Source organism: Fringilla coelebs (genome assembly GCF_963513975.1).
Source record: "Fringilla coelebs genome assembly, chromosome: 25".
NCBI classification, from domain to species: domain Eukaryota; kingdom Metazoa; phylum Chordata; class Aves; order Passeriformes; family Fringillidae; genus Fringilla; species Fringilla coelebs.
In genome coordinates, this window is record NC_140051.1 from 5,456,533 (window position 1) to 5,724,575 (window position 268,043).

A 268,043-nucleotide genomic window follows, 5' to 3' on the forward strand; every position below is an offset into this window, starting at 1 on the left:
CACAACACACACACAGAGAAACAAACAAACAGCAACAGGAGGAGCTGGCTGCATTGTATTATTCTCATAGGTATTTTCCACAAGTCTGATTTAGCCGGTTGTCTTATTCCAGCTGGAGGAAACCCCATGTGGATCCAGCTGTTGGTTCAGAGCATGGAAACTCCTTGTACGTGTGTCCTGTTGGAGTTTTCCCTGGGGCCCAAAGCCCTCTCTGTCCCTGGCTAAGGGAAGGACATAGGAACCTCCCGAGGCACCTTCTGAAACGAGATGCTCTCCAGCTGGCATGGCCCCGGTGCTTTCCAGCTGGGAAGGGATGCTGAGAATCAGCCCCCCGGAGTAAATCCTTCCCTGGTGGTGGAGGGGGAAGTGTGCCAGCGCCTCTCCCGGGGGCTGGACCCCCAGAGCCTGGGAAGGATCAGACCCGTGCGGGCAGCGCTGGGGCTGAAGAAGGGGTTAATACTGGGAGAGCAACAGGCTGGAGTTGACACTTGCAGGCAGGCGGGGCTGCCGGCGCCTGATTGGCCTCAAATCGTATCCAAAAGTGGGTTGGGGATTTTTTTTTTTTAGTTTCCCCCCCCCCCTTTTTTTTTTTTTTCCTTCTCTGCTTTTTCGTCTTCTTTTTTTTTTTTTTTTTCTTTTTCTTTTTTTTTTTTTCCCCTTTTCCTGGTTTGGGGGGATATTTTTGATTTTTTTTTTTCTTTTTTTTTTTTTTCGGTCGCGTTTTTTTTTCTGTCTCTCTCTCTCTTTCACTTCTCCTCCTCCCCCAGGCTCCGACTGGCAGGGGAGGGGAGTGGGGAGAACAGCGAGAGATCAAAAATAAACCTCTTATGTCAAAGCCGGGGGGAGAAAGTATAAATACAGCGGGCTCGGCGGCCGGCGCGGAGGCTGCGGGGGAAGAGCCCGGGGGGTGCGGGGCCGCGCCGTGCCGTGCCGTGCCGGGATGGGGCGGCGGGCGCTGCTGGCCGGCCGGGCCCCGCTCCACCTGCTGCTGCTGTGCCACGCCTGGGCGCTGCCGCCGCCGCCCCCGCGGGACACCCAGCCCGTGCTGCCCGCCCGCCTGCCCGCGCCCCCGGGGCAGCTGGCCCTGCGCCTGGCCGCCTTCGGCCGCGCCGTGGTCCTGCGCCTCCGCCCCGACACCACGTTCCTGGCCCCCCGCCTCCGCCTCCAGCGCCTGGGCGGCCGCCGCCCGCCAACGCCGCCGCCGCGCCGCGGCTGCTTCTACGCGGGCGCCGTCGAGGGCAGCCCCGACGCGCCCGCCGTGCTCAGCAGCTGCGGCGGCGGGCTCCGAGCCGCCTTCCTGCTGGACGGGGCGGCCTACGAGCTGCAGCCGCTGGGGCCGGCCGCGCCCGGGCCGCCCTGGGGCCGCCTGCACCGCCTGAGGCGCCGCGCGGCCCCGCCGGGAGCGCGCCCCGCCGGGCCCGGCCCCGAGCCCGGGCCGCGCCGCAGGGCCCCGCGCTTCGTGTCGCAGGCCCGCTACGTGGAGACGCTGCTGGTGGCTGACGCGTCCATGGTGCGCTTCTACGGCCAGGACGTGGAGGTAAGGGTGACTGTCCGCCGTCCCCCTGTCCGCGCTTGTGCCGCTCCTGTCTCTCCATCCTCCCGTCCCGTGCTGTCCCCGTCGTGGCCGCCTCTCCGCCTCCTCCCGGCTCCGCTCCTGCGCTCCCACTGCCTGTCTGTAGCCTTCATCCTTCCGTCCTCCCTACACATGCATCCCTTCATCCCGCTCTGTCCTGTCCCCATCCCCACTGCCTCCCCTCCTCCTCCTCCTCCTCCAGCCCGTCTGCCTCTCCGTCCCCTCCTGTCCTGCCCGCTGCCGTGTCCCTCCGGCGCTCCCGATCCCCCCAGCCCCGGGACACCGCGGACAGCTTCGGGTGAGCGAGGCACCTCGGTCCCACCTTCCCTGGAGGTGTGGGGGCTGCCAATACCCGGGGCAGAGCTGCCGTGTTGATCTGTGGAGTTCGCTCAGTGTTTGGGAGCCTTTCCCAGCCCCAGCGAGCCTGGCTCTCTCTGCACACACGGGCACTGTGATGTCCCTCCAGCCCGGTGCCTTTCCCAGCCCCAAGAGCCTGGCTCTCTCTGCACACACCGGGCATTGTGACATCCCTCCAGCCCCAAAGGTGTCCCCAAAGGTGCGGCACAGCGCGGGTCAGTGCCCTTCTGCTGCCAAGCAATGGCCGTAACTCCCTTCCGAGTGCAGCCGGGGACAGACAGTAAATGAAGCAGGGGCTGAGTAATGCACAATCCCGCTCCGGAGCCACCTGTTAGCGCTGAGCAGATGGACGAACAGCCCTTCCCCTCAGCCACCAGGGATTCCCACCCTCCCTAAACACTCTCTGCAGAGAGCCTGCCCCGACCAGGCTTTTGGGGAGAGCCCAGGAGCAGAGTCCGAGGTGCCTCAGCCACCCACCCCTCCGGGGCTGTCCATGTGCCTCGTTCATCAGCACCGGTGATTTTTCAAAGCCAGCTCCCCACCCCTACCCTGCAGGCATGGCTGCTCCAAATTCAGCTCCAAATTCGGGTTTGCACCATCGGAAATGCTCTGAGGTCTTTGCGAGGGATAATTGTGCATTGAAGTTGCTGCTTCTCGGGTTGTTTGGGCTGGGAGAAGAATCCTTGAAGCCGAAGCTCAGCAGGGAGCAGTTGGGAAGCTGAAACCAGGGGCTGCGCTTTGGCAGCCTGGCTTTGCCACTTCTACCGGCTTTATCCTTCCCCTAGGGGCTTCTCTGCTCCTAACAAAGCAGTGTTTTAATTCCAGCCCTGCTCAGGCCAGGCTGGACCTTGGCAAATGCTAAACCTCGGGGCTTCAGATGATTTCAGCTGCTCAGCATCACTCTGGTTTTTCCCCTTGCTTGGTTTTGCCACCCAGCCAGGCTGGCAGGAGCAGATAGCAGAGGGTCAGTGAGAGAGGGGTGATGCACTTGGAGGTACCCCAAGTGCTCACAGGGCTCAGAAAAGAGTTTGAAGTGAAGTCAGCTGAGTTTTTAAGCAGCAGACAAATAAATGGTGGTGGGAATTACTCTCCCCACAGTGTGAAGTTGGTCTCTGATTCCCCAAGAGGGCAGAAAAAATAATACAGGGAACCTTCTGCACCCAGCTGGGCACCTGATGGTTTGAAAGAAACACCCAAGGGTGTCTACATTGCTAGAAATAAAGTGATTTATTTGGACTGAAGGAAACCCTGATGATGCCCAGCTTGAGCTGGGGAAAAAGCAGCAGCCCTCTGGGTAAATCTGTAAAGGCAGCAGGAGAGGAATGGCACCTACACATGGCCAAGGGGCTGGAGCTCGGGCACCCTGCCCTGGGCCGGGTGATGCTGCCTGCTTGGCTCCCATTTCACCATCATTTCCTCAGGCCCTAGAGCAACATCTTCACATCAGCTCTCAGGGAGGGGAAGGAAACCTTCAAAGATCTTGTTTTGGATAAACAGAGTAATAGCATATTTAAATATTTGGGAGAAAACTTCCACCAGTTCTGGTGTAGCAGCTAAAAAAACAACAACCAAAAAACCACCTGCTGTGTTTCTGTGTCTTTTGTTCTCTGGAACAAGAACGCAGGGAGCAGCACAGCAATCTTGCTTCTGCCTGAATACCTTTCTAGTGGGGTGAAAAAAGCAGTGGCAAGTGCTGGAGAGATCTAGGAGAGGTGCCCAAGGAGTAGAAATGTTGAGTCAGAACAAACCATATTTATATAATGACTTTTCTTCCCGTAACCACACTTTAATTACCAAATATTTATTAAAGGTCACCAGCATTGTTTGTATTCCCAGTTATTTTCTTGCATAAGTTGTAACAGCTCGAGCAGAAGAGTCACCCCAAGATGCACTCAAGCATTGAGAGTTATAATCAATGCCATGCTTGTGGTGGGAAAATGCTGTTCATGATTTATTTCCCATCAATTTCAGCATTATAACTCAGCTGTTAACCTAATTGAGACAATAAGAGCTTATTCTACCTTCATCAGTACTTTTATGTAAACCAGGAGGGAATGGTGAAATGAGAGCAGAACTAGACCTGAAATTTGGGGGTTTAATCATTGTTTGGGCTTGATGATTGCAGGGGATGGGGTATTTGGGGGGGCATCAGCAGCAGGACAGTGCTGGGCAGTAAATCCTGGAGGATGTGGCAGGGATCAACCTGCAGGGACTGGGAAGAGCCCTCTGATTTAGGGATATCCAGGCTGGACACTTTTGCATTTTACTTGCAGAGGATCCCAAGTGCTTGAAAACAAAGGCACTGTGAGCATCACTCACAGAGTAAAGTGGGGTTTTGAGCAGGGGAGCTGAGGCAGGGGACAGGGCTAATCCTGCCTGTGTGCAGGAGGGCTGAGCACCTGCAGCTGGGCTGCACTTGTGAGGATGCTTTGCATGGCTGGGGAATGTCTGCCAGGACACCTAAAGCACCAGGCAGCTCCAAAACCCAGCTGCAGCATCCCCAGCCAGTTGGCAGCCAAATGGGATTCCTGTGGTGGGATTTCTCCAGTCTCTTGGGTGCAGATGAGACACATTTCCAAGCTTTCCTCTGCAAGCACAATGGCTGTGATCCCCTTTCCCTCCTCCTCTCTGAGTGAGGAATCTGCCCTTCCTGACTCCCCAGGGCTGGGAATCACTGAGGACCACAGCAGAATCAGATCAGTCTGGAAAAGCTGGGATTCCTTGCTGACTTCTGTGGTTTTTCCAGGCAGATTGATGAGGTTTTAGGAGTGCTGCTGCAAACCCTTCCCTTTAAGACCAGACAGGAGTGCAGGGCATGGGGCATTGCCAGGGTCCTGCTGCCAGCTCTCCCCAGTCCCACATGGACTGGGGGTAAATCCCCAGCCAGGGCTCTCCCAGTCCTACATGGACTGGGGGTAAATCCACAGCCAGGGCTCTCCCCATTCCCACATGGACTGAGGGTAAATCCACAGCCAGGGCTCTCCAATTCCCACATGCACTGGGGGTAAATCCAAAGCCAGGGCTCTCCCCAGTCCCACGTGCTCTGGAGGTAAATCCAAAGCCACCCTGGAGCCCCAGGTCCCCTCGTGTCTGGCTCTTAGCCTTGCTTTAGGGTGTTTTGCAGTGTGAGTGGGTAAATTCACTTAATCCCTTGAAAAAAGAAGCCAGCCCCTCCTAAGCCCATCCCAACTGGAGTGGGATTAAAGGGGATGCAGTGTGATGCTGCCACCCACCAGCTTTTCTTCTGGGATTTGTCCTTGGAGGGTGACCCAGAGCCTGCATCCTGTGTGGGGCAGGGGCTGGAGGAGCAGGCAGCCCCCCTAAATGTTCTTCTGGCTGGGGCATTCACCTCACACCAGGATATTCAACAGCTGCTGCATTTCAGGGCTGCACAATGAAATGTGCTGGCTCCCACTGAAGCAGCTCCATGCTGGCTCCCAAAGTGGAGCACTCCTGCTCTGGGATGCTCTCAGGATGGGGTTTTACTCCATCTCTGCCTCTGCAGAGCTGGGGATAGTCTGGAGGTGCCTCAGTTTCCCCTGCCCTGAACAGGAGTAATTGCTACTTTTGTGGTTCAGCCCCAAATATCCAGCAAAGAGGGGAAGAGAAGGGGGAAAAATCATGTGGCAAACAGAGCAGGGATGGGCAGAGAGCTGGGCAGGCAGGAGGGCAGCCAGGCACAGCAGCAGGCTGGCAAGGTGTGCCCCTCTTCCCTGGCTTGCCCCCCATTCCCTTGGCTGCCTGACTCATTTTTGTGAGGGAATTCTTGGCCCACAGGAGGCTGGCAGGGCAGCCAGCAGCCCCTGGGCACCCCAGCCAGGCAGAGAGGGGGAAAGAACAACCTGAGATGTTTTTACCAGCAGATTTTTAAAAACTGGGCAGCCTTTCCATCTAACCCTGGGTTTGCTCCCTTCCATCTGCCTGTGCTCCTGAATCTCAGCTTTTCTTTCTTCTTTTCCCCCTCTGCAGAAATGCTGGTGTTGAGGGAGAAAGCAGGGAAAAAACCCAACCAAATCCAACTAACAAGCAATCCTACAGCCCTGGGCTGAGCACTGCTCCCCACACACAGGGGAGCCAGGTTGTGCTGGGGTGTTCTGTGGGTGCTCCCTGCTGTCCCTCTGTCCTGGGTGGGTCCAGCAGCATTAAATCATTCTGTTCATACCACAGTAATACTGTCTGTGTAAGAGCAGTTTCACCCATCAAAATAATAATAATTAAAAATAAATGCCAGGCTTCAGCTTCTGAGTGGTTCCCAAGAAAGAGAATGCAGGCAGAGACTTTGCAAGAGCCTGTATCAGAAAACTCAGTCCTTCAATGAGGGTAAAGAAAACCACTTCAGTTCCCCTTGCTCTGATTTGGACTTACTTTTCCTGTCCCTGTGCCTGTGCTGTTTGCTGCTGGAAGGCTCCTGTCCATGCCTGGCTCAGGGCAGGGCTCTCCCAGACACAGTGATGCTGTGGCAGGAGGATCTCAGAGCTGCTGTGTGGCAGACAAAAGTCATCCCTCCTCATTTTTAGGTGGAACTTGATGTTGGGAGCAGAGGGAGGATGGGACCAGCAGGATTCAGCCCTTCCCCAGCCTGTTCTTGGCCAAAAGCACTCAGCTTGCCTCTCCTGAGCCCTGAGGATGTGTAATTTGCTCTTGGCCATGGCTTCAAGCCCTTGGCTGAGCCAAGGCAGTGCAGGTGGATTGCTGCTCTCCCCAGAGCAGTCAGGGTCCATCTGAAACCCAACCCATTCCTGCATGGGCCAGGGATGGGTATAAATAGACACCAGATGGTGGAACAAGTGGATTTGACCTTTTAATCTTCACTAAATAGCTGTTTGTTGGGTTTGCTTTCCATCTTCCCTTTCCAGACACAGGGAAGGTGGACAGATGTTTTCCAAGTCCCTCTGTTCCTACTGCTGAAAGAGGTTTTTGGCTGGATGTAGCCCTGAGGATGTGAGGGCTGGTGTCCTGGGGGATTTGTGGTATGAACTGAGATCTCCCAGGTCAAATTTACTGCTCTGGACAGAAACCTCTAATGGGTTAGAAAAGGACACAGATTTATTCCCTTGGAAATGAGGGATGATCCCAGGATGAGCAGCTCCAGCACAGAGCATCCTTCTAGATCTTCAGGGGCCTAATTTTAAGAAGGCTTTGTGATATTTCTAGCAAGGATCCCAATGGACTTTCCCCACAAGGGAGAACAATTCCCCCAAGTTTCGTGGAGCAGCCCCTTGTGGGGATCTCTCCTCAATTTCTTGCCTCTGCAGTGACTTCTCTGTGACATGAGTTGCATGGATGTGAGTCATGGTGTGGAGATCTGGCCAGTCTAAATAAACCAGTCCATTCCCTGCTCCCAGCAGCCTTGCTGGGGCCTGCCCTTGGATAATGAGCTGGGGAGGACTTGAGATATGTCTTGTTGAAACAAAACATCTGTTTACATGGAGCTGCCAGTGGCAGGATAAAATGTGGCAGAATAATTTAAAATAGCCACAAGTGCCCTGGGCAAGTGGCTCTTGGTGCAGCAACTATGCTGTATCTCACTCAACATCTCCCTCATTTGCTAAGAAAACAGCATTTTGTGTCTCAGAAAATGGCACTGTCCTGGCAGTACCATGATGGATGAGCACACAGAGTCAGCTTTGCTGAAGAAATGTATTTTGGGTGAAACTTGGCTATCAGAGAGGGCTCCCATCGAGTCCTTCCACTTTAATTAGGCTCTGAATTGAGACTGCAGGGTGTAATTTGTCTGGGGAGGAGAGAAGCCACTTTCTCTTTCCCAATACCATGTTGTGTAATAGCTGCATTTTTTACTCCTGACTCGGGGCTGTGAGTGGTGCCAAGCAGAGGAGGAATTTTGATGCTCTGATAAGATGTTTACATCAGCCTAAACATCGCTGGCGCTTTTGACATATTAAGTAATCCCTGGTCATCACCAGGCAGGGGATGCTGCTGGGCAAAGTCTTGGCTGTCAAAGTGTTTTAGTCCCAGTTTGTTGCTGGGTTCAAACCCTGTGAGCAGCACAGGCAGAAGTTTTGCTGGGTGGTTTTGCTCCCAGGTGTGTGTGTGAGTTGGTTCCTGCCCTGGAGCAGCGAGGGCAGGGTTAATGCTTTGGGAATATGCAGAGAATTCTCCAGAATGCTGAGGTTTTCCCCAAAGAATTTCTTCCAGAGGGATTTCTTGGTGCAAAGGGTTCATGGGAGAGGAGACACAGTATTTGCAGAAGGGGATGCAGGGTTTGTCCATCAGCACAGTGTGTAAAGCATCACATAGAGGAATGGCAGCAGCCCTGAGTCCATCAGCCCATGGTCTGGGTGTGATGGGCTTCATAAATGAGGCTGATTCTTTCTTTTCAAACAAAAACAATTGCCCCGTAGCAGAGTTTTTACCCAGGCTCTGCCTGCCCATCTCTTCCCCCACAGAACCACATCCTGACCCTGATGTCCATGGCAGCTCGCATCTACAAGCACCCCAGCCTGAGGAACTCCATCAGCCTGGTGGTGGTGAAGGTGCTGGTGGTGGAGGAGGCAGCAGCAGGGCCCGAGGTGTCTGACAATGGTGGGCTCACCCTGCGCAACTTCTGCAGCTGGCAGCAAAGGTTCAACCCCCCGAGCGACCGGCACCCGGAGCACTACGACACTGCCATCCTCCTCACCAGACAGGTCAGCAGCCCGGGGTGCTGCAGAAGGGAAAGGGCTCAGGGCATCCCTGGAGGGGGAGAAGGGGGTTGGTCAGGGAGGTGGGTGCCCCACTGTGCAAAGAATGCAGCAAAGCAGTTGGGGGGTGTCATTTGGTGTGCAGACCTGTTGGAGGACAAGCTGACTTGTACTGAACATTAATTGGGCTGTGGATAAGGAATCCAGCCAAGTGCCATAAACCAGCCTCTGGGCTGACTGGCAGAGGTCTCAGCCAATAACAATTCCCCTAAAATACAAGTGTTTGACTGGTTCAGTGTCCAGGGGGTGTAAAGATTAGACCAATGGCTGTTTAGAGCCAGCAGCTTTGAATTGCCTGTAACACCAAGCCCCAAGCAATAAGCCCAAATGTTTGGCTGATGAGCAGCCAAGGTCTGTCCTGTGTTACATCTCAGACACGTGAACACCACGTTGTACCACAGACCAGCAGTGGGTTGCTCACAGAGATGTTGGGGCTGAGCAGCCCCTTCCTGCTGCTGACCTCTCCCCCTGCCTGGCACCAACAGGACTTCTGTGGCCACCAAAGCTGTGACACGCTGGGCGTGGCCGACATCGGCACCATGTGCGACCGCAACAAGAGCTGCTCCGTGATCGAGGACGAGGGCCTGCAGGCAGCCTACACCCTGGCTCATGAACTGGGTAACGCTGGGTCCCTTCCCAAGGGGAGGTCTGCTTCTTCCTGTCCTGCTGCTGGGAGGGGTCATGGCACTGCCCAGCACCGGCATCTCCTGGCTGGGGATCACCACTGAGCCTTGGGGAGATTCTGGCACTGACAAATCTGGGTTGCACCAGCAAAAACACTCAATGGCCAAATTGGTGTAAATTGTTGAATTTCTTCACTGGAAGGGTTGTTGAGTATTGCAAGGGGCTGCCCAGGGAGATGGTGGAGTCCCCATCCCTGGAGTTGTTCAAGAAACACCTGGGCATGGAACTCAGTGCTCTGGGCTGGGTGACAAGATGGGGATCAGTCACAGGTTGGACTTGAGGATCCTGGAGGTCTTTTCCAGCCCCAGTGATTGTATGATTTACCTGTTGTGATGAGCTTAGGCATGGGATCAAGCACGTCTCTGCCTTGGTTTGCCATTCCTGCACTGACTAATTTTTGCCTAGAGAAGCTGTGGCTGCCCCATCCCTGGGAACATTCAGGGTCAGGTTGGACAGGGCATGGAGCAGCCTGGTCTAGTGGAAGGTGTCCCTGTAAATGACAGAGGGTGGAATGAGATGAGCCTTAATTCCCTTCTGTCCCAAACCATTCTGAGTTTATAAAAGTTTGGGCTGTTTTGCCCTGCACACAGCAGCCTTACCACTGAGACAGAGCAAGCAGGTTTTTATTCCTTCTGATTCATGGAAGCAAATAGCTTTGGCAGACATAGGAGCTGCTTGATACATTGCAGATGGTCCCACACCATCTGCTGAGGAGCAGGGCCTGGGGAGCTCAGCTGTGCCATGCCCTCTGCTCCCCAGGCCACGTGCTCAGCATGCCCCACGATGACTCCAAGAACTGTGAGCGGCTCTTCGGGCCCCTGGGCGAGCACCACGTGATGGCCCCGCTCTTCATCCACCTCAACAAGAGCCAGCCCTGGTCCCCTTGCAGTGCCATGTACCTCACCGAGTTCCTGGATGGAGGCCATGGTAAGGCTCCAGTCTGTTGTATTTGTGGGGTTCCCAGATGAAGGAAGGAATGATGAATCTAACTCCTGAAGGCTAATTTAGTATTTTATGATACTATATTATATTAAAGAATAAATATTAAAGAACTTCTACACTATACAGGGGTAGCTTCTGGCACTATACTACACTTCTACACTATACTAAAGAATACAGAAAGGATACTTACAGAAGGCTAAAACATAATAATGAAAACTCGTGACTCTTTGTAGAGCCTCAACACAGCCTGGCCCTGATTGGTCAAAGAGTGAAAACAACTCCCAGCAGAATGCAATGGAACAATCACCTGTGGGTAAACAATCTCCAAACACATTCCAAAGCAGCAAAACCCAGGAGAAGTAAATGAGATAATATTGTTTTCCTTTTCTCTGAGGCTTCTCAGCTTCCCAGGAGAAGAATCCTGGGCAAAGGGATTTTTCCAGACAATATGACTGTGACACCAGTCAGCTACAGCATCTCTCCAAACAGCCTTTTCTTAGCTCAGGCTCTTTGCCATGCCTGGAGGGGGTGTGGGGTGAAGGGGGGGTCAAACCAGACCATGGACAGAGGTGTGGGGTGCCCTGCCTGGTGCAGTCAGTGGCACCAAGGCCTGAGAGCTCCATCTCCAGCCTAACTCTGAGCCTTGCCCAGGTGACTGCCTGCTGGATGCCCCAGCCGAGCCCGTGTCCCTGCCTGCCGAGCTGCCCGGCCAGACAGCCCTGTACAGCCTGGACCAGCAATGCCAGCAGATCTTTGGCAAGGACTTCCAGCACTGCCCCAACACCACGGAGGAGGACATTTGTGCCCAGCTGTGGTGCAGGACAGGCACTGGGGAGCCCCTCTGCCACACCAAGAACGGCAGCTTGCCGTGGGCCGACGGAACCCCCTGCAAAGCCGAGGGGCTGTGCTGGGATGGGCGCTGTGTGCAGCAGGATGCCCTGAAACCCCAGGTAAGGGGACACCAGGGAATGGTGGTGTCCTGATGCCCACCAAATCCTCCCTCTCACTCCCCTCCACAGCTGGACAGGGAAGATTCATGAGTTGAGGTAAAGACTGAGAAATTACTCACCAATCGCCATCACAGGCAAAACAGGTTCAAGTTAGAGATATTAACTGTATTTATTAGTAGCAAAATGATCACGATGAGAAGTAAAATAAGACTGTAAAAACACTTTTCCCCCTCATCTCCCTCCTTCCCAGTTCTCCCTTCTCTCTCCAGTGGTGCAGGGAGGCAAGGAATGGGGGTTGTGGTCAGCTCATCATGGGCTGTTCTTGCTGCTGCTCAGGGAGAGGAGTCAGAGTCCTTCCCCTGCTCCAGCATGGGGTCCCTCCCATGGGAGACAATTCTCCACAAATTTCTCCATGAGTCCTTCCCATGGACACGTTCTCCACAAACTGCTGCAACATGGGTCACTCTTCCACAGGGTCAGTCCTTCCAGGACAGGCTGCTCCACTGTGGGTCTTCCACAGGCTCCCGAGTCCTTCCAGCATGGGCTCCTCTCTCCACAAATCCTGCACCAGCTCAGGTTTCCCACATGGTCACAGCCTCTTTCAGGCCTCCCCCTGCTCTGGCCTGGATTCCTCCATGGGCTGCAGGTGGATCTCTGCACCCCCATGCCCTCCATGGGCTGCAGGGGCAAAGCTGCTTCACAACATTCTTTCCCACAGAATTTTGGGGAAATCTCGGCTCCAGTACCTGGAGGAATCCTTGCCTTTCCTCCTGCACTGCCCTGGGTGTCTGCAGAGCTGTTCCTCTTACATTCTCATTCCTCTCTTCTCTGCACTCACATCTGCCTAATAATTTTTTTTTCTTCTTCTTAATTACATTATCCCCAAGGTCAACAGCACATCTGCTGGGCTCAGCCTTGGCCCGTGGTGGGTCCATCCTGGAGATGGTGTTGGCTCTGCTGGACACAGGGGGAGCTTCTGGCAGCTGCTCACAGAAGCCACCCCTGTATCCCCCTCCACAAACCCCATACAGCTGGGCTGGGGCTTGACCCTTTGGGATTTCCAAATCTCTGACCCCGCCCCTGCTGTCTCTTTGGGTTTGGATTGGGCTGATTTATTTCTGGATGTCTCTCCTTCGTTAATATTTATTACTGGCAAGTCCAGCTCATAGACAAACGTCTGCTACTAAGCCGTGGGCTGGTCTGAACCAAAACAAGCAGAGCGGATCTGCAATTAAATCATGACTTTTTGCCCTGCTGGGGAAATTAGCAGCAGTTTCAGAGTCAGTCAGCAAAGTACTCAAAGCCCAGCTTAACTTGAAGCATGCGAGCAGAGCAGTGGAAGTCAGCACTAACTTTGTGTGAAGTACGTGCCAGAGCGCTTTTCTGGATCGGGGCTGGGGGAGATTTCAGCATTGCTCCAGCCCTGAGCTCGCCCTGGGAGGGAGCAGCTGGGCATGGGCAGGCTCAGGGTGGGCTCAGCAGCTTGTGGTGCCCCTTGCAGGCAGCGCTGGACGGCGGCTGGGGCCCCTGGAGCGCGTGGGGCTCGTGCTCGCGGAGCTGCGGCGGAGGGATCCAGTTCTCGCACCGCCACTGCGACAGCCCCCGGCCCCGGCACGGCGGCAGCTACTGCCAGGGCCAGAGAGCCAAGTACCAGTCCTGCCACACCCAGGAGTGCCCGCCCGATGGTAAGGATGGCAGTGCCCCCGTGCTCCCGCGCCTGCTGCTCCACAATGCGCTACAGGCATTGCTCTGGGAGCTTCCTGCTGGGGGCTGTCACCTTCTGTGGCTGATGGAAACAGTGTGGGATCCCTCCTTTGTGACATTCCTCCTCTGATTGCATGCTCACCCTGTGCTCTCCCTGTCCTTAGCTCGCTCCCACATCTCCGTGATGGCCAGGTACAGCAGCTCCTCTCAGCTTCCCATGGATTTTGGGCCATGTTTCACCTTTCTTTTCAGGGAAAAGCTTTCGGGAGCAGCAGTGTGAGAAGTACAACAGCTACAACTTCACTGACCTGGAAGGGAATCACTTGGAGTGGGTTCCTAAGTACGCCGGAGTGTCCCCCCGAGACAGATGCAAACTCTTCTGCCGAGCCCGAGGGAGGAGCGAATTCAAAGTCTTTGAGGCCAAAGTAAGATTCTTAGAGATGGGAATCACCAAACATTCCTGGTGATGGGAATCACCAAAGTAAGATTCCTTTAGATGGGAATCTCCACAGTGATTCCTGGTGGTGGGAATCACCAAAGTAAGATTCCTTTAGATGGGAATCTCCAAAGTAAGACTCGTGGTGATGAGAATCACCAAAGATAGATTCCTGGAGATGGGAATCTCCAAAGGAAGATTCCTGGAGATGGGAATCACTCCTGTTTTCCCCATGTCAGACCTCATGCCCTAGTTCCCACTGTGCATCCCCTTTCCCAGGTGATCGATGGGACGCTGTGTGGCCCAGAGACCCTCTCCATCTGTGTGCACGGGCAGTGCATCAAGGCTGGCTGTGACCACGTCATTGGCTCCTCCAAGAAGCTGGACAAGTGCGGGGTGTGCGGTGGCAATGGCTCCACGTGCAGGAAAATATCCGGCTCGCTCAACAGATCCAGGTCAGGCACCAGGGAGAAGGTTCTGCAGGGATGAAACATCAGCATCCTCTCTCATTACCCTTTTTCTGTCACTAAAGTTGTAGGCTTGGAATATATTAGCATCCAAGCCCTGCATCCTCAGCTGGCTGGCATTGCAAGAGCCTGGGCTCCTCCCCAGACTCTGGGACTTAAGCTCAGTTTATTTTGGGGCAGAATTATACAAGCCAAGTAGAGCTTATTTCCTAAAATAATAACTGATGTGACGGGCTCAGTAAACCACTGCAAATAAATCTGCTGCCCCAACGAGTTTACAAAACAAGTTTCACACCAGTGCACTGAGTTGGACGCGTATTCAAGGGCTGATTCTGATATAAATGTTCAATAACTTTTCCCTGGGCTTGGGGGTGAATTTGAATGCTGGGACAAGGGCACTGGGGCAGTCACTTCCCTCACCCAACAGATTTGGGAATTCTGCTTTGCTAAAGTGCAGAATTTAAGGCTTTTGTTGGAAAACCGTAACAAATGCCCAACCGCCCGGTTCCATGCAGCGAGGTGACTCACACAGTCAAATTAGATTTCCTAAATGGTTTCCTTCCAGGGAACAGCTGAAACGGGGCTTCCACTCTCCTATGAGTTGTTTGTGGTTGACTAAATGGAGATTAGCACAGGAGCTACAGCCAAGAAGAGATCCCATTAAGATCAGGGTGAGGGAGGGCAGGGTAACGGAGAGCAGAGTTTGACTCAAAGGCTTTTTTCCAAAATACTCTGAACCTAATTACTGACCGCAGCATCCACCATGGGGATCCGTGGAAAATGATCCTGTGCTGGCCCCACAGTGTGAGTCACAGTGCTGAGGGCTCAAGTGAAACCTTCCACGTGCTGTCCTGGGAGCCATGGTGCTCCAGGGATGGGCTTTGGCTGGCTCTGCAGGAAAACATCTCCCTGGCATGGGAATATCCTCTGTATCCTCTGATGGGATTACTTCTGCATTGTAGTGGTGGCTGCAAAACCCTTCAAAAAGTGAGCTGAGAGTGCAGACACTCCCTCCTGTTCTGTTGTTTACATCTATATCTGGATCTGTACCTACATCTGTATTGTCTCTGTCAATAGGTGATGTCACCCTTCAGCATAACCAGTGACAGGCTGTCAATCCCAAACATTTCATCATTTCCAAATATAGGGAGCAAGGGGAATTTCCCACCTAGGCTGGTAATCTCAGGGCTGTCCATTTGATTGCATCACTCATTTTCATACGTAATTCAGAGAACTCTTCCAGCTGAGCTCACATCTAGAACATCTGCAATATTTCCAGCTCTGGAGTGCTCAGGGTTACAGTGGGATTGCTTCAGAGCCAGGATCCTGAGTGCTGTTCCTTACATGAGTGTGCTCTGAGTAAATCTTGCAGAATAACCGTGTCCCTGTGCCCCGTGCAGGTACGGCTACAATGACATTGTCACCATCCCCGCCGGAGCCACCAACATCGACATCAAACAGCGCAGCCACCGAGGGCTCCGGCACGACGGGAACTACCTGGCCCTGAAGACCCTTGAGGGCAAGTACCTGCTGAATGGAGACTTTGCCATCTCGGCCATGGAGCAGGACATCCTCATTAAGGGCACCATCCTGAAGTACAGCGGCTCCATGACCACTCTGGAGAGGCTGCAGAGCTTCCGACAGCTCCCAGAGCCCCTGACCGTGCAGCTGCTGACGATTGCCAGCGAGGTCTTCCCACCTAAAGTCAAGTACACCTTCTTCATCCCCAAGGACGTCCCTTTCAGCAAGCAGAAGGGCAAAGAGAAGAAGTCAGTCAACGTCATCCGACCGATGCTGACCTCCCAGTGGGTGCTGGGGGACTGGTCCGAGTGCTCCAAGACGTGTGGCTCCGGCTGGCAGCGGCGGACGGTGGACTGCCGGGATGTGGAGGGTCAAACCTCCTCTGCCTGCAACAGATCCCTCAAGCCTGAGGACATCAAGCCCTGTGGAGACGTGCCCTGCCCTCTCTGGCGCCTGGGTCCCTGGTCCCCCTGCTCGCAGACGTGCGGCGAGGGCGTGCGGACGCGCAGCGCCTCCTGCATTGACTACGCCGGGAAAATCACCGCCCCCGAGAAGTGCAGCTCACCGGGGCCACCCCCGGCCAGCGCCGCCTGCCTGCTGCGGCAGTGCTGAGCCACGCCGGGCTGCTCGGAGCCCGGGGTGCCACGGGCTGGCACAGCACCGGGGCAGGACTGCGAGGGAGCCACGGGCTGGCACAGCACCGGGGCAGGACTGCGAGGGAGCCACGGGCTGGCACAGCACCGGGGCAGGACTGCGAGGGAGCCACGGGCTGGCACAGCACCGGGGCAGGACTGCGAGGGTGCCACGGGCTGGCACAGCACCGGGGCAGGACTGCGAGGGAGCCGTGGGCTGGCACAGCACCGGGGCAGGACTGCGAGGGAGCCACGGGCTGGCACAGCACCGGGGCAGGACTGAGAGGGAGCCACGGGCTGGCACAGCACTGGGGCAGGACAGCCACGGGCTGGCACAGCACTGGGGCAGGACAGCGAGGGTGCCACGGGCTCCACCACACCAGGGCAGGACAGCGAGGGTGCCACGGGCTGGCACAGCACTGGGGCAGGACAGCGAGGGAGCCACGGGCTGGCACAGCACTAGGGCAGGACAGCGAGGGAGCCACGGGCTGGCACAGCACCGGGGCAGGACTGAGAGGGATCCGTGGGCTGGCACAGCACCGGGGCAGGACAGCAAGGGTGCCACGGGCTCCACCACACCGGGGCAGGACAGCCACGGGCTGGCACAGCACTGGGGCAGGACAGCGAGGGTGCCACGGGCTGGCACAGCACTGGGGCAGGACAGCGAGGGTGCCACGGGCTCTCTCGCCAGTGGTTCGTCCCCACCGCATCGATGTCTACCTCAGAGGGGAGAATAACGGCAGCAAAACAGGGAGGAATCACTTCTTTTCCTTTCTTTCTTCCTTTTCTTTTGGCTGGCTGCTCGCAGGCAAGTTGTAACTTAAAGTGAAAAATAAGCAGATCTGTAGGGTGTTTCCAAAGAGCTGGATGTGGTTGCAGAGTGTTTTTTGAAGGGTTTGCTGGGGTTTGGCACTGGAGAAAATGGGGAGCCTGGTTTGCTGTTGCCCATCCCAGCTGCAGGTCATCCGGGGTGGATGTCTTTGCTGATAAAACTGGGATCTCTTCACAAAAGGCATGGAATGGGTTGCCATCCCCTCCCTGCAGCAGTGTGGATGTCCTTGAGCATGAGGGGTGTTTTATCAGCTGTGGGTTTCACTTGGGAGATAAATTGCTCATGTGAATGGGAGAAGGAATAAGCTGAGAGCCAGATCCTAGCATGAATCAGGCAGGAGGACAGGTGAGAGCTGGTTTCTGCTGGATTTATAATCTACCAGGCAACAAACCTCTGTCTCCAACACCCCAGCATCTGTGGTTGTTCCTAGAGCTGTTACCCCACACCTCTGTTACCCCAGCTATAAAACCAAGGCTTAATTACACCTGATCTGTCTTACAGGGCCACTGTGAGGATTAATTAATTCCTGATTCTGCAGTGCTCTGACTGTGAAAGGCCTATTGTGATGCCCCCTGGAGCAGGCACTCTGGTGTGCCAGCGTTTCCTTTTTCATCCTTGTCCATCAGTCCCCTGTGGGCTCATTTTTTTCATCTCTGCTGTAATTTTGGAGATAATTCACTAGCCTGGTTTGCAGCAGGGATGAGCCCAGGATCTGTAGATCATGCCAGAGGTGACCAGTGCTGTTCTTCACCTCTGCTTTCCTGGGATATTTGAGAATGCTCAGATCTGGTGCCAGCTCCAGCCTTTATTGAGCAGTTCTCAGTCAGAACCAAGCCTGGCAAGGCTGGAGCTGCTCTTTCCCAGTGGGAAGCAGCCCCAGCCCTCTCCCCAGCCCAGCTGCTGCCTGGCCCCAGCACAGATGGCTGTTCAGCCCCTGAACTTTGCCCTTTCCAAAGCAATTGCTGGCCATGTGCTGGCAGCAGCCTGTGCCTGGGGAGCAGGGATGGAATTTGGAAAGATTTTGCTGTTGCTGCATGAGCAATTCAGTATCTCCAGGCTCCTCTTATACCCTGCCTTGGCTTCCTTTTTGGCAGCAAAATGTTGAATTTCCAGTGGGATCTGCCTTTTTCTCATAGGAAGGGGAGGAGGGCTGGAATTTTTGATGTTTCAGATTCCCCATTCACATTTATGGAGCAAATCCTCTTCCTTGCCCCTTTTGCCTGAGCAAGCCCAGCTCGTGTGTGACCCTTTCCTGGCTGTCCAGACAGGTGTGGAAGGGGATGGTGGGATGAGCTGCTCCTCTGAAGACAGAAACCTCACTATTCACCTGAAAACATGAAATATTCCTGTTTTATCTCCCATACATCATTTCTATCAAAACCACAGGAGCTACAGCCCAGGATTGAGGGTATTGAGTGCTTGGTTCCTTTGTTTTTTTCAGGAAAGGAAAAAAAACCTGAAGGCCAGCTGCAGAGTTTGGATGCAGAGCTGTTTGGGCTGTGGTACAGACCTACCTTTGGGCAATGTTCTACATCTGCTAATTAATCTCTGGAATTTAAGTTCTAACAAATAGCTGGATGCTAAAGTCATGTAGCCTTGCAGGGTTATTTTCTTTTTCCCCTCTGAGTCTGCAAGGGTTTTAAACTCAAAGCCAGCATGTGTTTCCTCTCCAGTGTCAGCACCAGCATTTGGGATGGGTCAGGAATATCAGTCTGAGACAGTGCCAAGGAAAATGTCTGTATTTATCACCCAGGGTAATGTGTGCATGCCAAGGGGCTTTTCCAGGTTTTTTATAATCACTGTGTGGCTGCTCCTCTGGAGCTTCTTTGATGTAAAAACTCCTTGTTTAGGGCAAATCCTGCTGCTTTTCCAGCCAGGAGGAAGGTGGGGATCCCCCAGGAGGGGGGACCAGAGGCAGTGATGCTCTGTTGAGGTGTGGGTGATGCTAAGTGGAATTCCTGCCCCAGACTTCTGTAAAAACAAGTAGCCTTTACTCTGGTTTAAGTCAAAGAGGTTTTATATATTAGGCTATATATATATGTGTATATATATATGTTTCCCTTCAGTGAAGGATTGTAGCAATGTACTGAGCCTCTTGTGTTAGGTATTTATTACAAATTTCTGTTTGGTTTTGTACAGTAGCTGTCTGGAAAGGAGAAAAAAAAAAGAAGAAGGAAAAAAGAGATTAAAAAGACTGTGTTTTAACGTGCTGCTCCCACATCCCCTCTCTGGAAGCTGCAGGGAGCTCAGAGAAGGGATGTCTTTGCTCATTGTTTATCCACTCTGGTATCTGACTGGTGTTTCCCTCCTCCCTGCTGTACCAACCAAGCTGTGTAAGCATAACAAACCCAACCAAAATGAAGCTTTGGAATTCATCTTAAGGAGAGGGGGGAAAATACAATTTTCAGATTTTTAGCCTGTTGTTTGTATTTGTTTTTAATTTTGAAACCAGTCTGTTTGTGGCTCTGCCTTTACCCCTCAATAAAGGACTTCCTGCCTTTTATCTCTTTGCATTTGTCTTTATTTGCCCTTTTCTCAGGACTGTTATTATCTCCATCCCAGAGAGATTTAAAATCTCTCTTTTCCGTATCTTATTGATAATAAATGGTTCATTCAGTTTTAAGATGCTGAACCAAAATATTACATGAGAGAATAGACAAAACCCACAGAGCCAGAATTATTCTGCAGAAATTTGGAAGCAACTCTGTTTTGCAGAAGCCTTATGAACACCTGCCTCTTTTCTATACATATACAGTATATCTGTAATGTATATATTGTATATTATTATAGATAATATAGTATAGTATAATATAGTATAATATACTACATCATGGTATAGATATTATATTATATTATATTATATTATATTATATTATATTATATTATATTATATTATATTATATTATATTATATTATATTATATTATATATATCATATATCACATTACATTACATTATATTATGATATCACATCACATTATATTATAGTATATTTTATTATAGTATAATATAGCATATTTATATTATATTATAGTATAGTATATTTTATTATACTATAGCATTATTATATTATATTATATTATATTATATTATATTATATTATATTATATTATATTATATTATATTACATTCACAGTTACTATTATTACTATTATAACCATTACATTATACCATTATTATAATCTACAATACATATATATTATACATTATTATAATATATTATACATTTTATAATATATATTATACCAATCTATAATATATTATACATATATAAACTGTATATTATATACATTATATAATATATAATTATATTTTTATATATATTATGTACCTTATTCTAATATATTATAAATATACAAAAATTTGCATATACACACACACACACACAAAATTGTATTATTCTAATATTCCACATGCCATTATTATTGTCTATATAATGGGGTTTTCCCTGCACATCTGCAGCCAGAAAATGCTGCAGAGGCTGCCTGTGCTCACCCAGCACGGGTTAAGTCAGCACAGGACGTGTCCCCACGTTCATGGGCACTGCCCCCGCTGCCACCCTGCTCCAGCCAGGTGTGACTTTCATTTCAGGTGACTTCCTTGGCCCTGCCTTGCAGCTCATTATGGTGGCAGCAGCTCATGAAGGTGACAGCCTGCCCTGGCTTTTCCCCACATTTTTGCTTCCTTGTTTTGTTGCCATTGCTGGGTTTGAGTTGAATAATTTCAAACAATGCCACAAGGCTTTGGGATATTACCAGGTAGGGGAAAAGTCCTTAATTAAAGATATTAGTGTAACCATCATAATTTAACTTAAAAGAAAAAAAGTAGTGGGATAAGAAAATGACAGTGGGGTGAGAAATGAACCTTAGGGGAACAGGGGTGTCCATGATGGCACCACAGAGACAATGGGGAGCAGCAGGCTCAGATGGATCTCTGCAGTCCCAGCAGGGCTGGGATCAGATGGATCAGATGGGCATATTTATTTCCTCTTGAAAGGCACTTCCAGAGGATGCAGGATGCCCAGACTTCTCCCCCAGGCATGAGCATTACCAGCTCTGTGTTGAAGTGGAGCTTTGCTCCTTGATCTCAAGAGCTTCTCCCTCCAAGGACTGGGCTCTCCTGATCTCCAACCCCAGCCATTGCTGGACAGTTGCTCCCCCTTATCCCTGTGCTAAAACTGTTCTCTATTTCAATGGTTTTCCTCTCTCCTGGGTCCATCCCTCCCTCCCCTTGTGTCTGTGGACAGCAGTCAGACCTCTCCCAGCCTTGCTTTGCTAAACTCTGCAAGGCTCACCTCATAAAACACCCTCCTCAGCTCTGGGCTGAATTTATTATCCCTGGACAGAAGGGACCACGGTGTCCCAGCAAGGTCACACCAGCACCTGCTGCTTCAGCCACAAATCCATCCTTATTCCTGATGAAATCATCCTTCCTGCCCTGTCCTAGAACCATAACATCCCTTTTCTGCCCTTATCCTCTGCTCAGCTCATCCATCTTGGTCTTACCACCCCTCTGCTCTGTTAGATCCCACTTTCCCCACACAGATACCTGATCAATCCCTCCTCAGGTGCCCAAGCAACCCTCTGGTTCCTTGGCAATGGCATTTCCGAGGGGCTGTTGCAATTCTGAGCTTTTTAGAAAGGTTTCTCTCCTAAATTCCTGCTTCAACCTCCTCACCTGCCAACTAGGATGCTTTAACCCTCAGCACTACACTCACTGAGGGAAAGGAAAAGCAATTCCAGGTCTGAAAGAGGACACAGACCCCAAATCCTCCCCATGCTGAGAGAAAATCAGGAGTTTCCAAAGAGAGGAATCAGCAGGATGGAGTTAAAGCAAATTAACTGAGCCCTGGAGACCACAACAGGCAGGAGGGTGGAGAGGAAACAGCTCCTGCAGCCCGGTGGTAAATTCAGGAGTAGGCAACAAGTCCCTGAGTGTGGGAGCAAAGCTGTTTTCCCTCAGGAGCTGCTGGGTCAGGGAGGTGAGAGCAAGGCTGTGCAGGGAAGGTGTCACTTGCTGTGCTTGTAAGGAGGAATCCTGGCAGGCGCAGGCTGCTGGGAGTGCAGTGCCTGCTCCAAGAGCTGCTGAAGCACAGGAAAACACATCCCACAGGCTGCAAAACGAGGGTGAAGCAGCTTCCAGCCAGAAATGGCACCCTCTGGGTGCTTGAATGAGGTAAGCAAGGGAGAGATTCCAGGATTAAAGAAAGGGGCAGATCCCAGGGATGGATGGGAGATACACCTGGGTGTTTTCTGAATGTATGGGGAAACAGAATATCTGTTTAGACAGAAAAAGAAGGCTTTAAGGGCATGGCACAACCTCCAGTCACTCCCCTCATGCTGCAGACAGGAATTTCATAGAAAGCTGTTTTATACCCATCAAATTCCAGGAGGTTCAGCCCAGGAACTCCTGAGATCCCTCAATGTCCCTATAAGAGAGCAGAAGGTGCACAGAGCAGTTTTATCACTGAATTACTCAGTGTTTATATCGGTGTTGCTCCATCTACATTCACAAATCAATCCCAGAATATTGTAAAATGCATGTAAGAGCAAATCCCATCACTGGGCAAATACTAGGAATCAGGATTTGGCATTTCTCAGCCTCTCAGTGGGAAACTGAGAGTAATAAAGGGCAACCCAGTCACTCAGGAAACCTGAGCAGGTGTGAATCAACACAGCTCCTCCTCTGGTTTTTCTCCTCCCTGGCTCTGGGAAACACTGGAAAACCTCTGCAGGTATCCAGGGCTGATAAAATGCTGTTAATAAGGGGGAAGCAGCTGAGGTCTGAGCAGGCTGATGTGCCCCTGCACAGTGATGATGTGTGCAGGGCTCTTTTCTTTTCCAATCAAGTCAGATCATCTTGCATACACAGCACTGGAGACTGAAAGCAAACAAATTTCATAGTGCTTTTATAAAAGCTATCAATAAAAGGACTGAAACAGTTCTCTTCCTACCTGCATCACTTTTACCAGGTTTTAACATGGCATAAAGGAGAGAGTCTTTTATAAACACAGTCAGCTGGAACCTGGTACTGTCTCAGAAAAATTATTTGGTTTATTTTCCAGTAGCATCCTCAGATCCCCAGGGTTATGTGTAACATGTAGGAGAGGTTTCATGAATAAAACTTGCCAGCTGAATGCTCTTAGTGTCTGCTCTTAGCTTCCCTGCACACAGGAATGACTAGTTAATTACTGAATTAATTCTTTCAAAAGAAAGTCAAGGCAGTTCTTTATTTTGGAGTTTTATGGCTTATTTCCAGGTCACACGGAGCAGGTTTGAAGACTGTTGGTTTTGACAGTGAGGACACAGACCTTGCTTAATTTTACCTTTACTTAATTTAAATTTTACTTAATTTTACTGTCTTCCAGACCCAAATTTGTGCAGTTTAGACCCATTTTCCCTCCTGTGCAAAGCCCATCACCTGCTCAGAGCAAGTTTCAAGCTGGATACAAGCACATGTGACAACCCAGAGCACTGAGAGTCTCTGCTGGGCTCACCTGACTCTTTATTCATGAAATTGCAACAAATCAGCATTTTTAGGCAATTTTAAGGTTCCAACACATCTAGGAAGTCAGCAAGAAAAGGCACATCAGATTCTGCATCTGCAGGAACCAGCACTGGCTCTCAGTTGACTAAAATCACTCATTCTACAATTTCACCATCAAAAAGCCCTGATCAAGACTTTTCAGAGCTTTTTGAAGCTAAGGGATGGCAGCCTGAGGTTTTTTCCATAATCCTCTGTGAATCAGGAGTTACCATGGGTAGCCAGGAGCAGATTTCCTTGAAATTTATGTCTCATTAAAGTGGAAACAGCACCTGCAGACATGTAATGAGCTGAAATTGGTGAGATTTTACTCCTGCTTTCCACAGGAGTGGATTGCACCGGGAGGCTGCATGTGTCAGGATTGCAAGAGAGAACCCTGGGAGCACAAAACCAGTGTAAGGGGAGAAGTGAAATGAGAATTAAGAGCCCAACTCTCTGCCCAGTTGTGTAAGGGATCATCTAAAAGGATCCCTGAGTTTTCACAACAGCACAAGGGGAGTTTGGCCCCTTTTCTTTTTGCTGATGGAGCAGCATGGCTTTTCCAGGGACAGGTTTAAATTTTTTACTGCTGATTAACGCTTTTGGACTGTGGCCCTCAATCTGTTTCCTGCTTCAATTTACTGAGAGCTCATCACCAAAAACAACAAACCCAAACCAACAGAAAACCACGCCATAAAACAATCCACAGAGGAAAGGGTTGCGTTCATCCTGTTCTAAAGCTGTGTACATCCGAATTAGTGCAGATTTGGATAAATTATGGGCAGATTAATTAGAGACTCATTAAAGTTGATTGGCTGCAAACTGGTGAGTCGTTTGGGAGGCTTTGGGAGCTGGGGTACCCCATGTTTGGGGAGGGCAGAATGCCTTGATATCCTGCGGCTGGAGGATGCAGGAGCAGAGCATCCCGGTGGCCGGGGATGCACGGCTGGAGCATCCCTGTGCCCCGGGGCATCCCGGTGCTCGAGGGGATGCACAGCTGGAGCATCCCGGTGCTCGGGGCATCCCGGTGCTCGGGGGATGCGCAGCTGGAGCATCCCGATGCCCGGGGGTGCACGGCCAGATCATCCCTGTGCCCCGGAGCATCCCGGTGCTCAGGGGATGCACGGCTGGATCATCCCTGTGCCCCGGAGCATCCCGGTGCTCGAGGGGATACACAGCTTGAGCATCCCAGTGCCCGGGGCATCCCAGTGCCCAGGGGGTGCACGGCTGGAGCATCCCAGTGCCCCGGGGCATCCCGGTGCCCGGGGGGGCAGTGCACGGCTGGATCATCCCGGTGCCCTGGAGCATCCCGGTGCTCAGGGGATGTACGGCTGGAGCATCCCGGTGCCCGGGGGGTGCACAGCTGGATCATCCCGGTGCCCCGGAGCATCCCGGTGCTCAGGGGATGTACGGCTGGAGCATCCCGGTGCCCGGGGGGTGCACGGCTGGAGCATCCCGGTGCTCAGGGGATGCACGGCTGGATCATCCCGGTGCTCAGGGGATGCACGGCTGGATCATCCCAGTGCTCGAGGGGATACACAGCTTGAGCATCCCGGTGCCTGGATCATCCCGGTGCCCGGGGGATGCACGGCTGGAGCATCCCGGTGCCCAGGGAGTGCACGGCTGGAGCATCCCTGTGCCCCAGGGCAGCCCGTGCTCCAGAGATGGTGTGAAAAACACGTTTACTCTCTTGTGAAAGTGTAAAAAGTTTAATAAAGGGTAACAGGAGGCAAGGCTGTGTAAAGGTGATTACGGCCGGGTGCACCTTGGCACTCAGCTAGGACTACACTATCACTTTCGGGGATACTCTTTAAATAATTTTTTCTTTAGACCAGCCTGTTGCATATTCATACATCTTTATGCATAGTGAACTTTTTTTTCAATCTAGTTTACATATTCTAAGAACTGTTTAGCATGGTTCTTCTTTGGGTTTGCCATTTTAGAGCACGTGTATTCTTTGGCTGTGGTTTTAGTCCTTTTTTTATTACTTCTAGTTTTGGGTCTTGGTCCACACTGTCTTCAGATGGTGAGTGGGCAGATCTGTAGTAGGTGTCTTGATCTTATGTTCATTGGGTGTTCCCCACCCAAGCAGGCATTTTAACACAAGCAGCTATCTCACTACTGTCTAAGCTCAATTAACAACAGAAATAAAAACAGTGTCTTCATAACAAAGTTACTTTTAACACCACACATACAAAATCCACTTTAATATTTGCAAAAAGCCAATATTATAATGTGTATCTACAACAGCTGGATGCACAGCTGGGGGCATACACTGCCCAGTCCCTGCTGGCTGCCTGTCCCTGTGTCCCTCGTTCCCCGGTGCCCCTCACTCCCTGGTGCCCTGCGTCTCCCAGTGTCCCTTATTCCCCCTGTGCCCCTCATCCCCTGGTGCCCCTAATTCTCCCCATGCCACTCACTCCCCAGTGCCCCCCGTTCCCCCCATTCCCCAGTGCCCCTCACTCCACCCATGCCACTCACTCCCCGGCGTCTCTCACTCCCCCTGTGCCGCCCGCTCTCTGGTGCCCCTCATTCCCCCAGTGTCCCTCGTGTCCCTCATTCCCCCTGTGCCCCTCATTCCCCACTGCCCCTCGCTCCCCTGTGTCCCTCATTCCCCCTGTGCCACTCACTCTCCAGTGCCCCTCATTCCACCCATGCTGCTCATTCCACGGTGTCCCTCATTCCCCCAGTGTCCCTCGTGTCCCTCATTCCCCCTGTGCCCCTTGTTCCCCTCTGTCCCTTGCTCCCCAATGTCCCTCATTCCCCCGTGCCCCTCATTCCCCCTGTGCCCCTCGTTCCCCTGTGCTCCCTTCTCTATAGTGCCCCTCATTCCACCCATGCTGCTCATTCCCCTGTGCCCCTCATTCCCCACTGTCCCTCATTCCCCCATGTCCCTCGCTCCCCCTGTTCCCCTCACTCCCCCATGTCCCTCATTCCCCTGTGCCACTCATTCCCCCATGTCCCTCATTCCCCCTCTGCCCCTCACTCCCCCATGTCTCATTCCCCCGGTGCCCCTCGCTCTCCACTGTTCCTCATTCCCCCTGTGCCCCTCGTTCCTCTCTGCCCCCTGTTCCCCCGTGTCCCTCATTCCCCACTGTCCCTCGTTCCCCCGTGTCCCTCATTCCCCCTGTGTCCCTCATTCCCCCCGTGTCCCTCATTCCCCCTGTGTCCCTCATTCCCCCGGTGCCCCTCGCTCTCTGGTGCCCCTCATTCCCCTGTGCCCCTCATTCCATCCATACCGCTCATTCCCCAGTGTTCCTCACTCCCCCTGTTCCCCTCATTCCCTCATGTCCCTCATTCCCCCTGTGCCCCTCACTCCCCCATGTCTCATTCCCCCGGTGCCCCTCGCTCTCCGGTGCCCCTCATTCCCCCTGTGCCCCCTGTTCCATGTCCCTCATTCCCCACTGCCCCTCATTCCCCGTGCCCTCGCTCCCCGGTGCCCCCGCTCCGGATGGCACAGGGCAGGTCGCTGCAGCCCCGCTCTCTGCCCGGTTCCTCACACCAGCGCTCCATCCCCTCCCTGCTGGGGTGCTGCAGGCCCTGCTCAGCCTCCGCCGGGCAGCACTCACACCCCGCTACCCCGCTGGGGGACACTGGGGCCCCGTTCTCCCCGTGCTGGGGGACACCAGAGCCCCTCTACCCTCCGTGGGGCGCAGCAGGGCCCGGCTGGGTGCAGCAGGACCACGTTTGTCCCCGTTGGGGTTCACTAGAACCCCGTTTCCCTCCGCTGGCATAGAGCAGGACCCTATTTCTCCCCGTGGGGCTTCACTAGAACACCATTTCCTCCTGCTGGGGCTCACCAGGGCCCCGTTTTCCCCCGTTGGGGTTCCCTAGGAGCCTGTTTCTCCCCACTGCAGTGCAGCAGAACCCTGTTTCCTCCCGCTGGGGCTCACTAGGACCCCGTTTCCCCTCGTTGGGATGCAGCAGGATCCCGTTTCTCCCCGCTGGGGTTCACCAGGGCCCCGTTTCCCCTCGATGGGTTTCCCGCGCTGGGTGCAGCAGGAACCCGCTGGGGTTCCCCGTTTCCCCATTCCCCATTTCTCTCTCTCCCCATTCCCGGTTTCTCTTTCTCCCCGCTGGGGTTCTCCGTTCCCCCGTTTCTCGCTCTCCCCATTCCGTTCCCCGTTCCCGTTTCTCTCTTTCCCCGTTCCCGTTTCTCTCTCCCCATTCCCCGTTTCTCTCTCTCCCTCTCTCCCCGTTCCCGTTCCCCCGTTCATTTCCCCGTTTCTCTCTCTCCCCGTTCCCGTTCCCCGTTCACCTCTCTCCCCGTTCCCCGTTCGTTTCCCCGTTCCCCGTTTCTCTCTCCCCGTTTCTCTCTCTCCCCGTTTCTCTCTCTCTCCGTTTCTCTCTCTCTCCCCGTTTCCCCGTTTGCCGGTTCGTTTCCCCGTTTCTCTCTCTCCCCATTCTCCGTTTCCCCGTTCCCCGTTTCTCTCTCTCTCCCGTTTCCCCGTTCCCCTCTCTCTCTCTCTCCCCGCGGGGTGCCGGTTCCGCCGCCGCCGCCGCTCTGTGCGCAGGCGCGGGGCCCCGCCCCCGCCGCCGCTCGCGGTGCATTGTGGGACACAAACAAAGTGCCCGGGCGGCGCGCGCGGGAGCTCGGACGGAGGCGCGCGCGCTCCCCCCTCCCCCCCGCGCCCCCCCCTTCCCCCGCGTGCACGCGCAGCGCGCGCGCCCCTCACGCCCCTTCGCGCGGGGGGGTCGCGCGCCCCCCGCTCTCTCCCCCCCCCCCCCCGCCCCCCCCCCCCTCCCCCGGGTTTCCCGCGCGCCGCCCGAGGGGGAGGCGGCGGCCTCCGCCCCCCCCGACAACATCCCGCTCATCCCGGTCAGCCCGCCGCCTCCCGGCCCCGCCGTCATGGCCCCCAGATAGCGGCCCGGCCTCACCGACCGCCCGCAGGTAACCGGGGAGCGCGGCCGGGCCTGGAGCGGGAGGGGGCCGGTCGGTGGCGCGGCGGCCGCTGGTGCCCCTCGGGGGCGGGGGGCGGGAGGGATCCGGCTCCGGCCCCTCTCCCTCCCTTTCAGACCCGTCCCGGCCCTTCCCGTCCCGTCCATTCCCCCGTGGCTCCCGTCCGTGCCCCGCGGCCCCGGGGCTGCGCTCGCCCCCCGGGGGATCCCATTGCGCGGTGCACAGCCGCTGTGTCCCCCTCCCGCGGGGCCGTGTCAGCCCCGCGCCTCGCCGAGCGTTCCCGGGCGGGGGTGTCTCCCGTCTGAGGGTGTCACCTTTCTCCGGGGGTGTCCCCTGTCCCTTCTGCCGCTGCCTGGGGGTGTCACCTCCCTCTGGGATGCCCCTGCCCCGCGTCCCCGTGTTCGGGGTGTCCCCCGTGCCGGTGCTCTCCCCGCCGGGGTGTCCCGGCCCCGGGGGAGCCGCCGTGGCTGCCGGAGCCTGCGGGTGCACACGCGAACCTGGAGTTCGCAGGGCTGTGGGGGGGAAGTTGTGTTGTTTCCTGCATCCCAACGGGATACCTGCTGCCCCCAGTGCCGGCTTATGGGAGGAAATAGAGGGATTCCCACTAGCCGTGAGGCACAGCTTCTGTGCCTTTGTTGTTGTTTGTTTTTTTCCCTACAACAGCCCCTTCTGCACATTCCTCAGTGTCCATCTGCCAGGGTCTGCTGCTCTGCCTCTGTGTCCACGCACCATGAGGGTGTCACAGTGCTCATCTGCCAGGAACTGCTTCGTGTTTTTCTGCTCTCCTTCCATCTCTCCAGAGTCATTTTCCTATATAAACACGATCAGCAGGTTCTGGGAGGGTATCATCTGTTTCTTGCTTGCCAAAAGCCTGGTGTCTCCTTTAACACACCCAGGGTACTGGTGCCTCCCAAAATCTGCTGGACCTCTTTCCATGGGGTCAAGCACAGCCTGTTAAATCCCACACCTCAGGGGGCTCCTGCCTGGCTGCAAAAGCTGCTGAGGTTTCCCCCCACCCACTGAGACACATCCTCCTCCAAAGCCTAAGGGATGAGTCCTCCACCCATCCTGTGTGCTGTGGAGCCTGCTGTGCCCACTGCTGAGGGCTGTGTGTCCCCTCCTGCATCCTTGCTGATGTGTTTGCACCCCCAGGGCAGGTGCAGCCTTGCTGCAGGCAGGCATTCCTCATGCATGTGGAGGTTTCTCCATGAGTCCTTTCACATCTTGAATGTTCCCACAGATGCCCAGTGCCAGCTGTTCCTGTGCTTGCTCCCATCACCTCCTGCATGTGCCAGAGAGGTCAGCCCTGTTCCCATCTCTGCTCTCCTTGGCTGCCTGTTGCATCTTCCATGGCTGAAACTTCCCCCTTTTCCTTCCTGGGCCCTGCTGATCCTGCAGTGGGAGACTCTCAGGTTAAGCCTGCCTTGGTTTTTGCTTTGACTTTGGGGTTTCCTTTGCTGAGCAGTCCAGCAGAGTAAAATCAAGTAGTGTGTGTACTTCCTAGGTATCAGCACATTCCATGAGTCTAAAATACCATCACTTTCTCTTTTTCTGGTCATAGAAATAATTTGTCCACTCCAGGCCCTTCCAGTGCCTGAAGAGTTTCCAAGGCAAGCAGGAGAGTGACTTTTGACAAGGCCATGGAGTGACAGGACAAGAGGGAATGGCTTCAAATGACAGAGGGCAGGGTTAGATGGGATATTGGGAAGGGATTCTTCCCTGTGAGGGAGGTGAGGCCCTGGCACAGGGTGCCCAGAGCAGCTGTGGCTGCCCCTGGATCCCTGGGACTGCATTCTGGGCCAGGCTGGACAGGGCTTGGAGCAGCCTGGCCTAGTGGAAAGTGTCCCCTGGGCTAGTGGAAGGTGTCCCTGCCCATGGCAGGGGAGTTGGACATGATCCTTAAGGTCCCTTCCAACCCAACTGTTTTGTGATGTTTCTAGAATCACTACTGTCATCATCTGGTACTCTGGGTTTGCCATACCCCTGTGGGGAGATTCTCAGTTTTCCTAGTCACACGTTTGCCCCTGCTTTCTTTCTGTGCTTCTGCCTGATAGGAAGCTTTTCCTTTCCCTTTTAAAAATTTTTATTTTATTTATTCTTGGGGTGTATCCACCAGGTATCCACATGGCAGCTCTTACTGAGGTAGAGGTCACCCAGTTCACTCCTGAGCTGGTCCCTGGCTCCGAGCTGGACGTTTCCATCGATGAGGTGCTGGTTATTTGTCACATGTGGCACTGCTCTGTGGACCCTGCAGGGTGGTGCTGAGTGGGATTGAGTCCTGTGCAGGCAGGTCACACATCAGCACCCAGGAGTCTCTCAGGGAATTGGGAGTGCAATGTGCTTTTCTTCTGCCCTCGAGGTCTGCTACTGCAGCTTGATGTCTGCACGTGGTGCAGATCCAAGGTGTGATGAGCCTGGGGACCTTGCCTGGGTTTAAGTGCAGCTGTTGAGGAGGTGGAGCTGAACCTGGCAGCTCAGACACAGCTCTCCCAGTGTAAATGCCTCCACTGATGTCCAACTGTTTACTCCAGGAACCAGTTACAATGCTCTAAGTGCCTCTCCCTTGGGACTACTTCTGTTTAAACAGCTGGTTTTAATCCAAAGCTTTAATTGGTGCTGACACTCCAAGCAGTGTCTTTCCATGGGAAGGGAATTTCCAGTCCCACTTTAGTCTCCCCAGGTGGATGATGCATGGATGCTGAGGGAGGATCATGCTTGGGGGGTTTTGTCCTGGTTTTATTTACAGCGTGAGAGAATTCCTGCCTCTCTGACTGTGAGGTTTGGAGGGGGGAGACTGTCCTTACATATTCCTTCTGCAGTACGTAAGAGGAGTAGTCAGAGGGTGAAACTGAACCCTTGCCATGTTTGTTGCAACAGGAGGTTAATCATAAACTCTGGCACTTTCCAAAGGGGTGCTTTCATTCTGCAGTGTTGGTGGAGAATTGTGCTGCTCCGAGGGTCGGCTCGGCTGTTTGCCAAGAGGACCTAGAGCAAAACAGCTTCCCCTGTCTGAGGCTGAACAACCACCCTGATGTTGGGTTTGGTTGTATCCCACAACTTGCTGGAAGGAGATTTTGTGTCTTTATGGCCTTTCTGTGGAAGGATGTGCGGTGCTTATGGCTGGTGAGGTGTTTGTGTGGCCAGCATCAAGTCTTGAGTCCTTCACACTTGTGTGGGGTATTTCACATCAGTATTTCGCTGGCCTCACCCGTTCTATCTGCTAAACTTGTTTTTCAGTGAGCTTGGAGAACATCTGAGTGTATTCCTAGGAGAACATCTGGTGATATATGTAGCTTCACTCCTTTTAGGGATTGTAATCCACTAGTTTAAAGAAAAAGAAAATGAACCTGTGACAAAGCAATGGTGCTTTTGCTGCCATGTGACGAGGAAGGAGATGTCCCCTGACGTAGAAGGGATTGTCTGTTGACATTCTTCTCCCTCTCCCGGTTATAAGTAGGTTATCCCTGCTCAAATTATGCAACTGTGCAGACAGCCAGACTTCAGGAATTCCAAATACTTCAATGTGTCAAGTGCTGACTTCTAAATTAAATGCCACGGTTGCAGAGCGTGTTCACAGTCTGTCGCTTGAAATACGACATCAATCTTGGAATCGCGTGTGGCTGAGAAGGGGCAGCAACTTAATTGCTTGTTTCTTCCAAGAAGTGTTGTGTGAGGCTGCAGGAGCCAAACTGGGTGGGAGATGTGCCTCTACCTGTGACACTGTTTCCATATGGAAGTCAGCAGTTACAAGCAGAAAAAAAACTACTGAAAACATTGATTTATGTAACGAATTGAAATGCTTCATTCTCTGGCTGTGGCTGTTGCCTCAAAGATGCAGTTTTCAGCATCTACATCTAATTAAATAGTTGTGTGCTTATTGCTAAGTAAACATAGGAGTCCGTCACTCCTTGCCTGGGAGAGCAAATTGATTCTCCTAATGGTTTCAGTGGATGAAAGCAGGTGTCTAGGACTGCTTTGTGTAAGGTGCTGAAATGAAATGGTGGTGGTAGGAAATGAGCTGCAAACCTGATAAAATGGGGTGACAGGAAATGTAAACGCTCAGCATTTCATTCAATTCTTACATTCCATTTAATCAAGTGAAGGAAGTGACTTTAACTGTGCATTATTTGTAAATATCGTGTTCTTAATGCCTTCCACTTCAGAGCTGGTGAAATCATTATTTCACATGAGCACATTTAGCAGAGGATGTGAACAATGGGATAATAAGTGCTGCAAAAAGTGTGTTGGGCTCAGCATGTGGTCTGTGACAGTGGCCAGGAGTAAATCATTAGGGGAGAGTGGAGCAGCAACCCCGGGCAGCTCAGGCATCATCCCCAGCTCCTGGTTTTGAGGTGGCCTGAGCAAGGGGTCTGAGCTGGCAGTGCCTGTTGGACCTGTCCTGGAGGGCATTGCCTAAACATTTCCAACAGTTTATACCTGGAGCTTCCACAAAATACCCTGTGAATACCCTCAACTTGTACAAAAATAATACCTGGCTTCTGGGGTTTTTTTTGCTTCTTTTTAGTCTGTAATCTCATTGAATCCCTCATACTTTTTGTAGTATGAGAAGGAATAAAGGATCTTTTTTGCATCAGCACCTCATTTGTGATTTTACAGGTCTCAGTGTTCTCAGTTTTCTCTCTTTGGGTTCTTTTCCTTTTCCAAGCTGCATTGTCCCAGTCTGTTTAGTACATCTGTCTGCAGAGGCAGCTCTTCATCACTTGGTTTTTTTTTTTTTGAGCTCTGCTATTGTTTTGAGGTGATTTGGCCACAACATTTGTTTGTTTGCTTTACCCAAGAAGACTGAATAAAGGGAGATGTGCTTTCTAATAAAGGGATACTTTGTAGCTCCTCTGTGATAATATTATAAACATTTACTATGTGTAATGTTTTATATTCAAAGTGCAAATGAACACAGGAATCATAGTGAGAGATATTGTAGTGGAAATACAGATACTAAAGAAGATCTTAGTTTACAAATACAGCTACAGATGGCCGTTGATAAGGAATTTTCTATTTGGGTATTACCAAGAGAGCATTATGGAAAAAACTACAGTTGTGGTGGATACTTGCCAGAGTTAAGTGTGGAGGCACTGGAAGCCTGAAGATGCCATGGAGACCTAAGAGTCCCAGAAATGACTCGTGGTGGGTTAAGGGACACATTGCTCCCATGTTAGGGACAGATACTGACAGTGTTGAAGCTCTGTGGTCTGACAGTTCCTGCAGTTTTCTTTCAATGTCTTGTTTTGGTTGTTTTAAGTGGATAAATACCCCTGTTTTGAAATACCTACTGTGAGAAGTTTCTGTAAAATGTTGTTAAAGATGCTGGAGGCTTAAAAAAAACCCACAAAACTCTCCTTATGCCCAGCACAAACTGTGGATATGGTTCTGCCAGGCCAGCTTTGGCCATACAAGGGCAGACAGCTCCAGCCTGTGGAGTTGCTGCTCACCTGATAAGGTGATTTGTGGATAAATACAAGCACTTTTAGATTTTGGAGCCAAGAAGAACTCCTTTTAGGCATTTATCTGCATAAATGAGTCATTAGGAAAATAAAGGTACACGTAGTGCTGAAAGGGTGATGACACAACCACATTCCTGCCTTGCTTGAACTTGTTGAGGATTCTTTCTAGCTGCTTCCGTTGGAAGGTGGCTGTTGTTGATGTGTCTGTGACACCTTGGCTGCTGGCAGCAGTCCCTGCTGGCTGGGTCAGCAGTGCCTGTTCTCCTCCCTGGATCACACAGGATCTGAGACTTTGCCTTGATCTCTCCCTTCTGCTCTTTACTGAGCTTTTTCTTCTGTGTTGCTTCCAGCACTGGGGGTGTTTATGGGGCTGCTGTGCTTCAGGGAGAGTTCAGATATGCATTGCCCTTCAGAAAAAATCATTTCTTATAGTTAATGTAGATTTCATTAGGGTGTAATGCTTCCTGGAATAAAAGTGAGAGAGAAAAGCTGTCATTTTGTGTAATAAACCTGAATATTTCAAACAACCAGTCAGTTGACAGGTAAGCTTTGTGCTCAACTAGTAAAAACTAGCACTTAGCCAAATTTGGTTGTGACAAACTAACTGTTTGTGGTGTGCCTTCCAGTCTCTTATTTCTGTCAAATGGGGAGACAAGGGAGTGGATTCCAGGGACATTGAGGTGGGAGGCATGGTTTGGGGGATAGTGGAGAGGAGGCACTCTGCACTTTGGTTGTTTTTGGTGTAATGCACCCCTGATTTTGCCTTGGAGAAAAGGAAAATATAATGTATGGGGACCAACAGATGGGAGAGTTTTGTTATTTTTGTCTTTTTGATTCTTTCAGAGATCCAGAGGAGTAGTGCTACCAAAACAATCTTGAGCCATACTGCTTTGCTGTGCCATTTTTCCCGATATTTATTCCACATGCCATCACCAGAAAGGGCTTGGAGATTCTTGTTTTTGTGACTAATTTGGGAGGCTGGCTTGAATAGTCTTCCTCATGTGTATTTTTCCTGATTGCTTGTTGATATGCTTGCAGAGCTTCTGAAAGTGAAGGCTCAGATGCTGTGGGTAGCCATGGTAAAACAAGAAAAAATAGCTTTCTGGAATTAGTTTAAATTAGCAGGTTGCTGCTGTTGCTGCCACGTGCAAATGAAAGTAATATATGGACATTTTTTGGCAATTTGCAGTACTTAGAAAATTTAATATTCAGTTGGGGGTTTTTGTACTGTTGTTAAAGACCGAGGACTATAAAACTGCAGCCTTGCTTTTTATTACACAGAGTGGGAAATGGTCATCTAACAACTTCTGTACACTAAGAAATTTGGGAAAAACTTCACCTGAATTTGCATGGAGCAAAAGGATAAAAAACTTACTGAGATCCCATAAAAATTATGCATGAACAGTGCCATGGAAAGCGTGGTTAAATTTGAATGTGTGCCTTAAGGCTGTAACACATCAGCCCATTCACTGTAAGCTGATTTCATTCTGAGGCACTTCCCTGCATAAGGATATGATGAGGACTCAGTTCACTTGTTGCTTTTATTCTACCCAAAAAAAAAACCCCAAAAAGCAAAAAAGTAGAGGTTTGTTTCCTATGTTGATAGCACATTTAGTCATTTGATCATGTGTTTTTTGGGGAATTGGTGAAAACCAAAAGTACAGGGTAGTGAATCTGCTGTGAAATATCCCAAAACACTCTGTCTAGTGAAGTTCACACATTCATTTTTATTATGAGAATGAAGGTAATTCAGTGTGGAACAAGACCTTTTCACAGTTCCTGCTCATATTGTTAAACAAGCCTCAGTTTTAAGTGCTGTCAGAAAATTGCTTTTATGTGCTGTAAGGAATGCTAACGTGAGATTCCTACAATGCAGAGTTGAAAGCACCAGAGGCTGGGGAAGGTGGCATTTATCTGGTTTGCTTATTCAACCTTGTGAAAGCTATATTAGGCACATAAACTTTCTGCACTACACTGCAGCTTCAAAAAAGCAACAAGTTAAATCTGGGTCCTTTGAAGTAGTGAATAGTAACATTCTGTTCTCCAGAAGTGATGACTTCAAATGATCACACCAAAACTCAAAAAGCTGTCATGGCTGAGGAAAACAAGACAATTCTCCCCAGATAAATCTTATTTCAGTGTATCACTGTTGCATGAAACGTGGGTTTTGTTGGAGCCAGCAAACTTCAGTTATGTAGAAAGGCAGAGAGTCTTAAAAAAGGACATAGATCTTCTTTCTCTATCTGGAAATGATCTCAGGAAACTTCTTACTGTTGCAGAAAAGCAGTCTGTGGCGTCAGATCCGTTTCTATGCAGCAGGCACTACTGTCCTGCCCTGATTATTGTAATCTCTGCTTTTAATTAGATGCTGAGATTAAGAGCTGTTGTGCTGCTCAGTGCCCTCGATGTGTTCCCTGGCAGTTCTGCCTGCTCCAGTGTCCTGGTAAAGGAAGATGCCCTGAGAAGATCTAAGCACAGTTTACTTAAGGGACAGCTGCAGAGAAGAAAAACACACCAAAACCCCCTTCTTGAGACTCTTTTAGGAGGTTAAAATAGATATTGACAAATCCCTGGCAAGAAATCAGGCATTGCAGCAGGCTGCTGTTCTGTGTGCCTTTTACTTAGCTGTTAATTTCATCTAACAGTATGGAGATCTTACTCTAAAGTCACTTTTAACTCATTAGCTTCCAGTTCACAGCTCAAGTCCATTCTAGCTCCCTAATGTATCATGCCAAATGTTAAATTCATGCTCTTGGATTTCCCATGAATTTTGTTCTGTTCCTGGGACTCCAGTTCTCAGTCATTTGTTTTGTGGGTTGTGCTGATGATACACCTTAACCTTTTGATCAGCATTTTCTGAGCCAGTGTCTTGGAGGTATTTGCTGAAATGAGTTCTTATGGCACTCCATAGGTGAATGCTTCAATCTGTTATCCAAGTACATGAATTTCTTTCAGCTGGCTCCTTACCTTCAGTTTGCCTGTTCATCTGTGTGTTTGCACTAACAGCTCTATTTGTCATGTTAGTCAAACATTTAATGAAGTTCTCATCATAGCTGGTGTTTCCTCTTTCTCTGAAAAATACATTATCAATTCAGCTTGAGACACTCTAACTTCAGTAAACACAGGTGGTATCCCAATTTCTGTTTGTTTTCTTATTCTTCATTCTTTTTTTCTTCAGTTTGTTTTCATTTGGCTGGGTTTGTGCACTTGTATACAAACACCTGCAATCATGTGTCTTTGAGAGATGAAAACATCTCTATATTTTTTAATAATCAGACCTTGTACACTAAATATTTGAGAGATGAAATTACCATAGTGCTAATGTTGCCAAGCTTATTTGCAGGTGTGCACCACAAAATGAGACAGTCTTTGAACAGTCCTGCCTCTTCTCCTGGTACACTGACACCTTTTCCCTGGGAATTAAAGTATCACTATTTAATCACAGCACTGTCTAATGGAAACACTTTTAGACTGGCTTCTAATGAAAGGAGTGGTAACATGTTTTACACACCTACAACATGACATTTAATCTGCAGGTTTTATCTGTGCCAGGAGTTGTAGCTATGCTTTAATCTTGCTGCATTAATCCAGCACACTCAGAGCCTGTGTTCAGAGCCCCAGGTCGGCTCTCAGGGATTCCCAAGCGTTTGGTTTACAAGCTGTTGCCAGCTCCCAGCTTTTCCCATCAGTCAGGAGGGTCTGTGCTCAGCCATGGCCAGTTTCAGAGCTGTGCAGATGAATTTCCATTGCCCTGAAGCCAACAGGAGCATTTAGCAGTTGAAACTTCACTGTGGACAACTTAACTTCCAGCCCTGTGACATTTCTGCAGTTCATAATGTCCCCATTTATCTGTGTGTTGGTTTTCACTCTAGACCTGCTTCATGGCAGGACCACAACTCTCATTTGCCTGTGACATAACTGATGTGCAATTCCTGCCATAAAAATTAAAAAGAGAGAATTGAAGTAGAATTGAACTCTCCTGCCAATTTGAGATCAGAGGAGAAAGTCTTGCAGGCCCCTTCCTGTAGGCCATACATCAGGGTTGATAAGGGACAAGAATAAATCTAGAAGTGTCACTTTCATGAGGAAATGACAAGCCAGAGCTGCAGGAGAATCTGCTGCAAGTATGTGGCTGCTGGTGAAGTTAATGAATGTGGCCTTGGAATCTGTAATTATTATAGTCAGACAGACGAGTGCTTAATTCTGCCAGATGGGAGAGCTCCACTCTGAGTTCCAGGACATGCCTGGGGGTTTCAAACAGATACACTCTGCAGAAAGGCTCTGGAAGCTGCATCAGCCCAAATAGGTAAGTTCTGTTCTTGTTCTGTTCCATCACTGGGAAGTTTCTGAAGGTTTGTGGATCCCTTTGAGCAGCAGGTTTGGCTTGGTCTGGATGCCCACATTGCCATCTTGAGCCGTGTGCTGGGCTCTCCTCTCCAGGCTGTAATTCTGCTCCTATCAGCCCACACAGGCTCTCTTTAATATCTCCTCTCACACTGTCAGAGAACAACTGCTGAATTTTTACATCCAACTTCTTAATTCCCATGCAAATGACTCGTCAGGAAAACAAACAAAAATCCCTTAGACACGTTGTGCTTTGCCTTAAATGTAGAAATGGCAACTCCTGAAAAATAGTGATGCTTTAACTAATGGTTTGCAGCTTTTTCTTTGCTGTGACCTCACAGTACAGGAGCAACAGCTCTGGGATATGTCTGTGTTGGTTTTAATATTCTAAAATAAAAGTAGTAGACATGTAAATACCTCTTTTCATCACAGTAGATGTTTTGGGTTTTTTTTTAATTTCATATGCTCAGGCAGTCTGGTGACATGAGGAAGACTTTGGTCATCTCACTTTGGAAACTGTAAACCTTTTCTTAGAGTTTTATAGTTTTGAATGAGGACAGCTGAGATATTTGGAATTAAGCAAATATTTCAGATTTGTTCTTGGTCCTTATTGCTTTAACAGCAGCTATTGTGCTTAATATCCATGGTGTAAAAATAAAAAAAAAATCTGCAAAATCATAGAGGAACAGGAAGTACACATAGAGGAACAGGAAGTACACCCTACACAAGTAAGGTGTTGGTTGTCCATCTTTTGGCAAGGGAAGTTAAAATCAAGTACCAGGAAGGTGTAGCAGTGGATTGCAAGGATGGTGCTGTGTCTGACCATACCTCACACCTTGCTGCTGGTGAGAATTAAAACAGAATGCCAAAGTAGGAGGATTCTTTTGCTCTCTCTTGTATAGGAATATGCATGGAGAAGTTAATTAGATCAGCTTTTTTCAAAAAGCTAACAGTGATTAAGGCATTGTTGCCAAAAGCAGAGGCTGGTTTTGAGTGATAAATTGCAGGGGTGATAAGTGGCTGAGAGCCTGGGCACCTCCAAGAGGAGGAGTGTCAGCTCCTGGATTCAACACTCAGCTGAAGTTCCACTCATGCAGACCAGTCTGAGATAATCTGTGCTCTTCTGCTTGGGGAAAGTCTGTTGGTACTGTTCCCTTAAAATGTGTATGTAAATGTTTTCTAATTTTATCCTTTCAGAAGTGTTCTGTTGCAGCTGACATCCCATCTCCACTTTACAATAAAACCATTTTGTAGAGCAAATTGATGGGTTTGGCACCCCACTACTTGTCTCAATGCCTTCACCAGCCCTGAGAATTAAAATGCACCTACTAGATTTGCATCATGCAAATGCATTTTTCCATGATCTGAGTCAGTTTTTTCCTATCCCCATGAAAGATTAATGTTTTTGATAGCAGTGGCAGTGTGAGTCAGAGCTGGAGCTGTGAGCTGGGGCTTTGCCGTGGCCGCACACATCTGCTTTCTCCCTGTGCCATGCTCCAGTCAAAGCTTTTGTTTTCTGTTATTGCAGGGTTTAATTTGGGGGAAACTGCAGAGATCTGTTAGGAATACGAAACATGTATTTCCTGGACACTCTGGGCCTGCCTTTTTCCTGAGCAATTATTTTGGAAAAGGAGCTGTTGGATGCTTTTCACCTTGTCCTTTGCAGATAAACACTGTTCCTGGTCTGCTGGAGGACTTGCAGTAAAGAAATATTGTGTGCTTTTACCTTTATCTCTGTCTTGCCCTGAGGAGGTTTACCTTGGTTGCTGCCAAAAATGGTGGTGGGCCCTGTCACAGCTCAGGATTTCCAGATGTGCAAATCTTCTCAGCAATTTTTTGTGAGGAGTTGCAACCTTGGTTTGTTGACTTTGTAAACCTCAGCTCTTACAGCACTCAGGAGAAACTTACCTAAATGTTTACAAATCTCTTTAAAATTGGGGAATGAGAGTAGCTTATTGTCAGTTTCTGGGAGTGATAAACATTCAGAGCCTCTGATAATTGTGTAGGTTATTTACATTGACCTGGATCAGTTTGAACCACGGCTGCTTCCTGATAGTGTTTTAGTCTCCCTCCATGGAGCTGAAGTTTCGTTCTGGAGTACTGCCTGCCACCCTTCAGCAGCAGCTTCTGGTGGGCTATACCTAAAATTTAGGAAAATCTAAATTCTAGAATTTGGAAAGTCTCTTTGCAAGGAGTTTTCCAGAGGAAGAGGTTGCTGCTTATGAACCAATTTGCCACTGTAGCATCCTTGGAAAGTAAAAAAAAAAAAGATAAATGAAAAATTAAGTGTGGAACAAAGGAAGAGGCTGGGGGGGTGAGTACAGAGCACCCAACAAATGCTCTCTGTGAGCAGCACTAATGGTCATGAAGTCAGTGGCCTCAACAGCTCTGGCACATGAACTTGTCAACAGTGGTGTGCCAAAACCCCAATCTTTACAAAATAAGTGGTCTTGTGAAGTGCAGTATTTTTGGAGTACATTGGGAAAGCACAATGCACTCTTTATGTGCCTTCTGCTGTGAAGGGGAGTATTAGCTGCTCACAATAAATAGGTGGGTTGTAGTATTTCAGCTTTCAGTTTCTTAGGTGAAATTGCTCTTCCATTCCAGCTCCCCAAGAGGAGTTCTCTGGAGTTTCTTACTTGTCATCAGCCACTCTTGGTGGGCAGACAGATACTCCCAGGGAGGTGAGTGTTCAATGTGCAGCTTGAGCCCTGGCCAAGAACAAAACACCTCCAAACTTTAAAACAGAAAGTGCCTGAGCATTGTCCTCTTCTGAGAAGCTGGAGGAAAGGGACACAGGGGCAGTGGCAGCATCCTGGGATATTTCAGTGAAATGGTTTGGACAGTCACAGTCTGGTTCCTGAGCTGAGACCAAGGACTGAGTCAGGTCCAGCACCGAGTGCTCTCAGTTGTTTGCAGGCTGTGGCATCACCTCAGCCCAGTACAGGCTGGAGCTTGGCTTCTCTTGCAGGTTTAACACAACGGGGTTTATGCAGTAGCTCCTGAACACTGGCTCCTTTGTGCACTCACACTTTGGAATCTGCTGTCCTGGAGGAAATTGAACTTCTCAAGCCCAGCACACTTCCCAGAATGGGTCATTTCCCTGGTCCACTCATCCACTGCAGCCAAAGGTTACAGGTTTGCATTCCAGGGATTCCAGAATGCTCCACACTGATGTCATTTTGAGCACAGAACCCTCTGTTTGCCTCTTTTACATGAATGCTGTCAGGTTTGGCAGTGCTGGCTTGAGGTCAAACTAGGTTCACTAACCTGAGTTAAAATATGATTTAAAATAAAGTTTAGAAAGTGCTGCTGATTGATTTGAAACTAGGATGGTGTGGTAGCTCTGGCCAGCAGTTTTGTGAAGTGAACCAGGACAAGATTTATAATGGAGATATACCTTTATTATACCTTTTATTAGGCCAGCTGCTGTTGGGGAAACAGATGTGTGTTTAGATAGAGATAGAGATAGAAATAGCAGACTTGTATTCATCCTGATTGAAGCAGTTGTTCTGATTCAATTATGAACTTAATTATACTTAATTATACTAACCAGTTAATTTGAGGGAGTGAGGGGTGCTGGTACCTGTGTACTGCAGTGAGATGGCAGAGATAAAATGCTCCAGGTCACATGTTTATCCCCGTGGAAGATTTGTCTGTGTCTGGACTGCTGCTGCTGATGGAATGCTGCTCTAACCAGTGCCCAAGGAGGGATCAGCATTAGAAATAAATAATTATATTAAAAAACCAACCAATGATCTGATTTACGCATTATAGTTGGATGAATGTATCTGAGGGCTTGGTGAGCACCAGGGTGGGAATTTCCTAATCGTTTTGAGGAGTTATGTGGCTGTAAAGTGGTATAAAGTCTGTTGGTTTCAGTGTTCAGAAAATGCTGGTGTTTTCATGCTGTGAATTGCCACGGATCGGGATAGGGAGGGTAAAGGTAGGGTGGTGGTTTTGTGGTGCTAAAAATGACTTGTTTTGAAATTGTGTGACTAAGTGAGAAACTGAATGCAAACAGCTCCGTGAGTTTGATCCACTGACTCTTCTAAAATATTATTGTAGATACCATGTTTCAAACCCGATCACATTAGGCAGCAGGTGAATAAGGAGCTAAATTTTGTGTACATGGAAGTAAATAGGTCACATAAGCAATATTTATGAATTCCAATATAATTTATTTTCCATTCACAGTTTCATTACATTATAACATTACACTTACAGTGTACAGTTTCATCTTTGCTGTTTCTAAGCTCAGAAACTTGACACCTGTTGAATCCCAAAACAGTGTATGTGCTGTGGTAGCTGTTGCTAAAACTTGCATTTCAGTAGCCTTGAAACAGTGAGAAATGAGCTGAGTCACTCCAAACTACTTAAAGGTCAGGTCTTCATTTGTGCTCCCAGGTGTTAAAAAAAAAACCAGCTAATTTTCAAATGAATTGTACAAAACATTTGGTACAGTAGCACTTCCCTTCAGACTGCTTTTGGCTAATAGTGGACAAAATTGTCCTTACTCTGGAAACCCTGAAGTGCTCACATTTGAATTCTCAGCTTGTTCAGGGATGAATGCTGTGATGGTGATTGCTCACATGTTTCCAGGGCAGGAATGCATTCTGGAAAAACCATTCTCTCCAACTGTAAATGTCTGTGTCAAAGTTAAATACGGACTGAAGTGTCCCACTGTGAATATTTTTAAAACCTGTGAAAGTGTCTTTGAATTTTGCTGTGTTTCTCTGGAGGTTTGAAATGTGTTGTGGGCCAGGGTGTGAGTGTGTGCCTGGGGAATGGGAGGAGGAGCCCCACTCTCTGTGATACCATCCCTGGTCCCTGCCTGGAGAATGGTTTGTGGCTCCAAAATTAACAGCTTTTCCAGCTCCAGCCCACTTATCACTTAGCTGAGGTGTGCACCTTGCTGTCCCCACCCCAGCACTCCCAAGGGCGTGGGTATATTTAGTTCTGGGATGTGGCATCCAAGAGCTGCTGTCAGGGACTCAGACTGGGAAAGGAGACCTGCCAAAATGCTATTTTGAAATGGTGATAATACACAGATGATGGACTTGGGCTGAAGCTGTAATGTTGCAGCCCTTTACCCTCTCAGGTCACTGTGAATTGAGGGCAGCTATGAAAGTGCTTTGTGCCACTGAAAGATTGGAAAGAGGGTTGAACCATTGGATAACCTGGCTGTGCTTTAGCACGCTCATCTTTTCATGTAGAAAATAATTTCATACTGTTTAAATTACTTTCTAAAAATATTTGATGTTTTTACTACATCATTAACTGTAAGGAACTGATATTTTTCCCCCTCCTCAGCCTGGCCCTTTGGATTTTTCTCAAAATAGCATTTGTGCATGTTCCTTGTTCACACTGAGGCCTGGGTGGGAGCCACTTGTTTGAATGGAGGTGTCAGTGCAGTGAGGGTGAAAGTCATTTTACAGAAGTGATTTAACAGAGCAATATCCCACATTCGTGGCAGGAACACTGCTCCTGTAATAAATTTAAATCAATTTATTGCACATCACTGACTTCCGCTATTTTATTTTAAATTCTGTAACCAGATCAAGGTCAAGGAAGCAAAAGATGAAAGGAGAAGGGGAAAGGAAGCCAGAAGAGGGGAGGGGCAGCAGGACAAGGAATGATTAGAGCAGGGCAGCAGAAGTGAGGTCTCACTTTGGGGCTGGAGGGCTGAGCATTCCCTGTTCAGAAGAACAGAGAGGGAAATGAGCTTGTCTTTTGGGCCTGCAGGAATTGGGAGGGTTGCTCTGAGATCCTTCTCCTTGTTTCTAATGATGTATTGGTACTATTTCTAAATACCAAATTATTCCATGGCTGGTCCTTGTGAATGTGTTATTCTTGTACTTCTGCTGAACAGAAGTACTCGTGGACTTCTGATGTGCCAAGGAACAGCTGCAGCAACCAGGATTTCAGAGGGAAGGGGATCCAAAGGCCATTTCTGAATATGCTGTTACAAGATTTTGCTGTAGTGTGTTGGTCTGAGATCAATGAAATATGTTTTTCATTTGATTCATGCTGGAGAACAAAGAGTCTGGATATTCAGATGCCTCTTGAGGTCGATCTGTTTTCTTTCAGTGAAGGGAATGTTTTGCTTGTGCTTAACTTCTTCCTCTGCACCAGTGTAAAATTTCATTTTAAACCCAAATAGCCCTTAGAGTTTCCACCAGACTTTATATATATTATCAGGTGTTAGTTAATCTGTTCTCTTGAACAGTTAGGGTTCCTTTGTCTGCAAGGGTTTGGGTATCAAAAGTGAAAACCCAGGAACAAGAAGCAGCCAAGTGTCAGTGTCTGTAGAACCAGGTGGGCTGTGACAGCTGCTGTTTCCATGTGTCACACTGGGGTAAGTTGTTCCACACTTGCAGTTGCTCTGTGAAGCTCCACGTGAGCCATTTGCAAGCATGGAATGTTTTTTGTGTGGAAGGGAAAGAAGGATGATGTGCAGAAGCTGGCTGATCCCAGGAATGAATCAAACACAATAATGCTGTTGATGTTTAACCAGTGAGATAATTCTGTATCGTGTTAATTGAGGATGTGCAACACAGAAAGCTTTGATAGAGACTTGGAAGGAGCTCAAGCAGGTAAAACACTGTGGTTTATGTTCCCTTCACAGTGAAATGTTTCTGAAATTTTTGGGGAAATCCAGGGGTCAAACATTCTCATCAAGACTTTGCACAAAATACATGAATTTGCTCCCACATGGAGTGAATTGGTCCCAAGAAGGCAGGTTTGTGTTTTTCAGAAGGAAGAAGTTGCCCTCCTTGTTTTATTTATCACATACATAAAATCAGTTTATGTCTATTTGATTTAAACATAAACTTTCCTTTGAGGTTTATATTGCATTGTGTTTGTGAAGGAATTTTCAATAACTTCTGATCCTGGTTTAAAACTATTAAAAGCAGCTTTAGGTAATCAATACCTGCACTACAGCAGGAAATCAGACCTATTGGCAACTGTTGTTTTATGTTTACTAGTTTGAACTCTGGCCTCTGAAAATTCATGCTGTAGTTTCTCTAAAGCTTTTCTGGTATTAAATACCTTCCCTGGGAGATTTGCTTACTCCTGCACCCTTGTTGTTGACTCAGCCTGACTTTTCTGTTTAAAAGAAACCTTCAATAGCCTGTCAGTTTAAGAAGTATGAACAATGGTTTTCTGGGCCCAGAAAATAAAAATACAGGTTTCTGTGCAGATAACAGTTTTTAAAATGCTTTATTTTTAGTATTACAAGCATTTTTTTGAAATGTGTTGGGAATTTGGTTTTGAGTGGGCATAGCAGGAGTGTGGAGAGAGAGAGGGAGAGACACCCCTGTAGGTATAGAGAGGTATAGATACATAGAAGTATGGAAGATGGTAGGGATAGATTGCAAATAATTTAATCTGTGATTATGAAAATTGCAACTGCACTTCTGTGGAGTTAGTTCCTTGTGCAGTCTGGATCCTAGAGAAACCTGGCCTTAGAGGACTCAGATGAATTTTCTTCGTACAGTCTTACAATCACGAACCCACTTGACTTTTGCTTTCAGAGATGGAAATGACAGTTTTCCTCTTTATTTCAGGATACCTTTGATCTGTCATATGTGGGAAGAACGCTAAGAGAGCCATCTAAAAATGGGTGTTAAAACATTCACTCATAACTCCCCTGCTCACAGTCAGGAGATGCTGGGGAAGCTGAACATGCTCCGGAACGACGGCCACTTCTGCGACATCACCATCCGCGTCCAGGACAAGATCTTCAGGGCGCACAAGGTGGTTCTGGCAGCCTGCAGCGACTTCTTCCGCTCCAAACTCGTTGGCCAAGCAGAGGATGAGAGCAAGAGCGTGTTGGACCTGCACCACGTGACGGTGACGGGGTTCATCCCCCTGCTGGAGTACGCCTACACGGCCACGCTGTCCATCAACACCGAGAACATCATCGACGTGCTGGCCGCCGCCAGCTACATGCAGATGTTCAGCGTGGCCAGCACGTGCTCGGAATTCATGAAATCCAGCATTTTATGGAATACACCCAACAGCCAGCAGGAGAAGGTGCTGGATGCAGGACAGGAGAGCAGTGCAAACTGCAATTTCACCTCCCGGGACGGCAGCCTGTCTCCCGTCTCCTCCGAGTGCAGCGTGGTGGAAAGAACCATTCCCGTTTGCCGGGAGTCTCGGAGGAAGCGCAAAAGCTACATCGTCATGTCTCCTGAGAGCCCCCTCAAGTGTAACACACAAACCAGCTCCCCCCAAGTCCTCAATCCTTCCACTTCCTACCCAGAGTCCAGAAATCAGCCCGTGGACTCATCCTTAGCCTTTCCCTGGACTTTTCCTTTTGGAATTGATAGAAGACTTCAGTCAGACAAGGTGAAGCAGGCGGAGAACTCTAGGACTTTGGAAATGCCTGGGCCCTCCGAGTCCAGCAGGAGGATGGCAGATTATGTGACTTGTGAGAGCACCAAGGGCAGCTCTCCCCTGGTGATCGAGGAGGACGTGCGAGTCAAGGTGGAGAGGCTGAGTGACGAGGAGGTTCACGAGGAGGTGTCGCAGCCCGTGAGCGCATCCCAGAGCTCCCTGAGTGACCAGCAGACGGTCCCAGGGAGCGAGCAAGTGCAGGAGGATCTCCTGATCAGCCCTCAGTCTTCATCTATAGGTATGGCCATTTCTGCAGTTACATATCCCACCTGGCACGTGAGCACTGGGGATTTCTTTGGATGAAATCTGCCTCGTGGGTTTTCGTGCTTTACTTTGGTGAAATTCCATTTTTTCCCCCTGATTTTTGAAATATTACACATAAACTTGGAGTTCTTTAAATAACTTTGCAGAAGGCAGCTGAGAATGGTGAGCCTGTGGTAACCCTCTTTATTCAGCAGAGGTTGATAACTCCTTTTTACTTCTAGTTGCCTGACTGGGGAAACTTAATTCTGCTTTCATTAGTGCCAAAAGGCACGATCTCAGCTGAGCTGCAGCATCAGATTTGAAAAGCCTGTGCCTGCAGCCACAAAGGGTTAGAATAGTGCTTTGCATCAGACATCAAATCTCATATAATCGTGACAGAGAGCCTTTGTAAGAGGATTTGCAAAATAAGTGGTGAAACACTGTCATCTTAATGCCCCAGACAAAAATGAAACCACACAGTCATAATATTGAGAATCTTTCCATTTCTGTGGGATTTGATTCTCAAGTTGCTTCTTCAAATGCTGCTGGTTGCTGAGAGAAATCTTTTTTCCATAAAAGACGATTTAAACCAGTTTTGGGATCTTATAGCAGGCTGTTCTTTATTAAGAGCTAATACTTAAAGGTTACTGGAACAATCCCTTTTTTCCTCTGCATTGAATGGCTTTTAGTAAATCAGAAGATAGAGCTTTTGCAATATTTCTAATTTAATTATCAAAATTTTGCCCAAGTCAGCTATTTTATTCTCAAGTGGCTTGAGCTGTGCTCAGCACAGTTTGTTTACTAAAAGATTTTTAATAACTCCTGTTCTGTTTGAAGACTGTAAGAATGGCAAATGCACTGCTCAGCTTCATTCAAATAATGTGCATGTAAAAGGCTGCCCCCATTAAGGAATTAAATAAACTACAGCACAGTGAAGATTTGCCTTGTAGTCTGCATTATTTGTTTGCTTTGGTCAGTGCAACACTGTGACATCCCTGGAGAAAGTGAGATCAGGCTGACCCTCCAGAACTGCAACACACTCAGTGCCAAGCTATTCACTAAAAAGAAATGAAAATATTTCCCATCTATGCCATCCTTTGCTGTTGGATTGTTCTCCAGTTTGTGTAGCTCTCGTGTTGATATTTTAGATTGTAATGCTTTTTCCAAATGAAAATGTTTTCTTTATTGGAGACAAGGATGTTTACCTTTGCTGAGGAACAGACTTAATGTCTTCTGCTTTAACTCTAAATCTTTAAATATAGTTTGGCAAAATATTGCACAAATTAAAAACTAAAAGAAACTATTTGTTTGCTGGGGAGTCACCAGGAAAAGAGATCCTTGTTCAAAAGCAGGTTTTGTTTGATTCAGTTTTAACTCATTGCAGTCAGAACTGAAAGACTTTGCCAGGGCCACGTGATGAGATGCAAATTATTTCATCAAAGTAATTATATCATCACAGACAAAATAGAACAAGAAGCAGTAATGATTAGGGAATGTTAAAAATAGCATATCAAGTGATATATATCATAAATATATAAATGAATATCACACCAAGGCAGCTTAAGGAACAAACTGGGTGCAAACTCCAGGCCCCAGATGAGTAGTTTTGTGTGCATGGGGCAGAAAATCTCAGGCTTTTGTGATTATAATTTTTAAACTTAAATATCTGTCATTGCTGTTAGTACAGCATGTCCTGCCTTAAAACAGCTGCAGAGAGAAGAAAAATGTGCCAGGGCAAAATCTTTAAAGTACAAATCTGCTCTTTGTCTTTGAATATGTTAGAATTAATATTTAGTGGTTTTGGCATAATAACCATCCTCAGAATGGTTTTTATTCATGTTTTGCTATAAAGGGAAGCAGTGTTCTTGCTTTTTAGCACAGTTATGATACAGCACACTTTGTAGCTAAAAAGCACTTTTTACCTCCCAAAAATGCATTGCTTTATGCAGTAATGTAAGAATAGTAAATGGAGGATATGTTAAAGTACAGCTTTTTCTCCCCTGAACATATTTTCCTCATATAATTGCATATATTTATCTCAGTGTTTTATAGTGCATTTACAAAAGCATTCTTGCCTCTCTGTGATATTGCAAAAAGCTCTTATTCACTCTTTGGGAAATTTAAGAATTGTTCATTTGAAATTTATTATATTTGGAAGCACTTTGTAATACGGAAGGAGACGTGGAGCAGGGACTTGATAAATAAATCATTATGGTTACAAAACAGCTGTGTCTGAGAAGATACTCTCATAACTCATTAGCACTTTTGGCATTTAAGAAGGTGAAGGCATGAAATTAAACCTAAGAGCAGTTGGGCTTATTTTTCAGCTGACTGTCATTTAAGTATTTCATGAGAAAGAAGGATAAATCAAAATGGGTTTAACTTTTGTACTTTATAGATTGCTTAGCTGATGTATTTCCCAAGTATAGTTTGTCACCTCTCAACAAAATCAAAATTTTTTATTTTACTAATTGTGAAGCTGCCAGAGATGCAATTTTCCTCTTCTCACTGGCCCCATAACATGGCATCACATTAAGACAAAAATCTCTCACTTCAGGAAAGACCTCTCATTCTTTTTGACAGAATATGCACATTTTCTGCTTCCCCTTCCCCATTTTGTTCCTTCTCTTTGGTTTTCCATTTTCTCTGACACTTGCCAGTGTACACCTAATTCTGCTTGATTTTCCTGCTGAGCTTTAGGGTCCCCAAATTCAGGTTGCTCCTCTCTTAGAAAGCAGAATTATTTCACCCCAGCAGCAAGAGGAGTTCATAGCACTGTCCTGCGCTTTGCTTGTCCTCGAGGTGGAGGTGTAGGGAGAGAAATCTCCTTCCCCATCATGTCCCAATTCAGCTGGGGGCATCCAGGGGCTGCCTGACCAAATTCTGGTGCTGATCAGAGATGAGCAGCAGCCCCACCAGTGAATGAAGGTGTGGGTTTATTTTAGTGCTGCATTTCCTTGGATTCTGTTCCCCAAGCCCCTTGAGCTACATTTGCCCCAGTGCTGGTGAACTGAGCAGAGCTCTGGAGTGGTTTTATTTGTACATTTCTCTAACAAACAGGTGTTTGGTCTCTTTTGTGTTGCATTTCTGATTTCCCAGAGGGCTCTTCCTGTCTCAGCTGCTTATCAATAAATGAAGACATTATCAGTTAATAAATTTATGGAAGATTTGGTCCACAAAAGCCATTTAGTATAGCAGGTTTGAACTCCTTATTGCTCAGGAAGTCTTGAAAAATTGACAAAATAGTCCCTTTAGGACAATGTAATATTTCTGCTTTTCAGTGCTAGTACTGGATGTGTTTTGAAAACTGGCTGTATTTAAAATTTCCATTTTCTAGGTGTACCAAATATTGAGTTGTCAATTTACTGGGTAATCTGTGCAGAGAGAGGCTGATTTGGAACAAGTTCTGGGTGTTCTAAATGACTTTTTCCCAAGGCACTTTTATTATCTTATCACCCAGCTATCAGTGTCTATCAGAGATTTAGGAAAGCAAGCTTGATGTGTATTTACACCCTTTTTGAACAGTTATTTGCATTAAATTTCCCTTTTTTTCTTTGCCTAGGCTCAATAGATGAGGGGGTTACAGAGGGATTGCCCACACTCCAGAGCACCTCTGGCACTAACGCTCATGCAGACGATGACGATCGGTATGTACCAACCTGGTGTGCAAAGTGTTCTGCACCAAGTGCTGTGCTCTAATTAACCTCCCCAGCCTTCATCCCACAGTGTTTTGTTGTTCCTACATCAAGTTCTGTGTGTTGATCAAAGTACAATCAGTGCCTGGAGGGGCAGATGCTTTAGAGGAATGTAGGTGATGAAAGTCAGAATCTGCTTACTCGTTGCTTTTTGTTTCCTATTTATTTCCAGGCAGCACTGGTGAAGAAAGATAGTCCTGTTCTTGCTGTTTCTTCATCATTGCCCTGTGTTAATAAATTTTAATTAAAGCTCCATGTGAAACATGCATACTAAAGCAACCAACTGAAAACAAGGCCTAGCCCTGACTTCAACAGACCTCACTACTGCGAGCCACACGAGAAGCAGAGCAGCCTTAAATCTCTTCCCCCAAACTTTCTGCCTGTAGTTCTTACCAAAATGCTGTGTGGCACTTGCTGTAAATATTTAGCAGGCTTTTGCTGTGCTGAGCTGAGTGATTTATTAAGGGAATCCCTTATAAGGGAAGGTTGGCAGAGAAAACCAAACTAAACTGGGTCTGTTTGGTCAAAGAGACATCATGGTTCTGTTAGAGCCAAGTGAGGTACCCACCCATGGCACACAGGGCTGCTCTCTGCTCCTCTGACTTCCAGTTCTGAGCTCTCCCCTCTCTCAGCACATTTTTCCAAACTGGTTTTTGCAGGGGTTTGTAAAACAAGTGGGTCTGAGGAAGAAGTGTGAACCTTTGGAAGTTATTCCAGAAATTATGTCAAGAGAAGCTCCCTATAGGGATAATAACCAAAAGCTGCATTTTCATAGCTCATAAAATCTTTCCTGTCATTTCCATCTAAAATCTGTCCCACTTCCCTTAAAAAGGGGAAATAACTGCTTAGATAAGACTTTTTGGATGACATGGAAGATTTTATCTCTCTGCTAACAAACCTGAGTATAAAAATAACACCCAGCACTTAAGGGTGGAATTAATAGTAGGAGCACATGTTGCACTTGAACTAATCCAGGCTTTGAAACCTGTAATTCTGAAGTCAAGTGGCACACATATTTTCAGCAGTGGATTATTTCAGAAATTTCCTATAAAACTGCAGAGCTTCAGCACAAATTGCATAGAAAATTCAAAAGATAAAAAATTCTTTAAACACACTGAAAATTCCCACTAAAAGATCTCTTACATGCAGAGAAGGAAAGAATATTTACCTTAGTTTATGCCCCAGTTTGAAAATAATGAGTCTCAGAGTGACAGAAGTATCAGGAAAATGAACCAGAATTTGCACCTTGTTTCAATAGCTACAATTGAAGTGAGAGTCATGGGGATTTTAGACTCCAGAACTACCAGGTGATTTATTTTAGAAATTCAAATGAAACTGTCAAGAATGTTCTGATTCCAAAAACCAGTTAAATGTTTAAAATGGTGCTTCCAAGACCTGAGCAGCTTCCTGATTTCAGGGGTGTGTGTGTATTTATCTTGTCACTGCTTTCAAATACACTGGGACAGCCCTTCAAACATGACTTAAATCCCCATTTCAAGCATGGCTTGGACACAGCAGCCAGTAAATATGGCCTGTTGTTCACTCTGCAGCAATTTGGGCACACAGTTTTGGGGACACAAGAATTCTCAATACAGTAAAACATGTTTCTCTAGCTGAATCAGGAAAAAACCAATCAGTACATTGTATAGATGGAGAAATTTTCCCTCCCAAACTGTTTGAATGTTTCATGCACCTTTAACTCCATGTTGTACATTTCTTTATTACTAGAAATTCTCAAAATGTCAAAAGCAGTTGTGTGTGCCCAGTGCAAAGTAATATTGAAAAATGTATGTTGTAATAAACATTTATTATATGAATAAATGTAATTCATTACATTTCTATTTCTAAAACAAAGCAAAAGACCAGTCCCTCTAAAGCTCTCTCAATATCACATCCATGTCACTGTGGGAGGAATCATAAACATTTCAAAAACTAAGATGTCTTATCTCTTGAGTTTCTGTCTTAAATAATTAACATCATTAATTTGGCCTCCTGCATAATCAGTGTTTCATAAACAGTAGGTCACATGTAATTGTTGTCAGCTTAATAGGCACACAGGAGTCTGTTAAGTATTAAAATTACTGTTCCAGTGAAGTCTCATCTATTCTTTCTCTGGTATTTCACATTTGGATTGTTACACATTTCTGATCTTGCCTGCTTTAACAGTTGGTCTCTGGATCAGTTTGTGACTGCACTTTAAAAGGAGTTGCTCAGTTATAAAAGTTATAAAAAGTCTCTCTGATCCAATAGAATGAGAACCTCCACTTCTCTAAAATCATAGTTATTTACAAATAATGAACATTTCCAGGTTCACTGGCATTTTGGCATTCATGTTTGTCAGAGTTTAGTTCTGCATAGTTAAATATGTAAATAATCTCAGGGTAAAAAGAAGAAAAAGTGCAAGCAGGATAGTTCAGTGACAACATTTGAAACCTCTCTCTCTGTGTAGCTGGTACAGAACTTCTTGGAGATGTCAGACAAATCTCAGCTGTTAAATGCCATATTGATCACAAATTGCAAGTCATGAAAAATTAAGTAAATGTGGGGGAAAAAGAAGCAGGGGAGAGAAAATCTAATAATGTTTCAAATATAATCTCTTCATGGTGCTAAGTTATGTCACCAAATAGGTATTTCACCCTGCTGGCAGTGGGAGCATGGGAAAAGACAAGCCAGGCACTGATAGCTGGAGAGCCTCTGATTCCCACTGGATCTGCTTTAATCAGCCCTCCTCACCATGAAAGATGGATGAATTAAAAAACCAGGCTTTATTTTCAATTTCTTCTATGGACTTGTGCCCATTGCACTTCTCCAGTGGAGGAGGTGGCACCAGCACAGGCTTGGAGGGTGAGTGAGCCCAAGAGAGCTGGAAACAAAAGGAGAGCTCTGGCTCCTCACTGCTGCCCTACTTTGGGTGTCTCCTGAGAAAGCTCCAGGAGCACAACGTGCCTGTGCCTCCTCAGTCCCCTAACACAGGAGTGAGGGAGGCAGCACCTAAGGAACATGGCAGAAGATGAAATTCTTTGTTGTCACAAAACCCAAATGTTATTCTTATTTGAGCACACTGCATGTATAAAAAAGGAAGCAGAGTGCCAGAGTCGGTCAGGAATTTGGTTAGAAAAATCAGAACCTGTGTTTAAAATACTCTCACTTATTTCAAAAAGCCTCAGTTGACATTTTTTAGACCCCAGAATGGCAACAAGCTGCATTCTGCCAGGCCAAGGACAGGAGCTAGTGACTTTGCTCTTGCAAATATTCCCTTTATCACAACAAGTCTGTCACATCTCTGTTTTCCACAGCTCTGAGACCCTACTGTGTATAAAAAGTCAAGGACAAGAAAACTTCTTCTTTAGTGCAAATCTTCCTGCAGTACCATGGGAGGTCAGAAATCCTTAGGGTTTTACAGACTGAGTGATACTAAACTCCTACAGGAAACCCTTTAATCTTGTGTGTATCAAGAGATACCTGGTGCTCTCTCTCCAGATAAATTTTCCAACTGGAACTTTGGCTGCTGAGAATTCTGTGCTCAAAATTTGGATACCCCCTGTCCTCACAGCTGTAGTGACATCCATTTCCAGAGTAAAGAGAGTTTAAGAGTTGATTTTAAAGAGATGATCCCAGTTCTTACCCTCCTGTGCTGAACTGCTTTGTGATGTTTTGTATGATGCCTAGGAAAATGTATTTGTGCAAAGTATGTATTGTATTTGTGTAAAATGTATTTGTGCAAAGTGCATGTTTCATTTGTGTGTTGGAAATCCCCAAATCCAGCATCACCCTGAAGCCAGCCCTCTGGGCCTGAGGGGGAAGCAGAGCAGCAGAAGGATTTCCTCAGTTAGGAAAACTCTCTGACTGTGAGGAGACACCATTGCATCTTTTCTCAGGACATTTCAGACATTTCAGTTTAGTAAAGCTGAAGCTGCAATGTGCTGGCCATGGACTGAACAGTCAGGGTTAGAGCAGTTCCCTGCTGCCAGCGATGGCTGGGAGCAGCTGAAATGGCAATTTCACTAAAAACACAGACCTTAGTGCTCAGGGAAGGGAGCCCCCAGGTAAGCACAAACCATGTTTGTAGCAGCAGATTTGTTCCTATTTCACTGTGCCCTTTAGCAAGTTCCTTGCCAGAGGACTTGGATTGGAGCACTATAGTTCCCTTAAACAGTTTGCAGCTGGAGGCTATGAAGGAGCAATTAGTCAGTTTTAAATAAATTACTTTGAAAGTTAAATTGTTCCTCATTGCAGTTCATGTGCTGTTCTTTAAACACAGCACTGGAGCTCTGCTCATGGAGCTCTTTGAATCAGAGAAGGAGCAAGCATTGCTTCATGAGATTAATAATTTAAACTTAGAAATACGCAATTGTAGATACTAGTATTTGTTGATGGAGCTTGGATTGAGATGAAAAATTAATTGGCTTTAATTTCATTTGTAAATATCACTGAAGCTGCAAAATACTCCTTTGCTTTTCATTTGCTCATTTCTATAAACTCTTCCTCAGGGACTGTTTAGTGATTGCAAGTCATCGATGTGCAGGAGAAAATGCCCATGCCTGGAAAATAACGTTCAGTTCAGTTTGCAGTTGTGCTCAGGCCCAAAGAAACAGAATTCTGAGCTTATTCCCTGGCTGTGCTCAGATGTGCAGAGTCAGTGACTGTGAGATTTCAGGTGCAGATCAGACACATTGCTGCAGACCCAGAGATTTCCAGAATAAACGAGATCTCAGCAGAAATGTGACATGCCAGTCTCTTCCTTCTCCCACAAAAGCCCTGAAGGTTCAGATTTTCCCAGACGAGGCTTCTTGGGTCATTTTGTAAATGAGTGCCTTTTTTCTTTGTAGTCTGGAGAACGTTCAGTATCCCTACCAACTCTACATTGCTCCTTCCACCAGCAGCACAGAGAGGCCCAGCCCAAACGGTCCCGACAGACCCTTCCAGTGTCCCACGTGCGGGGTGCGCTTCACCCGCATCCAGAACCTGAAACAACACATGCTCATCCACTCAGGTAAGAAACAGCCCTGCTCCCAATTCCTGACTCACTGCCTCACTCTGCAGCAAGTGTAATAATGCAGCTTTTCCACTCATCTGCCATGTGCTTGAGAGTTGATTTCAGAGAGGCTGGGTAGAGGTTTGTCGTTGAATGCTTGTTTTGATCCCTGGAGTCTGACTGATAGTTGTGCTCGTGGATAATCAGCATTTGTGTGGACTGAAAAAAAACCTGATTGCCTGGAACTCATCAGGATAAGTAATTTTCCTGAAAAAGATCTGAGATGAAATAAAGTATACTTGGCCCTTCTATTGCACTAAAGAAGTAGATTGAAATTCTTCCTGTGCCATATTGCAATGCTCTGCCGTGTTTCAGAGGAGACTTGCAGCCATAAGAAAATATTATCTGTCTGTGTCCTTGCATTGAAGGAGGCTGTATGCCTTTGCATCTCAGACTTTTTGGAAGGATTGCAGGACAACTGAATGGGTTTGATTATCAATTTAGCTTCTGCAGGTAGCACAGGCAGCCAGAGGTTTATGGGAATGCCTCCTCTGGGCCTGGGTCCCCAAATTCATTTTCATTTCTAACCAAGAATGAACTCCCCAATGTCTTTGCTATTTTAGGTGTTTGCAAGACTTGTCAGCATTATGTGGCAATAACATTGACATTTGGGGGAATGAAGGGAATATTGAAGGGTTATTGCACTTGGACACCAAGTCTCATGGTTTAGCATCTCCTGGTTTGAGTCTGACTCTTACCTGCACACAGAGGCTGAACCGTTCTGGGACAGAGCAGCCACAACTGACAAGGTGTAATTTTTTCCTTGTCAACAATTATTTGTCAAATCCTTTCAAGCAGAATAACCAGATATGTGTTTAATACTTGAAAGAGCAGATTCTGTGGGCATATCAGGTGCAAAATGATCCCAAGCCTGTTGTTAAAATCTGACAGCAAAGCATCTCTGGTCCACCTGTCAACTGACAACCCCTGGGTAAAGTTGGGAGAGCTTTGAATAGCTGGTTTAGAATAATTAACATGCAAAAGAACTCTCAAGGCTTGTAAATGTTGAAAGTGTTTTCACACGAGTAAAATGGCTAAAGAGATTTCCCTCAAACTACCAGAGGAAATAGGTGCCCTTGGACACTAGGAAAGCATGAAAAGTTTGAGCTCCACCAGACTATATTCCAGTTTATTAACTTGTTTTCACATGCTTAACAGGGCATTGCAGTGTAACCTTAACTACAGCTTTCTCTGTCTAAAAGCCCTCAATTAAAAGTTCACCTCCTGCTTTGAAAGTAAGGAAAGCAGAGTGAAAGACTGGGGGAATTAACAGCCAGGGCTGATGCACATTCAGCCTTTTGAGAAAATCTTTTTTATTCCTTGACAGCCCTATTATGAATAGAGCTCCATATTCCAGATTCTTAGTCTCATGTTTGGATTTTCCCACTTTCTGGAGTTCAGACTTTTTATTAAATCCTAAGGTTTTGGTGACTCACACTTTTATCTTGTAATAGTTCTGTTTGTGTGATTACACACTCAGCCACTGCAACATGTTGCAGAGCTTGTATGTTTTAAGAATGAAAAAGGAGCTAGGAACTGAATTTCTAGAATTAATACAAGAAAAAATTTCAAAATTAATACAAGAAAAAAATGAGAAGCATGAAGCTCAACTGTCTTAGAGAGCTGTCTGTCATGCAAAGTTGCCGAAAATTCTTGTGCAGCGAGGTTCCCACGCAATATAAAGGCTCCTACTGCCCCTTTTATCACCATTCCTGCTGCATTACAGGGGCGTCCCTGTGCACAGTCCCCTTGCCAGAACACTTCTCTGAGGCCAGAGGCAGCCAGAAAAAAACATTGCAATTAAGGGTAGGCTGATAATTGCATTGTTGGGAACCAGTCTGGCACAAGAATCTGCCGAGATCAAAGGAGTTCAAAGGCGCTGGAGATGGCTGCAGCATCAGGTCCTTGTTGGCTGTGCCTGGCTGTTGTGGTTGGGGCTATGTGCAAATCACAAATGGGACAGGACTGCTCAGGAATGTGCTTTGAGCTGTTTGGGTTTTTAGCATCTCTCATTACATGGTTATGACAATGGGAAGATGCTATCAGCTCTAATCACAGTTCTGCTGTCTCTGAAGCTTGCCTTTTGCAGCTTTCCCCAAACCCTCTGATTTTATACATGCCCACACCTGGGGATCTTTAATCCATGGGGGCCTGAGCTCGTTTAAACCGTGGGGAAGGAGCCTCGGGCCAGGTCACAGCCATGAGTGTTAGTGTTGGGAAGGATGAAAAGTTTGACAAAAAAGTCTCACAGATATGTGTGCTTGGCAGAAAGATTTTTAAATGTGGAGTCTGATGAAGGAATAGAGATGGAAGCAAGTTTTGATAGAGGAGAAAAGAATTGCTGAGCCAGTCTCACTGGATAACCAAGGAGGCAAAGGGTGTTTTAGTTAGAAGGGGTTTTATGGCTTAGAGCGAAGGAAAAACCCACCTCAAGCAGAAAGATAGCACAGGCAAACAAGTCTGCCGATCTGGCAAGTAGAAAAAAGGTCTCAGAATTTTCCCCTGCAAGAAAACTGAATAACAACTTCTGGCTTAAACTGTGATGTACTGTGAGTGATTGGAGAGCAGTAACATGAATATGGTAACGATAGTAGTTATGATAGGCTATAGGTAAAAGTTAAGGGATAGATTGGTTCTACTGTATGAAGATGCTCAGCAAAGAAAAGTAGACAATGCATTGTAACAAAACCAAAGGGTCTCCAGGCCTGCCTGCAGCTGGAGCTGACAGCTGTAGGCACAGGCTCTGTCACCCACCACCCTGGACTGCTGCAATGTCTTGGATGTAATAAACTGCATTTTGGATATAATAAACTGCATTTTGGATATAATAAACTGCATTTTGGATACAATAAACTGCATTTTGGATACAATAAGCTGCATTTTGGAGAGTCGCCTGGAGTCCCACATCCCTCATTTCAGCTCTTACCCATGAGATTTCCTGGAGGTTGTTACTGAGGGAGTGCAGCTCTGCTCTAATTGTTTCTCCCTTTTTAAAGAATCTGTTCCTGAAGCAGGGCTTTGCAGTGAGCCCCTCGAGCTGCTGTCCCTGTGGGGAGGGCTCTGTGTTCCGAGGGTGAAGGTGTTTGTGCTCTCTCTCTCCCACAGGCATTAAACCCTTTCAGTGTGACCGCTGTGGGAAAAAGTTCACCCGAGCTTACTCGCTCAAGATGCATCGCCTGAAGCACGAAGGTAAACGCTGTTTCCGGTGCCAGATATGTAGTGCCACTTTCACTTCCTTCGGGGAATATAAACACCACATGCGGGTTTCCCGGCACATTATCCGCAAGCCTCGGATTTACGAGTGCAAAACATGCGGCGCCATGTTCACCAACTCTGGAAATTTAATCGTTCACCTGAGGAGCTTGAACCATGAAGCGTCAGAGCTAGCAAACTACTTCCAGAGCAGGTGAGGTGCACAGCAAAAACCTAACAGGGAAACTTGCTTTTTTTCTTTTTTTTTTTTTCTTTTTTTTTTTTTTTTTCATTTCCTGCTTTCAGGGCAGCCTGCTGTGCCTCTCATCAGGTTGCCAGCTAATTCCAGTCAGATTGATTCCTGCTCCACTCTCTGTTGTACCTGATCTGTCTTACAGCATGGGAGCTGTATAGGAGGCTACTGAAGAATCCAGTGATATGCAGAGGCTGCTTCTGGGTTACTTAATTTCTCTTTTCAGTAGTACCTATGGCCAGGCCAATGGTGTGAAGCCATAGTGTTCTGTCCTACAATATTGGTGATTTGATATTGATTTGCTTTTCAAAATCTACGTGGCCTGTTCACTTTCATAGGGCACAGACTTCCTACTTCACTTTAAGTGCTTGCTTAACACTGTGGAAAGATTGCATGACTCCAGACCTTCTCCTTTCTCATTTTCTAGATAACATTACTAAATGATTAGACTAATAGGTTTGGAAATAGTAAGGGCCACCTGGACATTTTTTATCAGGGCAGAAAAGACTTGGCATATCTCACAAATGCACTGCTAAAGACTATTAAAAGAGTTCTGAGGTATCAGACGAGCCCTGTGTTCTCTCATTGATATAAATGTAATTGTTGGAATTTGAGATAGAAAATACAAAATTTGGATAAGAAAAATTGAAGACAGGAAGATCTTCCAGCTCTTAAATCTATAGAGAGGGTGCAGCTTGGTATGTGTAAGTCATCTGCCTTCAGCAATGCAAAAAGACACATTCTGAATGTTACAGCATCACAATCCCACCCCTCCTGATTTCCAGACATTATTCTTCTTCCCATAAAAACATTTGAGTATTTTGTTCTATTTGATTAACTCAGAAGTGACGTAGGACAAAAAAGATTGAAAAATAAAGCAGGAAAGGCAGTTGCTGTTCTTTCAGCAGAATATTGTTTAAAAGTACAAGTGCTTCATATCTGTGGGCTTACACAGTTCTTGTTCTTGGCTCTTGTGCCAAAACTGGAGCAAACACTCTGCAGGGTGATGCCCTGGCTGTGGTAAGCACTGCATTGTTGTCAGCAAATTAAAGTCATATTAAAGGGTGTGATTTTAGTTGCCTGTAGGCCTTCCTTCAGTCTGATTTGACAAACATGAGGCTTAGCAGAGCTGGCTGTGAGTTTGGGTTGGAGCAGTGAATGCTTCTGTCATTTTAAGGATTTCTTTTAACTGAGGCATTGCCAGGTGAACCAAAGCATACAAACATGCATATATGTGATAGATGTATATACTTGTCTCAAGTGCAAACTTCATGTCTGGTGCTGAAAACATGCAAAGAAATTTATTTCCATTATGTCCTCATGCTCTGAAAATACAACTGGAGCATTTGGTAGGTTTTCTTTGGATCCACTCAGCCCTCAGCTGTTAAGAGTGCATAGCACAAGAGTTGTCCAGGAAGGATTAAAAGGGGAAGGAAATGCAATTCCATACTTTCCTCAGGAGCAGGATCACACCCCCACTGCAGCTGGCAGCTCCCTCTGCCTTCAGCTGCCTCACCTGTGCCCCTGGTTCCAGCCTGCCCACTCAGAGGGAAGTCCTGCTGCTGCTCTGGGGTGTGCTGTACCTCAGACATGGAAAGGGCCACATTTTGCCAGTGCTGAACTCATTTTTGTTTCTATTTTTAAAGCCTGAGTGCTCCCTTTTTTTCAATGAGGTTTTCAGTGCCAAATGTGTTCCAGACATTAACTTTCATTCTCATCAAGGTGATACAATCTAATAAGAAGAAGTTGCTGTGTAGGATGTGAAATAGATGCCATTGAATAAATTCTGTGTGTGTGGAAATGAGAAGCAGGTTATGGTGCTTAGTGGAGTATGTCAGTGCCATGATCTTGGCCAATGTGAAATGATCTTTGTTCTCTGTCAATGCAGTGTGTAGCTTGTGTGATGGAGCTGCTACCATGGTGTGAGAAATGACATTTCTCTTCTGTCCTTTACCCCTCTTCCAGTGACTTCCTAGTACCGGACTACTTAAACCAGGAACAAGAGGAGACCCTCGGGCAGTATGAGCTAGGGGAGCATGGCTTTGAAAGCAACTCTTCTGTCCAAATGCCTGTCATTTCACAGGTGTCGTCAACTCAGAATTGTGAAAGCACTTTCCCCTTGGGGTCTCTGGGTGGGTTGGCAGAAAAGGAAGAAGATGTGCCAGAGCAGCCAAAGACTAACACCACTGCTGAGGCAGCCACGGGTGACCCTCCCAAACCGGAGCTGTCATCTATTACTATCGAATAATTCATGGTTTGGTTTCATTTTTGTTCTTTGGAAAGTGCCTGTGTTTGGTCCTGTACATTTTAATTTAATTTTTTTAAAGAAAAAGTGGGGAGATTTTCCCCTTTTTACTTTGTAAGCTACGCTTTAAACTGAAAACTGCGACAGATGTTACATTATTTTTCATGACTGAATGATCACTTCTGTGAAAATATTTAAGACTGATTGCACAAAAAAAAGATCTTGTCAGAACATCATGGAAGCTGTGATATACTTCTAAAGAAGAACAACTGATTCAGATCACTTTAACTATTCCTTCTTCCACAGTTAGAGCAGTTCATTAAGTTTCTCTTGCTTCTGCAGGCCCTCTGGTTAAGGGAAAGAAATCAGAGGAAACCTTTCTCAAATGATAAACAAAAGGATGCATTGGAAACCATGATTGAACAGTTTTGACTAGTTTTGAGTGGATGCTTTAATCTTCTGCATAAAGAAGTGACGCTTCCTATATGTGCCTGCTGTTTTTCAAAGCCCTTACTGTGCCATGTGCTTGGAAATGGTGAGTGGTTTTGAAAGGAACAGTCACACACTTCTTCAAAACACACCATCCCTGTCCAGCCCAGATGAATGCCAGGTATTCCTACTTCTTCTGTTCCACTCCTTTTAGAAACTGCTTGATCAAATAGCCTAAACAGATCAGCCCAGCTGAGGCTAGGCATGCAAAGTCTAAAGGTGCACCAGGAATTGGGAATGATGGAGAAGTGTTCAGCCATGCAAGCCTGACAAGCATCTCCTGACTGAACCTGTCTGTAGATGGGGAACCACAAAGGAAAATTAAGGTTTTCCCAAACTGAAATTCTTAAACCATGGCCAGATTATTTGCAGTTCTGATCATTGCCCCCTCACACACACACTGTGTTTTTACTAATCTGAGAGCTAGTTAGAGGGAGTTTACAGATTGGAAAAAATAAGCTCTTTTGTGCATTATTGCACATTTTTTTTGTTTATACATGTGTATGTATAGTTTCAGAGATTTTTACTAGCCTGTTTTGGATAAAACAAGCAATTTATTCTCTCTAAGGACAACTTTCTAACCAACAGGGGGTTGTTTACAAAAAGCCTATAGAGCAATGATGAATTGTTCCTGTTTCAAAACACTTTAAATCCTTGCCAACTCGGTTTATTAAAGGCCATTACTCCAGCTACACACACAGCTCAAGCAAGCAATAAACTGAAATATTTGCAATTTCATTTTTCCATATTTAGAAAAAGCTACAAATGGAGGGTGTGGGATTTTCAGAGCAGTGAGTCTTGTTTGGTCGAGGCTGTCTGGGCTCAAGTACTGCTTTGAAACCTAAATTAGGAAGTACATTAGGAGATTTGTGATTTTTCTTACAACTTCTGAAGTTAACTCAGTGTTTGATGCCAAATGCCCACGGCCTACAGATGATGTGCTGAGTGAGTAGGTATTGCTTGATCTCAGTATTCCAAAGGCATGATATACTCCCTTAGTTTTGAGTCTTGTATTTTTGTAAATTGCTATTTTCTGTTATTTTCCGGATTTGTTTTATGCAAACATGAGGAGGAAATGAAACCAACAGAGAAAGGTTGCTCCTGAAGAAACAGGAGACACAAAAGTCGTATTATATTGCACATCAATTTGTATTCAGTCAGCCTAGGCAGCTCTGATACTCTCTGAGACTGAGTTCTTTCTATTAATAGCCAGCTTTTGTAAGGAAAAAAGTTTATTGACCTTTGGAAAGTGTTTAAAGGGTTTCAGTGACTTCAACAATTTTTCTCTTTTAGGTTAAACCCACATATTTTAGTTAAATAGAGCGAAAACAGTTGGGATTTAAGTACTTTCCAAGTTGCTGGAATGAGGTTTCTCTACCAGATCCAAAGGGTGTTTTAGAAACATGCTGCAAAGAAGTTCTGTGCTGCAATTCAGTCTTGATTATATCTACCTTTGTGAGGCTTCTTAAAAGGGCTTGAAGGAGAAATGCTTTTTCTGGGCTGCTGTACTGTGAAATAGCCTAGTGCCTGCTGATGAGCTGAATTTAGAGACCATTTCTCTTCCATTTCTGATTTCTCTGAGAAGCCAGTGAGACAAGACAATGCCTTTTGCTGAGCTTTATTCTGAACTAGAGGGCTACAACACTGAGCTCAAACCCAGCGTTTTCTCTTTTTCCTGCCGTGTTCCACAGGTAAATGAGAGTTCCTTTGTGATTCATGTTCTGAACAGTGCTTCACCCAAACCACATTGCCTGACTGCAGAGATGTAATAATCAAAGGTGCCCAGGTATGAGGTGGAGGACATAATCTGATCATTAAAATCTGATCATTTTCATCCCTGAAGTATTTTGCTAACGAGTTCGTTGGTGAGAAGGTACAAACACACCATAGACATACCTGGATATTGGAATTTTTAAGACTTAAAATTTTAAGTCAGAAGGCAAATTGCTTTCAGAATACCAAAGAGAAAGGGGAAAGTTACAAAGACTTTATAGCTCTGATCTGTTCTTCCTTGAAAAGAAATAAGGATCATTAACAGCGAGGTACAAGGCAAGGCCTGGGGTTCATTATTCATTGCATTGTGTGTTGCACATTATCTTTTCAGCCTCCTGATCTCTGGGTAACATCTTCATTTAGTTCTCACTTTTTCAATCTGGTTCAACTGGAGGAAGAATAGAGTTCTTGGAGGACTTTGTTTGGTTGGTTTAGAGTTGGGTTTACTTGTTAATTTTCCTGTCTGTAATTGTTTCTTGTTAATATCTCCTTTCTCCATAGAAATGAATACAGTTTAAATGCAAACACCTTTTCATTTCTCCTCTCTAACTTGTTGGAAGTGTTCAGTTCTTTGAAATGCTGGTGTTCTTCACAAGAGAGATGTAAAAACACAGGACATCTTAGAACAATTTATGTTGCTAACGTGCTTGGATTCCAAACAGAGCGAGAGAGATAACTAAAATAGAAAAAACTTGCCTTAAACTACACTTGGGATTAAACCTAAACCATCAATTTCTTTCAGTACATTATCAGAGGGTTTTGAATTCTGGGATGCATTTTCTTATTTCTTCTTAGCTTTTTTTCCCTCCCTCCCAAAAAAATCCATTCTTTAGTATGCATTTCTATGTCTGCTTGACAAGGGTCAGGGGTGATGTGGTTCAGCCCTCCTGCTGCAAGCAGAGTGAGCCCAAGTGGTGTTCCCACAGCTGGAGTTCAGTTGTCAGGCTCGCAGAGACCACGGTCAAGTCTCTCATACTGAGAGATCAGTAGACTCGGGTATTGCAAATGGTTCTGGGTTCACATGGATTCTGAGTCTAAAAGATGTGAATTTAAACTTTTTTAAAAAGTAATAGCTGCCAATGCAGTCAAATATATTTTATAAGACTATGATCCCTATATGTCCCCTGAGGGATGGAATTTTATTGTTTTTAAGCTATGGTTTAAGGTTTTATATGAGGGCTTCAGGCACTTCTTGGTCGCTGGTTCCACCCTGCAGCCCCGGGTGTGGGAGCGCTGGGGTGAGTGCTGGTCTCTCTCAGAGACAAACCAGGGAGCATTTTATATGCAAATCCAGCAGGAGCTTTGTGCACCCTGCAGGGATGAGAGAATTCAGATGGAGGAGCACCTGCTGCTCCTACATCCATTGCAACTTCCACACCATCAGAATATGGAAAATAGCTGATTTTCATTCAGGCTGGTTACGTTCCAGTTTTGCTCACAAGGTGAAATTCTGTTTTGGAGGGTTCTCATCTCCAACTCTAGACATAATAAATCCCATAGCATCGTGATGGCAGGTAAGAGGGTTCAAGACAGTACCTCACCACATCAGAGGTACCTGGTAAATAGAGTGGGTTCCAAGTATTTGAGGAAATGTACCATAAAAGAAACAAATGTGAATTTTTTTAGTGCAACAGTTCTTACTGCTCTGGATTTTCGTTCACTCCGTGCGTGCTAGCGCAGTAACTCCGTGTCCCACAGGTCTCAGCTACAAATCTGGTTGCACTAAAAAAAAAAAAAAGTGAAATTTGGTGCTGCCAGCCTGTGTGGCAACTGTACCTACAGTCTTCCTGAGGGTTGCTGAAGTCCCCAGAAGAGTGATTTTGTTTCACCGTTCATTTAGCTGATGCATGCTTTTGATATTCTGACCTGTAACCCTGGCTACACCGAGTCCTTGGACAGCTTCCTTGCTCTGTTCTGCAGTGCCTTCACTCGAGGTGCTGCCCCATGGTGAAACCCCAAAGAGGGAAAAGTGGAAGCTGGAGGAAAAAAAAAAAAAAATGTGAATTAAATTATTGTTGGGCTTCTTTGTGCATTTTAGTAACAGTGAAACCCCCTTAACTGTGCCAGTCTCCAGTCACCAGCCGTATATCCAGTCATCATCTCATCCACAGTACAGCTTCTCTTGTTGATGCTGGCCACAGCTAGATTACTTGGCATGTTTATTGACCTAACAGAATTGGTTTTGGGTTTTGGTTTTGTTTTTTAATGTATACGATGTTTAAATACACTTCACATTTTATATAATACTATCTGGCTATTAGTATTTTTCAGGAACCATAGTTCTTGGTGGCTATATATATTTTTGTGACTTTTTTTGTAAACTAAGTGCCGTTTCAACGTTACAATCATTTTTAGAGTTATTGTAATCAATGTGAATATCATGTTTTTTCAAATCTGTTCTGAGCCTGTAGTGTTTGCTTTGTGATCATATGTGTAATGTATATATTCTGTATAGTTACATTGTATTGAAATACTAGCTTGTTTGATATAAGAAAAGTATGTATTGGGTACCTTTTTGCTAGCCTGGTTGTTTAATCTTTAAAAAAAAAGTTCCAAAATGCAAAAAAAAAAAAAAAATCTCCAAACTGGTCCCATTATAGGTCAAACTTAAGGGGGGAGAAAAACTAGTTTTGAGTGTCTTTGGATAGAAATATGAAGCTAAGATTTTTCATTAAAATATTAATGTTTTATGGAGTATATCTTTGCTTTGTGTGGTTATTTAACTCTGGCAGTGTTTGCCTTGCAGTACAACAGAGTAACCTGGACCTTCAGTGAGAAGGTGCAGCTCTGTCCCTTGAGCTACATTCTCTTACAGCTTTGCTCATAACTAGTCCCAAAAGAGCTGATATGAGGAGAACTCGCTGGTGCTGAAGCTGTCACTGGGAGAAAGGTAGCTTAAAACAAAATTAACATTAATGGATGGTTGGAGAAGTTACATGAGTAAAGAGTATTAAGAATAAAGTCCACATTGCTGTTTGTATATTAGATTGCTTTCTGTTCATGTTCTCTTTCTGCAAAAGTGCTGGGGCCAACTTTCCACAGGTGATGTTGATGGAAAGACAAGGGGGAGCCTGATCAAATTAGCCAAAGCAGAAAGTGTTTAAAGAGTACAGTAGCAGTCATTGTAGTGGCAGCTGTGAGCTTCCAAGGAGTCATGGAACAGCCCAGAGTGTGGGACTTAAAATCCATCTCTGCTGTGTCTACAGACCTTGCAATTCAAATCACTTTCCTCCTGCAGCCCCACCTGTGTGAGTGAGCTGCAACCCTGGCTGGATCAACACATGACTTGGGAGGATGGAAGGTTGGTAATGCTTGGCTGAAGAGCCAGCTCTGCCCTCCACCAGCTCAATAACAAGCAGGCTGGGGTGATTTATACACCAGCTGCCAACCTGTGCTCCTGTCTGACACAAAATGGAAAAGCTCTCCCTGGTGCAGAGCAGCTGGAGCCCCAGTGAATGTGGGGAGGGGTTGAGAGTTTCTGAATCCCAAGTTCTCCTTTCACTGAGGAATGTGAATAGGGAGGTGTCTGAACCTGAGCATAATTGGAAGAGGGAGTTCATCTGCTGAGGGCCCTGGAGAGGATGCAGTGTGACACACAGAGGCTTGGCTCTCCTATGAAAGCAAAAATTTTGGTTCTTTGAAACCAGGTTGCATTTGGAGTCTGCAGTAAATTCTGGCTGACTGCAAAGGCACACACAGCACCCCAGAGCTGGGAGGGCACCCCTGGGTGGATGGTGAGCCTGGGCTGGTGACTGGAGCAGGATTTTCCAAAGCACCACCCTGTTTTGTGTGAAACATCTTTTAGGCACCCTTAACAAAGCAAGTGCACACTATTAAAGCTTTTTGTGTGGCTTCCTTGGAGCATTCAGGATTTTATTCCTGACAGTAATGAAGGATTATCTCTTCTGCTTAGAGGAGAGTGTCTGAGCTAAGACCAAACTCAGCTACTGGGAATGTGGCAGAGCAGGGACAAGAGTTCTCCCAGGCTGGCTGCACCATTCCTACCCAGGGATATCCCCAGGAAAATGAAGCTGCTGAGAGAAACCTGGCTTGGGTTATGCATGAATACAGTTTAAATGCAAACACCTTTTTATTTCTCCTCTCTAACTTGTTGGAAGTGTTCAGTTCTTTGAAATGCTGGTGTTCTTCACGAGAGAGATGTAAAAACACAGGACATCTTAGAACAATTTATGTTGCTAACGTGCTTGGATTCCAAACAGAGCGAGAGAGATAACTAAAATAGGAAAAACTTGCTTTAAACTACACTTGGGATTAAACCTAAACCATCAATTTCTTTCAGTACATTATCAGAGGGTTTTGAGTTCTGGGATGCATTTTCTTATTTCTCCTTAGCTTTCCACAAGCTGCACCCCCAGAGGAAGGAGGTCACATCACCACTGTGAGAGCCAAGGTTGCTGTGAGGCTCTGAGCATGCAGAGCAGGGGAGGTGTGTCCATGGCAGAGCCTTTCTCACAGCCCAGGGATTGGGGTGCAGCCCCTGTGGAGTTTGGGGTGTGTTAGCAGCTTCAGAGCACACCAGCATGCTTGAATGGCAGATTCACTGACAGGAGCCCTGATTTCCTTAGCTGCCTTTCACAAATCCTTGAGAAATAGGCCACAAACACCCAGGATGAGATCTGTGTGTCTGAAATCCACTCTAAGGGCTGGAGTTAATTGCCTTTGAGCATGAGCTGCCTTTGTCTCAGTCACAAGGTCTCAGGTGAAGAGAAGGGAGCAACTCACAGGGCATCTATTTGTGTATCTCACTTGAACCTTCACCTCCTTGTTGAAGTTTGATCTCTTCTATCCAAATCATGAAATTAATAAATTAAATGTAACTGTGTGTGGAGTGGCTTTGACACACACCCCTCATTTCAAACACCACTGGATTCCTGTGGGAGTGTCTTTAAGAATGCCTGCACTGCATCTGGCTAAACTGCATTCCCAGCCTCCCTGTGCCTCCCCAGGTGCTTCAGATCTGTGCTTTGCAAGCTCCCAGCACTCAAAAGGTGACAGTTTTTCCTCACAGAGTGCTGCCTGTTCCCCTGAAGGTGCACACACAGTCCAGGTGGAATTTTGAACAATGACCCTGTGAAAACATCAGTTGACCAACTCCTTCCTTGCTGCTTCCCCTCAGGAGCAGCTGGTGCTGCTGTCTCTGGGAAATGATGGAATGGGCTGCGAGCCCAGACCTCCAGCAAGAGCCTTGCTTTGCTCTGGCTCAGCCCTTACAAGTGATTTTGGAGTGGCAATGAGAGATGTGCTTTCCTGCCATCCCATGCCCATCTCTAAACAGGCTTCTCCTCCCCAGGGAGGCAGGACTGACAGACAAGATACTGTAAGAAGCTGATATATTTTATATTTTCTGGTCTTGAAGGGTTTTCTTTTTTTGTTTTTTTTTTTTGGAGGGAGTGAGCATTGATACTTCATTATATTGGTACTTCAGTATATTTTTCTCTTTCATTTTTTCCCCTTGCAGTATCTGACATTTGTCTAGACTTTTTTAAAGAAAAAACAATGTCAGCTACAAACAGATTGCTTTTAAGTATGAAGGAACATAAGTGGAGGAAGTATTGGGTACAATTCACTGATGTCAAAATAAAGTCCTTCATTATTTGTTGGCTTGAAGCATTTCTGTCTGCAGTGCAGAATGCCTTTCAGACTACCTTGGGCCCAAGAGATCTGTGGGTATGGCCCTGGCATTTGTGCCTCCAGCAAGACAGAAAATGAGTGGTAAAATGAATCATTTAAATCCTCTGGGGGCAGGAGAAGCCTCCCTGCCCAGTGAGCATCCCTGGGTCAAAGGGGATGATCAGGAGTGCTCAGGAGGAGCAAGGACACTGAGCTGGAGGAGCTGACTCTGAATTCCAGGAGTGACTCTGTGTTTGGGTGAAGAGACACAAGGAGAAAGGATCCTGTGGGGTTTGATACTCCATCACTGCATGGAAACAGCCCACTGGTTTTGGAAGAACAAGGTAAATTACAATTCCAGCCACTGAAGCATTTAAATAGTCTGCCTTGCCAGAAATTTAAATTGCTCCTTAAGAGCAAACCCATTTTGTGAACTTCACTTCTGCCAGTAGCTTCTCTGACTCAGCAGAGTTTATTTTATAGCCTGTGTATTAGTGGGGTGCACAGAACTTTTTGGAGAGTTTCTGTGCATAAACAGACCCTTGCACTGTGTAAAGCAAAACTGGAGAGAAAAGACACCAAAGCACAAGACTAATAGACAACAGAGCTTAGAAAACCAAAACATCTCTCCAGGGTAGGACTTCATCTTCCCACAATTTAAACGAGAAAAATAACAGAAATCCTAACAAAACCTTTTATATAACTTCAGTGTTGCAGTGATCAGTTTCAGGGTTGACGTGACAGCAATTACAAACAACAGTTATGCAACTGCCTCGTTGATGGAATTGAAATTAATACAGAGCCAGACAAAAAGAAATGGCTTTGGGTTGGATTGTTATGCTTGAAAGAAATAAAAAAATGCTCAGGTCAGCCTCTTTTGAAAAAGTGAGCACAAGCCCAGGCTGAAAAAGCTCCTTGAAGAACAGACAGAGTGAACTGCTCTTAAAAATTCTCCTTGTGTTGGAGGCAAAATTGTGTTTCTCTTCTAAGGTTTACAGCTCATGGTTTTTTAATCTGACTAGCTAGTTTAATTTTGCTCACGTTCCTTTGAGTGTCCTTTTCTAAAAGCATTCAGCAGAGCAGCACTGGCTGTTGTGATTGTGGCTGACTCACAGCAGCGGAGGAGAAGCCCACGCTCACGTGTGCACCCACATCATCCCCTCCACTCTCCATCTGCAGGCTGGAGGGGAGCTGAAGGCAGCATCTGGCATCCCAGGCAGGAATGAATCCTGTGGGGGAGCACTGTTTGAGAGGGCTTGGATTCATGGAAAGAAAACCTGGGAAAATCCTGAGTCTAACTGGAAAATCCTGAGTCAGAGCCCGGCCTGCATTGCCAGGAGCTGTTCCTGGCTCATTCCCTGAGATTCTCTGGTGAGGCAGGGTGCAGGTGCTGTTCATACAGCAATGGTTTGTGCAGATCTCTTGGTTTCAAAAGCCAGGTGTCTGCTAAGGAAGGCAGGAGCCACCCCTGACGTGGAAAATTAAATCCCCCCCTTTTTCCAAATTGCTATAAATATGGGAGCAGGGAATAACAGATCTTTAATAGGGAAGAAAATAAAAAGGTAATATAAACAATGCAGTGAACCAAACCAACAGTGCCAGAGCCAGAGCACAGCCTGACACCCTGTGGGTCAGGGTGCTGCAGCAGGGCCATTGGAATTGTGGCTCAGCCCTCCTGCAGTGCCAGGGGTGGTTCTGCTGGAGCAGGGATCCTGGAGAAAGGTGCAGAATCCTCTGGAGATCCAGGGGCAGAGGCAGCTGCTGCTCCTCTGGGAATGCAGTGGAGAAGCCATGCTGGTGTTCCAGAATCTCAGATTATATCCAGGTAGGAATGCTTGGCTCCTCCCCCTGGGCTCACATCTCCCAGTGGGATGCTGCAGTTCTTATCAGCCATGCAGGGACATTCAATCCCTGTTATCAGCAGGTGTCTCCCCAGCTGTGGAAGAGATAAGGAACACTGCCCCCTGAACAGAAGACAGCTGCCCTACAGATAGCAAATAGATACAATTTGCTTCACAACCCAGGACAGCAGACATGAGCCAAACCCTGGAATTCATTTGCCCTTCAGAGGGAGGTGTATCAAACCATGCCAGGGTGGGTCTCTCACTGAAGAAACACTGCAGATTTTCTGTTTCTCCAGCACTGGTCCAGGGCAAGGATCCCTGCCCAGGGCAGGGTGTTGGAACCAGGTGATCTCAAAGGTCTCTTCCAACCCAAACACTCTGTGATTCCATGAATTTATCCTGTTGATTCAGGGAATAAAGCACCAAGGGAGACATGGGGGATAGGAATTAAACCTGTTGTTTCTTTGCTCCTCCTCACCTTTTTCACCCTGAGTAACAGGAAACAGAAGAGCCCTGAGCTTTTTGCTTCCAGAGGGAGAGGAGGAGCAGATTTTGGAGGACCCTACACAAGATGGGTTTGCTACTCATCCCCTGCCATGTGCTGCTTAGTGTGAGTCACCCTGGGAATTCAGTGCCCTGCACAGAACAGGTTCAGTCAGGATGAAAACACTGCAGGATGGAAAACACTGACTATCCAAACATGCCAGGAGCTTTTGTGCTGATTCCCTACCAGCCCTGCCACAAGTAGGTGTTGGACATGTGGCTGGACATCCCCAGCAGCCTCACAGCTCAGGAGGAAAACTGATCTCCAGAAAAGCCTTGGCTGTGGAGTTCCCAAAGGCCACTTGTTCACTCCTGTGTTTCTGTGTGGGCCAGGAGCTCAGCATTGCAACAAAAACACAGTTTCTGTTGTTCTCCTGTTGGAACCCCTGAGAATTTTAAACTTTCTGTGCTTAAAGGTGCAGATCCACAAGAGAACACTGCAGTTCACCTGAGGCTGTGGAGGAGGCTTCCAAAATTGATTGATAGCACTGGGATTACGGGTGTAGAGTTGGTTAGAAGTGTGTAACATCACAGGGTGGGAAACTTAGATTTTGGGGTTTTAGAATATAGAAATAAATATGAAGCAAGATGGAGGTTTCAGGGCAGAGGCAGGTTATTCTTCTTTACCTTCTTCTTCACATCTTCTTCTTCCTTCTTCATGGATTTGGGTGATGTTTGGTAATTAGACAGAAAAGTCCACATTGCAGGGTTTGAGGGATCAGTTCTTGGGTTAAAAGGGAAAATAATCTAGGTGTAATTTCTTAATTGGGCAGTTTAGTCTTAAAAGACCTTGCACCATGAGATTGTTGGCCATTCTGTGCCTTGCTAATGAAAGGCTGCAGAACTCACAGTACTGAGACTGTTTTACTGATAAAAAATAATAAACTCCTGAGTCTGAACATGAACTACTGTCTCAAGTGCCTCCAATCCAGACCCAGAGAAACCAATATTCTCCCTTGCCTTTCCTGCTTTCCTCCTCCTCTCTGTTGCTGTGGGTTCTCAGGGGACAAGGATAAAGTGAAAGCTCGCGTGGCCTCTGACATCCTCCAGCCAGAAATAAAGCCCTGGGAGGTTAAATCTGATGATTTTCCTGGTCTTCCCCTCTGGAGACATGGCAAGGTTCGAGCAGCTTGATCTATGGTGTGGCTGGGCAGCTGTGATGGGTGCTTTGTCACAGTCCAGAGCAATCAGGCTAACACAAACCAGAGCCCTGCCCGTGGCTTTATGGAACCCTTTAAAAAGTGATGGATGTTCTGCAGCAGGAGAGGAAGGGGAATCTGTAGGTTAGGTCAAACTGCAGAACACGATAACCAGGGCAAGTAATGGGAAGCTGCAAGCTCTTGGCTCCTCAGATATTGGAGTTTATAATCCAGGCCACATTGCCTTTGAAGTATGGCTCTCATCAAGCGAGGCTGGGGAGCCTTCCTGCAATAAAACCATCCCATGGAGATGATCCTTGTCACTGTCTGCCACGTCTTAAGGAGCTTTTGGCCACTGGCTTTGGCCCTCTGTGCCTCAGCACTGTGGGAGCTGGGCAGCCCTGGGGGAGGGAATGGGATCCCTCTCTCTGGAGAGCTGAGCTCGGGTGGCAGTGGGGCCTTTTCCCCACCTGTGCAAATTCCCTGAATCTGAATTCCCTGAGCTGTAACTGGGCACGAAGGGGTTTTGTCTTGGTTGCTGGAGGTGGTGGCAGAGAGCTGCAGCCTGGATCCCCATCCCAGAGTGGCTTTGCAGGACCCCTGTTCTCAGAAAGTCTCTCTCTGCGTGCTGGCCAGCACGGAGCTCTGAGCTGGATGTGGGGAGGGACAGAGGCTGTAACAGCACTGACCAGGGCACACTCTCCTCTCCTGCAGCACCTTGGATGTTTTGATCCCTTAATCAATTCCATTTTCCATTTTCCAGGCAGCTGCTTTCCTTTCTTCTTGCCTAAAGCCAGAGAGGGAGGAATGAAACCTCAGCAGGAGGAGAGAAGAATCAAACCACAGCAGGAGAAAGCAAAGAGAAAGAGGCAATTCCTGCTGAACAAGTGTCACTGGGATGTAAACCCCAGCCTCCTCCTGCCCTTGCCCTTCAGATCTGTGCAGGGCCACAGATGTAAGTCTGGGCTTCCTCTTCCTCTTGCCTTGTGCTGTGATGGTTTTCACAGAGTGCAGCCACATCATTCCAGGGTTTCCTGTGCTCTGAAACTGGCACACAAGAGGAGGGACTGAGCTCCTCCTGCCCATGGTATTTTTCATGCAGCTGCATAAAATTCATTGCTGTGTTAGTTTTGGTTTCTTTTATCAGGGGTGTCAAGCACAATCACTTTGCTCATTAAAACTGACTTTATTTTTAAATTCCTGAAGGGAGACAGAGGGAAGGAAGAAGTGGAGTTTTAGTTTTCTGAAGGTGTCTTAGAAAGGAAATTACTGGATTATTGTAATTATCCCCAAAGCAAGAATATGAAACCTGCAAAATTGGAAACTAATTTTCACTGCAACTTTTTTAATTTAGAAAGTGACTTCCATTCAGGCTCATTCTGAAAAGATGGAGGTGGTGGTTTTGTACAAAATTGATTTTGAGCAGGAAAATGTCTCTCTTTTATTTTTTTAACATGATATACCTTGCTCTGAGAGGTACAACCTCTGAAAGGTTTTCTTGACTGGGAAGACAGGGTAATTTCAGATCATTAAAATCTCTGCCAAAGAGGGCTCTGGCTTGGCCTTTGGGCAGCCTCAGGAAGGCAACTCTCCCCTACTTGCATTCAAGTCATGTTTGGCAGTTTGGCTTTGGGACAGAGGTGCTTTTGTCACAGTTCTGAGGACTGAAAAACAAACCCTTAATTACCCTTGAGAAAACCAAAAGGACTGTGCTGAGTCCACCAAAAGGTTCATGGAAAAGGGCAGGTATTGGCAGCCCCCTTTCAGCTCAGCCATGTGTAGTTCCCCAGTAATAGCCATGGAGCAAAATGCCTATTTATAGAAAACAAACAGAATAGCATTAGGGCAGGAGAGAGGCTGGACTCAGAAAATGGCATTAGCATATTGGCAGAGTGTGGGTTCCTGGCCTGGAAGAGTGTCCACAACACAACAGGCTGCTCCATCCCCCCGAGGTCCAGCAGCCCCAGTGACAAAAAGCAGATTTTGCAAAGCAAACCCAGCCCTGCTCTCACCTGCCCAGCCCATGCTCAAACCAAGCAGTTCCATCTCTGCACAACCTTGTGGTGAATGAACCTCAAGGCTCTGAAGCCAAGCCTGAATTTAGCTGGTGGTTTTTTATCTCCAGAGGTGTTTCATTAGCTCAATTACAAGTGACATGTTCCACTATGCGCTGCTGACTGAAAAAACTCAGCCAGCCTAAATCCCTCTCCAAATAGAATCCAATTAACCTCTTACTCCCCCTTCCCTTAATCCCCTGTGCCTCATGACTCATTCACAGCCACACCTTTTAAAGAAGACCAAAGTGAGCTCCCTGAGATCCCTGTGGGCTGAAGGCTGAGCTGCTGATTTGGGTTTTTTTGTGTATTGCAATGAGGAGAGAGAATGATGGAGAAGACTCCCCTGATCTCAGAAGGCAAATTAATTACTTTATTATTCTATATTATTCTATACATCTAAAACTGAATCTGCCAAGCACTCAACCCTGCACAGAATCTCGTGGCTGTCACCCAACAGTCCTGACACACACACACACCTGGCCCTGACAGCCAAGGAACCAAAACCCCATCACTGTGGGTGAACAATCTCCATATTGCATTCTGCTGTGGCACAAACACAGGCACAGCAAGTGATGAGAATTGTTTTTCCTTTCTCTGAGGTTCAGAGAATGTGAAACCCAGAAATATTCTTGGGAAGAATTATGCCCTGCTTTTCTCTGTGAAGAGAAATGTGGGGCTGCAGGGGTGTGCAGGGATAACAACAGGGAATAAAAACTTCTGGCTTAAACTGTGATGTTCTGACTTTTAGTGACTGGAGAACAGTAACATTAATTTGGTAACTATAGTAGTTATGATAGGCTATAGATAATAGCCAAGGCATAGATTGGTTCTACTGTATGAAGATGCTCAGCAAAGAAAAGTCTATAATGCAATGGAACCAAACCAAAGGGTCTCCAGGCCTGCCTGCAGCTGGAGCTGACAGCTGTGGGCACAGGCTCTGTCACCCACAACCCTAGACTGCTGCAAGGTCTTGGATGGAATAAACTGCATTTTGGATGCAATAAACTGCATTTTGGATATAATAAACTGCATTTTGGATACAATAAGCTTCATTTTGGATATAATAAACTGCATTTTGGATACAATAAACTGCATTTTGGATACAATAACGTGCATTTTGGATATAATAAACTGCATTTTGGAGACATGCCTGGAGTCCCACATCCCTCATTTCAGCTCTTACCTGGCCCTTTGCTGTATTTTTGTTAAGGTTTGATAAACCCCTTTGCATTTTCACAGGGAGCAGTTGTCTCTCAGGCTGACCTTCTGCCCAGGAGCCACGCTGAGCCCTCAGCAGCTCAGGCCATGGCAGAGCCCTGAGGCAGCCAGTCTGTCAGCTGGGGCTGGGAGCTGGAAACCCTGAGTGCTCCATCTGGCCACAGCCTCCTTTGCAAACACACACAAACATCTCATTTTCTCCTTTTTTTTTTTTTTTTTGCCATGATATCCATGGTCTGTGTCCTGATGAACTTGTACTCCCTGTGAATTCGTGGTGGGATTATTGCTGGAATTTTGTCTGCTTGCAGGCTAAAGAAGCTCTTGATTTGAGATTGAGGCTGTTGCAGTTGTTGTGTTTGGTTTTGTTAGCAGACAGTTATTTTTTTAAATAGTTTTTGTCTTACATTTTCCTCCAAATAGAACTACAACAAATAAGCAGTAAAACTCAGAGTGGCAAAAATGTGCTGTTGAGGAGGAGCAGCCCTTGGGACTGCTCAGAACACGTTACAACCAGAGGAATGCAGTAGGAACATACAGAAAACCTCCCTCTCTCCCAATACTGATGTTCTCTGTGTCCTGTGGACCCTGGATCAGCACAACCCAGCTCTCTCTTTTCCAGCCAAAGCTACTTTTGGAAGTGTTGCTGCAAATGGCGCCATAAAATTTCAAATCTGTGTTAGGTTTGGCTTTTAATTCTTGTAGGTTTGAATGTCCTGACAAGGATGTTTCAAAATAAATAAATAAATAAATAAATAAATAAATAAATAAATAAATAAATTACTCTGTGGCATGAGCTGAGCCCAGGAATGCTGCAGGGCTGTCCAAAATGAGTCAGTGTGCTCTGGGGTAGCGGAGCCTGTCGGGGAAGGCTGATGTTGGGATCTCTGTGTGACACAGAGAGAACCCCAGAATGGTTTGGGGGAAAGGGACCCTAAACCCACCCAGTGCCACCCCTGCCCTGGCAGGGACACCTCCCACTGTCCCAGGTGCTCTCAGCCCATCCATCCTGGCCTTGGGCACTGCCAGGGATCCAGGGGCAGCCCCAGCTGCTCTGGGCACCCTGGGCCAGGGCTGCCCACCCTGCCAGGGAGGAATTCCCTCTCTGCACAGCCCTGGGCTGTTGTGGGCAGTGTCCCCCCGTGTGCCCGGGGGCTGTCCCGGGCTGCAGGGCCGGCACAGAGAGAACCGGTCTGCTCAGCTTTCCCTCCGACAATTATCTATTGATTCTCTTGCGATGACATCCCTCTAAATCCTTCGCTGGATTTTCTGCTTTTAATTCTCCTTTTCTTCCCCGAAGCAGAACATCCATCCTTCCTGTCTTCTGCTGGCTGCAGCCCATCCTCCTCCTCCTCCTCCTCCTGGCCCCGGGCAGCTCGGGTCTCTGCCCGCGGGTTTCTGCGCTCCCAGCCCGGCTCACCCGCTGGCTTTGCCCCCGGGCTGGTCTCAGCTTGCCCGGAGCTGCTTTCCCCAGGCTGGGATGCTCTCAGGTGCCGCATCCCGAGGGGCTCGGGGCTCTCTGGAATCCTCCCAGCCTTGCTGTGGCCCTGTGACAGATGGGGAATGCCATGGCTGACTCCCACAATGGAAAACAAATATCATGGATGCATGTTAGGAGAAGTTTTATAGGTTATGGTTGTGTTGTTATCAGGGGTGCCCTGGGTTTGGGACCTTTGGGAGGGTGGGATTGTTACCATGGCAATTCCTGACCTCCAAGATTTAAGGCAGTGATCCCCACCCCTGGGCAGGGAAGGAGGAGTGGATGGACAGAACTTTGGGAGGGACTAAAGGGTTAAAAGCAAAACCTCCATGGTGTGGAAAACAAATCCTCTGCTTCCAGTGCCGTGATATTTTCTCTATTCAGTCTGCTGTGGTATTTTGGATAAGGTTTTAATAAACCTTTTTTATTTTTTGAAAGCGAGTAGCATTTCTCACAGCCTCTTTCTTCATCTGATGCTCTCTGTTCTTGGAGATGTTTTGTTTGTGCCCTTCCCCTTAAGGGGTCAAGTGCTTCCACAGGAGGTTGGCCTGTAGTTTTCCATAGATCCACACTGCTCTAGGCAGGAGTGCATTTGTTCTGTGATAATACAGCCGAGCAGGCAAAACCACAAGTAAATCAGCCCGGGGTTTTTTCCCCTTTTTAATAACAGTTTACTATCCTGTAAGTGCATGTAAAGCACATGCCCTGCTCTCCCAGCCAAGGAGCTTGACAGCTTGTCAGCAAGAACTACCACAGGTCTAGAGTGACTGATTTATACAAGTAAAAGCACGTGCCAAGACCTGGCAACAGCCTCCTCCTTTTTTTTTTTTTTTATTGCAATGACTTGGCAACCCTCTGTCTTCTCCTTCATCCAAACTTTTGCCTTTTATAGTCTTTGAATAACACCTTTTTTTAAAATATGTGTAGCAGCTTCCCCCCCTTCTCTTTCAGCCATTTGCTCTCCTTATCTGAATTGGCCATGGGACAGGAGATCTTGGCTTCACAGCAAGCAGCTCCTGACTGAGCAGGCACAATCCCAAACCAGACTGCACGTGGACCTGTGTTTTTGTGGGCTGGGATGGGTGTGTTAGGGATTTTTTACACTTTTTTACCTGTGTTCTGACATCTCCAGGCTCGTGTGTTGTACCTGGTTGTGCTAAAACTCACCTCCCTTCATAGAAAGATGCACACATCTGAGACCACACTGGTGCTTGGACTGGCATGGGTGTTTTTAGGGGCTGGGATGGGAGTGTTAGGGATTTGTTAGGTGTTTTTGTGGACTGGAAGCAATGTGCCAGGTGTGTGTTACACTTTTTAACCTGTGTTCTGACATCTCCAGGCTCGTGTGTTGTACCTGTTTGTGCTAAAACTCCCCTCCCTTCGTGAAAGATGCACACATCTGAGCCCACACTGGTGCTTGGACTGGGATGGGGATTTATTACACATTTTTGTGGGCTGGGATGGGTGTGTTAAGGATTTTTTACACTTTTTTACCTGTGTTCTGACATCTCCAGGCTCATGTGTTGTACCTGGTTGTGCTAAAACTCCCCTCCCTTCATAGAGAGGTGCACATACCTGAGCCCACACTGGTGCTTGGACTGGGATGGGCGTTTTTGTAGGCTGGGATTGGGAGTATTAGGGATTTGTTATGTGTTTTTGTGGGCTAGGATGGGTGTGCCAGGTATGTGTTACACTTTTTTTACCTGTGTTCTGACATCTCCAGGTTCGTCTGTTGTACCTGGTTGTGCTAAAACTCCCCTCCCTTCATAGAAAGATGCACATACCTGAGCCCACACTGGTGCTTGGACTGGGATGGGGATTTGTTACATGTTTTTGTAGGCTGGGATGGGAGTGTTAGGGATTTGTTAGGTGTTTTTGTGGACTGGAAGCGATGTGCCAGGTGTGTGTTACACTTTTTTTACCTGTGTTCTGACATCTCCAGGCTCGTGTGTTGTACCTGTTTGTGCTAAAGCTCCCCTCCCTTCATAGAAAGATGCACACATCTGAGCCCACACTGGTGCTTGGACTGGGATAGGGATTTGTTACACGTTTTTGTGGGCTGGGATGGGTGTGCCAGGTGTGTGTTACACTTTTTTTACCTGTGTTCTGACATCTCCAGGTTCATCTGTTGTACCTGTTTGTGCTAAAACTCCCCTCCCTTCATAGAAAGGTGCACATACCTGAGCTCACACCAGTACAATCAAGTGTTTATCAGCATTATCCCGATGCCTTCAGTGTAATCAAGTGTTGATCAGCATTATCCTGATGTCTTCAATGTGGAATGGCGAGGAACTCATCGAAGGAATCACACAAATTCCTTTGTGTCCACGCAGGAATTCTTGCCTTCACTCACACACACCTTGTGTAATCAGCTGGCCTCCAGCAGAGACCCAGACTGGATCATGCCAGGGCTGCTGCCTGTGCTGTCTCTCCCAGGCTGTGCTCAGGTGCAGGCTCACACACAGCTGTGCAGCCATGCTCTCTCAGACACCAGCATTCCCAGGCACAGACAGTCTCTCACACATAAGCTTATAGATTTATGATTTGTTGTGAGAGTGGAAAACAGCTGCTGAGGGCTAATCAAATACAGCAGAAGATTTAATGCAAAATATTGAAAAACACTGTCTGGTAGGAGGGTGAAACTCTGAAAAACATGCTGGTCTCGTGGCTCTGGGCCAGAGCAAGAAGATTTGCACCTGGCCATGATAAACGTCAGCAGCGGGGCTGGAGGAGGCTGCCTCACCCTCCCAGGCTGCCAGACACAGGCTGAAAGTCATGTTGGGTTTGGCCTGGGAGCAGCTCCATCAGGCTGGGGCTGTGGTTTTGCAGGGCTGTGCTCAGTGTGGAGCAGCAGGAAGGAAGAGCAGCCCAAGCCGTGCTGGTCTCCGGCAGAGCAGGCTGAGGCTCCCGCTGCTGGCTCCCTCCTGCCCATCCCTGTGCACTCATGGAAAGCCTCTTTCCTCAGGGATGTCAGTTCAGCACCTTTCACCAGTCCTGCTAAGGCTGCAAAGGCTTGGGAATAATTAACTGCAAATGAAAGAATTTCATCTCGGGTTTCTGCTGACTGACGACACAGGCAATTTATGATGCCGTAAGAAGCTCAGGCTGGGATTATTTCTGTGTTACACCCAAGGCTGCTGCTTGGCAGCTCATTGGTTGTTGGAAGGGACAGAACTAGATTAATGCCTTGTGGATTTCATCTATAAACTTTCATGGGTTTGGAGTTGGAGAGCACAGACTAAAGCTGGGGCAGTTTGCAACATCCTCACCTCCCTTTCCCGCTGCTGTAGGTGGGACTTGTCAGCACAGCTCTTCCCTTTCTCACCTGGCAGGTATGATCTCACTCATCCATCTCCAAGAGCCAGACCATGAAAGGCTGGGCTGTGAAAATAGCACAGGATCTGTCTTCAAAGTGTCCTTCCCACAGAGCTTGGCTCAGCAGCCTCAGACTGCCAAAACAAAGGCACCTGCTCCTGCTTCCCTGGGTGCTCAGCAGAGAAACAGGATCCCTGATCCAGGCACTCCCAGACACCTGAAGGACAGGTGTCTTCTGTTCCTGTCCATTCCTGGTCTGCTGCAGGACACGAGAGGCTTCTGCTTCAGCCGTGGCTGCTGAAAGGGGTCACTGTTGGCACTGGATGGTCTGGGGTCAGTCCCTGTTGCTCACCTGCAAACGGTGTCAGTTGTTCTGGTTCAAACTCCCCAGGCTGAACCAGCAGGTCAGTTCTGCTGCTCACCCTGCTGTGGGCTGGGACAAGGAGCCCTGGGGCACTTGGGCTGAGCCGACTGATTGTGCAGTGCCTGCGTGCCCAGTCCTCACCAGTGCCTTCAGCCTTCTCCAGTACCAGCCATAACCAGATGGAAGCTTCCAGATCCCAGCTCTCCAGCTGGGAGAAGGGTTGGCAGGAGTCAGTGCAGAGGGAATATGTGTCTTGGTTTGGAAAGACAGTTGCCTGCTAAAGGAGACAGGAGCCTCCCCTGAAATGGAGAATGCAAACCCTCCCCACCCCTCCGAATTGGTATGAATTTTAAATTAAGGGGCTCTCAGGCAAAAGATATGGGAGCAGGAAATAACAGTTCTTTAATAGGGAAGGGAAAAAATAAAAGGATAAAATAAAACAATGCAATACACCAGAACAACACTGACAGAGTCAGAACTCAACCTGGCACCCTGTGGGTCAGGGTGTTGGCAGCAGTCCAGTTGGAAAAGGGGCTGCAGTCCTGCTGGAGTGTCAGGCGTGGTTCTGTTGGAGCAGGGGGTCCTGTAGGAAAGGGGTGAATTCTTCCTGCACAGATCCATGGAAGTAGAAGCAGCTGCTGTTCCTCTGGGTAGTCCAGTGGAGAAGAGCCGTGTTGGGTGTCAGAATCTCCAGATTATATCTGGGTAGGTATGCTTGGCTCCTCCCTCTGGGCGGAGCATCTCACAATGGGATGTTACAGTTCTTATCAGTCATGCAGTGACATTCAATAGCCCCTTATCAGCAGATGTTCCCTGCTGAGGGACCTTGATTATGATCACTCAGGGAGAGAGATAAGGAGAATTGCTCACTTGACACCAGACAACTGCCCTACAGATGGCAATAGAATACATCTTGCCTTGCAATCTGGAACAATCTATAACCCAGCTCTGCCTGTGCCCAGCAAACACCTTCCCCCAGGAAGGGCAGGGCTGCAGGACCTTGGTTTGTGGCTCTCCTGAGCTGAGATGCACAGGGAGCCCTGGTACCAAACCCAGCCCTCAGCCCAGACTCCCACTGCACCTCTCACCTCCAGGACTCTGCTGTGCTGCTCATCTCCCCGTGCCCTTCTCCCAGTAATTCCTGGTCTCTGCTGCCCACAGGTGCTGTGAGCAGCTCCCTGTCTGGCTGTGTGCTTTGGGACCCTTAGCTGCCTGGGGTTCTCAGTGTGCTCTGTGCAGGGAGGCACCAGCTGCACCAGCAGCTCTGACTCACAGCTCTGCTGTGTCAAGGAGCCCAGATTCCCTTTTTCCAGGGGCAGACAGCCCTGGGTGCCATCAAGTCCACACTGAATTGCACCATCCAGGGATATGAGAAGCATCTGTTCCCTGCAGATGTTCAGCCATCTCATTGTTTGTTAGGTTTCAGGACAGGAACCCTCTCAGTTCTGTGAGACACTTGCTGTTCTCAGATGTCTGGGAGTGTGTGGGGTGGGGGAGAAATGTCTTTGTGTGACGCCAGCAAGGAGCAGAGACAGAGGTTTCGTGCTCTGTGGAAAATACTTGAAAGGCCTTTGAGCTCTGGCTAATCTCCATTATCCTGTGTTTTCCAGCAGCAGGCTGAGGGAGGAAGAGTGCAGAGGCAGGAGAGCAGGGCTGAGAAGTACAACTGGCCATCATTCCTGGGCTCAGGAGAGCTTGGCAGAACCCCTTGTGGCAAATGGAGCTGGATGCAACAGAATCCAGGCTTAAGCTTGGCTCAGATCTTAGGCCCAGCCGAGCCTCCTCAGATCTGCAGGAGCTTTGTCAGTAGCTGAAGGCGTTTCAGCCTCACTGAGCCAGACACAAGTGCAGCTGTTGGATTCAGCTGTGGCACAGGGCAGAGGGGAGGTTGCCCACATTTGAGACCTTTTTGCCCACAGGCATTTTATGTCTGTGTTTTTTCCACAGATTTCTTTTCTTCTTTCTCTGTAGGTCAGCTTTTGGAATGCCTGATGCACTGCAGGCTCTGAGCCATTCCTGTAGGAAACCTGAGGCACAGAGCTGCACAGCAGCACCTGCAACCATGCCAGGGAGGGTTTAGCAGAGCTGTGTTGTACCTGAATTCCAGGTGGAACCTTTGGTCCCCTCCTCTCCCAGCTCAGTGCATTTTGCCATTTGCAGAGTGCCTTTTGGTCTGAGTCACTGTGCCCAGGCTGAGAGGTGGGTTTGAGCTACAGGGTCCCCCCCTGGGTTCCATTTCTGATGGAGACATTTCTAAACCAGGCAGGATCTGAGGAACAGAGGCAGAGTGGCTCTCAGTTTTTCTGTAAGGGTTCAACCAGGTACAGACAGAGCAAGGCCAGAGTAGAAACCTGACCCTGATGAAAGCAGTGCCAGGAAGAACTGTCCCTTCAGTACATCCCTCCCACTTCTCACAGAAGGAAAACTCCATGCAGCCCCCAAACTTTCCTAGCCAGCACTTGTTCCCTTTCCTCTGCACCAGCAGAAAAGCTTTGTTAAAAAGAATCATTTCAGGATTTTGAATGTTTTGTTCCTGCCAGTGAGTCAATGGTTTTTCCAGGCCCTCCCCCACAATAAGTGAGTGCAGGCTGAGTGTGGTCCAGAGGAAAATGTGAGTTCCACGTGTCCTGGCCACATGCTGCTCTGGTACCAATGATAACCAGATGGAGGCTTCCAGATCCCAGCTCTCCAGCAGGGAGAAGGGTTAGCAGAGTAAATATATAACCCAGCCTTGCCTGTGCCCAGCTAACACCTTCCCCCAGCAAGGGCAGGGCTGCAGCACCTTGGTTTGTGGCTCAGCATCTCCTGAGCTGAGGAGGACTGGGCTGGAACCCCCTGTACCAAACTCAGCACTGAGCCAGCCTCCCACTGCATCCCTCACCTCCAGGGCTTTGCTGTGCTGCTCATCCCCACTCCCCTGCTCATCTCCACTCCTCTTTCATTTTCTCTTCTGGGAGAGGAAATTAAAGGGGCTGGACAGCAGCAAAAACAGGCCTTGGGATCATTTTGAGGTTTCAAATGCAACTGGTACCTTATCCTTTTGGCATCTTACTCATGTAGGATGCAAACGCTGCCAACCATCTGTAGCTGGAACAGCCCATCCACTGCTTGGCAGGTTTGAGGACTGTCACAGAAGGAACTCTGTCCCAAAAGCAGTGCAGGAGCCACAGTGTGCAGCAGGCTCCTGCTGCATGTCAGACCCCTTTGCCCTTGAATGGCGCTGCTTGCACACAAAAAAAATGTTTGCAGAATTCTCAGCTCCCCCAAAGTTATCACCATCACCATCATCATTGTCTGCAGAGTTTATTTTCTTCTTTCTCTGTAGATCAGCTTTTAGAAAAAGCCAAAGCCCAGGTATCCAGAGGATGATATTCCTGTAGAACCTCAGTACCTGGGAAGATTGGGACGTGGAAGAAAGCCCTGTCACTCTGAGGTTGGTGTTGTGGTTTCCCTTTCTCTGCTTGGCCTGCTCTTTGCTCCCACAGGGGTGAGATTTCCCATTCCTCTGTGGAAACAGTTCCTGCAAGCACCTCTGCCTCACTTCCCTCTGTTCTGCTTCCTTATTCTGAGCCACTAAGGGAGGCAACAGGAAGAGATCCATTGATGGTTTTTAGGGTAAAATCTCAGGTAGGTCACCTTTAGTAAAGATAAGCTAAGTACACAGAAAACATAAGCTTTACTCAGGCAGGAGCTCACAGGAACTTGGCAGAGGCCTGCCTGCATTTCAGAATCCTTCTCCTTTTTCTAGATGAAAGCCCTGCAGAAGGATTTGTTTTTCAGACAGAAGGCAAGCCAAGTTGGTGATTTCATCCTAAGGCAGGCTGTGTCAAGCTGGTCCTATTCAAACATGCAGGAAATCAACCCTGGAGCTCGTTCAGAAATGAGGATGGAGAGTGGGGGGAGAGAGAGGGGCCCTGAGGAGGACAAGAGCCTGGATTCTGGAAGGCTCAGGACAAGCAGAGGAGGTACCTGCTGTCAGGAACACATCCCTCACCCTTGCAGGGATTCACTGGCACAATTTCAAGGAACATTTCTTCATTTCCAGCTCTTCCAAGCAGCTCGAGAGGAGAGGAGAGGAGAGGAGAGGAGAGGAGAGGAGAGGAGAGGAGAGGAGAGGAGAGGAGAGGAGAGGAGAGGAGAGGAGAGGAGAGGAGAGGAGAGGAGAGGAGAGGAGAGGAGAGGAGAGGAGAGGAGAGGAGAGGAGAGGAGGTTGCTCTGGACATGGAGCAGGGAAAAGGGAGAGGGAAATGGAAAAGAGACTGTGAAGATGTTCTTTACAAACTGTCACATCGCTCTCCACTTAAACATTTGTAGGGCAACTGTGGAACACCAGTGACAGAGGGGAGGCAACAGATGGCAGAATTCAGAACATTTGTTCTTGGGTCTGCTTCAAAATCTCTGAGCTCTTTGGACAGTCCATTCCCAAGCAGCAAGGGAAGGACTGTGGAGAAAAAATTGGCCTAATTTTCTCTTCTGCATTTTTGCAGCTGCCAGCTTGCCTCTTGTTTAGTCAAGACATCACTCCAAGAAGCTCCATTGCCCTGCAGCAGGCTGGGACCAGCACATCACAAAGGAAACCCATGAGAAAAACCTGCTAGGGATCTGTGTGTGAGTGTGTATAATCCTTCATCCCCAAAGAACATCTGCAGGGGCTTCTGAGCAGGGCAGGCAGCATTTGCTGTCACTGCTGGACAAAGCTCAGACCTGCCCCTTTGCACTCCCTCTGTCTGCAGAAAATCTGCAAGGGCTCCACTCCTTCCTTTCTAGCAACTGCTTTCATGAATCCAGATTTTAGTGGTTTGGGTTTTATTTAAATCAAGCACTTTCTGATGTGAATAATACCAGCAAAACTTTTGTAACTTGGCCTGGAAGATGGGAAAAATGCAGACACCAAAAGCCAAGGCAGGCTCTTAAATGTCAATGCTCATTAGGCACTTTTTAACGTTAGTGCTTGGTGCTGGAATCTGCCCATGCAGGCTGGAGGATGAGGAAATATAATTTGAACACATCTGCTCCAAGAGATACTGTCAGACTTGGGGAGCATCTTGTGGTAATTAGGGGAATTCATTTCATTATTTACTCCAGCAGCGTTTTGGGGGTTTTTTCCTGATTTTTTCCCCCTTTGGTTTTTTGTTCATTTGTTTGTTTTTTTGGTTTTCTTTTTTTCCTTTTTTTTTTTCTTTTTTTTTTTTATGGGGGGATCCATTAAGATTTTATTTTCTGCATTTTTAACAACTGAAAAGCTCCCTGGCAATATTAAGACCCTGTGTTCTCATTGCTGCAGAGCACCTGGGTAAGAAGCATTTTGGAATTCAAGGAAGAGAACCTTGCCACCAAATACTGTACAGTATTTTGAATTTTTGGCTCAAAATAGAAAGCAGCTGTAGACCAAATTTGCTTTTCCCCTTTCCTCTGCCATATCTTCTCCCTCTTCATTTCCCAATCCACACATGTGCATCTCTCTCCAGACAGAGCCCCTGAGGAGCCCCCTGTGCTGTGGTTAAAGCAAACCTTTGACTCTCCTGTCCAAAGCACTGCCCTGAGCCCTCCCAGGCACTGCTTTGGAGTGTTCCATACTTAGTGTGAAGGAAAGGGGTTGAACTGGATCATCCAGATAATGCCCCAGGCCAGAAACACCTTTTTCCTCTTTTTTTAGCTGCTCTTGCCAAAGGCAGGGTGGTACCTGTGCTCCCCAAATCAAAACTCTTCCTTCAACAACTTCCATCTCCTGAGCAGAACCACTTTACAACCACTTTACAAAATCTATTTTTAAAAATAACAGCTTTAAGCCCTTCTTTTTTTTTTTTTTTTTCCCCTGGAAAAGGGGCCTCTAATATTGTTTAATTAAAAGCTCATTCTGCAAGGCTCATTTGATGTCAGCTTTGAAATCCTGTGCTTTTTGTTTCCATTCTCCTCCTTTTGTGTGTTGAATTCAGTACATTTCCAACCAGGGTTTCTGTGTGCTCCCTCCTTGAACCTCAGTGCTTTGTGTGGCACTGAGCAGTGACAGAGTTATGTCAACCTCTCTGCTTCACTGGGCACATTTGTTCTCTCAAAATCAACACAGCAGCTGGAGACACTGACATCTGAAACACTCCTGGCTCCCCTTGCAGCACAGAGCTCCTCTCTGGGCTGGGTGGAGTGCACAGAGTGCCTTGCACTGAACTCAAGCCAGAAAAGCAGGTGCTCAAGGGTAATGAAACCTAAATGAATGATAATTAAACCAAAAATTCGAAATAAAATCCTTAGCTAGGAAAAGGCAGGTCCATGGGCTGGTTTTGTGACTCCCAGCTTGGCTCCATGGGGTTCTTTTATTGGCATGGAGCAGCTCTGTGGGGTGGATGTTGATTGGGGTGGGTTTGCTTAAGGTCAGGCTTGGGTTGGGGCCAGCTCAACCCAAATTTTCCAGTTTAGCTAAACACAAAAAACCACAAAAAAAACCACAAAACCCACAAGGAAGTGGCTGAGCATTAATCCTGCTTGTGGGTGAGGAGAGCTGGCTGACCCTGCCCTCTGCTCCAGGAGCTTCTCCAGCCCTTCCTGGGAAGGTGAAAGGTTGGAGGGAAAGGCAAGGATCTTATACTGGGGAATGTGATGGAAAAGGCAAAGATCTTATACTGGAAAAGTGATGGAAAAGGCAAAGATCTTATACTGGGGAATGTGATGGAAAAGGCAAAGCTCTTATATTGGGGAATGCAAAAGAAAAGGCAAGGATCTTATACTGGAAAATGTGAAGGAAAAGGCAAAGATCTTATACTGGAAAAGTGATGGAAAAGGCAAAGATCTTATACTGGAACACGTGAAGGAAAAGGCAATGATCTTATATTGGGGAATGCAAAGGAAAAGGCAAGGATCTTATACTGGAAAATGTGAAGGAAAAGGCAAAGATCTTATATTGGGGAATGCAAAGGAAAAGGCAAGGATCTTATACTGGAAAATGTGAAGGAAAAGGCAAAGATCTTATACTGAAAAATGTGAAGGAAAAGGCAAAGATCTTTTATTGGGGAATGCAAAGGAAAAGGCAAGGATCCTCTACTGGAAAATGTGGTTTTGCAAGAGATGGATGCTGGAGAGCCTGACCAAAAATCCTTCTCAGGAGATTCAGGAGACTGAGCTGGGCAGGAGGATCCAGCATGCTGGAAAATCAAGGTGGGATGTTAGAGGTACAACAGAATGCTTGAGCAGAAATGCTGTGTGAGTTGGGGTGGGGGTAGAACTGCAGTGATTGTATTTCTGTCTGATCACTCTCTGGGGAGTGGAGAGCTTGGCAATGCTGCTGGGAGAGCAGGCAAGGTGCTTTAGCTTTTTTTTAAAAACTCATTGAGACAGCAAAGGTTATCCAGAAAAAAACCCAAAAGCATTGATAGCAAGCTCTACAAAATTTGCAGAAGTAAAGCAGGTCTCACCCTCCTCCTCAGTTTCCATTTTCAGCACACCTGGCTGCTGCAACCCATCCTTGGGTGGCCAGGGATCGAGAAGCCTTTTTCTCCCTTACAGCAGGGGCAGAAACAACCACAAATGTCTGTCTGGAAGAACTGAAACTTTTGTGGGAGCAGCTCTGCTCTGGGCCTGAAAGGACAACACAACCAGAAGGTCCTCGAAGCACTGAGAAGATGCAAAGGAAGGCAGTGAAAGGTGGGAGGGAGAACTGGTGTGTGGGTCCCTTCCAACCCAGAATATTCTGGGATTTTGTTCAGATCCAGGGAGGTGGGCTGGGAGGGTGAGGGGGCTGCTCAGCTCAGTGCCTTTTGCCTGAAGCATTAATGTGTTAAGCTCTGAACCATTTAAATTTTATTCCTGGCTTTATGTGTGTGCACAGCTCATAAAATCAGTGATGTGGGTGCCCAGTGGAGATGAAAGCTTCCCACCTGATGTGTACAGTGAATAACAATGATAGTGCACTTGCACATTTTAGAATTGTTCTGCTGTCCTGGAAGGATGAAGCTCTGCCATGAAATGGTGGATTTCCTTCAGCTTTGCCTGTTTCTTTGCACCCATGGTCATTTTCATATGGCTTTTCTATTTGTTTTTCTCAGGTTTTTGGAAGCAAAGTGCTTGGAGGTGCCTGCCTGGCCTCTCTGTCAGTGGTGAAACAGGGAAGATTGGGACCTAGGAGTGGGAAATTGGGCAGGATTCCCCTGCCTGTGCAGAGCAGAGGAGTGAAATGTGGGGTCTGTGAATTAGGGGGAGCCTGTGGAACATTCCCAGGGTCCTTCTGTCCTCCCAGCCAGGTGGAAGCAGAGGTGTGCTCATGGGCCCTGTGGCTCCAGGAGTCATGTCTGTTGTCTGATTCTAAGAAATGAGTGGTTGCCATGGTTACCTGCCTCCCTTTCCTGATCTTGCCAGATGTCTTCTCTGGAGCCTTGGGCTTGGAGCAGGATTCAGCATTTTCCTCCAGCTGAGATCACACTCTGATCCCAGCACCTTCCATTTCAGATGTGCTGCTCTGTCACACTGGGTGACATTTGTGTGCTTGGGTATCCTGGTGTCCCTGTCTCCTTACTGATCCTTCAGAACAGGGAAGGAGTGATTGAAATGAAGCCTTCTGTGGGCTTATTTGGAGCTGCAGCCCTGAGTTGCAGAAGTGTGGGGTGTTTGGTTGGGTTCTCTCTTCACCAGGCCACTGTACTCCCACAGAAAATCTCCCAGGGGTCAGCCCAGCTCTGTTAGGTTGACCTAATGTTTAGGGTTAGGATTAGTTTTAGGGGTAGGGTTATGATTATGTTTAGGATTAAACTTTAAGTTTGGAGTTATTGGCTCCCAATATCCTGGAGTGCCCTGCCCAGAGCAGAACAAGGCATCGTAGCAAGTTTCACCCAAGAGCCTCAGGTTGGCTGAAGTTCCATCTCACATCACACCCAGAAATATCAGAATATTCTCTGTACTCAGCATCAGGCCAGGCAGTGGTCAGTGCATCACCAAACACCCAGAGATGCCTTGGGGAATTTTCCTCAAGTCTTATTTTTCAATATCAAACTGGTGTGGCAAGCCATGAAGTGACCTGCACCACAGAGGTCACTCTCCACAAACCTTTTGGACTGAATCTTTTCCCCCCTTTTTAGTGCCTTTTCTCCTTCTTTGCCTGAAGAGGAAATTTGAGTGAGAGGGGAGCAGGTTAACAAAGAGTCTCTTTAGGGTTTTTTGTGCTGCCTCTGGTTGGCATTGCTTTGGAGAGGAAACTGAGCTCTGAAGAAGAGCTCATGCAAGAGCCCCACGCAGCAAGGGGATGGCAGGGAATGCATGGCAGGGAATGCAGCAAGTCATGCTGTAGGAATCCTTGGAGGAGGAAGGTGAAGAGCCTCAAAGGAAGCATAAGGTCATTTCCCTTTTAACAGAGTACATTTCAGAGATGCTTTTACAATTGATCAATATCTAAATGTGCAGTCTGCTGCAGGGCTTGGTGATGGGTTATTTTACAGACTAACAACTGGGAGCTGTGTTAACAGGCTGAACCCCTGAGCTGCAGGGAAGGTGACTGTCCCATGGGGAAGGAGAACTTGCTCCTCTGGGCCTCTTTTGAAATGAGGTCAATTATGTTCAGCATTTAAAGAAGATGAATCCAATTAGAATTATGAGGGTGCAAGGAATCCACTGTTGCTTTCTTTCTGTTCAACTTTCATAGTAATGATCACTACCAAAACCCCAGGAATGAGGGGCAGGGGAATCTCTGTGCATGGACAGCCAAGTGTTACAACACAGCTCTGGCTCGGGCTGCTGAGCCCCCATGGAGCCTGGGCTGGAACATCTGCTCCATCTCCTGCTGGAAGGTCAGCCTGCACAGCCAGGCACAGGAATCTGGTCCTGAGAGCTGCTCAGGGCCTGGGCAGCACTGTCTGGAGCTGGAGTCTGCGTGCTTGAGGTGCTCCTGCAGAAACAGATCAGCCTGTGAGGTTGTGCAGGCAGGGATCCAGGCTGCTCCATTCCCTTCTGGCTGCTGCATGGCTGGAGGGGCTCCCAGCAGAGTACTGGGCTTCCCCAGCCCTCCCAGCAGGGTCCTGGTGAGGTGCTCTTGGCAGGATGGGAGTGGAAGGACGTGTTGTGTTAGGGCAGCAATCCCTTCCTGCTTTGTTGGCTCTGTACTGGGAAGTGTCCAGGACCTGCAGCTCTGCCCTGCTTACCTGGGAAAACCAGGATTAACTAACCTGCCCAGCATTTTCCAGGAACACATCAGGTTTGCACAGCCCCCTCCAGTCTCCTGAAATCCACTTCTCCAGCACCTGTCTGGGAGCTTTTCTGGAGCAGTGGGCAGTGAGCAGCTCTGGTTGTCCTGAGAACTGACCTGAGCCCCCTGGAGATGGGGAGAGAATTGGTGCTCTGGGCCTTGGGGTGACCAGTGCCACATGAGTGGGAAGGCATTCATCTTTTAATTAACATTAACAGAGCAAGTATGATCTTAATGAAAAGACTGGTAGTGACTCTGAAGTTGTATTTGAGGTGTAACTGCTGCAGACCCTGACTGAACTGTGTGTTTGTTAATCCTCAGTGAGGCAGTTCTATTTCACTGAGTGATGTTTATTTAACATACAATAAGTGTCTTAATGAATCTCTATTAAAGGCATATGTGGAAACCTTAATTTGAAGCATTACAGAAGAGAGTGAGATCTTCAATTCATAAAATCCTTTTTAAACACTGTGAGCTCCAAAATCTGGCCAGTGCCAAAGCAAACTGTATCCTGCGAATTCTGCCAGATGTCTCATGTGGGGCGTGCTTAAGGCCCAAAGAAAATAAGGTCTGAAGGGAACAGCTTGGCCACTGACTCCATAATCCAGCCTGTATAAAAGAGATTCATTTCCATTCAGGAAATAACCTCTCCTGGATGGATCCTGTTCAAAATGTGTCTGCTGAAAAATCCTCAGCAGCACCTATGCCTGTGAGCAGAAAGAGGATCTCGTGGGAAGCTTTGGGAAGAATCTGGAGCCTCCTGAATTTGAGAAGGAAGAGGTAGTAAACAAGTTAGAGGTGTCTCTGGGTGTTTGGTGATGCACTGAACACTGCCTGGCCTGATGCTGAGTACAGAGAATATTCTGATATTTCTGGGAATATCTGTGATATTCCGTGATGTGAGATGGAACTTCAGCCAACCTGAGGCTCTTGGGTGAAACTTGCTGTGCCTTGTTCTGCTCTGGGCAGGGCACTCCAGGATATTGGGAGCCAATAACTCCAAACTTAAAAGTTTAATCCTAAACATAACCATAACCCTATCCCTAAAACTAATCCTGACACTAAACATTAGGTCAACCCCAGCACAAATTCTAATGCTGACTATAACCAAACTCTAACTCTGAAGGTAACCTAACCCTAAATGTTAATTTAACCAGAAAACCTAAATGCTAACACTAACACTAGGTACTTCTAAAGGCCACAGGCCCTAACCCTAAAACTAACAATAAACCCCAGCTATGAATCCTACCCTATGTAGGTACTTCTAACAGCCCCCAGCCCTAACCCTAACATCATCCCTACCACCACAGCCAAAATCTAAACATAAAGGCAAAACCATAATACTAAACCAGAACCTTAACCTAACCCTTACAAAACCCTACCTTGAACCCTAATCCTAATTAACCCTAAGTTTAACCCTAACCCTAACACCCTAACCATAACTCTAAATATAACCCTTACTTTGCCCTAACCATAACCTCCTAATCCCAAACTTTAACCCTTGCCTTGCCTTGTCTGTTCCTCTGACCTGCCCTGGCCTGCCAGCCCAGCCCTGCATTGCCTTACAGACACACCTGTGTCCCTCCCCTGCCCTTCCTGCCCCTCCCTTGCCTTGCACTGCCTTTCATACCCATCCCCTGTCTCAGCCTGCTCACTCCTATCTCCCCAGGCCTTGCCATGCCTTCCCTTCCTCTCCTTTGCCCTGCCTTGCCTGTCCAACCCCTCTGTGCTCTCACCTGGCACTGCCTTATATAACCATTCTTTCCCTTGCCCTGCTGCCCCTTTCCTGCCTGGAATTTCCTTGCCTGGCTCTCCCTGAAACTAAACTAACTGTACCCATCACTGGAGTGAACTTCCTCAGCCTCAGCCTTGCCAACAGTCTCTGGGCATTCTCTTGCCTTGCCTTGCTCTGCTTTCCCCTCCCAGCTCTTGCCTTGCCTTCCCTGCATCTCCCTTGACTTGCCCAGAGTTCAATTTTCTTGCTTTCAATTTTCTTGCTTTCAATTTTCTTGCTTTGCCTGCATGGAAGGCAAGGCAAGGCAAGGGAGATGTGGCCAAGGTAGCAATGGTAGCCTAGGCAAAGCTGGGCAATGGGACAAAGGCAAGGCAAGCCCAAGGGACTCAGGGTGCCTTTGCCTGGGAAGCAAAGGGTGTGGTCCCAGTGCTGGTGGATCACACTGTAAGACACCATGAGGAGTTCAATTCCAGGGGGACATTTTTGTCCTGACACCTCTTGTGTGGGAGCAATTCTTGGATGAACTCGGTACTGGAGGTGGTGTCCAGCCTGCAGCTGGCAAGTTCCTGAGGGAGGGTGGCAATGCTTTTCCAAGGGAAGGAAAACACATAGCCCCAGTGTTTGAGGTGCAGGTAAGAAGCTGCCTGGTGGAGGTTGAGGGCAGCAGAAACTTTCTGTCCTGGCATATTTGGTGTGGGAGCATTCCCCCAACTTGTACACTTATGGGGTTGGTATCCATATTTTGAAGGTGGTGTCACAAAAGGTTCATTTTGGCAAATCTTTTCCACCTTTCAGAGGTGGTGATCTGAAATTCCTGGCAGAACCTTGATTTTCAGCAAGGTAAGCAGCTCAGTCGTGGTGTGCAGCTGGTAACACCCAGTAACAGCTCTGGCCCCTTCATGTGGGATCAATCCCTGGATGCTTGCTGGTTTGGAGGAAGGGATCCCATTTCTTTTCAGATGGGGTCATAGTTCCTCTCTTTGGTACAGAAACCAGTCTTGGATCCACACTTGGGTGGTCCTGGTGAATTTAATTGCTCTTTCTAGTATACACTTCTGTCTGTTAGAGCTCTTGAACCGTTACAGGGGAATGCAGAAGCCAAGCTGGTGGGAATTTTGTCCTTTAGCATGTGGGCAGTCCCTGGTGCTGCTCAGGTTGGTTCCTGACTCTGCCAGGCAGGATTATGATGGTGCCCAGAGCGGAGAGGGAAGGTGCAGATACCAGGGGGTGTGGTGCAGTTCAGGTCACAGCCAGCAACAGTTTTCTCAGCTGGCACTTTTGTGAGCTCTGCTTTTGCTGGATGTTTTTGGGTTTGTAGCTGAACTCTGTGATAGTGACAACAGTTATTAGCAGAAAGGATTTCGTGTTGCCGTTTGAGTGTGGTGCAAATAAGATTTTGTACTTGGAAGGGGAAGGTCCGTGAAATCGTTTTGTCCTGACAGAGTTGATCTGAGAGCAGGGACGTTTTCAGGTCGGATCTGCCCTTCGGTGGTTCAGACAGGCGAGGACCATTGGCTTCTTTTGCAAGTCCACAGCGCCATTGTGTGGTGGTTTTGGGAGCGCTGACCTTTGCCAGGTGAAAGCCAAAAAAGCTTTTGTACCCTGGGAGCGTCAGGGCGGGAACAGTGAGGGTCATGTCGGGGTTCCCCTGTGGGTCCTGGCTCTTGGAGACTCACAGAAAGTGATGCTGCACATTCCCGGGAAGGAAGATGAATTTTCTCATCGTTGTCTGTGCAGTTTATTGGCTGCAAAAGAAAAGTGAATTCCAGCACTGCCTCTTTCTTCCAGAACCTTTTCTGTGCTGAATGTTTTCAGCTCCTGAATGTTCTTAACTTTGGAACTGGACCCTGTGAAAGTGCCTGAGGGTGCATTGAGCCGAGCACACAGAGCTGTGTGTGCTGCACTTTAGAGGCTGCAAGGGGGAAGGCCAGCACTTACTTTGTGTTCTAGGATCTCTGGTGTGGGAGCAGTTGCTGGACATATTAAGTTTTGCAGCTGGGCTCTGCAAGGGTGGAAGAATGTGATGGGACCTGCACCTGATCTGGACAGTGCCAAACTCCAGAAGGGGCGTTGCTTTTCCCAGGATGCAAGTTAAATGTGGAGAAAGCAACAGCTTGCTGAGCTGGAACTTTTTGTCACCAATATTTATATTTGATACAGTTAGTTTAGTTTCAGCAGCTCTGCAAGGTTGAAAGAATGTGATAGGATATTGAGTTTGAAAAGGAAGCTCATAGCTTTGGTTTGCATGATGTTGTTGCTATCTTTGAAGTCAATGTGAAACCCAGCAATCGGGTTTCCCCCTCTTTTGTTTCCAGGTTAAAATTCTGGATCTGGATTCAGTGAGACAGCATAAATGTAAAGGTGCACACAGCACCTGGCCTAAGCACCACCATTTTGGTGTTATCTCCAACTTGCTGAGGGTGCCCTGTGCCCCAGCTTCCAGACCATTAGTTAAGGAAAATGTTAAACAGGAGAGGACCTAGTGCTGATTCCTGGGAGCCACTGCTTGTTCCTGACTCCACACTGGACTTGGTGCTGCTGAGCAGCGACCCTGGGGCCCAGCTGTCCAGCCCTTTTCAGTCCTGGTCACAGTTTGCTCATGCAGCCCATGTTTGCTCATGAGCTCCATATTTAAAAAAATGAAATTGCCAGGTGGGCACATGCAAACTTTCAAAACTCACATCCCTCACTACATGTTTCCACCAATTGCCCCAAAACCTAAAGAGAAGGAAACACCCTGTAAAATATTCATGAAAGACCAAGAAGGGGTTTTAATTATTGTTTTGGCTCTTATGCTTGTAGGTTCCAAATGAGTGTTTCCTCCTTTTACTTTCTGACTGGTGGTACTCCCTGAGCTTCACAAACCGTCTGCTGAACTCGTAGCCCTGCTGTGAGGGTCTGCTCTGCCGTCTCTCTCTCTGCAGGGGTTGTTCCCCACTAGACCTGTGCTCTGGAGATAGCTGGAAGCTCCTCTTGGAGGGTCTCGGAGCTGTGGTATCCTTGTCACTGTTGTCATGATCTGGAGGACTCGTTCTCTTCCTCCTCCTCCTCACCACTGAGTTGTTGTGGTTGGTGGAGTTCATGAAACTTCTGCGGCGTTCACTGCCCCACGGAGGGGATCTGCTCCTCTCACTGGTACTGCTCCTCTGGGAGCTTGACACCCTCATCTTACCATGTGGTCCTGCAGAGCCTGCCTGGCTGCTGGTCTCCCCCTGGCTGAGGTAGGGAGGGAACGGTGAAGTAGATGCCATTTCTTCCATTTGTGAATTGCTGGACCTGAAGAACCAGAGGGATCTCTGTTTAGGGCATTTCTTGCAGACTTATCTGGGATTCAGTCATGTTTTTGGAGTGGTTCTATGACAAAGAACCAAGGTCAGCAATGGGAAATTCAGACACCTGGGGTCTTCTTACTAGGTCTGTCCCTGTCCTAGGAAGTCCTTGTCTTTATAGCCCCTACAGCCTGCATTTCACAGACTCACAGAATCACAGGGTTGGCTTGGAAGGGACCTTAAAGCTCATCCCATTCCAACCCCCCTGCCTTGCACAGGGACACTTTCCACTTTCCCAGGTTGCTCCAAGCCCTGTCCACCCTCACCTTGGACACTTCCAGAGATGGGCCAGCCACAGCTGCTCTGGGCAGCCTGAGCCAGGGCGTCATCACCCTCACAGGGAAGAATTTCTTCCTTGTATTTAACCTAAGTCTTCCCTCTTTCACTTTGAAATTGTTACCCCTTGTCCTGTCACAACACTCCCTGATGAAGAGCCCTCCCCATCTTTCTTGGAGGCCCCTTTAAGTCTTCTTCTCTGCATTAGCCAGCTTCAGAGAGCAGACAAGGAGCAGCTTACACAGGAAAGCAGCCTAAAGCCCAGCAGGGGGATGAGAAGGACTGGTGTGGGATAGCTCAGAACTGACAGCACTGAAGGAGGCAGGGAGGAATTGTCTCCTGTGGCAGAAACACTCAGGAGGACGAGACACAAACAGCAAAGCCAGGAGAAGGATACAAACAGTGACCAGGTCACCCTGGTATTACCTGACATAGAACAGCAAATAGGCTTGCTGGCCCAGAACTGTGTGGAGGGCACAGCTCTCCACAGACACATCGTTCATCTTGTACCACTGCCCATTGCTGGCCTGCAAAGGAAGGCATCCATCTCTGGAGGGGAAGGGCAGTGTTTTGCACAGGAAACTGCCAAACCAAGAGCACACCAAAACAAGTCCAATCCAGCCCCAAAGCAGGAACTCCCCCAAAGCCTTGGCTGCCAGTAACACTGACAGGAGAGTCTGACTTTCCAGCACACCTTCTTCCCTGTCAGGAGGGAAGTCACTCTTCACCTTTGTGTAGCAGAAGAAGTGTCCACCCAGACAGGAGTGACCAGTGTGCACCACAACAGCATATAAGGAGTAGAGGATGGGCTCTCCATCTGGGTCAGACATGTATGGTCGAAGATCCAAGTACTCAGGATACTCCACAACCTATGGAGAAACCAAGATGGCTCAGGAATGTTCCTGAGCTACCACATGAAACAGCCTTTGAGATGTAATGCTTGGGGGGGAGGAAACTGTTCTCTGCCAGAGCAGAGTCCAGGCTGGGAAGTCTCCTCTCCCCAGGAGGGAACATGAAAAGCCCAACATGAGCAACTTGTGACAGAGGCTGGGGGAATCTTCTCTCCAAAGAGGAATCTGCTCTGGTTGGATACACACCTGGCTGAGCTTCCTGCTGCTCCGATGATCAGCCCTTCCCAGACACACCGTGAGGACCCTGGGTGCCTGATGGACTGTGACCACCTTGGAGGCTGCAACCTTCTTCTTGCACCTTGAACCCAAGCACAGAGCTGAGTTCTGAAATGAAGCCAGCCTTACCTCAAGAGTGCCGGACAACCTTTCCTTTCTCACACCCTGGCACTAACTTTAAGGCTTTTCCAGGCTGTGAGGTCATAATAATAAAAGCTTCACCCCATTATTGTACATTAAACCTGAGAAACTGATTCTGCTTGATTTCCCACAGCCCCTCCTGCAGAATCTGGGGTTAATGTGTTGTAAGAAATCATCTTACTTGCTACATTTGAAGTACTTTTTCACATCAATATCCTTGGGTTTAACAAAGTCGTCCAGAGCTGTGCTGAGGGATGAAGCTCCCTGGAGGAGTGAGAAAGGAGCTGCTGAGCTCTGGGAAATGCCCTCACCCAAACATTTCCCCAGAGCTGACAGGAAGGCCCGGGCAGCTGATGCTAAGGAGACCCACCATGACCCTGCAGGCAGTGTTTGTAAGGAGACAGAAAGAGGGTGGGATACTGAACATTTCCCTGTGTTCCAGGGGGTCCTGGGGCCACCTAGAGCTCCCTCGCTGTTCCACTGCTCAGTTCAGCTACTGATGGCATGCAGGGCATCAGAAGTGAAAACTGATCCAACCCATCAGCCTGCTCCTTGTATGCCTGCCTCTTTTCCCCAGTGTTCTTTGTCTTTGGCAGCAGCCACAAGCACCAACAAAACGCTTCTAACAGCTGAAGGTGCTTTTTTAGGTAACATTTGGGGGTTTTTAAATCATTTTATTGAGCTACAAGTATTTCCTTTCCCAACAAGTGATCTTTCTGGAGAAGGTCTGATATCCTTTGTCAGACAGGTGTTGAGGGAGGGCAAAGGGAAGAGGGTGGAGAGTACCCCAATGGTGCAGAGGGGATAATGCTACCCAGCACCACAGAGAGACCAGTGCCACGGTCTCTGCAGGAGGACACTGTCCATTCCACTTCCCACTCACCACCAAGATCCCTTGTGCTCACAAAAGAGGTTCTTAAGACAAATGCTTTGGTTCTGGAAAGGACCCTTGGGACCTCTTGAAGCCAAATGGCAAACCTCTTACCTTGATTTTCAGAAGGACATCCAGGAAGACCTTGAAGAAATCAAAAACTGTTTTGCAGCTCACGCATGTGACTGGAAGGAAAATCAAAATGCTGAAGGAAGTTAATTGATGTCAGTTTATGCTCATGGGTACTCCTAGGCCAGTCCTCACAGGACCAGCTGCATGTCACAGGCACATAAGGGCACAGAAAATGCCAAGAAGGGCGGTAGCTGTGGAAGCATACCTCTGGATCTCAGAAAGCCCCCAAATATTTCATGGATGATGGAAGTTTCTTGAGAAGAGACGTCTGAGCTGGAAATAAATGGCAAGGCAGAGAGTTACCTCCTCCTAGAGTTTAGCATGGAAAGCCATGGGTGTAGGTTTTCCTTGATGGGAGCACTTCAAGGAGTCCAACAGATTCAGGAACAGTGAAAAGGGAATTTTCCTGTGCTTACTCGCTGCTTCCATTCAGACAAGCTTTGTGCATGGCATTGAGAGTACACCGTAAGAACTCGTAGGCGTCTCCTGGGATGTCAGGCTTAAATTCTCCTATGACTAAGAAAGAAGTTAGTAGTTCTCCCTCCACAGAAGGAAAGAAAACCTGTTAAAGCACCTGAAATTGCTTACATTTGAGGTCCCTGATGACAGCCCTTGGCCGGATGGCAGTGGCTGAGGAATACAGGACCTTCCGAACATGATCTTCCATGATGCACATCATGCAGAAACCCTGCTGACTACCTGAGGGAGGGGAGAAGCTTCTCAGTTTAGCAAAACAATCCCCAGGTGGAAAACCTAATGGAGGTGTTGAAGTTGTAAAGACTCTCTACTCCTCTTCTCCCAAGGTGCCAATGTCCTGACAAGCCTGGGACATTTTAGTGCATAGAAAATGTTCTTCATAGGAAGGCTAAACTGGCACAAGTTTTCTGTGCAATAAGCCAAGAGGGTTCAACTCCAAGGGACAGAGATCCTGGGCTAGGAGGAGGTGAAGATGAATGCACCTTGACTGGACAAGTGGTTAGTTTGGGTGTTTGAGGAGCATAAGCTCCTAGGGCTAACAAAGAAGGGCTGCTGTTCCTGCAGGATCTGGGAATCACTGGGATGAGCCCGAGCGATTTAAAAGGAGATATTTCTAAGAGTACTCACAGAACCGGCTGTGCTGACGAGAGAGCAGGTAATTAGCCAGAGGGGGAGTGTATGTCAGGCACTGCAGGATGACGTTGAGGTAGCAAGTACTACCAAGGTTGTAAAGTCCTGCTCCAGGTCTCCGTTTTTGCCGCCAGTCCATGCAAATCTTCTCCGGGGTTAAAAGGGTCTTTTGTGGTGTACTCATTCCCTTGCTGGTGACTGCGGGCAAACAACATTTGAAAAGAGATCAGACAATAGGTGAGGGGGACAGTGAGCTGGGGTCAGGGGCAGCAGGGGAAAATGGGGGGCAGTGAGGGATTTGGGGGGGATAGGTGCACTTTTCCCTGGGCAATGGCCAAGCAGGGCCCAGAGAGTGGTGGTGAATGGTGCTGCATCCAGCTGGCATCTGGTCACTCGAGTGTCCCCCAGGGATTAGGGCTGGGCCCAGCTCCTGGTTAATATCTTTACTGATGATTTGGATGAGTTGATCAAGTATAGCCTCAGTAAATTCACAGACCATACCAAATTTGGTGTGTTGATCTGCTGGAGGGTAGGAAGGCTCTGCAGAGGGCTCTGGGCAGGCTGGACTGATGGCATGAGACCAGCAGTATGGGGTGCCAGGACCAAGTGCCAGGTCCTAAACTTCAGTCACCCCACAGAGCACTCCAGGCTGGGGCAGAGTGCTTGGAAAGTGGCCCAGGTGAGAAGGACCTGGGAGTGCTGGTCAGCAGTGGCTGGACATGAGCCAGCAGTGTGCCCAGCTGGCCAACAAGGCCCAAGGCATCCTGGCTTGTATCAGGAATGGTGTGGCCAGCAGGAGTAAGGAAGTGATTGTCCCTCTGTACTCAGCACTGCTGAGGCCACTCCTCCAGTGCTGTGTCCGGCTCGGGGTTCCTCAGCTCAGGACATTGATGTGATGGAGCATGTCCAGAGAGGGGCAATGAAGCTGGGGAAGGGTCTTGAGGGTAAATCCTGTGAGGAACAGCTCAGGGAACTGGGACATTTTTTCCTGAAGAAAAGGAGGCTCAAGGGTGACTTTATCACTTTCTGTGACTACCTGAAAGGAGGTTGTAGCCAGGTGGGGGTTGGTCTTTTTTCCCAGGCAACAACCAAGGTCAAGAGGATACAGAGACTGGAGGTCTCCCAGGGGAGGTTCAGCTTGGGCACCAGGAGGAATTTCTTCACAGAAAGAGTGATTAGATATTGGAATGGGCTGCCCAGGGAGGTGATGGAGTCACCATCCCTGAGGTATTTAAGAAAAGACTGGACATGGAGCTTAGTGCCATGGTCTGGTTGATTTGGTGGTGTTTGTCAAAGGCTGGATTCAATGACCTTAGAGGTCTTTTCCAACCTAACTGACTCTGTGATTCTGTGAATATTTAAATGCTGAGTTCACTCTATGATACCAAGGACAACAGCTCTAATTCCCAACCCAGAAACATCAAGGGAAGCTTAACACCCTACTGACATCTACTGATAGGGAAACGCTTCTGGAAAACAGGCTTTTCCCCTGCCTAATCTGCCAAAAATCCAACAAACCCACACTGATTTCTGGGCCTCAGGCTGCCTTCCTTTCCCTCTAGAGCCTCCAATTATCAGATAGTCACTTTTCCTGGTTGTAATGTCATGAAAACAAGCAACACCTGGGTTGGTTGCTCTTAGGGAATGCCCCAGAATTCACTCCAGGCTGTCAGCACATCAACACTTAGGGATGCAGCAGTGGCCATGTCCGTGGTCCGTGGGCATTCAGGAAGTCCAAACCAGCTGGTGAAAGCGTTACTCAAAGAGGTCATTCCCTGTTGTAGCCATTGCTCCTCTCAGGTACAGAGTGAAAAACTATGTATGACAAAATATATCAGGAACTCCTCCAGAAAGATCACCTGCTGGGAAAGGAAATATTTGTAGCTCAATAAACTGATTTTTAAACCTCAAATATTACCCAAAAACCACCTTCAGCTGTCAGAAGCGTTTTGTTGGTGCTTGTGGCTGCTGCCAAAGACAAAGAACACTGGGGAAAAGGCAGACATACAAATAGCAGGGGAAAGAGTCAAGTTATCCCAATGGCCAGCCCAGTCCAAAAGGCCCACTCCTCAGGATACCAAGCATTGGACAGATGAGCTCACAATCACCAGTCACAGGTTCTACATCTCTGCCACTTTTGTGACACAGGGCAGCACACATTGTAGCCCTGTGGCCACCTGGTCCTGGCAGCTGGAAGTCATTGTACCACCCAGGTGCTGATGCTGAAAGGCTGACCACGGGCCAGCAGAGCTCCTGCTGCTGCCAGGACCTGCAGCAGCCAGAGCAGTCAAAGCCTGCTAAGGGCTGTGATGGACCTTTGGAATGAAAGCTTCAAGCAGTAAAAGATGGCTTTGGGCCTTTCAAAGGAGAACTCGGATCTTAAACCCTGTGTCTACCAGCTCTCAACTCTCCAATCCCCCTGGAATGCGGGTCAGTGCCAGGTATGTCCTTGCTGTCCCCAGCCCTGGATGGACACACCCAAAAAAGGCTGCAGTGCTGAGTCCTGGCCCCTCCACGCTGCCCTGGTGGTCCTGGCCACACTCCTGCGGTAGCTGTGGCTGTCCTGTATCTCCTGGGGTGGTGCTGGGTATCAGGAAGGTGGGATCCATCGTGTTCCAGAAGTCTTGGTTTGCCTCACGCTGGTGGAGGAGTTCCTCACTGGCTATGGCTGTGACAGCCTGTCCTGCTTCTGGCCAGAACAGGGGATAATTTTTGTTGTACCCAGAGGTTATCCTGTACCACCTCTCATCATTGCGGGGGCAGGGGTGAAAGGAATCTCTTCCAGGAACAAGGGGTTCCTTCTGGTTGAGAAAAAGTGTTGGGGTAGCTGGTATTGATTATTGTGAAAGGCTTTCCATGCAAATTCTTCTTTTCTTATACCATTTGCTATTAAAAGTGTTGCTGTTGCTGTTACTGTTAGTTTTCTTATCTCATTGCTGTTTCCAGTAAATTGTTCTTTTCTCAACCCATGATCTTTGCCTTTTGTGCCTCCAGCTGGAGGTAGAGGAGGAAGTGGCACATCGTTTTAGCAGAAATACTCAATTCTAATTAGAAATACTAATTCATGGTTACAAGGAGAACACTAAACCATGACACAGCTGTGCTGCAGAACATTCAAACCTGCAGCTCTGCGTCTCAAGACTCCCAGATGGGAGGTGGAAATACATCAGCTTGCCAAAAAAGCTGTTGAAGTGGAGCCACAGAGCTGGACTGATGGGGCTGCCATGCCTCCCAGTGTAACACAGGCACTCATGATGCCATTTTAGGTTTTGCCCTTTTTTCTTTTCTATGTTCTCTGTATTCTTCACATGCATATTTGGAGCTCTGTCACCTATTGTATCAGTGGCTAGTTTTCCCAGTGATTTTCCATGGCCTTTCCCTAGGCAGAAAGACAAATTCCAGAGCTCCTAACCCCAGGGGTACAAGGCCCCTGTGCTGTCTTGGTTCTTCCAGGCCACCAAGGCTGAGAGCAACTCTTTGAGATCCATCTCATGGATGGAACACAGCCAGTGCAAGGGGGAGACACCAAAGAAAGAGCTTGACCCGGAGGGAATTGCATCACCACTTGTCATCCTAATTGGTGCTTTTTACCAATTATGCTAATTTCCTAAAACCTTTAAAAATGTCCTCACCCCCGTGGGGCTGGGCTTTTATGGACATCTCTCCATAACTGCCCCTGAAGGCCTTCAAATAAAGATCCACTTCTATATTACCTCCTTCCTAAAATGATCTCGAGTGGATTTCCAGGTTAAAAGAAAGGCAACACCCACAGCATCACAGAGGAGGAAGGACCTGCACTCTCACCCTCACCATTGCACCCTGGGACCTTCTTGTGATGAAATGATGGTGAATGGAGAGATTTTGGTGTTGGTGAATGGAGAGATTTTGGTTCCATCTATTCCAGCTGCTGCTGAAAAGGCAAGAGCCATCCACATGCCACGGATCAGGGACATGCCATGCTTGAGCTCTGGTGTTTGCAGAGAGCAGAGCTGTCTGTCTGTGAGCTCAGCCTCTGATGCCAAGCCAGACTGTGCTTGTCTGTCCCTCTCAGTGCCAGTGGCCGCTCTCCCATGTCCATTTCTGTGACAACACCATAAATAACTTCTCTGGAGCAGAGAGAGCTGTTCTGGAGGGGTCTGTGACACTTGGTTCACAAGGAAATGCATCCCTGTGGGCATCACCTCAGTGTGGCCTCAATTCTGTAAAATTTGAAGCATGTTTGACCAAAAAGAAATGCTTCCAAAAAAAGTCAGTGAAATCAGCAAGAGAAAATTTGTGCTGGATTTCTTGATATCCCTAGTGTTGGTACCTTGTGCTGAGTGTGAGCTCTGGCAGCAGAGGAGGAATGCCTGCAGTGCCAGCTGCCAGGCTGGCCATCAGCTGGGCAAGGACAATGGAGGGAATGACCTCTCCAGGAGCAGATGGCAGTGGGATTGGGATGGGCTGATGAGCAAAAGGGGGTTAAATTGTTCCTTTTTCTTCCCCAGCCTTTCTTCTCCTACCCATGTCCTTGTCCCACTTCTGGCCCTACAGAGAGGGCAAAGCTCTAGGGGGGCTGGCAGAGCTCTAAATTAAAGGATGGTTTCTGCCTTTATTTCACTCCAAAGTTTACAGCCATAGGCTTTTATTAAAAATCCCCATTTCCACCCCCACCACCCCGAGGGCTTTAACAGAGCCCAGGGAAGGACCTACTCCCTGCCCAAGGGGGCTGAGAGCAGGCATGAAGGCCAAGGGCTGGGGAGGAAGGTCGAGGAACAGCACTGAGCTGGAGCAGCCCCAGGCAGGGCGTGGAGGGAGATCTTTGTCCCTGGAGATGCTCAGGGGCTGGGAAAGGTGAGAGCTCCCATCTCCTGGAGCTGGGTGCACCAGCAGGGCTGGGCTGGGGAGATCCCCCTGCTCCAGGGCAGAGGCTCAGCAGAACCCAGCAGTGCTGGAGTGAAACAAGAAGGCAAAAGAGGTTTGTTCTCCATTTCTTTTTCCTTTTCCTTTTTTGTAATTTGTCAACAACCTTTGCATGAAAAAGGTAAAACTGCACAAGTAACTCCACAGTTCTTCAACATTATTCCCAAAAGACCAAAATGAAACAAAAGTAACAAGTAGAAAGAAAGATCATCAGTATAAACATCTTCATTGACCACCCCCCTTTGGCTTTTCTTTCCATTTTCCCCCTTTGCCTTTTCCTTCCTTCCCTTCCTGCCCCCTTCCTCTCCCTCATTTCCCTTTTGATCCACTCATTCCCTTTTCTGCCTCCTTTTATTTTTTTTCCCAAATCTATCTGGGGTCGCCTCAAACAGGTTGAGATGGCCCCAAATCCTTCAAACCAATGGCATCAAAGATTGCAAATAAATGTGGGGACAAGAATTGGGTCAGGATTTGTTCAAAACACCCCAGCAGGCTCAAAACTTCGAATACTTATTGCAATTAATTAACTAAACAAAACTGTAATGCATTATTTGTATATAAAGCATGTATTTATATGTATGGATATGGATTTCATGGTGGTAATTAACCAGCTGCATTAAGATGGTTTCTCCAAGGATGTTTCCCTGTGGATCCCAATGTGTTTCCCATTGCTCCAGTGACCAGGTTTTACTTTAACAAGGTGTGAAGTGCCATGGAAGGCCAGCTGTGGAGATAAATCCAGGATTTTGGCATCATTCTCACATGACCCCTTTACTGAATCCCATTGTTTCTTCATCTCACAACCAAATATTTCAAAATATCCCCTTTGGACAGGGCTCCAGGGTGGAAATCATCTTATGAATATGGTTTGGCCATGGAAGTCAGTTGGAAGAGCTTAATTTTACTTTTATGTAATTTTCTTCAAGTTATTTTTTACCCCCAAGTGTCTCAGCTCACAGACTTTCAGCTTCATGACACTCCTTATAGAACAACATGAGGATTAAAGTGTTTCAGAAACATAAAGTCCTCTGCAGAGGCCCAGGACAATCCACATTATTGTAAAAAAAGCAATTTCATCCAGATCTTGTGAAGCAAAATCATAAAAATGTCCACTTTTTCATCACCTTGTCTCACACCATGAAGTTAAAACCATTTTTCCTCCACTTCCTACCTCAGAAAGAGTTTTAACTCTGCCAATAATTTAATCTTCAAACTCTTGTTACCCTGTGAAGTGTGTTTTTAGGGGTAAAAATTAATTAAAAGCTACTAAATTCTGAATGCTGGAGGTGCAGGGAAGATGCAAGATGAGGGACTCTCACTTTGGCTCCAGGGAATTGCTGTTTTGACTGAACCTTGTCAGGAAAATGAATCCACAAACACCAGAGGTTTATGTCCAAAAAGGAGACATAGGAGTCCTTTTACTTTATTCCAATAAAGGGAGAGGCCATGGGGCATTTCCCTGGGGTCTCTCACATTTTTGGAGGACGCAGCCTCCTTTTTATCCCCATTTCCCTTCTCTCTTTCCCCATTTCTGAGGTACTTGAGAGGTTCTGACTTCCCAAAACACCTGATACCAGAGATTCCCCTCTAATGTAGAACCCTCCCTTTTAATTTTTAATTCTTACGGAATTTAGGGGTTTTCCCCATTGTTTTTTTCATCTTTCAATATCTAATTTCATCTATCAGCCAACATACAGTTTGTTTGTTTGTAAAAGCAGATATCTTTTTCCATTCATCAATTGGTGGAACCCTTCCCATTGTTTCTTTTATCTCTCGGTGCCAGTTTTATCTACCGGCAGACCCCCAGCTTGTTTGTAAAGAAAAATCTGCTATTCCTCTCAACCTGATCCAAAATATTCTTTGGGTTAGAAGGGGCTGAGAAGGGGCCATTTGAGGCAGCATTTCATCGCTCCACCGGGGGTTGTTGTTGTCTTTTGGTTTTCACAGAATCACTGGATTGGGAGAGACCTTCAAGGTCATCCAGTCCAACCCAGTCCCAACAGCTCAACTGAACCCTGGCACCCAGTGCCACATCCAGGCTTTGTTAAACACACCCAGGGATGGGGACTCCACCACCTCCCCGGGCAGAACATTCCAGAACTTTATCACTTTCTGGGAAAAACTTCCTGCTATCCAACCTCTATTTCCCCTGACGCATCTGGAGGCTGTGTGCTATGGTTCTGTCAGTGCTGCCTGGAGAAAGGGCCCAACCCCACCTGGGCACAGCCACCTTTCAAGGAGCTGTAGAGAGTGATGAGGTCCCCTCTGAGTCTCCTTTTCTCCAGGCTAAAAAGAGACTGTTTTGTTCTGCCTTGACAACAGGGAAAACACATCAAATCTCTTATTCTTCCCCTTCTGACTGACTCTGAAGCCGTTTTATTGGCAATTCCCCTGCCCACAGCTGGGGCACACAGCATCACTGCTGCTCCTCTCCCATGGCAACGGAACACGGTCCCCAAACGTGACAGAGTGGCCACAAGGGAACGTTGACCTCAGTCCTGGGATGGTTGCCAACCACAGAACGTGGCCCTCAGACCTGCTAATGCAGCCCTATGACATAACCAGGTGGCCCTTGGAAATGACCACGTAGCCAGCGAGGGGATTTTGCCCTCAGCCATGGCCAGATGCCGCCCATGGAGCTTCCTTTTTTCCCTGAACGCTCCAGATCAAAGTAAGCACTTTGATTTAAGGAATACCAGGTATTTATATTTACAGGGAGAATTCTGACCCCAGCAAGGGCTTATTTAATGGTTATTTTCAAGGTTGTTTTCAAGCCCTGGTGTTCACTCCTGCACCTTAATTCCTGAGAACTGTGTTCCTTTGGAATCAGTGAAAATAATATGGAATATTTTGGGTCTAATTTAAGGGTTTTTAATGCTGCTCAATGTGATTCCTGAGCCCCCATGAGCAGCCCTGAGGTCAGGGGCTGCCATCCCTCATGTGGGATCACTGGCTTTAATTCACTCAGCTCCTCTCACAGAGATCCAGGTAGCTGCAAAACACCTTAATGCACATGTCCCCCAACTGGGGAATGACAAGGGGGAAATCTTTATAAATATCTCTTTGGGGTTTGATAGCAGAAGATGTTTTTATCTGTAGAGTTTATTGTTGTAATGGACGTTTGCTTTCTTGTTTTCCTTGATTTTATTAGCAGTTTCATATTGCTGCACCTCCAAATCCAGCTCAGATCTGAGGAAAAGAGGGAAAACCCCAAAACCAGAGTTTCTCAGATCTGCTCATCAAAAGGGGTTTAGGAGGAGGTGGTGATTCCAGATCTGATTCCAGATTATCATCAGAAAATCCTCAAATCCTTCCAAATCCATTTTACCACAGTTGAATTTTAGGGATAAAGGTGCATAAATTAGTGATGTTAAAGGTGAGTTTTTGCCAGCCTCTGGCTCCAGGTGCTCCCAGTGTTTAGGATCCCTGGGACTATCCCACACCAGGCACAGCCAGCAAGGCACCAGTGCCCCTCTGTGAGCTGAAAATGAGCCAAAAACCTGCTGGTTTGGGTTTCAGAGTGAGATGTGAGCTCCTGCTGGGAGAACTTGAGTGAAATCCATCCAGTGGACAGATGAGCAATCACCCTGGGACTTCTCCAGGTTCCTGGCTGTGGGTTGATGCCCTTGGCAGTAATGGACCCTCCTCTTGAGGTGTCTGCTGGTCTGGTCACCATCATCATCATCATCATCATCATCATCATCATCATCATCACCACCAGCCCCCTGCTCTCCTGACACAACATTCTCTCTCTGTTCTTTGCAGTTGACAGAGGTGCCAACGACAGCTGGGGCGTGCCAGATGTATTTTAGTAAGTCCCACAAGTTTGGGGTGGGAAAGGGGATTCCACCACCCTCATCTCCATCAGGGCTTCTCTTCTGCTAGGCTGGGTCTCCCAGAGCCAAAACCCCCCTGAGGTGTCCTCCAAAAGGGCTGAAAATCCTGAAATGGGTGGAAAACGTCCTCCAAAGGTCTGGAAACACCTCAATAGTACAGAGAATAATGATGGAATGGAAATAAACCCTATTTTTCAGTTATTTTACCCCAAGCTATGGCATTTAGGGCTCCATTTGCTGCCTACACAATATTTTGACAAGTGGTTCATTTCATGTTCTGATCATGATACTGTCATTAGTTGTTGATTTGTACTATTATGGAGGAAAGGAGAAAACAGTGTGAGTGATACAGGAGGCAAAACTGGCCTCTGAAAACCCACTTGATCATTTAAATTGGTCATAAAACATAATTCTTGGACCATAAATGTGTGTCCATCATTGGTTGTAGCATTTATTGACATTAACATTTAAATTACATACTGGCACTGCCTCCTTCAACCTTTCTCTGTTTTTTCAGCGATCCTCAGGCCTTGATAGATTTTTTGCCTGGATCCAGAAAGGTGAGTGTCAACTCAGCTCCCTCCCCAAATCCACACAACTTCCGTAACACAAGCATTTTCTTTAAAGAAAACCTGGATTTTTACATCAAACTTCCCAAAAGGTCATGATTTTTTTAGGTCTCAGTTCCTGCTGCTGCTTTTTTCCCATGAAAAGGGAATGAAATTCCTTTGGTTTGTTTTTCCTCAGTTTCCTCAAATTTTGTCCTCAATTCCCTCATCGTGTTTTTCCTCAAGTTTTGTCCTCAATTCCCTCGATGTGTTTTCCTTCAATTTCCTCAATTTTTGTCCTCAATTTCCTCAATTTTTGTCCTCAGTTCCCTCAGTGTGTTTTTCCTCCGTTTTTCTCAATTCCTTTGGTGTGTTTTTCCTCAATTTTTGTCCTCAATTCTTGTCCTCAATTCCCTCGGTGTGTTTTTCCTCAATTTCCTCAATGTTTCTCTTCAGTTCCTTTGCTGTGTTTTTCCTCAGTTTTTCTCCTCCGTTTCCTCGCTGTGTTTTTCCTCAGTTCCCTTGCTGGGTTTTTCCTCAATTTCCCCCATTTTTCTCCTCAATTCCCTCTCTGTGCTTTTCCTCAATTTCCTCAATGTTTCTCTCAGTCCCCTTGTGTTTTCCTTCAATGTTTCTCGTCAGTTCCCTCACTGTGTTTTCCCTCAGTTTTTTTCCTCAGTCCCCCCGGTATTTCCCTCAACGTGTCTCCTCAGTCCCCTCGCTCTGTTCCCCTCAATATTTCTCCTCGGTTCCCTCGCTATTGTTCCCTCACTATTTCCCTCAATGTTTCTCCTCAGTCCCTTCGCTATTTCCCTGAATGTGTCTCCTCAGTCCCGTCGCTGTGTTTCCCTCAATATTTCTCCTCAGTCCCTCGCTATTTCCCTCAATGTTTCCCCTCAGTCCCCTCACTGTGTTTCCCTCAATATTTCTCCTCGGTTCCCTCGCTATTTCCCTCAATGTTTCCCCTCAGTCCCTCGCTATTTCCCTGAATGTGTCCCCTCAGTCCCTCGCTGTTTCCCCTCAATGTTTCCCCTCAGTCCCCCCCCTATTCCCCTCAATGTTTCCCCTCAGTCCCTCCGCTGTTTCCCTGAATGTCTCCTCAGTCCCCCCCGCTATTTCCCTCAATGTTTCCCCTCAGTCCCCTCGCTGTTTCCCCTCAATGTGTCTCCTCAGTCCCCCCACTGTTTCCATGAACGTCTCCTCAGTCTCCTCGCTATTTCCCTCAATGTGTCCCCTCAGTCCCCTCGCTGTTTCCCCTCAATGTTTCCCCTCAGTCCCCAGCTATTTCCCTCAATGTGTCTCCTCAGTCCCCCCGCTATTTCCCTGAATGTCTCCTCACTCCCCTCGCTGTTTCCTCCCTTTCCCAGGTCCCAGGGGAGCCCTCCCCGCGCTCGGAGCAGGCCGGCCGGGCGGCGCGGGTGCCGGCGGGGCCCGGCCCGGGCTGCCCGCGGGGCGGTGCGGCGGGCGCGGCGCGGGACCTGCTGCAGCAGTGCCTGTGGGCGGCGGGCATCACCGAGCAGCTGCTGGAGGCCGAGGCCATGCGGGACCCGGGCAGCTTCCAGCCGGCAGCGCCTTCCCGTAGCGCCCCGCAGATCGCCCCCGGCGGCGCCCAGCCGGCCCTGGGCCAGCAGCCGCTCCTGCAGCCCTTCGTGCAGCACCTCGGGCCCTTCCCCGGCCTGCAGCTGGGGCTGGCGCCCGCTCCGCCGCGGGGACAGCCGGTGACGGCCACTGCCCTGCCAGCGCAGCAGGTCGTGCTCCTGCAGCAGGCAAGTGCAGCCCTGGCGACTTTCTGGGGCCACTTCCATCCCCTCCGGGGCCACTACCATCCTCTACAAGGCCACTTCCACCCTCTCTGGGGCCACTTCTGTCCTCTCCAAAGCCACTTCCATCCCCTCTGGGGCCACTTCCACACTCTCCGAGGCCACTTCCATCCTCTCTAGGGCCACTTCCACCCTCTCCAGGGTCACTTCTATCCTCTCCAGGGTCACTTCCATCCACTCCAAGGCCACTTCCCACTTCTTCAGGACTAGCTCCATCCCCTCCAAAGCCACTTCCATCCAGTCCAAAGCCACTTCCACCCTCTCTGGGGCCACTTCCATCATCTCTGAGACCACTTCCATTGCCTCCAGGTCCACTTCAATCCTCTCCAAGGCCACTTCCATCCTCTCCCAGGCCACTTCCACCCTCTTCAAGGCCAATTCCATCCTCTCCCAGCCCACTTTCATCCTCTCCAGAGCCACTTCCATCGTCTCCCAACACGCTTTTGTTGTTCTGTGGTTTGAAGTTCTGTGTTTTAGCTTTTTTTTTTTTTTTAGTTCTTTTGGTTTCTGTTTTTTTAGTTCTTTTAGTTTCTGTTTCTTTCAATTCCTCTGGATTTTAATTTTCCTAATTCTTTTAATTCTGTATCTTTTATTTCTTTTAGTCCTATTATTTTAATCCTGTTACTTTAGCTCTTTCTTCTGGGTAGGGGGAAGAAGAATGGGGACAAAGATCCCAATACTTGAGCTTTTCTTTGGCTCAATCTTCACCTCCCTCAATAGACCCTCAGTTTGGAGCACACACCTCCATTTCTGGGCTTCAGACCCTGATAGGGGCAGCTCTGCAGCACCTTCTTCAAATCCTGGAGTCCTTAAGTTTGGAAAAAGATCCTCAAATCTGACCCTTCTTGTCCTTCCTCGTGCCCTCCCTTTCCCCTCACGCATTCACACCAACAACAAGCAGTTTGTGGGTTTAAAGGCAACAGATGTAAGGTGTTTTTAAAATTATTTGCATTATTTTTTACCCTCTCCAGGTGCCACAGAGGATCATCCTGCAGGTGAAGCAGCCGAGCCCCACCACACTGGCCCTGCTCCCCAGCCCAGCCTCCTGTGTCCTGGGGAGTGTCCAGGGGCCAGGGCCACCAGCCCACAACGCCACTGGCCACCCCCATTCTGCCACCCTGTCACCCTATGGCCACCAGCACCCTGCTGCAGCAGCAGCACCCCAGCACAGCAGCATCCCCACGCCCAAGGCTGTGGGCATTGAGCTGTGGCACGGGGAAAGCCTCTGGGGCCTGCAGCCAAAATGGGGGAAACTGGACTCCTTTGTTTCTTATTTTTAATAAAGCTCTTGATGGAAAGTGCCATAAGAATGCACACTGAGATTATTTTGTGTCACTCTAGGACATGAAACAGAAAGATGTGGACACTGGATTTTCCAAGGCAAAAAAGAGAGCTTTTAATTTCTGACTCCAACATTTCTAGATTTCCAAAAGTGGCAGTGGATTGGAGGGTGACAGTGCCACCTCTCAATGACGCTGGACAAACCAACAGACCATCAAATTTCTCCTCCTCTATAAAAGAATGTAAAACAAAAAGTTATTTACATAAAGTGTGTGAGAAAGTTCTTGCAAGAATGTAAACACCAGAAGGCTTAGAAAAACTTAAAAGAACAGGGTGACAGTTTAGTGTGAAGGCTTGAGTTTAAACACATCCTTGAGTTTAAAAAGATCCAAAACTTGTTTCATGTTTGCAAGATATCATCACCCTGGTTCCTGAGGAGAAAAAACCTTCTCCACGTTTCTGTCCCTGTTTCTGCTGGGAAGTTGGGGGGTCCTCGTGCCATCCAGCAGCTCCTTCAGGTGAGGAGCTGGCTTTCCTGTCACTGTTCTTTGTTTCTGAGTTTTCCCCATTTGCTCCCAAGGTTTTCTACTTTATTTTCCCTACAAAGTTTGTTGTCCAGTTTTTATTTCCTTCCCAGTTTTGTTCTTCATTTTCATTTTTTTTCCTCTCTAATTCCCATTTCCTCCTATATATCCAAATTTTACACCTCCTTTCCCAGCTTCACCCCTTATTTTCTAGTGTTCCACTTTCTTAGTTTCCCATTTTTATTTCCAAGTCCTCCACTTTATTTCCGAGATCTCCCACTTTTTATCTCCAGCGGAAGCACCGCGGGGCCACCGAGCTGCAGTTCGGCGCTTTGGCCGCTCGGTGGCAGCCGCGAGCGTGGGAACTGCCCGGCGCTCGGGGGTGACGCGGCGGGAGAGCCCCGGGGACACTGGGGGGACACGGACCGAGGGGGACACACACAGGCAGACACAGGGGAACACACAGGGGGACACGAGGGGCAGGAGCAGGTAGCCTGGGGGAGCATTCCCCCCCAGGGCTCAGTGAGCTGCTCTCCTCTCCCTCTCCCTCTCCCTCTCCCTCTCCCTCTCCCTCTCCCTCTCCCTCTCCCTCTCCCTCTCCCTCTCCCTCTCCCTCTCCCTCTCCCTCTCCCTCTCCCTCTCCCTCTCCCTGTTTTTCCTTTCCTTCTCCTGTGCCAGCTGGCACCATTTTCCATTCTCCCAATCATCAGTTACCTAAAAATGCCCCCTCCTGCCTTGGTCCTTGCCATGTTGAGTCAGGAATGTGAATATTTCATTCCTGTAAATGCTGGGCAGTGTTGTTCATTGGTTGGCCAAACGTTTCCTCCTCTGGTGCCCTGAGCAGGATATTGTCATTGTTTTGTCACTTTGTAGTTTCAGTGAGAGAAGGAGCGGTCCTGCCTCTTTGGCTAACATGACATGGACCACCCAAGGGACCTGAGACAAGTGGAGGGACAGGACCAAGGGAATGGCAGAGGGCAGGGCTGGATGGGATTTTGGGAAGAAATCCACCCTGTGAGGGTGGGCAGGCCTGGCACACGCATCCCACAGAAGCTCCTCCATCCCTTGAAGTCTTCAGGGCCAGGTTTGATGGGGCTTGGAGCAACTTGGTCCAAGCCCTGAGACCAAAATGAGCTTTAGGGTCCTTGTCCTTCCCAGCCCAAACCTTTCTGGCCTTCGAGGATTTCTTCGGCACCGAGCCAAAGCACGCGGTGCTCCAGCCAGGGCTTGGCAAAATTTCATTCAACTTAACAACAGCCATTTCACAGACTCTTTTCAGGTTTTTTTCCTTAATATGAGCAACTTGAAGCCACGTGCAAGAGGAGAAACCTTTCTCCTGCACTGCTGCATGGAAAATCAGCATGGAGAGGGAGCAGGCATCCGCAGGCAGCAGAGCCTATTGAGATCTGGGAAACTGAGCTTAAGCCCAGATATTCTACTTGGCTGTGAACTAAACCCAGATTTAAAAAAAAAGAAACAAAACCAAAAACAAAACAAACACCCCCCTCCCCCCCCAAAAAAAACAACAAAAAAAACCCCCAGCATACATGACAGCATTCATCTAAAGCAATTGTTTAAATTGCTAATAAATTTTAAAAGTTAAAGCTGAAATAAAATTATTATAAAAATCTGCTCATTTCTTGTGATTATTACTTTATTTTATTGAGAGGAAAAATAATTTTTATTATCTAATTCCCTTTATTTTTATTTTATAATTTTTAATTGTTTTATTTTAGAAAAGAAAAAATCTTCGGATATATGACTTGTCCTTCATGTCATCTTTTTTTATATTTCCTATCTATAAATTTCCATTGTCATTTCCATGGTTTCAGTTATTTTTTTCCCTTTCTCCCTCGGTGCCAGCGACCCGCGCAGACCCGCGTGTATACATGACGGAATGGACAGGGGGGTTCCAAGGGATTTTTGGGGCTCGGTGAAAGGACGGAGCCCCCCCAGGATGAGAGATGACGTCACGGCTCCCTTGACCACCATCCGCATCCCCCTTCCCGGTGACGTCACCGGTCCTCCCCCACGCCTGCGCAGTGCGCGAGCAGCACCCCCCCCACCCGGCGCGGCGCGGAGGATGCGGGGCTGCAGGTGGGTGCGGGGCCGGGGGGCTGCAGGGGGGCTGCAGGGGGGCTGCAGGTGGGTGCGGGGCCGGGGGGCTGCAGGGGGGCTGCAGGTGGGTGTGGGGCTGGGGGGCTGCAGGGGGGCTGCAGGGGGGTGCGGGGCTGGGGGCGCGATGAAGGGTGCGGGATTCGGGGGGAGCGAGGGGCGATGCTGTCTTTGTGGGGAGGGCGATGCTGTCTTTGCGGGGAGGGACAGGATCCCTCTGTCCTTGCGGGGGTCGCACGGGGGGTGCGGGTGGCCGCGGGGGTGTTGCGGGGGTGTCGGGTTGGGGGCGCACCTCGGGCTGACGCTGCGGGCAGGGCCGGGGGGTGCAGCGGGGCGGGCGGCGGAGCGAGGCCGGGGCTGCGCCGCGTGTCAGCGGCGGTGCGGGGCCGTGCGGGGAGGGGGCTGCGCTCGCACACTGCGGGGGCGGCCTGGGGGGTCCTGGGGACGCGGGGTGTGCGCCTGCGGGGCGGCGGAGGGAGGGGCGGCGAGCGCAGCGAGGGCGTGTCCGTGTGCGTGTGTTTGTGTGCGTGTGCGCGCAGGGCCGAGCGTGTGTGCGAGGGATGTGCGTGTGCGGATCCAGATGTGCGTGTGTGTGTGTGCGCGAGGGATGTGTGTGTGCGGGTCCAGATGTGTGTGCGTGCAAGGGCGGAGCGTGTGTGCGAGGGATGTGCGTGTGCGGGTCCAGATGTGTGTGTGTGCACAAGAGATGTGCGTGTGTGCGAGGGATGTGTGTGTGCGGGTCCTGAGGTGTGGGTGTGGGTGTGTGTGTGTGTGTGTGTGTGTGTGCAAGGGCTGAGCGTGTGTGCGAGGGATGTGCGTGTCCAGATGTGTGTGCAAGGGATGTGCCTATGTGGGTGCAGATGTGTGTGTGTGTCCAGATGTGTGTGCAAGGGCTTTGTTTCTGTGCAGATGTTGCGTGCATGTCCAGATGTTGCGTGCATGTCCAGATGTGTGTGCAGGGCTGTGTGTATGTGCAGATGTGTGTGCATGTCCAGATGTGTGTGCAGGGCTGTGTGTATGTGCAGATGTGTGTGCATGTCCAGATGTGTGTGCAGGGCTGTGTGTCTGTGCAGATGTGCGTGCATGTCCAGATGTGCATGTGCAGAGCTGTGTGTCTGTGCAGATGCATGCGTGTGCAGGTGTGTGTGTGCATGTGAAGGTGTGTGTGTGCAGCTGCAGGGGCACACGTGCAGGCATGTGGGTGTGCAGGTGTGGGTGCAGGTGTGGGTGCATGCAGTGTGGTGCATGCAGTGCATGCAGGGTGGTGCTGGTGTCTGTGGGGCCTGGAGCTGGCTGCTGTGGGGTCCGTGGTGCACGTGTGGGAATGCAAAGGTGCACGGCGGTGCACAGTGTATGCGAGGGGATGCAGGCATGCACTGGGGCGCACCGTGTGAGTTTGTGCATGGCATTGCACGTGGGGATGTATGAGTGCATGGTGTGCATGCACAGACACTGTTGGGGATGCGTGCTTGCAGAGGTGTGCGTGCATGCACAGGTGGGGATGTGTGAGTGCAAAGACTTGCATGGGACAGGGTGTGCATGCACTGGGGCACGTGGGGGTGAGTGTGTGTGCACCCCAGTGCATGTGCACCGCTGCAGCACGCATGCACCTGACTGCAGACACTCTGTGCACGCGTGCATCGCTCCGTGCGTGTGCTTTGCATCTCTCTGTGCATGGCATGCGTGTTCACAGGGAGCACCGGGCCCTGTTCCGTGTGTCTGCGTGTCTGTGTGTCTGTGTGTGTGCTGCAGGAGCGTGCAGGGCTGGGCTCGCCTGCAGGGTGTGCATGCACAGGGCATGTGCTGCAGGGCTCAGGGCACCAGTGGGCACTCGTGCATGGGGTGGTGTGACTGAAAACCCTTCCAGGGCAGGTTTTCCCCAAAGCTGTGATGTGTGTGCTCCCCTCCCCGGGGAAGCGTGGCCAGGGCTGGGGAGTGAGCTGGGGTGCTGACACCTGTACTGGGCTGCTCCTGGCTTACTCCTGAGTTACTGATTGCTTGCTCTGGGGCTACTGCTAGGATGCTACTGGGATATTCTCAGAAATCTCCTGAGGGAGTAGTGAAATGCTGTCAAGACGCAGCTGAGATGCTCTCAGGGTGCTGCTGGGATGCTGCTGAGATGCCATGAGTTTATTAGGATGTGGACAGGCTGCAGACTGCAGTAAGGCACTTGCTGAGTGGCACTCTGCTACTCTCAGGATACTCTGTGGATGCTACTGGGATGCTGCAAAAGCTCCACTAAGGTAGTATCAGGCTGCTACTAAGATACTTGCAGAGCTGATACTGAGTACTGGTATGAAGGGGCCACTGGAGCAGCTCCCACAAGGTTCCTCTCAAGAAACATTCAGGTGGCTTTCAACGTGGTTACAGGGCAGTTAGAAAACACCTGGATAACACCACAGTGCCACCAACACGCTGAGGATAACAGCTGGATCCCAGTACACCAGCACTGGGATCCTATCAGCACACTCCTTATCTACTACTGTGATACTATCAGGGCATCAGGGTGCTCTTGGGATGCTCCTGACAGAATCAGGATATTTCCGCCTGAGCTAGTACAACATCAGGACAACGCTGAGCTTCTCAATGCTGAGCTGCTACTAGGATACTCTCAGTGTAGCACAGAGCTACTATCAGGATGTTGCTAAGATGCTATCAGGATAACAATCCAAAGTATCACTTGGCTAATTGTAGATGTATTGCTAATGCTAATGAGCGTTGCTAACGAGGCACTACTAAGATACTACAAGGTCATTGCTGGGATACAGCATTCCCAGGGTATTATCACAAAGGTGCTGACAGGACAGGGGTAAGTTTGCAGTAGGATGCTCTCAGGATTAAAGTGCAGTTATCTGTAGGACACTTCCAAGATGCTGCAAGGGCACTAGAAAAGGTCGTGGTGAGATAATTCTGGGATGCCATCAGGGCAACACTCACATTTTTGGGGTACTGGCAGCACGTTGCTGATCTTTTCAGGCCACTCGTTTAGCAGTGGTGTAGTGTCAGGTTAAGGCATTTTCTGGCTCAGAGATGGGGTAACTGAGAGGTGGCTAAAGCTGATAGGCCAAGAAACGCTTACAGTGTATTGTAATTAGGAAATTATTGTAATTAGTCAGCTTCTGATTGGGATGGCATGAATTGTAATGTGTATTTTCTCACCCTTCACATGAGACTGAAAACAGAATAAAAGTTTTTAAAACACCTCTCAGTTACCCCATCTGTGGGTCAGAAAAGGCCACAATCTGACAATATAGTATAGGGATACAACTAAGATACTCCCACTTCAGGGAAGTGGAGAGTGGCATGATGTTTTTTACAAACTGTCAGGGTAGCACTAAGTTGCTTGGACCACCATCAGCACTTTGGTACAGCTAGTAAATTACCACTAGATTAGTGCCACAGAATATCAGGATATTCTTCTGAAAGTAGCACATCCTTTTGGGATACTACCAGGATACTACAGAGATACTGTTGGTTGTGTAACAGCCCTGGCAGCAGGGTTTGGGTGCGCACGGCAGCAGTGAAGGGAATGGGAAGCTGGTGGTTGTAACCTGTTAGTAGCCTGGTGAGGGAATGGGGAACTGGGTGTTGTAAGCTGATAGTAGGCTGGTCAGGGAGCAGGGTGTTGTAAGCTGAGGGAACGTGGAGCTGGGTGTTGTAAGCTGTTAGCAGGCTGGTGGGGGAGCGGGGAGCTGGGTGTTGTAAGCTGTTAGTAGCCTGGTGAGGGAGTGGGGAGCTGGGTGTTGTAAGCTGAGGGAACGTGGAGCTGGGTGTTGTAAGCTGTTAGTAGCCTGATGAGGGAACGTGGAGCTGGGTGTTGTAAGCTGTTAGTAGGCTGGTGAGGGAACGTGGAGCTGGGTGTTGTAACCTGAGGGAACGTGGAGCTGGGTGTTGTAAGCTGTTAGTAGGCTGGTGAGGGAGCGGGGAGCTGGGTGTTGTAAGCTGTTAGTAGGCTGGTGCCTGATGAGCAGCCTGTCCCTGCAGCTAAGGCAGGCCCGGTGTTGAGGATGGAGGCGCCGCTGGTCAGTCTGGAGGAGGAGTTCGAGGAGGGGCCCGCGGACGATGGCGGGTCCCCCCCGCGCCCCGCCGACCCCGCGCTGGCCGAGCTGGAGAGCTTCTCTGCCGAGATGATGAGCTTCAAGTCCATGGAGGACCTGGTGCAGGAGTTTGACGAGAAGCTCACCGTGTGCTTCCGCAACTACGACGCTGCCACCGAGGGCCTGGCGCCCGTGCGGGGCCGGCTCCAGGCGCAGGAGGAGGAGGAGCGCCTGCAGGATGAGGAGTGAGTAAGGGCCCCCTGCCCCCGGGGCCTCTTCCCACCCTGAACCCCCCCACAGGGCAGGCAACTTCCCAGGGCTGCAGCACAGCCGTCCTCCGTGCCATACTCCGTGTAGTATCCTGTGAGTAAGGGTCTGAGTGCCACCTTGCAAGGTGCAGCCCATGTGCAGCTCGGCCCCTTGCATCACAGCACAGTCATGCAGTAGGGTGGAGTAGCTGTGTAGTATCTTTGGAGTAACTGAGTAGTATCTTTTGAGTAGCTGTGTAGCATCCTATAAGTAGGCCACCCTCAAGCCTGCGTTCATTCTGTCATGGTCATGAAACGTTCCCCTTTCCCAGAGTGTGCGGTCCAGCTCACAGCATGACTGTAGCACTTCAGAGCAGTGGTGTAGTATCTTATGAGTAACACCCTCCACGGCCTGTTGGACCTCCTTGCACTCTTGTATGAGCCCATCACGTGCAAATCAGCGCCTGGACTGTGCTGTGATCATACAGCACCTTGGAGTAGCTGTGTAGGATCCTTGGAGTAGCTGTGTGAGGTCCCTGGAGTAGCAGCCTATGAGGAGGAAGAGCAGCGGGTCCCGTGCCACATTGCTGGGGGCCACAGCTCTGTCTGTGCAAGGAAAGCCCCAGCAGCTGAACATAAACCCTGAGTAAGGTGTGAGTAGACTCCCTTTGTACCGTGCTAGGGGATGGCCAAATTCCCGAGGGTGAAATTCCCCCCTAGGCTCCCCCATTATTATTGTGCCTTTTGTGTTAAATTCTACAGCATCATTAAAAACCTCGTTTTGATTTAAAATGCCATTTTTTCCTGCAAACCCTTGGCCTTTTTCCTCCTGATGATTACACACTCTCACATTTCTAGTGGATTTTTTTGCCTGTTTAATTTGGATTATTCCAAAATCACTAACCCTTATTCTCACCTAGCAAAGGGGTTACTTTCAACCCAAAAAGCCCCAAATCTGTTGGTTTGTGTTTGGATTTTTTCCCCCCAAACCCACTGAGGCTGCAATGATTTTTGCAATTGGTCAAATTCGTGGTTTTTCAGAGCAAAATGCAGCTTGGCTGCGCGCCGGGGCTGCCGCGCTGTCGCCGCTTTGTGCCACTTATTGTGTCTTTTTTGGGTCACTTTGGGCAAAACAGGGCTTTTTATTTTTTTAGTCTTCTTTGAATGAGCCCTGTGTGCAGGCTGGGGGAGGGGCCATGGCCTCACAGGCGCTGCATTTCCAGAGTTTTTAACCATTTCTTGCCATAATTAACTCAGAAATCACTGCTGGGCTCGGCCTGCCCCTGTGGGGTGCTGCTCCTTTAAGAGCAGAGGAAAGAAAAATTTTTAAAAAAAAAGCAAATTTGGGGGGTGGATAATTACTAATTTGCTGTGCTTTGTTAAAAAATAAGTATTTAAGATTTGGCATCCGCATTTTTTATATGTTCATTTGTGAAATGAGTAATTCCAAAGGGAATTCAGCCCTGGTGAGAAGGGAAATATAAAAAATCCCAAAAATGGGATTCAGTTTTGGGGCTGAAAAAGGAGCAAATGGTTCTGGGGTGGTTTTCAGGGTTTGGATGTGGCACCAATTGGACTCCCAACCCCCATTTCTGGTGGGAAAATGGTGGGAGATGGGGAGAAAATTTCTAATTTCTTTCTGTGCCTTTCCCCCCATTTTTGGCCTTTTCTCCCATTTTTCGCCTTTTTCTCAATGTTGCCACTTTTCAGCTATTTTTTCCCATTTTCTATCTCTCTCTTCCGTTTCTTCCCTTTCTCTACTTTCCCTGCCCTTTTCTCCATTTTCCCCCTCATTCTCCCTGTTTTCTTACTTTTCTCCATTTCCCTTTTCTCCTGATTTTTCTTTATTCTCTCTTTTGGCCCTTTTCCTATTCCAAATTATCTCCTCTTTCCCTTTTGTTCCTGTTTCTCCATTTCCCACCATTTTTCTTCTTTTCCCTCTCATTTTTCCTTACATTTCTTCCCTTTTACCCAAATTTTCCTTCCCTCACTTCTTCCCCTTTCTGCCCCTTTTTGCCCTTTTTTCTTCTTTACCCCTTTTTTTTCTCTCTTTTCTCCTGTTTTCCCCCTTTCCTTTTTTTCCTTCCTTCCTTCCTCTCTTTTCCTTCTCTATTTTCTCCTCTTTTGGTCACTATTTCAGGAAAGCACTTTAGGTGTTGAAAAGTGACATTTTGGGATCTCTGGGGTATCTCAGTGAGGGGGTTGGGTGGTTGGAGCATGACAGGGTGACATTTTGGGGGTGTTTCAGAAGAGCATTTGGGGACAGTTTGGAGTGTTCCAGGGCAGCATTTTGAGCTATTTTGGGGCCTTTCAGAGAGTCTTGGGGCTTTGGGGCTGTTTTAAAATTATGTTTTGTGCCACTTCAGGGCATCAGGGTGATGTTTTTGAGTGGCATTTGGGGACAATTTTTGGGACATTGCTGTGGCTTTTTGGAGGGTTTTGATAGCAGCATTTCAAAATGACATTTAGGGGGCATCTCAAGTGCTGGGGCAGCATTTTTGGGTACTTTGGGGTATTTCAGGGCAGTATTTCATGATGGGATGTTGAGAAGCTTTGGGGTCTTCTAGGACAGCATTTAGGGCTCTCTAGGATATCATTTGGGGTGTTTTGGGATGTTTCAGGCACCTCAGTGGTGTTTGGGAATTTCTGGAGGTCATTTCAGAATGTTTCTGGGCTGCATTTTGGGATGTTTCTGGGCTGCATTTTGGGATGTTTCTGGGCTGCATTTTGGGATAATTCTGGGCTGCATTTTGGGATGTTTCTGGGCTGCATTTTGGGATGTTTCTGGGCTGCATTTTGGGATGTTTTGCAGCATTTTGGCGGGCCATTTTTGGGGTGTATCTCTGAGATGCAGCATTTTGGGATCAGCACTCACCCCCTGCCTCCCTGCAGGGTCTGGGATGCTCTGACTGATGGCTTTGCCCCCCGGGGCTCCCCCCAGCCGTGGCAGCTCCCTGGGACTGAGCCCCTCGATGGCACCGACCCCCAGGTACGGCTGTGACATCCCCACAGGGTCCCCTGGCTGTGATTGACAGCTGTCAGTCAGCCCTGAGGCTCAGTGACCATCATGGCACTGCAAACCACCCAAAAAGGGTTGGTTTAGCACCTGCTCTGTGCCAGTTTGCCCCCATGCCATGGGTAGGGTGGGTGTTTTGGGGGTAGAAAATGGGTTTTCATTTGTAGGGAGTTTGTGCTGCCAATAGCTGCTTTTGGGGTTGTACAAATGTCCCAATATCCATGGAACTGAATCCATTTGGATGTGTTGCTTTAGGGGGAGGAGAAGATAACTTCCTTGGGTTGTATGGGGAAAGATGGGAAAAAAGAAGATGCCTCCTCACCCAACATCTCCATCCATCCATTCTCTGATGGTGTTTTTCTCTGCCACATCCCCACCTGGAGTCCCCACCCTGTATCTCCATCAGACCTCTCCCATTCAGCCCACCAGCCCTCATTTCCCCATCCAGCATCCCCTGTGTCCCCACTGAGTGTGTCCAGCACCACTCTCCACCCAGCACCTCCAGCCAGCACACCTGGACTTCTCCCTGTCTTCTTCCTACTCCATGCTCCATTCTACAATCTCATCCACCACTCCCTGTCCAACATCTCCATCCATCTCCTGCAGCACCTCCCCCTCCAGTGCTGCCCACTGTCCCTGCCCAGAGCCCCATCCAGCCTCTCCATGCAGTGCCCTCCATGCAGCGTGTCCCATCCGATGTCCCCATGTCCCCCGGGGCCAGGGTGGTGGCTGTCCCCGTGCCAGGGCTGTGGCTGTGTCCCTGCTGGGGCCGTGCCCACGCCAAGGCTGCCCAGCCTGTGTTCTCCTGCAGCTCGGTGGGAAGGAGGAGGAGGAGGAAGAGGAGGAGGAGCTCACTGAGAGGAGTGAGCAGGACTCTGGGATCAACGAGGAGCCGCTGCTGACAGCTGAGCAGGTACCCACGGGCATCTGGAGCCCTGCATGGCCTCCAAAAGCCAGGCTTGGCCACCTCAGCCCACAACCACGAGCTGAGAGCACGAGAAAAAGGCAAATCCCAGCGTCTTGGGGTGTGGCATGCAGGACCTGGAATGTGGATGGAGGCAGAAATGCAGGCTGTGGGGGTGGTGGGATTTGGCTGCACGTGGGGAGGGGGGCTGTGGGTGCTGCTGTACAAAATGGGGGCATGGGGGGAAGGATGGAAGTGTGGGGGGCAGAGCTGGGATGCAGCTGCAGGTGCTGGTGTGGAGGCAGGAGGCAGATGTGGGGTGCAGGATGCAGGTGCTAGTTGTGGGGTGCAGATGTGGGATGCAGGTTCCAGATGCAGGATGCAGACGTGGGGTGCAGGATGCAGGGTACAGATGTGGGGTGCAAATGTGGGATGCAGGTTCCAGATGCAGGATGCAGATGTGGGGTGCAGGATGCAGGTGCCAGTTGTGGGATGCAGGTTCCAGATGCAGGATGGAGATGGGTCCAGGATGCAGGGTACAGATGTGGGGAGGGGGATGTGGAGGCAGCAGCAGGGTGTGGATGCAGAATAGAGAATGCAGGTGCAAGTACAGGATGCAGGAGGAGGAGGTGGGTGCAGAGAGCAGGATGCAGCCAGGTGCAGATTTAGATGTGGATGCAGGTCCTCAGAGTCCATGGAAGGTGGGATTTGGATGTAGGTGGGAATGTGGGATGCAGATGCAGGGTGCAAATAGAGGACCCAAGGGTACAGATGGATGTAAATGCCAGTGCTGATGCAGGAGGAAGGGGAGGATGCAGGAGCAGGATGCAGAATGCTGATAAGCATGGAGGATGGAGGGAGCAGGCTGCAGATGGAGGATGGAGATAGAGGATGAAGGAAGCAGTTGCAGGTGTGGGTGCAGGGCAGGAGTGCAGGGAGCAGGTGCAGGACAGTTGCAGGTGTGGGTGCAGGACAGAAGTGCAGGGAGCAGGTGCAGGACAGTTGTTTGCAGGTGTGGGTGCAGGATGTGAGGGGTGCAAGGTGCAGGAAGGATGTAGGTGCACATGGAGGTCACTGATGCCCCACAGGTCATCGAGGAGCTGGAGGAGCTCATGCAGAGCTCACCTGACCCTGAGGCTGACCCCGAGGGTGAAGAGGAAGAGGAGGAGGAGGATGAGGAGGAGGAGGAAGACACCAAGGCTGATGCTGAAGGCAAAGGTGGTGGTGGGGGCACGGAGCCCATCCTGCTGCGGGAGCTGCATGCTTTCTCCCCTGCCTTCAACAACAACTGCTCCCACGAAGGTATGGCCAGCAAAGCCCAGGCCAGTCACTTTTTGGGGACAATTTCAACCAAATTGGACAACTAAGTCTCTCCAGGCCTCAGTGCTGGCTTGCTCTGGGACTTGGCCAGAAGGGCTCTTGGCAAAAACTGTGAAGAGCACAGGGATCTGGCTTTTGGTGTGGAAAGGCACGTGGGGTTCACCAGGAGCCTTTGTGCTCTGCATGGGGCATCCCACACACGTGAGATTTGTCCCTGGTGGCGTGGGCTGTGTCACCAACAAGCCCAGGCACTTCACTCATTGCTCTGCTCTTTATCACACTGTGCAGGTTACTACTCACACCATGTCACTAATTGCACCGTGCATGTCACTAATTGCACCATGCATGTCCATAATCACACCATACATGTCACCAGTTGCACGATGCATGTCACTAATTGCACCATACATGTCACTAATCACAGCCTGCCTGTCACTAATTGCACTGTGAATATCACTGAGTGCACCTTGCATGTCACTAATCGTGCCAGGAAGTCCCTTAATTGCTCTGGGCACATCATTTATGGCACTGAGCATATCAGTAATTGCACAATGGGTTTGTCTCTTGCTGTCTCAGAAAATGCAGAGCCCATCTCGCTCAGCACGAGATGCATTTTAATGGTTGCAGTGTGTGTTTCACTGACTGCACTGGGGTGTCCCTGACTGCACCAGGCGTTTCCCTCCTTTCCCCATGCATGGCACTGGCTGCAGCAAGTCCAGAGGAGGCCATGGAGATGCCCCAAAGGCTGCAGCACCAGGCTGGGAGAGCTGGGGAGAGCTCAGAGCCCCTGGCAGGGCCTGGAGGGGCTCCAGGAGAGCTGGAGAGGGACTGGGGACAAGGGATGGAGGGACAGGACACAGGGAATGGCTCCCACTGCCAGAGGGCAGGGATGGGTGGGATACTGGGAAGAAAGTTCCCTGTGAGGGTGGTGAGGCCCTGGCACAAGCCATAGAGCAGCTCTGGCTGCCCCATCCCTGGGAGTGCCAGGTTGGACACTGGGGCTTGGAGCACCCTGGGACGGTGGAAGGGGTCGTTGCCCATGGCAGGGAGGTGGAACGAGACAGGCTGCAAGTCCCCTCCAGCCCCTGTTGGGGCTGTCCCGGGACACGGGGCTCTCTGCCGGGCAGGGCTGGGGCAGCTCTTGGGGCTGTTCCGGGACACGGGGCTCTGTGCCGGGCAGGGCTGGGGCAGCTCTTGGGGCTGTCCCGGGACACGGGGCTCTGTGCCGGGCAGGGCTGGGGCAGCTGCTGGGGCTGTCCCGGGACACGGGGCTCTGTGCCGGGCAGGGCTGGGGCAGCTCTTGGGGCTGTCCCGGGACACGGGGCTCTGTGCCGGGCAGGGCTGGGGCAGCTGTCGGCGCGGGAGCTGCTGGCGGCCGCGGGCCGGGCGGAGGCGGCGAGCCGGGCGCTCTCGGCGGAGCTGGTGGCGCAGCTGGCGCGGCGGGACGAGCTGGCCTTCGAGAAGGAGGTGAAGACGGCGTTCATCGGGGCGCTGCTGGCCGTGCAGGGCGAGCAGCGGGAGCAGCGAGAGGCCGCCCGGCGCCGCCGCAGGGACAAGGGGCTGAGCCTGCAAGGGGCGCGCTCCGAGCGCGGCGGCAGCATGCCCCGCAAGGTGGGCACGGAGCGGGAGAGGGGCGCCCCGGGGGTCAGGGAGGAGGTGGGGGGGTGTGGGGACAGGGTGGGGCAAGGGGATGAGGGGTGGGATGGATTGGGATGGGAATAGTGGCAGGGTGGGGCAGAGGGACATGGGGGCGAGGTGATGGCATGGCATGGCATGGCATGGATGGGGTGGGGTGAGGTGGGATGGGATGGGAATAGTGACAGGGTGGGGCAGAGGGAAATGGGGGCGAGGTGATGGGATGGGATGGGATGGGATGGGATGAGATGGGATGGGATGGGATGGGATGGGATGGGATGAGAATGGATGGGATGGATGGGTTGGAATGGGAATAGTGACAGGGTGGGGCAGAGGGACATGGGGGCGAGGTGATGGCATGGCATGGCATGGCATGGCATGGGTGGGGTGGGGTGAGGTGGGATGGGATGGGAATAGTGACAGGGTGGGGCAGAGGGAAATGGGGGCGAGGTGATGGGATGGGATGAGAATGGATGGGATGGATGGGTTGGAATGGGAATAGTGACAGGGTGGGGCAGAGGGTCATGGGGGCGAGGTGATATGGGATGGGATGGGAATAGCGACAGGATGGGGTAATGGGACATAGGAAGGACACAGGACAGGGACAGGGGGACTTGGAGCAGGGACACAAAGGGATTTGGGATGGGTATGGAGCAGGGTGCTGGGATCTGGGCAGGGTGTGGATGTGGGAGTCAGGGAGTTGTGGGGGATGCTGGTGGCAGAGGAGGTGCCACGGGTGATGGCGCTGTCCCGGGAGGTGACAGGTGACACCTGCTTGTCCCCCAGCGCTTCAGCATGGAGGGCATCTCCAGCATCCTGCACTCCGGCCTGCGCCAGACTTTTGGCCCTACCACCAACGAGAAGCAGGTGCCCTTTTTCCCCAAAAAAGAATTGCCCAAATCTGTTTGTTTTCACTCCTCCTCCATGCACTCCCCATCCCCTGCATCCCCCAACCCCCTGTTAAAATCTTTCTTCATTTTACAACACTGCTCTGTCCTCTACACCCTGCTAATCCCTCTTGAAAAAATTACCTGTTTTCTCCCCAAAAAGTCCTCCCTGAGGAGGGATGGATTTGGGTGGAGTTTGCAGCACCCAGGTAGTTCAGCACTCCCCAAAATACCTGCAAATTAAATGCAGTTGCAGGAATTTTGCAGAAATACTCTTATTTTTGCACAAATTTGTCTCAAGACAAGGCAGATACCAGGCAGTTTTGTGCCATCTGGGTGGTTTTTTGGGGTGGCTTTTGTTTTTGCAGTACCTGAACACGGTGATTCCCTATGAGAAGAAGGGCTCACCACCCTCTGTTGAGGACCTGCAGATGCTCACCAACAGTGAGTATTCATTCAAGCTGCTGCCTTGGCTCAGCATCACATGTTTTGGGGACACAAAGGCACATTTTGCTTTGCTTCAGTGGCTGCAGTTTGGGGTATCATTGCAGCACAACTGGTTTGGGGGATTTTTTGCATCATTGCAGCGTGGACAATTTAAGGTGCTACCACCCACGTTGCATCATCATTGCAACAAACCCACCTGGTGGGGAAAACCCCTGGTTTGCATCGCTGCAGCACTGCTGGTTGGCAGCCAACACCTCCTATACCAGGGTTAGTCTGGGGGTAAATCACCCATTCTGCACTGCCACAGGTTGGCTAATTGGGGATGGAAGTCCTTTGTTTGTGGGGAAATTATATGGCAACTGTGGGGCTGGTTGGGGGAAAAGGGGCATTTGGGGGGCAGCAGGGCCAGGCTCACAGCTTTGTTCTCCCTCACAGTCCTGTTTGCCATGAAGGAGGGGAATGAGAAGGTGCCCACTCTGCTCACGGATTACATCCTCAAAGGTACCTGCTCCCCCTGCCTGCCCCAGGCACCCCCTGTGCATCCTTCACTCAGCTCCTCTGCAGCTCTGTGCCCCCACCACAGACCCCTTCTGCATCCTCCTGCCCCTCCACTGCATCCTTTGTGCAACCCTTGCCCATCCCTCTTGCGACCTCATTTGTCCCTTTTGGATCCCCCGTGTATCCTTGGAGAATCCCAGATAAATCCCGTGGCATCCCTCGTGCATCTCTGCTGCATCCTCCACAGGATCCCTGCCCACATCCCTCAGGCACTCCTTGTCCAGCTCTCCTGTCCTGACATACCTGTCTGTCTCTGGAGGTGCCTGTGCAGCTTCCTGCCCCTCCTGGGGCCCATCTGCTTCATCCACACAGCCTCATCATCCTCTGTACCACCTCCCTCACCCCCCCACCTCATCAGGCACCCTCCTCTGCCTCCCTTGGGCATCCCCCTCCATCTTCTTGCATCTCCTGGGCATCCTTGTGCATCCCTGTGCATCTCCCACACCCTTCTTGTGCATCCTCCTGAGTCCTCGTGTGTCCTTCCTGCTCCTCCTGTGAAATGCTGTGTGAGCATCCCTTGTGCATCCCTTTCCTGTTCCTGCTGCATCCTGTGTGCATCCCTTGTGCAGCCTTTCTGCTCCTGAGCCCCTGTGCATGTGGGGCACACTCCTATGTCCCTCCTGGCTGTCCCTGTGTGTGTCCCTGTGCCCTCCTGGCTGTCCCTGTGCACACTCCTGTGTCCCTGTGCAACCCCTTGGGCACCCCTGTCCATCCATGTGCAGCCCTGTGTGTCACTGTGCACCCTCGTGCAGCATTGCACTCTGCATTCTTGTGCATCCCCGTGCACACTTGTGCATCCTGCTGCATCCTTCTACATCCCTGTGCATGCCCCTGCATTCCAGTGCATCCTCCCGGATCACAGTGCATCCTCCTGCATCCTTGTGCATACCTGCACATCTTCCTGGATCCCTGTGCATCCTCCTGCATCCCTGTGCATCCTCCTGCATTCCATTGCATCTTTCTACATCCCTGTGCATGCTCCTGGATCACAGTGCATCCTCATGCACTCCAGTGCATTTTCATGCATTCCAATGCATCCTCCTGCATTCCTGTGCATCCTCCTGCATCCCTGTGCATCCTCCTGCATTCTGATGCATCTTCCTGCATTCTAATGCATCCCTGTGCATCCTCCTGCATTCCAACACATCCTCATGCATCCTGCTGCATCCCTGTGCATCCTGCTGTATCCCAATGCATTCTCATGCATCCTTGTGCATCCTCCTGCAATCCAATGCATCCCCATGCCCACTTGTGCATCCTCCTGCATTCCAATGCATCCCCTGCATCCCTGTGCATCCTCTTGCATTCCAGTGCATCCTCCTGCATCCTTGTGCATCTTCCTGCATTCCAGTGCATCCTGCTGCATCCCTGTGCATCGTGCTGCATCCTTGTGCATCCTCCTGCATCCCTGTGCATCCTGCTGCATCCCAATGCATTTTCATGTATCCCTGTGCATCCTTGTGCATCCTCCTGCATCCCTGTGCATCCCTGTGCTCTCTGCTGCCTCCCTGCACCCTCGGTGCCCCCGTGCAGTGCCCCAGCCCCCTCCCCTCTCTCTCTCTCTCTTTCTCTCTCTCTCTCTGCAGTGCTCTGCCCGACCTGACGCGGTGCTGCCCCACACTCCCACCCCGGAGCCTCCAAAACGGGGCCAAACCCCAGGAAAAAGGGTCACCCACCCCCCCGTGGCTGCCCCACCCTGCACTTCCCCCTTTGCACAGCTGGGAATAAAGAATTCCTTACATTAATTAGGCAACTGGTGTCCAGTGTCTGTGTCTCCCCTTGCTCCTGGCAGTGCTTTGCCACTTTTTGATAGGAAAATGATGTTTTTAAGCAAAAAAAAAAATCCCAACATAGACTTTGCTGATTAATATTCTGGGATCTCTAAAAACCACAAACTTCTGGCTACCGAGCTGCTGGCTGCAGCTGCCACCATTGGAGGGGCAAAACTCGAATTAAATTGCATTCTTGGGGATTTTTCCCATTTTATCTCTTTTCCGTGGCCCAGTTTTCTGCTAAAAACTGTACAAACATCACCCAGAAAATCAACCCATTGTTAAGGAACGGCTCATTAAGGGACAGCGGGGCTTTCATCGTTTCCATTTGGGGGAGAATTGCTCTGTTTTGGGGTTTGTCACTCATTCTGGGGAAGAGTGCCTAATTTGGGGGTTGTTCCTTGTTTTTGCTGAGTGTTGATCCATTTTGGGGCAAATTCAGTCATTTTAGGGGAAGTCACTCATTTCCAGAAGGAGCAGTTTGGGACAGCATCCTTTGGGGGCATGTCACCCATTTTGAGGGAGAATTTTTTGAGAATTCAACTCCTTTTGGGATGAGCACCCATTTTGGGGGAGAATCACTCATCTCAGGGAGAAATTAGCCCCTCTTGGGTCACCATTTGATTCTGAGGAGCATCCCTCATTTTTGGAGACCATCACTCATTTTGGGGTTGTCTGGAACACTTTGGGGGAGAATCACTCATTTTTGGAGAGAACACCTCATTTTGGGGTGTGCATCATTCATTAGTGGGCAAAATCTCATTGGAGCTGGTTTGAGGGGGAAAATTTTCGTTTCTGGTGGACCATCAGCTTTGGAAGTATAAATCTAATTTTCTCCATATCACCCAATTACCAGTTTGGGTCCATCCACCCATTTTGGGGGGGTTATTCCTGCATTTTGGGTCTTCTCCACTCAAAGGAAGAAGCTGCCAAGAAAATACAGGTGCGACCCCTCATCTTGTAGCACTTTATAATAAATGGCCAGGAATTAATACTAAATTACAATGAATCCTTTATGAAATTACAGATTACATTCACGCCAGATCAGTATCCAAAAATAGGCATTTCTGCCCATTGCATCACTTGGGTTTTTTTATCCCAGCTCTTGTTCGGGTTCTTTTATCAACTCTTCAAGAGCCAGGAGAAAAAAAGGACATTATGGGCAAAAAGCCTCCAAGAAAATGATCCTTCTCCTAGAATCTCACATTTAGAGCAGGAACCTGCAGAAAGACAATTCCTTTTATTTTTGCCCTGGTTTGCTTTTGCATTTCCTCCCATGCCACATTTTAAGGCGAATCCACCCTTTTGCTAGCATTTAAAATTAAAAAAACCCAAAATACAGGGTTTTTGGCAGTTGCCCTCCCCCATGGGGCTAAAGCTCCACCATTTTGCCATGTGGAGGGACAATACCAGGGAGAAATCATCTTTTAAGCAACAATACTTAGTTTCCTTCCACCCAGGCGAGTCTTGCACATCGCCATTCAGTTTTGGGTGAAATCTTGAGTTTTTTTAAACCAGTTTTTCCCCCATTTTTAACTAACTCTGTGCCAAAATGCCTTTGGAAAAGTTTTACTTCCGGCAGCCTTTGCCCCAACTCTGCCTCCAATCTCAGACCTTAAGGATGAGAATGGGGTGAGTTGGATTTTTTTCCAGATTCAGCAGAGGTTTTAGCACATAAATTAAAGGATTTGGAGGAATTTCCTCCCTTTTCCAGAAAGTTGTGTCCAGAGTCACCAAGCAGCCTCAGCATCAGGGCCAAAGTTGGGAGGTTTGGGCAATCCCACGAGTCGAGCACCAAACCCTCCTTGGATATAGCAGAATTTGCACTCGCTGATTATTTTTTTCCCCCTCCATGCCAGTATTTATGCCTGTGAATGACCTTTCTGGGGGAAAAAATCCAAAAAGCATCAAGTCCTGGGGTTGGTTTGGCTTTTCTTTGCACCAAGAAATCCAAGGGATGGACGCAGTGGCCCACCCACCACTGCCCACCAGCATCCGAGCATCACGTGGGGAAAACAACTTTCCCTAAAAATGCTTTTGCTTACCAAAAAAATGAAGGGAAACAGAAAAATAAAACCTGAAATAAAAGATTAATCTGGCCACAATATGTGCCTTGTAAACGTGTGTCCTCTTCTGTGCGCTGCCATGGTGGTCCCTGTGCTCCTGGGGCAGCCAGGGCCTCTGCCAGCGCTGCCAGTTTGCTTTTTTCTCACTAATTTCTTCTTCTTGCCTTTATTATTTTTTTGCATTTCGGGGGAAGTTTTGTATCTGGTGCTGTCAGAGATTTGGGAGGGTGCAGGAGGAGCTATTCCAGTGAGTCACTGTGGTCCAAACCAAGGTCAGCACCAGGTGCTGCTGGGAGGCCACCAGGCTCTTCCTCCAGCTCTTCCTCCTCTTCCTCCTCCTCCTCCATCTCATCCTCGTCCTCCTCATCCTCCTCCTCTTCCTCGGTGCCATCCAGGGAGTCGTCGTGGGCTGCCAGCATCGCCTGCTGCATGGCCATGGTGGCAGTGGCTGATGAGAGGGGCTGGAGGTTGTCCATGCTGAGCGAGCCTGGAATGAAAAGCACAGAAATAAGGACTCCCCAGCTAAAACAGAAAGGACAAAAGAAGTGCACAAACCAAGAAAAACTCAAGTGAAAAGCTTGGAGAGCTTCACCCATAGGGTGTCCCACCTACCCCAGTCACTCCCTAAGGTCCAATCCTTAATATTTTTAGTTAATGTATGGTTAAATAACGAGAATTCTTAGTTCTGAGCAAGTCGATGCCCAAATTGGTTGGGCAGATCTTCTCTTCATCTTCTCTCAAGTCCTGCCTTTCCTTCTCTTCATCTCGTCTGGTGTATGTTCATTTCTGCTCTCTTCACCTTCTCTTCATCTTCTCTCTTCATTTTCCTCATCTGTTCCTTGTTCATCATCTCTCTCCATCATCATCACCTTCTCTATTCTTCTCTTCATTTTCATCATCTATTTTCTCTTCATCTTCTCTCTTCCCATTTTGTCTCAATCTGTCTCATCTCCCTCTTTCCACATCTCCCCTCCCTCCCTTCCCCAGCTCCTCAGGAGATGGCCCAGGCCATGCCCCCAGTGGGTGATCATCATCCTGGTGGCCAACTGGAAGGACCTTCTTGCAAGAACCTCTTGTCCTTCCCCACATCTCAACAAAGGCCTCTAGAAATTACCAATTAAGGCCACAATTAACGCACGGCCACTCCCTCCTGGAGGGGCAGGACCCGCTGGGGCTGCTCCTTACCGTCAGGGTTTGTCCCTGCGTTGCCCCCCTGCTGCTGCAGGACGCCGGCGGCGATGGAGTTGGGCCAGAAGCGCTGCGTGGGCCGGTGCTGGGATTTGATTTTCTTGGCTTTGGGGGCTGGGTCCGGGTTGCTGGCGTCCAGCATGGGCTGCAGGATGCGCCGCCGGGCGTTTATGAACCTGCCGTGGGAAAGAGAGAGCGCTGCGGTGAGTGAGAGCTGTCACAGCAACATCGAGTTACAGCAGCCTTATGGCAGATCAGCGGGTTGCAGTTTAATAATAATAATACTTTAAGAAAGCAGATTCATGGTTCAAAAAGCTGGGGGTTTGTTTATTGGCCTGTGCCACTGTCCCAGATTGCAAGGCAAGATGAATTCTATTACCATCTGGGCAGTTGTGTTTTGTTCAGTGGGCAGTTTTTCCTTATCTCTTCCACACCCACTCCTCCCTCCTGGGGGAAACACCTGCTGATAACAGGTTATGGAATGTCACTGATGACTGATGAGAACTGCATGACTGATAAGAACTGCAGCATCCCACTGGGAGACGTGAGCCCAGAGGGAGGAGCCAAGCATTCCTACCTGGATATAATCTGGAGATTCTGGAACACCAGCACGGCTTCTGCACTGGATTCACAGAGGAACAGCAGCTGCCTCTGCCCCTGGATCTCCAGAGGCAGACTGCACCTTTCTCCAGGATCCCTGCTCCAGCAGAACCACCCCTGGCCCTGCAGGAGGGCTGAGCCACAATTCCAATGGCCCTGCTGCAGCACCCTGACCCACAGGGTGTCAGGCTGTGCTCTGGCTCTGGCAGTGTTGGTTTGGTTCACTGCATTGATTATTTTATCCTTTTATTTTCTTCCCTATTAAAGAATTGTTATTCCCTGCTCCCATATTTTTGCCTGAGAGCCCCTGATTTAAAATTTATAGCAATTTGGAGGAGTGGGGAAAGTTTACCTTCTCCATTTCAGTGGAGGCTCCTGCCTTCCTTAGCAGACTCGGGTCTTTCCAAACCAAGACAGCCACACTATAGCTCTGCATTAATTTTTCCTGCTGAGTTGGGAGAATGCTGCACATTGGATTTGCCAGGAGAGGGCACTGAGACCTTGCAAACCAGAGCTGACACTAAACACCACTGAGCTCATCTCCCAGAAATCCCAGTCACAAAATCACAGAATATGCTGAGTTGGAAGGACTCACCAGGATCACTGAATCCAGCTCCTGCCCCTGTGCAGGACACCCCAAGAATCAGCCTTAACCACCCAAGTTACCCCCAAAAAAGCATTATACAGCACCAAAACAGGGTGGAAAAGGTCCTAAAGCCAGCAAAATGACTGAGGGGGCCACCAGTATCTGCTCACCAGTTGTTGACTTGCAAGAGGGTCAGGTTGGTTTGGGCAGCAATTTGCCTCTTCTCATCCTCTGTGGGGTAGGGGTGCTGGAAAAAAAGAGAGATGGGGTAGCAAGATTGCATCCCTGCATGCAAGATTGCATCCCTGAGTGAAAAATAGTGAAAACCTGCCTTTTTTTTTTCCCACCCTAAATTTGGTGGCTTCTTGCAATTGCTGAATGCAAGATTGAAGGGTGGCATCGAAGAGCATGAAGATTTCCTGGGGTGCACTTAGGGCTTTTCCAAGGCTTTCCATCAAATGCTTCCCTTGAAAGAAAATATTCTTGGGGTTTTTTTAACTCTAGCAATTTTCCAATGATGGTTGTTGGTAAACATGAGATTTGTGCTTCAAAAGCAACTTTTTGCTGCTTTATTGTCAGAGGCATCAATGAAACACCCTGAAACATCTGCACCGGGAACCAGCAGCACTGAAAGCTTCAGCAACCTCCTTCCAGCTGTGCTAAAATGCTCTTTTCCAGCCCCAGAAATGAAATTATTATCAAATCAGCCCCTAATGCCATGTTTTGGAGCCCCAAACCAGTGACAACACGACTTGTTTTTCAGCTGTTAGCCCCAAAATTGTGATTTCCTTGACAACACCACCCAAAGTCAATGCACACTGAAGATTCCCTTCCCACTGGGGCCTCAGGGGTTTAAAATGGCAATTTTTGGGCCAGAAATATCCTGGTTTTGGTGTGTTATTTTCAGCATTCTTTCCTCCTGCTGGTGCCCCAAAACTTCCAGTGAAATGATGAGAATTTTTGGTTAAAAACCACATAATCCCTGACACCAGATGGAGAAATCTCATGGGGAATCCCAAATTTCTTCTGATCACAAGGACCAGGCTGAGAGCAAAGATCCGACCATCCAGCAGAAGAATTTTTTTCAGTTTTCAATTCCATTTTGGAAATCTTAAACTACAGGGTTCTCCTAGCACTTGGCAGAAAATTGCTTTGCAGTTTCTGGTCTTAAAAGTCTTTTTTGTGCCCACAAATCTGCAGTTGTGCCCTCCAAAAACACGGGAGATGCACGACACAACAACTCTCTTGTCCTCATTGCAATAAATCCAGAATTTTCCATTAAAAAAAAAAGGCTGGGAAGTTCCCAGCCTGCTGCTGCTTCATGTCCTGGCTGATTTTTCCACAAGTTTCTCCTTGGAGCTGTTACCTCCTGCATTACTGATGCCTTGGGGAATCTCCCACCACTCTGTCTTCCTGGAGAGCCAGCCTGCCTTTGAAACCAGTTTCAGTTTCCAAATGATTTCTTGGCTGAATTATGCAGGAAAAAATGTGGGATTTTTTGGCTTTTTGCCCTTCTCCCAGCCCTGCTGATGAGAGAGAACTCTTCATGCACAAAAATATCCAGTTTGCACCTAAGCTCCCTCCATCTCCCATCTCCAATCCCCCAAAACAGGGTGACTTTGCAATTCTGTGTTTTGCCTGGTGGCTGATGTGCTACAACCCTACCTGTGAGCGCCTCTCACATTCCAGCTTGCTAGGAAAGGATATTTTAGAGCTGTTAACTGCAAAAAAATGCTCAATTATCCACCTTCAAAAAATCCCAGGAGTCCCCTTCTAGATTTGTGTGCTTCTTCTTGCCTTAAGGGAATATTTTTTCCCCACCTGCAGTGACAGTGGTCATTCCCAAAACACTCCCAAAACACAAACCACACTGCACCTTCAAACACAAATTCAGACAAACCACCACCTGGATTTGAGGATTTCTGGGCTTTTTGTCCTTTTTTCCCTGTCTCTCAGGGTGTTTTGGTGGCTCACCATGAGATGCTGGAAGAGCCATGAGCGCATGATGTTGGTGGCGTGTTTGGGCAGGACCCCTCGCTTGTTCTTGGACTTCTTGTCCTCACCATCAAGGAGGGAGGTGAGATCCAGGTTCACCTATCAGGGCAAAAGGAATGGGGAGAGAATTGCTTGAACATGGCCATGGGCAACCCAAAAAATGAGCAAAACCAACCCAAAATGGGAGTGTGATGTGTGAAAAAAACCTGGCACTTCTAGGAGCGTCCAAAACCCATTTCCTGCTCCACCAAATCTGCATAAATGCAGATTTTCCCCCAGGATCTGTATTTTTTATCTCTCTTTTTTATTTTTTTTTTTGGTCAATGCTTTGCAAGGGGTAATGGCACTGTTGGGGAGTGTAGTGATGACACCATGGCCAATTTCAATGTGTGTTTTAGGAGGAAAACACTTTTACCTGAAAAAAAATATATTAAAAATACTCCAAACCTCATAAAAAGATTATTTTCTCAACTGAAAGTTAAAAAAGACCCTGCCACTCACCAACCCCTTGCAAACCCATATTCCTCACCCAGCTGATTTCCACCACAAGGAGGGAGATGCCCATTGAGCCAAAATTTGCTTTTTTGCCCCCCAGAAATGAAAAAGAAGCATCTTGCTGCAAGAGGAGTTTTAATGAGGATTCAGGAACCAAACTGAAATCTAAGCACTTGAGTTAAAAAGGGATTTTTTTTTCCCCAAGTCTTCATCAAAACACTTCTCCTGGATGAATTAAACATCAGGCCAGCAGGTCCCTGTGATTCCCCTGGGCTGCAGCTGAATAAATCATGCCAGTGGCACAGGAAGAGCATCCAAAGGTGCTTGTCCAGGCTCTCTCCCTGCCCCAATATTCCCTGTGCACATGTTTTTCCCACCACAGAGGGTTTGGCTGCAAGATTTAAACCTGCAATGGAGAGATATTATAGAAAGAGAATTTTTAAGCATTGCACAGGCAAAAAAAATAAAAACCTGCCAGGGAGGTGCCACCTCTTTTGAAAATGCTGTTTATTGATTGATTGATAAGAGACTCCTGCAATTGAAATGGGGCATTTCAGGAATAATGGGGGTGAATTTCTGCTGCCCTGCCCCCAGGAAGCAGTGTTACAGAAATTGAAGGGTTTTGGGTTTTTTTCCAAATTCCTGGGGTTGGGAAGAGCTCATGGACAAGCTGTGCTAATAATTCCAGCTCTGCTCCAGATCATTGTCTCACTGCAAGAATGCAGGGATCATTGCATAACTCATTGCAATGTCAGGGGAAAAAAAAGGAATAAAACCAGAGCAAATGGCTGAAAAATATCCCCAAAATCAGAAAGGAAGACCTAAAAATGAGCCTTTCCCACAAGTGCCATGATTGCTGTGCCAGTGATCCCAGATCTACAATATATCAGCAATAACATCTATCAATATATATATAAACAATAATATCTATCACTATATGTATATATATCAGCAATAGATCTATCAATGTATATAAAACCAATAATATCTATCACTATATGCATATCAGCAATAGTGTCTATCAATAAATATAAAAACAATAATATCTATATATATATAGATATATATAAACAATAATATCTATATATATAAACAATAATATCTATCACTATATGTATATATATCAGCAATAGTATCTATCAATATATATAAAAACAATAATATCAATCTATATATATATCAGCAATAGTATCTATCTATATATATATATATATAGCAATAATATCTATCTATCAATAATATCTATCTATCTATCTATCTATCTATCTATCTATCTATCTATCTATCTATCTATCTATCTATATCTTATCCTATCTTCTCCTATATATAATTATTAATATAAAGCCTAGAATATGCAATATATACAATGGACAGTATATATATCTATATGTACACATATAATAAAGCATACAGAATGAAATACCATGTTCTATCACACATTACAAATAACAGATATTGTTACATGCTGTATGTTGCATGAAATAATACCATGTACATTATTATTGCATGCTGTAATATTTTATAAAAAAATTGTTACATGCTATATATTGCACTAAATACTGTGTACATTATCATTGTATGTTGTAATATTTTATAACAATAATGTTATTTTATAACAATATTGTTACATGCTGTATATCACACTAAATAACACTATGTACATTATTATTGCATGCTCTAATATTTCATAACAATAATGTTATTTTATAACAATATTGTTACATGCTATATACTGCACGAAATAACACTATGTACATTATTACTGCATGCTCTAATATTTTATAACAATATTGTTACATGCTGTATATAGCACTAAATAACACTATGTACATTACTATGGTATGCTGTAATATTTTATAACAATAATGTTATTTTATAACAATATTGTTGCATGCTGTATATTGCACAAAATAACACTATGTACATTATTATTGCATGTTGAAATATTTTATAACAACAATGTTATTTTATAACAATATTGTTACATGCTGTATATCGCATGAAATAACACTATGTACATTATTATTGCATGCTGTAATATTTTATAACAATAATGTTATTTTATAACAATATTGTTATATGCTATATATCACATGAAATAGCACTATGTACATTATTATTGCATGCTGTAATATTTTATAACAATATTGTTACATGCTGTATATAGCACTAAATAACACTATGTACATTACTATGGTATGCTGTAATATTTTATAACAGTAATGTTATTTTATAACAATATTGTTACATGCTGTATATCACACTAAATAACACTATGTACATTATTATTGCATGCTCTAATATTTCATAACAATAATGTTATTTTATAACAATATTGTTACATGCTATATACTGCACGAAATAACACTATGTACATTATTACTGCATGCTGTAATATTTTATAACAATAATGTTATTTTATAACAATATTGTTGCATGCTGCATATTGCACAAAATAACACTATGTACATTATTATTGCATGTTGTAATATTTTATAACAATAATGTTATTTTATAACAATACTGTTACATGCTCTATATTGCACGAAATAATACTATGTACATTATTATTGCATGCTGTAATATTTTATAACAATATTGTTACATGCTGTATATTGCACGAAATAACATTATGTACATTATTATTGCATGCTGTAATATTTTATAACAATATTGTTACATGCTATATATTGCACTAAATACTGTGTACATTATCATTGTATGTTGTAATATTTTATAACAATAATGTTACATGCTGTATATCACATGAAATAACACTATGTACATTTTTATTGTATGCTGTAATATTTTATAACAATAATGTAAGTGCTGTTGTAACTTCTTAGGTCATCGCTATAATTTGTTGGGCACCCCAAAGGCACCTGGCCGATGGGTTTGATCGATTAATTAAGAATTTAAGATACTCCAAGGACTGGATTTATGGAGAATGGGGGGGTTGTGCCTGCTGCAGAGCCAGGTGGGGCTGGCAGGGCCTTACCTGGGCGTTGGGGATCTGCAGGGCGCCAGGGGTGATGGCCTGGGCGAGCACCTGGCCCTGCGACGTCACCATGGTCACGGGCTGGTACAGCGCTCCACCTGTGGCAAAAGACACGTGTGGGGGTACCCAGACCCCAGAGCCCCCCTGCCCACGCCCCCAGCGCTGCCTACCTGGCACGGCGGGCGAGCTGCCGCCGCTGCCCATGGCCAGGCTGCCGGGGGGCAGCGCGGCCGCGGGCACCACGATGCCCGCCGGAGGGTTGGAGGCGGGCGGCAGCGCCGCCGGGGAGCTCTGCAGCATCTCCTGCGCGACACAAAACGCCCAACGTGAACTCCAGACTCAACATCTCCATTTCCCCCTCCACTCAAAACATCTTTTTTATAATTTTGGTGGTTCGACAGAGAAAACGGCAGGAAACGGGATTTTTCAGTTTGTTGCAAGTGCAAATAAACACAAAAATAAAGGTTTATGCTCTGCATCTTCACCAGACTTGGGTTTTTTGTGCAGTCACTCTTTTCCATAAAAGAAAAAAATAAAGGTCATGAGGGACCAAAAGGAATTTCTTTTATCTTTTTCTTTCTAAGCATTTCTCTTTTTTGGTGCTTTGACTGGGACTGGATGATGCGACCTTTGCTAAAATTCAGGGTGAACAGCACAGTTTACCTTTAAAGTAAAATAATAAAGTTAATAATAATATATATATAACACCATATACGCATTATATAGATTTTTTATATCTTTATCTATATCTATATCTATATCTATATCTATATCTATATAACACCATATACACATTATTTTTTTATATATATATACACATTATATATATATATAAAACACCATATACACATTATATATATATACACACACACATAATATATATATATAACACCATATACACATTATATATATATAACACCATACACAATAATATATATATAACACCATAATACAATATATAACACCATTGATATCATTCCTTGAAGCTTTAAGCTAATTTCTTGCAAAAATGGGCAAATTTTTGAGCCAAAAGCATTAATTTTACTTTAAGGCCCGTCTCTGGAGCAACCATCAAAAGATCCCAAATGGAATGATTATTTGATTATTTATTTTAATAATTAAATGACTATTTGAGTATTTAATGTGACATTTTGGGAAGGGAGGAGTGCCAAAACTGAGGCTACTGGGGAATACAGGGCAATGTACTCCAAGCTTCCACACGGGCAGAATTTTGCAAATAATATTGGTAATATTGATTAAATAATAATTTTAAAATAAATAAAAGATAACTACCTCTCTCTAATTCACCCAGCTGGAATGGAAATAAAACTAATTCACCCAACTGGAATGGAAATAAAACTACACTTTTTTTTTTCCCCTTTCCACTGGCTTTCCCATTCTACATCACTTCCCTGGTGTCCAGCTGGTTCTCAAGTGTTGAACATAATGTCAACAAAGGGGATTTTTCTCACCTTTTAATTAATTTTCCCTACATTTTGATGCAATTCTTCAAGAATCCTATCATTTAGTTTAGGAAAGAGAACTTCCCTGGATTACTGATGTGCAATGACACAGGAAGAGCCAACCAAGAAAATGTGATCAGGGTGGGAAAAGCTGCAGCTCCCTTTCCCCAGGTGACTCCAGAGCTGGACTCTGAACGCACCAAATCCTTCCAGGTCACATCAGGACCTGGCTGTGCTGTCCCCTGGGGAGTTGGGGTGCTCTGGCTCCCCTCAGTGCATTTCCCATTGCTGGGGGGGAACACCTGAGCTCTGCTCCTTTTTTCCCCCTTCTCCCCATCACATTCCTGTAACTTTCCCCCCACCAATCACCCTTACTCTGCCTGTGCCAGCATCCTCAATAAATGCCATTCTCAATAAAAGCCCCCTGATGGCACTTTCCCCTCCTGTGATGCCATTTCCAAAATGTTGGACCCAGTGCCTCTGCCACAAGTTACTTCTGTTATTTTTCTGATCAGGAAATTTTGCTGCAATTGCTGTGAATTTTTTCATTTTCTTCCCAGACCTTCCTTTCCACCGCTGAATTAATTTTGAAAATGCAAATATGACTGTCAAATACTTGTGCTTTTTTTTTTTTTTAGTATTCCTTCCCCACCTCCAGTCTTCTGGGGGATGTAGTTTTCAGTTTGAGAAATGTATATCTCTCAGGATATAGAGAGCAAAATTCTTTTGCTCGCTCTTGGATTTGGCCCTGGCAAAGGATCCAGCTGATGAACACAGTGGAAATATTAATAAAAAATGAAATGTGGTCCAGGAGAACACCAGAAAGCAGCTGGATATGGCCAGGTGCAACCAGAATTTTGGAGCAGCTTGAAGACCTCTAGCTTTCCCCCCCTGCCTTGTTTTTCCATGATTCTTCCTAAAGAAGGGCATCCAGAGCAGCATTTTTGGGAGTGCATTGGGAAGAAGCAATTTGGAATATCAGAAAATGGGAATAAGAAACTGCTGTTTCCAGATAAAGTGGCCAAAGCTGTTTTCAACAGGATTTTGTGATGAAAAAAAAGGCTTTTCTTTTTGTGGTGTAGAGGAAAACTCTCCCAAAACACCATCTCACTGGTGTCCAAAAAGGCAGAATATTGGTAATTATTAGAAAGAGCTATTAAAGGAATTAATGGTCTTTCTGCAACACAACTGTGAAACCAAAGTGACCCAATGGAAGTGGAGGCTCCACCTTCAAATAAATATAGAGAGATGTCTCCAAGAAGATTTTAAAAAAATATATTTTGCATACCCATTGCCTCAGATTGCAAATGTCAGCCAAATTCAGTTAGGCTGTTCTGTTCTGCAGCGGAAAATATTTTATATATTTTATATTTTGACACTCAAGGAAATTCACAGCATCACAGAATGGTTTGGGCTGGAAGGGACCTTAAAGCTCATCTTGCTCCAGCCCCTGCCATGGCAGGGACAGCTCCCACTGTCCCAGGCTGCTCCCAGCCCTGTCCAGCCTGACCTTGGGCATTCCAGGGATCCAGGGGCAGCCCCAGCTGCTCTGGGCACCCTGTGCTGGTGCTGCACCACCCTCAAGCTGAAAATGCTTTTGGCAATTTTGAAATCTGAGTGTGGAAACAAATGCATCACTAGGTGTCTCTGCAGACCCACATCTCGGCCCTGATCAACAGCAAAACAAGATTTCTCCCAATTAAAAATCACATCAATGAAGAAAAAGGGCTGGGATATGACACAAAAAAATCCTTTCTTACAACAAGGAAAATGTCCAAGTGCCAAATTGTAAGAAAGTGCTAAAACTCAGTGCTGCTTGAGCTGCTGTCCTTGCCCTTGTGCTTTATGACACAGAAATTCATTTTTGGGTGGTACACCATCTGTCAAAATCTCTGTCTCATCCTAACTTGTGCTGGGGGAAATTTGGATTAGTTGGAGAAGAAAAATAAAAGAAACCCATGGTTTTGCCAGGAAAGAGCTGGCCAAACTCAAAGCCATGTAAGATAACTCATAATGCTCCTTTGTGAGTGGATGGGTGCATGGAGAGGAGAAACTGGCTGGAAATAAAGAGGAATGCAGGGCTGACCACAGAGCAAACTCAGATAAATTGAGATCTATATGGAGAAACACTGCATTGGGTCCCACCAAACCTGGTGTCCACCTCCAGCCCCCAGCATCTTGGGCCAGTGGGAGGTGTCCCTGCCCACAGCAGGGTGTTGGAACAAGATGGGCTTTAAGGTCCCTTCCAACCCACAGCATCCTGGGATTCTGTGCAGAACTAATCTGAGAAGAAATGCTGCCCTGAAAATGCCCATTCAAACACTGCCAGTCTGAAAGGAGAGCTGAAAAAACCTGAATTTGATTCCATTTCAATGTCCCTGGCAGCACTGTGCTTCCCAATGTCATTGGTTTTGCAACTGGTTTTTCCCTTGCAAGTGGAGAACAATGAGGACCCCTTTGATGTCAAAGGAAAGTTGAAATTAAACATTGATTTAAATTGGTTTCCTCCCTCTTCCATGAAAGAAGGACCTCACCTCTCCCATCCTGGTCAGAAGCAGCTCAAAAAATGCTCATTAAATAAAGGGAGGGGGCTAAAAAGGGCCCAAAGAGGACTTGAGGTAGAAGAATGAAGCCAAGTGAAAAGCAACCAACAAAAACAGAAAAGGAATCGATTGCTTGGTGGACTTGCAGGACAAAGAGGCAACGACTCAATCAGAAGGCAAAGCAAAGCACAAAATGAGGAAGCAATGGAGAAAAAAAAGAGGGTACAAAAATCTTGGTAAGGTAATGAAAGTTCAGGGAAGACTCAGCACATGGGAAAGCCCCAAACTTGTCACCCAAACTTGGCCAACACCAGGAATCATCTCTGGACCTGGCAACAGTCAGAACACCTTGTCTGGGTGACCTCTCATCTTCCCATCATCTCAGGCATTTTGCTTCTCCAAAAATTCTTGCATTTTCCATCTTAGAGAGCAGAAATAGCAGCAGGCAAAGACCACCCTTTTTGGATGCACCAAGAAAATCCAACAGATTGTCCTGAGATGACATTTGGACAGGTCCAGACATTGTTTTCCCAGTTGTGGTTGATATCCTTGTAATTGGGTGCCCATAATTTTTTAAACATGTGGTAAAACACTTAGCCAAAACCTGAAATATTTCACTTTCATGACAAACTTGGTGTATCTCAACACAAAATGATTGACACTTCTTCCAAACCATAAGAAAACCTATTTGCTGAGACACCTCCTTCATTGATATTAATTACATTTCATTATTTAGATTTGTTTAAAATCATTAATTAATGGCCTGTTTGCTTTTGCACCTCCCTTCAGCATGAAACCAACAGACCAAAAATTAGAGAAAAGACCCCATTTGCCATTTTTTAAACACCAATCCCATGATTTTTCAGCTCTCTGGAGCATCCTTAGCCTCTAAAAGTCAACTGATGGATATGGAGCATTTACACAATTTTTATCCATGCAAACTCAAGCATTCTCAATCAGTTGAATCACTCAAGCACTTGACATGGGGCAGTTGGAAAATATTTGCCATTGTGTTGTCACTGGTCTGTCACCCTTATCCCATGGCCAGATGAGATGGTGGCTCTGCACTGTGAATATTTCAGCTCCACCTGCTGAAAATCCCTCCAGGGCTGAGCCAACATTCCCCCTCCAGCTGGGTCTTCCCTGGGTGTGTTCCCATTTATTCCACAACTGCCTCCAAACCCTCACTTGAATTCCTCAACTTTCAAGTCTGGCCCAGAAGGGAAATGGCAGCAGCTCTGGGTTTCCAGGAATCAGAAGCACTTGGTACCTCTCCATGGGCCTGATTATTTTCCAAAGACTTGTGCTAATTTTCTGATATGATCCCCACCTCTTTGTGAGACACTAAATCCTCATTACTTTTCCTGACCGATGCATTCTAATTAGATCAACACTTTAAAAAAAAAAAAAAAAAAGGAAGGAGGGGGGGGGAAAAAATTCACAATAGCCACAGGACGGCTTTCCATCTCATTAACTCCCTCACTTATTATTTTCATGAAAATTACTGATAAAAAACGTGCATCTCCATTTGCTGGGACCGGGAGCTTTGTCGGCTCATATCTAACATCTCTCTCATCACCCGGGATGTGAGCTGTTGCCATGGCAATGCACAATAATAGAAACTAATAAATTACAAACGAGATGCTCGTTGAGCAATTATTGTTCTCTTTTATGCAAGTGTCTTGCTAATTTTGATCATAAGGAATGCTTCCATAAAGCAGCGAAGGGATAATAAGTCTATTTCTAGAGATTATTAGAATATAGAGTGAGGATGGGCTTTCTTAGATCAATGATTAAGTGGTTTGGTGCTTTCAGGGAACCTAAATAAGAAACTGAACTTTTCTGGGGGGCTTTTCCCTCATTGTGTTGGGAGCTTCAAACTCTGCAGCACCTGGAGCTGAGCTGCTAAAAATTATATTTTTTCTTTTCTGCCACCTTAAAACTGCCCCAAAAGCCCTAAGAAGGCCCCAACCCCTGCCTCCTTTTTAGGGAGAGCTCCAGGAGCTGGCTAGGTTATTTTGGGTTCACTGCAGTTATTTCTGGTGGGATTGTGCAACCCTGAATTCCATTTTTCTACCCCCAAAAGCAAGTGCCTGAGAGAGGGAAATGCCCTAGGGGAACACAACCTAGCATCAAGTTTTTTGGGATGCGACCAGCCAAGATTTATTCCCTGCACTGCAGATGCACATGAAAACCCCAACCCATGGGCAGCTTCTTTTCTGAAAACTGAGTTCCACACAGTTCCATATTTTGCCCCAAAAGCCACCAAGGTTCAACTTCTTTGGGCTACTTCAGGTGATATTTCTGCATTTCTCAGGCATTTCCTTGTACTCTTCCACTATCCTTGAGACACCAACTGTCTTCTTCTCCCAGCTAAAATCCAAATTATGCAAAAGAAGAAGCAAAGGGAATGTTGATCATGCTGGGGGAGAACTGCAAGATCTGCTGAGACACAAAAAGGAGCAGCAAAGCCAGAAAGGTTTACCTGAGACCCAAAAATCCTTTGAGCTGCCTTAAAACAAAAAGTGAGAGAGAAACAGTAGAGAAAATCTTGATGTTTCTCTCCTTCCTGCCAACAACTAGCATTTTCTCATTTAAAAATGCAACTTTCTTGTTTATATTCCCACACACTTGCACAGCTCCCTTGCCCTCACATTTGATTGCTGCAACGTGAGAGTTTAGGAGTCTCTTGCAGAGCCACAAACACTGGGGTTGCATCTCTGCCAACACATGAAAAAAAGGACATAAAAAAATTTAAAATAAAGGGAAAAAAGTCACCACAACATCATTTATTGCACTCTGTGAGCAAGGCACAGGATTTCTTTAATTCTTGGGCATGGACTCCAATGATTTTTCAGGAGGCCACAGCTCTTGTAGACCAAGTCTGAAATCCTGTTGGCAACTCCCCGTTGGCCAAAGTGCAACAATGGTTATTGGAGAGGAATTTTAAGGCATTACCTGGGGGTGGAGGCTGATGGAGGAGGGGTTGGGGGAGTAGGGCCCCCCCAGGTCGTTCCTGAGTAGGTTGTCACTGTGCATCTTGGTTTTGAGGCAGGTGATGTAGCGGTTGCAGAAGTCCTTGCACAACTCATTGACCTTCTCCAGCTCCAGGAGGTGGATGCGCAGCACCTGGATGGCCTTCACCATCTGCACAAGGGCACAAAGTTAAAATCAATCTTCTCCCCCAAAATCTAATGTAGAACTGATCCCCTGCAGCAGAATGAAATTCATTTCCTTTCTCAAGATACACCAGAAATGAACATTCTTGCCCAAAACCCATCCCAGAGCCCATCCCTCTGCATATCTGCCTTCCTTTTCCTTGCCCATCAATCACAACCCTGAGATCCAAGAGGAAAAAAATTCACCAAATTCACCACTGCCTTCATGAGAATTGCTCCCCATGCCCCAAAAAAAAGAACCAAGCCAAACCCCTCGTTGTTGAAAAGTGTTTGGTTATTCTCTGGAGGCCACTTCTTCTAACAAGATTACGGGGCTGCAACTCAGCCGTGAGCTGTTGCTGGTGCAAAGCCTGGGCCTCATTAAAACGTACCCCATAAACCTTAAAAAATTTACACATAAAACATTCCTCTCACCCAGCTGAAACCTTAAGTTTTACAGCCGCTGTTTGAAATCTTGCATAATATATAAAATTTCAGCTATTCACTCCGGGGCAATAAATCCGGTTTTATGTAACAAAGCGTCTTTGCATTTCAAAGAGTGTTTTTAACTTGCAAATTTTAGTGGTCATCTTTACAAACTGCAAGTTGCCATGGTTGGGAAACATCCTGAAAAATCCAGGGCCAAACTCCAGTGGCAGCTCCACGACAGAGAAGGTGAATTTTTGGCTGGTGAACAACAGGGATGACAGGTTGAGGCTGGAAAAATCTTTTATTTAGCTGCTTTTTTTTCTTTTTTCCTTTTATTTTCCTGTTATTTTTTCCCCTCCTCCGCAGTTGACACAGGCAAAGCACAAGGTGGAGGTGTCGTGCCCAGGATTTCCGCATCCTCCCAGGGCTCACCGGCCATGAAAGTCAATATTCAAGGGCAAAGGCAAGAAGACCTGACACATATATGTAAAAAAATAAATCTCTCAATTATCTCAGCTCATTTGCTTAGGGTCTCATTTTATGTCCCTGCTCCGCTGCGTCGTATATCTGTCCGGATAAAGAGTTACAGTCCGACGGCGTACGTGCGCGGGGTTGTAAAAAATACAGATGCTGAATTAATTGACTGTGTGGCACTCGGCAGCTGATTGAGTTGATAATGGTGAGATCTGACCTTTTTCTAATTTCTAATTATGTGCATCTTGGCAGCGAGGAATACATGACTCTTATTCTAATGATAGCTAATGCCACTGGCCTTTTCAGCCCCGCTGTGCCATCGCCAGTTTCTGGCAAATGGGTGGTGTTAATAAAAAAGGAAAAACAATGCCCAAAAAATAACAACGACAGGAAAAAGGACAACGTAAATAGGGGGAAAGTGTCAGCTCAAGAGCAGGTTGAAATGTTGAGTTTTGAGCACTGCAAGTCTTTCTAACCCAAAATTCCCTCCCACTGACAGGAATGTGCTTCTCCAGCATCATATCGACCATGTCCTCTGTCTTGATGCAGGTTACCCACACTGAGGTGCATGGCTCCTCCTTTTTTGGTGGAGTTCTGTGCATTGCATAGAAAATATACATCCAGCTATGTGCTAGAACTAGGGCAAATCCATCTAAACAGAGATACAGATACACAGAAAGACACAGCAACAGATACAGAAATATATGAATATCTATCAAGGGCTGGAAGGTCGTACATGGCATGAGTGGGATCAATCCAATTGCCCATGGCCAAATTTCACCTTGGCAGCAAGAGTTGCTTCAGAATATGCCTAAAAACCATGATTGGTGTGATGTGGGTTTTTTTTTTTAGAAACCACACAAAACCTGAAAATAGCCAGTGTGGATACATTTCCTGCAGTGACTATTTGCTGGTGATGTTTCATCTTTATATGTACAGAAATAGGTTTTCCCTTCCCAAAATTTTAGATTCTTTTTCCTTCATCTGGCTCCATTTCTCTCCTCCTGCTAGACCCTTACACCCATTTTAATGCATTTTAATGCAATGGGGGTTTTGTTGGTGCTCCTCAGCAATTGTTCAGTCCAAAAATTGAAATAATCCCAAACACTGGTTGGGTTATTGGGTTCTTGTGAGTTGGGGTTTTTTTGATTGCTTGTCCCAGAGCAATTTCTGTTCTTGACTACAAGTTATTGCAAGATGGGTTTAGCAATATGCAAGGGGGAAGCTTTGCCTGGCCTGCAAATTTTTTGGAGGGCATTCCACAGACTCTTGGTTTAGGGATGTTAAAAAACTCTCCTCCACAAGTTGAAGTTGGGTACAAACATGTGGGATTTTACTTCACCTTCAAATCCTCTCCTGTTTTTTTAAAAACAGTAGTTCTTGCACCTAGATGAGTTTTGCTAGTTCTTCCCTTTGTGAACTCTCATCATGTAAAATCACCTCCTTGATACCTGCAATACTTGGAAAAAGGAGCCTGTGAATTGCCTGATTTTGCTTCTTCTTTTGGGATGGATATCCCTCTGCTACAAGTCCCAGGGGACACATAACCCCTCAGGGGAGGTGTTTTGCTGTTTGCATCATCAGAGGCGCACAGAATTCCCTCTCAGACCTTGAAAATCTGCTTGTGGAGCATCAGGACAGTGCCATGGACTTGTCTACCCACAGGTTTGCCATGGACACCAAGTGTGGATGCATTTCTGGACAAAATAATAGGATTTGGGGATATTTCGAGAGGTCCACACAAGGGAAATCCAAAGCAGTCTTCTGAAGCACCATCCAGCAGCAATGGATGCAGTAGGAAATTCGAGTTGATGTGGCAGGGAATCCACCAGAACTGGTCCAAGTGTTCCAGACTGTTGTGATCCATGACCTTTCCCATAACTTTTTCCATGGAGTTATCATTCTGCCCTGCTCCTAGGACATGAGCTGGCCATGACACTTCAAACCAGATGGTGCCAGACGAGCATGCTGACACTCCAGCACCCTGCACTGAGGAGCAGTAATTCCTACAGAGACTGCAAGTTTTGGGGCACAAGCCAACCAACAACCTCAGCTGTTTTCAGGAACCTGGTTGACCCCATGGAGTTTGTGTAGGATAATGCCAAAAGGGGGCAGGGGGGCTGTTCTGACAGGGAATCTTCTGGAAAATGTCTCAGAGAAGGTCCTGGAGGAGGTCTCAAAAGGTCTGTGGTAACCTTGCCAAGATGACCAGCACTACAGAGCCCAGAGACACGGTGGGAGATCTTCATTTGTTCCTCACCCCCTACTTTTTCAACACCCCCCAAAAATCATCTGCCAAGCCCCAGCTGCCTATACCAGGTTGTCCAGCTCGGGGTCGTCACTGAAGAAGGGCTTGTGTTCCTGCTCCTGCTGGTGGACAAAGTTCTCGATGTCGACATCGAAGCTGGCCGAGGTGATGCACTCGGAGCCCTGCGTGGCCTGCTCACACTTCTCAAAGAGCAGCGTCAGCAGGGGGAACAGCGGGTGCCTGCAGAGGACAGAGGAGAGCGCCCATAACTCCCACTGCTTTGGGTGCCACGTCTGTCTTTACCCACCCATCATCCATCCATCCATCATCCATCCATCATCCATCCATCCACCCATACATCCATCCATCATCCATCATCCATCATCCATTATCCATCATTCATCCATCCATCCATCCATCCATCCATCCATCCATCCACCCATCATCCATCCATCCATCCATCCATCCATCCATCCATCCATCCATCCATCCATCATCCATCCATCATCCATCCACCCACCCATCCATCCATCATCCATCTATCATCCATCCATCCATCCATCCATCCATCCATCCATAATCCATCATCCATCCATCTATCATCCATCCATCCATCATCCATCCATCCATCCATCCATCCATCCATCCATCCATCCATCATCCATCCATCCATCCATCCATCCCCATCCATCATCCATCCATCATCCATCAACCCATCATCCATCCATCCATCATCCATCCATCCATCATCCATCCACCCATCCATCATCCATCCATCCATCCATCCATCCATCCATCCATCCATCATCCATCCATCCATCCATCGTCCATCCATCCATCCATCCACCCATCCATCATCCATCCATCCATCCATCCATCCATCCATCCGTCCATCCATCCATCCATCCATCCATCTATCATCCATCCATCCATCCATAATCCATCATCCATCCATCTATCATCCACCCATCCATCCATCCATCCATCCATCCATCCATCCATCCATCCATCCATGATCCATCTATCCATCCATCATCCATCCATCCATCCATCCATCCATCCATCCATCCATCCATCCCCCATCCATCCATCCCCCATCCATCCATCCATCCATCCATCCATCCATCCATCCATCCATCATCCATCCATCCATCCATCCATCCATCCATCCATCCATCATCCATCCATCCATCATCCATCCATCCATCCATCCATCCATCCATCCATCCCCCATCCATCCATCCATCCTCCATCCATCCATCCATCCATCCATCCATCCATCCATCCATCCATCCATCCATCCATCCACCCATCCATTCCCTCCCAGTCTGTAAGAACCTAGTAGTGCAAACCTCACTCCCAAGTCACACTGGAAGTGCTCCCTCTAGATCTCATTCAGCAACAACAACAAAAAAACCCCTTAAAAATTGTAAAATTCCCTATCTCCTCCATCAGGCTTGTTCCAATGTCTTGGTGCTTTCCATCATTGCACCAAAGTCAGCATTTCCTAAATAGGCAAAAAGGCCAAGTCCTGGACATAGCCAAGATGTCCTGGAGCCATCTGCTGTCCAAGTGTATTTTCCTTTCAAGGATGGACACCAGCACCTGCTCATCCATGGTAATATTTCACCTCTAAATGTCTCTGTTCCTTGGAGATGATGGATGGGGACTTCCATCTGCCTGCAGCCTCCTATGGACCAACCTTGTTATGGGCTGCTCCTCCACCAAGAGGTCTCTTTGCACCTCTGGCAAGTGCACAAAGATGGGTCAAATCCCACTTCTTTCTTACCATGAGATGATCTTGAAACCAAAGATTTATAGTTCTTCTTGAAATCCAAATCTCTCCAAAGATGATGCCAAGTTGATGCAATATAAAATGCAAATACACAAACAGCACCAAAGCACGTGGACAATACAGGGGTGAACACCAAGGCTTAGGGAAAGCCTCAGTGAGCCCCTCCAGCTGTGCAAATTCAAATCACAAATGCTTTATGGAGTCTTTCCAGGCAGAAATGCAAAATGCTCCTGCAGGAATGGCTTCCCACAGCACCCCAGTTATCTGAGCACAATGGGATTGGCTCCACCATTTTATCTCCAAAAGATGGCCCCAAAGATGACTGTGAATCACCTCCTGACAGCCTCTTTGAGCCGGAGTCAGGCGAAGGGGTTAAACCCCTTGGCTAAGTCTTCATTTGCAGCCGCTAATACCACAGCATATTATAGTTTAATCTGTCCTGATCCTGGTTTAATGCAAGATTCACCGAGGCTGGAGCAGAGAGTGGCGAGGGGGGGAAATCATTTCATAATTTCAGTAGCCCCGCTGGAGCTTAGCCAAGGGATATGAAAGGCAAATTCCAGGCGGAAGGTTGAATTATTGGGACTTATGAACGGTGGCACCACAGCAGGTGCCTGCTGCCATTTCCAGAGCTGCTCCAGCAATTAGGAGGGAGGGAATTACCCCAAGGATGGGGGTTTGGGGAGGGGAAAAGGGGGGTGCAGCCCCTGAGCAATTTGAGCCCCTTTTCTCTGAGGGGTTGCGTTAAGGCCAGCATCACCCCGTGCTCCTCAGGATTGATAATGGGGGCGGCGCTGCTCTGGGCACCCAGGAAGGTTTTGGGGCTGGCCAAAAGGAGGGAGTAGGAGGAGGAAGGAACATGGCTTGCTTTTCAGCTGAAAATAAAATGGAATAAAAAATTTAAAACCTAAGACGAAATAAAAATTAAAAAAAACGAAGTGGAATCCAATCCGATCAAATCCATCGATAAGTAAAAATAAAATTAAATGGAACAAAACAATAAAACAAACACCAAACAAAATAAAATAACATTAAACAAACAAAAAACCCCCAAATTTTAAAATATCTCCAAAAACCCTAAATTTTAAAATATCTATATTTAAAAAAAAAAACAAAAACAAACCCAAGGGGAAATCAGGGGGCCAAGACCCCTAGGGATGGGTTAAAGGAGGGCAGTCTCGAGGAGTGCTGGAATTTGGGGGCTTGCCATGAGCTTTATGCCAAATTATTGTGGAATTTGGGGTTTTTTTCATTTTTGCATGGGAAAAAAACCAACCCAAACCACTTTTTCTCCATTTCCAGCCTTTCCATGACCACACCACGCTATGGAAAGGATGGTCCACCATAGCAGGTGGAGGTTGTGGCATAAAAATGGAGAGGTGGAGCCCCTTTTTGCCATGAAATTTGCAGTGGGGGGAATAGATGGATATCCAGGATGCACAGGGGAATCAGGAGGATTTTCCCCACTGTGGCTGTTACAGAGGAAAAGTATTCCTATGGCACTAAGGAGAGTTTTGGGGTAGAAAAATCTGGTTTTTGCTGATTTCAGTTTTGAAAAAAAAAAAACCTGATTTGTTTAGTTGGTTTTTTTTTCTGCCAGGGAATCCTCCAAAAGAAAGGGCTGAACCAGCCCTGACATTTTCCTGCAGGAGAGAGGTCGTTTGCAGCCACTAATAAAAAGGATTCGACACGGGCTAATAAAGAGGAATGAATTCCTCTAATGGCCTAATTTCCCACCTTCAGCCGAGCCAGCAGCACAGCAGGCACGTCACAACAGGAATTTTATATTTTTTTTCACCCCTTTTCCCTTAAAAAAAACCTCAAACAACCCCAAAAAAAAAAAAAAAAGAAACACAAAAAAAATACCGACACAAAAACTTAATGCAAAGAAATCCAGGCATTTCCCACTTGGAAAACTCCAATTTGTGGTGCTCAGGTGGTTTAAGCATCATTTCCCTTCAGGAGCATCATCTTCTCTGGTCCAAAATCCATTGGGAAGTCCCAGCCCCACTAAAGTCAAGAAAACACTTCAGCTGGGAGAAAACTGCAGCTGAGAAGGTGGCACTGCTGGACACTCCCTGCCAAGCTGCTCCCACACCAACAAGGGTGGGGAAGGATTTTTTTTTTTATTTTTCCCCCTTTTTTCTATTTTTTTGAAAGGGTGATAAACCTCCTGCTAAAGCATAAAACACAACAGGGTGGTTTGTCCATGGGTTTTTATATTTCCCAGCAATTTCCTTCCAGCTTGATCGACCTCACAGCCAATGCCTTCTGCCCTGGTGCAATTATTGAAAATTAACAAAAATCCACTGGTTTGGGTGGAGGGAAATGGACCTAGGAGGGCTAAGAGAAAAATCCTTGTGTGCATTTGATACCTAATGACAAACACAGCATCCATTTGAACCACTGGATAGGGAGATATTCAGCAAAAAAAGGTTAATTTTATGTATATATCTAATGTAGGGCATAAATATATAGTAGGATATATTTGTTTTATAGAAAATAGATTTGTGGGGTTGTTTTGGCTGGTACCCAAAAATAAGCATCCAGGTTTGGGCAATAAGTGCACACATGGAACTGGACAACAATTTTCCCCCCAGATTTCTGGGGTGAACACCTCCCACAAGGTGTTTTTTCCATGTCTTTGACCTTCCAATTAATGCTGCAAAAACTCCAAAGGTGGGGTGGGCTTTGTTTTTTTCCCTTTATCCCACAAATGCTGCAGAACTCTTCAAGGAAGGGCAAAAAAAGGTATTTTTGTCCTCAAATGGCTTCTTTTGCTATGATTTCCATCACTGGGACACCTGCAGCAAATAATCCTTGGTGTTTTCCTGGGAAAGAGTGAGTTTATTCCATCCTTTCATCCACCTTTTCAGACCTTTCAGCCTTGTCATATTTGAATATTTGGAGGACAAATATTTTATTTCCTTCAAGTCCAACCTGCAATTTTTTGGTTCACAAGCCCCCACAGCCCTGGTCATTGATAGGTTAATCCTAAACCTTAAACTTCAATCCTAATTATGTTCAGATATTGTTACCCTTGCATCGTTGCTCTATGTTCTAATTTTGTAAATTATCACATATCACTTGTATAATGACATATTATTTATATAATTATACTATTTACATAATTAAAACATTACTTATAGTAGTTATACAATAACATTATGGCATATATTAAAATATTATGTATTATTATGCCCAAATTGACAAAAAAGTGGACTGGAGGAGCCACCCATCCCTTGGCCATCACTGCCCACATCCTGTAGAGATGCAGGAACTGCACATTTCAGGTTAATGTGAGACTTCACTCTTTGTCCAGCCCCAAATCACAAGACTTTACCCCCAAAAGGTAAATTTGGGGGAGTGGTTGAATATTTTGAAGGGGCAGAGATGCTGCAGAACAAAGTCCACGAAGGAGCTCCATCACCACACGTTACAATCAATGGTTATAATTGCTAAAAAGGAGCTAATTGCTAATCCCCCCCTTCCTGAGTGTTAATTAATGCATTAGAAGAACAGCAGATTAATAATGCATAATAACAACGAATGCATCAACCAACCGATGCATCAATTAATGCATCGCCGAACCGCTGCAACAACCCACAACAATGCAATAATTGATGCATTACAACAACCCAGCCATTAATTAAAAGGCATTAATGAATGCAATTATCCTGCCTCACCTGTAGACAGCCCTCTTGTCGGCCTCCAGCTGCGCCTGGGGGTCGCCGCCCGCCGCCGGCACCGGAGCGTTGGCGGCCGCCGCCGGCGTGGTGAGGTGCACGGGCTGGGCTTTGGTGGGCTGCTGGGCTGTGGCTGTCATCTGGGAGGGGATAAAGGGGAGAGGGGACAAACAGTGGGAAATAAATTACAATGAAATAAAACAGAGTTTGTTGTGTTGTCCCAATGGGTTTTCCAGTGTTCTCCGTGGGATTTTGGGGAGTTTGGGATGCAGCGCTCTGGGCTTTGGTGGGCTGCTGGGCTGTGGCTGTCATCTGGGAGGGCAGGGATAAAGGGGAGAGGGGAGAAACAATGAGAAATAAAATACAGTAAAATAAAACAGAGTTTGTTGTGCTTTTCCAATGGGTTTCCCAGTGTTCTCCGTGGGATTTGGGGGAGTTTGGGATGCAGCGCTCCGGGATTTGCTGGGCTGTGGCTGTCATCTGGGAGGGCAGGGATAAAGGGGAGAGGGGAGAAACAGTGGGAAAAAAGGAAGAGGAAGAGGAAGAGGAAGAGGAAGAGGAAGAGGAAGAGGAAGAGGAAGAGGAAGAGGAAGAGGAAGAGGAAGAGGAAGAGGAAGAGGAAGAGGAAGAGGAAGAGGAAGAGGAAGAGGAAGAGGAAGAGGAAGAGGAAGAGGAAGAGGAAGAGGAAGAGGAAAGAAGGGAAGAGGAAAGGAAGGGAAGGGGAAAGGGAAGGGGAAGGGGAAGGGGAAGGGGAAGGGGAAGGGGAAGGGGAAGGGAAAGGGAAAGGGAAAGGGAAAGGGAAAGGGAAAGGGAAAGGGAAAGGGAAAGGGAAAGGGAAAGGGAAAGGAAAGGAAAAGGAAAAGAAAAAGAAAAAGAAAAAGAAAAAGAAAAAGAAAAAGAAAAAGAAAAAGAAAAAGAAAAAGAAAAAGAAAAAGAAAAAAGAAAAAGAGAAAAGAAAAAGAGAAAAGAAAAAGAGAAAAGAGAAAAGAGAAAAGAAAAACCAGGATTTGTTGTGCTTTCCTGATGGGTTTCATGGCATTCTGCACAGGATTTGGGGAGTTTGGGATGCAGCACTCTGGGCTTTGCTGGGCTGGGGCTGTCATCTGGGGAGGGCAGGGAATAAAGGGGAGAGGGGATAAAGAATGGGAAATAAAATACACTAGAATAAAAACAAAACCAGGGTTTGTTGTGCTTTCCTGACGGGTTTCACAGCATTCTGTGCAGGATTTGGGGAGTTTGGGATGCAGCACTCTGGTGGGGCAGGTAAAACACACACAGGCATTTTGTGTGCCTGGAAAGAGAAGGTTCAGATTTTCACCACATTTTCCTCCACTTTACCCACTTTTCACGGGGGGAACCACAGGAAAAGCTCCCCCCTCTTTATTGTGGGGGTAATTCAGGCAGGGCTGGTTCCCAGATGAAATCAGCTGCAGCACCTGCTTTGCCAAGAGCTCTTTCAGAGCAGGTATTACTGTCTAGACAGAGTCATTTTCAATTTTAGCCCCAAATTAGACGAGCCTCTTCCAGCCTGCCAAGCCCAGCAATGAGTCACCTCAGAGCTGGGAAAGACAGCAAAAAAAACTCCAACTTTGATGGTGCCCGTGCCCAAATCACCCAACTTCAGCCCCAGTGCTGCCACTGCTGGGCAATAAATCCCCCTGGCTACGAACATTGCGCTTATTTTAAAAATAAAATTCATATTTGAGGTCAATTTGAATCTTTAAGATGGGAGATGTGCTCGTGTCTGTGCTCCTGTGAATCCCTGAGCATCCTCCCAACACCACCCCAAAAGTGGCACATCCTGGAACAGGGCCACACCCATTTAGGGGCAGTTTTCATTTAAAACTTAAAAAAAAAAAATAGAATTACTCATTGTCAGACTTCAGGCAGGTCCGACTTGGCCTTTGATTCCTTTAAAAAAAAAACTTCAGGGAGAATTTGAAACAACTGAGGCTCAACTGCATCAGCAGCACCCCAAATCCAGAGGTTTCAGCCTAAAATCCCAGTGAAAAACTGCTGCAAAGTGGTTGATTTGCCTGACTCTCTGCTGAAATTTCTGCAAAAATTAGTATTTGCCTATTTTTACCTGTAAATGTTCAGTCTTCCCTCGAGGCATGGAGAAAAAGGAAGCTCTAGGGCTTGCTAAACCTTCTATATCTAATTTATTACATATAACTTTAATTTATATGTAATTTTATATTTCTATAATTATATATAAATTTTATATATTTTTATATCATTTATATAATTTATATTTCTATAAAAAGTATATATCATTTTATATAGCATATAATTTTTATATAATTTATATAGAATAGAATATGATATAATATGATATAATATGATATATGATATAATACATATGATATAATATAATATAATATAATATAATATAATATAATATAATATAATATAATATAATGTAATGTAATGTAATGTAATATAATATAATATAATATAATATAATATAATATAATATAATATAATATAATATAATATAATATAATATAATATAATATAATATAATATAATATTGCTGAGCATTACATATACAATTTATTTATTTGTCTAATCCTTTTATTTCTTCCTGTGTTTTGATATAAATAATAGATATTATTTCTTTGTCTGATACATTTATATATTTATTTCTGTATTTATACAGAAATGGACTTATATATTTTTTATTTATTTGCCTAATGTGCCTTTACATTTATCTGTGATTGTTAGTACATAAAAATGTTCATATACACAAATTATTGCCATTAATTAGTGTAAATGTATATATATGTATATTTATACAAAAATATGTAAAACTTTATAAGCTGGACCAAAACCATGGCACCTTTTGCTTTTAAAATGTTTGCCTTTAATATCTCCTGCCTGACCTTTTGCTGCTGCTTTTTTTTTCCTTTTTTTTTTTTCTTTTCAATCTCCTTTATTGTTCATAACTCCAAAGTTGGGCTCCAGCACCTGTAAATTCACTTGGCTTTATTTAATTTCCAACTCTCCCAACAGGTTCCATTCCTGTCCCTCTCCCCCTGCCTGGTGCTACAGAAATGAGGGAAATTTGGGCTTTGCTTCCCCTCCTGATCCCAGCAGTTGGGATTTCTCCTTTTTTTCCCTCCATTTTCCATTTAAAACCAAAATGCAGCAGATTTTGGGATAATCCAGCCACATCACTGAATAACTCTTCATCCTTTTTCCCTTTTCCCCCTTTTTTTCTCCCTATTATCTCCATGGAAAATTACATTTATGCAGGGAAAAATGGCTTTTCCCCCCCAACCTTTTCCTTTTTTCCCCCTTCCCCTCATCACACTTATTTACCAGGATTCCAAAACCCTTTTTGCATCCTGCCAAGTTGAATATTTCCAGCCAAGTCTGCAACTAATTGAGCTATTACCCAAAAAATAGAAAAAAAAAAGCTTCCTTTGGGGCTGCTCTGAAGCCATTACCTCACCTTGGACTAAAGAAATGAACAAAAAATAATCAAAATAATTCCAAGCCCATGGAGAGGATGCTGGGATGGGGGGGATTTGCAGCTGAACAGGGAGGAGGGGAAAAAAATGGAGGCAAAAATGGAATTTGGGGGAACAGGTGGGGAGGGAAAAGGCAGCAGGTTCCTGGTAGGGGGAAAATGGGAAATAGGAGGGAATATTTGGGTGTAAAAGTTGTAAATTTTGATTAAAAAAAAAACACAGGTGGGGTTTGGTTTGGTTTCTTTTTCCCATGGAAAATGGCCAGAAATAGTTGGAAGAGATAAAAAAAAAAAAGTAAATGGAAAAGGAAAATAAAAAGCACAAAAAGTTCTGTTTGAAAAGGAGCAAAAAAATGAAGAAATAATTATAATGGTGACAATAATTATATAAACTGTTAAAAATTGTTAAAATATGTTTCAAATATCTTCAAAATGTGTTTACAAATGTATTGGAAAAGTAAAGCTTTAAAATGTTACAAATCTGTTCAGAGATGTGAAAATCAAAGAATGTTTTATAAATATGTTAAAAATTTATTTAAAATGCAGAAAAATGTAAAAAATAAGTTTGCAAAAATCCAAAATGCTTTCAAATGTAGAAAATACAAAAAGAGATGCTAAAATGTTGGGAAAAAATCAAATTATGTTCAAAATATCCTTAAAAACACATTTTTAATAAAGAAAAGATAAAATTTAAATAAATAAATAAATTTAAATATACATGTCCCTGTTATAATCACCAAAAAAGCACTTTTATGGGGAGGAGGGGAGGAGGGAAGATACTTTTATCACTTTCTGTCTTGAAAACGATGAAAAATCAACTTCCCCATCCGATTTTTAAATTTTTTTTCAAAATCTATTTCTAGACTAAGTTATTTATTTCTTTATTTTTGTCCCTATTGTAACCACTTGGGGGGAAGATGCTTTTTACCCCTTTCTGTGCTGAAATTTATGGAAAATTAACCCAAATTTTAATAATTTTTAATAATTTTAATATTTTTCTTAAATATATTTTTAGAACAAATAAATCAATGAATAAATCCCCCTTCCTCCCTTTTTTGTCCCTCTTGTGACCACCTAAGAAACATTTTTTTGGAAAGGCAAAGCTGCTTTTACCACTTTTGTTGCTTAAAATACCTATTAAAAAAAAATATATATTTTTGCCATCTAAATGGCTGAAGATCCCTCCTCAGCTTTTGGTTGTCATTCATTACAGAAAAATTATTTTAATGCAAAAATTATTTTAATTTTAATTTTCAACAGGTGGAGAACTCAATGAGACCACGCTTGGTGTAAAAGATGCTCCGTGTTCTGCTCCTTGAACACATTCCAGGCATTCATGAAGCATTTTTTCCTTCCCAAAGGCAGCTTTTGCCATAATTTCTGCCTCATTTTTGCTGTTTCTGACAGTGAGGGTGACAGCCTCTGCTAAAACATCACTGCAAAGCTCCCCAAATCCCTTTTTTTTAGCACTTTTCTCCCCAAAGTGCTTCCCTTGATGAGGAGGAGCTCTGATCATCAATAATTTTCCCCATTTATCCTCCCCGTTTCTTCCCCACTTCTGAGGAGAAGGAAATTTGTGTAATTCGCTTTTCCAATCCCTAAAAATCCCAAACTTTCAGGTGAAAAGTTCACAGCAGAGTCAAAAAAATAAAAAATAAAAATAAAATCAATTCTTGGCTGCAGCTTTTCCTTCCAAACCCACGAAACGCTTGAGCAACCTCCTTGATAAGGTAAAAAAAAAAAGGAAGGATTTGGTCAGCAAAGCTGCTGAGGGTCCCCAAAATTCAACAAAATTCAATGTATTCAAAGAGGGGGCAGAGAAGGGACAGGGAGGGAGAGGGGAGGATGCCAGGGAAATGTGGGCTATTTTTAAAGTGCCTTAAATTGCCCATTAGGACTCAAACGGTGCCGTGGCTCCCCCGCTGTGTAAGCGAGAAAAGGGAAAAAAAAAAAATAAATTTGGGAAGAAAAAAAAAGAAAAAGAAAAAGAAAAAAAGCCCTGCTGAAGGCAGAGCAGCAGAGCGAGGAAATGATGACACAGAAGTTGGAGGAGCCATAAAACCCCGGCGAGTGTCGTTTGTGAGAAGTGACCTTTTCCCACCAAAGGAAATGAGGAGAAAGGAGAGGGTGGCTTCAGGGGGGGGTGTAAAAGTCAATTTATTTATTTTAGCTTGCAGAGGACAGGCTTGGGGGGGCAGTTTTTAGCTTTCTTTTTGTTTGGTTTTGGTTTTTTGTTGTGTTTTTTTGGGTTTTTTGGGGTTTTTTTTGTTGTTGTTGTTGGGAGGGGAGATTTTTCTGCAGATGAGAAACGCAGCAAATGAGGAAAAACTTGAAATCTTCCACATGAACACAAAAAAAATGCTGCTTTGAACGTGGAGCTGGCTCAGTGCACAATACAGATCACCCCTGTTCAGTCATTGTAGCTGGAAAAGCAGAAATGTGATATAAATTTACCCTTAAAAAAAATCTCAGGATGGGTTTCAAGGCTCAGGACCACCTCTGAAATCCATCCTCAGCTCCCCCTCCAGCCCACTGGGGCGCTCCAGAAGAGTTTCTCTTGGACAAACTCCTCTTCTTAGAATAACTTGACTCCATAACCATGCTTGAAAAAGTGATTTGACTGCTTAGAGCACCATTGGAGATGAAATCTTTTTTTCTCCCCTGCCACAGGTTATTAAAAAATGCCATTTGAAATAAATCAAAGGCCATTCCTATGACTAAACCTGCCCTGGTTTAGTCAAATGTTTCATCTTCCCAGCTAATTAACCTGCTGGTTACAATCATGTCAGCTGTCCAAGAAGACCCAAAATCACAGAATCACTGGGTTGGAAGACTCAAGATCATCAAGTCCAGCCCAGCTCCAACACTTCAACTCAACCCTGGCACCCAGTGCCACATCCAGGCTTTGTTAAACACACCAGGGATGGGGACTGCACCACCTCTCTGGGCAGAACATTCTAGAACTTTATCACCTTCTAGGAAAGAAACATTTTTCTAACATCCACCCTAAATTTCCCTTGGCACAGCTTAAGACATAAGACAAAATCTTTCCCTCTTGCAGACTGACAGAAGAGGTTTCAATTCTGAGATGAACGCTCTGGGGTGAAATGTTTTGTAATGGGAATTATTTGGGAACTCAAGGCAACGGATGCAGGATCTGGGGGTGCTGAGGACACTCACCTGTGGGGTGTCCTGGTAGGGAGGAGGAGGAGGCACAGTCTGGGTGGCCATCATGGTCAGAGCTGGGGCAGGGGAGACATGGTGCATCCTGCTTGGGACTCACATCGAGAACCTGCGGGCAGAGCAGAGCTGCTGGAGCGCCACGGGCTGCCCCCCAAAAAACCCCCAGACAGGGAAGGGAATGGAAGGCAGAGAGGAGAGGAGGCATTCCTCACTCTGCCACACAGCCCCTGGAAGAAAGTCAAGGTGATTTGATGAGCCTTATTGTGATTTGATGGATAAGGAGTGCATAGGGGGGAAGAGGAGCAGGGAGATCTCCACTGGAGATGAAGGTGCCACCAGTGAAACTCATGAGATTTTCTCCCCTGTGAAGCCTGGCACAGCCAGGGCATTTTCTTCCCACCCCTCATGCCTAACCACACTGCCTCAATGGGGATTTCCATCCCCTTTCCAGCTATTCCTCCTTTCTGGAAGCAGAAAGACAAACCAGAAATGCAAAACTTGCCATTTTATAAATGATACACCAAACTGTCCCAGAATGATGCCACCACAGGATCACATCCTCATGCTCAGTTCAGAAGGGACATTGAGAATCCAATGTGGAGATTTACCAGCATATTTAATATATTCATTTATTATTTCATTTAACATATTCCTATGCAGTGCTGTCCAACCCAGCTGTCTCCTGTGCTGAGGTGACTGACCCCATGATGACTGAATGCACAGAAATGTGGAAACTCTTGTTTGATTTCAGCCAGGGAGCAAACCTGGATTTTTTATACTTTATACTTTTATATAATTTCATATACTTTTATATACTTTTATATACTTTTATATACAGTTTATACTGAGGGGATGGTCCTTACACCGTCTCCAACCTCTCTGGAAAATGCTGCTTTCTCTAAAATGCAGTTATCTGGGAGAAAAACAGACAAATTTTTTTGTATCTTCAGGTCCAAAGAAGATGGAGAAAAAAGAGGGGCACCAGGAAGGGATAAATTTGTAATGGAGCACTTGGCTGGGAAAAGTCCCCAACAAATAGACCTGGTGGTAGATGTGGCCCAAAAGCAATTCTTGGCCCTGAAAACACCTCTTGTCCCACTATTTCACTGCAGCTGTGTGGTTGCTTTAGAGAGAAAAGCCAATAATCTTGTCTGAATTCTTAAAAAACTCTGTCCTGTCCTCTCTGTGGCTCAGAGCTCTGTTTTGGGCCAAACCACAAAGTCACCCAGCAAACCTCCCTGGGTGCTCCTTTCTTCTTGCAATGCCTCCTTGTTGGAAGAGATGAGACCTCCCCAAGGGATGTCCCTGTTGGGATGCTCTGGCTAAGCCATCACCCCACGAGGAGATGCAGCAAGTGATGAAAGTCCCCAGATATTGTCAGGGAATATCTCCCAAAACCAGTGTCAGCACTGCTGTCACCATGAGATGGTGGCAGGCAGGAAGGTGCAAGGAGGAGGAGCAGAGGCACTGATGAGCTCAGTCAAAACTGAGGCACATTTGGGAATCTTTGGGAAGAATTCAGCCCTCCCTGTGGGGTTGTTTTGGGGGAAGAGGTGCAATATCCTGATTTTCTCGAGGCTTTTGCCAGGCACTAAGTTCACAAATGCACCACATCCAAATGGAAAGCCAAGTGCTGTGTGCATGGGATGAGCAGCAACAACCCTTCTTTATTTTGCATGAATAAATGAGGTTATTCTTTCTTATACTTTGCACAAATATGGATAACCCACAAATTGAATACTGAGAAATCACACCCGAAATCCTGTGCATTGTGAAGGTAGATCAGGGTTCTTGCCTGACACAGACCTCTAGCAGTGAGGATATTGCATTTATGGGATTAAAATGATGCTTTTCATCTTTTTCCTCCCAACAGCAAAATAGCAGGAGGCAAAATTATCTGCTCCTGAGTGAACTCACAGCTCAAAACCTTTGATGTCCAATGTCAAACTCAGCTCACAGCTGCAGGCACACAAATATCCCTGTCCTGGGGGGGCAACACCCAGGGAAAAACCTCCCCACCAGAAACACTTTCAGCTGGGGAAAAGCAGAATTTAGCACTGTGACAGTCTGGACATCTGTGTGGGAAGCTAAAAAAAAAATAAAAGGCATTGCTATTTTGGGAAAAATACCCTGCTTGGCATCTATTGTTCCTGCCAAGAGAGATCCTACGGGCAGCACGTGGTGATTTGCTGTGGGGTGAGAGTTTTTGGGTGAGGCTATTCCCAGAAGGTGGCAGCCCAGAGCCCAATTTAATTGCTGAATAATATCTTAGCTGCTCAAATCAAGCTGTTCATCGAGGTTTATGGGTGATGATTTGTTTGGAGAATAGGACTGACAGCTAAATGTGGGGGGGAGGAAAAAAAAAAGGGATAAAAGTGGGAGACAGCTGTTGCCAATAGCAGTATATTTATTTAACCAGGGGAAACAAATGCACTGGAGCACTGTAAATATCCAGGAAGGTGTCTGGTGGGCACAGGAGAAGCTGGACAGGTGTTTCACGTGGGATCTCAGGATAACATAAAATAAAATCCATGTCAGCCCCATGGATTTATCACAGCCAGTGCAGGGAAGGGTTGAAAACTGCCATTACATGCATTAACCCTTTCTCATTTCTTTGTATTTTCGTTTTATACATTAATCTCCTCTGTTTTCTTTCTTTCCCCCACTTTTAAAATTAATTTTGGACTCTTGACCATGGGCATCCAGCTCTGGGAAGGAGCAGAGCATCACCAAACTGCTCCTTCCAGCCCACCTCAGGGAAATGTGCAAATCTTGGGTGAAGAGTGAATTCTGGGGATCTGGAGATCAGGGAGGGCAGGAATTGCAGCCAGCTCCTGGGGGATTTGCACAGCAGAAAGAAATGGTGAGCAATAAAAACCCATAAAGGCTCTTTCATTTCTGGAAGCAGCAGTACTTCACATTTTGGCAGTGACTTGAGATCAAAGTATCCTAAATTTCCTTATGAAATAAAATTATTTCAGCTATCACTGAAATGTTGCCATTACTTTGGAAATGTATTTCCCAAAGAGCTTGTGCCTATCTAAAAGACTCTCAGATTTATAGGCTGGGGTTTTTTACCAGCAATATATTAAATCCATTTTCAAGTAAAAATAATTAAAGACTAAGTTGAAAAGTTGGGGGTTTTTTTCCATGATGCCTTAAAATATTTAAAATACCAAGGTATTGGAGTCCCCCTCCAGGTGAACATGACCTCCTTGATTAATAAAACAGCCATAAACCCATATTAGAATGGTTAGGGCTGGTCAAAATTGGGGCTGAATGAAAAAAAAATTTTAAAACTCCCTTTTATGGACTCTACATCACTGTTTTCAAAGCAAAATGTTAATACTCAAGCTGCCAAGCACAACTCTTGTTTCTGAACCAATGGCAAAACAAGGATCACCTTTTTCAGCTTATTGAGAAGCTTCTGCCCCACAGCAACACATGCAATTGATAATGGAGGATTCAACACAAAAAAAAATCAGAAAATCAACTTCTCAGGCTTTTCTTCTCCACCTGAAGCATCAAAATAATTAGAGATATTAAGGATTTTTTTTTTTTTACCAACCATGGAAGGTATTTTTCTGTATTAAGGGAAGATTGCCTTTTCTGAAGGGGATTTTTCGTGTCAGACACGCTCTCTCCACAGCAGGCTGAGAGTTTTTAATGTCCCCATCTTCACAGAGGGCTTGTGCAGGCTGAAGTTTATGATATATTCACTCAGCTAAGTTAAAATGAAGAAATAGAGCAGAGGAGGGATGGAGAGGGTCCTCCAGAGGACAATCCATCTCAGCCAGAGCCAGCAGGATGGGCTTGCCCTCGAGGGGTGATGCCAACTCTTGATTGGCCATAAAGTGAATTAAGAGTGACCCTCTCCTCTTGAATGTCTCATTTCTATCAACAAATCTCCACCTTTTTTGCCTGTTTTTACCAAAATTACCCTGAAAGATGAACAGCAGGTTTTCATGGCATTACAGGAAGTTTTTATGCCACCCCGAGCTTGTTAAAGATAAACCAAGTGCTATTAAATGATCAAAACCAGACAATAATCCAATTTTTCAAGACATTTCCCATCCTTGTCCATTCCTCCATGTGCAAGGTTGCTTCCAAACATGTTGCTCATGTAACACCTCATCTGGGGATACCAGGAACCTCTGTGCACAGATACCACCGTGCCATCAAATAGCTTTAAATTTTTAAGAATATATCACAGCCAAATTTCCTCAATCCAATGCCAGGAGGTTTTCTTGCACTGGGAGCACCTTTTGCTCTTGGCCAGGATGTTGGATTTACTAAATGCTGACCTCCATACCCTCCCAGTATCCTGTTATTGGTTATTGCCTGGTAAAAAAGGAGAAATTGAGCCTGTGTTTCTGCTACAAGCTTGGGTTAAAGCAGATACTGACTTGATATTGCTGCAGAACAAAGTCCAGGCCAGAGCAAATACCTTTCCTGGTTTTCTCCTTAAAAAAGCAGCTGGTCAACACAACTGGGCTAAAAGGGAGAGGGAAGCACCATGTTGAACAATGCCAAAAAAACCTTTGCCAAAACCCTGGTTTGGAAACTCAGTGGATGGGCCCTGGAGCACCAGGAAAAGGAGCAGAAAATATTTAGTTAATATTTTCACCTAGGCATTTAAATTTTTTTTTGTTTAATATTTACATGCATTTATTTGTTATTTGTATTTATTTAATTAATATGTCCCAATCCTCCTACCAGCTTCAGCTCCATAGAAAGGATGGAGCTGCTTCAGTGGATTTCTGATGAGAACAACAATTACTGCTAAATATTTCTCTCCTCTCCAAAGATACCCATCTCTGAAAGGCTCCAGGGATATCTCTGCAACATAAACATGAGAATAAAACCTGCAAGAGCCAGTCAGAGCTTTAGCAGACAAGGTTAATGTACCTTGAACAGCAGCATTAAACAACTTTGCTCATTTTTTTAAGTGGAGAGCTGAGATACCTACATACATTTGAAAGTGTTATTTTTATAGGGGAAGACCATTAAAGCACCTTCCAAAACAAACTGGCACAGGGAAACATCAAAGAAGCTTCTTCAAAGTAACCTGAGAATACTTGAATTTTGTGCAACCCAGCCCTCTGCCCAAGAAAAGTTCCCAAAAGAGCAAGTTGTGATTTTTTTTTTCAGCAAATCAAAAAGCTTTGAAGTGAAATGTAGCTGAGGAACCCCAAAAATGAAGAAACTTCCTCTTGCTGGGCATGAAATGACTGAAAAAAAAGTTCTGGTTGCTTTGTAAAAAATAGGGAGCAGATGGATGTTTTAACAGTCCTTCTCTGAGAACAATTAATGTCCAAAATCTAAAGTCTTGCCCCATGCTTTCAAACCTTGGCTTGTGCTCTTCATTCTCCATCTCACAGGGAGTGATGAGTCAGGAATCACCAGCACCCACATTTCCATCCCAAACACCAAATCCCAGACCCCCATGGCAATGAGAAGGTGACAGAATCACAGAATGATCTGAGCTGGAAAGGACCCACAAGGATCCTCCAGTCCAGCTCCTGGTGCTGCTCAGGAACATCCCCAAGAGTCCCACCCCACACCTGAGAGCATTGTCCAGGTGCTTCCTGAGCTCTGCCAGCCTTGAGCCATGCCCAGTGCCCTGGGGAGCCTCTCTGTGCCCAGGCACGCTCTGGGTGAAAAACCTTTCTCTAATACCCAACCTCAGCCTCCCCTGACAACTTCAGCCCCTTCCTTTTGGCCCCACAGAGCAGCAATCGGGGTTTGTCCCTCCTCTCCCCTCACAAGGAAGGTGAGCCCGTGAGGAGCCTCCCCTCAATCTCCTCCCAGACCTGTTCTGGTCCCTCTGAGTGCCCCCAGCTGCTCCTCCTCGAGCTTCCCCACCTTTGCTGCCCTCCTTGGATGCTCTCTGACAGCCCAGGGTTGTTCTCCTGCTGTGGTACCCAAAAGGGCTGACAGAGGAGGACAATCCCCTCCCTCACCCAGCTGCTGCTGCTGGAGCCCCCCAGGACAGGGATGTCCCTCCTGGCTGGCAGGGCACTGCTGGCTCAGATCCAGCCTTCCATCCAGTCCCTTTCTGCATCCCTCTGTCTGTCTGTCTGTCTGTACCTGCAGGGTTGCCCCATCCCAGGTGCAGAATCCAGCACTCCCTGAGCTCCATGGTGATGGCCCAGCCCTCTTAATTTGTCAAGGTCTCTCTGCAGGGCCTCCCTTCCTTCCAGGGAGTCAACAGATCATCCCAGCTTTGTATCAGCTGCAAACTGGCTTAATGTCCCTTCCAGTCCTGGTCTAATTCATGTTGAAGTGTTGTGATTTCAGGGTTCACCCCAGAACCCCGGGTCCCTCCCCTGGAGATTCCCTCCCAGGTGTGTCAGTCCCCTCTCCTGTCCCCACCCTGACCCCTCCCAGCACTGTCTGTCAGTCCTGCCATTCCAGAAGGGGTCAGTGATGGGCAGGTTCAAAGGATGCCCTCTACCCCCGGGGGCTCTGGGCCATCCAGGTGTCCTTTGTCCCTTGAGCCCTCCCCTCCTGTCTCTGGCTGGTGGCTCCTGCCCCTTCCCTGCCCTCTCCCGGGGTTAAAGGAGCAGCAGCCACGGGCTCAGGAGTTCTGCTGGAGCTGCTGTGGGTTCAGAGGCTGTGGGGCAGAATAAAGCTCTGGATCCAAACCCTCCAGCAGAACCCACTCCTTTCCTTCCCCATCGCCCCAAAGCTTCTCCACAGAGGGAACCCTGAGGAGCAGCCCCTGCTATGGGGGGAGGCTCCATCCCAGCACCACCAGAGCTCCTGCACGCCTGGACTTGTCCCCACGTGCCCAGGGCAGCACCAGCCAGCCCAAAGTGTCTGTGGGGTGAAACACCACCCAGCCATGGCCAAAAGTGTCTGTGGGGTGAAACACCACCCAGCCATGGCCAAAAGTGTCTGTGGGGTGAAACACCACACAGCCATGGCCAAAAGTGTCTGTGGGGTGAAACACCACACAGCCATGGCCAAAAGTGTCTGTGGGGTGAAACACCACAGAGCCATGGCCAAAAGTGTCTGTGGGGTGAAACACCACACAGCCATGGCCAAAAGTGTCTGTGGGGTGAAACACCACCCAGCCATGGCCAAAAGTGTCCCTGGGGTGAAACACCACCCAGCCATGGCCAAAAGTGTCTGTGGGGTGAAACACCACCCAGCCATGGCCAAAAGTGTCTGTGGGGTGAAACACCACCGTGCTGCTGTTTGGTTCAGCACCAAGAGCCAAACAAGCCCAGGCAGGTCCTGTCTGGCTCGGTTGGTGATGTCCCACTAGCAGGGGGTGCAGGATGAGCCCTGCAGGACCCCACAGTGTCAGGCTGCCAGTCTGGTGTCCCCCAGCCCCTGTCACCCTTTGTGTGCCCCCGTGAGGCAGCAGCTCTCGCTGATCCAGCCATGGACACTTTGTGCAGAGGATGCTGCGACAGCTGGGATGGAGGGCTCCATCCCCAAGGACCCTGCCAGGTTAAAAAGAGCTTCTCAGAGGACAAAAAATTTGCAAAAAATTTGATGAGTTTTGGAGACATGAGCTGGAAGAAGAAGTTTAAGTGTGGGTCTGAGGTGAATGAGGTCATGGGAAACTCCAATATTTGTGAATTCTACAAACTTCTGTCCCAAGCCCAAAAGTGAAATCAGCACTGCTGCTTGACGATGAGTAGCTGAGAAGAAACACGCTCAAAAACTGCCTTGCTCTGCAAAATTTAAACCATTATTCAAGTTTTTCCATTCCAAACTGACACCTGCAGTCACTCACCAGTGTCCTGGTTTCAACCAGGACAGAGAGAATTTTTACAAGAGCTTGACCAGACCCTAATATTGTTTGATACCTTATTGTTATTATTGTTGTTGTTGTTGTTATTATTGCTATTATTATTATTATTATCATCATCATCATCATTATCTTATTTATTTATTTATTTATTCATTTGTTTGTTTGATACCATTGCCAGGGGCAGGGGAAAGGGACTCTCTCTCTTCTGAGAGAGGAAATTTAAGAAGGAAATTTATTTTCCTGGAGCAAGCCTGGAGGATAGATCAGTGGGGTCATGCTGGTCCTGACCAGAGGGAGCTCTTAAAATAAAATAAAATAAAATAAAATAAAATAAAATAAAATAAAATAAAATAAAATAAAATAAAATAAAATAAAATAAAATAAAATAAACCAGTACACCAAATAAAATCCTCCCTTAAATCTGCCTCATTTCTTGCTCTCTCCTGCTATCACACTTGGAAATTTTCCCCTTGGGAAGGGGAAAAACTCCCTCTGGAGCCCCATTAGGCAGATAAACCAGAGTTCTTGCTCGCTGAGTTTTCATTTCACATCCCTCTCTTGCAGCTCTGGTTCCTCCTGGTCTTCCCTTCCCTCTGAATTTCCTATGTAAAATGTAAAATTCCCTATGAAAAATGACTCTGCTGACCAGAAAACAAAAATAAGGTTTCCCTTGAGGCATTTCAGGCTTTCTGGCACCCACAGGGAGCTGTCCCTACCCAAACCCCAATCCAAGGCACTGGAGATTGAGAAGGGAACACCTTGATTAATCACCACAATTGAAACATTTTTCATTTGCCCATTTGAAAGCAATTTTTGGGCCATATTTCCAGCCTCAATGATGAAAGAGAAGTTTGAAATACGACATGGTGATTTATAGGGAGTTACAATGGGTTTCAAACTCCTTTAGTAATGCTTAATAAGACTGTCATCTCCATTTACTCCAAATGGGAGGAAATCTCAGCCTGGTCTGAACTCAACAGGATGAGGAAATTGGGATCAAAAAAGGACTGGAAAGTGTTCAGGGTGTGAGACAGATAGGCTACATTTTTTTTTCACAACATTTTTTTTGCACAAAAAAGGCATGGCCTGGCCTCAGAGGTGCATCTTGTGGTCCTAGGGGCTTCAGGAGGAGGAAAACTGAAATAATTTGGTGCATGGAAACTGCAGGGACTAACACACAGTGGAGAAAGCCAAGGGAAACCAAGCTGTTTCTCAGAAGCCTTCAGGTAATTTCTATCATTAACCACTTAGAGTGCTGCCAGCCCAGTGTTCCAGAAGATAATTAAACAGACACCCACCACCATCTCACCCTCCTGTGCCTTTCAAGGAAGGTGTCTGGACCCTGCTGGCACAATTTGCTGAGCTCTTCTGGTTTGGTCTCCTTGCTGGAGAAGCTTCCAGGCCAGGATGGGATTTTGTGTCCTCCACAGCCACAACCCAACCCACACAAAGCACATGGCAGGACACAGAGCACTTTTGATGCCTTGAGATTTTAGCTTTTCTATTTCCCAAATCCTGTGCTGCATTGGTGCATAACTCTAACTCCACATGAAGTGTCAGCTCCTGTCTTCACATCTTGGTCAGACAAAACAATTCCTCTGGGCCTGGAACCCAAGGACACCCAACAGCCTCAGGAGCCAAAAATTATAAATAAAAGTGAATTGGGGAGGAGCAAACTGGGGGAATGGGACTGCATTGCCTGAAGCTGAAATTGGAGAATTAACCCCTGCTATGCAAATGGACCAAAGTGAAACCTGCCTGACAAACTCGAGCCCCCTGCCCATGCTGGGTGCAGCCTCTGGGAGGCTCTGACTGCCCCAGGTGTGTCTGTTAAAGGCCTTTAATTCATAAATTCCCACTTTATTCTCTAACTCTGTCTCACCTCTGTTCCAGGCATCCCTTTCACTCACTTGGAAATGCAGATTGGAAGGAGGGCACCAAGCAGGGAGGATCCCCCCAGAAATGGTCATTGTGGGGACCCCAAACCCCCCCCACACTCACCAGAAGAGTAATTTCAACATGAACCCAACCTGCACCTTTATCTTATTTAAAAGAAAGTAAAATCAGGCCAAGGAGATTTTCATCCCTTCCTTTCTCATGTGGTTTTTGGTGTGGCTGAAGCAGGGTCACCAGAGGAATCAAAGGGGAAATAATCCTGGCCCTGCTGGCTGCTTCCTACTTCCCAGATCTATTTTGGGGTCTTCTGGCCCATTTTTGGGGTTCCAGTTGCACGTGGAGCAGGAGCTGCTCCTGTACAAGGGATTTGGGTTTGTGGGATGGATTTTTGGGGTTCCCAGATGGATTTTTGGGGTCCCCTTGCCATTTTTGGGGTTCCAGGTGCACGGGGAGCAGGAGCTGCTCCTGTACAAGGGGTTTGGGTTTGTGGGATGGATTTTTGGGGGTTCCCAGGTGTATTTTTGGGGTTCCCAGATGGATTTTTGGGGTTCCCAGGTATATTTCTGGGGTTTTGGGATGGATTTTTGGGGTTCCCAGGTGTATTTTTGGGGTTCTGGGATGGATTTTTGGGGGTTCCCAGGTATATTTTGGGGGTTCTGGGATGGATTTTTGGAGTTCCCAGATGGATGTTTTGGGTTCCCAGGTGTATTTCTGGGGTTCTGGGATGGATTTTGGGGGTTCCCAGGTATATTTTGGGGGTTCTGGGATGGATTTTTGGGGTTCCCAGGTGTATTTTGGGGTCCCCAGGTGTATTTTTGGGGTTCCCAGGTGTATTTTTGGGGTTCCCAGATGGATTTTTGGGGTTCCCAGGTGTATTTCTGGGGTTCTGGGATGGATTTTTAGAATTCCCAGGTGTATTTCTGGGGTTCTGGGATGGATTTTTGGGGTTCCCAGGTGTATTTTTGGGGTTCTGGGATGGATTTTTGGGATCCCCTTGCCATTTTTGGGGTTCCAGGTGCACGGGGAGCAGGATCTGCTCCTCTAGGAGAGCTTTGGGACTTTCACAGGAGGCAAGACTCCAAAGGCTCAAAGAAAAGATGCTTTGCTGGGCCATGGACCAAATGAAGAGTTTGGGTTTTTCCCTGAGAAGCCCCCACCTAAATATAACCAGTTTAAAGTGAAACCAGCCACTTTTGCAGCATATTTACCCAAATTGAGGGGGCCACTCCCATTTTCTGTGCCCAAAGATTTCTCTTTGCTCCTCCAGGAGGGTTTTATTTTCTGTGTCACTTGCTGGGTGCCCTGGTTTTGGCACGGATCAAGCACATTTGTCACTCTGTCAAGCCCTAATTTTAGTGATCAGGGTTGACTAGAGGACTGTGAAACCCTTGGTTTCATGTATATCTTATTTTAAGCTCTGCATTTCATTTATTTTTAGTTGGTGACCATTTCTTTGCACCCTACTGCTGGCTGTGCCAAAAATTTTGCAGTGATAACAACCTATATTTCAGAGTATTTTCACAAAAATATATATGTGTTTTTCTCCAGGCTGCTTATGCCTTGTAGGGCTCTTAACAATATGTTATCTACACTTGAGCTTTAAAACAAGACTCCCTGCACAGACTGATTTCTTAAAAATAAAAATAAAAAGAAAATAAAAGTGTAATTCAGCTCTGAAATGCTCACTGCATTTAGGGAAGGGTTAAAACAATTTAAATTATATCAACAGAAAACAGCAGAAATTCCTCCAAATAAACCACACCAAGATCATGACTCACCACATCCTGCTCAATTAATGAACATAATTGCACAATTAATACATTATATTATTTAAATAATATAAAGCAAAGCAGCCTTACTGTTAGGGGGTGCTCAGGGAGCCCTGGAAGTGTCCTCCCACTGCCCCAAAAAATGGGTAGGGATCACAGCCTGGGAAAGCAAAAATGAAATATTTTAACATTGAGAGAAAATGATGAAATAAGAAAGTGAAATATTAAGCAAAGGATGAAGGTCTGCACTGGGAAAGTGCAGTGGCAGTGGAGCCATGGATGGCAAGCCTCTCTTAATGGTTTTTTTTTTCTGGAGGATGATGGGGAAAATAGGAGAAATTGAGGAAAACAGAGGGGGAATATCCCCTGGAGATGAAAGCAGGACTGATGTCTGAGTTAGGTCAGGGGTTTTCCCCATCAGGTTTGAACATCTCCAAAAAAGGACAAAAATCAATCAGATTTTTAGAGGTCGAACCGAGATGTGTCCAGCGAACGAAGGCTCCTGGCTGGGCTGGGCACAGGGGGTGGAGGCCAAGGTGGTCCTGTCCCCTCCTTTTCCACTCCTGGTGGGTGCTGAAAGCTCCTCACAGGATCACACTGAGGGGTGCTGCTGCAATCCAGCTCTGGAAAGGAGAAAAAAGGAAAAAAGGAATGAAACAGCACTGATGGCTGGCTGTGCCCCCTTTTCATGCTGGTAGTTGGCATTTCCCTGGTTAATTATAATATTTCCTGGGTAGTTATAATGAAATTATAATAGCTATTTCCTGTAAAATAGAATATTTTATAATATTTGGCATTTCCCTGGTTAATTATAATATTTTTATATTATTTAAAACACCTTTTATAATAAAGGTGGTTTTGTACTTGGGCTCACACAGAGTGAACTGGGGAACAGCCTCCAAAATGGGGGAGCCACTGGACAAGGAAAAGTCCATCCATATGTCAGAGGTGATTTTGTAGCTGCCCTTTGTGGGACTGGGATTTCTGGGCCCATCTCAGCAGCTTCAGTGGAAAAACAAAGATGGGCTGAGCAAGGACCAGCACAGCCACCCACACTGGGGTGTTTGGTGTTTGACTGCAAAAAAAAAATAGGAATATGAGAGATAAAATTCACCAGATCTCTCCATACATAACAGCTCTAGGGAGCCCCTCAGACCTTCAACATCCATCTGCTGAATGTCCCTGATGGACATCACCCCCAGAGGTCACCTGAGATAAACATCACCTGAGACCTCCAGTACATGTCTGAATGGACATCACCCCCAGAGATCACCTGAGATAAACATCACCTGAGATAAATATCACCTGAGATAAACATCACCTGAGATCTCCAATTTTTGTCTGAATGTACATCACTCCCAGAGATCACCTCTGTGTCTATAAACATCACCTGAGATCTCCAATAAATGTCTGAATGTACATCACCCCCAGAGATCACCTGAGATAAACATCACCTGAGAAACCTGCACAGGACCTCCAAAGAGCTCCTCAGATACCCAAAATTCACCTGAGATGCCTCCCAACATGCACAGAACCTCCAAAGAGCTCCCCAGCTGCCCAAAATATACCTGAGATACCTGCACAGAACCTCCAGAGAGCTCCCCAGATACCCAAAATACACCTGAGATGCCTCCCAACATGCACAGGACCTCCAAAGAGCTCCTCACATGCCCAAAATACACCTGAGATACCCGCACAGAACCTCTGGAGAGCTCCTCAGATACCCAAAATACACCTGAGATACCTGCACAGGACCTCCAAAGAGCTCCTCAGATACCCAAAATATACCTGAGATGCCTCCCAACATGCAGAGAACCTCCAAAGAGATCCTCAGATGCCCAATACATACCTGAGATACCTGCACAGAACCTCTGGAGAGCTCCTCAGATACCCAATGTACACCTGAGATGCCTCCCAACATGCACAGAACCTCCAAAGAGCTCCTCAAATACCCAAAATACACCTGAGATACCTGCACAGAACCTCCAGAGAGCTCCTTAGATGCCCAAAACATACCTGAGATACCTGCACAGAACCTTTGGAGAGCTCCTCAGATGCCCAATGTACACCTGACATGCCTTCCAACCTGTACAGAACCTCCAAAGAGCTCCTCAGATACCCAAAATACACCTGAGATACCTGCACAGGACCTCCAGAGAGCTCCTCAGATACCCAAAATACACCTGAGATGCCTCCCAACATGCACAGAACCTCCAAAGAGCTCCTCAAATACCCAAAATTCACCTGAGATACCTGCACAGAACCTCTGGAGAGCTCCCCAGCTGCCCAAAATACACCTGAGATACCTGCACAGAACCTCCAAAGAGCTCCTCAGATATCCAAAATACACCTGAGATACCTGTACAGAACCTCCAGAGAGCTCCTTAGATGCCCAAAACATACCTGAGATATCTGCACAGAACCTCTGGAGAGCTCCTCAGATGCCCAAAATACACCTGAGATGCCTCCCAACATGCACAGGACCTCCAAAGAGCTCCTCAGCTGCCCAAAATACACCTGAGATGCCTCCCAACCTGCACAGAACCTCCAAAGAGCTCCTCAGATACCCAAAATACACCTAAGATACTGCACAGAACCTCCAAAAAGCTCCTCAGCTGCTCAAAATACACCTGAGATGCCTCCCAACATGCAAAGAACTTCCAAAGAGCTCCTCAGCTGCCCAGTACATACCTGAGACACCTCCCAACCTGCACAGAACCCCCAAAGAGCTCCTCAGGTCCCCCCACCCACCCCAGGGATGCAGCTCTGCTCCCCATCACCTGCAGAGAGCCGTGTCTGTGAGGTGAGGCCAGACAGGAGATCCATGGGAACTGCTTCCCCTGGTTCTAACTGCACCCCAAACCCCTGGCAAGAACAAGGGGTGCAGTTTGGTGCCTCCAGGGCAGGTGTCCATCATCTCCCCCAGGTCCAAAGGAGCTCCAAGGGGAAGCTTGCATTCCTGGAAAGGTCATTGCCCAGGGAGAGACGTGGAAACAACTGGAACATTTCAGGGCAAAGCACAGCAGAAAGCTCCAAATGTGGAAAATTGGGTGGAAGAGACAGAAGGTCAAGGTGCCTCTTGACTTCTCAGGCCAGTGTAGGTCCAGCCAAGAGATACAGAGACCTCATCTGCTCAGAGGGGCCTGAGTCCCAAACTCTTCCACCGCAACAGCAGGTGAAATATTAAAGTTATTTATGGCAAAGAATTAATGCTCATGCCTTGGAGGAGCATGAATGGGCTGATGCCAAATACATATCACCAATTTGGACTTGATTTTCATTGGATTTGTCCTGACATCACGATGGAAAAGCTCGTGTTTTGCACCAGCCCTTCATCCTTAAAGACTTTTTTTATCCTACAGGAAAGACTTTTGCCATCTGGGCTCGCTGTGTGAACAAAACACACAGGCTGGAGGAGAAGGAGCAGAAATAAGGCTCTGTCAGTGTTAAAAGAGCTCTGACAGACACCCTTGGAGGTGGCTGGCCTGAGACCTTGGGTGCTGCATGCATTTGGGACAAAACCACCGTGCACCTTCTGCAGGAATGCTGCCGGTTTTGTCCCCATCACGAGGAACACGAAGAGCCAGCCCCACCAGGGACATCTCCCTGAACACCCCTGCAGAGGAAGAGAAGTCTTTTTGAGCACTTTTAGCAACTTCAAAAGGCATCCTTTGAAGTTGAGCAAAGGCCTTTGAAGTCCTCCTGGTGCGAGGGGGAGCGGAGGAGATGCCTCCTCCAAGATGCTCCACCACCGGCAATGCGAGGATCCACGGCGTCCCAGGGCTGCTCATGCTTGTGCTCAGCAGCTGCCCCAGGTCATGAATGAGACACCATTTCTGACAAGTCATCAATCCCCACAAATGCCCTAAATCCTGATTTTTGGCCTGAACAGCATCCAGCAGCAGATTTGGGAGTTCAGGATCTTGGGACAGCAGCCTCTACCCCGGCTGCAAAAAGCCAAGGGCATCCCTCTTAACAAGTTCTAATGAAGTGTAAGGGAATGCTAATAAAGCTGACATTTAGCAAAAGAAAATTCAGGATTTTTGCAAAAAAGTGTAGGATTTGAAAGCAAGAAGGCTTTTCCCAGCATGTCACTTTGTTTCTTCCAGTGTGAGCAGACCGTGCTGCTTCCAGCCTCATCGTGTCAGTGCTGTTTAATTGGGACCATCATGTTTTAATAAATTTAATGCCAGCTCCTCTGACTTAGAAGGAAACCACAAATGCTGAAATCCCCAGTAATGCTGGGTTCTGTTGAATTATTTTTGTACCCCACACTATGCCCAGCAGCAAGCTCTGCTGGCCCCAGACTCCACACCCCTGGGGACAACCAGAGACCCTGTAGGTGTGAAAATCAGTGAAATGCAGAAATCAAAGCTCAAGTTTCAGTTAACCCTTTAAGGAGCTCCAAGGGATGATCATGACTCCCCAAATACTTGGCTACACCTGCTGCCATCTGCCAGGAGGACTTTTGAGATAAAAACCTTTGGTGTGTTGGGCTTTTCCCCACACAGTGCAATTTCCCTCCAGCCTCTGGATAAGGGCTGGGGCCGGGTGTTGGGGATGCTGAAGCAAAGAAGAATATAATATTTTCATTTCAGAAGTTAAACTGGTGATGCAGAAACCCTACTCTTTCTCAGAGAAAGATCTGAGACATGCCCAAATATTTTTGTATTTCTACAAAAGCAAAGCTGCTTTGAGGCCAAACACAGTTGGGAGAGACACATCTGCTGGCAGAGCCCTGATGTAGAGGGTTCACATTTACCCAAACGGGGCATGTAGAGAAATATTGGCCATCCCCACCCCAGACACGTGCATGTGAACACATCTGGATCCAGGGAACAAAAGCAGCCTCTCTCCACTGTGCTGATAAATAATGGAAAGGCAAAGTGCCCTGCAGAAGCAGCACCATACTGTTCGGCCTCGGGCGAGACGGAGGAAAATTCGGTGCCCATGAGGTCTGGAACAGTGGGATTAATAACACATCAATTTTAATGCACGGTGCCTTGTGAGGTTTTTTTCCCCTTTTCCTTTTTTTTTTTTTCCCTCCCTGCTTCACAAACAGCAAAGTGAATGTTTGAGCATCTCAGTGGGGGGTTAATGAGGACTCTGATTAGTTATTCAGATTTGCCGATGCTGCCTACATCCATCCTCGGATGGGGGAGTAGCAGGAAAGGGTTTGCAGAAAAAGCTCTTAAAGATGACCTGCTTGGCTTTCACACCTCAGGGGGATGGAGGTTTTGGGGGGCTCACATTGTAGGGGTCCCCAACCCCAAAATCCTTGTGCCAGCTTTGAGATGAAAAAGTTTATTTTCTGTCATTTGCAGGGGATGCTGAAAGCTGCTGCACATTCAGCCATGCCAATTCCTGTCAAGTTTCTGAGGAAAACATTTGGATTTGTGGGATTTTTTTTCATGTGGAAAAAAAAAAATCTTGTGTGTCCTTAATAAAATTTCTGTGCAGTTCTGGTCAGAAGTATAAAACCAAAACCGACGGATGGATTCAAAAATGACTCCTGGATTCATGGATGCAAGGCTGCACAGATGCATGGATGAACACACATGATGAAAAGTGAAAAGACACCTGGATACATAGAGGCAAAGCTGGAAGAAAGGATGGATCACCCCTTAAGCCACCACTGGGCTGCAAAAATGCAACAACTGCTGCAGCATTTCCTCCAGCTTCCCATAAAAGTCCAACAGTGCTTTATGTCCCTGTGAAAAAGCAATGAGCTCACCTCCTTGCTCCTTGACCCAGAGGTATTTTAAGCAGGTTGAGCTCACATCAGTATTTTAAGGAGGTTGAACTGCTGGATTTTGGGGGTTTCTTTCCAGATTTAGGCTTTTGCTCTTCACCTGCATCAAAAATCAAAAGGGAACCTGAGAAAATAAATGGCAGGTTCCAAAATGATGCCACAAAAGGCCTGAAGGATGGAGCCAGGGAGGTGTTCCATGGCACTGCAAAGGGCCAATAAAGAAATTCAGGCATTATTTTAGGAGTCACTGTAGGATTTGTTATTTCTTCATCAAGAAATCTTGGAAGGATGAGCAGGAAGGTGAAGGCACTGTCTCAGTGATAAATTCATGCCAAAAATGAATGTCAGCACTGGATTCCTTTTTGGGTCCAGAGACCCAGAACTCTGGTGTTTGTGTCATTTCCCACAGCACCTGCCAGGATCTAAGGGGAGAGCCAAGCTGGAGTGATCCTGATTTCCCATCGAGGCACTCCATCCCAAACAGGCTCTTTTCCCAAGGACTGCCTCCATATGCTTTGTCTGGGTTTTAAACGGTGTGTTAATTGTTCTGAATTAACAGCTCCAGCTGGAGAAGCAAACAAGCAATTTGCAACCTAAGATAACACCCAACTTATCTCAAGTGATTTAAGTTGGGATTTTTTTTTTGTTTGTTTTGGGGTTTTTTTGGGGGGGTAGGGGTTTTTTCTGGGGTTTGGGGTTTTTTTGAGGGGATATCATGCCTTTGTGGTTGTGAATGCACTGTCCAGAGCCTGGCTGAAATCACTCAGTGCACCCAATCCATCAGGAGTGCCCATTGGCACATGGGCACAGGAGGAGGTGGGATGGCAGGACAAAGAGAAAAGATGAAAAATCTCTGCATTTCACTTTGCTTTAGAGACAGGAAAAATCTAATATATCCTCATCACTTCTGGGCAAACATCTGACTGCAGAAGAGCTAAGGATTGTTTTCTCCCCAGCACCTTTTATTTTCTATTACATGGAATCAGGGAATCCCAGAATGGTTTGGGTTAGAAGGAACCTTAAAACTCATCTTCTTCCAACTCCATTCCACTATCCCAGGCTGGTCTAAATCCCCATCCAGCCTGGCCTTGGACATTTCCAAGGATGGGGAAACCTGTGCCAGGGCCTCACCACCCTCACAGGGAAGAATTTCCATTTACAGCTTGTTTCAAAATATTCAAGCTCTCAAAAAAACCCAACAGCAAACTCTTTCAAGGTTTATCCCTTTGCCCTCTTTCATCTTTTTCCCTTTTGTTTTTTTTCATTTGCTGTTAGATAGAGGAAGGGAGAAGGAAAGACCATGATGATTATTTGCTTACAAGACTGGATCTTCAACATGGATGTATCAATTTATTTTTTTTTAATTATCATTTCAGCAATTTAAATCATTTCTAATCTCACTCAGGGTGTGGGATTCAAGGAGGAAAGTCCACCCCTCTCTCCCCCCCATTCCATGCCTGGTTTTAAAAGGAGCCAACGGTGCTGGCAGCACAACAGACTCCACAAGAAAAGATTTCTGTGATTATGACCAAGTGCCTGCTGCCAGATTGAGGGGAAACTTCTCTTGCTACCTGTCCTGGTTCCAGCCAGGAGAGGGTTAATTTCTGCAGTAGCTGGAGGGGGCACGGCCAGGACCCGGTTATTCTACACCCTTTTTTGGGGGGAGGGGCAGGAAAGGGACTCCCTTCCCAGCCGGAGCAGCTCCAGCTCAAGGTGAGCATTTCTGTCTGTGAATCTCTCTTTTTTTGGTTCCCTTTTGTTATCAACATTGTTGCTGTTACTGTTTGTTTCCTCATTCGGGTTTCCAGTAAATTGTTCTCATCTCAACCCATCTTTTGGATGATGATTTTTGCCTTTCTTGCCTCTAACTCTCCAGAAGGGGAGGAGGAAAGGGATCCAGTGAGTGGCAGCAGGGTTTGCAAAGTCTCAGTAGAAGAACTAATCTGGGGGGACCATTGCTAAACCATGACTCCACCACTAAACTGGGGGGACCATTCCTAAACCATGACTCCACCACTAAACTGGGGGGACCATTTCCAAACCATGACTCCACCACTAAACTGGGGGGACCATTTCCAAACCATGACTCTACCCCAGCCAAGACTGAGTTGGGAGTCAACGTCCATCAACCCCCAAAAGCTTTCCAAGATTGGGTCCTATCAGATGTCTGGGGTCATGGACCTCCAACATGGTCTTCTGCTGAAGTTGGTCTTTGTCTCCATTTTGTCTCCTTTTCCCAGAGGAAAAAAGGTCTGACTGTGCCCTGAAGACACGAAGAAGGAACATTAAGATGCAATGATGCCTCCTTCTCCAACAACCTCCAAATGCAGCCCCAGCTCGGTGGGACTCCCCAGACCCCCAGTGCCAAGCTGTGCTACCTGAGCACCTCCTGGCACGTGGATAAAGTAACAGGAGAAGCGATAAATCACTTTGGCACCTTCCCTGGGCATGGCAGCCCTCGATAAAAACCCAAAACTCAGGGGAGGGCGGGTGACACCGCACCGTTCCCAGCGCGTTCTGCTGCGCAGATTAATCCTTCTCGGTGGAGAATTACAATTAGGGCTTCGTCTTAAGGAGATATCAGCAATCAGATATCTTATCAAATGCCACCTCAATTATTCAAATAATCCCTGGCTCTTAGATTTGGGGGCTGTTTAGGGAAAGCAGTCCGATTAATGTGCTGACACTTCCCCATCACGTCCGACATCCTCAACTTCACGTCTGATTACGGAATTTGCATTCAATTTAATTTTTTTTCCATCTGGAGTAAATGAATAATCCGAGTACCTACCCCAGCCTTAATTACATTTGTTAAATTAAAAACCTGGGATGTGAGAAATTTAAATGCATGTAGCTCCGTGGCCAGACAAACCTGCACGTTCAACCTGCCGCAGCCCTGCCAGCTCCTGCTCCAATTTCTCTTCCTTCCCCACAGCCAGGCATCAAGGAAATTACAACTAGAAAACAAAAATTCTTTCTAAACGATGAAACAATAGATGATCTTTTGACATTTCCAGCGCTGTTTGCAAGGGAATGAGATAAAATGTAATAAATTCATATACTTCTGTGTGTTTCTTGGCTCCAGCAGCTAAAATTTCCATCTCTTTATGCAGGAGTCCTGGGGAGCAGAAATCCTTGATAATGCCAAACAATTCGACACTTTATTTTCTCTTTACTCCACACCATGCAAAACACAGGCTTCAAGCTGCCAGCTGCTGGGAGTGAAACCAGATGCCACATCCCTTTTCCATATGGAAACAGAAATCTCCCTGTCTGGGGGGGCCGTGTGCTCCCCTCAGTCCCAGCCCTCCCTGACCCCAGGGCTGCTACTGGCACACAGCAAAGGCTCCCTCCAACAGCAAAAAAAAACACTCTTTCAATGTGGAATTGTCATTTTCTATACTCAGCCTGGCTCAGGCCAGATTCTGGTACCATCAGACCCAGAGGACATCAAAAAAGATTCACCCCAAGCCACCATCACATTTCCTAATTTTAAAACAAAGAAGTAAACAGAGTAAAATGAGTAAGACCACAGGACTTGATCCATTTTTCAAAATAAACTTAGCAGAAGCTTGCTGAGTTTCCCTTCTTTTGGACATGATGAAATTTAAAAGGATGGAATTAATAGGTGGACATGAAGTGGTGATTAGAAAAGTGTCCAAATAATTAAAGAATAATTAAGCATTAAATGGGAGATAAAGCATTACCAGCTCAGACCATTTTAGGAGGAACACTTCACAGATTAATTGGAAATGGGAAATGTCAAATAAATAAATTTGGGCGTTGATCTAGATGTCAGCAGCAATGAAAACGCTGAGGAAAGTCTTTTCTCAACACTCACAAAGACTGAATTAAATAACTTCCATGTGAGTGAGTGCAATTACAGCAATCCCCCAGTTTGAGGCTTGTGAGACCAGTAATAAAATATGGTTAAAAATATTCAGGGAAAGCCACACTCAGGGAAAGTCAGACAGGTGAGAGTAGAATCAAAAACAGTTTTCCCTTTCCTCCCAGCATGCTTGCAGCTCAGACAACACTTCTGCATTCCCAGGTCCCTTCAGAGGGGTGTGACAGAGCATCCCCCCAGGCCCAGAGGCCATCAGGTCAGGCAACTCAGACCCAGCCTAATGGACCTGTGGTTCCTCATCCTTCCTGACTTTCTCCTGCTTTGTTTGAGTTAACAGTTATGGTTCCAGAGAAGAAAACATCATGTTTTAGCAATGAGGTTCCCAGCGAGGCTGTTTAAAAATTAATTAGTGCCATGCAACGTATTAACCATGAACAGCAATTTCAGCTTTTGTACCTTCTTCATTGCCTTCTACATGGTTGTTATTCCAGCTTTTCCACGGTCCTCCCAGCCAACCAGGACCTGCACAGAGCAGACCAAGGGAATTATTGGCTGTGTCTCCTGGAAATTCCCAATTCAACAGCAAACACACACCCCAACGTGATCCCTCTGAAGCTTTTAAATAAATTAGAGTCATATTTGCTGAGCTGGCTGGAAGGTTGGGAGCCTGCTCTGCTCACAGAGGTGCCCATCATCCCAAAACAGCAGCTGGCTGCCCAAGGACAGTCCCTGAGCACTGTGGGTGTTGTGGTGGGGAGGAGGTTGTGGGTCGTGGCTTCACCCAGGACGGAGGACAGAGCTCCTCCCTCCACGGGCAGACTCAGGGGGAGAGCACCCAAACCTGAAGATGGAGAACCTTCAAGGATGGAGGTCTGCCACCCCCAGATGTATCTGCCAGCCCCAAAGGTGAAGATTTTCCTCCAGACTCAAGGAAGATCCTCATATCCCAAAAATGGAGATGCGCTCCCAACTCTGTAAGTGAAGATGCTCAAGGATGGAGCTCCACAAAGTGCAAGGAAAAATCCACCTAATCCCAAGGCTGGGAATTCCCCCAGTCACAAGGAAAGGGATCTCCCAACCCTGCAGATGGAGGTCTCCAAAACCCAAGGACAGAGACCCACAAACTCCAATGACCGAGCTGCTAACCCTGAGTATGGGGATCCACCAACCCTGACAATGCAGACCCCCAGAACCCTGAGGACAGAGATCCTGCAGACCCCGAGGATGGGGATCCCCCCACCCAAGAATGGAGAGAGAAATCCCCTCCAGGACAAAGCCCCCCCAAACCTAAGGATGCAAACCCCACGGAGGGCAATCACCCCCTGGGACATCAGGGGCTGAAATCTGCACGGAGCAGAACCTGGGGCCATCACCCTGCTCTGGTCCCAAAATGCAACCCCAAATGAGGCAGCCCTGCGCTCCTTTGGCAGTGAGAGAGGCAGCAGGGAGCAAGGAACCTCGCTGCGTGCACTGCCTTCAGGTGGATCGCGGAGCTGAGGGGAAACTCGCTGGCACATCTGGAATATATTCATTTTATGGCATGTTTCATATCACAGACAGGTACTTTGAAGCAGTTAAGTAGTAGCAGGGCAGCACGTCCCCATGGGTGGGCTGTGGTTTGTGCTTTCAGCCCGAGCTGCACCAGCATGACAAAGGGGCTGGGGAGACAGAGCTGACGTTTTCCAAACACAGCTTTGTGCCTCTGGGGGCAAATCCAGCAAGAAATTAAAACCCAAAAGGCCAAAAAAAAAAAAAAAAAAAGAAGAAAAAGAAAAATAGAAAACAACCGCCACATCTAAGTGATGCTGATCCCCACATCAGGCTATTAACAGGCCCATCACAAATTGTAAATGACTCAGATAAATTAAATGGCTTAGCAACTGTGAGGAAAGGCCCTTCTGAAGATTCATTTGTTTTGCGGAAAAGAAATTATTGGGGAATTTAAAATCTTTTCCAGCAGCTTGACACAGGCACCCTGTCAAGCCCACATATTGCTGCTCATGCAGCCCTGGGAGCCAGTCAGCTCTGAAAGAAGTGAGAGAATCAGAGAATCCCAGACTGGCTCGGGTTGGAAGGCATCTTAAAGATTCTTCCTTTTCCCTGCGATTGGCAAAGACCCTTCCACTGTCCCAGGCTGCTCCCAGCCCTGTCCAGCCTGGCCTTGGACACTTCCAAGGATGGGGCAGCCACAGATGCCTCCCCACCCTCACAGGAACAATCTCTGATATCTAAAGCTCCCCTCTTTGAGTTCAGTGCCATTGGATGCTCTGAGCCTCCAGGAGCAGGGGGATGCAGGGATGCTCCTGCTGGGGAGCCACTGACGAGGCTGCAGCTCCTCCTAGAAAAACAAAGCCTCAGCCAGTGAGGAGGTCTGAAAATGGGATGATTTGACCCAAAACATCTCCATGCAGAGGGAAAGCTGGCAACTGAGCTGCAAGTAAAAAAGAAAGGGGGACAGTAACATGGGGCCAGAAGTTAGGGTTGCAACCCTGAGTGCAGCGATGCCAAAACCTGCAGTGATCCCCGAGGCCCAGAGAGCTGCAGTGATTCACCCCCCAAAGCAGGGAGCACTGCTTTCCTCCCCTGCTAATTCATGAAACTCATGCATTAAACCTACCTGACTTCAGAGGCAAAGCCCAACTCCCCATTCACAGCCCTTTTAGCTCATGCAAAATTCAGGGGTTGTTCACCTTCAGATGCTGTTTCGCCAGCAGCAGCAACTCAAAACCCCTTTTAGTGGAAGTTCAGAGGTATAAAAGATGCAAAACACCCCTAAATTATTCACATGGTGTTTCAATCAAAGCCACACTATGGGGTAAAGGGAAGGATCTGGTGACCCTGGGGAAGTCTCCCCATCTCTGCCTGGATGTCTGTACTTATTGGGGAGAAGTGAATGGGGGAGACAAAATAAAAGGGTTTTCTGTGTCCAGAAAGGGCTGGAGAGTGGGGAATGCAAGGGGTATCCATTTTTCAGGTGCATCCAACCACAGAATCCTGGCTGCATTTGCCCTTTGGCAACACTGAAACTTTTCCAAACTTGTATAGCACCAGAGGAGTAAAATTCAAGTGGGGCATGGGAAGAGAAATTGCAAACCAAGAAATCCAGAAAGAAAGGACAGAAACAACTAAAAAATTAAAAAAGAAATAGGAAACTCAAAAGGAGGTTTTCAAAAAAGGAAAAGCCTTGGAAGATAATTTTTCTTCCATTTTGTCCTCTTTGTTTTGCTTCTTTCTCTTTCATTGAGCATCCAGGTGCTTCTGAATTGGGATTTCCATTTCCAAAATTTTTGGATTTTTCTTAGGGCAAAACCCCAACAGCCCAATACAAAAAAAACCCAAGCCCAATCCCAAAAGTAGGGCAGGGAGCCCTGCTCAATCCAGCCTCAGCTTGAGGCTCACTAATTACCCAGTAATAGTATTTATATGCTGCGGGCACACTCGGAAATGCAGCTCCCAATAACCGAGGTCGGCATCAATATTAATGTCCTGCCTTGACTCTCCATACTCAGGGACCAAGGAGAGACAAAAAAACCACATCACAGCAAAGTGAAAAGAGGAGCAGAAAATGAATTTTAGAAGTATTTTTCTGTGTTTGGACAGGAAGGGAGTGCTTGAGATTAAATAAGGGGAGCAGCAATAAGAGCAAATGCAAGTTCCCATCTCTGAGGCGTAACTCTTCCAGCAGTGCAAAATCTTTCACCATCCAAACTTTGAGTTGGAATAGGCCAGAAAACCTCTTCTCTTCCTGTGATGGGAATAGATTTCTAAAACTCAGCGTCTTCCCCTGACCAGAGTTACTCTAAGACATTCATATTCAAATATTCACCACCAAATTCAGTCCTCTTTTGGTTGCTCATGCAAAACCCCAGGCTTTGGGTTGGCTCAGCTGGAAACAACCTCCTGAGAAGCACTTCTTTTCCAGGGCTAGTTTGGGAGCATATCCCCCCAGACCCAATATTCTATTGCATGCAAATGTACACAGAATATTTGCAGAAATGTGGCTGCACAGGGCACAGGGAGGGTTGCACACGTGTCCCAGCACTACTCCATAATTCGATTAAAAACCGTCTTTTCTTCATAATTTCTACGCAGAGCCACTTGTCACACCAGGAGCATTAAGGCAGAGTTTAAATGGAGTTAATAAAGTATTAATAGCCTGCAGGAAGGCTGTGATGGATTTGAGCTGCATGTGATCAGTACCCCTTGGTACAAGTTGTTACTGCCAATGTCCGTGCTCGGTGCACAGCGAAAAAATCAGAGGTCTTCCATGAAAAATGCAGTTCCAGGAAATCAGACATTTCTCTTGCCATTTCTCCATCTTTCATGTTTTTCTCCATCTGCACGTTTTGGGGATTTTTCCCATCCAAATGAAAGCTGGCAGCTGAAGAGCAAGCGTGGATGTGGCATTTACTCTGCGGAGTGTCAGGTGTGGTATCAACCCACAGCACTGACACATTAATTCCTGTTAATTAATACTGAAAGGAAACAAATGGAACCCATAATGTTCATGCCCAAGAATTTACCATTAAGACATTCCTGGACCACCATTTTGCAATACTTTCTTCCCAATGCAATTTGAGAACATCCTTCTTTTAAGTCAAATTCCAAGCAAGAAAAGGGCAAATTATGGAAAGAATTCGAAAATGGATGCTCTACTTCCCCCAGAAACTGTGGCTATGAAGCCCTTACTGACACATTTGGAGCTGTTATTAAACATCTTCAGAGAAGACCCAGCTCTGTACTGATGGCTACAACAGCAGCATCAATTAACCCTTCCAAGACCAGCCCTGAGTTAATGACTACAAAGGCAATGAGTAAACTGTTGATCCTGCAGAGAAGACCCAGCCCTGCATTGATGACTATGCTGTGCAGAAGCAGGACTCAAGCCAACTGCCTAAAGGCTGCCATAAAAATCAAATGCTACTATTAAGTGATTTCAGATATTGAAAGAAATCTCCAGAGACTAATTATAACCTCGTTTGGCAATTTGGGTGGAAAGCACACTCTGCAGTTGAAGCCTTGGCCATCAATTCTGGTCAAACTTGAGATCTTTCTAAAGAGCCGTTGTGTGACCCAGTGGAAATGGCAATTCTTCACATGGAATTTTTCCCAAAGCTTAAATCGCCTCTTTATTCCATATTTCTTAGTTCTAACTTGTGGAAAGAGGCTGCAAGGTCTATTCCAGGAGGAGCAGTCTGTGAGAAAATGTCAGAGGGTAAAAACATCTCAGGGAAGAAAAGTGAGGGTTTCTGACTGGCACCACCAGAGGACCCAAACCCCAAAGCAGGAGGGGTTTGTTTTCCTTTGTTAGGGTGATGAAAGAAGAACCACAAGAAGGAGTAGACACCTTCTTCCACCTCCTCCAGCTGCAGAAGGTCACCACCTTTTGGGCATCCAGAAATGCTGTTTCTCCAGCCAAAACCTTCACTAGAAGATCTTCCCCATCACTTCCAAAACAGAGGAGTGAAAGGAGAGCACCTTCCTCCAACCTTTCCATCAGCATCAGAGGAAACACCAAAATCACCACACCCTGCAAATCCCTCCCAGTGTCTGCTTTCCCCACAGGATCCTCCAAGATGTCCAAAACCTGACCTGCCAAACAAATAACTGAAATCAAACGAGAAACTGAGTTAATTAATAAATTGGGAGCTGCTGAAGCACAATCCCCTCGCCATACCAGACACGGTGCTCCAGGTTTGCCCCCACTGCTTTCCCATCAAATGGAGAGAAATAAAAGTGATTTTGAGGCTTGCTGCAGCTTTTCAGCTCTCTGATGAGATATTATTGGCTGATCTCCTACACAGCTGCTCCCTGCTGAATAGGCAAATCCCACCTCCCATGCCATTGGCCATCAACCAATGTGGGAATAAATGCAAGTTTGGGGTTATTTTTTCAGTTGATGTGAATTATTTGGGGATTTTTTTTTTTTTTTTGGCTAAGGAATATGTGATGATTTATCCAAAACTGCATTTAGATGGAAAAATCCCCTCTTTGCTGTCTCATCCCTACCTAAGTGAGCAGCTGAGGGTGGCCCAGTGCAGTGACCACCATCCTACAGCCAAGTGGGTCAGGACTATTTAATACCAAGAGAAATATTTTATTTCTTCAGCAAGAAAATGCTCCTTTTCCCAAAGTACTAGTTCAGAATGGAGAAAAACATTCAGTTTTGAAATGCCTCAATGAAATTTAATTTTTGGTTTGAATCAACAGCTTCACTCGGTGCCATTTTAATGCTATTTTATGCTGAAATGTCAATTGGAAACTAACATTTTAAAATGTCAAAACATTTCACGTCTGCAGACGGTGCCGATAGTTTTTTGCTTCCATGTGTCCAAACAGAAAATGCTTTTGGAATTTTACCATGGAAAAGAAAAAAAAAATTAAAAAAAAAATATATATATACATATATATAAATCAATATTTTGACTTCTTGGAATGAAAACAAAGTTAAAATACAATATTTCCTCTAGGATGCAAACAATATTTTCTGACAAGCTGTAATCACCAAAAAGCAATCTGAGCCAAATATTTGCTACCACAGTCTGTTATAGCTTGATGGCAAGAGAAGAGAAAGAGATTTTTGATATTGTAGCCTCTCTGAACTCTTTTTTTGCCAGTTATTTCCAGGGTGCAGGAAGCTCCTTCCACCACACAGAGCCATTTCCAAGGCACTGATTTTCCTTAATAGTGGGGAAAATAGCCTGAAAAATGATGGTCCTTCTCCTCTAAGAAAGGAGAATTTGGGAGGGATTTGAATTTTGGGGGGGATTTGAATTTTGAGGGGATTTTCCCTGCATTTTGCACTGATGACACCCCCAGCAGTTTGGGGGAACTGGAACTGGGAGGTTTTTACCACACTGCAGGGAATGCATGCACAGGGTGTGGGGGTTTATCCAGTGTAAATGCAATTATCCACTGATCTAACCTTTTAAATTCCTGCCTTGCCCGTGAGTTACCAAAAAAACAAATGGAAAAAAAAAAACAGGAAAAGAAAGCAAATAGTAGACAAGCAATCCAGGGCAGTCACAGTTTAAAAAAAAAAAAGAATTTTGCTTATTTTTCTGGTTCCAGGGGCAGGGTGCAGACACACAGAGTTGGAAAATGGGATGAAAACTGGTACTTTTGGTAGTTTTTATCAGTTTGTTGCTCCAAATCTCCCAGCTCCATCATCCTTAGAGGTGCAGCTCAGCCACCCTCCATCACCTTTACATCTCCTCCAAATTTCTATTTTCCTCCGTTTTTTCCAGCCCAGGCTCCAGCCCCGCGCGGGGAATAAGCGCAATTATCTCGTCTCGCCACATTTTTCCAGCTCTGCCTGAGGTTTAATTAAAGCCAAGAGAAAAACACAGAGGAGCAGCACTGGGTTCTGATATCACCCCACCACATGTGGCAGGGAGAGGGGGAAAAATGGGAGGGAAAAAAAAAAAACACATAGAGGAAAAAAAAAAATAACAGGGAAAAAACCCACCCCCTTCATCATCGACTTTTTAATTTAGCAAAGCTTCCTGGATATTGCTCCCTTATCACATTTCCTTTAAAAAAATATAAATATAAATATATATATATATGTAGCTGTGCAGGTCTCCATGAATATATGGACAGTAGAATATGCACACAACCTATCTCTATAAAAAAAAAAAATATATATATAAAGTGTAGCCTAATCCCCTGTAATCTCCTTGAATTACACCTCAACCACCCTCCACACAGGTGACCTTTCCACAAAAGGCTGTTTCTATGCCAACAGCATTGTTTGAGTCAGGCAAGAGAAAAAATACAGCACAATAATCTGTAATTTTTTCCTTAATTCAGTGTTTTCACCCACGCTTAGGAGCCAGTTGATGCTAGGAATACAGCCTGGTCACAGGGAAAAAATAGTATTAAAAATTAATTAATATCTAGGATTTCAATATGAAGGGAAGAAGGTAGCAGCCTTGAGCAAATCTAGATTTTGACTCAATTTCTGGAATTGTTTTTTCAGTGTAATTCCCCTCATTTGGGGGTTTAGGAGGAAAATCCTACAGTGTTAAGGTCCTTTCTATCTTGAAATCTGCATTTCTCTCTCCTGTTCCATCTCATCTTGCCAACACAATCCACAGGTATCAGTTCCTACCAGCAAGTCCATTTATGGAAAAGTCACAAAATCTCAATTTTTTTTTCCATTTTTACTGGTTTTTGAGGAATTCCACCAAGTAGTTAATCTCCAGTGGGAAGAAGAAAAATAAAATTACCATGCATAACAGATCTGAAAAGCTTGAGAAATTGTTATAACATGAACCAAGGCAGCAAACAATGTCAGGTAACAAGTGGTTATGAGATTTGACTGAGCAAAAACAGCTCAATACAAATAATTTCCCAGAGAAAAAGACTCTTTTGGGTCTAGATAATGTTACTGCATTTAAAATTTGGGATATTTTCCCTCACTTTTTTCAGTTCCTGCAGCTCCAGTAAAGCTCATCCCAAAGCAGAGAATCTAACAACGATGCAGAGAAAGAAAAATGAGATTTTTCCAGCACAAGTTTTGGTGTATTTTGGAGAGTGGCACAAGGACCCATGGACTGTTGGGTTGAAGCATCCCCAAAATTGTATTTTTCTGGTTTGTTGAGAAAGGGACAACCTCTAGATCCCTGCATATTCTTCCTATTGGCTGCTGGGGATTTATTTCTGTGTTTCTTCTGACCCAAGCCCAACATCTTCATGGGTCCCAGAGGGAAAACATTTCCCAACAGATCCATCTCACAGGCGCTGAACCAAGAGGATAAAAATACCGGTTGCCATGGGAACATAAACTCTGGAGTTTGAAAATACCAGAATTAAACCTTACACTAATTTTGAGCCTTAAATCCCTGGTTTTGCATCTGTGTTTTGGTGGGTTTGAGGGTTTTGGAGCAAAAAAACCCCTAAATTTCAAGACCTCTGCCAGTACTAAACATCCTTACAGATATTTTCCCACAGCTGGATGCATCCCCAAGTCAGGAATACATTTATAAACTTTAAAATTTAAATGCAGAGTTAATTTTAAAATAGAAATTACTTTCTAATTCAATAACAACTTTATAATTTAATAAGATACATGATTTTCTAATTCAATAATCGAAGTGAATTTTAAATGAAAAACAAGGATTAGTCCTGGCTTGTGGAATCACCTCTCACCATCCAGCCTTGGAATCTGCCCCATGGATAATTCCTGGAATCAGGGCAAGGAGTTGATCATCCAGGGCCAATAGATACAAAATTCATTTCTGCATCTTTCTTTTTTTAAAAAAAAACCTTCTGAGATAAATTTTACTTGCTCAAAATACACTGCAATCCATTACGAAATATAATAATAATAATAATAATAATAATAATAATAATAATAATAATAATAATAATAATAATAATAATAATAAAAATAATACTCAGGCCCCAGAGCTAATGATGCTCAGGCAGAGAATCCCCAGCTCAATGGCAGCTTCAAAAAGGTTTAATGCAACTTTTGGAGTTGGTGTTGAAATTGCTCAGCCCAAATAGGGAAAAGCCACACTCAAAGGAAAATAAATCATGTTTTACTCATTAATAAGGAGTAAATTTGGGATCACCAGCACAGGGAATGTTCTGCTAGGCAAAGCTGAGCGATAATAAAAGGATCATGAGCGAGAAGGGGACATCAATATTCCTCATCACAAAGGAGGATTCCAATCATTAAACTTCAGTTTCTAAAGGAAAAATGGAAGAGGGAATCCCCTCCCAGTGTCAGAAAAACAGAGTTTTTCTGCAACTAATCAGAGTTAACTATCAGAGTTACTGCAACTAATTAGTTGGCACCAACAATGAAATCAGTTTATGCCAGCATCAGAGGAGTGCTGAGGGCTGGGAGGGTCTCCGTGGGGGCCGTGGGTTTGTTGGATGCTTTTCCAACACTGTCCCAAGTGTCTGGAGCTTTGGAAGAGCTGAATCAGTTCAACCTCGACCAGTTTAACAAGGGTTAAGTTTCCTTAAAACACAATTCAGGCTGATGCTTTGGACTCCCCCCGGTCCCAGCTGCAAAACTTCAGGTGACAGAGACAACGTGGCACCCTGGTGTTGCCACAAAGAACAATTTCCACTCTCTTTTCTCCCAAAACAGCAGGAATGCTGCATAATTTCATTTCTCTAGAGGACCAAGCCACAATCCTGCTGCATTTTGAGGAAAATCTCTGGTTTGGGGCGTTGTGGGTGTTAGTGGGACTCTGTCTGGTGGAGAAGCAACCGCGGGGATTTACTTACCCAGGTGACGCTTTCCTGTGGCAGCAATATCCCCCCAAACCCCAAAAACTGGGGGAAAAACAAGCCTGTGGGCCCAAAAAGGGGTTTTTTCACCTCGAATTCCTAGCTGGGAGAGGAGGCCTGGCTGCTTGCATGCCTCCACATTAAAAAAAAAAAAAAAAAAAGCTGGAAAAGCATGAAAAAGCAAAAAGGGAAAGAAAAGCAAGAAAAAGCGGAGGTAAAGCAAAACAACAAAAAAGCAGGGAAAGGTGTGGGGGCAGAGCAAGGAAAGGCAAAACAAGAGGAAGCAAAAAGCCAGCTCCTTGGTGCAGTTTGGGAAAAAGAGCAGCTTTCCCATCGCCCCACAATCCCTCGCTGGCCCCCAGTGGGCTTGTGCAAACAGCAGCGGAGCGGCCGCGCCGGCCACGCTCCTGGGGCTGGGATTTTAAATAAATACAAGAGCCGGCAGCAGCAGGGCAGGGGGAGAGGCTGGACCCCCGTCCCAGCAGGGAATCTGCCTGGGGAGGATGCTCTGAGGTGGATTTGGGGGGATCTGTTTCTCCCACATGTGTGAAAATATGATTCTGCAGGTAGCGCTGGGAGGGTGAACTTGATTTTCACAGGCAAAGGGAGGGAAGGGATTGTGTATGGTATAGATGTGTATATTCAGAATTAATCTGGGGGGTTTATCCCAAATTAGGCAGAAATTCAAGGTATGATTATGGCAGAGGGAGAGGGGGGAGCCCACCACATCACCTAATGCCACGTGTATCTAATTTCTTTTATATCACATTATATATGTTTTATCTTACAGATTATATTAATAGAAGTTTAGATGTTCTCTAGTATTACATATTATGTTATATATATGTATATATGTCATATATATGTCTATGTATATATGTATATTATATATGTTATATATAATATACCTGTTTCTGTGTTATATTTGTTAAAGATGGTATGTTATATATATTACATAATATATTGGAGTAATATTTATTATTTATATTCCAATAATAGATTATACCTTAATCTCTTTTCTATCATACAATACTTAATGTTATATATATGTTATAGAGAATATACATGTTATATGTGTTATATATATATAGGTTATAATGTTATATATATTACATAATATATTGGAGTAATAGGTACTAGTTATATTCCAATTATAGATTATACATTAATCTATTTTATATCATACAATACTTAATGTTATATATATGTTATAGAGAATATACATGTTATATGTGTTATATATATATGTTATAATGCTATATATATTACATAATATATTGGAGTAATAGGTACTAGTTATATTCCAATTATAGATTATACATTAATCTATTTTATATCATACAATACTTAATGTTATATATATGTTTTATATAATATACATGTTATATGTGTTATATATATGCTATAAACGTTATATGTTATATATATAACATAATATATTTGAGTAAGATGTATTAGCTATATTCCAATTATAGATTATACATTAATCTATTTTATATAATACAATATTTCATGTTGTATATATGTTATATATAATATACATGTTATATGTGTTTTATATATGCTATATATATGTAACATAATATGTTGGAGTAATATGTATTATTATATTCCAATTATATTCTACATTAATCTCTTTTATATCATACTATATTTAATGTTATATATATTTTATATATAATATACATGTTATATGTGTTATATATATATATGTTATAAACGTTATATGTTATAGATATATAACATAATATATTGGAGTAAGATGTATTAGTTATATTCCAATTAGATTGTACATTAATCTACTTTATATCATACAATACTTAATGTTATAAACGTTATATGTTATATATATAACCTAATATATTGGAGTAATATGTATTAGTTATATTCCAATTACAGATTATAAATTCATCTATTTTATATCATACAATGCTCATTATAAAATATGGGACCAATAAATTATTTAGTCTCTATTATTTCCTTACATGGTTACATATCTATGATCTATAGGTATCCTTTCCTTATGGTTATATATCTATGATATGATAGGAGTAACATATATTATGTATTATTCTAATATCTATTATCTATCATTGCCATATATTATTTGTCTGATTAATGTATCAAACAGATAGATTTATCTATGTGTGAGCTTCAGGATTTTATTGGGTATTTAGTGGAGAAAAGGTCTTTTCCCAGAGGTACCTGCTGGGCTGGGACCACTGGAAAATCACTGCAGAGCAGAGATTTGGGGGGATGTGGCCCTTGCACACCTGGCAAGGGCAGATGCTGACAGCTGTTGGCAACCCCTGGCACTGAACCCACCTCTCTCCCCCTGCAAAACTCCATTGCATCATTTCAGGGAGGCTTTCAGTGCCAAAAAAAAAAAATTATTAAAAAAAAAAATCCCCTTATTGAGCATCAACCTCACAAGCTGAAATTCAGTGCCTTTCCCCATCCCAAATTCTTACCTGGACCTGGTTTTCAGCCCATCCCAGCTAAAAAAGAAGTCAATAAAGGGAAGATGAAAAGCTATTTATTAGGATTGATAACAATCATTAAAACTGGCTGGGTAGGAAAGCACGATTCTGCTCCAGAGAAGGAAGAGGGGAAAATGCAAATTCTGCATGAAAAGAAGATATTTCCCTAATCGCCCCAATCAAATGCCGGTGCAATTATCTGTGGCCAACCCAACGGGTTAAAATTATCCTCTTCATCTCCGGACACAGTGAGGAGCCGAAAAAATGTTTCATTTTAATAAAAATGAAATCTGGACCCTGCAGAAAGCAGCTTCGCTAATGACGTGTTTACACAGAAAAAGACAATTTCTATTTAATGGTGATTACTAGAGAGAAGAAATTAAACTTCCCAGAGTCTGTGGGTTAGGGATAATGGGAAGAAAGTTATTGAGGGTGTGTAAATCAGGGGAGCTGGATGTGGGAATGGCCAGGCGTGTGGACAGCTCAGTGCACACAGCTCTGCTTCCCCAGGTCCTAGCAGGCAAAAAGGGATGTTTTGCTATGCAGATTTATGTGCCTGTGTGTGTTTGCATATATGCAAATTTATTGCATCGCAAATGCGCAAAGGCACGGGGAAAACCGGGAGGTGCGCGCGGTGTGCAAACCTGCACCTGGAAATGCACGTGGAAAGGGGCACACACCTGTGCAGACACAGCCTGGGGGCCAGGGCACATCTGGGAGCAGCCCGGCACACGTGGCAGCACGCGCAGAAACGCAGCAACACCCGAGGAACGCGCACAGGAAAATGCAAACGTGTGCGGGACACACGTGTGCAAACACACACGCAGATGTGCAAACGCACACTGAGCTGGAGCCACAAGGCAAACTGCATCCCTGCTGTAACAGGCCCTGGCTGCACTCCTGGGATCCCACTCTGAGTTTAAAAAGTGCAAAATAGGGTTTGATCGCGAAGCCGCGCCAAAATTTCAGGTTTTGGCTCCCCAGGTGAGCGATGCAGATCCTTCCTATTCCTTCTACTTATTTAATTAATTTTTAATTACGGTTCTCCTTTGAAATTATTTTTTCAGGAGAAAAAAATTATTAATTTCTTTCCGAAGAAGCCAAGACAAGATCTTTTCACACCCATCTCCCTCCTAGGATGAATTAAGTTTTGGGGTTCCTCTTTGTGCCAAAGCCGTTTCCATCCCGCGCCGACCTGCGCAAACCCATCCCGGGGCAAAATCACTCCAACGTCAGCCTTTAATGTCTGCTCCTTCCTAGAGCAGAGCAAACATCTGCAGAACAAGCCCAGATGTGAGTGAGTGGTGTTCCCCCCCTCCTTGAGGAATTTCAGCTCCGAGGCACATAATAAGGCAGCGTCTGGGATGGTTTAATAATAGTAAAATGAGAATCGCTCCCGAAGCAGAGTGAAGGGCACACCGGCGAGGAGCTTTGCAAAACAAAAACCAGCCCCGAGCTGGAGTCTCGGGGGAACACTTGGATCAGAGGAACAGTAAACAACGCACAGAAATGCAACTTAATTATCTTTACAACCCGAGTGCGCACCCGGCTGCCGCGGCTTTGCACGGAGGTGGGAGCAGAGAGGTGCCGGCATCCCCACGCTGAGGCTGCAGCATCCCCAAAAAGCCAGGGGAAAAGGCTCTTCCTGCAAAGTTCTGCTCGAATTTTCACTCAGGAGATGAAAACAACAGGGTCGATGTGGGATTGGGGATGCTCAGCCTGGCTTCTTATTCAGCTCGGTAAAACGCGGCTCGTTGGGAATTTTGGGCTCATTTTTTTAAGGAAAACAAACTCTTGGCTTGACCTTGTCAAGTCTCACTGCATGCATGACCACCGTGCCCCCTGCATCAACAGCAGCTGGGGAACTGCTACACCTCTCTCACCAGGATGCTCTTCCACAAAAATGGGAATGGGCAGGGAAAAAATGCCCATTTTTATATAGATATGTACATTTATCACCTGGAAATGGTGTTAATTTAAACTGAGGATGCTGGTGAGGAGAGAAGTGATGTTTGAAATCACAGTGTGGGAATGGTATCAAGCCAGGGATGGTGGAAAGGACCAAATCAAGGATGCTGGGCAGGATTAGCTCAAGGACACAAGAATCAATCCATGGATGTTGGCTCTTATCAAACTAAAACTTCCAGCTAAATACAAAATGAGGATGCCCACAAGGACCAAAGCTAAGACCACACCTGCAGATCAGATTCAAGAACATCCAAGAACATTCACTGCATCCCTTATGCAACCTGAAGGTGCATAAATCCATGGAAGCTGGTAAGATGCACCCACTGGATGCATTTCCTGAGTGAAATGGCAGAGAAAGTGGCCAAGCCACTCTCCATCATATTTGAGGAGTGGCAGTCTGCACTGAACGGAAAAACAACCAGAGGAGAAAGGGAAATACAACCAGAGAAACTCTTGGGGTGCAGGTGGGGGAGAGCTGGACAGGCCCTGGCCCAGAACCCCCCTGTGCTGGGCTGATCCCCAGCCTGAGCAGGGGGGGATTCTGCCCCTCTGCCCCCCAGGTGAGACCCCACCTGCAGAGCTGCCTCCAGCTTGGGGGTCCCAGCACAGGAAGGAGCTGGAGCTGCTGGAGCCCAGAGGAGGCCATGGAGATGATCCCAGGGCTGGAGCCCCTCTGCTCTGGAGCCAGGCTGGGAGAGCTGGGGGTGCTCACCTGGAGAGGAGAAGCTCTGGGGAGAGCTCAGAGCCCCTGGCAGGGCCTGAAGGGGCTCCAGGAGAGCTGGAGAGGGACTGGGGACAAGGCATGGAGGGACAGGACACAGGGAATGGCTCCCACTGCCAGAGGGCAGGGATGGATGGGAGATTGGGAATGAGGAATTGTTCCCTGGGAGGGTGGGCAGGCCCTGGCACAGGGTGCCCAGAGCCCTGGATCCCTGGCAGTGCCCAAGGCCAGGCTGGGGAGGACTGGGAGCAGCCTGGGATAGTGGAAGTGTCCCTGCCATGGTAGGGGTGAGACTGGATGAGCTTTAAGGTCCCTTCCCATTCCCATCTCAAACCATTCTGGGATTCTGTGACAGTTAAAATTAAACCAAAATCCTGTCTGGGCCCAAAGCAGGGATGCCAGCTGGGATCAGTCCAGGGATGCTGGAACCAGCCAAGGCCACTAGCAGAGCAAACTGAAGGTGTGGCCAGGACCAAAGCAAAGACACTGGCCTAAAGCAAAGCTCAGCAAATCTCCATTTTCATCCAGCTTTTTTAAAAATGCTAATCTTGATGTCTCCCAGGCTGCCAACAGCTTGGCAAGGTCCTCCACCTCTCCACAGCCCCTCCAGCAAGGCAGCAATGGGCTTTTTTATTAACCTGACTGAACTAGCTGGGAAAAACAGAGAGATTTTCTGGCACAGTTTGGAGGAGAAAGGTCCAGCTCCCTCCTGGCTGCAGAGCTGAGGGCAGCCTGGGGCTGTCTGAGTGGTGCAGCCATGCCTGGGAGTCAGCTCAGCTCCCCCAAAGGGGCTGTTTCTACCCAGGGCGAGATTTTGTGCAAAAATCATCTGTTATTGCAACTCATGACACAGCTCAAGCACATAAATTCAGTGATGTTTTGCTCAGAAAGTGCTTTTTATCAAAAATTTCTTGCAGAACACACTGCTAGTAACTCTGCACCCAGCACAGGGTTTGGGTGTTAAATGGTGATGCTCCTTTCCAAGGGATATTCAGATTTCAACGAAGGTTTCCAGCAACCCCAAACCAACCAAAACCTTCCCAAAACTCTGAGTTTACTTCTTAAGCTAATCAGAAAATCTCCAGATTTGGGTGGTTTTTGGGGCTTGGGGGGTTTTGACACCTGTCTCTATTAGCAAATGAGATGACTGAAGTGGAGAGTAATCCAGTCTTTACCCAGCTTCAAAAATAAAATTATTAAAAAGCCTCATGCTCTGAAATTCACTCCACTGCTTGTTTAATTCTTTTATATTTTAAAAAACAGGTGCTTTTTCCTGGAAACATAAAATTTTTCACCACTCCCTTGGCACAGCTGAGCTAGATTTAAGCCTCAGAAGTAACACTAGGAAAGAGAAAGCTGCAAAAAAATCGTGGATTTCCTGCAAATCCAGCAACAATGCAACAGCTGCAGGAAAAAACCCAGTCCCCAACCACCCACCCCAATTACACCCAGTGTCCAAACTGGAATGAAATTAATTCCTCTCTTCAGCTTTCCACACAAGAAAGCCACACTACAATATTTTTCTGCCCTGGGATGAAGATAAATTAAAACCTAAATGTTGCTGAAGCCCCATTTGATGCTGCATCCTAAAAAAGAATTAATTTGCAAATGGTTTTCTAATGACTTGAACAAGGATGCAGCTCTGACAGGGAGGAGATGTGATGCTCTGCAACCCCTCCAGCCTCTTTTTCCACCCATTTAAGTGCAGTCATGTCACAGTCCAGCACTGGAGAAGTTTGGGCCACAGTTCTACGAGCTTTGTGCTTAATGAGGGGCAACTAATTAAAGCTGGGAAGCGATGACTTCGTCAGGAGACCCTGCATCAAGTCTGTCCTAGGGTTTTTTGGGCAGTGAGCATCCCTGGCTGGCTGGGCACTCATCCCAGCAAGGTCACACCTGCAGTAATTAAAGATTTTGGCTCATGGGGTTGCACCAGCCTGGCACCATCAAGGCTCTCCACTGCAACGATCCCCAAGAATATCCTGAATTATTCTGATGATTCAGATGCTGCTTGCATTCCCAGAGACAAGCAAAGATATGGAATGCTCTGAAAATCTTTGGAAAGGTTGAAAAGCTTACAGAAGGTTGAAAGCTTGGAGGGAGGAAAGCCCCAAACACAACTATGAAATATATGAAATATATGAAATATATGAAATATATGAAATATAACAAGGATGAGGATGCTACAAAGACAAGGATGAAGGCAATGGTGCAGATCCAGCCTGGCTGGGTGCCAGGTGAGGAGGAGGAGGAGCCCCAAAAGGACAGGGTGGAAATTAGCAAGAGCAATCAAGGCATGGAACAGAGACCTGGTGGCACCCGGAGCTGGGTAATGGAGCTCTGCAGCAGCAGCTGGCAGCACTTTGCTGAAAAATCCACAATTTTACCCCAAATCAGAGGCTGGAACACCCAAAAATGCTGGGAGCAATCCCAAGCCCTGAGCAGGATGGTCCCTAATATAAAATATCCACCAAAATAATAAAGTTGGCCCCTAAATTTGTAAAATCTCTCCTCCCCCAATGATAAAAATACCCCTAAATAGAATAAAACACCTCCAAATAAATTTAAAAATTTAAATTAAGAAATACCCCCAAATAAATTATGGAATAGAAAAAAATAAAATCCTTCAAAACAATAACAAAATACTCCCAAAATATTACATTCCCAAAAATCACAGATTGCTCAAAATAAGTAACAAAATATCCCGAAATAGAATAAAGCACCTCCAAACAAATAAAAAAAATAAAATTAAAAAATACCCCCAAATAAATTATGGAATAGAGAAAAAAATAAAATGCTTCAAAAAAAAACCCCAAAGTATTTCATTCCCAAAATAACAGAATACTCAAAATAAGTAACCCAATACCCCCAAAATAATAAAATACCCCAAATAAATAACAAAATACCTTGAAAATAATAAAATAGCCAAAGTAAACGATAAAATAACCCAAATAACAAAACCCCCAAATAAACAACAAACTACATCTCAAAAATAATAACGACTAAATAATAAAAATTATAAATAATAAAATATATATAAATAATTATTAAAATATCCCCTCCAAATGGTGAAATAGTCCAAATCTCTGCCCCAGCCCTCTGGAACAAAGGCAACTTTCATTTAAAAATCACATTTTTTCCCTTTGCCCCAAATCAGATGCTGAAATAATAAAATACCCCACATAAATAATAAAACAACATAACAAAATACCCCCAAATTAATAAAACAGCCAAAATAAATGATAAAATTACCCTAAATAAATAACAAAAACCCCAAATAAACAACAAACTACATCTCAAAAATAATAACTAATAATTAATAAAAATAATAATAAAATATATTGAATAATTATTGAAATATCCCTACAAAAATGGTCAAATAGTCCAAATCTCTGCCCCAGCCCTCTGGAACAAAGGCAACTTTCATTAAAAATCACATTTTTTCCTTGCCCCAAACCAGATGCTCAAACACACAGCTCCAAGCATTGTCCAAGCTGCCACCACTGCCCCCAGTTTTGCCACCCCAATTTTGGGTTTTTTTCTGCTTTCTAAACCTCCCATGGCAGCTCCAATGAATGAAATCAGACCTGAGGTGTCCCCATCAGGAGCCCCCCAATTTTGTCATTAATTATTCTAAGAGTATCTATTTGTAATGATATCAATAATTTTAATTTTTGTGGTTTAATTGCAGCTCGAGGTAAGAGCACATAAATGTTATATTAGGAGTTTATAAAATAAACTCTTTTATATAGGATTATATGTATAGGATTTCCTGATTTACCATTTAAAGCTTTGAGGGATAAGGATAAAGCATGGAGAAAATGGATTTTTAGGATTGATAAATATTTTGATGTGTGAACTATTTATCCACCACCAGGAAAAACCCACACACACACACTGTGCTGGAAGGTGAGGCTGGGAGGACAGGGAGGGTCTGAAAAATAAACATTTTGCAGTTTTTAAATGAATTTTGTAAGGGTGAGCAGCTCATGGGTGGCAATTTCCCATGGCTCCTCAAGGACCTGCAATTCAATATTTCCACTACTGCAAGGAGAACAATCGAGACATCCTCCTTCCTATGTCCAAATTTATCATTTTCTTTTTTAATTTTTTTTTCTCAGTTTTTGGGGGAGACACTGGATGTGTTCAAGGAAGGAAATCTGGGATGCAATGATCAGTGAAGGATGCAGTGCCAGTCAAGAGGTGTTCAGAGGCATTTTTAAATTTAAAAAAAAGGGCTTTTCCTGAGATAATACAAGATTTGCTCCCCTGGTTTGGTGGGCAAATCCATATTTCAGTGGTTTAACACCCAGAAGAGTTGGAGTTGTAGCATGATGAATATGCAAAGAGCAGCATCCAAGATAAAGATAATTGGATCATTTTTATATATATATCTATATAATTTATTTATTTTATATTTATATTATTATATATTTTATATTTGAATTTATATACACATTAAAAGAACATTTATACCCCATCCCATACATATAGAGAGGATATTAGGAGTGAAAGGAGGCAGAAAGAGGACAGATAGAAAAAAGATACGTATATATTGGATTAATATCTTGGATATATTATACCTTATCTTTCCAATGGATATAATATTAAATTTATATAACAGTGGGGTATAAGGATATAATATATGCAGTGCATTCATGTAATATTTCCAGTGGGATATAATGTGATATATCCAATATATTCCATGTATATTCAATATATTCCATGTATATTCAATATATTCCATGTATAATCAATATATTCAATTTATATTTAATATATTCAATGTATAATCAATATATGAAATTTTATTAAATTTATATTCAAGGTATATATACATATATACACAAACATATATATACATATATATATCCCCTCTGTTTATGTGTGTGTGTTTATAAAAATTCAAAATAATCATCCAACATAATCCAATAGATGAATATAATGTAATATATACAATATATTCAATGTATAGTATAGATCTCTAGCTATACCTATCTCCCATATAAATAAATATATATATATCTCATGTGCTTGTATGTATATATATTATTCAAAATAATCATTCAACATAATCCAATAGATTAATATAATGTAATATATCCAATATATTCAATGCATAGTATAGATCTGTAGCTATATCTGTCTCCCATATAAATAAATAAATAAATAAAAATATATAAATATAATATATATAAATATATAAATATATATATCCCATGTGTTTGTATCTATATATATTATTCAAAATAATGATTCAACACAATCCAATAGATGAATATAATCTAATATATCCAATCTATTCAATGTATAGTATAGATCTGTAGCTATATCTATCTCCCATATAAATAAATAAATAAATTAATTAATTAATTAATTAATTAATTAAAAAATTATAAATGTAACCTATAAATATAAATGTCCCATGTGCTTGTATCTATATATATTATTCAAAATAACCACCCAACATAATCCAATAGATGGATACAATGCAATATATCCAACACACTCAATGTGTATTCAACATATATATTTATATATAATATCCAATATAAAGGATCCAGTGGCTGGATACAATGCAATAGAGGCACTACAAACTGTATATTTCATAAATAAATAATAAATAAATAAATATATATATATATATATATATATATATAGGTAGATAGATATAGATATAGATATATATGATTTCCATAAGCATTAACTCCTCCTACTGCTGCTTTTCATTTCTTTGCCAAACTTTCACAAAACCCCCCAACTTTTACCGAGTTTTTGGCTTTCTCTCCTCCCACACTGGTGAAAATCAGCATTTTCCCTGCTGAGCAATGCCCACATTGAGGAATTTCCCCTCCATTTTGGGGCGCACCGCGCTGCCAAAAACAACTGTTCTGGAAATGCAGCAGGCGGGAGGCTGCAGGACACAAACTGCCCATCCCAACCTGCTTCTCCACATTTCCTCCTTCCACACAAGCACCTGCTAATCGTGGGGGTGGCTCTGCCTCTGAGTGCTTCCCTCCAGGTGAGTTCTGCTTTTCTGAAGGGCTTTCCCTGGGTCACCAGATGAATTTCCCTTGGCCGTGAAGCCCCACTCCCACATCTGAGCCAGGATGCTGCAGCCCTGGGCACCATCCAATGGCCAGGGGTTTGAATCTGCTTTTCAAAATAAAAAATCCCCCCAAAACCCCAAAAAATAAAGCACTTGGGGTTATTAATTTGTGTTTCATATTTTTAAAAAATAATCTCCCTGAGCTGTGACGCTCCACATGGCACCATGATGGATCCCTGAAGCACATCTACATCCCACAAAAGAAGGGAAAAGGAAGAGAAAGAATGAGGGAAGGAAGGGAGACATTTCAAAATCAAAAGGTTTTTAGAAATAAAAATAACACTCAAACAATACCTGCTTGAGAAACCCAGAGAGACTCCAAAATTCAACCAAAACCCCCAAAAGCTTTGACTCTACCCCTGCCTGTGGGGCCAATTTCTGCTAGCAGAAATGGATATTTTATAGCAATAAAGAGATGATATTGAGAAATATATATAGATCTATAGTATTTCTAATTCATGTTATTATAAATAACATCTACTCCATAATAAATAGCAAGGTAATAATTCCTTATTATATCAAGCATTATATAGCAATCTAATACATGTTCTATAATCAGTATATCACTATATATCAAGCATTATAAATAAATATATCAGTGTGAATAGATCCTAATCAACTCCTGTGATACAGGATTATGCCATGCAGTTATTTAATTATTTATAAATATTTGTGTATTGCATTCACTCATTACAGGTTATATATCAACGTTACGCAGCAAACACTTCTATAACAATATTGATGGCAATAAATAGAATTTATCAGTATATACACAGCAAAAAAAAAAAAAAAGGAGGAAGGATTTTGCAAATTAGCAGCAATTTAGAAATTTTTTTTTTTTTTAAAATACCATAAAATATTTGGGGAAAAACCCACTGAACACCCGAGCAACACCACAAACACCCAGCACCCAAACCCCGCTCCAACCCCGGCACACCGGGGCGAGCCACCCCAATAAGATAAAAGAACTTGTTTAAATCTCTTCTTTTTTAATCTTTTTTTTTCCTTTTTTTTTTTTCTTTTGCCCACAGAGCTGGAGCTGGGAATCCATTAGCCTTTAATGAAGTGAAACCCTCATCTTGCCGGAGCCACCTCATTTAGCGCAATTGTTTCGCAGCCATTACGGAAAGACAATTACAAGGAAGCGGCGAGAGTAATTGGAAATGCTGGCAGGAGTTGGGCGAAATGATAATAAATAAAAATATTCCCCCTAATAAGCTTGCCAGGAGGGGGGTGGGCTGGAGAAAATCAACATAATTAGAACTGAACCTCAGTGAGGAAAAACAGACAGCGGGGTGGCGAGCGCTCGGCATGGAGGAGTGGGGGGAGAGTGGAGAAAACTTTGGGTTTTTACTCAAAAACCAGCAGGGAAAAGATTTTCCCCCACCTGTAAGCAGCTATCAGGAGGAAAAAAATGGTTGGGATGGGAGATGATGTCCACAGGGATGCCTGGGGTGCTCCTCCATCACCTGATCCAGGCGGGAATTAAAGCCAAAAAAAAGCTCCAAAGTGAAATGGGTTTGTGTTCACAGGACGTCATCGAGGAGCATCATTGGGTAACAGGAATTTCTCCTCATCAGATGGGAGGAAAATACAATTATTTTTGTAAAATACTATTATTTTCGTAAAATTTAATTCTTTTTGCAAAATACAATTCTTTTTGCGAATTACAATTACTTTTGCAAAACCTGCATTATTTACATTAAGAGCAGAAAGCATTAAGGACGTGGATTTGGGGGCAAAGGGATAAATCATACTCAAAACCCAACTGGGTAGTTGGAATTAAAGCCTAAAAAAGCTTAAAAGCCAAATTAAAGCCAAATTAAAGCCAAATTAAAGCCAAAAAGAAGCTCCAAAGTGAAATGGGTTTTTGCTCACAGGACGTCATTGAGGAGCATCATTGGGTAACAGGAATTTCTCCTCATCAGATGGGAGGGAAAATACAAATTATTTTTGTAAAACACAATTATTTTTGTAAAACCTGCATTATTTACATTAAGAGCAGAAAGCATTAAGGACGTGGATTTGGGGGCAAGGGGATCAATTGTACTCAAAACCCACCACAAGCAGCTGTTGGTGGGTTCCTCCTCTGCTCCTAAAATCCTTTTTTTTTTCCACTAAATAATCCCCATCCCCTGCCAAACCATCCACCCTCTATTCCCATTCTCATCCCAACCCAATGTTGCTTTAGCAGCTCCTCCAAAACAGTTTGCAGCAAAAAAAACCCCATATTAAAATTGGGGGTTTGCACCCAAAAAAGCCACTGAAGCAAAGGTTGGCACAAAAAAAGGTTCTCCAAGCAGGGAACTGTACACCAAAAAGTCCTTAAAATAATAGATTGCACCTAAAAATGCACTTTTAGCAGTTCTCAGCAAAAAAAAAAGAAGTCTTTAAAGCAGAGCTTTGCAGAAATCAAGTCCTTCACAGAGGGGTTTGAACTAAAGGCTCCTGGCACAGGAACGGATCCCTGAATCACCACAGCAAGGGTTCTCCAAAATCTCAATAAATTCTTCAATCTTTCCTTAGAATTTCTCTTTTCTACTCAGAATGGGAAGGTGGGAAAAGCCAAAAATGCTGGGAGCAATCCCAAGCCCTGAGCAGGATGGCCCCAAATAGAAAATAACCATCAAAATAATAAAATAGACCTCCAAATTCATAAAATATCCTCCTCCATGATAAAAATATCCCAAAATGTAATAAAGCGCCTCCAAATCAATTAAAAAATAAAATTTGAATTTTAAAAGACCCCCAAATAGATTATGGAATACAGAAAAAATTAAATGCTTCCAAAAAAAAAGTAACAAAATACCCCCAAAATAATCAAATGCTCAAAAGAAGTAACAAAACACTCCCAAAATAAGAAAAATACCCGAAATAAATAACAAAAAACCTCCAGAATAATAAAATAGCCAAAGTAAATGACAAAACAACCCTAAATAAATAACAAAAAACCTAAATAAGTAACAAGCTACATCTCAAAAATATTAAATTACTCCCTCAAATAATAAAATAAATTAAATAATTATTAAAATGTCCCCCCCAAATGGTCAAATAGTCCAAATCTTTGCCCCAGCCCTCTGGAGCAAAGGCAACTTTCATTTAAAAACCACACACGTTTTTTTCCTTGCCAGTTCCCAACTCTGTGAAGATCATTATCACAGAATGGGAGCAGAGATAAAACATTTTTATTTTCTTTTCTTTTCCTTCTGGTGGGATTTTGGAGCAGAGCATCCCCCACTCCCAGCTCTCATGGAAGTCAGCTCATGTTGGGAGTTAATGTTTCGTTAATGCATTGGGTTTTTTGTTAATTTATTTTACTTTATTTTACTTTTCCATATTTCTCCTCTGTCACCAATTATTTTGCTCCCAAAGGGATTATTACAATTCTCCCTGTGACTTTTTTAGCCTTGGTGCCTTCCATAAGCCACAGGTGATGCTCATGCCACAATAATGTGTTATTAAATAATATGAAATTATTTTAAACTATGTAAAATTATTTCAAATGCATTAAATGTTATTGAATAATATAAAATATTACCAGATCTTATTAGATATTCTGCAAAGCCATGTGCACAAAAATTTAGGAGCTGAAAAATGCCTCAACCACCAAACTGGGATGCTCCAGTTAGAAGCAGGCTGAGTCCAGCTGGGAGGACAGTGGGCAAAGTTCTGGAAAATTGGGGGAAAATTGGGCTATTTTGGGGCTTTTTAGACAAAAAAAATAAAAACATATATTTGACTATGTATTTATATTATATTATATTATATATATTATATCTATTATCTATTACCTATATGCTTAACTATCTATTTTAAAAGTATATGGAATTTATTTTTATATATTATTTTATATTATTATATAATATAATATGACATTATATATAATATATATAATGTACTACTATATTATATATATATCATATATATATTATATTATATTATATTATATTATATTATATTATATTATATTATATTATATTATATTATATTATATTATATTATATTATATTATATATATAATATATAAAACCACATATTATACTATAATTATATATAATACTATTATATACAATTATATAATTATATAATATACATTCTATATTATAGATTATTTTATATTATGTATTATATTATTTTATATATTTCTTTTTCTATATACATACACTATATAATGATATATAATACTATTATATACAATTCTATAATTATATAATATAGTATTATACATTCTATATTATATATTATTTTATGTTATATATTATATTATATACTTATTTTTCCATATACACAGTATATATGTAATATATAGACACACTACATAATTGTTATCTATTTATTTATATTATTATAATATTATTTATTATATAGAACAAATACAGAGATAACATAGCTTACCCTATATCTAATAATACTGTATACATATAATAGAGGTATCTATTCTATACTATATTTTGTATTTTATCTTTTATAGTCTATATTTTCTATTACCATCATTCTCATGCATATTAAATATATTCTAAAGCTATATTAGATATTTTATATCTATTATAATCTATAATATCTCATATATTTATGATATCATATTTTACAGATATTTTATACTACATTGTACACCGTATCATATAATTATATAAATGCATGCCTGATCTGTAATTTATGGAAAACCTATGGTTCAGCCCCAATTTTATATAAAATATAAAATGTATTTTTATTCCCTACCCTCTGTTCAGCCCCTACAGACACCCTGTAAAAACAATCCCAGACCTGAAGGATCACTTTCCATTGGAGAGAAATGTGGAATGCAACACCTGGGATGGAACACATCTCCTTTCTGGATCTCAGCTGAGATCTACTGAGACATCCCAGGATCTGAGGCATTTGGGAATATCTCATTGACAAGGATCTGTTCTAGTCCAGTCCACTCTATTGAATCCAAAGGGAATTTGCTCAGGTTCCCATGGAGGCTGGCAGAAACAGGAATCTTTAGGAGAAAAACCAACACCCTGACACAGAGCTGCACCACCTGCGAGTGGATGGCACCTTCCAGAACTGCCAAGAATTTCCTTCCTGAATTTCCTGAATTCCTTTTCCTGATTTTCCTGATCCTGCAGGATTCTGCTATCCTGCCATTGCACCTCTTAAGAGAAAAACCAATTTATTCTCCAACATATCCACTTTTGCTGCAACACCACAAGACACCAACGACGATTTTGGGGCCACTTTACATCCTCAAAACCTCACTCTGCCTTTTCCTGATAAACCACGCCAGATAAACCATACCCTCTGGAATTTGGTATTTGCACCAGAAATCCATCCATTTTTTGCTGCACAATGTGTGACCACAAAGGAGTTGCAGGGAGCAACTCCTCTAAAATATTTTTTGGGGGGGGTTTGAGGGTTTTTAAGGTTGCAAGAATGAATTAATTTGCCCAAGCAGCGTTTGCATCCCGCGTTCCCAGCGGGAATTTTGCAGTAGCCAAGTGGAAAGGTTTATTTAGCCGGGAGCGGCGCTGCCTTCACAAACATTTCCCCTTATCCAGCAGGGAGAACCTCACCAACCGAAAGGAGATTTAATTAGTGAAAATCTCGTTAGGCAAACGAAATTATCCGTAAGACAATCCTGCTCTGGACAGGGGGGTGATTAAGCAGAGCCATTAATCGGGATGGATGGGGGGGGGGGGCAGGAGGACACCACACCCCCACCCCCACCCCCTCCGTGCCTGCCGAAAAGCCCTTGAGCATCTCATCAGCTCACCTTGATTGCATCATGCAAATTGCAATTAGCTTTTCGTTCCATCACCCCAGAAAACAGGAAAGAAAAAAAATCAAAATAAAATAAAAAGGTATTTTGGGGGTGCGGGCGCAGCAAGCCCCAAAATTTGTGAGTGGTGCCCACGGGATGAGGCGCCTGCATCCCACCACGGAGCACTCAGGGATGCAAACGGCATTTTTAAAGTTATTGTGAGAGATTTTGCTATGATTTCCAGCTCTTACAGGAAGGTTTTTCACCCTAAAGCTGTGGGTGTTTTCTCACTGGTCCCTGGGGGCCACCAGACCCTCCAGGGGACCAGCAAACCCTCCTGGGGGCTACCAAACGCTGCCAGGGTCACCAGACCCTCCTGGGGGACACCAAACCCTCCTGGGGGCCACCAAACCCTGCCAGGACCACCAGACCCTCTTGGGGGGCCACCAGACCCTTCTGGGGGCTTCTAAATCCTGCCAGAGCCACCAAACCCTGCCAGCGCCACCAAACCCTCCAGGGGGCTTCTAAATCCTGCCAGAGCCACCAAACCGTCCTGGGGAGCCACCAAACCCTGCCAGGGCCACCAAACCCTCTTGGGGGCCACCAAACCCTCCTTGGGGCCACCAAACCCTCTGGGGAGCCACCAAACCCTCCTTGGGGCCACCAAACCCTCCTGGGGAGCCACCAAACCCTGCCAGGGCCACCAAACCCTCTTGGGGGCCACCAAACCATCTAGGGGGCTTCTAAATCCTTCCAGAGCTACCAAACCCTCTGGGGAGCCACCAAACCCTACCAGTGCCACCAAATCCTCCAGGGGGCCACCAAACCCTCCTGGGGGGGACCACCAAACCCTTCCAGGGCCACCAAACCATCCTGGGGGCTACCAAACCCTGCCAGAGCCACCAGACCCTCCTGGGGGGGCCACCAAACCTTCCTGGGGGGACACCAAACCATCCTGGGCACCACCAAACCCTCTGGGGAGCCACCAAACCCTCTTGGAGGCCACCAAACCATCCAGGGGGCTTCTAAATCCTTCCAGAGCTACCAAACCCTCTGGGGAGCCACCAAACCCTCCTGGGGGGGACCACCAAACCCTTCCAGGGCCACCAAACCATCCTGGGGGCCCACCAAACCCTGCCAGGACCATCAGACCCTCTTGGGGGGACACCAAACCCTCCTGGGGGGCCACCAGACCCTTCTGGGGGCCACCAAACCCTGCCAGTGCCACCAAACCCTCCTGGAGGCCACCAAACCTTCCTGGGGGGGACACCAAACCATCCTGGGCACCACCAAACCCTGCCAGGGCCACAAACCCTCTTGGGGGCCACCAAACCATCCTGGGAGCTTCTAAATCCTTCCAGAGCCACCAAACCCTCTGGGGAGCCACCAAACCCTGCCAGGGCCACCAAATCTTCCTGGGGGCCACCAAACCCTCCTGGGGGGGACCACCAAACCCTTCCAGGGCCACCAAACTATCCTGGGGGCTACCAAACCCTGCCAGGACCACCAGACCCTTCTGGGGGCTTCTAAATCCTGCCAGAGCCACCAAACCCTGCCAGGGTCACCAAACCCTCCTGGGGGCCACCAAACCTTCCTGGGGGGCCACCAAACCATCCTGGGCACCACCAAACCCTGCCAGGGCTACCAAACTCTCCTGGGGGTCACCAGACCCCCCTGGGGGCCACCAAACCCTCCAGGGTAACCAGACCCTGCCAGGGCCAGCCAAGCCCGGGGCCAGCACAGCCAGGGCGTTGCTCCGGCTGCGGGGAGGATGCAGGAGCCGAGGGAACAGGCTGGATGCCACAGAGCCACCTGTAAAAATCACTGATTCAGGGCAAGAGAAGCCTGCCCTCTGCCTTAAAAATGGGGGGAAAAAAGCCAAAACCTCATAAAATCTGTGCCCAGCAAACACTCATGGGTTTTATATCTATAATTACATTTACAGAGCTCTTGCTCAAGAGGAATCCCTGGGGACTTCACCCTATCCAGCTCCAAATCTGAGCATCCCTAAAATGATGATTCTCACCCCCATCAGCTCCCAAGTCTGGAGGAAGGACACAATATTGCCATCACCACCTAAAAACCTGGGAAATTTGGGAGTTTTTAAGATGCAGAGTGAAGAGGAGCTCACTGAAACCACTGAGGGATGCACCAGGTGGAGTGAGGAGATGGAGCAGGGGGATGATGGATGCTGAAGGAATGACCCACCTGAGAAACACAAATTAAATCCCAGCTGGCAAGGCCCAGTGTATCTATTCCCCATATATAACATTCCTTCCACTATATTCTCCAATATACCATATTTATATACATATAGATGTATAAAACATAGCATTTCCCAATATATATATACAGGGAATAGGATCAAATTTTCTTCAATACATACAATATTTCCAAATATTTTCTAGTCCTAAATATATTCCCCATCATATATTTTATATTCCCCTATAAATAAATGAATAAACATATATATATGCTATTTATTTATAATATATACATATATATTACAGATAGATAGATAGATAGATAGATATAGAATATTATTTACACTGCCCTTAACTTAAAATTGTTGATTCAGAGGCTGAAATTAACACAATTCTTCGCATTTTTTTGCAATATTCATAATTTTTTTCTACATCTTGAGCTCAATTTACTGTTGTCCAACTTCTGCCACAAATTTGCTGAGTTTTCAGCAAAACCCACTCGATTTTTGTCAGGCAAAAGGAGTTTATCCTTTAAAGATCCTTACCAGATCCCACTCTCAGGGGCAACAAAAAAACCCTGAAAAATGTGGTTTTATTTAAAATCTGGTTTCATCTCAAAGTCAGATTTTACTGAAAAATTGTTTTTAAAGAAAAGGATTGATGGGCAGCAGGTTTGGATGGCCAAAATCCATTTTGGGAAGAGATGGGAGTGACCAGCCCAGCACAGGACGTTTGACACCTGTGGGGTTTGGGGGAATTTCCATCTAAAAGTGACAAGGGCTCTGGAATTTGGGTTCTCTGCACAGACCTTTGTTGTGAGAGGCTTTAATTGAGGTGAGCACCTTTGCTAATTGGGGTGCCCCATCAGGACCTTGGCTGATGCAGGTGCCACCCTTGGGTGCCCTGAAGGGGTCTCAGGTGCCTGGGGCACTGAGCACTGAGTGATGCAAAAGCCATTTTTGAGGTTATTTTAAGAGATTTTGTTATTATTTCCAGCTCACAGGAGGTTTTTTTACCCTAAAGCTGTGGGTGTTGTCACACTTGGCTCTCCAGGTCGTGAGCAGCAGGTGACACAAAAAGAGGGGACAGAGGTGAGGACACACTCGCTCTGGGATGCTCTGTGGGCAACCAGCCTGGGCAGGACGGGGCTGCACCCATCCCTCACCTACAGGAATGGCTCTGCATCCCCAAATCCTGCCAGGAACAGGTTCAGGATGTGGCTGCATCCATCCCTCAGCCACAGGAATGGCTCTGCATCCCCAAATCCTGCCAGGAACAGGTTCAGGACATGGCCTCATCCCTCCCTCACCTACAGGAATGGCTCTGCTTCCCAAATCCTGCCAGGAGTGGGTTCAGGACATGGCCTCATCCATCCCTCACCTACAGGAATGGCTCTGCTTCCCAAAATCCTGCCAGGAACAGGTCCAGGACGTGGCCTCATCCATCCCTCAGCTCAGCTACATCCCAAAATCCTGCCAGGAGTGGGTTCAGGACATGGCCTCATCCATCCCTCAGCCACAGGAATGGCTCTGCTTCCCAAAATCCTGCCAGGAACAGGTTCAGAACGTGGCTGCATTCACCCTCAGCTACAGCAATGGCTTTCCATCCCAAAATCCTGCCAGGAACGCATTCAGGATGTGGCTGCATCCATCCCTCACCTATAGGAATGGCTTTAGATCCCCAAATCCTGCCAGGAGCAGGTTCAGGACATGGCCTCATCCATCCCTCACCTACAGGAATGGCTCTGCATCCCAAAATCCTGCCAGGAACGGGCTCAGGATGTGGCTGCATTCATCTCAACTTGGCTACATCCCAAAATCCTGCCAGAAGCAGGTTCAGGACATGGCTGCATCCATCTCCCACCTTCAGGAACAGCTTTAGATCCACAAATCCTGCCAGGAGTGGGATCAGGACATGGCCTCACCCATCCCTCACTTATAGGAATGGCTCTGCATCCCAAAATCCTGCCAGGAACAGGCTCAGGATGTGGCTGCATCAGCTACAGGAACAGTTTTAGATCCCCAAATCCTGCCAGGAGCAGATTCAGGACATGGCCTCATCCATCCCTCACCTACAGAAATGGCTCTGCATCCCAAAATCCTGCCAGGAACAGGTTCAGGACGTGGCTGCATTCACCCTCAGCTACAGCAATGGCTTTCCATCCCCAAATCCTGCCAGGAGTGGGATCAGAATGTGGCTGCATCCATCCCTCACCTACAGGAATGGCTCTGGATCCCAAATCCTGCCAGGAACAGGTTTGGGACATGGCCTCAACCATCCCACACTCAGCTACATCCCCAAATCCTGCCAGAAGCAGGTCCAGGATGTGGCTGCATCCATCCCACACTCAGCTACATCCCAAAATCCTGCCAGGAGTGGGTTCAGGATGTGGCTGCATCCATCCCTCAACTTAGCTACATCCCCAAATCCTGCCAGGAATGGGTTCAGGACACGGCTGCATCCATCCCTCACCTACAGAAATGGCTCTGCATCCCAAAATCCTGCCAGGAGCAGGCTCAGGAAGTGGCTGCATCCATCCCTCAACTTAGCTACATGCCAAAATCCTGCCAGAAGCCAGTCCAGGACATGGCTGCATTCACCCTCAGCTACAGGAATGGCTTTAGATCCCCAAATCCTGCCAGGAGTGGGTTCAGGACATGGCCTCATCCATCCCTCACTTATAGGAATGGCTCTGCATCCCAAAATCCTGCCAGGAACAGGTTCAGGATGTGGCTGCATCAGCTACAGGAATGGCTTTAGATCCCCAAATCCTGCCAGGAATAGGTTCAGGACATGGCCTCATCCATCCCTCACGTACAGCAATGGCTTTCCATCCCCAAATCCTGCCAGGAGTGGGATCAGAATGTGGCTGCATCCATCCCTCACCTACAGGAATGGCTCTGGATCCCAAATCCTGCCAGGAACAGGTTTGGGACATGGCCTCAACCATCCCTCAACTTAGCTACATCCCCAAATCCTGCCAGGAGCAGGTCCAGGATGTGGCTGCATCCATCCCACACTCAGCTACATCCCCAAATCCTGCCAGGAGCAGGTTCAGGACGTGGCTGCATCCATCCCTCAGCCACAGGAATGGCTCTGCATCCCCAAATCCTTCCAGGAACGGGTTCAGAACATGGCCTCATCCATCCCTCAGCTCAGCTACATCCCCAAATCCTGCCAGGAGCGGGTTCAGGACGTGGCCTCATCCATCCCTCAGCTACAGGAATGGCTCTGCATCCCAAAATCCTGCCAGGAACAGGTTCAGGATGTGGCTGCATCCATCCCACACTCAGCTACATCCCAAAATTCTGCCAGGAGTGGGTTCAGGACGTGGCTGCATTCACTCTCAGCTACAGCAATGGCTTTCCATCCCAAAATCCTGCCAGGAGTGGGTTCAGGACATGGCCTCATCCATCCCTCACCTACAGAAAAGGCTCTGCATCCCAAAATCCTGCCAGGAACAGGTTCAGGATGTGGCTGCATCCATCCCTCAGCTCAGCTCCATCCCCAAATCCTGCCAGGAACAGGTTCAGGATGTGGCTGCATCCATCCCTCAGCCACAGGAATGGCTCTGCATCCCAAAATCCTTCCAGGAACGGGTTCAGAACACGGCCTCATCCATTCCTCAGCTCAGCTACATCCCAAAATCCTGCCAGGAGCAGGTTCAGGACGTGGCTGCATCCATCCCTGACCTTCAGAACAGCTCTGGATCCCCCAACCCCGCCAGGAGCAGGTGATGCCCACCCCTGCAGGGCATGGGGCAGCTCCTGGGATGCCTCAGTGCCACCAGAGCATCCCAAACTCCCATCTGCAGCCCCCAGGCCGCATTAATGGCTCCTATTTTGCTAATTGTACAAACCTAATGGGGGAAGGAGCTGGCAGGGGAAAAAAAAAAGGGTAATGGCCATCAGGCCAGCAATAAAGCAAAATTAATGGGCTGTGGGAAGAAATCATGTCCACTTAATCCCAGCTTTGGAACTCCAAGGGAGCCTGGAACACTGGGGGGTTGCTGTGTGCCCAGGTCACAGGACAGGCTGGGAGGGGGCAGCAAGGAGCAGGAGCATCCCCAGGGCCCTGGAGGGCTGCAGGGAGGGGAAACTCCCCTGGGAGAGGGCAGAGATGGACAGGAATGCTGCTGGAAAACACAGGCATGGGACTCCACCTTCAGCTGGGGACAGCTGCTTTTTATCTCCTTCTAATTTCTTTTTTTTTTCCAATTTTCCTTTTTCTTTTTATTTCCTTTTTCTGTTATTTTTCCCCATTTTCCCTTTTGTTTTTAATCCATTTTTCTTTTTTCTAATTTTGCTTTATTGCTTCTCTTTAATCAATTTTTTAAATTTTCCCTTTCCTTTTTATTTTTTGTTTTTCCCACTTTTTTATTTTTTACCAAGTTTCTTTTTTCTGTCTACTTCTATTTTCTTTTTTTTCCCTTTTTTTTCATTACCATTTTTTCTCCTTTACTTCCTTTTTTTAACCAATTTTCTTTTTATTTCCCATAGAGAAAGAAAAACAATTTCCCCACCAAAAAGCAGCAAAAAACTCCCTCAAACCCACTCTGACCCAGCAAGACAGGGATGCTGGTGCAGGACACCACCCAGGGATTCCCAATCCCTATTTTCACTCTCTCCCATCCAACTTTTTCCCCAGCCCTGCTTCATCCCAGTAAAAATTTAATTACTTGGTGATTTTTGTTTGCCCTGGAACAAAAATGCAGTGCACAAATATCCCTGTTCCTAAAGGGATGGAGATAAGACTCGTCCCAAATTTTCCCTTTGGACTAAAAAAACAAAGCAAAACAAAAGACCAAAAAAAAAACCCCAAAAACACCACAAAAAACTTTAGCCCATAAATTTGGGCAGGAGCAAAGCTCTTCACTCTAGGAAAACTGGGATTAGAAGTGGATGTGGAGAATTTCTGTGAAGTTTTGCAAATACAGATGCGAGTGGACATCACCAACACTTGGAAAAATTCAAATTATCTGCATTTTCCAATCCAACTGCCCTGCCCAGGAGCCAAAAAAAAAAATCCAGTAAAGCCCAGTGGTTTTTATTAATGCCCCAAATCAAACTGGGAGTGAGAGTGCAGCATCCCCCAGCCAGGCCCCACTCCCAGCTCCTGTTTGGGATGGCTCCTCCAACACCCCAAACCCAGCTGGAAGCTGGGGAGCTGCTTCCTATGGGAAAAATCCCAAGTTTTTTTCCTGAAAATGCCCAGGGGGGAATAATTTTGTTAAAAATGCTCCTGGTGTTGAGGAGCCACTTAGGGCTGGGGAGGATGGGAAGGATGGATTGTCCCAGGGTGGAGCAGGGATGCTCCAGCCCCCTGTGACCAGGGATACAGGGATACAGAGATTATCCTGGGCTGGAGCAGGGATGCTCAAGGATGCTTCAGCTTCCTGTGCATACAATGAGCAAGGATACAGGGATCATCCTGATCTGGAACAGGGATGCTCAGAAATGCTCCAGCCCCCTGTGAGCAGGGATACAGGATCAGGGATCATCCCAGGCTGGAGAAGGGATGCTCAAGGATGCTCCAGCCTCCTGTAAACAAGGATACAGGATTATCCCAGGCTGCAGCAGGGATGCTCCAGCTCCCTGTGCACAGGGCAAGGATACAGGGATCACCCTGGCTGGACCAGGGATGCTCCAGCCCCCTGTGAGGAAGGACACAGGGATCAAGGATTATCCTGGGCTGGAGCAGGGATGCTCAAGGATGCTCCAGCTCCCTGTGAGCAAGGATACAGGATTATCTCAGGCTGGACCAGGGATGCTCCAGCCCCCTGTGAGCAGGGATACAGGGATACAGGATTATCCCAGGCTGGAGCAGGGATGCTCCAGCTCCCTGTGAGCAAAGATACAGGGATCAGGAATCATCCTGGGCTGGAGCATCCTGGGATGCTCAGGGATACTCCAGCTCCCTGTGCACAGGGCACCAAGCAATGATACATGATCGTCTCAGGCTGGACCAGGGATGCTCCAGCTCTCTGTGAACAAGGATACAGGATTACCCCAGGCTGGACCAGGGATGCTCCAGCCCCCTGTGAACAAGGATACAGGATTATCCCAGACTGGAGCAGGGATGCTCCAGCTCTCTGTGAGCAGGGATACAGGATCATCCCAGACTGTACCAGGGATGCTCCAGCTCCCCTGTGAGGAAGGACACAGGGATCAGTGATCATCCTGGGGGCTGGAGCAGGGATGCTCAAGGATGCTCCAGCTCTCTGTGAACAAGGATACAGGATTATCCCAGGCTGGACCAGGGATGCTCCAGCTCTCTGTGAACAAGGATACAGGATTACCCCAGGCTGGACCAGGGATGCTCCAGCCCCCTGTGAACAAGGATACAGGATTATCCCAGACTGGACCAGGGATGCTCCAGCCCTCTGTGAACAAGGATACAGGATTATCCCAGACTGGACCAGGGATGCTCCAGCCCCCTGTGAACAAGGATACAGGATTACCCCAGGCTGAAGCAGGGATGCTCCAGATCCCTGCACACAGGGAGCAGATCAGGCACCCAATACAGATTTACTCAATTCCCAGACTTTTCCCACAAGGATTCAAGCTGTTCACGTGGCAAACCAAACCAGGGCTGCAGGCAGGAGCTGTTTTGATGGGCTGACAGCAGAAGGAGGAGCGAGCTCATGTAAATAAAGGCGGGATGGCACCGAGGGAGGCGCTGGCCCGGCCGTGCCCCGAGGCTGCCGGGCTCAGGTTGCAGGATCACCGGGGAATCGCGGGGCACGCAGCTATTCTGGGATTGGGGATAGCATTTCACCAACAATTCCCCTCAGCTTCATGTGACACGGACCCAGCATCCCTAAAATAAACGGGGACTACACCCCATCTTAAAGGGAATGGAAATAAAAATGTTAAATGGAATAACAGGCACCCGAATTGGTGTTAATGATTTGCCTCGTTTTATTTCTAGGGAGGAGAATAAATGCACACCAGGGGCAAAAAGCACTTTGGGTTTCAGCAAATATTTGGAAATCTTGTTAATTAATGGTACAGTGGACACAAAGATGCAGCTGAGATCCAGAGCTTGGGATCACAGAGGGATTTGGTGGGTGTTTAGATTGTATTTGGGGAGTTTTCCCGTGGACATTAAAAATAAATAAATAAGAACTTTGCACTTGGTCCCTGCCAGTGATGTGCTCAGGGTTCTTACCCAGAGCAGCAGAAAGATTTGATGCTCCATGTGCCAAAACAGCAAAATAATTTGGAAGAAAACTGTTATTCACTGATTTTTTTTTCCCCTACTGTGCAATGAGTTGAATGGGGATTTTTGCTGTTTGGGGCCAAAAATCTCAGATTTAGGATTATCCCCACACTTGCAGCCACGTCACTGCTTAATTTTACTGTACATTAAAAGAACTTTATATTAGAAATATCTATATTAATTGTATTAATTGTATTTTAATTACTATATATGTTAGATACATTATAAATATTATATATAACATATATTAAATATATAATATATGATATATATTATATTTCCTTTAGTTTACTACATCACAAAAGTTCATTAACATATCCCAATCTCTTTATTAAGACTATCATTTATCAGCTGGAAAAATCATCTCCTGTGGAAGATCAACATCACTTTTGGCAGCTAAAACTCACTCAGCAGCAAGTTTCAAACTTCATTTAGACCCCACTGCTGCAGCTTTATTCTGTGTTATTCCCCTTCCTCGCCTGCAAACGGAATGGAAAGTTTGAAATTCAGGTTGTAACAAAAAAAACCTATCACAGGGAAAAGGAATTTTCCAGGAAACTGAAAATCCACTGAAAATCAGGCACTGGCAGGAGGAGCACCAGGAGGGTGTGCAGGAGCACCCAAGCATTTTTTTCCCCTGGAAATCACCACTGGGATGCTTTGTTTGCATCAGAAAAGTTATTTTCCTTCAGGAATGCAGGAACAAGTTGATCACCAGCTGCACTTTGCTATGGAGGACAAGATTTTCCTCCCCCAAACCTGCCCAGCACTCACTCTGCTCTCCTGCTTCATAATTCCCTCTTATCAATCAACTGATTGATAATTTTCTATTATAAATCAACCACTCTTTTTATTATAAATCAATAATTTTCTGTTACAACCTAATCAATCCATTACAAATCCATCCATAATTTCCTGGTATGAATCAATCCATATTTTTTCCTATTAATCAACCCACCATTCTCTATTATGAATCAATCAACAAATTTCCCATTATAAATCAATCAACCCACAATCTTCCACCCCAAATCAGCCAATAAATTTTTTATTATGAGCAAAACCAACTCCTGACTTTCCCTTCCAAATTGATCCATTGATCATTTTCTATTAGAACCCAATCAACCTTTGGCCTCTGAGTATAAATCAATCAATCAGGTTTCACTCAGAGTCAATTAATTGGAATTAATTTGATGCTGCTTGAGTGGCTGACAGCCCCCCACACCCCCCCAGCAGGTATTTATAGCCACAGTGTCTCATCCCCACTGCCCTCAGCCCCAGCCATTAATTAAATTAGCACAAAGAGGGGCTTGTTGAGCACTCCAGCCTCCAGAAGGAGCAGGAAACAAAGGGTGGGATTCTGTCTGCTGGGCTCAGGGGGGCTGCAGGGGGCAGGGGGTGCCCCCACCCCACAGCAGCCACGCCAGGGGCTGGGGGAGCAGCCCCCAGGGCAGGGCTGGGTGATGGGAATCCTGCTAAGGGAATTCAATCCCACCTTGCAGTGGGCACTCAGCCCATCACATCCCAAATTTACACCAGATTTACCAGAATTTACACTAGATTCACACAGATTTTACACCAGATTTACCAGAATCACACCTGATTTACCAGAATTTACACCTGATTTACACCAGATTTACCAGAATCACACCAGATTTACCAGAATTTACACTAGATTTACACCAGATTTTACACAAGATTTACCAGAATCACACCAGATTTACCAGAATCACACCAGATTTACCAGAATTTACACCAGATTTACCAGAATCACACTAGATTTACTGCAGATTTACCAGAATTTACACCCAATTTACACCAGATTTCACACAAGATTTACCAAAATCGCACCATATTTACCAGAATTACACCAGATTCACCAGAATTTACACCTGATTCACACCAGATTTTACACCAGATTTACCAAAATCACACCAGATTTACCAGAATCACACTAGATTTACTCCAGATTTACCAGAATTTACACCTGATTTACACCAGATTTACCAGAATCACACCTGATTTACCAGAATTTACACCTGATTTACCAGAATCACACTAGATTTACTCCAGATTTACCAGAATTTACACTAGATTTACTCCAGATTTACCAGAATTTACACTAGATTTACCAGAATCACACCAGATTTACCAGAATTTACACCCAACTTACACCACATTTTACACAAGCTTTTCCAAAATCACACCAGATTTACCAGAATCACACCAGATTTACCAGAATTTACACCAGATTTACACCAGATTTCACACAAGATTTACCAAAATCACACCATATTTACCAGAATTACACCAGATTTACCAGAATCACACCAGATTTACCAGAATTTACACCAGATTTACACCAGATTTACCAGAATTTACACCAGAATTACACCAGATTTACCAGAATTACACCAGATTTACAGCAGATTTTACACCAGATTTACCAGAATCACACCAGATTTACCAGAATTTACACCAGATTTACCAGATTTTACCAGAAGAGGCTGGAACACCAATTCAGGTACTTCCCAATCCTTGAGCCCTTCCCAACTCATCACAGCCCTGCTGCACTGAGCCCCTCTCCAAGCACAAAATTAAGTCAGGGTGAAAATGCTCCCAGTAATTCCTGCAGGGATAACAGCACTGGGAATTTCTCTGGCTTTTCCCCTGTTGAGCCAAATCCCTGTATAAATGGTTGCAGGGAAAATAACCCCCCTGATGTCTCTACCTTGAGCTAACCTTGGCCACTTGCCAGGTACTCAGCTATTAAAGATGCTACTAAATCACTTTATTTCGTGGTTTTAGCATAAATATTCTCACCAGGACCTTCAGCTCTACTGTTTGGGGTGTTAAATTTAAAAGGGAAAGAAGAGGGGAAAAAAAAAAAGAAAAACCTTTTGGAGGTTGTTTAGGCAAGGAGGGATGATTTAGCATTTAGGGTAGGATTAAGGTGGCAAAGGTCACGTTGAGAAGAAGGAAAATCTCCCCAACAGCTCCTGGTGTAAGGAGAAAACACTGAAATGCACAAAAAGAGTGAAAAAAAAATTGATAAAAAGTGATGGTTGAGACAGTGGGATTGGTGGGGTCAGGTTTGTGTGGGGGAAAATGGTGGGAATGGGGAATATGCCCATGAGGGCTCCTGGTCTGGGGGAGTCACAGCCAGGAGCTGGAAATGGACAAGTGTTGGTAAAAATGCATCAGAATCCCTGGAATTACACAAGCAGCCTCAAACTGGGATAAGCACCCACAAAATTGTAGCAGCACTGCTAAAATCGGGTGAGCAAGACTTAAAAATGGATGGGCATCCCTAAAACTGCATCAGTACCCCTAAAGTTGGACCAGCATCACTAAACTCACAGCAGCACCACTAAAACTGCATCAGCATCCCTAAAACTGCATCAGCATCCCTAAAACTGCACCAGCATCCCTAAAATTCCACCAGCATCCCTAAAATTCCACCAGCATCCCTAAAACTGCAGCAGTACCCCTAAAGTTGGACCAGCATCACTAAACTCACAGCAGCACCACGAAAACTGCAGCAGCATCCCTCAAAATTGCATCAGCAACCCTAAAACTGCATCAGCATCCCTAAAATTCCACTAGCATCCCTAAAAATGCAGCAGCATCCCTAAAGTTTGACAAGCATCACTAATCTCACACCAGCACCACTAAAATTGCAGCAGCATCCCTAAAAATGCAGCAGCATCCCTAAAACTGCATCAGCATCCCTAAAATTGCAGCAGCATCACTGAACTCACAGCAGCATCCCTAGAACTGCACCTGCATCCTTAAAATTGCACCAGAATCCCTAAAATTGCAGCAGCATTCCTAAAACTGCATCAGAACCCCTGAAGTTGGACCAGCATCACTAAACTCACAGCAGCATCCCTAAAAATGCACCTGCACCCCTAAAATTGCAGCAGCATCCCTAAAATTTCAGCAGCATCATCAAAATTGGATCAGCATCACTAAAGGTAGATGAGCAGCCCTGAAGTTGCACCATCATTCCTAAAACTGCATCTATGAAAAGTGCCCTGGCATTCCTAAAACTGGCACCAACACCCCTGAAGCTGGAGAGGGATCTAAAAAAAAATCTAAACCTAAAAATCCCATCAGCATTACCTTACAAGGACCCTTTGATACCATTTAGTCTTTAATTCATGTTATTATCTTTAATTATTCACTATTTACTTTTTATTGGTTATTGAGTATGCCTTAGTATTTATTTTTTATTGTTCATTTTTTATGATAGTTAAGTTTGGTCTTTACCATCCCACTGACAAAGTGTCCCACTTCATTATTTTTTGTTTTAGAGCAATTAATTAATTGTAGGAGTTACAAGACCTTGCATCTGGCAGCAAGATATAAAGAAACCAATTTCTGCCCATAAATGATTTAAAAGACCTTTGCAGGCATTTTATATAAATGGAATTTTCTTGGGATTGAGATCAAAAATAATAAGAATTTATTTCTTTTTTTTTTTCTTTAACTCATCCAGCAAAGTTCACCTCCTCAGAATCCAGATTTTGGGGGTTTTTTTTTGAATAATTCTATCTAAATTGGGTGAGTCAGAGCAAGGTCAGGGAGGGGATGCAGGATGAGAGGTGGGATGGAGAGCATGGGATGCAGGATGGTCTGGAGGGGAGACCTCCACCCACCAAGCCTGAGCCAATTATTTGTAATTATTTATTATGAGCTGATGAAGGGGATAATAAAATACAAGACCTGGAGAGGGCTCAGCTCATCAGCCTCACTCACCAGGAGCCTCCCTTTGGAAAGAGGCAGCAGGAAGAGAGTGGAAATAGGGGCAAAATGGAAAATAGGGGGAAAAGGAGGAAAATCAAGCAGGGAAAAGGAGGAAATGAAGAGGGAAAAGGAGGAAATAAGGCAGGGAAAAGGAGGAAAATCAAGAAGGGAAAAGGAGGAAAATCAAGAAGGGAAAAGGAGGAAAATCAAGAAGGGAAAAGGACGAAAATCAAGCAGGGAAAAGAAGAAAAATCAAGAAGGGAAAAGGAGGAAAATCAAGAAGGGAAAAGGAGAAAAATCAAGAAGGGAAGAGGAGGAAAATCAAGAAGGGAAGAGGAGGAAAATCAAGAAGGGAAGAGGAGGAAATAAAGCAGGGAAAAGTAGAAAAATCAAGAAGGGAAAAGGAGAAAAATCAGGAAGGGAAAAGAAGAAAAATCAAGCAGGGAAAAGGAGGAAATGAAGAGGGAAAAGAAGAAAAATCAAGCAGGGAAAAGGAGGAAATGAAGAGGGAAAAGAAGAAAAATCAAGCAGGGAAAAGGAGGAAATGAAGAGGGAAAAGGAGGAATATCAAGCAGGGAAAAGACTTTTTTTTCTGGGATAGCATCAAAATCTCCATGCAGGCTCCCAGCTCGGCAACAGGCAGCGGTATGGGATGGAGAAATTAGCAGCTTGGAACAATAAATTCCCTTTTAAATTTATTGCTCAGGAGCATTAAAAATGTCTAAAGTGGTTTACATCCAGCAGCACCGTGGGAATTCGCCCAGGGATGCAGGAGCTGGTAATTGCTATTCTCCAACTTGCCTTGGAAGCTTCAAGTAGTGTTTAAAAAAAAAAACATTTGAAGGGTTTTATAAAGCCATAAAGTGCCCTCCATGTACCTGGAGTGATGAGCTGGTCCTGCCTCCACCAAAAATTCCTGGGAATAACAAACTGCAGATCTTTAATGGAAAGGAAAGTGCTGCAATTCAATATTGGGATTTTTTTAAATTATTATTATTTGGCCAAGTTTTGCCTTGCTGGTGGCAGAGTGTGTGGCATTGAGGGGATATCAGAGAGTATGGGATGGAAAATGTTGGGTTTGATGGTTGGACAGGGCTGGGCTGCCAAAAATGAGGGGAAAAAAGGAGGAACAAAGAAAAAAGGCAAAATAGTAAAGGAAGAAATAGAAGTTAAAAAAAAAAAAAGAAAAAGGGAAAGAGGAAAAGCCAAAAAAGAAAATTTAAAAGGGGAGAAAAGGGAAAAAATAGGAGTGAGAAATACAGAGGGGAAAAGGCAAAAAGCATTAAATATTCACCTTTTTTTTTTAGGGGGGGAAAGAAAGAAAAAAAAAAAGAAAGGAAAATAAAGCAAAAAGGGGAAGAGAAAAGATTTTTTAAATGAAAAGAAGGAAAATAAGGACAATCAAGGGGAAAAAAGGCAGAAAAAGGAAAATATTGTAAAAGAAGGAGAAAAAGAAAGAAAATAAAGGAGAAAACAAAAAAGGAAATGAAAAAGGGAAAAGGGGAAAAAAGAAAAGGCAGGAAAAAAGAACACAAAGGAAAATAGTAAAAAACAAAAAGGAGAAAAGGGGGGAAAAAAGGAGAAAAGGAGGGAAAGGAGGAAAATTTGGGGAAAGGGGGGGAAATGGGGGGAAAAGGAAAACAAAATCAGCTTTTCCTGACATGGAAAAATTTCCAAGGGGTTGAAGCTCTGAGCCAAGGCTGAAGGAGCTCCTGGGGAGGCTGAGGCTGCTCCTGCTCCCTCCCGGGATTTTCCAAACCCCACTCCCAAACACATCTTCAAACAAACATGGAATGGGGGAAGAAATAAAATAGAAGCTTCCCATGGCTGGGCCAAAATTGGGATTATTTTTAATTGGCTTTCTGAGATTTCTGGCAGGGCTCCAGGCAGCCAGCACAGCCAGGGAAGGGAAAACCTGGCCAAAAACTCTGGGTTCAGTAATAACATTTTTCATAGTTTTTGTAACACCTTGTTAAAGCCAAAAGCTCCTTATTGAACATCACTGGGGAATTTTTTTCCCCTCGAAACAAGTTGGGTTTCACTCTCTCTACTCCACCTGCACCAAAATAATCTGATTTTTGGGGAGCATCAGCAGTACTGCATACCTAAACCTGAGGGTTTATGGATTTTTGGTGAGGCTGCCTGGATATTTGGGTTTTTACTTTGTGGGACAGGTGGCACAGAATGCTGAAAAGGTGGGAGAAGCATGGCCTGGAAAATGAAAGTCAAAAATCAAATAGTGATAAAGCAGAAAAAATGAAATCAAAGTTAAAAAAATTAAGATAAAAAATAAAATAAATCTAAAACCAAAAGTAGCTCATGTGAAATAAAAAGAAAACAAACCAAAAAAATTAAATAAAATAAAATAATGACAAGAAAACAAATAAAATAATTTCAATGAGACTAAATTAAAATAAAATAATAAGTAAATAAAAATTCTTTAAAATTGCAGACATGGTGCTTTAGGAAGTGGTTTAGTGGTGGATTTCACAGCTGGACCCAATGGTCCTGAAGGTGTTTTGCAACTCAACTATTTAACAAACACCAAATAACCAGAATTGGGACTACCCAGGGTTTGTGTTTCTCCTTGGAAGAGGAAAAGCCAAAAAAAAAGGACATAATGAAGCAGTTGGGAAGCACCGAGGCCAAATTCCCTTCTTATTTATACAGCTGCAAACCACAGCTGGGCAAAGGCAACCTCATCCCAGGGGGAGCACAGCTCCATCCCACCAGGACTGAGCCCATCCCATCAGGGTTTGATCACCTGGAGCACCCCCCCAGTCCCTCCAAGGCTGGAGGCAGAGATAAACCCGAGTTTAAATTTAATTGAGGATTAATTCCCATCCTTCCGGATTATTATTTGGAGCCGGCATCTTAATGATCTGACTAATGATGCTGGGAATTAATTTATTTTGGGGCTAATTAGAGGGCATTTGTTAACACCCTCTTTGGTGGTGGCAAAAATTATTTGGGAATCAAGTTATTTGACAGTGTGTGGGATATTAAATGGAACTGGGAATTGTCTGGATCCAGTAAATTATCCCACCAACACCCCAAAAAAATCAGATTTCCACTTGCTGCAGCGAAGTGAGGATGGGGAATAACTGGGCACAGGGTGCTGGGCTGCATCAGCCTCAAACAAAGATGATCCTGATGCTTGATCTGGTTTCCCACCAGGATTGCAGATGCCAAATCTCCCTTAGTTTATCCCTAAGTGTGGCCAAAGTTTCCTCCTGACTTTAGGAGTTGCTCCTTGCACCCCTCCCATCCCCCTGCCTCATTTCCCTGATTCCTCCAAGCCACAGCAGCTCCCAGCAAAATCAATTCTGCCAAACTGGGGTGTCCCAGCATCCCAGGTTCATTTCCTCCACGTCTTCAGGAAATATCCCAAGAATCCATCCCACAAACCCAGCCAGGATGGTACCCAGGGGTGCATCCCTGAGGATGAGGATGGATGGGTGAAGGATGCTCTTCCCAGCAGGACCAAGCCAATACTTAAGTTTTGTGGGAGGACAAAAAAAAAAAAACCCTGTTATTGCTCAGAGATTTATAGATGTTGTCCATCAACTTGGAAAAAACACAAGAAGTAATTCAGATGTTGCCTGAAAAAGCCAAAATCCCCCGAAATCCAAAGCTGCCCCATGAGGGTCTTGTTTTATCCTTGAGTTGGAAAAAGAGTTATTCCTGATGTGCCAGAGGGGTAAAACACTTCTCCCAATACAAATTCATGCACTTAATCCAAAAGAGGAGATTTCTTTAATCAAAAAAAAAACCTGAAGGAAAAAAAGATGAGTTTCCCTCAAAAAAAGGTGACTTCCTTCAAAAAAAAACCACTTTTCATTAAAAAAAAAAGTTTTCCCTTAAAAAAGGAGGAAATTTTTTTAAAAGGCAATTTCCTTAAAAAAAGGGAAATTAATTTTCATAAAAAATTATATTTCCTTTATTTCCCCCTCCCAAAAACCATGGAGGGAAAATGGAATAGGTTCCTGCAAGCTCAGTGGGGACGCTCACCATCACTTTTCTCCCTGTTTTTTCCCTCACCCATGATATCAGGGAGTGTTTAATGCTATTTATAAATAAATATCAAATATTAGAAAGATCCCAGGTTCAAGTGGAAGGGCTTATGGGCTGGCTTTGGGGAGCAAGGGCTGCAAAGTGCCTTAAAAAGCCTAATTTTGGGATGCTGAGGAACAGAGCACCTCCTTCTCTTCCTGACACTGCCAGCTCCCCTATTAACCTCTCCTGTAATTAGCCTCAAGCAATTAACTTTTGCTCCTAACGAAGGAATCTCAGTGCAGGGAGTTAAATAAAATAGGAGGGAGGAGGGGGAAAAAAAATAAGGGGGAATCCTGATGCCATCACCTGCCTGCTCCATATAGCTTAAACCCAAACCAAGGCGCTGCTTTTTCACCCAAATCTCCCAAAATCCAATTGATTCACCCAAACCCCTCTCCCCATTTACAAGAGGCTGGGAAGAGCCCCCCAGACATGAGACCCCAAAGGTTTTAGGGTGTTTTTTTTTCAGGGAGCACCCACTTCTGCACAAGGGGATGATGCCAGCCACGCCGAGTCAGCAGTTTTGGAGGCACGACGTCCAAAAGTTTTCATCAAACCCAGGTCCTCTGAGCCACATTCTGCTTTTCCCCACTCCAACCCCAAAACCTTTCAGGATTTAAAGGCAAAATAAGTTGAAAAAAGCCAAATTAAGCCATTTCCTCTTCTATTTTCTGCTTCTCCCCGGCAGACAGCTGTCCCGCATCCCAGCCAAAAATAATCCATCCCCCCCCTTCCCTCCATCTAATCTCCCCGGCTGGGAGTTTGAAAATATCCTGCCGGGTTTAGGGTTTCCCGTTACCCGGTGGGCGGCGAGATAGTGGGAAAAAAGATCCTTGGGAGCGAGAAAAACCGGGAAGAGCCCAAACAAAGAGCCCGAGCCCAAGTTGAGCTTGGACACCTGGCGAGGGCTGGGATGAAGTGGAGGGACACCCCAAAGGCTCGGCAAAACTTCCCGAGTTGCACAATGCCACCGGCGGAGCCATCCTCCCGCAGGCGGAAATGCAACAAAAAATTCCAGGATCAATTTCAAATATTAATAATAATTATTATTATTATTATGAAGAAGAAGGAGCCCTCCCTGCATTGCTGCAGAGCCACTAGAAGGGATTTCTGGAGTATTCACCCAACCCTGTGGGATGGGGGGAGCTGCCAAGGGGTCCCGTGCAGCGTTCCGTGGGGAAGGGGGTGCCCGGGGGGAACCGGGGAGCGCCAGGAGAAGGCGGCACCCGGGGGATCCGGGGGTGCACGGGGGGCTTGTCCCGGGAGAGCCGGCGGGATGCGGCATTGCTGCCAGGGCCACGCTCGGGCACTGGCGGCGAGCCCGCAGGAGGCCCCGCGGGGTGGCACCGCCGTGCCCCGGCCCCAGCGGCTGCCCCGGGGGTCCGGGGGGCGCCCCGAGCTCTGCACGGCCGGGATGCTGCAGATGAACGCCCCCCGCCCACCCTGCACCGGGGGCAACTTCCCGGGCACCGAACGCCCCGGGCCGGGGGCTGCAGCCCTCCCGGGGGTCGGGACCAGCTGGGGGGGCTCCAGCCCCCCCCCGGGGGAGCCGCGGCCCGCTGAGGGGGCCGGAGCAGCCGGAGGGATCGCAGGGGGCCGGGGGGCTGCAGCCCCCGGGAGGGCTCAGCGAGCGGCCCGAGGGGCCGGGGCAGCCCCGCCGGGAGCGCTCCCGCCGCTCGGGGCTCCGCGGCCGGCCCCGCTCACGGCAGCGAGCACGGGGAGCTGCGACCCCCGGGGGGGCGATGGAAGGGGAGGGGAGGGGGGTCTGCGGCCGGCCGGGGGTCGCGGCCCCGCTGAAAGCACGGCAGGCGGGAGGAGGCTGAGGCCGGCCGGGGGGTACGGCCCCCCGAAAAGCCCCGCCAGCCTCCCGGGATCAGCGAGCGGGCAGCGGCGGCTGCAACTTGTATGGGGGGGCTGCGACCTTCGGGGGGGCTGCGAGCGGCTGGGGGTGCGCGACCCGCAAGCACCGGAGCCCCCGATGGCCGCGGCCGGCCGGGGGATGGGGAGCAGGGGGTGCAGCCCGCCCCGATCGCTGCGTGCCCCCGAAACCACCGCGCCCGGCCGAGGGGGGCACGGCGGAGAACCGCAGCGGCACGGCCGGCCGGAGGGCAGCCCGCAGGGGGAACCGGACACCGGGCACGGACAGCCGCGCTGCCCCGGCCCCGCACGGCCGGGGAGGCGGCGGGAACGGCAAGTTACTTCCCGCACCGGAGGGGATGGGGGGTGGGGGGGTGTCCCCGCCGCCGCCGCCGCACGTGCCCCGCCGCCCGCGCCGCTTTGTCCGCCGGGCTCCGCGGCTCCGCCCGCCCCCGCGCGGCGGCCCCGCCGTGAGTGACAGCCCTACCTGCCCGCCAATCTTCATCACACCGACACCGGCCTGACAGCGCGGCCGCCGCTCGCCGCCCGCCCGCCCGCCCGGCCCCGCCGCGCCGCCGCCGACAGGCCCCGCCCACCGCCCGCAGCGCCACGCCCCCCACGCCGAGCCACGCCCCCAGGAGCCCTCCCCTGCGCTTGGCCACGCCCAGGCCACGCCCCCTTGGCGCTGCCCTTAGCGCCCCCTGCTGGCCGGCGCTGCGCCCCCCGCCCCAAACGGAGCCGCCCCCCGAACCCCCGAACCCCCCGGACCCCCCGGGACAGCGCTCGGACCCTCCCCCGGCCAACCCTGCCCCTGCTGCCCTCAGTCAGACCCCCGCACCAATCTGCCTCCCCAGCAGCATCCCTCCCCCGGTTTGTTTCCCAAATGTACTGCCCCGCATCCCCCACATGCTGTCCCAACACATTTTATCCCCCCCACACATATTCTCCCTCCAGCAGCATCCGCTCCCCTCCATATTTCCGCGCCCCCCTCCACCTCGACTGCTTTTGCCACCCCAGACAGATTCAGAGCCAGCCTCGGTGACCTCGGTGACCCCAACTCCCACCCCGGACACCCCCGGAGCCCCCCCTCCATCAAACCCCCCAGGGGAGTCACCAAACCCGCCCACCCCCCAGCACAACCTTGACATTTAGGGTACCCAGTGAAATCCCACCCCAAACCCCTCCTGGGTTATCCCCCATCAAAACGGTCTTATTTTGGAAATATCTGTTAATTGCTGTTAATTGGTAATGGGGGAGGGGGCGGCTTCTGACAGAGCTCCCCCAACGCAAACTTTGGTCTGCATGAGACATCAGCTGCCCTTCTCTCTCCCAAAGACCTGACCATGAGGTTTCCCTGGAATCCTTGGGAGCGCTGGGTCCTACAGCCATATTTTCCCACATTTTATTGCAAAAGCCACAGGGACAGATTTTTCTGGATCAGTCTGGCCATAGTTTTTTTCCTCCCAATTTTCCATCCCCTTCCCTAATGAAAAATGCCATCAAGAACAGATTTAACGAAGAGTGCTGAATTTCTGCCCATTTCCTAAAGATATTGGGTGGGGGTCAGAGTCACTCAAAAGAGCCCCAGAATTCCTTTGGAACAGGTTAGTAGGATAAGGAATAAGTTAAAACTGGCTCCAAAAAAGTTACAGAGGGATGCCAGCCAGGGCCACTAAATGGTGTGTAAGGGATGGCCATGGAGTCAGAGATGCAAGGGGAAAAATGGACAAACAAATTAAATTTAAGGCCAGGAACCCAAAACAATTTAATTTTTTTCTACAGTCTTCCAGAACCAATGGCCTCTTGAAAAAAACCAGCATTCCTAAATCCCTCCCTCTAGTTTATCCCAAAAATAAGTCCATCCAGAAAATATTTGCTCCACTGTTTGTCCTTTGGGTTGGCCAACGAAGAGCAAGGGAAAATAGATGGCTCCCACTTGGAATCCATCAATAAAATCACAGAGAGATGCAGTGGCTGGTTGGGATGAATCTCACCCACTCCTCTCCAAAAAAAAAAAGAAAAAAAAAAAAAACCACTGCATTGCATCACTGAGAAAACCAGCAGGAACTCAGAGCATCCCCCCAGTCCTTGGGAGATGTTGGAATGATTTATAGGAATTTCTTGCCTTGTAAATCAGCCAGCAGGACGTTTTTCCCCTCCCTTATTACTATTCCACAGAAGCGAGCAAAGATGAGGAGCCATAAAGCTGTCGCCGGTTGTTTCAACCAGCTGGGGATGCCAGACAGAAAATATTTTGGGTTTTGCAGAAGCTGGAGAAGTGAAAAGGAAGAGAGAAGGGGAGGCAGATGGAAAAGCCATCACTGTGATATCAAAGGACCACTGGATCATCCGCTCTTGGCATCTCATCTTTCTCACGTCTCATCTTGGAAAACAGGGATGTAAAAGAGCAGGCACATGTGGGGCATATTTTAAGCTACATCATTGCCAAAAATATCCAAGAGCTCAACATTTTAGGGTTCTCGTGGTGCAGGGAGATTTCTTCTGGAGCCAGCAGCAATGAGCTCCTCACATTCGTTCCTCAAGCATCCCAAGTTCCTTCCTCAAGGATCCCATTTGACCCTTGAATATCCCACATTTGGTTCTTGAACACCCCAGTTTTGATCCTTGAACATCCCATATCTGACCCTTGAATATCCCACATCTGATCCTTGAATATCCCACATTTTATCTTTGAATTTCCCACATCTGATCTTTGAACATCCCATATTTTATCCTTGAATATCCCACATCTGATCCTTGAACACCCCAGTTTTGATCCTTGAACATCCCATATCTGACCCTTGAATATCCCACATCTGACCCTTGAATATACCACACTTGATCCTTGAATATCCCACATTTTATCTTTGAATTTCCCACATCTGATCCTTGAATATCCCATATTTTATCCTTGAATATCCCACATCTGATCCTTGAACACCCCACTTTTGATCCTTGAACATCCCATATCTGACCCTTGAATATCCCACATCTGATTCTTCAATATCCCATATTTGATCCTTGAATATCCCACATCTGATCCTTGAATATCCCACATTTGATCCTTGAACATCCCATATTTTATCCTTGAATATCCCACATTTTATCTTTGAATTTCCCACATCTGATCCTTGAACATCCCATATTTGATCCTTGAATATCCCAGATCTGATTCTTGAACATCCCATATTTGATCCTTGAATATTCCATATTTTATCCTTGAATATCCCACATCTGATCCTTGAATTTCCCCCATCTGATCCTTGAACATCCCCCATTTTATCTTTGAATTTCCCACATCTGATCCTTGAATATCCCACATTCACTCCTCGGGCATCCCTCGTTTATCTTCCCCAATTTGCTGCCCAATTGCCAAAGCAATTCCTCCACTGGTTTTGGAATCTCACTTTTAAAACTCCAGGGAGAGTACCCAGGCCCAGATTTTTCCTTCACAAAGGCAAAAGCTGCTTCTTCCCTGGAGAGTTTTTTCCAGAGGTTAATTATCATCAATTATTATGCCTGGTTAAAAAAAATACATTTCCCATTTGGATTGGCCACTTCATCACCCAGCCGTGGGAGCTTGTTGGAATTTTTTTGGTGATAAATTAAAATTCTCTCACACTCGATCTCATAGCTCTCTTCCCCAGGAAAAAAAAAAAAAGAAAGAAGAAAGGAAAAAAAGGCATTTTGCTGCTGCAACAGGTCATGAAATTGCAACAAACTCGCTGGCACTTATTCCAGAGGACGTGGACAGGTCCTTTCCAACAGAGACGAGTACTGGGAGCAGGTTTGATAAAATATTAAACATTTGGCAAGAGCAGCGACACACATAACCAGCAATATTTACATTTTTACATAACAGGCTTCAGGAGAAAACAAATTACATAAAATATCGAGGTTTAGTCTCCATCATTTCACTGCTCCTCCATAAATAATTCAATTCTCTTCCCAAGATTGTGTTATTGCTCGTGTCGGATTTCTCTAAGAAAAACCGTGATGGGATTCTCTGCAAGATGCATAAGAGCAAAAAAACTGAGTAAATTATTTAAAAATGGATGTTCAAAACAAGGCAGGGGTTTGGGATGTTTCCTTCAGGCTGAGCCTGGCTTAAGCACTTGGCTCAGCCTCGAGGAAATTGGAGTAGGGTACAATGTCCCTCCCAAATTACAGCCAGGGTGTCCAACCCCTCAGGAGTTAAAAGATGCTACAAAGAAATCCCTAAAGGCAATTTAGGATTTGTTTCAAGCTGGTTGTTTCTCCAAATTGTCCCAGGGGTACCCCCAGCCCTTCATCCCCCTGACTCAGGCACCACACTTGGGTCTGGCCATGATGGGCAGAGCAAATCCCTCATTAAAATTTGGGATTTTTAGGAGATATTTAAGGACATGAATATTTTCCTACACCTTTCCAGCGGTAAGTTTCAAGGAGTGAGAAGAAAATTCAACATTAAGCAATGCAGCCTTAAAAGCCACCTAGGGAGCACCCACACAGATGGCTGTCTGTCCAAACCCAACAATTTGGGCCAAAACTGGGATGAAATAAAAGGATTCCCTAAATTTTAACTGTTCAGCTCATGGAAGATTTCTGTACAATTTGATTTTCCCTCCATTTTTGGTACTTCACTCACAGGACAACTCCTCCTTTCACCTGTGCACATGATTTTCCTGGGAATAATAAGATTTACAGCACCAAGACAACAATGTTATTTTTGAAGGCACTGTGCATTTGAAACAATCTCAGACACACAAACAAGCAGGCAATTTCACAAGAACTAATAGATAAATACATGGGAGAATATAATTAAGGGGTTTATCAATAATCCATAGGGACAAGGAGGATATATTAAGAATTAGTGATCAGTGCCAGCATGGCTCTACATTCCCAGAGGTTTTCCTATGCAAGATTAAATAAGATTAGATTTATTTCTTGTGAGAGATTGATGGATTGATAATAAAGAAAGCTGAAGCCAAAACAAAGCATTTTTTTCCCCATCAGTGGGGAAAAATCCACCAAGCAGCCTGGATTGAGTGGGAAAACATCTAAAAAAAATGGGATTGAGTGGGAAAACATCTAAAAAAATGGGATTGAGTGGGAAAACATCTAAAAAAAAGGGATTTCTGCCCTCTCCACACGGGCTGGGTGGGGATTGGTGATGGTTTCTTGAGCCAGGAAAGCATTTTGGGGTCCTTCCAGAGGGCAAGTGGTGGAGAAATGGCAGGTTATATATATTTTTGATTAGAAAATCCCTGCTGCCAACTTACTCCTCTTAAATGTTTAATTTCAAGGCATAATAAGTCCTCAGCTGGTTTTTGCTGCTCCTTCAGGCTCTCCTGTGCAAAGTTACTGAAAGCATCCGACTGACTGATCCTTTCCCAAGCATTTCCAGGGATAAATAGAAAAAAGAGAAGGTTCTGGATGTTTAAAGTGACTTACCTCCAGCACTTGGGCAAGATTTGGAGTCTATTTTCCAGAGGCAATATCAGCTGATTGAGATAGAGATGGACTGGAGGGATACTCATGGGGGGAAATAAAAATAATAAATAATTGTAAAAATTGTAAATAATTGTAAAAATTATAAATAATCTTTAAAAATGTAAAAATATCCATTATAAAATGGTAAAAAATATTAAAATATTTTTGAAATATAGAAATAAAGTTATTAAAATATTTTAAATATTAAAATAGTAAAAATTTAAAGTATAAAATTGTAGAAATAGTAAAATTATAAAAATATTATAAAAATATTAAAATTATAACTATTATTTTAAACTATAAAAAATAAATATTATTTTAAGCTATTAAAATTTAAAATTTTGACTCCACCTGAGATGTTCCCTCACCTCAGCTGGGCTCTGGTGCTCCTTCCCCATCCCCTTTTGGGTCCAGCCCACGGTGGGAGTTCCACCTTCACCTGCATCTCCTCACCCAGCCATGGCAGCCCCAGCCTGGCTCCCAGGAGCTGCTGAAGGGAGAAGCACAGAGATGGTCACAACTCTTTAAAGATGCAAATTGAGAAGCAGCCATCATAACAAGAGAGCTCTGCTAATTCTCTTACAAGTATGCAGATTTCGATGCTGACTTTTCCTAGGCTTATTTGTTTTATTTAGCAATAAATTTAATACCAGCTCCCTGAAGCAAAGAGACAGATGGACTATAAACTTTGAATTTTGAGCAGTTTTACTTTCTTAGGTTCATGTAATCTTTGATGTCTTCTGAAATTACATCTTGGAAAGTTCTCAAGGATTGAATTCTGCTTTTTTACAGCCCTCAAAGCCATTTGATTAGCTGCCTTCTAATTTTTTTTTTTTTCTTGCACAGGTTACCTGAAGGATCTTAAATACCATCTCAGTGATTCACATCCTTGGCTGCCAGAGCTGTCTCAGGGAGCTGCCAGTGGACCTGAGAAAACCAAAGCCCTGCATAATATCTTCTCTGCAGGCAAAGGAAAGCAAAATAAGCTTCATGCATCCTTTGGGAGGGAAAACTTCTGAGATCTGAGACCAAAACCCCTGGGCTGGAATGAAATGGTGTCCTTGCAGAACCCTGGGGTGGGGTTTTGGGAGGACCACGAAGTCACAATGCAGCAGGAAGGATCCAACTCCTCTTTTCTTTTCTTTTTTGCCACCCACCAGCAATGAAAAAGGCTGGAAATGAGGAGAAATGAGGAGAAATGAGGAGAAATGAGGAGAAATGAGAGGTTGGTGCAGCCCTGGGAGGAGGGTGGGCTCCATCCTCCAGAGGTCCACAGGATGAAGCCATGAGTTGATTGAGCACCAGGAAGGTCAGATACACATGAACATCCTTTCTGCCAGCTGCACTGAGGTGTGTGGAAATTTAAAATTTAATCTGGGGGTCTAAAAAAGCATCCCAACGTGCTCAGGAGTCAGGGAGAGGTGAAGTTAAGGGTAACACAGTGATTTTTGAAGTTAACTGCTTCAGCCCAGCCAGGTCCCATCACAAGACATTTCCCTACCACCACACACAAATAGGGAAGGAAATTAAATTTATAAAAAAAATAAGTAACAACAACAAAAAACTCACATGATTTCCAAGCTGCAGCCCAGGAAACAGAGGAAAAAAATAATCTATATGTGTCAAATGAAAAAGGACAAGAGGAAAGGTGTTGCAAGGAGCCAAGAATAAAACCCAAGTGAAAGCTGCTAACAGGCTTGACTGCCAAAAAATCCACCTGCCTGTAAGTCCTGGGGGTCTCAGCAATAAATTTGGGCCATTTCAGCAGTTATTGGTCACTTTTCAGTCACCCCTGATCCCACCAGGGGCAGACACTGCCGCTGCTCAACCCTTTGCAGCTCTGAGACATCCCTGACTGCTCAATTGCAATGGAATGAAAACGGATGATTATTATGGGACATTAAAGTCTCATGAGTGGCCAGTGATTAATGCCATTGTGAAGAAAACCAAAGGAGCTAACGATGATGAGCCACTTAAAATGAAGTGTTGGGGGTTTCATTATCAGTGGCTCCTGGATTTCTCACCTGGAAGGAAGAGGGGGCTGGCACAGGTAAAGGAGCAAGGATCCCAAGGTGATGATGCAAGGAGGGCCCACATGGATTCTCTTTAAAGGTAAGGTTGGTGGGAAATAAAAGTTTGTTGCAAAAACATTTGACTGTGGGCTCTAGAGCCTTTGGGAATGCCATTAGAAAAGCAAATTTTAATTGTTACCATCTCCCCAGGGCCTGGTCTTGTCTTTCTTTTTCCCCTCTATTTTCTTATTCTCCGTGGATTCTTTACCTCCTTCCTTTGGCTTTCCCTCTTCTCCAGCCCTTGCAGCATTCAGAGGTCTCCACAGCCAGATTTCAGTCTCTCAGGTAGTTTCCCTCCTCCTTCCTCTCCTTATTTTGCCACAATATCATCCCATGTTGACTCCATGAGGACATGCCATCCCTTGTGGGCACGATGACATTAAAACATCCCCAGGAGACAACTACAGGAACTTTCTTTCTGTGGGGTTTTTAGGGAAGTTGCAGAGGTTGCTTGAACTTTGGAGAACCAAGCATGAAAAACCTTATTTACACCCATCTATAAATTTACTGGACTGACATAAAGTTGCTTTTACCATAACAAGTCAGCAAACCCAAATAATTAGCAGCTTCCTCCCAGCTGGGAGTGATGTGAACCATCGAGGAACCATAAGAGGTGTGTTCCAGATTGCAAGGCAAGATGTATTCTATTGCCATCTGTATGGCAGTTGTCTGGTGTCAAGTGGGCAATTCTCCTTATCTCTCTTCCTGAGTGATCATAATCAACAGGGGACATCTGCTGATAAGAGGCTATTGAATGTCACCACATGGCTGATAAGAACTATAACATCCCATTGTGAGATGCTCCGCCCAGAGGGAGGAGCCAAGCATTCCTACCCAGATATAATCTGGAGATTCTGACACACCAGCATGGCTCTTCTCCACTGGATTCCCAGAGGAACAGCAGCTGCTTCTACTTCCATGGATCAGCAGAAGAAGAATACACCCCTTTCCTACAGGACCCCCCTGCTCCAACAGAACCACGCCTGACACTCCAGGAGGACTGCAGCTCCTTTTCCAACTGGACTGCTGCCAACACCCTGACCCACAGGGTGTCAGGCTGAGTTCTGACTCTGTCAGTGTTGTTCTAGTGTATTGCATTGTTGTATTTTTTCCTTTTATTTTTTTCCCCTTCCCTATTAAAGAACTGTTATTTCCTGCTCCCATATTTTTTGCCTGAGAGCCCCTTAATTTGAAATTCATACCAATTCGGAGGGGTGGGGAGGGTTTGCATTCTCCATTTCAGGGGAGGCTCCTGTCTCCTTTTGCAGGCACCTGTCTTTCCAAACCAAGACAAGGTGTGATGACAGAGACCCTCCCTTCCTCCATCCACTTTCTCCAAGTGCTTCTGGATTGGGCTCAGCCTTGTCCCCCAGTGGGAAATATTTTCTCTCCTTCCACCAAGTGCCTTTTAGAGGCATTTCCACTTGCTGGGATGAGATTTTATTTTTTTTTCCTTTTGAAAAGTGACTTCATATTCCATTTTATTATTTTTTTAATGTTGCAGGATTTATTCTGTTTGAAGTCTTACATCCTCATTTCCTGTCAGGATGATTAAAATTGATTTCCGCCATCAGCTAGAAAAAGATAATCTGAAGTGGGTTCCTGTGAGAGAGAGCTCTATCCCCACTGGAGACATTACCAACCCTCTCCTATTATTTTAACTTTCTTTTTTGGGGGGATGTCTCTTTGGAAAAGGACAACTGAGTGTGTGTCCTCCAGGTAAGTTGGGAAGAATAATTTAACCTCCTTTTTTCCATCGCAGAAAGTGGACTGAGGGATTTAAATAGCTCTTGTTTACCACTGCCACCCTCCTGGCAGTATTTTTAGAGGAGTAATTGGATCCTCCTGATGCCTTTGCTTTGCTTTCTCCAGCTCCACATCCTCTGACCCCACACCTGCACCTGTCCCAGTTTGTATCTGGGCATGCTGAAATGGGATGGGTTTTTCCCCAGCATTAAGCTGGGTGGTTCCTGGTGCACTTTGCAGGAGGAGGAAGGAGGGATTTGGGCTGGAAAAGCAGCCAAATTTGGGTTGGCAAGCTGCAAAACATTCGGCTAACAAAGAAAACATGGAAAAAATGAGTCCAGAGGGCAAGTGGCACTCATGGATACAGAGTGCCCATCTCTTAAATCAACTAAACCTGGAATATTCTAAATAAAAAATCAATTCAAATAATTTTTTTTCAACATCAATTTGGTGCGTTTTTATAATTGATTAAATAAATTTTAAAATCAACAGAATCGACAAAACGCTGGATATACTGAATAATCTCCAAAATATCCCTAAAATATAAATAACATCTTTCCAGGCTGAAGGATCTTGGGGCCTCATGGTTTGCAGCAAAACCCCATAAGCAAATTTATGCAAATGAGGAGGACTGGTGGTTCCTGCCACACCAAGGACAAAATCACACACATTTACAGAGAGCCTTTTCCCCAACCACCATCTCCAGACTCCCAAGCCACGAGGAATCCCCCCAAAAAAGGGGTCCCCACCATCCCACAGGGCCCCATCACCAGGCTTAAACAGCCTCACAAGAGAGTAATTTAACGCCATTCCCAGCTTAAGCTCCATATCTACCGGGCGTGAAATTAGTTCCAGCAAGCTGCAAATTTGCCACTAATAAAAATATTTAGCAATTCACTAGTCTTTAAATCAGGAGCAGAATATTTTCTGTCCTGCATCAACGCCTGTTTCTTTTTAATTCTAATATTGGAGCTCCAGCCGGAAAACTGGAAGTCTCACGACTGCAGGAGTGGTTTTAAATCAGTTCCCTCCGCGCTTCCAACTCCACCACCACGACTTTGATCCTTTATTATCACTTGATACGAGGCCACGTTGGTTATTTTGGCCACCAGGATGAGCTGGCCATGGTGGATTTGCAGGCTTTAAGCCAAAAAAGGCCATCTCGACCCAAAGCTGCTGTTTCCAGGGGCTGCTCTGCTCACAGAAGAGCTTTGATCAGTGTGATCCTCTCTTGGAGGAAGGTGACCTCTCCATCCTCCTGTGCCAAGAGTTTAATTAGCCTCAGTGCTAATTGTGTCTCTCTGCCAAGCCCATTTCATCCAATGCCAGCCTCAGGATCTTTGTCACGCCTTTGCCAAGAAACGCCGCGACTCCCTTGTGGCATTCATATTTTTTGGAAAATCCCTTCACCCAGGATTTTTCTCCTGGGAAGCTGAGAAGCCTCAGAGAAAAAGGAAAACAATAATTATCTCATTTGCTTCTCCTGTGTTTTACTCCTTTAGAATGTGTTTAGTCATTGTTTACCCACAGGTGATTGTTTCAGTGTTTTCTGCTGTGAATTATTTTGACTTATTTTGACAATCAGGGCCAAGCTGTGTTGTGACTCTGGAAGGAGTCACAAGTTTTCATTATTATCTTTTAGCCTTCTGCAAATATCATTTCTGTATTCTTTAGTATAGTTTAGTTCAATATTCTTTAATACAGTATCATAAAATAATAAATTAGCCTTCTGAGAACATGGAGTCAAATTCATCGTTCCTTCCTGCCACGACAGTCCCTGCAAATACAATATTCCCTGATCTCTTCCTTGGGAAAAAACTATCTGCAGTGATGACACAGCCTTCAAATCATTGGTTTTCCTTGGCAGGACAGCAGCACCCATCCACTGGAGAGCACTGAATTATTTGTGCCCAAATAAATGCTTTGAATTCGGTTTTTTTGGGCCACAAGCATCCAACAGCATTATGGCTCCACTTCTCCTTATTTAAAGCAGAATATTGCCTGAGAGCCTTGTCAGGAAAGGCTTTATGATACCTGTGTTATGGATCTCAAACACACTGGAGCTGGAATTAATCATCATCACATCATTTGTCACCACTTGGACGTGTCCTGTCCCCAGCACAAAGGTTTGGGTGCAGATGCCACATGGTGCAAATCAGAAGTCTTGGAGAAACCTGGATGTGAGACACCAGCAAACATCCCTACATCAACAGTTATCCTGGAAAAAACCCCCACAAATATGAATCTTCTTCCAGAGTCATGCAAACAACACAAAAATCCTCAATTTGCTGCTCTCTCATGTGTTTCCAGTCACCTTTTATTCCCAGCATTGCCTTTCTCCCACTTTCTGTTCCTTATTTTTTCCAACTGCAATGCAACTCTGCCACAAGAAACAAATGGGACCAAATCCCAGCAGGTAAAAGCTGGAAGGAAAAGTTATTTTAGGCCAGCAATAAATGATTCTTTGGCAATAAAATCAGATCTTTGTATTCAGCTGGTGGGCTGATGGAGCAGTGTGCAAGGCAAATCCCCAGGAAGGCATTCCTGCTGCTGGGAGGAGGCTGGGATGCAGGAGAGGGATGGGTTTAGGATGATGAGCTTTGGTGCAGATGAGTTGGAGAAATTTCTGGTGAAGGCTGTACTTGCAAATATCACATCAAGGGGGTTGGTTTCCCCAGGTTTCCTTATCTGGGGGTTTACCATTTGCCTTCATTGTGCTCAGAGAAACCTGCAGCCTTGCTGTGATACCATGTGGGCTGGGCAAAGAAATATTATTAAACATTATGTATTGTGTTATATAATATATAACATATAGCATATAATATATAATATATAATACAATATATATTATATGTAATATGTAATATATAATATATTATATATTATATATTATATATTATATATTATATATTATATATTATATATTATATATTATATATTATATATTATATATATAAGATATAAGATATAAGATATAAGATATAAGATATAAGATATAAGATATATTATATCTTATGTATATTGTATCTTATATATCATATATTATATATTGCATACTGCATACAATATATAATATATAGTAGTTTGTATATTGTATATTGTATATTATACATTATGTAATATGCAATATGCAATACATAGTATATAGTAGATAATATATCTATTATAGAATAAAGACTATAGAATACATCATATATTTATTTATATTATATTATATTATATTATATTATATTATATTATATTATATTATATTATATTATATTATATTATATTATATTATATCATATCATATCATATCATATCATATCATATCATATCATATCATATCATTAAATTCTATTACAATACATTACATTATATTATTTGTCTACTATATATTACATTATATCTATCATATATTATATATTCGATATTATCTATTAGATGTTAGATATTAGATATATTATAGATATTGTATATTTTATACATTATTCAATATTGAATGCATTTAATATTAAAGGGATAAATATATAAATATTTTGGAGGGTGTTGGGCTGCTGGGCCCATTTCAACTCATTCCAACTCCAAATCTTTTGCCTGAGTTACCAGCAGCCCCACTGCAATGGTGGGGTTAACACCAACAAGCAGCAAGGCTCAGAGCTGGCTGTTGGATGTGCTTGCTGGGCTGTAAATTGCATTTATCCTTCAACTTCTGGCCAAATATCTGGGATGTGGTGAGGTCCACCAGCAGGATCGATAGCTGGATGATTCGAGCTCTCTGCTTCGATCTCTTGAACTGGCTTAATGTTGCAAGAAACTACCAGGCTGCACCAAGACATGGAAATGAGAAATAAAAACCCAATCAATATGGGAAGAGGCTAACGAGGCTGTTGGAAAAGCTGCGGATAAGAGGTACAAGACAAAAATAAGCCAAGGAAAAGCCTTATTGGCTGGTGAATAAAACATATCACTTCCAGATGAAAAGCCAAAGTATGGCAGAAGGAGAAAGCTCCAGTTGAAAACAGCGTTATGAAGAAGGAATTTGGGGGTTTAGAAACTACAAAAATGGAAATAAATGGGGAAAAAACAGAGAAAAGCAAAGGGAGAATCCCAAACAACAGGAGCGAACGTTTAATTTCTCAGGGCCAGCAGAGGGGACAGAAGAGGAGGAGTGGGGTGAGGACAGCAGAGACGGACCCAGCAAGGCGGGGAGTGCAGGGGGAGAGCCCGGCCCGGTGGGGTCAGCCAGGACGCAGGGCAGGAGGGAGTTTGCGATCCAACACGCGTTTGAACCCTGCTGGCAGCCGGCTCCTGCTCCATGCCAGGCTGACGCAGGTGTCACAGACAGTTTGTGTTCTGCTTGCCGGAGCATTCGGTGTCATGCCGGCGACTCTGATTTCATCACAGGGAAAGGCAGGTCGGTGCTGCACAGAATAATTAAGTGCTGCTTTATTCCTCCCCTTGAAAGAAGCGACAGAAAACGCCCACTCAGGTGACATGCTGTGCAGCCAAGGTATTGCAGACTTCAAGCAGCTGAGACAGAAAATATCAGTGTTCAGGTTTTTTTGGGTTAACTGAGCCCGGAGTGCCTGGGGGTGGAACAGGACTGTCTTTAAAGTCCTTTCCAACCCAAACCGTGATGTAATTCTGAGATTCTATGATAAAGTCACTCATCAAACCACACTGGCCTGGGTCTGATGGGCAAGATGTGATGGTGGAGAGACAGGATTTATAAACAGGCTGAAGTATTTATTTTAGATGGATATTCCTCTTGTCTTGATGTGAGAAGATGCTCATAGCATTGACAAACCTCCCTAGTTTGGCTTGGCTGTCCCAGACCCCCAGCATGGCTGTTCCAAAACCTGTGTCAGCGTTACTGTATTAACGAAATCTTCCTGATTTTGACCCTAAATAAAATTGAGGGCGTGGACAGCTCAATTTTTAGGGTTTTGGGGTGCAAGCGTGCTCAGAGGTGCTCCCTGCAGCGGGGCGGGCAGGAGCTGGGTGGCGCCGGCCAAGGCGAGGTAACGAAGCACCGACCCGCCTGCACCGGGAGGGAGCGGAGGGAAATTCCCGTTCCACCGGGAGCAGCCGCGAGCGCCGGGACGGGGTCCAAGGCCGCGGGAAGGGGAACGGCTGGAGCGGGACCCTGGGGATGCCATGGGGCCAGGAGGGCCGGGATTGAATAGGGACTGGGTCAGCAGGGCCGGGGCTCAATAGGACTGGGGCCGGGATGGGGGCTGGGACCAGAACCGGGACCGGGACCGGGACCGGGATCGGGCACTCGCCCCCTCCTCCCCGGGCGCGCCCCCGCCTCCGGCGGCGCGCGGAAAGCCCCGCCCACCCCTCACCGTCGGCCAATGGGAAGCGCCGAGCGCGCGCCAGGCGGGGCAGGGAAAGAGGGGTCCGCGCCCCCTCCCTCCGCCCCTTAGCCAATAGACAGCGCGGGCGGTGCTGCGGGCGGCGCTGATTGGCCGGGGCGGCGCGGTTGCTAGGCAGAAGCGGCGGCGCGGGGCGGCATGGCGGGCGCGCTGGGCGTGGGGCCGGGGGTGCTGGCGCTGCTGCTGCTCTGGGCCATGGCGCTGCTGCTCGTGATGGCGCTGGGCCGCGCCGGCCGCGCCCGGTGAGCGCGGGGACGGGGCGGGACCGGCCCGGGGGGCGCGGGGACGGGGCGGGGCCGGCCCGATGAGCGCGGGGATGGGATGGGACCGGCCCGGGGAGCGCGGGGACGGGGCGGGACCGGGCCCGGTGAGCGCGGGGACGGGGGGGGACCGGGCCCGGGGAGCGCGGGGATGGGATGGGACCGGCCCGGGGAGCCGTGGGGACGGGGCGGGACCGGCCCGGTGAGCGCGGGGATGGGATGGGACCGGCCCGGGGAGCCGTGGGGACGGGGCGGGACCGGCCCGGTGAGCGCGGGGATGGGATGGGACCGGCCCGGGGAGCCGTGGGGACGGGGCAGGACCGGCCCGGTGAGCCGTGGGGACGGGGCGGGACCGGCACTGTGAGACCGGGGCGATGGGGATGGGACCGGCCCGGTGAGCGCGGGGTTCGGGCCCGCCGGAGCTGAGCTCGCCCCGCCGCTCTCCCCGCAGGACCGGCGCGGTGCCGGTGGTGCTCGGGGCCGCCGCGCTCTCGGCCGCGCTGCTGCTGTTCCCCCGGGAGGGCGAGAGCCCGGCCCCCGCCGGCGCTGAGGAGGTGAGCCCGGGCGGGAGGGGAGGGGAGGGGAAGGCAGCGCCCCGGCCGGGCCCCGGGATTGTACCGGCTCCTGCCCTGAGGACCGGGGCTCGGCCTGTTCCATGGGCAGGGCCCCAGATGGGTCTCGGAGCCAGGGCCGGCCCTTGCGGCCATCCTGGAGCCCTGGGAATGGTTCCTCATTTCAGGGATGGGCTGCAGGATGCCCTGGGAATGGTTCCTCACCCGGGGATGGGCTGCAGGGTGCCCTGGGAATGGTTCCTCATTTCAGGGATGGGCTGCAGGATGCCCTGGGAATGGTTCCTCATTTCAGGGATGGGCTGCAGGATGCCCTGGGAATGGTTCCTCATTTCAGGGATGGGCTGCAGGATGCCCTGGGAATGGTTCCATACCCCGGGGATGGGCTGCAGGGTGCCCTGGGAATGCTTCCTCACCCCAGGATGGGCTGCAGGATGCCCCAAAGCCTGCATTGGGCTTTTAGCTCAGAGACAGCCCCAGTTTCATCCCCGTGCCCCCGACATTGCCCTGTGCTGCCTCTGTGCAGCTGGCACAGGCTGTGTCGCTGGTGGAGCTGGGAACTGTTAATTTCTGTGACTAAATCACCGATTTACACACTGGCCCAGCTGACCCTCGGGGTTTGGCTCCCTCCTCCCCTCCCCACGGGCTCTGTGCAGGGATTGCCCTCCTGCCTTGGTCCCTCCCGGCTCCAGCAGCCTCTGCTCCCTCTCTGCCATTTCCCCTTTTCCCTCAGCTCTGGTTTCTGATTAAAGCCCAATAACAGCTCTTCAGCTCTCTTGTAGGTTCTTGCCATGCTTGAGCACCAACCCATCTGCCTTGTCAGGCCCGGGGATCTCCCCCACTTTTTGGATCAGGCTGTCTGAGCTGCCACCTTGAGCTCTCCCAGAGCTCTTTGGGCTTTGAATACACAAAAGTTTTGTGGCCTTTCAGGTGCTGTTTCCTCCGTTCTATTATTAATGCGTGTTAATTATTGCTCTTGTGGTTCTTGTTCTGTGTAAATCCCTACTAAAAGCTACTTGTAATGTTCTTTTCTTCCCTCTGTGTCACATCTGACCTGCTCCTCTGAAGGTTAGGAGTGAGATGAAGGGCAGCCCAGTGCGTGTTTGTTGCCTGGGAGGCAAATGGAATTGGAAAGCTTATTTTTTTACGGATCTTCAATTGGACTGGACCTGCCCTGCCTATCAATAATACATGACCTGGGCTTTCTGCACCAAAACTCTGCTAATTGGCTAATTAAAAAGTGAAACGTGCAGAAGGAGCCAGCGCTTGGCTCACCAGAGACTCTCTGCAGGAGCACCAGGGCTGAGCTAATGCGATGGATAAAGCTGAGCTGGGGCTGAGCAGAGCTCTGGGGGGTCTGGGGAGCAGAGAGGGGATTTCATAAACAGCTCCTCGCCGTGGGCTTCTCTTTGTCTTGCCTAGCTACCACAGCTTTTTGTTTAATTGTTATTTTTCTCTTTTCTCGCTATCTCCCTTGTAAAAGGGAATCGGGGCTGGAGGTTTGTGGCTGGGGAGAACTGCTCCAGGGCTTGACTGCCGTGCTCAGGACGGGGCTGCTCCACACTGACATTCCCAGCAGCTTTCTGCAGGATTCTTGTTCTCATTTGTCACACACTGTGCATCCCAGGGATGGAAAGCAAGGAGAGGAATCTGGGGGAGCCCCAGAGGTTCTTTTTTCCAGGATAGGGTGTGCTCTCTCCAGGCTCTGGAGCAGACTGGGGCTGTGACCTGCTGGGATCTTTGTGTTTCTCTCCCCTGCAGGTTGTGGACACCTTCCTCATCGGCCGCTTCATCCTCCTGGCTGTGATGAGCCTGGTCTGCCTTGGGTGCCTGTTCCTGTTCCTCATTTACCACCTCATGGAGCCTGTGTATGCCAAGCCACTCCACAGCAGCTAGAGACAGCAGTCTCTGCAAAGAGGAGATCCTGATACATGGGAATAAACCAGAAGAGACCCCAGGAGGCTGCTCTGGAGGTGACCCTGATGTTCTTTCTGAGCTCAGAAAGAGCCAGCGAAGCAAGTGAAGCCTTTGCTTCATCTTAGAAAGCAAAGTTTGGTCTGAGCATGAGCCCCTTCCTCCCCAGGGCTTCAAGCCTCTGCACCTGCAAAGGTGTGTGAACCTCTGGATGCTGCTCTTGTTTACAGAGAGCTGAGATCCAGCACTTGGTGCTGCTCCTGATTCAGTGCACTGACCTGAACCCAGAGGGTTTGTTATTGTTACCCACAAGGGATGGGTAGAGCGAACAAACAAACAAGTAACAAACAAGAGCAGTTTGTTACTGCTCCTTTTTCACTGTGGTTTAATAAAACTCTTTGAGAAATCCCCGACTCAGGCTTTATTTATTCCACAGGGATGTCACATTTGGCCACGCTGTGGTGACAGTGTTCATGAGAGCTGCCTTTTCCTGGGTTTGAGGAAAAAACCCAAACAAACATCAGTGTGTGGCAGTGGATTGTTTGGGATGGTCTCTTGACTGGAAATCAGAGGCTTGGGGCGGGGGGTGAATGCAGAGTGATGCAGAGCAGCAAATGGAAAGCTGCCCTGCCAGGAGTGAGGGAGAAGCTGTGTCTGCCCTCCCTGGTGCTGAGCAGTCCTGCCAGCCATGGAAAATGCTGCTGCTGAGTGTCCCCTGCCTGTGAAGGCCCTGAGCTGGCACCCTGGCTGCTCACAGTTGCTGCTACCCTAAAACTTCAAACCTTTGCTCAGTTCTAGCACAGACCCTGCTGGTCACCCTGTCCCTTCCCTGTCCCTCTTCTCCCCTCTTGGAGGAGAAAACGCTCTCTGTGCTCTGCAGGAGCAGCAGTGGGGCTCAATGCCATTTTTGTCCCTGTTTCTGGGGGGAAGCCAGGGGGGCAGTGCTGCTGAAGCAGAGCCTGTGCTGAGATGAAGCTGTCTGCACAGCCACTGCTGCTCTGTGCCCTCAGTGGCAGCAGTTTGTATGCAGGAAATCTCAAAAGGCTTTTCAATTGCAGGAGAAATGCATTTCTGGTGGCCTGGAGCATCCTGTGGCTGTTTGTAGCTGGGAAGAAGCCTTCACCCTCCCTGCAGCACTGGGGAGAGGCTCCCACAGGTGCCCAGCTCACAGGTGAGGTGGGCTCTGTTATGGCTCATGCTCCCAGCCCCACAGGGATGGAGCTGCTCAGCCTTCCACAGCTGAGCAGGCAGCAAGTGAGGTCAAGTGAGACAGCCCTGGGCAGTGGTCAGGGTGAACAGAGCTAAAAACTTGAGGGCAGAAACTGATTTTTTCCCCCCCGTTTTAGAGATTTTTTTTTTCTGTTTTATTTTGAGCTGATGACAGTAAATTAACCAAATGGCTTTTTCCAGCCCTGTCCTGACAGCTGTCAGTCACCAAGCAGAGCTTTCAGGTCATGACAGATTGATAAGGCAGAGCCAGTGGGTGTGGAGGTGATGCTTCCCTCACAGAAAATGCCCCAGCACCCCAGAGCACTGACTCAGTCAGCTAAAAAATGTAAGTACAGTCCCAAAAAAAGCAGAGAAGAGGCATCTCTGCTTTCCAAACTGCAGCCATGCTCAATCCCTTCCTGCCCTGAAGCCCATGTCCAAGGGAGTGTGTTGAGGAAATGCTGAGCATTTATGCAGCACGAGCACATTGAGCTCTCCTGGTGATTTTGATGTTACACCTGAAACAAAATTCATATTTAATTCATTGTGTTAATAACATTAATGAACATGGAGTTTCTCTGGCAGCTCCAGCTCTGTGCCTGCTGTATTGTTATCCCTGTGTTTGTGGGATGATTTGGGAGCCTCAGGGAGGCCACAGTTTCACCAGGGCTTCAGTCCAGCAGATGGGAGGGAAACCACAGCAAAAGCAGCTGGGGCTAAAACCCAACCCTAACAGCAGAAATGTGAAACTTCTCCCCATTTTGTGCTGTAATTAAACCCAAATAAGGGCTTTTTCTGTCCTCTTCACTGTTTGTGACTAAAAGGAGTTGAAAGGCTGATAGAGCTGCAGTTATTCTGGGGAGAGCAGCGAGCCATGCTGCAAGACAGACACGGTAGCTCCTGCTCAAGGAGGTCATTTCAGCACTTGCCCCAAAACCCCATTAACTGGAGAAAGCCTCATGTGCTCTCAGCCCCACTGAGACATCCTGAGCTTCACCCTCATCCTTCACAGCCCTTGGCAGTGGGGAGCCACCAGCTGGATGAACTCAGCCCAGGCTCTCTGTGTGTTTATTTATTCTGGGGAGCTCTGCTCCTCCCCACACAGGGGCTTTCCAAACGGTTCCTGTTTATTTTTGGAACAGGAAAGACCACGTCAAGGAATTGGTATGAGCCAGAGCTCCTTCCCAACCAGCCCCAAACAGGGATTTTTTTGCTTCCATCCACATCCCAAAGCCCCAGCTCCTGGAGGATAATCCCTTCTAGCACATCTGCCTCCATCTAGCAGCCTGATCCTTTATTTTGGAATGAACGTGCCACAGGAGGGCAGGTTTGTCTCAAACCCCAAGCTCTCAGTTGCAGGTGAGGATTTTGGGACCTCAGAGGATGTTAAAGCCAAGGAGCCCTGCTCCAGCCCAAACTGATCCAGCCCTCCTGCAGGATCAGAGAACCAGATCTGCCATGTCCCAAGGTGCAGGCAGAAAATCAGGCTGAATCTCAGCTCAAGAATCCTGCTGTGCTAAAAGATCTGTGTGCCAGGATGGGGGCAGGCTGGCTGCTTTCAGCTCAGGGGGAAAAGCAGCCCTTTTTTCTCCCTAAATTCTCTGCCTGGCTCGTTAGAAATGAGCGGGGATGCCCCTGCACAGGATGCCCAGGCAGTGCCAGGCTCACCAGCCTGAGGGCAGCTGCTCCCTCCTCCCTGAGGAGGGCAGGGAGCAGTGCCAGAGCAGAGATGGAAGGAGCAGAAGTGTCTGCAGGGGAAACTCCTCTCCTTGATTTAAGGTCCTTGAATGACAGCAATTCCTCATGTCTCACGCTGCTCTCTGCTGGCACTTAATTACCCTCACTGGAAAAACTGCCCTCAGATTTCCACCTTGACTTTGCTGACTTCAGCTTCCCTGCTGTTGGATCCTGATTTGCCTTTGGCTGCTAATTAAAAAGCCCTTCAGCCTTTGCCAGCTGCTCCTTGCATAGGTAATTACAGACCGTGCCCCAGCCACCTCTTCACCTTCCCAGCAGACCAGCAGCATTCCTCCAAAATCTGCACAGCCTCTTGCCCATCTGCCTCCTGGGGGATGGCATTGCTGTGCTGAAGGCTGTGGGGTCACCTACAGAAAACCCCAAACACTGCACTCACCACACCCAAAGAGCCCTTTTGGGGTGGGAATCACAGCACAGAGCTGGACACGTGTCCGTGCTCTCAGGGCAGAGGACAAGCAGCAGCCCCTTATCCAGCAGAGGAGGAACAAGGCAAGTTGTCCTCCAGATTCCTCCCAGAGGAGCTCAGTTCCATTTAAACAGGTTTTTTGGCTAAGGCCAACCCAGGGGATCCCCTCTCTGCCTTCCCACTCACCCTTCAATTCCCAAGCTCAGAGAGATCTGGAGTTTTCTTTGGCATTTGGCTCTTTTCATTTTAAGTTTGAAACTGCCATGGGCTGTGTGCCCTTTCTCCTCACTGCTGGCAGCTGAGCCAAGGCTGTTCAAACTTTCCAAACATAAGTGGGACATGGCCCAGGCCTAAATTTGTCCCAGAAAAGTTGTAAGCAGCTGAAAGAACAAGCAGGAGGGGGAAAAGCAAAGAAAAAAAAATTAAAAAAAGGAAGAAAGGGGAAGAAAGGGAGGAGGGAAATCCCCAAACCAACTTGCTGTTGCAGTAAGCCCCCATGTGTGTCAGGATTTTTTGCTTGAAGGGGTATTTTGAGGCCCCCCTCCCCAGGAGGATGGTCATTAGGCCACTCAGCAGTGTGAAAGCTCCATCACACCAGCACTGACAGGGCCATTCTCACCCAGCCCATGCATCCCTGCCAGCAGCAAGGTCCTTGTGCTCACAGAGGCCACAAGTGTCACAGCCTGGGGAGCTGCAGGGTCACCCTGAGGCTCTGCTGAGGACAGACCCCGCAGTGACACCTCCCCTATGGCTCCATCAGGGCTCAGCCCAGTGGGATCCATGTTTTCCTGGGAAAAAGGGCAGTTGGGGATTTTGTTTTTCTCTGCCTGCTCCATCATTTTTCCTGCTTTTTCCTCCACCAGTCAGAGTGGAGGGGATTGAAGGCCATCACTGCTTGGCCCCCTCGAACCTGCAGCTGCCCCTCTCCAGGCTGTCCCCCCTGCCACTCCATCCCCCTCTCAGCTTTACAGGGAACTGCTATCACTGCCTGGCAACTTTCCTCCTTTTTTTCTCCCCCCACCCTTTTTTTCCCCTTTGCTGATGAAATCAGCACTTAATAAAATCACATCAGGCCCAGATGTTCTCTCCTCGGGTCAAGATCCAAGGAGGTGAAGTCAATTAGAGCTGCAATTTATCCCGGGCACTCCCAGAGCCCCCGGCACCGGCACCGGGCGCTGCCCGGCCCTGGGCACAGCCCCGGGGGCAGTGAGAGGATGCAAGCACAGCCCAGGGGATGGAATCACAGCCCAGGGGACAAAAACACATCCCAGGGGACAGCAAAGATCCCAGAGGATGCAATCACACGCCAGGGATGCAGTCACATCACAGGGGGTCCAGTGACATCCCAGGGCACTGCAAACACATCCCAGGGATGCAGTCACATCCCAGGGGACTGCAAAGATCCCAAGGGATGCAAAAACATCCCAGGGGATGGAATCACATTCCAGGGGACAGCAAACACATCCCAGGGGACAGCAAAGATCCCAGAGGATGCAGTCACATCCCAGGGATGCAGTCACATCGCAGGGGACAAAAACACAGCCCAAGGGATGGAATCACACCCCAGGGATGCAGTGACATCCCAGGGGACAGCAAACACATCCCAGGGGACAGCAAACACACCCCAGGGGATGGAATCACACCCCAGGGATGCAGGCACATCCCAGGGCACTGCAAACACATCCCAGGGGATGCAGTCACATCCCAGGGGATGGAATCATATCCCAGGGGACATAAAATACATCCCAGGGGACAGCAAAGATCCCAGAGGATGCAGTCATATCCCAGGGGATGCAAACACATCCTAGGGGGTCCAGTGACATCCCAGGGCACTGCAAACACATCCCAGGGATGCAGTCACATCCCAGGGGACTGCAAAGATCCCAGGGGATGCAAGCACATTCCAGGGGATAGCAAACACATCCTAAGGGATGCAAACACATCCCAGGGCACTGCAAACACATCCCCAGGGATGGCAAGCACATCCCAGGGGATGCAGTCACATCCCGTGGCTTCCAAGCGCCCCGGCTCCGCGCACATCAAAGTCGCCCCCCCCCCGCCCCCGGAGCACACAGCTGGCTGCACATCTGGCCCCTGGCTCCAGCCAGCTCACACCGCGGGGGCTCCTGAGCCCCCGCAGGGCCGGCAGCCAGCGGCACGGCCGAACCCTCGGGGGCCACGCCTGAGGCAGGGGATCAGCTGCCCGCACCGGACCGAGAGCAGCCAGAGTGTGTGAACAGCTCACCGTGGTGTGGGGCTTGATGCATGTCCTTCTTTTGGAGCTAAATGGTATGATTTTGGAATATTAATAATCAGGGAAAACATTGGGTTAATGTTTTTTTTGCAGTGGGATGAGTCAAGGAGTAAAGCTAGCTCAGTTTGAGCTCAGCCCAGGGATGCTCCCCGTGTGGAATAAGCACTGCTTTGTGGTGAGGCAGTGATCTGGCATCATCCTTCTGATCCAGATCCTGGAATACCAAGCAGGGTATTGGTGTACCAAGCAGAGTCTGGATGGGTCAGGCCCACAGACAAGAGAAAAGCAAGGAGAGGGCTGTGATCACTGCCCCCAGGCATTCACAGACCCGGCCGAGCCTCTCAAGACATGGCACGGAGCGGCCGCGGCCACAAAGATTTTACACATTTTTATTAATAAAACGGCCGACGGTGCAGAATTGACCCAGAAAAGCGTTTGGCCAGGGCCCTGTGACCACTCCTCGGCCCTGCCTCCGTTGGAAGCAAGCCCCCGGCGGCAGCGAGCCCGCGGGGCCGTGCCCGGGGCTGGGCGGCAGCGTGCCCGCGCTCCCTGCCGGGTGCCCCGGCCTCTCTCCTCGCTCCGGGCTCGGGCCGGCTCGCAGGGCGCGTCAGAACTCCTTAAACCTGCGGGGAGAGAAGCCAGCGGCTCAGGGAGGGATGGATGGATGGAGGGAGGGATGGAGGGAGGGATGGAGGGATGGATGGAGGGATGGATGGAGGGATGGATGGATGGATGGATGGATGGATGGATGGATGATGGATGGATGGATGATGGATGGATGGATGGATGGATGGATGGAGGGAGGGATGGATGGATGGATGGATGGATGGATGGATGGATGGATGGATGGATGGAGGGATGGATGGATGGATGGATGGATGGATGGATGGATGGATGATGGATGGATGGATGGATGGATGGATGGATGGATGGATGGATGGATGATGGATGGAGGGATGGATGGATGGATGGATGGATGGATGGATGGATGGAGGGATGGATGGATGGATGATGGATGGATGGATGGATGGATGGATGGAGGGATGGATGGATGGATGGATGGATGGATGGATGGATGATGGATGGATGGATGGATGGATGGATGGATGGATGGATGATGGATGGATGGATGGATGGATGATGGATGGATGGATGGATGGATGGATGGATGGATGGATGGATGGATGGATGCAGGACACTGCGCTGCTGCCGGAGATGGAAGGGGAGAACAGCTCTGCCGGGAAAGCCCAGCCCCAGCCGCACCACGGGGAGGAGAAGCAGGCACAAGGAGGAGATCCAGCCACTGTTTTGTCTCCAGCCAAAGCTGAAATGTCCCCAAAAATCCTACAGCATTTGTGCCTCTTCTCTGCAAGCTGCTCCAGAGATGCTCCCCAAAGCCCTCAAGACACTGCAGTATTGCCACAACCTGAGCCAGCTGCTTCCCCCAGCAGAAACCAGGCAGTGCTTGGTGCTGCCAGCCCCTAGGACAGCTGTCACCCTAACCAGCCCCAGCACAAGAGAGCAGAGCCTGGCAGCCCTCCACCAGCAGGCGGAGAAGGAGATCTGGGCTGCACTTACCGCAGCACGAGGCCCAGACTATTGGTGTTTCACCTGCAAACACAAGACATGAGGGACGAAATGTCCACAGGGGGTCGGGGTCTGGCAGCCCCACGGCCAGGACTGGCTGTGGCCCCTTCCTTGAGATGTCACAGGGGATGGTGGTGGCAATCAGAGGCAGGGCAGTGCTGATTTGGGGATTATTTGTACACTCGCTGCAGTGATTCGCCTACAGATCTGATTAGCCAGCCCTGGCTAATAATCAAGCTCAGTTGCACAGGTGGGCAAAGCCTACAAATTCAGTTGTTTCAAGTGCATTAATCAATGCCAATCGATTGGGCATCTGGGCCAGTGTCTGCTAAATCAGCCAGAGACAAGGATGCACTGCCCAGCCACATCTCCCTCTACCCCTTCTTCCCACTCCCCCACCCTCTCACACTCTTCCCTGGCCATTGCAATTTGATCTTTTGATTCTCAAATCTTGATCTCAGCTCTAAATGATTGGAGCAGTGGCTATTTCTAGGCTGAGCCTGCAAAGTGAAACGCAGAATCAGAATGGATCAGGCTTGTGTTTGCATTTAATCCTCAGGGCTCGAGTGAAGATACTTACACCGAGCTACTTCCCATCCATCACTGACTCTGTTAGCTGCACACTAGAGCTACAAAGACACAAGGACACTGTGTTTAGCACCCCAAGTGTTTTTTGAGGTGCAGGTGGCTAAAATCCCCCAGGTGCTGCCTTGGCTGGAGGTGGAAATGTCTCAGTGGCCGCAGGAGCGGGGCGCGGGGCAGGCGGCCTCGCGACGCCCGCGCGGAGATGCAGCAGCGACAGCAAGGGGTAACAAACATCCTTCTGCAGCAGCACTGACACTGTGCCCGGGCATCCTGGCACCAGGGGCCACGCCGGGGTGGCAGCTACGTACCCTCTCTGCCTCGCCATGGGGCCGCACCAGCCACGAGCCTCTTTCACCACCACGCGAGCAAGGAGCTGCAAGAGGAAGGGCGGAGGATCGCTGCAAGGCTGGGGGCACTGCAGCCTCCAGCCCTGGCAGGAGCATTGCCACCCCAGCAGATCAATTCTGCAGCTCTTCCCAGCAAAGGTCAAATGAACTAAACCTGTGCAAGGAGGAGGTTGTTGGGAAAAGACGAGTGAGAGCAGAGGTTTGGAGTCTGTGGGGAATACACTTGGAAAGAATTCTCAAAGCTTGATAGAAAGTTTACACAGTCTTGTATATTTGTATGTAAATACCGAGATAAGGTGTGTTGACTTAGGAAGGTTATGAAATAGAGATGACATTGTTGAGAGAGAGATTGAACTAGAAATAAGTTTTAATAAGTTTCAAAATATGGTTTTGTAGAAAGATTAAATATTTTAGAGAATTAGAATTGTGAAAGATGTAGTAGGACTATGTGGGGAAAATCTATAGGTGATTAGTGTTAAAAGTAATAGTAATATTTGTATAGGTTGAAAAACATTTATAAGGTATTGTAACTAGGAAATAGGTTAGTTTCTGATAGAATGGTGTTGAGTTTTTTGAGTCTATTTATTGAGACTGATAATAGAATAAAATCTTTTAAAACATTTCTCAGTTACCCCATCCCTGTAAAAGTTGAGAAAACCAACAAAGTGGTGCCTCTTGTGAGGAAGCAATAACTCAACTATCTGTTTAAAACACCTCTCAGTTACCCCATGTCTGTGAAAACTGAGAAAACCAAGAACCAATCCAGCCCCTTGCAGTTTGCCCTGTGCCTGGATGTCCTCTGAGAACCACCTGTGCCCTCCACCAGAGCAGGCAGCACAAAGGGAGCCTGTGACACCCAGGGCGGGGAAAGGAGTCCTGCAAGGAGACACCTACCAGACAAGCCAGGACATCAGCTGCTATCAGCATGTAAAACACGTTATTCCAGCCCGTGGGAGAGATGAGCCCTGCCAGCAGCGGCCCCAGGGCAGCACCTGTGGGGCACAGGAGCCACGTGAGCCCTGTCCCCCCCTGAGAGGGGACAGGACCCCCACAGCCCCCAGGACACACCGACAGATCCCGTGCCGTCGATGATGGCCGTGACGGTCGAAAGGGCTTTGGCATTTCCTTTGAGAGACTCATGGGTGCCCTGGAAGGATGGAGGGATAAAACATAAGGAGCAAAAGCAGCTTTGGGGTGCTGGCTGGCACTTCCCAGAGTGAGGCCAATGTCCCACACAATTTCCATGTGTCAGACCCAGCCACGGACAGGAAGACCAAACTTAAATGCTGCCTGCATCCCCAACAGCAGGCAGAAATTCCCAGGGGATCTGCCACCAAATATTTCCACGCTGCTTGTGCTCAGAGGGAAATGCAGCAAAGCTGAAACACAGTCATGTGGCCAAGGTGAAAAAGCAACAGGAAAAAGCCCTGTGTTTAAGGGAGGGTGCAGAGCACAGCACCAGGTGTGACAGCTCTGCCCTTCTCCACCGGGCATTGGAGGCATTGGAAAACAAAGGTAAAGTGCAAAAACCCCAGCAAAATCCCTCTGGGAAAGAGGGAGCAGGCTCTGGGTGTGCAGGGGCAGCGTGCTGGGGTCTGAGGTGCAGCTCTTACCAAATCTGCCGACACCGCTGTCGTGATGAGCGCGTAGGGCCCATTGACCAGAGCACCGCAGATGATCAGCATCGCTGCAGAGCACCCGGGGAGAGATTAAATCTTTAGGGGCAAGGAGCAGCAGGGCATTGGATCCATCATCCCCAGCCTGTGTGTGGACTGCTGTCCCACACATCCATCTCCTGTGCATCTTCCCATGGAGATCCCACCCAGCAGCCGTGCACACCCATCCAACACCACCCTCCCCCAGATTCAGCCTGGGAGCCTGCCTCAAGAGGAGGAATAAATCCTCCTCCAGGAGGAATAAATCCTCCTCCAGGTGGATCCTCAGTGTCTTCCATCACCACCTCAGTGACAGCACCAAGCTGCACCGTGGAGCTCCTTACCTACTGATATGCCAATGCCATTCTGACCCACATGGTTATACAGGAACAGCTGGAAAAGAGACACAAGGTGAACCAGTTATGGCTACTCCAGCTGTTTTACCAAGAATTTTCCTTGCAGCAGTACCCTGGGAATGGGATGGAGAATGTGGGGACCTGAATTACTGCTCATGCCAAGCACCAGCTGGGATGGGGGGCTGAGTGCACCCCTGACCTCTGCATCCCACTGGCATGATGAAATACCTGGCAGCTGGCAAACAGAGGTGCTGCCACGATTTATGGCCAGTGAGGCTCTGCCACGTCCCACAGCTGCAGCCAGACATAATTTGCCCCAAGGGTGCTCTCGGGGCCGCGGAGCTGACGCGGCCCCTCTGCTTCCCAGCACGTGCCAGCTCCTTCAGCAGGAGAGGCCCCCATCCCAGAGCCAGCCAGGACTGGATTACAGCTAATTAGCCATGTTGTGGAAGCAAAGCCAGATGAGCTCTGTGCAGGTGCCTGGGAAGGATGTCCGGGCCAAGTTCCAGTGGAGCGTGAGGCTGTTGGCATGGGGGCTTTTGGGATGAAAATCAAAGAGCCAAAAGCTGGGCCGGCTCGGTGGGACCCCCAAGGCTTTGGGCAGAGTTATGGCAGGATGGAAAAACCTACAGGGTATTTTTAGTTGTCAAGGTCTCTGCAATCCCTCCCCAGCCCCTAGAGCTGGACATCCTTCCCAGGAACATCTGGGCACGTGAATCAATCCCAGCTCTCATCTCAGCCGGGCGCGTGACCGGCTCATCCCGGGCGCTCGGGAAGAGGAAGGCAGCCGTGACTCAAAGGAGCCGGAGCAGAGGAAAGCCTCGTGACGGGTTTGGAGCCCCATGACAGCTCACCATGGGAGCAGCGACCACCAGCATCACGCAGCACGTGGTGGCTCTGCCACCAGTGTAGTCAGAGATGAGGCCAGCAAAGATCCCCCCTGCAAGAGAGAGTCACAGGTGTCACTCACAGCACCCCAAAGGCAGAGCTGTGCCCTGGCTCAGCCCAAAACCAACGTGATGCTCCTTCGTCCCCCCTCTTCTGACCACTATGCCCCCAAGGTTAAACAGAATAATATCAGAGTGAAGAGCTTTCATTTATCCCTTCCACTTCCTCCCTGCAGATGGCTTCTCTGCACTTCCATGCTGCTCTGGTCTCTTCCCTGCTTGCAAACTGTAGGAAAAGGAGTGCCTGAGCAAGTGAGACAAAGGAGTGCCTGAGCAAGCGAGACCTGAGGAAAGAGGCTGTGATGGCAAAGCAAATGGATGCCAAAATCAAATGGAGGGGCATTTGCTGCCTGCTGCGTTCTGTGAACACTGAATAAACCTCCTGGGGGAAAGAGATGGTGTTGCCTGTGGGGGGGACCAGCCAAGGCTGGTCAAGGCCAGGATTGACCTTAAATCATCCCAGATCCACCCCCTCCATCCCAGTATGTTGACGAACCTAAAATACCCCCGACATCAAAGAGGGTCGACAGGTCCCCAGCTTCCTTGGCACCAAAATGAGCTGTGGGAGAGAGGAGAGGGGTGAGGAGATGCTTCCCTTGCAAGGCTCTCTCCCACCTCGCTGTCCCCAAAACTCACCAACATTGACAATGTAGAGGGGCAGCCAGTAGAGGAAGGTGTAGCTCACCAGCTTGGCAAAGAGCAGGCACAGGGAGAACTCCACCACGCCCTGGGAGGAGAGGAGGGGACATCAGAGGAGCCTTCTTAGCCCAGCCTCCTCTGGATGGTGGGTTTTTCCCATCTCCCTGTGGATGCTCTGAGCTGCTCTGGCTTTGCTCTTTCCTCCATCCCAGCACTCACAGGTATCCGAAGTGCCCCAAGGAAGCTGATGGCTTCGGGCTCCTCAGCTGGCTCCTTGGGGCTCTTGGAGTGATCCACACTGCTCTGGCCTGAGATGCTGAGTGGGCCCTCGCTGGAGATGACTGCTTCAGGATCCTTCTCACTGGTGGTCACTCCTCCAGGATCCTCATCAGCTGCCATCTAAAATTGATCCAAAAGCAGCAGGTGTGGCTCTTGTGGCTGGACGAGACTGAAACATTGGCTCTGCTGCTGGGGCATGACCCAGAGGATGCTCCCAGTGGAAGAGCAACAACCATCCCCCGTGACAACTGAACATTGCTCTAATTCCTGCCCTCACAACCTGATGACCCAGTTGTTTCACCCAGCCCAGGACAGGCCCCTTGGGAATCGGTGCCACTCACGTGATGCAGAGGTGGATTGCAGTCAACATCCTCAGGATCTGCAGGGAGAAAGAATACCCTGTGAGGAGAGCCTGGAGCAACCCCACTCCACCTGCTGTCCCTCCAGCATCTCACAGGGGCTGGGAACACCCAGCTCTAGGCTGCATCTCTGGGTGCTCTCTTCCCCAGTAAAAACCCAAAAGACTCCCCTGATATTTCCTAAAAAGACAGGCTCAGAGGAGTGACTGGTATGGGTGATGAGCCTGCCTGGACAACCCCAAAGATGCTGAGTATCCCCATGCTGGTCAGATGCACATCCCTGCCAGCCACAGGTTGGAAATAAGTATTTGGGATTGCCAAAAATGCTTAGAGATGGGCAAGGTGGAAAATTGTGTACACTGTACTGGTTATCTGCTGTGCCCCAGAGGACAACACTCACACTCCACGAGGAAGAAGAAGCAGATGACGCCCACGACGGTGATGATGATGCCAGGCACAACAAAGGACAGGCCCCAGGCAGAGGAAACCCAGGCACCGGCGATGAGCGACCCTAAGATGTTGCCAACGGAGGTGTGCGAGTTCCAGATGCCCATGATCAAACCTCTCCTGGAGGGGACACAGCCGGGTCAGTGGCACTGGGGTGGCTGCCAGGGTCAACAGGGACCAGGACTGGCATGGGACACGTAGGAGGAAAACTCACTTTCCCTTGCCAAACCAGTTTCCAACGCATGCCACGACAGCAGGCCAGCCTGTCGTCTGCACCAGCCCATTGCAGACCTGCGAGAGAGGGGAGCATCACCCGGCAAGCACCGGCCACAGCCACGGAGCCCTGCACTGTTCTGGGCAACCGGGCTCGAAAATAGCCACCCCCATCCAAAGCTGCTAAGAAAACACTTGGTTTGTTTGTTTTTTTCCCTGCTGGGGCAATCCTGGGGCCGTTTGCATCGCTGCCGTGGCTGAGCTGGGAGCGGCTGGTGTTGCCAAACCAGAGCGCCCGGCGGTTTCGACGCCCACGCCACGCGCAGCCGGGTTGTGCGGGGAGAGGAAATGCTCCGGGCTGCCCTGCTCAGAAACCAGGCCACCCTGAAGGCCACGGGAAAACTGGGATGAGGCCACGGTGGTGAAGCCTGGGCATCCTCCAGCACAACACACCTGCACGACGATGAAGTACCAGAGGACGTGGATGTCCCAGAAGTAGCCGAGGCCGAAGAGGGCGGTGAAGAGCCCGCTCAGCACCATCCCCCCCGACAGGTAATAGCGCAGAGGGAGGCGCTCCCCAAAAATGCCGCTGCAGAGAGGGGAGAGCACAACAGGAGCTGTCACGGGTGATGCCAGCAATGGGCATCACCACAGCGAGCCAGTACCCGAATCCTGAGCGGATCCCTGGCTGCTTTCCTGTGAGCACGACCCCATCCCCATGGAAACCAGCTTCCACCAGACTGGTGCAAACTGGTGAGCGGAGGGGAAGGCCCTGGGTACCTGATAAACATCCCGATGGCGTAGGCCACCAGGAAGGCATTGTCCAGCGCCCCAAAAAGTTCCTTGTAGTTGTCCCCATCTGGAAAACAAATATTCAGGTCACCTCAGCTTGGCCCCCATCTTGTGTCCCCTCCTTGTGGCTGTTGGCTGTTGTCCCGCATTCCCAAAAGCCTGGTCCCCATAGACGCCTCTGGGGGCACGGCCAGGTGCCATCAGCACTGGGACCTGGTCCTGTCCTGGACTTCACCACCCACTGCTGTCCTTTGACCCAGGGACATGGGACAGATCTTCATCACTTAATTACCTCCGGAGGCCTAATGAGCAGCTGGCTCCCTGACAAACCCTGGCCACGACCCGGTGTTAGGGAACGGGGGGAGCCCAACTCAGCTGCCACAAGTGTGGGTTTGGGGGTGCCTGGAGGGGCTCAGCCTTACCAAAGGGCGCCCAGCTGCACCACGTGGTGCTGTTGGAGTCATTGTGGGGGTTCGGGCCCAAGGCTGAGCAGTTGGGGTGCAGCTGGCTCTGCAGGGAGAGAGAGAGGGGGTGAAATCAAAGTGCTGTCAGCACCCCCCTGCCCACATGCCCCCTCCAGGCTCCGTGTACCCACAGCAGGGGTGAGGCTGGAGCTCACCTTGACGATGCTGATGGGTTTTCGGGAGAGGTGGTAGCTGGCATAGGAGAGGAAGGTCAGCACCAGCGTCAGGCCCCGATAGCTGGGGGAGGAAGGAAGCAGAGAGGTCAGGGTCTGTGGGACTGGGGACTCTTCTACTGGATTGGTGACCTGAACCAGCACAGCTGAGCTGGTCAGGAAGTGAGCAGACCCCCCCAAAAAAAGGATGTGGCTTAAAAAGATCAGCTGAGTTTTGTGGGGAGCATCAAGCAGTGTTTCCACCTCCTCAAGCAGTTACGTCCCACCGAAACACAGGGTGAGCAAATGCCTTCCTGGTGTCATGAGTGGAAACTGTGCTGATTCATCATCACTCCCAGGGTTAATCAAAGATAAGCTGGAAAAAAAAAGCAGGGGGCAATACCAGCTCCTCTTCCTCCACCAAAAAGCCATTTCATCCCCTTTGCTTGGATTAAACGCAGGGAAAGGGGAAGTCTGAGCTCAGGAAATGGGGATGCTGCACCCATCAAAGCTAACAGATAAAGCCTGGATAAATCCCAAGTAGGATCTAGCACTCTCTGGAGCAAGATGAGTATCTCTGAAGGAGCTATCCTGCCTTCAGGAAGGGTTTTACGGCAGCACAGAGGATGCAAGTAGTCAGGGGCAGCTGCAGCACACACACATGTCACGGGGTTGCTCCAAGTTTAGAAAAAAAACAACCTTTCCTTTGGTGGTTTGGCCCATCCTGCTCCTCTTTGCAGTTTCACTTCTCCCTGGAGCTGCAGCAGTGACGGGTGTCCTGCAAATCCAGGGCAACTCCCTGTGCTGTGGTGCCGGCTCCAAGGCTGCACTGTGGCTGAGAAACTGCTGCTTCCCACCCCCAAAAATGAATAAACCACCCAAAATCACTGCTAGTGACTGCAGGGCTGATCCAAGAGGAGCAGAGAGGCCGCGGTAGGGAAGGGGACAATAAAGTTCACATGCAGCGCCCCCCTGGGCCAGACACTTGGGTGTCGGGTTTTTCTTTTTACCCTTCGTGTTCTGACAGGGAAAATTCCAGCAGATGGAAAAGCAGGGGGGTGTCTGGCAATGGGCTTCCAAAAAATCCAACTATTACTTGAAATTAAATGGGCAGCAGTCCCATCACCTTGTCAAAAGAGAAGGCAGCAGGCGAGGTCTCTGTTCAGGTCACATCCCACTTTATTTTGAGTGTGAGGGCCTGAGACATCTGGGGGCTGGCAGGTCCTGCTGCCCTTCTCGGGGCTCCCCCCTCCCCAGGCCGAGTGCCAAGCCCTGGGCTGCGGTCAGTGGGGCTGATCCCACCTGGGTCCAGCGCCTGCGGGCGATGCTGGGCCCTGGGGAGTGACCTCTCATCCATGTCCCCAGCCCAGGTCCCACTCCTGTCCCGTGTCAGTCCCCAGACAAGCGGTCTCCAGCCTGGCGCTGGTCCCGGGGCTGGCTCCATGCTGGTGCGGGTCCGCTCCTCCGGGCCAGCCTCCATCCCGGGGCCAGCCCCTCTGCCCAGGGCCAGGCTCTATCCCGGCTCCACTTCCAGCGGTTGCCAGTCCCCAGTGGAATGACACCCTCTCCTCCTAACCCGGGGCTGATCCCCCCGCCCGCTCTGGTCCCACGCTGGTGTCGGCTCCAGTGTCCAGGGCCAGTCTCTGTTCCAGTGCGGGTCCACGAAAGAGTGAGCCCCGCTCCAGAGAACGGCCCTGTCCCGGTACCGACCGCCTCCCTGCCCAGCGTCAGCCCCGATCCCGGTGACATTCCCGACCCCGGTGCCAGTCCCTATGGCCAGGACCAGCCCTGATCCCTATGAACAGCCAGTCCCGATCCCGGCGCCGGTCCCTATATCCAGAACTGGTCCTGATCCCGGTCCCTATGGCCAGAGCCAGTCCCGCTCCCGGTCTCTATATCCAGAGCAAGTCCCGGTCCCGCTCCCGGTCCCTATGGCCAGAGCCAGTCTCGATCCCGGTCCCTATATCCAGGGACAGTCCCGATCCCGGTCCCTCTATCCAGGGCCAGTCCCGCTCCCGGTCCCTCTATCCAGGGCCAGTCCCGCTGCCGGTCCCTCTATCCAGAGCCAGTCCCGCTCCCGGTCCCTATATCCCGAGCCAGTCCCGCTCCCGGTCCCTATATCAGAGCCAGTCACGCTCCCGGTCCCTATATCAGAGCCAGTCCCGCTCCCGGTGCCGTCCCCCCTTCCCGCTCACCGGCTGTCCCGGGGGAGGGCGCGGAGCAGGCGGACCCCGGGGGCGAGCGCTGCCCTCATGGCGGGCGGCGGCGGCGGCACTCGGGCACCCCCGGCTCCTTTTCACCGCCCCCGGGGCCGCCGCTCCCGCCCCGCCGGCCCCGGTCCCGCCCCGGCCCTGCCCGGCACTGCCCCGGTTCCTCGGCCGCGAGGGGTGAACCGGGCTGTCCTCGCTCCCTCTAAACAAATATCGCCTTCAAACCCGGCTGGAGCGAGGGAACGGCCGCGAAGGCACCGAGCAGCCCTTTTCATATGGCCCCGGGGCTCCCTGAGCTTCCCCAGATGCTGTGCTTTCCAGCAGAAAAAACTGGATTTAACTTTTCCACTCCCATCCCCGCAACTCCCGAACAGGCTTCACTGCCCTGATGGTGACTGGGCTACCCCAGACATGGTTTGGGGTTATTGCCAGGGACGTCGGGAGTCCTTCTCTCCTCCCAGCCCCTTTCAAAATATCCCATTTATCTCGCTAGGGGCAGATTGAGGATGAGGAGCAGCAACAGCTGTATTTATTCCTTTAAGTAAGCCCCAAATCAGCCCAAAGCCCCCCTGGGGATCACTCCAGAGGTAGGAGCAGGGGTCCCCAGGGCCTGAGCGAGTTCCTTGGGGACATGCCAAGGAACTGCTTGTCCTCAGCTGCCCTAGAGCTGCAATCAGCTACAAGAAACCCATTTACAGCTTTAGCCCTTTGCTTCCTTGTCCCCTCACGGGGCAGATCCTGCCCTTTCCAAACCCACTCCAACAGCCTGAATTAGGGCTGCAGTGCTGACGCAAGCAGCTGTTAATAAACAGCATTAGCCACCACGGATCCCTCAGTGAATGATTCTCCAGGGGGAACCGAGGAGCACTCCCTGGCTCTGTGCCACCTCTGGACCGGAGGTGGGTTTGCTCTGTGCCCAATGGGATGGGAGCAGGGACAAGAAATGATCCGGCACGCTCGGCCACCCATCCTTCCTGCCGTGGTTAATATTGGAGAGGGCGGCCAGCAAGGAGCAAATATTAATGACAGGGTATGGAGTAACCTCTGCCCAGCACCACGTTACCTCAGCATAGGCACCCATCTTGCTCTAGTCACTCCTGCAAAGGCCTGAAAATTTTTGCACTAGAAAAATGCTCCTTCCTTTCAGGAGCAAAGCAGAGGTTATGGGAGCATGAGTCAGGTACAAAGCTGCGTGGGTGTTTCTGGAAGAGAGGTCCTCACACAGAAAAGGAGGAGGGAACAAGATATACCTGGCTCTGGAAGGTGATCCAAGTGGCAAGGGCTGGCAGAGCCCTAGGAAAAGGGAGAGAAGGGAGCAGGGAAAGGTTAGAAATCCTCCCCTAAGAGACACTGACCCCAGGCACCTCATTTCCTTTCACACTTGAAATGACACAAACACTCTTTGAAAGCAGTTTATTCCACAGTAACGATTAGTCGATAAGGATACGTTGTCAATAGTCAGCTACTGGAATGCAAGTGCCTGCCATAAACCAACCCCACGGAGCAATTGCTTCCTTCACCTCGACCATCGCCCCGGCCAGCTGCACCCCTGGGGCACAGTGGGAGAGGCACAGCACAACCCAGGCGGGCAAAGGTGACGCCGTCCTGGCAGCTGGCGTGGAGGGGCAGGCAGGACACGGCACAGCCCCAGTCCCTGCTCACCCCAGCTGCTGGCACACGGAGCTCCTCGGTCACAGACGCCTCCCCGAGCGAGCACAGGGAGCAGCCGAGTCCTGCAGAGAGCGTGTGGCTGCACGGGCACAGGAGGAGATCACCGAGTGCAGCACCTGGCTGTAGGCTGAGAGGGACAGGGACACAAACACTATCAGGGCAGGAGAGTTGCACTTATGGCCTGAAACTGGGCTTGGCTCTAGCCTTTCACCAGAGCAGAGAGATTGGGGTTTAAGGTAAATCAACATGCCTGTAGTTTTCCACACACCCATTTGCACACTCTGCACACTCCTGAACATCAATCAGTACACAAGCCAAAGTTTATTTTATGAACCCAAACGTCTCTATTTTCCCTCCCAGATAACTCCCGGTTGCCCAGTCAGGTATTTTCTCAAGGTCAGAGCACTCCATCACCTAAGGAAGGCCATTTCCAGACCTTTGTGCATCCTCCTGGCACACGATTCAGCATTTAAGGCAGAGGGCTCTGTGCCCCCAATGAGATGCTCTGCAGCATTTTCCTCATGGCTGTGTCCATACCTACATGTGTCTGTGTCACAGCTGTGTAATTTAACACATTGTAGGGGCTGGTGCCTTGCTGAGGATGCCCCTACACTCCCTAAGGGACAGGGGTTGGGTCAAGCAGCAAAGCCCCTGACTTGCCCTCTCCAGAGCATACTTGGAGGAGCATCTCTGCACAGCAGCCCAGGAGCATGGAAACACCTCTCCTGGTTTGATTTCTCCCTGTATAATCAGGCCCAGGTGTCTCTCTCTGAAAGCAGGGGCTCCTACCTTTGTGATTTTTGTAGAAGACGCAGTTATTGGCACAGGTATCCGGGTGGGAATCCCAGAAATCAGACCCACAGGAACACAGTGGGGGCAAGTCAATGTTGCAGAGTTTGACTTTCTCCTTCATCTGGGCTCTCAGAGCTTCAACATACCTGCAAGGGATCAAACATTCACCTCTGGCAGTGGCACCTGGCTCTGCACGAGGAGCACAGACTGCCTGTACCTCATGTGCTCCTTATCCCGCTGCTGTCTGTCCCTCACTCTCCTCTCCTCCAGCTGGAGCTGGGCCAGGGCTTCCCAGGCTCCCTCTCCTGGGGAGGGCTCTCTCTGCTCAGCCACGTCTCTCATCCTCTGCTCCTCTGCCCGGCGCTGATTCTCCTTCTGCCTCTTAATCCTGCAGGAACACACATGCTCAGAGAAGGAGCTTCCCATCCCTACCTCCATTCCTGGCTGTGAGGTCAGGGCACAGGAATCTGGGTGATGCTGCTGCTTTCAAAGGCAAAAGTAATTCTGCACTAATGACAGCATTAAATATAAACAAATATATTGGCTTTAAACACAGAATGGTCAAAAAAGCTTCCTGAGCCTCCATTCTTCCCTCCATATGGCAACACCAGCCTGTGAATGCTCTCCTGCCTGCTTGTTTTCTCATCATCCTGGACTTCCTCTTCCAGCTCCCTCCTGCATCACATCCACACATGCTCCTGCCACACACAGCTCCCCAAAGCTGCACTTCTGTCCTTAAACAAAGCATGTAGGCTGGGCTCTTTAATACCCCCCTGAAAGGACCAATACCTCAGCTTCCCCATTTCCCATTGTTTCTGACTATGAGGCAGCTTAGATCCTTCTGTAAGCACCTTCCAGGACAGGGAAGTGTGACAGGGCTGGGTACAGCAGAGACATTCCAAGGATCCCACCTTTACTCCAAAACAGGCTTTAAAATGTACTTTTAACCAAGTTTTCCTCTATTTCCTCAGTCTGCCTTGCACCTCCAGCCCTTTAGTGGGACCTGAGCTGTGTAATTTCCACCAAACACAACACACATTCCCCTGACAAGCAGCAATTGCAAAGCACAAAGACTTTACACCAAAA

The 268,043-nt window shown here is 47.1% G+C and overlaps 7 protein-coding genes across 12 annotated transcripts; 4 read left to right on the plus strand and 3 right to left on the minus strand.

Moving 5' to 3' along the window:
- The first annotated feature begins 674 nt into the window (after window positions 1-674).
- ADAMTS8 (ADAM metallopeptidase with thrombospondin type 1 motif 8) lies at window positions 675-16,017 on the plus strand. The gene is made up of 9 exons (XM_084221494.1): window positions 675-1,537; window positions 8,338-8,577; window positions 9,117-9,249; window positions 10,075-10,242; window positions 10,909-11,207; window positions 12,709-12,892; window positions 13,164-13,336; window positions 13,627-13,802; window positions 15,215-16,017. Exons 1-9 carry the CDS (start codon window positions 941-943, stop codon window positions 15,945-15,947), a joined length of 2,703 nt encoding a protein of 900 aa, XP_084077620.1. The 5' UTR covers window positions 675-940; the 3' UTR covers window positions 15,948-16,017.
- A 12,115-nt stretch (window positions 16,018-28,132) lies between these two features.
- Window positions 28,133-66,053, plus strand: ZBTB44 (zinc finger and BTB domain containing 44). 4 transcript variants are annotated; one of them, XM_084221589.1, is made up of 6 exons: window positions 28,133-28,211; window positions 45,598-46,667; window positions 50,235-50,319; window positions 55,197-55,360; window positions 58,508-58,808; window positions 60,813-66,053. In XM_084221589.1, exons 2-6 carry the CDS (start codon window positions 45,650-45,652, stop codon window positions 61,093-61,095), a joined length of 1,851 nt encoding a protein of 616 aa, XP_084077715.1. In that variant the 5' UTR covers window positions 28,133-28,211; window positions 45,598-45,649; the 3' UTR covers window positions 61,096-66,053. The 4 variants fall into 4 exon arrangements, with proteins under 4 accessions (XP_084077715.1, XP_084077716.1, XP_084077717.1 ...); XM_084221590.1 differs by having other exon boundaries at window positions 55,248-55,360; XM_084221591.1 differs by having other exon boundaries at window positions 55,251-55,360.
- A 48,740-nt stretch (window positions 66,054-114,793) lies between these two features.
- On the plus strand, window positions 114,794-129,503 carry FEZ1 (fasciculation and elongation protein zeta 1; the record flags this gene model as incomplete). Its single annotated transcript, XM_084221432.1, has 10 exons — window positions 114,794-114,830; window positions 118,833-119,130; window positions 122,026-122,122; window positions 122,961-123,062; window positions 124,142-124,355; window positions 125,713-125,984; window positions 126,795-126,875; window positions 127,264-127,339; window positions 127,778-127,843; window positions 129,487-129,503. The coding sequence occupies exons 2-10, from the start codon at window positions 118,856-118,858 to the stop codon at window positions 129,501-129,503; spliced, it is 1,200 nt and encodes a 399-aa protein (XP_084077558.1). The 5' UTR covers window positions 114,794-114,830; window positions 118,833-118,855.
- A 1,229-nt stretch (window positions 129,504-130,732) lies between these two features.
- PKNOX2 (PBX/knotted 1 homeobox 2) lies at window positions 130,733-230,984 on the minus strand. The gene is made up of 14 exons (XM_084221394.1): window positions 230,930-230,984; window positions 183,543-183,608; window positions 173,963-174,110; window positions 173,578-173,647; window positions 162,052-162,163; window positions 155,397-155,536; window positions 149,984-150,155; window positions 146,565-146,753; window positions 139,771-139,903; window positions 139,601-139,698; window positions 136,087-136,206; window positions 134,283-134,359; window positions 132,924-133,102; window positions 130,733-132,225 (listed from the first exon to the last, which is right to left on the minus strand). The coding sequence occupies exons 5-14, from the start codon at window positions 162,136-162,138 to the stop codon at window positions 131,978-131,980; spliced, it is 1,443 nt and encodes a 480-aa protein (XP_084077520.1). The 5' UTR covers window positions 162,139-162,163; window positions 173,578-173,647; window positions 173,963-174,110; window positions 183,543-183,608; window positions 230,930-230,984; the 3' UTR covers window positions 130,733-131,977.
- Window positions 230,985-245,225: 14,241 nt separating this feature from the next.
- On the plus strand, window positions 245,226-247,978 carry TMEM218 (transmembrane protein 218). Its single transcript, XM_084221649.1, has 3 exons — window positions 245,226-245,334; window positions 245,804-245,906; window positions 247,683-247,978. Exons 1-3 carry the CDS (start codon window positions 245,231-245,233, stop codon window positions 247,815-247,817), a joined length of 342 nt encoding a protein of 113 aa, XP_084077775.1. The 5' UTR covers window positions 245,226-245,230; the 3' UTR covers window positions 247,818-247,978.
- A 5,939-nt stretch (window positions 247,979-253,917) lies between these two features.
- Window positions 253,918-264,544, minus strand: SLC37A2 (solute carrier family 37 member 2; the record flags this gene model as incomplete). 3 transcript variants are annotated; one of them, XM_084221471.1, is made up of 18 exons in its annotated part: window positions 264,480-264,544; window positions 262,288-262,369; window positions 262,091-262,178; window positions 261,657-261,735; window positions 261,330-261,465; window positions 260,878-260,954; window positions 260,617-260,783; window positions 260,199-260,236; window positions 259,798-259,977; window positions 259,576-259,666; window positions 259,436-259,498; window positions 258,847-258,932; window positions 257,981-258,029; window positions 257,595-257,668; window positions 257,050-257,128; window positions 256,876-256,973; window positions 255,943-256,007; window positions 253,918-254,085 (listed from the first exon to the last, which is right to left on the minus strand). In XM_084221471.1, exons 1-18 carry the CDS (start codon window positions 264,536-264,538, stop codon window positions 254,070-254,072), a joined length of 1,527 nt encoding a protein of 508 aa, XP_084077597.1. In that variant the 5' UTR covers window positions 264,539-264,544. The 3 variants fall into 3 exon arrangements, with proteins under 3 accessions (XP_084077597.1, XP_084077596.1, XP_084077598.1); XM_084221470.1 differs by lacking the exon at window positions 253,918-254,085 and having other exon boundaries at window positions 255,738-256,007; XM_084221472.1 differs by lacking the exons at window positions 253,918-254,085; window positions 257,050-257,128 and having other exon boundaries at window positions 255,899-256,007.
- A 1,403-nt stretch (window positions 264,545-265,947) lies between these two features.
- Window positions 265,948-267,869, minus strand: CCDC15 (coiled-coil domain containing 15). Its single transcript, XM_084221586.1, has 3 exons — window positions 267,175-267,869; window positions 266,955-267,103; window positions 265,948-266,292 (listed from the first exon to the last, which is right to left on the minus strand). Exons 1-3 carry the CDS (start codon window positions 267,393-267,395, stop codon window positions 266,186-266,188), a joined length of 477 nt encoding a protein of 158 aa, XP_084077712.1. The 5' UTR covers window positions 267,396-267,869; the 3' UTR covers window positions 265,948-266,185.
- Window positions 267,870-268,043: the final 174 nt, after the last annotated feature.

Coding starts and splice junctions, on each gene's coding strand:
- ADAMTS8 (XM_084221494.1), top strand. CDS start 941: ATGGGGCGGCGGGCGCTGCTGGCCGGCCGGGCCCCGCTCCACCTGCTG. Junction 13,337..13,626: donor TCAAAGTCTTTGAGGCCAAA/GTAAGATTCTTA, acceptor CCCCTTTCCCAG/GTGATCGATGGGACGCTGTG. Junction 13,803..15,214: donor GGCTCGCTCAACAGATCCAG/GTCAGGCACCAG, acceptor TGCCCCGTGCAG/GTACGGCTACAATGACATTG.
- TMEM218 (XM_084221649.1), top strand. CDS start 245,231: ATGGCGGGCGCGCTGGGCGTGGGGCCGGGGGTGCTGGCGCTGCTGCTG. Junction 245,335..245,803: donor GGCCGCGCCGGCCGCGCCCG/GTGAGCGCGGGG, acceptor CTCTCCCCGCAG/GACCGGCGCGGTGCCGGTGG. Junction 245,907..247,682: donor CCCCCGCCGGCGCTGAGGAG/GTGAGCCCGGGC, acceptor TCTCCCCTGCAG/GTTGTGGACACCTTCCTCAT.
- CCDC15 (XM_084221586.1), bottom strand. CDS start 267,395: ATGGAGGTAGGGATGGGAAGCTCCTTCTCTGAGCATGTGTGTTCCTGC. Junction 267,104..267,174: donor CGGGATAAGGAGCACATGAG/GTACAGGCAGTC, acceptor GATCCCTTGCAG/GTATGTTGAAGCTCTGAGAG. Junction 266,293..266,954: donor CTTCTACAAAAATCACAAAG/GTAGGAGCCCCT, acceptor TGTCCCTCTCAG/CCTACAGCCAGGTGCTGCAC.
- PKNOX2 (XM_084221394.1), bottom strand. CDS start 162,138: ATGCACCATGTCTCCCCTGCCCCAGCTCTGACCATGATGGCCACCCAG. Junction 139,904..146,564: donor CCATCAGCCTCCACCCCCAG/GTAATGCCTTAA, acceptor TGTGTCGCGCAG/GAGATGCTGCAGAGCTCCCC. Junction 132,226..132,923: donor CGCAGGGACAAACCCTGACG/GTAAGGAGCAGC, acceptor TTTTCATTCCAG/GCTCGCTCAGCATGGACAAC.
- ZBTB44 (XM_084221589.1), top strand. CDS start 45,650: ATGGGTGTTAAAACATTCACTCATAACTCCCCTGCTCACAGTCAGGAG. Junction 46,668..50,234: donor CCCTCAGTCTTCATCTATAG/GTATGGCCATTT, acceptor TTCTTTGCCTAG/GCTCAATAGATGAGGGGGTT. Junction 58,809..60,812: donor GCAAACTACTTCCAGAGCAG/GTGAGGTGCACA, acceptor CCCCTCTTCCAG/TGACTTCCTAGTACCGGACT.